The following is a 288358-nucleotide window of genomic DNA, read 5'->3' as shown; positions in this document are numbered from 1 at the left end:
CTTGCACAGGTCTGAATTTAACTACTTATGTGACCCAGATAACCTTATAATATAAAGAAGTTCCATGTTGGTAGAAATCAATTGCACTTAAAAAAAAAAAAAAAAGACATGTTTTCCTTTCTAAGACACATCTTAGAACAAGCCTCAGACGATTCTCATGGATTCTCATTCTCACATCTCAACAAATGTGAACTTGCCTTTAAAATTACATAACTGGAGTGGAGCGGGGTGGGAGAGTTGGGGTGGCTGGGTGATGGACATGGGGAAGGGTATGAGCTATGGTGAGCCCTGTGAATTGTGTAAGACTGATGATTCACAGACCTAGGGCAAATAATACATTATATGTTAATAATAAAAAAACATTAAAAAGTAAAATTACATAGCTTATGAAGAAATAAGCTCTTTTGAGGAGGAGCCCACAGAACTGAAAAAACAGCTGGAATAGGCCTTTAAGAATAACAAATCATAGAATTCTCAGACTTAAAATACACTATAGGTTTGTTTAAAATACATAAAGCATTTAAAATGTTATGAAAAGATTATAAAAGAGCATGATACCATTAAAAATAATACATAGCAGATTTGAAGGAAACAAAACAGAAATTTCACAAATGAAAAATATTGCATTAAGCATAAAAACTCAAGGAGCAGGTTAAACAGAAGAACAGACAGAGGTGAATAGAGAATAGCAAGTTGGCAGATACCTCTAAAAAGGCTAAACAGAATGTAGTAGAAATAATAAGGAGATGGAAAATATGAACAAAAGTAACAGATCTGGAAAATAGAATAATAAGATTCAATATCATCTAGATGATATTAAAGAAAAATAATAGGAAGAATGGATAAAAAGCAAACATGGAAAAAATAATGAGATAGAATTTTTCAGAATGATAAAGTTATGAATAATCTATTCATAAAATACATTACTAATGTCTATGAAAATAAATATAAACCCAGAGGTATAATTATAAACTTTGAGATATCAAGGAGAAAGAGAAGATCCTAGCAGTTGTAGTTAAAAAACAGATAACATATAAAGGAATGACAGGTAGATCAAAAGCCAAGAAAAATAGAAGACTGCTGAATGGTATCTTGAAAGTGTTGAGTTAACATAATTATCAACCTAGAATATTATATCTGATGAAATTGTCTTTGCAAACAATTATAAAATAAGACTTTTCAAGGTAGAAAAAAATTTTTGGAAAAATTTAGATGCAATAGACCTTCGATAATTTAACACCTAACCAAGATACTGTGGAAAGAAGGAAACTGAATTGGGATGCCTGGGTGGCTCAGTCGTTATGTGTCTGCCCTCAGCTCAGGTCATGATCCCAGGGCCCTGGGATCCAACCCCATACTGGGCTCCCTGCTCAGCAGGAAGCCTGCTTCTCCTTTTTCCACTCCCCCACTTGTGTTCCCTGTCTCTGTCAAATAAATAAATATATCTTAAAAAGAAAAAAAAAAAAGGAAACTGAATCAAGGGCTAATTACAAAGACAAATTGAAAGTGTAAATAAACATACAAAAAATGGACTGAATGAAACAAAAATAATAACAGTAATTATTTTAAGTGTTATGAACCAAGATAGAACTAAAAAAAAATGGCACTAGTCACATGTAAGACTGGAGGAGAAATCAGAAATGAAGTGCTGTAAGATCTCTGCATCCTTTTACAAGTAGAGATTAACTGGTTAACTGAGTAACTCTGAATTTGTTAAGTATCACTTACAATTTTAAGGATAGTCACTAAAGGACTATAAAGAATGTATATAAATGTGAAATTCTGTACAAGGGAGGAAATGGAATAAAAACAAGACAAACATGATATACAAAAAGATAAACAAGAAAGTAAAACAACTCACAGAAAAAGAAGGATAAACAGAAAACCTACAATATGTCAGGATTGACAGTACATGGCAGAAACAGCAAGGACATATTTTTTTTAATTGCCTACAAAATGTACATGTGAAACTTAATGGCAAGTAGGCTGCAATTAAAATGTTGGAAATTATATATAAGAAAATTCCTAGTTAAAAGTAAGTTAATGTGAAAAAAAAGTAAGCTTTTGTGGCTTTATAGATGTTAAACAGAATCTGACATCAAAAGAGTTTTTATGACTATAGAGATTTACTTCATAATTTAAAAAAATGTGTCTTACTGGGAATCTCTTAGAATTCTAGATATTTGTGCAATTTATTCCTCAAAACTATTAAACCAAAATGACGATTTTACAGAGGACAAATACACAATCTTGTATGAAAGTTTGATACACTTCTTTTGGAAACTGAGAGCTCAAGCAACAAAAAAAAAAGAGAGAGAGAGAAAGAGAGAGAGACTTGAACAATTTATAAGCCTGATGTATATGTATTAGTCTGGTCAGGTTACCATAACAAAACACCATAGTCTGAATGCTTAAAAGCGGGCATTTATTTCTCACATTTCTGGAGACCCGCAAATCCAAGACCCAGGCGCCAATGGGAATGCTACCTTCTGAGACCTTTTCTTTTGCCTTGTAGTTGGCCACCATCTCACTATGTGCTCACATGACCTCTTTTTTGGGCACAGATGGAGAAAGAGAAGTGTCTCTTCCTTTTCTCATAGGCCAGTAGTTCTATGGGATCAGGCCCCACTCTTATGACCTCACATAATCATAATTACCTCCGAAGGACCCTATCTCCAAATATAGTCACATTGCTTCAACATAGGAATTTTGGAAGGACAAAACTTAGTCTACAGCACTTCATATATAGAACCTTCAATTCAGCAATTATAACACATGAGAACATAGAAAACGGTTATTTAAAAATATCCAATGCATTGAGCCATTAAACAGTGCTCAATAAATTTAACAAATCTGTATTATTCATACCACATTCTCTATCAAAGTGCAATTAAATTAGAAATCAATAATAAAAGAAAAATTTCTATACCTTTTGACATTAAAAAACATTTTTTTTTTAGGATTTTATGTATTTATTTGACCGATAGAGATCACAAGTAGGCAAGGGAAGCAGGCTCCCCGTGGAGCAGAGAGCCCAATGTGGGGCTCGATCCCAGGACACTGAGATCATGACCTGAGCCAAAGGCAAGACTTAACCCACTGAGCCACCCAGGGGCCCCTAAAGAACAAATTTTTTAATTACTCTTGGATCAAAATATTAGTTACAAAGGAAATTAGGAAAACTTAGAACTTGAAAGAGAATGAAAACATAGATGTTCTGTGTGTGATGATATGGACATCTCCTCTGAAACTTTGATTTCTGCAAAATCACCCACTAAAAATAACAGTGTATCGGAAGAAAGATCTAGAAGTAAAACACCTAAAATTCATGCATTTTGTAAAATTACAATCATAATAAAACAATAAATCACAGTTAAAAACATAGATTTAGCTTTAAATAAATGCTATAGTAACTATGAAACCTTATTTTTTTTAAATCGGCAAACATAAGAAGACATAAGGAAGCATTGAGCTAAATTATAGCGAAGGGGAAATGCACAAAAATGAGGAATAATCACACAATAAGTAACTCCAGGGGGAAGAATTTGACTAAAATAAACCCAGGGGAGGAACATGAAGTGAACAGGTAGCACATACTATACTGTGTTCACCCACAACTGGCAACATTCAGCAGTATTAGTGTGCTTTCTATTTTAGTGTACTTTCTGTTTTACTGCTATTACTTTTGGTGAAATAAAATATTGGCACGTTGACATTTTAAAAATGTATAATCAATGTAATGTGTGCATTATGCTGTCATCATTCTCTTATTTCCAAATCACACATAAATTAATTCTTTTTTTTAAAGATTTATTTATTTGAGAGAGAGAAATAAAAAAAGAGAGAGAGAGGTTGTGGGAGCAAGAGGAGGGGCAGAGGGAGAGAGAGAATCCTCAAGCAGACTCTCTGCTGAGCCCAGAGCCCGGCTCAGGGCTTGTTCCCAGGACCCTGAGATCATGACCTGAGCCGAAATCAAGAGTCCACGCCTTAATAACCAGAGCTACCCAGGCACCCCATGAGCTAATTCTTATTCTAGAAACCTTTGTTATAGCAGAAGAGTCTTATCTTATGCAAAACTTCACTCTTGGAGGGGAATTAATAACTTTGATATTTTTATTAGAAAACATGAGGAAATTCAGTCAGTATCTATAAAAGCAGGGTCCAATCAGGAGAAAGAAATTAGAGGAAGTTTTCTATGATTTTAATTTAAAGAGTTCTTAATTAGATAGGAGAGTTACTGTAAAGATAGAGAACCCTAAAGGGGAACAATCTTATTCCTAAGGGAGAATTTCTAAGGAAACACAAATTTGAAAGGGTGGTTCAAATCCTGTTAAAGGAGGTGTGGTTGTAGCCAATTAGATAACAAAGAAATATGCCAGATTGCCAAGCCAGAACTGGTCTCCACTTGCCAGAAAATCAGGAACAACCCTTTGGAGCACAGACAAATTGAGCAGGTGGCAGATTGAACAGCTGTCACTGTGGATTTGAGAGATAGCATGTTGGGCTCACAGCAGGAGGGATATAGGAAATAAACCTCTAAGACATAAGCAAGCTGTGCTGACAGGTAGGCAATGGGAGATTGGTGGAGAGTGCGAAGGGTACAGGTAGGAAGTAGGGACTGCTTATGTTGCTACTGGAACCCGAAGCTGGGTAAACCTCCCTCTGCAGAAATTTAGTGCTCTTCCTGAATGCAGCTTGACCTGAGTGATTCTGGGTCAGCTACTGGGGATGAAGGTTGGGCAGCAGTTCCACTAAATGGCAAGCCCACTGAGGGCCCCAGCACAGTGCCAGTAGGACTGAGGGGAGGGTACAAGGAGCAGGGATCTTGATTTAGGCACCATGCTGTCATGGTGTCCAGTCCAAGCTGTGTTGTTGCTGCCCAAGTTAAGAACTACAGAAAGCACATAGCAACCAATCCTGGAGAAAGCTGATCCCCATAACACCTAGCACTAGGGATTCTGTGCCGACCAAGCAGTTGGGGAAAACGAACAACCAAAAAACAAAAAACAAAAACAAAAGCAAAAGCAAAAACAAAACACATCTTCCAGGAATCTGGTGAGCAAGCCATTTTGGAATGCCCCTTAAGGTTCTTCTGGTAGGCAAAGGAGAAATATTTATAAGGCCAAGCTCCTTTTTAAAAAAAGCATGAATTTGGAATTGAGAGGCAATAAATGAATGATTACCATGTCATCCATCTTTCAAAACTAAAAAAAAAAAAAAAAAAAAAAAAAAAAGAGAGAGAGAGAGAGAAATAAATCCACAGAACATAAAAGAAAGAAAATAGTGAAGAAAGAAGGCAAATTTAAAGAAATAAAAAATTCAATGAAAGGATCAGTAAACCAAAAGAATAGACTCTTGATAAGACAAGTAAAAGAGATAAAACTGTCAAGATTGATCAAGAAAAAAATTTGTGAAGGCTCTTAAAAAAGTTAGAAGTAATAAGGAATTATAGCAGAGACATACAAATAAAGTAACACTATAACTAAATTTAAAAAAATAAGTTTGAAGACTTAAGAGAGGAAAAAAACCCCTATCATCTAGGAAGATATAACTTACCAAAACTAACTTAGGAAAAAAGAAAAAAATTCTAAAATCACCAATGATCATTAAAGAAATTGAATCAGTAGATACAAATCTACCTTCCAACCCACACAAACATATACACACAAACAATATGAAAAGAGCAAAGACAAGTAATTCTATTGGCATGTCCACCAAACTCAACAAAAAAAGAAAGAAAAGAAAACCACTCAAGTAATTTCACAAAATTAATATAAGTTTGAGTCAAAATCAGAAAAGAACAGTATAAGAAACAATTATAAACCAATTTGGCTAGAACAAAATCGTTTGATTTCAGCTTGAAGACTGCCAAGAATGATGACCAAAATCTAATACATGGTGACCTTCATTTCAGTGTCCCGTTGAACCAGTAAACAAGAGAAACACAGAATATTTGAGACAAAGACATGAGTGAGAAAATAGATATAGCTCCCCAGTTCTTGGCTAGTTTCTTAGCAAGTTTCTTCCTAAGTTCTGTTTTTAATGAAGAGAGGGCAGGAGCAGAAACTCACCACATCAAAGGAGCTCAAATCTTCAGCTCCCTTCCATTTATGCATTTAAAAAATGAGAGGGGTCATATCATCATTCAGGCATCTATCTACTTATTATATTAAGCAGTTTTTAAACAACAGTGATTCAATTTTGTGTCATTAATGCATTATGTTTTTATTGAATTATTGGGTCTAAAAAAGACTGTAACCCATTACAAATATGCATAAACTCCTAAAAATATATATCTGCATATTGAAACCAGCAATGTATTTAAAAAATAAATCATGACCAGGATGGGTATATCTTAAAAGTGTTAGGAATGATGCAACATTAAAAGTTCTCATAACGCAATACAATACATTAATAAAGGACAAGAGTATATTTTTTGTCTATGCAAAAAGAACCACATCCTTTTAAATGAACTCCAATTTAAGATTTTTAAAAAACCTTATCAAACCAGGAATAGAAGGGAATTTCCTTAACCCAAGTAAAATGAATGTGCAAACACTATGGCTTGGTTAATCTGATACAAAATTCCAACCCCTTTCCCAATGCTGTCTTTCATTATGTAAGCTGGAAAGCTTAACTCTCACTTTCCCAGTGTGCCTTGAAAGAGTTTTGGCCTAGGTAGCTGAACTTATAGCAAGCATTTTGAGAGCAGGAGGAAAAAGTCCACATCTAGGTTTATTTTTACATAAGGAAAGATAATTTCTACGTGTTTGAGATACTAGATTCTTGTCACATTTTCTGTCACCTTACAAATGAACACATTCATGAGAGATCCAGATTATCTGACAAAAACCTATAATGATTTCCATAATTAATGTTGAAATTCAAGAAACATTGTCTTTAAAAATTAAAATTAAGACAAAGATGCCTGCCATTACTACTTCTATTTAGTAGCACACTGACTGTTCTTGTCAGTCCAGGATGACAAGAGCAAGAGCTAAAATCTATGAGATTTGGGAGAAAAAAAAATTGAAACTGTAATTATCACAGAAAAACACTGATGGGATATGCAGGCAAATTATTACAATCAATGAGGGGTGTTAAGCCAGAATACTGGATAGAAGATTAATACACAAAACTCAGTTGAATTTCTATAATCAGCAACAGTAAAATGTGATTTTTTTAAGTAACAGTAATCTAGGAATCTAGATTCCTAGATCTAGAATCTAGAATCTTAGTAATCTAGGAATAGAGGGGAACTTCCTAAACTTGATAAAGTTTACCTGCAAAAAAACCCATACAGCTAAGATCATACTAAATAGCGACACATTTGAAACTTCCCCATTAAGATCAGGAATAGAGCATGAATGTCTCCTTTCACAATCTTTTTGAACATTGTAATGAATGACATATCTAATGCAATAAGATAAGAGAGAAAAACAAAAGATATACAGATTGAGAAGAGAGAAATAAACCTGTCTTGATAGATGACATGACTGTCTATGTAGAGAACGCAGAAGAATCAACAGATAAACTACTGGAACTAATGAGTGAATACCACAAGGCTGTAAGATACAAGGTTGATTTACAAAAGTCAATCACTTGCATACATACCAGCAATGAATAAGTGGTATTTGAAACACAAAATATGATACCATGCACATTATCACTCCCCAAGATGAAATACTTAGGTATAATTGTAACAAAATTTGTATGTATGAGGAAAACTATAAAACTGTGAACATATTAAAGAAGAACTAAATTAGTAGAGAGATGTTCCATGCTCATGGATAAGAAGACTCAATATTATAAAGATACTGGTTCTCCTCAACTTGATCTGCAGAGTCAATGCAATCTGAATCAAATCCTACTGGTTATTTTTTGGATATTGACAAACTGAGTTTGAAGTTTATGTGGAAAGGCAAAGACCCATAAAAACCAATACAATATTAAAGGAGAAGAATGATGTTGCTTACCTGACTTCAATGCTTACTATAAAGCTATAGTAATCACGGCAGTGTGTATTGGTTAAAAAAAAAAAAAAAAAAGACAAATCATTGAAATAGAATAGAGAGCTGAGGAAAAAATCCACATAAATATAGTCAACTGATCTTTGACACAGGATTGAAAGTAATACAATGGAGTAAGGAGTCTTTTCAACAAATGTTGCTGTAACAATTGGACATTCACATGCCAAAAAAAAAAAAGAGAGAGAGAAAAATAGAATATAGACACAGACCTTACATCCTTCATAAAAAATAAACTCAACATGGATCAGACCTAAATGTAACACAAAGAGCTATAAAACTCCTACATGATAGCATGAGAGAAAAACTAGGTGACAGTGGACATGTTGATGACTTTGTAGATATAACACTAAAGTCATGATTCATGAAGGAAATAATGGATAAGCTGGACTTTTATAAAATAAAAAACTTCTGCTGTGTAAAAGACATCAAGAGAATGAGAAGACAAGCCAGAGACTGGGGGAAAAAATTTGTAGAAGACACAACTTCTAAAGGTCTGTTATCCAAAATATACAAAGAACACTTAAAATTCAACAATAAGAAAACAAACAACCTGATTTAAAAATGGGTCAAAGTTCTGAAAAGACATCTCATCAGATAATATATGTAATGTGGGAAATAATCACAGGGGAAAAAATCCTTCAGATCATATGTCATCAGGGAGATACTAATGAAAACAGCAAGATACCACCAAACATCTATTAGAATGGCCAATAACCACAACAGTGACACAAAATACTCCCAAGTTTGTGAAGCAACAAGAACTAACATTCGTTGCTGGCTGCTAGGAGGAATGCAGAACAGTATAACTTCTTTGGAAGACAATTTGACAGTTTTTTTTACAAAGCTAAACATACTCATACCATATAATCCAGCAATTATACCCCTTGGTAATTATCAAAAGGAGTTAAAAATGTTTGTCCACCCAAAAACCTACACATGGATGTTGCTAGCAACTTTAGTTATAATTACCAGAACTTTGAAGGTGACCAAGATGCACTTCATTCAGTAGGTGAATGGATAAATAGTGATGCATCCAGACAATGGAGTCTTATTTAGCCATAAAAGGAAATGAACTATCAAGCCATGAAGACACACATAAATAAATGTGTATTACTAAATGAAAGAGACAAATCTAAAAAGGCTATACTCCGTATGATTCCAAATATTTGGCATTCTGGAAAAGGCAAAACTACAAAGACAGTAAAAGGATCTGTGCTTTCCAGGGATTTATGGAGAAGGGAGAGATAGATAGGTAGGATTTTTAGGGCCATGAAACAGATCTGTCTGACACATGGTAGATACATGGCGGATACATACCCACAGAATGTTCAACACCAAGAGTGAATTCTAATGTAAACAATGGACTCTGAGTGATAAGGATATACCACTGTAGGTTCATCAATTGTAGCTAACATACCACTATTGTAGGTTGATGATAGGGGAGGCAGTACAAATGTGGGGGTGGAAGATAGATGGGAAATCTCGGTACCTTCTACTAAATTTTGCTGTGAACTTAAACTGCTCAAAAAATAGGCTATTTTTAAAAAATAAAACAGTAACTCTTCTGCTTCTAGCCATGATGGAATAAAAGGACTTAATCTGGACTTATCCTAGGAAACAACTAGAAAACTGGCAAAATATAGTGAAAACTTGTTCTTAGATATTGGAAATACATAGGTAAAACTATGATCTCTGAAAAAGGAGAAAAGAAAGAAAGGATCCCCACAAGCACAATATCTCTCCTCCTGGAGAAAAAAAATATGGATTATGTGGATTATATGGAATGAAGAAAATCACAGTTATGGCAGGTATCACTATGAAGACAAAAATATTTTCAGTTCAGTAAGTCTAAGGCAAGTAGAAGTTGCAAGGCAGAATTCCAGAGAGAGAGAAACTAGTCAACAACAAACAAAAACAGCTCCAGGAATCTGTATAAAAATCCCTTTGAGCCAATGGCTAACCACTAAATTGTACACACATACAATAAAACCCCATGAGGTCAGGTAATAATGGCCAGGGTGCTATCAGCTACAGAATTCCCAGAACTCACACAGGAAAGAAAGTCATTCCTTGATGATCACTAGGACAGTCATTGGAGACTAATTTATTCCTGGAGTAAAAGACTACTCAATATCTACTCTATTAAACAAACAAACAAACAAAAAAACCAACCTAAAAAGGGTCAAGTTGATCCATGATAATACACTGTCTTCTAAAAAAAAAAAAAAATCCCCCTGATCTTTAAAGGAGAATTATAAAATCTGAGCTCTCAGCAACATAAAATCATAATGTCTAGCAACCAAACGAAGAACAAAACGAGAAAGTCTATGAGGCGGGAAATTGTGACCCATGAGCAAAGCAATCAGTTGCATGAATACTCAGAAACAAAGATCAAGTCATCATTAGCTTTATAATGGGCATCCATAAAATTCCACAACTAACATCTACTTCAGGTTGAAAACAGAATGCTTTCCTCAAGCTCAGAAACAAGACCACTTTATTTAACTATGAATAAAAAGGCATGCATTCGACATGAATAAAAAGGAAAGAGATGAAGTTGTCTTTTTTTCAGATTTTTTGCAAACTGCTGGTGGAAGAGCAAGTTGGTACAAGAGAGTTTGGAGGTCAATTTGCCAATGTTTCATAGTATTAAAGGCACATAGTTTCTAATCAACAATTTTTCCACTGTGGTATAACATGACCTAGAAAACGTCGCACATGCACAAGGAGATAAACACAAAAATATTCACAGTAGCTTTGTTGACAATAGCAAACACTTGGAAACTATCAACATGAGAATGGAAAATACTTGTGGTGAAATCATCAAATGATATATTATACAGCAGTGAAAATGAATGAATGAGAGTCACATATGGGAAAAATAATAAAAAACATAATGTTGAGTTTAAAAAGTAAGTTGCCAGAATATATGCAGAATATGATGTCAAATATGCAAAATGATATTACATATTAAACAATATACCCTTAATTAGTAAAAGAATGAAAACATGTACGTTAAATGACACTCTACGATAATAGTTACTTCTAGGCTTGATCTATGCAATGAAATCATGGAGCCATATAATGCTTTCCTTGGTAAGCTGAATAGTAGATTCAAGGGAGAATAGTGTATTATTTTTATATTTTTTGGAAGTCTTAAGTATATCATTATAAAGATGAGTAAGCAAAATAAGTAAAATACCATGAAACTATCCATTTGGATTAGGAAAAAATGTATTGAATGTTATGGCCTGAAGTGATTGTGCTGGCTTAGTTAGAATTTAGAATGACAGATCTTAGGAGAATCAATAAAAAGTCTTTCAAGAATAAATCTTGAAAAATGTTGTTCACTATTCATGAATCTCTGGCTGTCCTTATTAACCTGCCAGAGGCTCTTCTCTGAAGAAGATAATCGAATACCTTATCACAGGGAATATCTCTCTGTAGGTTTCTATATCATATTGATTAAAATAATCTCCTAAAATATTTTTATTTATCCATGATAAAACTAAATTTACAGCCAAAGCAACACCTGTTCCATGTGTAAGACCAACCTGGTTTATAGCAACATGTATATTTACAAAATGAGTATCTCATCATCAGACAAAAAGATATGTGTGTTAGGATACCAATTATCCTCTCTCCAAAGTTATGAAATAGAAAAGTGTAGAAACTGGAATATAAAAGGTACCCCATGGGGCAAGCATGTATTCATTCCCTTATTTTCACTTTTGGGACTTGTGTAATAAAAAAGAACCTGCTGCAGTAATGAGATAGGACGTCCGTGCAGACTATAGCCAGTAGAATTGCCAGCTTCTGTATCATGTTCTTGTTGTTATTGTTCAACATATATTTCACTCTTATTCTATTATTATTATTATTATTATTTTCATCATGATAAGTGAACTCTTTTATCTTTATCACCTACTTCACCCATCCACGCCCCCACCTTGCCTCTGGTAACCATCAGTTTCTTCTCTAGAGTTAAGAGTCTGTTTCATGGTTCGCTTCTCTCTCTCCCTCTCTTTTTTTCCTTTGCTCATTTGTTTTGTTTCTTAAATTCCACACATAAATGACATTATATGGTATTTATCTTTTTCTAACTGACTTATTTCACTAAGCATTGTAGCCTCTAGCTCTGTCCATGTTGTTGCGAATGGCAAGATTTCATTCTTTTCTGTGGCTGAGTAATATTTCATTCCATACCACCTCTGCATTTTTTTTTAAATTATTTATTTATTTGAGAGAGAGAGCGCGCACAGGCAGGGGGAGTGGCAGAGAGAGAGGGAGAAGCAGGCTGCCCACTTAGCAGGGAGCCTGATGAGGGGCTCAATCCCAGGAACCTGGGATCATGACCTGCACCAAAGTCGGATGTTTAACTGAGCCACCCAGGTGCCCCATTACCACTCTTCCTTATCCATTCATCTATTGACAGACACTTGGGCTGTTTCCATAATTTGGTTCTTGTAAATAATGCTGCAATAAACATAGGGGCCCATGTATCCTTTCAATGTAGTGTTTTTGTATCTTTTGAGTAAATACCCAGTAGTGCAATTACGGGATGGAAGGGTGGTTCTATTTTTAATTTTTTGAGGAAACTCCATATCGTTTTCCACAGCGGCTGAACCAGTTTACATCCCCGCCAACAGTGCAAAAGCATTCCTTTTGCTTCATATCCTCAGCAACACTTGTTTCTTGTGTTGTTGATTTTAGCCATTCTGACAGGTGAGAGTTGATATCTCATTGTAGTTTTTATTTGCATTTCCCTGATGCCCAGTGATGTTGATTATCTTTTCATATGTATTTTGGCCATCTGGATGTCTGTCTTTTTTGGAACAATGCCTGTTCAAGTTTTCTTCCCATTTTTAGTTAGATTATTTGTTTGGGGGAGTGGAGCTGTATCAGTTCTTTATATATAATTTTGGATACTAACTCTTTATCAGTTAAGTCACTTGTAAATATCTTCACCCATTCTGTGAGCTGACTTTTAGTTTTGTTGATCATTACCTTCACTGTGCAGAAACATTTTATTTTGATGTAGTTCCAATAGTTTATTTTTGCTTTTATTTCTCTTGCTCAGGAGACATACCTAGAAAAATGTTGCCATGGCCGATGTCAGAGAGATTATTGCCCATGCTCTCTTCAAGGATTTTTATGTTTTCAGGTCTCACATTTAGGTCTTTGATCCATTTTGAGTTTATTTTTGTGTATGGTGAAAGAAAGTGGTCCAGTTTCCTTCTTTTACATGTAACTGTCCAGTTTTCCAACACTATTTGTTGAAGAGACGTTGTCATGTTTTAAGAATACCTATTCTTTGTGTTTAGAGAGAAAGTTAGTTTGACAAGAAGTATGCAATTATGCTTTAGAGGGTAAGTTTTAGCTACATTAAAGTGATTATCTAATACACAATTCCTATCATTTAGTTTCACACATACACCTCATATAGTTGTAATTATAAAGCAATATACCTGATAGTAAAGTCACACAAAAAAATTGTGTGTATGGATGTATATAAGAAGCAGAAAAGATAAGACAAGACATATGAGCTGTCTACTTTGATCCAACCTGCAGAACTAAGCATGTCAAGATGATTTCAGAATTTCTATTTCCTAAAACTGCTTAGATGATACATGATCTAAAAACAAACTAAACAATTCATTCCTACTCATTCTTCAAAAATGAAGCTTAGGTAAAACCTCCTTGGAAAGCTCTTCTGGGCACCTCCTTCTTTCCAGAAGCTGAATCAGGCACCTCCCTCAGCAGCTCCATTGTCCCCAGGCGTGCCTCTATTATGCCAGTACCACCAATGCTCCCGACAGTCCTGCTGTGTCTGTTTCCCTGGGAGAGGATCTGATTATCTCGGGGTCCTCAACTTAGCCTCATGTCTGGCAATTAGTATTGACTCAAACCAATATTTGTTACTCCAACCTATTTGTGCCATATATTCTAGACCTGTGTTCCTATGACTATACATCAAATTAATATTTTATCTGGAAAGACAAAATGATTCAACCAAAAACCATGCCATTTCCCAACAATGTGTTACTATTTTATGTTACCATTTTCTTTTCTTCTGCTTCTCTAGCAGAGGAACCCCCATGGCATAACCAGAGAACAACAGACATTCCTCTAATAGAAATAGTAGTTACTTTTCTACTTTCAGGAACATTGCATTTAAAATATACTTTAAATGAAATTGGTGAAAGATGCTGATGATATAAGCTTCCCTTGATGCATATCTTAGCAACAGAGAAAGTACTTGATTCAGCATGCATTAAAATTTTATCTTGGATAATATTTGATGTAACTTTCATAATACACCTGGATCCTTGTCGCAGTAGGTATAGATACATGCAAGAACTCTGCATCTCAAAAAATGTAATAAGGGATACATTGAATTATGTATTGTATGAAAAGAAGTGACAGATGGTATTCGAGAACACGCTGAAACACTGGTATTTATACAATAAGCATTAAATACATTTCTCCAGATAAATGAGGTTATTTGCAGGTATGACGCACCTAACCCTCAAATAATGGTTTATTTTAGGTTTGAGTGCATCACACAGCTTATTTTAGAGGCTGCATCTGTCAGAATGAAACTGATGTGATACAGAAATTCAAAAGATATCAGAAAGTACAAGTAAACCTAGAAATGTGGGAATACAAAAAGAACATAAAACTAAAGCATAGATTTCTGTGGTGGTGGAAGAAAAATAAAATTTTTAAGAAGTGAACTTCAGAGAGAACTAAAGAAAAAGTTTTTAAAGTCATGGATGTAAGTTACTTAAAAAGCATTCCATGGATAAAGAACTCCACCCAAGTACAAGATGTCTCAATGGCAGTTGAGAATTTACAGTAATCCACGGAATCCATACAATTTACTTCAGATATTAGAAAGGAACATAAATTTCTTGAGGATGCAAATGATCGACTCTACATACAAAATGCAAAATCATCTTTTGCTTTGTATCTTGAAAACTCATCCTTTAAAAAAGCTAAGGGAAATGAATGAAATTTGTTCACTCTAACTTGTGTTATTCCACTTATTTCTTTCCTCTGCTTTCAGTTTTTCTCTTCATAAAGGAACTGAGTTCTTATTTCTTCAAAATACTGTTTTTTTCAGCACCTGTGAAAAGGATTAACTCCAACTTAGACCAAATACCAAGTTTCTTCTTGAAACTACCAAATTTTTATTTGGGAATTACATGATTTATTCATATAGATAGGAAAAAAATAATACATTATAAATATATTTGGTCATACTCTAAGAGTTCTGCATTTTAGAAACAGTTCTCATCAACATAAGGCTCACTGAGAGCCAGCCTGGTGTTTCCTTGGCACTCTGTGCAGCTATGCATTGGACCCCATTTCCAGACTGAACTATAAGTGCATCCTACTCTCTACTCTACTCTGTATACTCTACTCTATACTCTATCCTACTTTACTCATGAATCACTTACTGGTACAGTAAAATCTACCCACTCCTTTAAAAAAAAAAAAAAGATAATATACTAAATTGAAAGGAAAACACTTAGTTTTCATTTGTGAATATTTTCAATGATGCAGATTTACAAATACCACTGTTTCTTTTTAAATATTAATTTAAGTTCTATAAAATATGTTTCCAAGTGTATCATTATGACAAATATCTTCAGAACAAAATAATTATATAAAAATCAACTAACATGTTGCCAAAGAACAGAAAGTTTTTATGTATGCTCTAGATCTGCAGAGAAGGGATGATTATCCTAAATATCTAAATATATGCTAAATTCTACTTCTGAATACTAAGGACAACAAACATAACATAGAAAAGACATGGGGAAATAAGAAACATACAATAAAATTTATGTATTCTGAACCTTAAAAAAAGATTATTAATGCACTGACCAAGCTCCCTCATTTTAACATGTTTCTATTCTTGCTTATGATTTTCCACATAAATAGCTGAAAACACTAATTAGGTACACGGAGTTATTTTCCATTTCTGATGTGTACTGTTTCCTTCTTTGAAAAATAAAATGAAGCATTAATTCCACTGAGCAGAAATCTATATCACAAGAATCTTTTTCCTGTTCACAACCATTGTTTCATTTTGTGTTAAAGGAAGGAAAAGGTAAAATATGTGAAAACAGTGCACAGTCCAACTGATGTATGGTAAACCTACTAGAAGCATTGATATGAGACCAATTACACATATATCAAATTGATAATCATAAAGCAGCCAATGATTAAGTATGAAGGATAGAGTAATTTTGGAGGACTCCTTCAATAGAAACATAAACTGAGGCAGACATAAATGGCAGGAAAATCACAAACCGCAAAACATCTATCTCTAAATTTTCAAAGGATGTACACACATTACATATTGCCGTAAAACATAATCGATCTGGGTTATCCAGCATTTTCAAAAATTGGATATTTTGGGGTGCCTGGGTGGCTTAATTGGATGAGTGTCTGACCCTTGGTTTCAGCTCAGGTCATGATCTCAGGGTTGTGAAATCAATCCCCAAGTGGATCTTGTGCTCAGCATGAAGTCTATTTGAGATTCTCTCTCCCTCTCTCCTTCTACCCCTCCCTCTGCTCTTTCTCTCACTTTCTAAGATAAATAAATAAATCTTTTAAAAATTTGGATATTTTGAGGACACATGGGTGGATCAGTAGTTTAAGCCTCTGCCTTCGGTTCAGGTCATGATTTCAGGGTCCTGGGATAGAGCCCTGCATCAAGCCCTGCATCGGGCCCTCTGCTCAGCGGGGAGCCTGCTTCCCCCTCTCTCTCTGCCTGCCTCTCTGCCTACTTGTGATCTCTCTGTCAAATAAATAAATAAAATCTTTTTAAAAATTTGGATATTTTGTATGAGTCCATAATTCTGATTGTTATTGAAAAATCAGAATAGTGATTACACTGGGCTTAAATCCCCAATGGCAGTGGTTTTCAAAGTTGTCTGGACCAGCAGTATCAGCATCACCTGTGAATCTATTAGAAAGGTTCTATGTGAACCTTTTAGAAAGGTTCTATGTGAACCTATTAGAAAGGTTCTATGTGATCCTATTAGAAAGATTATATGACCCCCACACCAGAGCTACTGAATCAGAAATGGGAAGGATGGAGCAGAGCAATCTGTATTTTAGCAAGCCCTCTAGATGATTTGGATTTATGCTGAAGTTTGACAATCACTGTTCTATGACAATAAAAGACAGGGTTTTGCTTTGTTATGTTTTGTTTTTTAATGACAAAAAAATGTTGCTTTATGCAATCCTTTTGTTTATTTCTGCTTTTACTGAGATGTCCATAGGGTTTGTCTTCCTTAATCCGTGAACAGTGTGAACTATTTAATTGTTTTCTAATATTAAATTATTCTTTCGTATCTGCTTGGTTATTTGGATAGTTTTCTAGTTTGGTTTGCTAATAATATTTTATTTGAATATTTCCTCTATGTTATTAAATGACCTATCTGATAAAGTTTTTTCCTTATCTAGTTTTGTTATTAAGCCCATAAATAAGGTAAGATTTCTATTTCTTCTTTTTTCTAGAATAGCTTGTAAAAGATAAAGATGATCCATTTGTTGGAAGTTGTATATATCCTTCCCATGAAGAAAAATTGGGCTTTGTAATTTTTTGGATATACGGTCAACCTCCATTGTGAGTGAATGCTGTATCTTTGAAACTGCGAATTATTAAAACTTATTTTTAACCCCAATAAATCCATAAAATTATTTTAACTCCCACATGAATATTCAGTGTTTTTAGAGTTTTAGTGAATATTCAGTCATTTTCAGGCATGCACAGAACTTAAAAAAATTTTGGTCACCCAATGAGAATGTTCCTACCTCAGGTCAAACAAGGTGACGCTCTGCTTTCTTGTTCCCAAGCTCATATTGTACACAAGTGTTTTTTTTTTGTAGTCTATTTGGTGCCATGTTTTTCACATTTTTGTACTTTTAGCTGATGATTGTGTTGTTTAAAATGGCCCTCAAATGTAAGGCTGAAATGCTGCCTTCGTGTTCCAAAGTGAAAGAAGGCTGTGACATACCTGACAAAGAGGATATGCGGGTTAGATAAACTTCGTTCAGCATGTTACAACATTTTTGGCTGTGAGGGTTCAATGTTAATGAGTCAAGAGTATATATTATATTATAAATGGCATCTTTAAGAGAAACACACATAAAGTAAGACAATGTATTCACCGGTTGGTGAAATAGTAGTGACCAGAGGCTTGCAGGAATCTAACTTCATATTTTTCTTTAGGAATATGGTTCATATTTCTTCATTCAGTGTTCATGGTGACTTTATAGAATAAATACATCTACTGTGAATAATGAGAATTGATCATTTTAAACTACCAATTCAATTTCGTTAATAGCTGTAAATCTAGAGGTTTTCTCTTTTCTTTTTTGAGTCAATTTTTCTGAATTAAATTTATTCTAAACATTATTCAGTTCATAAATTTGTTTTGCTACTGTAAATATTTTTTGAATCTGGGATTGTGTCTTTTTTACTAATATTGTTCAATTTTGCTATTCATTTGTTTTTGGTTTTTTTGAACCGATTTTATCAGATTGTTTGATTTTTTTTTTTAAAAAGAGTTTATTTATTTATGTGACAGATAGAGATCACAAGTGTGCAGAGAGGTAGGCAGAGAGAGAGAGGAGGAAGCAGGCTCCCTGCTGAGCAGAGAGACCGATGAGGGACACGATCCCAGGACCCTGAGATCATGACCTGAGCGGAAGGCAGAGGCTTAACCCACTGAGCCACTTAGGTGCCCCTGTTTGACTATTTTATTTTAAACTCTTTGGTTTGATTTTATAGAACCTCCATTTCCCTCTATTTCATTCTTTTCTTTTTCTTTTTTATTTTTTTAAAGATTTTATTTATTTGACAGAGAGAGAGATCACAAGTAGGCAGAGAGGCAGGCAGAGAGGTGGCAGGGGCGGGGTGGGGGGTGAAGCAGGCTCCCTGCTGAGCAGAGAGCCCAATGCAGGGCTCGATCCCAAGACCCCGGGATCATGACCTGAGCCGAAGGCAGAGGCTTTAACCCACTGAGCCACATAGACACCCCTCCCTTTTTTTTTTTCTTAAAGATTTTATCATTCTTTTCTTTTACCTCTTTCCTTCTACCTGTATTGATCCTTGTGATTTTTCATTTTCTAAGCTTGTGAGTTGAACATTACATTTCTTGATTTGTCTTTTTTAACATATGAATTTAAGTGTAAAAGTGTTTGTGTTCTTTATTTTGCGAATTTTTACTTTCCTTGTCATTCAGTTATAATTATTTCATAATTCACATTATAATTTCTCTTTTTTTGAAGTATAAATTTCTTAGAAAAGGTGTTTTTTGCTTGATTTAAATTCTAAAAACATAGTAATAGCAGGGTTTTTCTTCCAATTTCTAAATGCATTGCTTTGAGATTATAAAATAAGGAATGCATAATTATGACTTTGCAAATACTTATTTTGGGTTCTATTGTTTGCTCAGTTTTCATAAATGTTCCATGTGTTCTGGAAATGAGTGACCATTTTCTCTGGATGCAAGTTCATTACATATCATCAAATTAACTTATTAATTATGCTGTTTGAATTTCTAATGTTCTCAATAATTGGTTTTGCTGGCTTGGTCATTCATTGTCAGAAAGAAATGTGTCAAAATCAACCAATAAGATTATGGATCTGTCCATTTAACTTCTTACTTCTGTCCATTAAATATATTTTTTAACTAATTTAATTCTGCATTTACAATCATTGTGTTGCTTTTGTAAATGGAATATTTCTATTATTATATTTTCTAACTAGTTCTAATTTTAGTTCTGTAATTGAATTTTATTTTTATCTGTATATTAAATTTATACATAGCCATCTCTTAAACTTTTACTTGTCATAGTGTTTTAACTGGTTCTTTTAGGTTTTCTAGATAAACACTCACTTTTCTCTTATAGCAATGGGTCCTTTTTACATTCTATTTTTAAACCTTCTGCTTTGTACTGCTGTCTAATTGCATGGGCTACCACCTCCATAACAATGTTAAATAATAAAGATGATTGTAGATATTCTTAACTTGTTCCTGCCTTTAGTGCTAAAGCATGGTGCCAACTTTTGGTTAACACATTATATCACAACTATGAAAATGTCATATATTCTAATTTTAAGATATTACAGAAATGTATGTCACTATTTTATCATAGTGTGAAGATGTTTATTCATATATCATTATATTTTAGAAATATGAACTGATTCTCATTTTTTAATTAAATGTTATCTAATACCTTTCAGAATCTATGGAGATAATCACATTACTTTTCTCTTTTGATACAGTAATTTTAAAGATTTAATGGAGTGCCTTTTTAACACTACCTAAAAAATTAGGGGCTGTGGAGTGTGGGTGGATGTGTACTATTTGCTTTCTGAAAGTTCCTTTGTTTTTACCATAGCAACTGATCCGTTTGGGTTACGGAACTTAACTAAGATTAGTTTTGTATGTGAGAAGGTAGTGCTTTCAAAGGTACAGATTTTTACATATGCCTTGTCATTATGTTATTTAGTATGTATGTGGATGGTAACATGTAAAATAAAGCATCTCATTACTAATGTGTTTCTATTTTGCTTTGTATTTCCAGCAGATTTTTAACTGTTTTATTTTCCTTCCTGAAATGTTTTTTGGAGTTACTTTTCCCAGAGACTATTTCACTCATAGCATGGAATGAATGTGACTATTGCAACTGTAGTATTCATGGAAATAAGACAAATTTTCTTTCAAAACCTCTGAATTCCTGATAAATACAAAACAAGATGCAGACTACACAGAAACCATTGTTTAATAATTGTTCAATAACGGGTTTTTTAAAAGACCTATAATGAATGTATTGGATTATTCTCAAAGGAAAGAAGGATTTCAAAGGCCAAGAAATAAAGAAGATATTATTTTGGTAGCTTTAGGTCCTAGAAATACAGATAATGCCTTTAGTGAGTTGTTCATTCTTCATATCCACCCCACTCTTCACTGACTATCCCAGAAACAGGATTAGATTCAGTCAACAATAGTATTTGACAATGTAAAAGGACCTTAGTTGATCAGTACTTAACTGGGATACATAGCTAACTAATTATATGTTGATCTGAATCCAACAGAATTAGACAGGAAGACAAAGAAATATTCGTTGATACTAATCTCTATTCATATCGAACATAGGGGCGCCTGGGTGGCTCAGTCAGTTAAGCATCTGCCTTCGGCTCCGGTCATGATCTCAGGGTCCTGGGACTGAGCCCTGCGTCTGGCTCTCAGCTTCAGACTCTCTCATTTTCCCAGTATGTTCTCCCTCTCACTCTTCTCCAAACTAAATACATTTTAAAAATCTTTTAAAAAATAATTAACAAAAAAAAATCGAACATAAATAGTTTGGATTAGTATGTATAGCCATTTAGTTCCTAGATGGCTATACATATATTTACACTCAGCTTGGCCCAGAAATTATGTCAGTTGGCATCATCACTAGGCTTCTTATAAGAACATCACTTGTGTTCTGTGCTCTTATTTCTTTACAGTGAGGCTCTGTGTTGCATGTTAAATCCTCCCTGACTTTCAAGAATGAGAAGTTACTACCCTCTGTCAGCTTCCTGCTACCTCCCTACAATTGCTATGTTGTATGGGACTTTCCTCATTCTAGCCAGATAATTGTTATTCTTTTCCTCAATGCCGCTGTCTTCCCATAAATCAGCAAGCAGAAGGAACATGTGTGACAAAAATTATGTCTTCCCTAAAGCCCGACTGTACCAAATTGCTGTTGCATTTAATTGTCACTGTATGAAAAAATGAAACCCAGAATCTCTTGTGTGTCTTCCTCAGCTATGCCATCAACCTGCCTGTCAACCTATTTTCAGTCAGGAATTTACAGTATATCTTGTGAAGATTTCTTTACATAAATATTTTTCTTTTCTAATTTTGTGCCATATTTTTCTCCTTATTTCCTTTTTAAACCCTGTTTCTCAAACTGAAAAACCCATTCTAGCTTGGCACATTAAAAACAATTCAACAGATGTTGCACCCATCACTGCATGTTTTCTGTTTCTACACAAGAATAGAAAGTGAGTCTCTGTTGATCTTCGCTTAATCCCAGTACCACTACTGCCTTCCTCAGAGTGTATTTTCTTGCTCATCAGCCTCACTGTTTAGCCAGCTGTCATGAAGATACTAAATTACTTCATTCCATGTCACTTTTATACCCACCCCCTACCTGGCCAAACTGTACAATGGCTGTTCTGATTCTTTCTCAGTGTAATTGTCTAAAAATATTGTCACTGGTTTTTTAAATTTTTTTTTTTTTGTCTTCTATATTCTGTAGTATTTTCTTCTAGTGTCTTTCCTGGGCATCTGACTTTTCTGAAAGAGAAAACACAATATCTGAAGAGAAGTAATTCCTGGTTAACATTTTTCCACATCAAACTTTCACAAAAACTTGATAATAGTATTTATAATTCACAATACTTAGAATTTATATGATTATAATACAAGCTTGTTTCAATTTAAAAGTAAAAACAAAGAGTAATGAAACATTTACATAAACATAAATTCCAATTTTGCAGATGTTTCGTTGGCTCAAGTCACTATAAACATTCGCATGATTACATGAATCATTTAACTCATTCAACACGTATTTATTCAGTTTGCACTCCCTGCCTTACACTTCTGGTAGGCACTTGAGGAACACAGAAAAACTGTAAGATTTCTGCTCATCAAGTGTTTGGCTTCTAGTCAGTGAAACATAAATGAATATTCTGTAAACAACTGGAAAATAGCATTTATCTTTGAACATCCTCTATGTAGGTAAGATTTTCATTACAAAGAAGCAAAAACTGTAATTTAATTGCCTAAAGGTCCATCATCTACCAGTTTTAAGGCTAATGTGTCCTTCAGTACCAACTGTGAAATGTTAAATGTAGTGTAAAATGCCACACTTCAATGCCAATTTAGTACATTTCCACATAATCAATGCTCTATAAAAATTGGATAAATGAAAAACTGATTGAATGAATATTGTTATGATTCAGATATCATTTTTCTACTAATCTTCCACAAGAATTTATATCAGTGTTATTTACAAAAATTGTTTTAAACATACTAGTTTTACTTTTATCTTTGTTTTGAACCATTCGATTAGGAACAGCAAAATAGATCCCTAGATTAAATATTTTGTATAATTAGATGCATCATAATCAAAAGTTAGCCTTGTCTTATAGCCAATTCAGTGACTTCAATTTAATAAAACTAGTCTTAAACTAGTCCTGAAAGTTTAATAACAATTATTCTCAGATACAATATAAGAAAATAGATCCCTTGGTTTTCTTTCTTTTTTTTTTTTTAGTAAAATCCCTTGATTTTCTTATGTGTGAACATATTGAAACTGCAACTCTATCTATCCTAGCCAAAGCTAAGAATGTTGGGAGAAAAGAAAAAACCATTCTTTAAACTTTCAAACTATGAAATATAATTTATTTGTATCATTAATAGAGGTTCCTTCCTTTGTATGCCTTAAATCATTTAAGAGCTTATGGTATTGGTGATAGTTATAAGAATGTAAAACAGAGCATTTTCCAGCAAAATATAAATAAACCTTGAAGAGTAGACAAGATTCTAGGTATGTTCGGGCTACAGGCAAAGCTGGAAGGGGTTTTGTGAGGAAGAACTGCTGAGTTTCAGAACTTTTTAGAAATAAACCTTAAACACACAAATCTTGCTTCTAATGAAACAAATTATAGTATCTTATTGTCATAATGCCTACCTGGAAGTATTGGGCAGGAAGACTCACACATTTTTTTTTCACTCAAAAAAAAAAAAAGATTTATAATTGAATCCTAATAAGATGTAAAAGAGGATCTGACATATTTCTAGCCCATGACTGGATGACCAGCTTCAGGGATGATGATCCCTACCTGGTCAAACATTGGACTTCTTGGATGATTTCTAAGAGCCTATGGTAGTTTGATAGCTCTCCCTTTCATTAGAATTGTATTTGCATAGCTTGAAAACATGTTAATTTGAACAATATCACTTAGTTTTTCAGCAGATGAATGGTCTGACTCAGTCAGAAGAGTGAGGTGCCTTCATACTTGGAGAATTTGTTCCCTGTTAAAATTCATAATCTAAACCCAAAAAATAGCCTTCAAATGTCTTTAGCTAGGATGCCTCCACAAACACCTACATTATTGAAAAGCCCACCTACTGTGTCCCAGGACCATATGTTGACCAGTGTTTCTGGAACAAAGGTGTCAAAATGGCAAGTTGATACTGCAAAATGACAAATTCAGAGATGCAGCTGGAAATCAGGCTTTTAAGCTATTGAAAGGACCATTGATTTTGTTCTGAGAGTAGAAGGAAGCCACTGTAAGGTTTTGCAAAAGAGAATTACTTGAGATGACTTACTTTTTCAAGGGTCTCTCTGTTAGGGTCCGTTATCAAAGGAATGAGACTGAGACAAGGTGAAAGTTATGTAAAGCTTTATTCTATGCCAAGTATTAGAAATCAGACTAATCGGCCAGGGGAATGAGACTGAAACAAAGTTAAAGTTATGCAAAGCTTCATTCTATGCTAAGCATTAGAAGTCAAACTGACCGGTCAGGGCCGCCTCTGAAGAGAGCGACCCCTCCCAGTCTTACAGGCTACCTTTTATTGGGTAAAACTGCAACCCATATCTTGGTATCTCAACCTACAGGGTTTGTGTATCTCTTGCTGATTGGCTAGCTCCATCCGGTCTGGTGACTTGTTATTCAAGATTACCCCATACCAGGAACCGTTACAAACAGTACTTTCTGGGAAGGCTTAGTCAGTTAACATATTCAGTGTGAATAATAAGATCGTCGTCCTTACCAAGATGGAGTCATTTTGGTTTGGGCAAGACCTTCTCACTGTTACAAACAGTACTTTGTACTGATTAGATGTCTCTATCTGGCCTGACTTGTCCTTGTATTCTAGGCTCTGTTATCAGGAACTAGCTGACTACGTTTTACTGGTTTCCTGGACTTGCTTCTAAGTAAGTTTTTCTGGGGGGGAGGGTCAATTTAAGTTTACTGCACAAACAACAAAATGGCTATTTAACCAAGATGGAGTCTCTCTGGCTAAATAGGTCCTTACACTCTCTGGTGGCTGCATACAGAACCAGCTCATTAAAATATCTGTTAATGGACACCAGTATAAATTAAATCCAAAGTTCTCCACTAAGCCATCATTCTCCCCCATCTCTTCACATCATTAATCACATTTAAACATTGTCCGGGCCTGGAAAGACACATACAGCAAATTCAACCTGCGTAGGTAACTGATGGCCATGCATTAAAGGGACTATCCACAAAGTTGTGTGCAAGCTTAAGTGAAACTAACAGTCAGTGGTGAAATCACCCACAGTTAGAAGTAGCAGGGTGCTGGGGTGCCTGGGTGATGCAGTGGGTTAGGCATCTGACTCTTGGTTTCAGCTCAGGTCCTGATCTCAGGGTCATGAGATTGAGCCTCCACATCATGCCCCACGCACAGCATGGAGTCTTGCTTGAGACTCTCTCTCCCTCTCCTTCAGCCCCCACCTCTTGCTTTCTCTCTCTCTCAAATAAATAAATACATCTTTGAAAGCAAAAGAGAATTGCAGGGATCTGTTACCACCCTTAGCTCAGACGGGGAAAGGTGAATGGTGGTTACCAGAACCCAGAGTAATTCCCGTAGCTGTATGAAAGGATGCTACAAAAGTTACATCTCTAAGCAGAAATACAGACATTCTGCAGCAACCTGCACCAAAACTCTTGTTTTGAAAATGCGCATTTGTTCCAATGTGGTTAATATATTAGGGAACAATTTGAGCACTACTGAATTTGATGTTTGCTTATGCACAATTTCATCCACAAGAAATACCAAATGAACAGAGAACACTGCATAGCTGAACTGTGCTGAGTGGGAAAACACATACGTACACATACATACACCAAATATCTACCAGCTGTGTGTTATGAGGCTCGTCTATCCACATCTGGTGTTACAGCTTTCCTTTCAATTTTGGATAATCCTCCTTCCACCACTTTATAATAACTCACATTCTGCAACTTTTCCAATGCCCCTTCTATAAGCAAACAAGTCCTTTTCAAGGTAAAATGCCACACCTGTTACAATGTGTGTGTGTGTGTGTGTGTGTGTGTGTGTTTTAATCACTTAACATGTGTAAAACTGTGCTATAGTTTTTATTAGGTTCCCATCTATCTCCCTGCGTGTGTGTGTGTGTGTGTGTGTGTGTGTGTGTGTGTGTGACTGACAAGGATTTTGAGTGCTCTTTCCCTGATCCCATTTTCCCCAAAGCCTTATAGTTTTAATTGCATGATTTGGCACAGTGTGGTGATTTTTAGGACCTCAGATTTTCTGATATAGCAAAATGATTGTAAATACCCAGATCTCACTCACTTCCCTCCTTCCAGTTTCAACCAATTCCCCTTACTAACCAAACCCAACAGGAAACGGGGTGGGGTGGGGGTACTCACTGATGTACTCTGAAAATGTCAGCCTCCAGAGGTACAGTGTCAGGTGGAGAAGGGTGGAGGGTAGCTCTGAAAAGGCAAACTGAAAGTGTGCAGCACAGAAACCTTCTTTAGTTTTAAAAAATCGTCTCTTTTGATTTCTAGTGCCTTGCTCAAAATGTGGTCTAAGGGTCAGCAACTTCAGCATCTTCTGGAGGCACGTTAGAAATGCAGCGTACCAAGCTTCTTCACAGACCTACAGACCTACCGAATCAAAGTCTGCATTTTAACAAAATCTCTCGGGTAGGGCGCCTGGGTGGCTCAGTGGGTTAAAGCCTCTGCCTTCGGCTCAGGTCATGATCCCAGGGTCCTGGGATCAAGTCCCGCATCGGGCTCTCTGCTCAGCAGGGAGCCTGCTTCCTCCTCTCTCTCTGCCTGCCTCTCTGCCTACTTGTGATCTCTCTCTCTCTGTCAAATAAATAAATAAAAGTCAAAAGAAAAAAAAAATCTCTCGGGTAATTTGAATGCACTTTAAGGTTTCAGAAACACTATCTCAAATCTTATGTTGGTTCTTCTATCAACCTACCTCATTAGCCACTATCTTGCTGTTTCTTTTTCTAGTGTCTCTTTCTCTTCCAACTCTATAAAACTTTCGAAGGTGTGATGGACCACAACTGGCCCATAACCTGAAGAAATTTCTGTGATGGCGTTTCTATCAGATCCTTTCCATCCTCATAGCTGGCTCCAAGAATACTGCTGAAAGGGATATAACATCTGTCTCCAAGCAGATCAAGACCCACTAGAGGCAAGCTTAACTAATTCATGCTGACTCAAATACCAGATATTGTCTATCAGTTTGCAAGGAAAATAACATGAGACCCTTACGTTAATGAAAATTATGAATCGAGAGTTGTTAATGGACACAGATTTTAAAAAAAATTTTAAAATAGCAAAGCCTAAGAAATTCAGTTGTCTATGAATTCTTCATTGATTAAATTCAGTAAATAACTATCTTTACAGGTTTTTTTTTTAAACACCTGCTGGCTGAAAACAATATAATCTTTACTTTCCCTCTCCTCCATCAGCTCTCCCAGAAGATTCTTCCTGTCACCTATCTTCAAGTCCTTAGGGTTATGTTTGATTTATTTCTTTTTCTTGATCTCATTCTTAGAAGCCAGATAATCATTGAAACCTAGCAATGCTTCTCTCTCCATACCTCTTTTATACTTATCATCCTTTCCATTCCTGTTTCTAATTTTCTGGTTTACATTGTATCACCATTTACCTAGGGATACATGAATAACCTAAGTGGTCTTCTTAAATATATTATTTCCTTACAGTAGTTAGTTCCACCCAAATCTCCATGAGAACATCATTGTTTCCAGAGTAAAATTCATGTCTGCCCTAATATTTATGATTTCTGATAATCTGGTCCCAAACTAGCATTCCTACTTTATGTTGGAACCTGCACAGTGTTCTTCACATCTCCAACACCAACATTAGATGAGGTCACAAGTCTCTATAAGTGCATCCCTACTCTGTGTAGGAGCACTTTGGAGAACTCCCCAGCATTGGTCTATTATGTGCCTACCTGAACTTATTCCTTTCATCCTGCTCTCCAGAACATAGTCATTTTACTACAGACATGGTTTTCGAGGCTTTGATTTTCATTTGTTTTTGTCCTTGGAGTTGTTTTTGGGGGTACCTCTTGATTCCATGCTTCAAGGTCATAGATCATGTTTGTAATTCCTTCAGGGCTCAACCCTGAGAAACTTCAGCTCAAGTCACTGTACTAGAAGCCCTATTTCTGGTCCTTTCAACTTCTCTATTCCCTTAACCAAATTTGTTTCCTGAACAGATCTTGCCCCATTTTACCCTCCATGAACAGAATATACTCTCCTTTCTTCTGTGAATCCACAAATTGTATCCATCTCCCAAAGACCTTCTGCATTTCACTTTCTCCATCAAGGACTGAATCCAGTCTTTTTAATTTTTTATACCAGTCTTTATTTTCACTTAAGTCTCCTATAGTTTTATAATATCAGGTGAACTTTTCCTGAATTGCTTAACTCTAGTTTATGCCTTACCTCCCTAACGAGGCCAGAGACAAAGTACAATTTTCCTTTTATGCCTTACAAGTTTCGCGTGTGCTCAAGTATATTTGTTGATGGAAGCCATAGCATTTTCTCTTGTTTGTCTAATGGAAGAAGAGGTTTTTTTTCTTAATGGAAAAGATAGAGCAGGGACACGTGAAGGTGCCTACAAATACTACAGATACTACCCACATGCTGACAGATTCACAATGCTTTTTAAAAGTTGCCATTAAGGATCCAATTCAAGTCTACTTTTCATTAAATGTTAATCCCATAGTAATTTCCACTTCCGGTGTCCATTCTCAGTTACATTGTCTCTATTATGCCTTTTAACTTTAACCATTAGAGAAGAGGTTAAAAAAAAACCATAATTAAACTGACACTGAAAAGTTATTAACACTGCTTATCAGTGTAAAGCTTTCTATCTTAAATATATTCAATGTGTTTACTGCTTATCTACTTTACCTAATTGTCCATAACTTTATTCCACTAACGCTGTTATTCAAATGTATATGCAGATACATGTGTGCTTTATATATGTATATTTAATTTTGTATGCATGGGTAAAATAGAAAACTAGGTACTTCTAATAAGTTGCAGTGAGCTTTAATATAAGAAATATTTTAAAAGATTTTCCAATATTTAGAATATTTAGATTTAAAACAAAGTTGGAATGGGCTTCTAACCTTAATAAAGTTAATGTTAAAAATAAATATATGATTGGTTTTTATTTAATTAAGAAAATCTCATGTAATGTTTACTATGGGGCAGACGTTTGCCTAATTTACAAGTATTAACTCATTTAATCCTTATAACGATACCATGAAATGGGTATTATTATCACACCCACTTTACAGATGGGAATCAGGCATAGCTAATTCATGGCAAAGACAGGCTTCACACCAAGGGTTTTGGTTCACTTGGGCTCTTAACCATCAGGCATTGCTGCTTCTCTCATGGAAGAGCAAAATAATGTTACGGGCTATTTTGTGTGTGTATACAAGTTTGAACTATTCCTCTGTCTATATCCAGAGCCATTTTTCTAAATACAGAGAACTATGTATTAGACAATGTAAACTTGATGCTCATTAGAGCTACATATACTCACCTTCATTGACCTAGGGAATCCTGTTTGTCCTGATAGACTTCTCATCAGTCCTCTCAGTGAGTTTCTGTTTCGATTTTAAAAGTTGTTCTATCAATAGTCTCTTCTGTATGAATCTGAGCACATTTTAATAATGGTTCATTCTTTAAATTTAACTTTCTATGTGTATTAAAGTGAGACACATGCATAATTATAAAAGTCAAATATTTCTATAAATATTTTAAATTAATGACAATCCTTTTCATCCTTGATTTCTATCTCCCAGAGATAATCATTTTCAATTCTTTTTAACTATTTCTTTCAACATTTACCTCATTTCTAAGACACCTCCTTAAACTATTATTTATTTTTGCTTGTTTGCTTTTGGTATTATCTCTTGACTCTTGTGATAGATGAGGAGACTTTGTGGTTGTGGGCCAACTTGGGGAGTGGCAGGCTTCGCTCTAAGGTAGTGATGTAAACTCAGACATCTAATGGGGGTCATGATAATTAGTATCCACAGTATTGTCACTTTTCTACTTTGCTTATCCAAAGAAAATCTCTTAATATTTTGTAGTTGGGAAAGTAGGGAATGCACGGAACATATAAGCGTGGATAGCCCCGGGGAACGGCAGTCGGACAGTTGCATTTTTTTACTAAGTAGATTTTTCCTGAATTCTTTTATTTTCAGTATAGTACCAAAATACTCATCTGGCCTAATGCCAAAACCCCAGATTCCCTCTTACCTAACCCGTCCGGATCATAAATCTCCAGTCTGCTGCCAATGTTGAAGGAAGCATGGTCACCTAGTTATGTTGAAAACCCAAGAGTCTTTGGAAAAGAAAGTTCCATTACAGTTGGAATAAAATCTAAACTTCTCTTTATCAAAATGATTTTCCAACCACCTAATCTATAATTGTACATCTGAATCTATCATTGATCTTATCCCTTCCTCCCTCTCCGCCTCCCTCCCTGCCTTCCTCCCTTCATTCGTCCCTCCTTCTCTTCTATGGGGATGTAAACTTGCTATGGTCTTATAAAGCAGACAGGTACCTAGAATAATATTTGATACATAGTTGCCACTCAATAAAAACATTTTAAATGCGTGTTGGTAGAGAGAAAACTCACAAATTGAACACAAACTTCCTTTACCAAGGCTTTGCAGATAATCTTCTTTCCTAGCTGGGGGAACTTAGCACATTTAAGGGGTGATAACAGGGTCTTTAGAACCAAAGTTTCTAGCTACAATCTAGACTCATGACTTACTGCCATGTGAATCCCTTATCTATAACATAGGGATGATAGCAATAACACTAGCCTCACAGGGCTGTGGGAGGATTAAATGGCCTCCATTCAGAATACATTCCTCAAATGTCAGCATCCTGCCTTATCCCTCCTGGCTAGGAAAAACTTAATTTCCTCCTCCTCCTGTGTATGTTGAAGTGGGCGTGTTCTCAATCTTTTCTCTCTCTATTTGCTGGAGGGCTGTGGTTTCACCTGCTCAGTTCTGGATCCCCTCTAGCCCTCTAAGGGAAGTTTCTGCTGTTGTCACATTAGTTTTTTGGATTTCAGTATTGCAGAACTGGCAGAAAAGGTCAAAACATAGAAAAGTTATAACTGTGCTGGTCGACTGTAGAGAGAAATACAGCAGGAATAAAAGAGCAGCCATGATCTGCAACGGGCTATGGTGCTAGCAGAGGAAGAGGAGGACAAACCGGCTCCAGAGGAGTTAGGTTGGGAGGGGAAGTGTGTATTTAGGGGCAGAGGAGGAAAGGCACAGAAGGGAGAAAAAGGTCAGGACAAGCAAAAGAGTCCTCTAAGCTAATATTGAAGATAGCTAATGTTTATTAGGTGTGTATGATAAAATAGTTAAGCAAATCTCATTTATTCCTCATAATAGGAATAGTAGGAGGTAAGTACCGTATAGGTATAGCGTTTTAGAGAATAGGAGACAACCTGGAACTTTCATAAGCTTTTCTGTGAAGTATGACTCCTTCTTTGTTTTCTTCTACCCAAGCAAAGAAACAATGAAATTCTTGTTTAGACTATACATCTCTGAAAGAGAGATTACTCTGAGATTGACTCATATAGGTCACAACTTCGAAAGATGACACATGTAGCCAATTTTACATCGATTTCTCATTCCTTGGTATTAGCTATGGATACGACAGACCATCTCTTTGTATTCAATATTGGAAATTCTTTTATTCTGCAGGAGTGAAGGGCCTAATTTTAAAAGGCTTGAAATACAAAAACACCCAGAAGATTGTCTCGAATAAATTCTAAGAATTAATCCACAAGCATCTCTGTGGTAGGTATAAAGATTAAAGTAAACAAAAAGAAAAGTTGATGTTTTTTTCCCAGTAACGTGGGAATGTAATTATTAAACATAAATAAAAGATCCCATATTTTAAAAGAAAAAGAAACCATACAATTCAAATTCAAACTTTATTTCAAATTAAAAAATTTTAAGATCTAGTTAACTGGTGTTTAATTAATTTCCCTCTTATTGTATTTTCCCTGATCCTGAGGAAGTCAAAACTTCATTGATAATAATATTTCTTCTAGGAATCCTGTGGCTGGATAATAGCATTAGTTAAGCGGGTTTGCAATTCCATAAATAGATTTGTACTCACTTCAGAGAGTCAGAGAGCATACTCTAAAATACTCTGTATACTTGTCCAGTGAGGGGTTCCTCTATGCTTTGACTGCCCACTGGTAGTCTTGTTCACAAGCCTCATTATTTTTGCTTTTCTTTAATTGAAGGAGTAAAAAGCTTTAGGAATTTTAAGGGCACCGCTATCCTTTAGGCCCATATGTTATCTTATTAGGTTTGGCTTTTAAGTGTGTTAAATTTTCATTTTCATTACAAAGGCAAACTTCTATCTCCTTGGATCCTTAAAATCATGTGACTGCACTATTTTAATTCATATACGCATAAAATAGCCCTTTTTATCACACCATTTTCAGATTATTGAGTATTTTTCTGTAAATTGCCTTTTCAAAACAATAACAAAAACAAAAGCATAGATTTGCATAACACTCAGTTTCAAATCAATTCCATATCCCTTGTCTCATTTCTTTTCCTTTCAAAGCTTTATGAGGTATGGAGGCTGGTATTATTTTCCACACTTTATAGATCATGCAACTGAGATACAGAGAGTTTAATGCACTTGCCCTAGGGCATATAGCTAACAAATGGTAAAATAGAACTACCACCCAGGTCTTCTCTTTTCTGCTCCACAAAATAATAAATCATGTGTGTTTTTTCAAGCCTTAATTTCTATTCTAAGCAGGTTTTTACTATTAGATTGGACCAAATGTTTATCTGTTATTATTATGACTAACAGTATATTCTAATGGTGAGCCAAACTTTGGAGATACAGTTGCCTCGATTTTCTTGTTTGTAAAAGGGAGATGATGACGGAATCTAACTCCCTGTGTTGTTGTGGGAATAAAAGGAGTTAACCCAGGAAAGGGTTAAGCAACCTTCACATGGACTGACCAGGGTTGAAAGCCTGGCTCTTTTGTACTGCCTGTGCAAAGCTGGGCCAGTTTCCTCCCCTTCAGCAATCTATTAAAGAAGAACAGCCTAGCTCACAGATCCTTGAGAGGATTAACTGACACCATGAATGCAAAGTTCCAATAGAGCTCAGCTGTCTCTGAGTGGTAGCTGCCACTGCTGTTGTTCTCCTAAGTGCTAGTCCTTGTCAATGTCACCACTTGTTGGCTCCACTCTGCTCGTTATTAAGTGCTGTGATTCAGGATTTCCTCCACTCACTTCATTAATCAACATGATTAGTTACTTTGGAGATAGCTGTCCAACTAGATAAAACAAAAGCCCCTCCTTTTTTTCATCCATCTTTTCCCCATCTTGCCCATGGGAGGGAGTAAGATATTTTTTATTTTTCAGAGACCCTAATAAAAATAAACATAGTCTGCTCCAACCACTGGGTTCCACAGCACTTAGTTTGTACCTCTATAATAGCACTTGCTTTTTTACAACAAGTTTCTGTTCTTACTTCTATCACCTTGAAGTCAGGTGCCACCAAGCTGAGTGGAGTTATGGATCCAGCCAGCTGTGTCCCAGGGAACAGGGCTCTGCCCAGAATTTCAGGACCTTGTGCCCATGCTGGCAGTTAGAGAACCAAGAAGCAGTTACTAGAAGCAACCCTTTAGGGGTGCCTGGGTGGCTCAGTCATTGAGCGCCTGCCTTTGGCTCAGGTCATGCCTAATTCAAAGAGAATGCAGTCAAATGGCGGACACCAAGATCTTAGTGTGAGTATGGGAGAAACTGTTGAATCAGGCATTGATGCAAAACAATCTTGATGAATGAGGAAATTTCAAGTTTATGAAAGGAAGGCAAACCTGGAGAAAGTGAGCTAGAATTCAAGTGGAACCTGATTAGACCTTTATGTGCCAGCTGCGGACAGCTATAAGAAAAGATGCAAAGAGGGAGGAACGGTGTCCCACTTCATTCTGGTTTTTCCCGTGTTAAACATGAAATGAAAATCCCCCTTCACAGTCTCGTCAAGCCCACCAACAACTGCTTCTTAACCCATCACAGGAGGGTTGTCATAATAAGTCTTTTCCTCCCAGGTTATTAACAAGATCCTTCCCAGAGGGTGGAGCTAATGATTCTCCTGTGTATCGGTGAGAACAGGACATGGTTTCTTCAAGCGATCCCACACACTGAAATAAGAAAATCCTCTTAACTGGGATAAAATTCCCATGGTGGAAAGGTTTTCTGTCTGTGCATTTTGTTGCTGTTACTGTTTTCTTTTCTATTTTTTACTCTGAGTTACAAACCTCCATTTGCAAACCTGTCATTGATTTCGTCTGTTCTGTGCCTATCTGACTTATTTCTTCCAACCTGTCTGGAAAGAATTCACCCTTTTAATAAGAGAACATTTGCCAAAGATTTCCTTTCACCTGCTCCTCCAGCATGGACATGAACTTGCATTTGCAGCACACACAGCCAATGATCATCCAAAGCAAAAATATATGCACGGCACATAACCTATAGATCACTGGAACAGGTGCCATCATGCTCAAATGTAATGGGTCTCAGGAGCAATTCTTCAGCTCCCCTAATGTATTTCTCCCTATAAATTGTGTGGGAATTGCCTCTTTGCAGCACTTGTTCCCAGACGGAAGGCTGCTTATTACTTACTTAAGACTCGTCTTCTCCTACTTGTTAACTAGCAAACCTGCTGTGGGTTAGCTTTAAACAAGATTTTAACCCTATCTCTAGTACCCTCACCCACAGAGAATCCAACAGAGCCTTGCAACAGATTTCACCATCTCTCACAGGCTTTTGGTCTGCACAGTAACTTATACTGCCTTGCTTTCTTGCTTTGGTATCCTTTCCTGCTTCTCCCATGATATACAGAAATTGATACTGGAAAAGACTATCAGCATGAGATAAATAGGTTACAGTTTTTGTCATTAATTACAAAGGAGGCATGGGTATGATGCAAGTGTCTTCTATGGACTGGAATGTGAGGTTGAGAGAATGGTACTGAAAGTAACTCCAAGGTTTTAACTTAGAAAAGCAAGAGGATATCGCTCACGTAATATTAAAATTGTAGACTATTCTGCATTATTCTAGTCGTCCCAGAACTCTGGAGCCTCCGTTATTAGCTGAGAAGTATAGTGTTATATGAAGAAAGTCCAGGAGTCTCACTCAGTGGACATCCAAAATGAGCAGCTTAACCCCATGTAATTTTTCTAAGAGTATTTGGAGCATTTTTGTTGTTGCTGTTCAGCTAATATTTATGTCATACTACAGAAAAACCATAAAAGCTACTGCCTTACCAATTAGTATGTTGATTAATTGGTTTGTTGAATATGGGTGTATATATGTATTTGTGTGTGTGTGTGTGTAACCTATCATCTCTGGTTCTGGCTCTACAGTCTCTCTCTATATGTACATACATATATGTACCTATCTCTAATACTAAATATGACTTCTGTAGCTTGATGACTTTAATTATTTTAAAAATCTAAACATTTCTCCCATAGTCTGCCACTTTTAAGAGCCAAGCATTAGTATTTCTTCCTTTAATTCTTTAGCCCCTTCTCTTATTCTCCCTTCCCCTTTTTTTCTTTCCCCATCCAACCTCATCCCTCTTCTACTTACCAGCCACTGCAGTTCAAAAAGACAATGATGTCTTCTCAGTCACAAGCTTCCAACTAGAGAATCCCAGCATTTTTGAGCTTCACCATCTCCAAACCAGAGAGGCTCACTTCCCTTTTAGGAACTTGAGTTAGAAAGAAAGAAAAGATGCACTTTTAAAAAAAATTTAATTTTACTTTTTTCAGTGTTCCAAGATTCATTGTTTATGCAACACTCCCAGTGCTCCACGCAATACGTGCCCTCCTTAATAGCTTCCACCAGGCTCACCCAACCCCCCACCCTCTCCCCTCCCAAACCCTCAGTTTGTTTCTCAGAGTCCACAGTCTCTCATGGTTCGTCTCCCCCCTCCAATTTCCCCCAGCTCCCTTCTCCTCTCCATCTCCCAGTGTCCTCGGTGTTATTCCTTATGCTCCACAAGTAGGTGAAACCATATGATAATTGACTCTCTCTGCTTGATTTATTTCACTCCACATAATCTCCTCCAGTATAGTCCATATTGATACAAAGTTGCGCTTCTAACTAAAGCTACCATTAACTGAGTGTCTGGAAAAAGAAAAAAAACTTTATAAACATTGTCAATAATCTGTTTCCATAAACTCAGAGAAACAACCACTTTCATATCTAAATCGTTTCATAATCCAAAACTAATGTCTGCTGATGCTATTAAGTTGTTAGCGTCTTATTTACTGCTTGTTCTGTATCAAGCGTTGTGTTAAGCAAAATACGTTATTTTGTTTAATCCTGGGTATGATGCTGAGATTAGTGTTAGTAGTATTACTGTCATTTCTAAAATGAGGAAATAGAGATTTAGGATGGATAAACAACTTACCCACAGTCAAAAAGCTAGTAAAAATGTAGAATTGAAATTCAAGTCAAACTCATTTTAAAACGCATGGTTTTAACCCCTGTACTCTAGTGCTTCCAGGCCCTTTTGAAGACTTACAAAATAATTTCTGAGGTACAGATGAAAATAAAATTCTTGACTAAATAAGATAAGAGACTTTATTTTATTTTATTTTGCCAAACTCTAATTTACAAATGGAGCATAAACCTACTCCTTTTCTTTTCAACAGAGTTCAGCAAAGATAATAAAAACAAGGAAAATTATAATGATTTGTTTGGTCATATTTTAAAGCAACTTCTGACATTATGTTATTTTGACTGTTAAATAATTCTGTAAGAACATTGACATTTAATTGCATACTATTCTTATACCTAAAAAATTAATAAATTTTAATGTATAATTAATAACTTTTAACCTAATAATGGCTGGTCCACATTTAGTTTTTTTTTTAGAATTAGGGGCAGTTCTACCTCTAATGTTAGCAGGACCAGAGAACAAATAGACTCGCATACCATATTTAAATATTTAAAACAATACTAAATATTTAACCACTAATAATTTTTAAACTAAATATCAAATTGATAAATTATTAGATATATTATGTTTACCTTTCTTCCTTGACAAATACACCTTTTTATAATAGCAAAACCTGAAAAATATGTGCACAGTTATAGTTTTTATTTGGCTGAATCTTTAAAAAATATAAAAAGATGCCTAAATTTAACCATTGGTACTTATGTCTGGGTGTTCCTTGGTTAGCTAATAATGTTTGGATATGTAATAAAATACAGATATACATAATAAATAATATATTTGTTACATAAATTTTATGTTTATTTATTTCACCAGGAGAAACACGGTTTTTTATCATTCTGATCATGACTTAACATAATTTGTCCTACCAATGGGAACAATGTAAATAAATAAAAGTAATGTCATTTTCAAAAGTATACAAAATTTATATATACTTCATCAAATGCTGCCAATTTTTTAAAAGATTTATTTATTTATTTTGGAGAGAGACAGAGCATGTGCATGAGAGGGGGAAGGACCAGGGCCTCCAGAAAAGGGAGAGAGAGAGAATCTCAAGTAGATTCCCTAGTGAACACAGAGACTGAAGTAGAATCCGATCCCGTGACCCTGAAATCATGACCTGAACTGAAATCAAGAGTCAGTTGCTCACTGACTGAGCCACCCAGGTGTCCCAAATACTGCCAAATTTTTAATTCAAAATTATTTTTACATCTTCTAAAAAAGTTTTTTCTTATAAAATATTGTGTCACCTATTACAATTATAAAATATATATTAAAATTCATGAATATGGAAATGTAAATCCATTGCTTAAATCTGATATTTAATTTTTTGAAAATCGAATTAAGTCATTACTTTTTCATAAAACCACAACTATTCTCAATCCTTGCATTCAATGCCTTCTTACTGACAATGTAAAAATCTGATGTCACAAGACACCTCAATTACCTCTACATCTATGTATTGACAAGTTTCAGAGGAAATACCAGCAGTGTCTTATTGTAAAAATTCTTCAGTCATCATGTGCAACTGTTGTAAATTTTGCAGGTTCATTAACACATCCAAAACCATGAATTAAAACAGGAAAATAAGTAAAATAAGTAACTGTCATCACTACTGAGAAACAATACTTCATTATACTGCAAAATCCATTGCAGGCAAGCTATCTGGAAGAAAACATTTGACAAGTTAATTAATGTGTCTTTCCTGCCAATAAAGCACTTCTGCCTCTCAAATCCTTCCTGTACTATAAAGCAGTGTCATTTTCTGATGTTCAAAGGCATAATCCTTAAATCTTCACCACATCTGGGGGCTGTCTCTTATGATATCTAGGACATGAGACTAAAGACATGGAGAAGCTTTCCCCTGGAGCCTGAATAGAATTGGCCACAAGAATAGGTGTTTAGGACATTAGGCCATGCTGTACAGTGCTTAGTGGCAGATCTCGGGTGACAGAAGTAGTTTTTCTTTTGTTTTTGTCTGTGGGTTTTTTTTTTTTTTAAGATTTTATTTATTTATTTGAGAGAGGGAGAGAGAGAGAGAGAGAGAGAGAGAGCATGAGTGGGGGGAGGGGCAGAGGGAGAAGCAGGTTCCCCCCGCAATGTGAGGCAGGGTTAGATCCCAGGACCCTGGAATCATGACCTGCTCCAACAGCAGACACTTAATGGACTGAACCACCAAGTCACCCCCGTTTTTGTCTGTGTTTTGTATTTTTATCTGTGTTTGTGCTGTGCAGAAATATCTAAACTTGCCAGCCCAGGGAAGGGGACCTTTTGTTCAGGTCAAGAGTTTAGGGTCCTTAGTTATTTTCAATGTCAGAGGAGCATCTGTCGAAGAAGCAGCCAATTCCAAATGCTTGAGAATCCCTCCATATTGTTTCAAATTTAATTAAACCAAGGCTTCTACATACGATTTACTTTTGTCCAGTTTGTTTGGCAATGGTATGTAATATTTCTTTTTTTTTTTTTCGGTATGTAATATTTCAAAACTTACCTGTACTCAGCTAACCCAGAAGAGTAAATCAGCTGTGTAGAGTGTCCACGGGGTCCTGTCTAACACTGGATAATCAGACTAAAATACACTTAAAGAATAAGAAAAGAAAAGAAAGCTGCACATCACTGTTTCTATGCAATTTTGTTTTCCATTATACCAATAAAGCTCAAAAATACAAAGCCAATAAAAGAGATTTTAGGAATAGGAACTACTCTGAAGATTTTGCAAACAAGTACTACAAAAATTAATTTAAAGAAGACACCCATTCTCCATTCTAAGAGTGGAAGATTTATATTCACCAAAGGAAAACAAACATATGTCAAATTGCTACTTAATCCTTGTCCAGGCAGAATTCAATCAGGGCAAGGTGTCTTATCAAATTGCTATGATGATCTATCGAAGTTATGAATATGACAATTCCCATAACAGAAAGAAAAATGGGCTATCAGTATATATAAGAATATATGGATATTGAATGAAAGAAACAAGTTACAGAATTTCAGAATCTAAATCAGATTAATAGAACATGAAAAGCTTTATGTTGATACAGAAGTTCTTTTAACGTGTGCATGTGTATTAGTACATATGTATATATTATGTATACATATATGTGTATATATGTACATATATACATACATACACATAACACACACATACACAATAAATATGTTTGGGTATGCTTGGATAAATTTTATATAAACAATCTGAATTGTATTCAAGAAACAGTGAAAGTAACTAAACAGATAAAGGCACTGGTTTATAAGAAAAGACTAAAATAAATAAATATATGAAGTTTGGAAATAAAAAGAGTAAGAGCATAATTACAATATGCAATATCTCAAAAAAATTGCAGTCATGACTATGAAAGATGTCTTAATTTGCAAAGTAAAATAGGAACAGTATATGAAATTACAGGACTTAATTATCAAAAATATTTCTTGGAAGTTTGAAAAGTAGGAAATAGAATGCAGGGAAAAAGTCTTTTGTGAAATGAGTCACTGACAATTAGGGACCTATATACACTATCACCAGTTCAGAGCAGCAAAATATTTCTGTTAAATGTTTCCAAATCTGAATTTCAAGAAACCAGAAGGAAAGCATGAGTCATTGAGATGCCCTGCTCCAGAATTCCCTCATGTTTTAACTACCACAAAATCCAGTTTGCTAAACTCAGAGAAGAATAAAAACATCTGATTTTCTATAAGCATTTTTTAGTGGAAACAGGCAGTTGTAATTGTTTAACTTCTCTGTATTATGCATCATTTGTACCTATACCAGAGATTGCCATGCACACTGAGGGCATTTCAAATTAAAAAATAATAGTAATATAATAAATGGAGTTTCTTTTCTAATCAGATTAGAAAGCTATGAGACTGTTACTCTCACCCAATCAATAACAACAAAAAGTTAGATAAGTTATAAAAATCTTAGTTCTTAAAACTCATCGAAGAGTTGGGGATACAATGAAAGTTAAACAAACTCATATCCAGAAAGTGCCAAGTCTTTCATAGAAGAAAAGAGACCCATGGCTGCTGAGAAAGAAAATGCCATGAAAGTGGGATAGGGTGGGGGTGGAGGGGATAGGTAGAAATTAGATACAGATTTAAAGACTTGTTAATGGCAACACATAAGCTGGTGTGGCAGATTAGAACTTGAAGGAAGCCCACGCACAGACCAAATCTGCACCCACCTTCCAGTTCTTGTTCAGGAGTATACACCAAGTATAAGCAATAATACCCTAAAAACAGGGGAAGGTGGTGTCAAAGAATGAGAGCTAAGAGCCCCATTGGAATGTTCAGGGTGTTTTTCAAGTGCCCATCTCCCTCAGAGGAAGGTAACTGGGGAAGGAAGCAGAGACAAATTTATCATCTGAAAAAGGCAGGAGAGGTCAGAGAGCACGAGCGCGCGTGCACACACACACACACACACACACACACGTGCGCAGACAACAACAGGTCAGCTTTCAATTACCAAAGCTAAAGAGAAACCTTTTTAAGGCATTCTGCACCTTCACGGAGTATAGCCACAGTGCTCCAAAGCCTGGGAGAGAGGTAACAGGAGTAACAGATCTCTAAAGAGATCACCCATCGATTCAGAAACCATTGGGCAAGATTGGAAAAAAAAGTCTCCAAGGATCTAGCAATCTGACAACCAGGATGTAAACTATGTAGATATCCCACAATTTCAAAAGCTGGTGGCTCTTGCTTTGAAGCATAGATAGATCTCTGAAGTCTGGGCAGTGCTTTGGCCCCAAACTCAGCAAAGAGGAAAGTCCTTATTCCATCCTCAAAGTTTTTGAAAACAATGAAAAACAAAATTAAACTAATGTCGAAAGAAAGCACAAACCCAGCTCAACTAGATCATATTGACTCAGTCCTGCTCTAGTAGCTTATAATTAAAAAGTGCCTTTTCTAAAAGCAAATATATCTTAATATCAGTTTCTTCTACTTATTATATGAAATGTCTGGCAAACGATGAAATATCACAAGGCAAACAAAAGGCAAAATATATGAACAATGGACAAGAGAGGAAATAGTAGAAATAGACCACAGATAGCTCAAACATTGAGATTATCAGAGAGTTTCACATAACCGTGATTTTAAAAAAGTTAAATAACATAGTGACACTGGTGGATAACAGGTATGAAGAATTGGCAAGTGTCGGCAAAGACATGAATTATAAAATTATAATTATAAAAGAGATTGAAATAAAATGTTACATGTGTAAAGTACGATACAGAGGCACCTAGGTGGCTCAGTTGTTAAGCATCTGTCTTCGGCTCAGGTCATGATCCCAGGGTCCTGGGATGGAGCCCAGCATTGGGATCCCGGCTCAGCGGGGAGTCTGCTTCTCCCTCTCCCACTCCCCCTGCTTGTGTTCCCTCTCTCGCTATCTCTCTCTGTGTATGTCAGATAAATAAATAAATAAATAAATAAATAATCTTTTTAAAAAAAGTATGATACAAGATGGACTTACAGTCTTCTGGTTATGTAATGATTAAATCAGGGATTAAGCATAGAGCATAGGGAATAAAGTCAATTGCAGTAGTGTTGTATGACGATAGATGGTAGCTACATTCTGGTGAGCATAGCATAATCTAAGAGTTGTGGAATCATTGTGTTGTACACTTGAAATTAATGTAACATTGTGCGTCAACTGTAGATCAATTAAAAAAAAAAGATGGATTTAACTTCAGCCTTGGCAAAGCAGAGGGAAGTATCAGTGAACTAAAAGCAGATAAAAAAAGTTTCCTAGCAGACACTAAGAGGGAAAAAAGTACAAATAGGAATTAAAAAGAACAGAGTATCTGACATATGAGGAATGATATCAAACAGTATAACATATAAATTGTACAGCCAAAAAAAAGATGAAACAAAGAATGGGACAAACTACTAGAAGAGATAATGACTGTTTTAATATGGGTATGTAAGATGATACCATTACTAGGGGGAATTTTTCTGGACTTTTTATAATTTATATACCCTATGAATCCAGATATTTTACTCCTAAACACTAGGTAGAAGAAATGAAAATATCTGACCACCAAGATATTTCTGTAAGAATTATTATAGCCATCTTGCTTATAAGAGCCAAAACCTGGAAACAAATCAACAGAATGAATGAACAAACACTGGTATATTCATATAATGGAATACTGCTCAGCAAAAAATGATTGATGATGATGATGATGATGATGATGATAAATTGCTGATACATGTAAAAACATGGATGAATCTTAAAATCATTATCTTGGGCAAAAGAATCCAGACACAAAATAGTACACATTGAATATCTGCATTCATAAGGAAATCCAGAAGACAAAACTAAGGATGGATTAAAAAAAAAAAAAAAGTCAGAAAATGACTTGTCAAACAAAGAAGGATGGGAGATGAATTGACTGAAAAAAAGCCCATGGAAACTTTCCACGAGTGATGTAAATGTTCCATACCTTGTTTTCAAAGTTGGTTACAATGGTGAACCCAATTGTCAACGTAATCAGTAATCGAGCTGAACAATTGAGATATGTGCATTCAATTGTATAATAATTATATTACAATAGAAAAAAGATAAAAAGAAATTTCTTCAGGAACATTATTATTATCGGTGTGAAACTGTAATTCTTGCAGAAGAAAGAAAAAGTAATTTGACCAATGAATAAAAGGCTTTCAATTAGGGTATTTTAAAATTGTCTTTGATTGCTGTTTGCTTAGTCCCCAGCAGACTTCATATTCGTATCTCCAGCACTACAATAAAATTTAAAATAAGCTCAGCAGACACACCAAATTTGTGAATATTCTATCATTCCAAGTGCCTGGCACACATTATTTATTCAATAAAAGCTTATTAGGGGCATTTACACTAAAATAAGGAAGTACAGGCCCTACACTAAAACACCTGGGTTAAAAATAATTCTAGCCCTCAGAAGGTTCTAAAACCACATTTTCCAGCAATAAATTTAACTTCCACATTTTTCATTATGTCCTATTTTCTTTCTTCACCACGTATTTTTAATGACTCTTTGCAAAACATGCAAACAAAATGCTTATTTGAGTATCAATTTCTGTTGACTTCTCTGTCTCCTAACTCAGGAAACAAAATGAGAGAACACACAAAGTAGCAATCCAATACATTTTTTATTGGTCCTATCAACAGGCTTTCAGACACTTGCATACTGGTGATTGAATAGCACTCCCTCATAGCTGGAAAATTATCCTTTCTCAACTATAGTTAATGTTTAGAAGAGTCATTTGTGGAGCAGTGAGGAAAAGAAAAAAAAGCCATTATACGCAGCTAGAAAAGTGGAAAGAACTCTGTTGTCTTCACGTTCAATAAATACTTCTTGGCTAACTTGAAAACTATCTATATGGTACTACCCACTGAAAATCTGCACCAACTTTTTCCATTTAGAACAGAAATTCAGATATCTCAAGGATTGAAACAAGAATGGCAAATCTCCTCCCTTCCCATGCGTGTAGAAGACATCAATATTAATCACCATACTCTATCTTACTGAACCAGATACAGCTTCAGAATCTCTCATGACAGCACTGAACAGCCACTACCATCATGGATGGTGAGATGAAACTATCTGCCATCCTTATTCTAAATTTCCACTGAGTGTGACCTTGCTTGATCTGGATTCTATAGCTATAACATGAGAGAGTAATATTTATGATTTAAATCAAGGAGTCAGGAGTGCAGCACTAAAACCATCATAACATCTTCTAGCTTCAAAGGACACAGAGACCATGTGAGTTAAAATGAATTACTATTTGCTAGGCTTTTTGAGTACATTTGGTGAAATAGGCTGAACATGAACAGTGAGGCATTATTACTTTCAAAATGTATTTATTTGCCCACCTCTAGCAAACTCGAAAAAAAAAAAGAACCACAAGTTTTCTAAAACGATACATAATACTAAGTTTCTCTCAAATATCTGGAATGAAATTAAAATCAAATCTACTTGTTTATGGTATCAAAGAATTCTGTTTTCTAAAAATTACTGCTTAAGCACTATTTCTTCCTTGGAGACCTTAATCATGACCACTCCAAATTTACAATGTTAATATGTACTGTTGATACAGAAAAGTCAACTTTCTGAATAGTTTTTGTTGTATGTGTGGCTGATTAATCATCTCTAGTCTAATTCCTTGCCACTTTAAAGCCGAAATTCTTTTACCTCTAAGGTGACCTGTTTAATAGATCATAATCGCCCTCGGGTCTTCTCAACTAGAAACAATCCCTTGTTGCAGATCAGTTTACTAATGTCAGTAATTGTTAATTAAAAATGCAGTGGTCATCTGAGTAAAGTAGAAAAATGAAAGGAGAGTAATATAGAGTCAGAGAAAGCAATAGAGGAAATAAAAACATAATCTGCCATTTTTATACTTTAAAAAATTGTTGCAGTGGACATCCAGGGAAGAGACTGAAAAAATTTTCCTTCTTAGCTTCTCTAACAAATATTAATAGAAGCCTTGTTGTTAGCTGAAAGTAAGAAACCACTGAGATTTCAGCTATAGAATCTAAAATTTAAGACACTGAGATGTGCTAAGATTAGAGAAATTAATATTTCTAGACTTTTTATTGCCCCACTCACTACAAACTGAATCTTTATACAATTAATTCAACTCAAATGGAAACCTTTTGCCTTTTTGATAGCCCAGTGTTTTCTGCAAAATTACTAACCTTATTTAAAAGAAACAAAAAATCTGCCAAGTTTATTTAAAATGCAGGAGATGTTAAACTGCTGATTTGGGCAGAATGAATCATATATTCAGAATCTATCAACAATGGACTTGGTACTTTTTAAAAAAGGATTTGCTAACTGACTTTAGAAGTCTTCAACCTCTCCCTTTAATTTGGGCATTCCTGGCTCACAGGCACACCGTCTATATTCTCTAGCATCCTTGTAGTTAGGTTGGCCAACATGTCCATCTGTGACCTGTTTACGTAGAGATGGTCCCCTTTCCCTGATCAGTTCTGCACTTTAGGACGCGGACCCTTGCACCCCGCCTGTGTTCCTCAGGCTTGCACTAGTGGCTTCCAACTGGATTTCACAAGTGAGAAATACCGGAGGAACATTAAGGGTGGGAGGTAGGGAAAGAGCAGGATGGCATTTAAACTAGAGGCTGCATCCCCAGCAGAGCGCTAGACTCTGCAGACAATCCCACCAGACAGCCCCACCATTGTTTCCACTTCCAGTAAGTAACCTGACCTAGATTCTGGTAACACAACCTGTTTGAACTAGAGGAGGTAACAGCTTCCTGCTCCCGAGGTGCGTAGTGTCCCTTGTTAGAATTCTCAGCTCTTTTATTACCTGTGTAACTTCCTGTATTAAATTTCTTGAAACCAGCTCCTTATTTTGGATCCTTTAAGTGGTTTCTATCTAGAAGGACTCTAACTGATAACATGATATTTCCAAGTTCTGATCAAGGTAATATGAGCAGAAGAGATAAATGTCATTTTTAAAGTTTAAAAAAAAAATTTTTTTTTTTTGAGAGAGAGAAAGCGTGAGAGAGAGGGGCAGTGGGAGAGGGAGAAGCCGACTCTCCATTGAGCAGGGAACCCATTGTGGACTCCATCCCAGAACCCTTAGATCATGACCTGAGCCAAAGGCAGATGCTTAGCTGACTGAGTCACCGTGGTGCCCTGAGATGAATGTCACTTTGATTATAACTTCCTATGTATGATCCTCACCTCACTCCTTTCCTCTTCTGCTGAACAGAAAAAGCTGCAAGAACTTGCAAGGGAAGAGTCCTTACACCCCAGCACACCATACATTTTGACATTAGCAAGAAATTAAACATTTATCAAGTTTCTGAGCTTTCAGGGTATATCTAATACAGTAGCTAGCATTGACCTTAATGAATGCAGGAGTCTTCTTGCTTTCCTCATACCATATAGTTTCAGGTTTCCATACTCACATGTGGAATAATTATTTTTGTACAATTTTCCCCTAGTATCCAAAATTAGAGTTCAGTAACACCAGATAATGAGATTTTTATATTAATCCTGAAAAACTATCTCCAGGAAAAATTATTAAAAAGATGGAGTTAAACTTTGACATGTTTTATCTGTTTTTAAGGTTAATCCTTCAAACTATTGTGATACTACCTCATGCTAACAGAGCAATCTATTGTCTCTTAAAATACATTGACTTAAACAAAATAAAAATTTATTTTTTTCTCATAGGTCAGTAAACACAGATGATCCAATGCTAGGACGATGACTCAGTGATGTTAGAACTTATTTTTTACTTTTATTTTGTAATTCCTGGTTTTTTTGCTCTTGGGTTCATTGTCAAAGATGGCTCCCACCATATTTACCTTTCAGCCTCAACGAAGAGGGAAAGTAAGAAGGTGGTAAGGGGAGAGATGGAGGAAAAGTTCCTTTTATTCTCTATACACAAGCCAGAAATTGTTTATATCCTTTCCATTTGCATCATATGAGCAGAACATAGTCACACTGTCATAGCTGCAAGGGAAATTGAAAATGTGTCCAGCCAAAACTTCTGTTACTCTAGAAAGGGGTAATATATACAGGGAGCAAAGAGGTAGAACATCCGTTGCTTCTGTCAGAGGTCTGCAAAGCACATTCAACCAGGCTTTTAGAAGGTTTTGCACAAAAATCAAGAAGAGAGTGATTCACTATAACAAATAGTAAAATAAGGAAGCTGAAAGGTTTTACTGAGAAGTAAGTCATATTATAATACACACATTTTTAAATCATATTTCATTGACTTTAAAGAGCTATCAGTTCAATAATTATTAGATGTACTACTATCATAACCAGTAAAAAAAAAAAGTTCCTATTAAACCATAGCACAATGCTTTCTTATTATTTAGAATTTTTACTTTATACTCATTGCATTAACTTGTCTAGATTTATTTATACATACATTTTAGCAAATATGCACTGCTCTGTTTCCCGTCCTTTTATGCATATAAGGCTTTATATTATTATTGAATTATAGTGTACTCCTCCTGATGATATTTTAAATGGCAATTAAATTCAAAGAATGTAGTACTAATAATGTGAATCATTCAATTAAAATAATGATTATAAGTACTTGTGGTCAAGTTTTCACATGAGCAAGCAGTAACAACTAGATGACCACTGCTGCCTGGCCAACAATCACTGTAAGAGGCATCCTAAACTTACAGGTGTTCAAATGTTAAGAGCAAAAAGGTCATCTTCTAATATGTAAAATACAAGAATTATATTCTACTGCATGTACCCTCCCACCACCCTCCCCAATCTCACTCATTCCTGTTAGCTCTGTTGCTTTTTGATTGAGCAGCATAGATTTTTGTGAAGTCGGAGCACAGCATCTTCTTTTAAAAGGTTCAAATTCACTTTGGTTTTGTGATGAACATTTATGTAGTTCTGAGTTTACATATGTTGGCCATTGTTTCTCTTTTTATATGCCACCTATAAGCATAAAGAAAAAGAATTAGATGCAGTGAAAGAACAGAAGGTAAAAAATTATGGTAAAAATGTAAAGATGTGGTATTCGGTAATTGAGAATTGGAGGAGACCAGAAAAGATGAAAGAATACTTAAATTTCTCAACTTACATTGTGAAAATGCAAACAATGCTGTCTAACATTAACAGATGACAAAAGATTAATGTATTAAATAACTCTTTCAATTAAACTAAGAGACCTAAGGGGAAAAGCATGACTAATAGAAACATGGGGATGGGGCAAAAGGAAAAGAGAAAACGCAGACCAAGTGAACTGAATCCTTCTTCTTTAAGAGTGGGGAATCGACAGTTCTTTCTAGTGATTAGGGAAGGAAGGCAGAAAAAGCAATTTACTTTACATTATATAACCTCTGAGGTTTTGAAAAAAATTTTTTGTACTTTTTAATTTCAGTGATTATATTTTTAAAGTTTTTTTACATTTCCTAAAGAATAACTGTTTTTAATGATCCTTAATTGTTTCCTTATTTATATTCCATTTTTATTTCCTTATGAATTCTGTAAACATTTGACTTGCATACCTTATTAATAAATTCAATTGCTAAAGTCCTTGAAGATCTATATCTCAGCATTAATTCCATCTGTGGTTGTTTGTTTCCCTTTTGCTTGTTATTGGTTTTATTTCAATTGTGAGTTTGTAGTTTTTAAATTTAATTTGGGGAGATTACCCTAAAGTCCTGAGTGGGGTATTTTCTGGGGCACTACTGACCTAAAACCATGTTAGTCTCATCTAAAGATCTCTTCCAATCTCCTGTCTCACAGTGAAACAGTCTTTGTCCCTATTCCCAGAAATAAGTCAATATTTATTTTAGGGTATAATTTCCACTCTCAGATTCCAGTTTATTTCATCCTCCGAAGTATATCCTACTGTCTGTGATTCTAGTGATTCAACTAACACATTAAACAGTGTTTAGCTTGAATTATTGCTGTATTACAGTGGGAGCGTCCTTCATAGTATTTGATCAGCTTTACTGAAAGAGATAGAAAAATATGCAATTCTGTAATGATTTACTAGTCACTACTGTGTAAGTTACCCTAAAACTGGGTGTCTTAAAACAATAAACACTTATTAGCTTGTAGTTTCTATGAGTCAAGAATCCCATTACGGCTTAGCTGGGTGCCTTTAGCTCCCGGTCTCTCGCAAGCCTGCATCCAAGGGGTTGGCTGGAGTTTCAGTCATTTCAAGGGCTGAACTGAAGGAGGATAAGCTTCCAAACTCACTCACTCACTGAGGTCTCCATTGGCTATTGGTCAAGATCATCAGATCCTTGCCCCATGGACTTTTCTACAATGTGACAGCTGGTTTGTTCCCTCAGAGCAAACCAGAAAAAGAGCAAGCAAGGATGAGAGGAAGCCACAATCTCTCTGTAACTTAATCTTGGAAGTGGCATACCATTACTTTGGCCATACCCCACTCATTAGAAGAACCATTATTTTAGTCAACACTCAAGGATAGGGAATTACTCAAATATTAAGAGACAGAAATCAATCACTGGGGGGCATTTTATAAGTTGCCTGTCACAATGACAACAATACATCATTTTCAAGAAAGTGAATGTAACATTTATATAAATCACTTACCACTCTTAAAGGCATATCTTTCCTTGAGTCTTTATTGCTATGTTACTCAACTGAATGGCTCTCCATGAATCTCTTCTATTTTATTCTATGTGGCTTAAAATGACCTTTCCTCCATTAGCAATAATTTCATCATGTATTTCTCCTCAAAAAAACCTTTCTTTGGCTCTTTATTGACAGCCCCTTGGCTGTTTTCTTGATCTATCCTACTAATCAACCTTATCTGTTCTCCCTAAGAAGCGTTTTTTCTTTGAATTGGTCTTTTCCTTGCCACTTCCCTGCCTTTACTCAGGTTATTTTGCATGTCTGCTTGGCTTTCCCTTTCTCCAGCTTCCTAAGAAATATTTTCAAGACCCTTCAAGATCCAGTTTGTCCCACCTCTTCCACCTAGGCCTTCTCTGCTTCCCAGCTCATAAAATGATGTTTTATTAGCTATATCACTCATTTGACAGTTAATCACATACTATTTTGTGACAACTCTTATGTGAATATTGCTTTCAACTCCCACTGATGTTTAATGTAATTGTAATATTTCTTCAGCTAGATTATTAGTACATCAAAAGCAGGAATTGATTTTCCAGAATACTTATATCATTCAAAGTGTGCCTGGCATCTAGATGTCACTCAAAAAAAAAAAAACATCTGAAAGCACTTATACAAAAATAAAACAAAACTTACACCTTCAAATCTACTTTTAACTTACAACCATCTGAGATCTAATTTACTGAATATACTGACTCTTTTGTGTATTCCAATACAATGAAATTTTTTATTGGATCCTCAAATGTCTAAAAAATTTGTGTCAAAACCAAAATACCAATTAAAATCAATAATGCATAAAAATCAATGATAACTATGTTGCAAAATTCACATAGAATTTAAAAGAAGTTTTAGGAAAATCAAATTTAATGATCAACCTTTTTGATCTTAGTTTTCACAAGAGTGAATGTTTAATTTTCTAGGTGCAGATATTCCTAAAAATATGGGGGGAAAATCCAAGGGGTCAGTGATAAAGGACATGGAACATAAGTAGGAAAATTGCCATCGAGGGTCTTAAATAATTAAAAAAAGCTTAGAAAATGAAAATCAAAATTTAATCTTATTCCCACTCATGAAGCAAAGATTAGGTTAAAATGTTGGTGGTTAAGTTCTCATTGTTCATAGCAAGCTGGTGGTATAGCCTCACAGGGGCATGGGCAGTGGATGGGTCTACATGTTATCTTGCTGTAGGATAATCCAATGCAAAGCAATAGAAAAGAAATAATAGGTTAGCCATACTTCAACTTTAAAGATGCCTCTTGAAGAGATCCTCACACGAAGTCTAGAAACATTTCAATCTTATTTCTGTTACAAATTATGCTTGAACAAGTCGCAGCAGGACACCCAGAATCTCAAGTACTTTAGGAAAACAGAAGAACAGCACGACAAGGAAAACTAAAGTTTTCTCTCTCCAAACAGAATCTAGTTTTGAAAAAAAGGAAAATTTTACTAGGTTGCAATGTGTTAAGTGAGGTGTCCAAGGGCAAAGAATGAGTCATGGCGAGGCTAAGAATAAAGCATGAGTTTTACACCCTAGAAAACTTTTATTTAAAATAAAAATTTAAAACCTATGTGTAATAGAAAAAGTGTTCTTACAAATTTTTAAGTGTTTCACTGAAAGTTCCTTTTCTCTGTCTCTCTTTTTCTCTCTCTTTACAATTAAGGTAAGCACTTGCAAAAATATTATGCTAATAGGATGGTATTCATCTCAGGATATAGAAGCTTTAAATACAGAGGGCTGAAAGAAGAAATGAGAGTGGGGAAGGAGAATTAAGTAAAGTTAAATTCATATTTTGTGCAAAAGCTGGAGTACTCTAATAGGCATTTATTTTAGAGGACATTCTCAGGCAGGGCAAAGAGCGTAAATTCTAAGATCAGAAAATCTGAATTCAGATGCCTGTTCTGCCCTGTAAGACCTGGGTAAGTCGTCCAATCTGTAATTTCGGTTATGATGTTGCCCAATAGAAATATTTTGTGGAAAAATCCTTTGTAAACTCTAAAGCTTATATAAATATTAAGTCATATTTGACCCCCAAAATTTTACATTTTTTTCTTCTAATGCACCAAAGGATAGTAGCTACCTCTAGGCAAAACTGTAAAATAGACTAGTTAGATTTCATCCCTCCTCCACTTTCCATGGTTCACCCTCTTCATTTTCTCTCACCCATGTGTGCTGCTACCGTGGAAGGACAGATGTCCTCTCTTCTATCACTGCCTCCCTTTTCTGCACTCAACCACGGTGAGAAAAAGGCACCCATATCTGTATGTACATATTATAGACCCAAAAGGATGAGGGCTTTTAGAGGAAGAATTTAGACTTCCTCTCTTCTGGTAGCAGTTTATCAGTGGACGCCAAAAGACAGCGTCTCCTTACCAGATCCCAGAAAATTTGGTGTAGATTGTAGACCATGTAAACAGAAGCCGCATTACAGCAGAACAGGAGATTTTAGGGGAAATAAGAGTTTTTGCAACACTACCCACAAAATAAGAGACCAACCACTGGCATATGCCCTACAATCTACTTTCTATTTCATTTTTCTAGACTGCTTAAAGGTGATTTCTGGGCACATGGCCTTGTTTGTGGGCAATAATTGACCTTAATGGTGTTCAACACTAGAACCAGTAAGGTATTTCTGAAACAAAGTTGCCCAATATGAACAGGGATACCATTTCTAAACATAGAACTCCTAGGGATGTTGAATAACAATTTGAATTAAAATATAGTCCAGTCAGATTTATATTCATAGGTTGAATGATTGCCAAGGTATATTTTCCCCTTTTTGTTCTTGGACATTCAAAAAATATGAGAAATGATTTTTTCTACAATGTGCAAAAAAATTAAGTGAAACAGTGAAAAGCAGCCCACTATAATCTGAGTGACTTGTCCTGGTGATGTTACAAGATTTAAGCAATTATAGTCTCAGTAGTATTTCTTTGATTACCATTTAAAGTGCACTTATATAAGAATAATTATACATTCTAACTAAGATTTCTATACCGTTCTTGTACCAAGAAATTTAGGAGTAATATGTATAAAGATTTTAGAGGATCCAATGATTTTTCTCTGTTTGATATGTGTTATCTCCAAAATCACTTGCTTCTAATATGGAATATGCAAAATCTTGACAATAGTGAAACTGTTTCAAAAGTGGATTGCTATTAATATTATTTATTTTAATGATTGTAAAAATATTTATTTTTTATGTGCCATATGTAACCCTATTTTTTGGTCCAATTCCATACATCCTAGGAAATATTTATGCTCATAACTGAAGTTTATAAATGATAAAGGACTTTACAAATTACGTATGAACAATTACAAGTTCTTGGCTAGCTTTCAATAGTTATCTTGTAGCAATTTTTAAAATCCATTTCCTATTATCGGTAACACATGCTCCTTCCTTGGGAAAGTGCTACATCTACATTCTCCTCAAATATGTTTATGCATTATAAATTCCCACTGATATTATGGCAATTTTCGTTTTCAGGTAATAGACACCATTTTTCTATAGACCTTTAGTATTTCAAACATGGCTAATTGTTATAACTTATAACAAATTTATTTCTAGTTTTACAAATTTCATAAGAAAGTCTTGGCAAGCACCTGTCTTTGCAAACCAAAGTTCTTACATGGGCATTTCATTTGAAGATGTGAAGGTCTTCTCCACGTCTCTCAATCCTCAATCCTCAATTCTTCATTTGAAGGTGTCAGGTTCCTTATCTCCATGGCCCTCAGTTCTTCCTCTCTGGCCAGGAGCTTTTTGCCATTCATCACACTGCCTGGCACACCTTAGCCTTAAATAAATTTTCCTGCCTGCTTTCTCAGCCATTACATCAACCATTTCTGAGCTCTGATGGAGGAAATCGCACAACTGTTCAGACTGATTCCAAGTCCAGTTTATGGCTCCCACATCCACAGGGCACTCACACCTGCCTGCTAAACCTTCTGGGTTTCCCTGAGCATCCTGTCTCCTAATCTCAGATTGACAATCTCGAACATTCTCCCTCTCCACATACCTCTGCCCCCATCTCCATATCTGTCACTCCCAACATAAGACCTGTCCTCCTATTCAGAGAGAGAGAGCCTTGAGAGCCTCCTTGTTGCTGAGCTCTCCCTCTCCCCATGCTAGGTGGCCCCCACTGTGTCCTGGACCCCAGGTGTTTGATCTCCTCAGAGAACTTGCCTATCCACTCAGGTCCTTCCCCAACTCTTCAATACCGCACCGCTCTTCCCTTTACCGCTTCTCTCCTGCCAGCACTGACCCTCCCAATCCTCGCCCATGTTAAAATAAACTTCCTTGAACTTTCTTATACCAGTCACTTCATTTACTCTCCTCCCACCCATTTCTCAATTCCTTGCATCTCATCCCACCCTCGAACTAAAACTTCCCTTGCTAATGATCTCTTTTCATTGATCCAATAAATACTCCCTCTTTTTTTCTTTAAAGATTTTATTTATTTATTGGAAAGAAAGAGTGTGAGGGAGGGGTGGAGGGAGAGGGTCTGAAGCAGAGTTCACGCTGAGTGCAGAGCAGGACTCCGGGCTCCCTCCCACGACCAACCACGAGATCATGACCTCAGCGGAAAGCCGTTGCTTAACTGACTGAGCCACCCAGACGCCCTCCAATAAATACTTCTTAATCTTACATTCCATCTTTTGGCTCCACATAACACCTTTCATTGGTTCTCATTCTCCAAAATTCTCCCTTTTTGGATCTTCTATGACCCGACACTCTCCTGATTTTCCTTTCCCAAAGTTCAGTGCTCTTTCTCTGTTTCCAGTCAAGATGCTCTGCTCATCCCTTTAAGGGAGATATTGAGGTTCCACCTTAAGCCTGCTTCTCTCTCTCTCTCTCTTTTTTTTTTTTTTAAGATTTTATTTATTTATTTGACAGACAGAGATCACAAGTAGGCAGAGAAGCAGGAAGAGAGAGAGGAGGGAAACAGACTCCCTGCTGAGCAGAGAGCCCAATGCGGGCTCCATCTGAGGACCCTGAGATCATGACCCAAGCCAAAGGCAAAGGCTTTAACCCACTGAGCCACCCAGGAGCCCCCCAACTTCTCTTCTTAAGTTAAATATTTTTCCTGGATGATTTAAACCACTGACATAGATTCATTTATCATCTATTTGCTAAAATCTTCCAGAATTACAGCCCAATTTTCTCTGCTGAACCTCAGACCCATATAAACAACTGTTTGTGAGACACTTCCATTGCGACAGGCAGTGGAGTTCTAAAATTCACATGATCAGTGCATAACTCATTTGGTATTCACATCTGGCCTGGTTGCAAACACACATATCCTCTCCTGATTCTCTGGAAATATCCCTGGTTTCATAAATGGCATCCCAAACTTTCCCATTTTCTTGAGCCAGAAAAGTATGTATGTACATATGTACAAATTAAGAGTGATACATATGAAATTTTTCTGACGTCATTTCTCATTAAACACAAAATCCATACAATTCTTCTTTCTCCGTATACCCTGAATCTGTTTCTCTCCATGCTCACTGCTGCTTGCCTAATTCACACCACTGTCATGCCAGTATCAATGCTGGTGGGAGGGAAGCTGTAAGCAGAAGAGGGGTGTTGAAGAAGCAGGAGGGGGAGGGCCAGAGTGTGAGAGAAAGTTCTCTGAGCAAAGCCCACGCAGATGTCTGGCATTGAAGAGAGAGTGGGGGTCAGCCAGGTATGGGGGGAGAGAGAACTCCCACAGTAAGGAGGCTCCCAACGCTCTCCTTTTGCATAGGAAGAGAGGTCTTGTATTGAGAGTGACAGATCAGGAGATGGGGTTGGAGGTATAAGAAGAGGGAGAACATTTGAAATTGTCAATCAGAGACTGGGAGAGATGGTGCCTAGGGAAACCCTCTTTAGATTTCGGTTACAGCTTCTAGCTTTTCTCCCTACCTTCTTGCAAACTGTAGCCTGTAGCCAGAGGGATTATATTAAAACATATATCTCCTTTTTAAATACTCCAAACCCTTCCCACAGTCCTTAGGAATTTCTAAGCTACTGAGCATGACATCAATATGATCTCAGTCTGGACCCAGCTCAGCCCTGGATCTCATCTCTTGTCACTGCGAGCTCCTTCACCCACTTTCCCAGTCAAACTGAATCCCTTGAAATACCCCAAAAGTGTCATGTTCTCTTTCTTCTTGAGTCTTAGAACATGCTAAACTTCTGTTTAGAGTGTGTGTGTCTACCTACTCAGCTGCCCTCTTCCTTGTATAATCCCTCCTCCTATTCCTTCAGCCTTAGCCTGGAGATGATCACCTGCAGAAAACCTTTCTGATGCACTTTGTGCAATAGGTTAGTAGTCCCCACAGTGATGCATCAGTAGCCTGTGTTTTAGCCCTTTATTAACACATATAGAGCATCATTATCTTCTATTGACTTATTTCTTCTCCCACTAGCAATATGGCAAGGCCAGAGCAAAGGCTCCATTAACAATTTTGAATGAATGAAAAATGAAGTCATCCCATAAAGTATGTGTCCTCCTTAGATGAATGCATATATCCATTTTAAAACAGAGAATTGAAATATGTGAGAATCTCTCAGCATGAGAAGCAGAGCATATATGGAATCTGGATATGGTTAAACTGTTGTACTCGGGCAGGTCAGGAGCTGGGACATCTCTTGCTTGCTGTCAGTAATAAGGTCTGCCAGCCAGTGGGTAGACAACAGAAATGTCAGCATTCACAATCCTCTACTGTGTGGCTTCTGTTATCTAGTTCATATGTTCTACCTACTAAATATCCATTAGATTAATAAAAGAGAGCAATGCAATAATCTTCTACACAAATGCATAACAGACTTTTTTTTGCAAGCAGCTGAAGATTAAGAAAATACTGTGGCAGCACCGATTAAATGAGACACTTATTTAACTCTTGCTAAAACTTATAAATTCTTCTATGATGAATTTTCTTCCTTTATTTTCATATGCAAACTACAAAGTTATTCAATTCCTGAGCCAAAGGTAACGTTATTATTTTCTGCTTTAAGTAAAAATCTAATAGCATTTCTTTCATCTTTCTCTTCTTGTGGTAACTGATCTTTCCAACCACACTTGCATGTAGAGTTCTTGGGTCTATTCAGGGATTAGCCTGGTGACTTCTTATATCAGTACTAAAATGTCACACAGTTTTTTTCTGTTTTTTTTTTTTGTTTTGTTTTGTTTTGTTTTTTGTTTTTTTTTTTAATCATAGAAGTGGTATTACAACCTGGGCAAAAAAAGAAAAAGCAACACCTCTTCACTCCACCACCCCACCCTCGCCATGCTCATATGCACCAAATGACTACCCACCTCTGTCTTTACAAACTAATGTTCTGTTTTTTGCTAAAATGCCCTACTTGTCCAGCCCAACCTGTTGAGACAGAATATGTTGCTATCTGCTATTATGTAGAGGTGCCAGACAACATCCAACATCCAACAGACAACGAATTCAACAGAACAGGTTAAATTTGAATTTCAGATAATTAATGACTAATTTTAGTGTATGTCTCCTGCAATATTTGTAATATACAGGTACCAAAAACTCTTCATTGATTATCTGAAATTCAAATGTAACTGAGCATCCTCTTATTTTATTTGCTGAATCTAGCAACCTTAGTTGTGGGGGGTTGTCATCAGAAAGAGGCCATCTCAAAAACCACCTTCTATTTCCTCACCAGCTACATCCCATCAGCTCCCAACCCCATTTTATCCTTCTACCCCAAAAGTCCCATCATGAAAGTTACCAACTCAGATATGCAGCAAGAAAGGACTTAGTGATCTAGGGCCAAGTCCAAGTTCAGCCTCCTCACTCTCCATTGAGTAAACAGAGGCTCGGAGTTCAATGGCTTGAACAAGGACACAAAGTAATGGAATAGCAGAGCTGCAAGGAGTTCTGGTTTTATTGTTGTTGTTGTTGTTGCTATTAGCTAAAATCCTTGTGTTTTAAAGGTCTTAGGCAATTTTTGTTTGTTTTTAAAGAGGCATCTTCAAGATACTACTAACAAAATACAGCATGGTTGGATGGGAGATGTTTATTGATCCTCTTCAGAAAGTCTAAAGCTCATATAAATATCCATTTAATTGAAATGCATGCAATATAATGCTAAGAAAACCAATGGGTAAATCAGGAATAAGGATATAGGTATGGAGGTGCAGAGATATAGAAAAGACAGTTAACAGGTAGAGGTATCTACCAGTCCATGGAAGCAGAGAAGCCCCTGGACACCCTGATGGTTTCTCCTCAGGACTGTACAGGAGCCTTTATATCCCAGTGATGGGCTATGTGTGGCACAGCTCATACTTATCAGTATGAAGGCACAGTGGAAAACAATCAACATAAAATGATACATGTACATATGAACACATTGAATTTACTTATGTGCCAAGACAACTGCCTTTGTTGGCTCCAAGCCTGGATCTGCTCTTCCCATGAACCCTCACTCTATTCCCCCACAAACAAAATGTCCTCTGTATGACATCTTTTATATTTTCCTAAGGTGCACTATGATTTTAATGTTGTAAAATCTCAGGCATATGATTCTCAGGATCACACTCCCTTCCCCCAGGTTCCTGAAGGATGCAGTCATCAAAAGATATCAATGGAAATAACATGCTGAGCAGAGAAAGGTTTCCTCATGTGTAAAACTCAGAACCTGTCTGCTGTCTGTCCGGCAAGTAAGCTAAAAATAGGCAGCTTTCCTTAAGAAGAAAGAAGGAATTTAGCAAGCAGCCATATGCTTCTGAACAAGAAGGAATAACAGGTTCACATTGTGCTAGTGGCTGGAGTGATGTAGACAGAGGCATAATTAGAGGGATCAAGTGACAATGACGACTATGCAAAAAACCCGGCTTGGGACTAACCAGCCAATTAAAAAAAAAAAAAAATCTTGTCTCCTAGTAAGTGTAATTCATAAAAATTAACGAAGAAAGAAATGGATCATGGGCAAAAAGCCTAGAGACACCTAGGACTGAAATTCAGAAGGTGTTTCTAAAGTCAAACAGACACAGTGTGCTGGAGCCAACGCTTACTGGCTTCTGGGAGGAAATTATACACCTCTCTTCTCAATGACATGTGCAGTGATCTCATGGGAGTAACTTAAAAGGAGCCATGGTAGGAATATTTATACATGGAAATTGACACCCTACCGATAAATGTTTGTGTGTTTGTTTTCTCAAGAGCCAGTACATAGGCACAGCACTGCCCATTACCTAAAACCCAGCAGAGGAAACATGATAAGGGCAGTATAAGGCCAATAGGCCTGGGATGCCTTCCAAGAAGATGGCCTGGGGCCAGAGGATGGATTCACTGGGGCAGAGGTGGCAGAACCAGAAGTAGAATTGGAAAGAAGAGTCTGGCATAATTTCCCCAGACCCAGCTCTACCTATCCAAATCAAATTTGGAGTAGAATCTAAGAAGTTTATTTCAAATTAGGTTGAGGAAGGGAAAAGAGAGTGTTAACTTTCAATAATATGTAGAAACCAATGCTCTATTAACGTGAACATTTTTATTTTTATTTTGTTTGCTTCCTAAATTCTTTTTTGAAAAATTCAAATCCTGTGTTTGCTGTTCTAAGGACTGCTGTTTCTAAACTTTAGCTCTGATAGTCCCAAATGTAATAACTGCAGCTGGGGCAGACAGCAGGAGAGAGATGCCAAAACAGACAAGAAGGATGTAAAGTTAAACTTTGCCCATTTCCAAACAGAAACTAATAGCTATTTGACCAAGCACAGCTATACCTGGAATTTGCAAAACTGCCTCCAGAGGCTCCACAGGGCACCCACACACTGGTGAAGGTCCCAGATGTAATAATGAGGCTTCAGCCTGCATCCTCAGGGGTAGCCCTGAATTTGCTAAACAATATCAAACCTGCTCACTAATTTGCTTTTCCTGTAACTTCAAGACAAGGACAAATCTTAAACAATCTGTGTTTGCAAGGGAAAACAGATAATTGCTTTTGCACTTTAGCAGGAGGTAATTGCTAAGCCTATTCCAAAGAACAGAAACACGGTTCTTGTATTTTCTGTATCAATTTTTTTGCCAATCATAATAAGGAATTTTAAAAACAAGTCTGATTATGAAATTACCCTGTATGTGCAAAAGACAGGATTAATCTCTCTGGCTTTGATAAGAAGTTATTATATTTACTATTACAAATATAATAGATATTTTACAAAGGATATATAAAAGAATGACTAGGGATAACATTATGGAGGTTCCTCAAAAAGTTATCAGAAATAAATACACAACATCTACTCATGACAAAAACCCTCAACAAAGTAGGGATAGGAACATAACTCAACAAAGTAAAGGCCATATATGAAAAAACCCACAACTGGTATCATCCACAGTGGGGGTGGGGGGAGGGGAGAAAGCTTTTCCTCCAGGCTCAGGAACTAGACAGGGATGTCTATTCTCACCACTATTATCCAACATAGTACTAGAAGTCCTAGCCACAGTACTCAGACAACAACAAAAAAATAAAAGGCACTCAGATTGGCAAGAAAGAAGTAAAATGTTCATTTTTGGCAGATGACATGATGCATATATAAAAAACCTGAAAAACTCCACCAAAAATCTGCTAGAACTGATAAATGAATTTGGTAAAGTCACAGAACATAAAATCAACATACAGAAATCTATTTATTTCTATAAACCAATAATGAAGCAGAAGAAAGAGAAATTAAGGAATCAATCACACTTATAATTGTGCTACAAACAATAAGGTAACTAAGAATAAACCTAAGAGGTGATCACTATACAACACTGCTGAGAGAAATTGAAGATGACACAAAGAAAAGGAAAGACATTCCATGCTGATGGATTGGAAGAACAAATATTGTTAAAATGTCTATACTACCCAAAGCAATCTACATATTTAATGCAATCCCTATTAAAATACCAACAGTATTCTTCACAGAATTAGAACAATCCTAAAATGTGTATGAAACCACAGAAGACCTCAAATAGCAAAGCAACGTTGAAAAAGAAAATGAAGGGTAGAGGCATCACAATTCTGGACTTCAACTTATATTACAAAGCTTTAGTAATCAAAACAGTATGGTACTGGCACAAAAATAGAAATATAGATCAGTAGAACAGAATAGAAAACCCAGAAATGAACCTACAACTATATGGTCAATTAATGTTTGACAAAGTGAGAAAAAATATCCAATGGGAAAAAAGACTGTATCTTCAACAAATGGTGCTGGAAAACTAGATAGCAACATGCAAAAGATGAAACTGGACCACTTTCTTATACCATATACAAAAACAAGTTCAAAATGGATTAAAGACCTAAATGTGAAACCAGAAACCATTAAAATCCTAGAAGACAACACAGGCAGTAACTTCTTTGACATTAACCGTAGAAACTTGTTTCTAGATATATCTCCCTAGGCAAGGGAAACAAAAGCAAAAATGAACTATTGGGAAAACTTTCAAATTAAAAAGCTTCTGCACAGGGGTGCCTGGGTGGCTCAGTTCGTTGAGCATCTGCCTTCGGCTCGGGTCATGATCCCCTGGGTCCTGGGATCAAGGCCCGCATCAGGCTCCCTGCTCAGCAGGAAGCCTGCTTCTCTCTCCCTCTGCCTCTCCTCCTGCTTGTGCTCTCTCTCTCTCTTTCTCTCTGTCAAATAAATAAATAAAATCTTAAAAAAAAAAAAAGCTTCTGCACAGTGAAGGAAATAATCAACAAAACTAAAAAACAATCTACGGAATGGGAGAAGAAATATCTGATAAAAGGTTAGTATCCAAAATATATAAAGAACTTCTAAAACTCAACACCCCCAAATTAATAATCTAATTTAAGAATGAGCAAAATATATGAACAGACATTTCTCCAAAGAAGACATCCAGATGGCCAATAGACACATGAAAATATGCTCAACGTCACTCATCATCAGGGAAATACAAATCAAAACTACAGTGAGATATCTTACTTCCCCCCTGTCAGAATGGTTGAAATTGAACAACGTAAGAACAACAGGAATTGGCGATGGTGTGGAGAAAGGGAAATCCTCGTGCACTGTTGGTGGAGATGCAAGCTGGCACAGCCACTGTGGAAAACATTATGGAGGTTCCTCAAAAAGTTAAAAATAGAACTACCCTAAGATCCAGCAATTATACTACTAGGCATTTACCCAAAGAATAAAAAAATACTAATTCAAAGGAATACATGTGCCCAGATGTTTACAGAAGCCTTATCTGCAATAGCCAAATTATGGAAACAGCCCAAATGTCCATCTACTGATGAATGGATAAAGAAGTGGTATAGATATGTATATGTATACATATATACTATGTGTGTGTGTATATATATACATGTGTACATGTGTGTGTATATATATTCATATATATACATGCATACATATATACTATATATGTGTGTGTTTATATATATACACTGTATATATACATATATATATACATACATACATACATATATGGTAATATTAACCATAAAAGAATAAAATCTTGCCATTTGCAATAACATGGGTGGAGCTAGAGAGTATTACGCAAAGTGAAGTCGGTCAAAGAAAGACAAATACCATATTTGTGGAATTTAAGGGAAAAAAACAAATAAGCAAAGGGGAAAAAAAGAGAGAGAGAGAGGGAGGAAAGCCAAGAAACAGGCTCTTAATTATAGAGAATAAATTGATGATTATCAGAAGGGAGGTTGGGGGGAGAATACGTGATGGAGATTAAGGAGGGCACTTGTTGTGATGAGTGCTGAGTGAGGTATGGAAGTGTTGAATCACTGTATTGTACACCTGAAACTAATACTACACTGTATGTTAACTAGCTAGAATTTAATAAAAACTTGAAAAAAAGAGAAAGAGATGTACGGTATAGTTTTTTGTGTGTGTTTTCTACTTTGAGTTAATGGGAAAGAGTTTTTAAAAAAAAGACTTTATTTATTTAGTTGAGAGAGGAGAGAGAGTACAGGAGCATGGGGAGGCGCAGAGGGAGAAACAGACTCCTCACTGAGCAGGGAGCCTGACTCAGCACTCAATCCAGGACCCTGGGATCATGACCTGAGCTGAAGATAGATGTTTAACCAACTGAGCCACCCAGACACCCCTGAAAGTCTTTTTTGATGTTTCTTTTTAAAAATATGTACTTAAATCATATATTATATACACAGGCATATATATATATATATATATATATATATATACATATATATATATATATACACACACACACACACATATATATAGACATATAGGTATGTATATACATATACACATAGAGTTTTAGAGGAGAAAAATTAGTAATCAATTCAAAACCTACATGCTACAAAATCAAAGCCTAAATGGAAGAGCTTAAGTCCCATCTTTTCGTTCTGAATCCAGTATTCTTTCCAGGACCATGATACACTTCTCCCCTGAAAACAAAATAATCTAATACTTATTGACTGAGTTTATGAAATATTAAAGTATGTGATATAGTTAACAATTCAGATGGAATGAGGGAAAAGCAGGTTAACTAAAAACAAAACACTAAAATGCCTAGATTATCCTGACACCTACCTTCAGCAACTCAAGAAAGCCTCAGGCACTAGTTTCAGTTAGGGCAATCTTTAAACACTAGTAATCATTCCTCCTAACTTCATGCTGAGTGACTGAACAAGTAACCTCAATTGGTAACTGCAAGACGAGATGGTCTCTAAATTGCCTTCTGCTATAAAACACTCATCACTAACTGCATGGTCTCTTTCTTATCCATAGGAGTACTTTCCTATTCACTGGCTCACCAGGTAACTGGTGTTAGAGAATCTGTATTGCATTTGCCCAGTATTTGTAAAAAAAAAAAGTCCTACTTTCTTTTGGCACATAAGAGGTCTTTATACACACCAACAGAAAGTTTTTTAACAATATTTCTATAGGGACAGCATTGCTTTAAATTTTTTGTCCTTAATATTATTTGATGTTTTCTGGAACAATGACCTTGGTGCATCAATTTTTTTGTTTTCAATTGTTTTGATAACCAAAAGCAAAGTTCTGGAAGAGGTTTCTAATCCAATACCACTTATTCTATTTTTAGGTTACACTGACCTGTGCTTGAAAATCACTTGTGATTATAAAAGTTAAATAAATATCGAGAAGTTGCTGCCTAGGTTTATGCAGGTGTGGCACTGAACAATCCCAGAGGATGCTGTCCATACCATTCATAATGGATGTGGATGATGCCCTCTCCGGAGTTGTACCATACACAACTTGCATGGCCATGCATGGTGGCCTCATCTCTTTGGGGGCTCATTTTCCTATAATTATTTAAAGAATATGAGTCAATCTCATGTGCTTTGCGTTCTTCAGAAATTACTTATTCATTTGTTTGGTTTTGCAAACTTTTTCCAAATCTGAAATACATAGACTCCATACCTAACAAAATCTGAACTGTTTGATCTGTGATGACGAGGGAAGACTTTTAGTTCAAGATTATTTTTATTTTTTTAGTTCAGGATTATTAAAAGTAGAGATCTAAATGGGAAGATACAGGTTCAAATCCCCATTCAGCAATCTGCACAAGCCGTTTATGGAACAAGTAATTTTCCTCAGCTATGTATGAGGACAGAAAAACCTGACTCACCTCACTTAGTTACTGCAGTGAGGTAACAAAATCAAAGCCAGCCAATACTATCCTGCCATCTATGGGGGTGGGGGAGGGAATTCAACAGATATTTAAAAACCCTGAAGGAATTCCTATTATGGCCTTGAGATTTAGCCCAATTATTGACTTAAGTACCATGATTCATTGATGTTAACCTAAGGGACTCAAGCAGAGCAGCTGCCTACTCATGGAGAAACCAAATCAAAACTTGGAAAGACTGAGGAAAAAAATACGTATAAACAAATCATAATTAGAGAAATATAAATTAATAGTAGACATGTATAATCAACTTCACTGGTAATCACGGAAGTGCAAATATAAACATCAATGGAAAAATATATCTCACTTACCAAATTAACAAAGATGAAAAAAATTGATGTTGGGGAAGTCAAAACGATACACCATCACACAGCATTAGCAGGATATAAACCAGCATCATTCTTTAGTAAATCAACATGACAGCAGGACCCTGGACCATTACAAAGTTAATGCTCTTTGACTTAGAAATTCCACTTATAAGAATAATTCTAAAGAAATAACCCCGAAATATACATCTAAAGATGTGCACGAACATACATACTTGCTTGGGAAAAACTGGCAAAAACCAAAACACAAAACAAAACCCACCTGTACCTCTAAAAAAAAAAAAAAAATTATGGTATACCCATTCAATAGAATATGTGGAAACTAAATAACTTTTTAGCAGAATGCTAAATGGCATGGAAAATGAATACTATTTAGTGTTAGGTAAGGAAGACAGAGTAGACTTCGATTTAAGTCATCATATTGTAAAAGATAGCTTGTAAAAGATAGCTATAGTCAATGTCAGTATAGAGCAGTTAAAACCATGACTGGACTATTTTTATAAAGCTCAAAAAGAGGCAAAACTAAACCACTGTGTTAAAAGCCAGGACAGTCCTTACTTTTGGGGAGTAAAAAAAAAAAAATGTGGGGGAGGTAATGATGAGGAGGGACTTCTGGTGTGCTAGGAATAGGAATGTTTTACACCTTTTATTTGGGTGGTGGTTGCCTTCTGTTGTTCACTTCGTGATAATTAATTGAACACATTTGCAGTGTAATTAATTTTTCTGTACGTGTGCCATATTTCAATAAAAATGATACATATATGATTTGCTAAACTATAAGGAAAAGCAAGGGAATGTTTGTCATACAATTCAGAACAGTGATTAGAAGAATGATGCAATCCTCAGGGGTACATAGATTTCTTCATATGTTTTAATAGTCTTCCTAAAATGTGTGAAAAGATACACGGCTGTTCTCCTTATATATACAAACAGGGTTTTGAAATCCTACATATGTTTATTTTAGAGTAAACATATTGTCCTTTAAAAAAGATGTACAAAACTTTATAAAGTTTATGTATATCATCTCTGCGTGTTTATGTGTTAGAGGCCGAGAAGCACCACGATCTATTTCATTTTTGTCTATCTATTCGTAGTAAAAAGACCACAAAGATACACAATAAATGTTCTTAGTGTTTCTCTTTAGTATAAAAGTAGTTTGTACTTTATGTACATATTTTTTCGATTTTCCAAATTATACTTAAGTATCTTATTACTTTTAGAAACCGAAAACAAAAATACAAAGTTTTTTTTTTTCCAAGATTAAAAAAAAAAAAAAAAAAAAGTCGTGTCCACTGCAGAGAAGTCAACAAGAAGCCTGTGGCTGCCACCGATGCTGGGTGGGGCCACGAGCGGAGGAACAAGGCGGAGTCGCGTGGAATGTGACGTTTCAAACCTGCGCGCCTCTGGGAGCGCACAGACCCGCGAGGCCTCAGATTGGGACGTTTGGACCCGGGCTTGCGCAGATGAAGCAGCTGGGAGGAGTCCAAGGCTTCCCTCCAAAGGCCCGGCTGGGCTGAGCCAGGACTGCGTAGGTAGGAGGAGGTTCACGTGTGCTCAATTCCAACTTTTTATCTTTCGTGGCTTGGTGGGACCGAAGGGGCTGCCTCTCCGGGGAAAGTTCTAGTAACTGGGGAAGAACCGGAATTCCTTTTATTCCGTCCCACCTGAGGAACAAGGAAGGTTGCTTATAGAGGAACAAGGAACTTGCTTATAGATAACCCTAATAAGCCGCCTAGAAATCACTTCCTGCGGGCGGTTAGAAGGTAGAGAATTCCAATGTGGTTCCCTAGCCTAGTCCCTTCAAGGACAAGTCCTATCTCATTCCCACTTTGATGAGAAAGGGAAGGCTAGGATCCTAATTGGTTTCTGAGTAACAGATTTTTTGTTTTGTTTTACCCTAATTTGTATTCCTCAGTAAAGTGTATAATTTGAGGATATCTACCTCTAATCAATTGAAAGACGGTGACTATATCAGTCATAAAGTTTTTTAAAAAAATCATTTGTGGAATGAGCTGTTGTTTCCTTGACTCATGATACTGCTGTAGACTGAAGATAATGAGTGCTACTGAGTAGGATAGAGAGACAATCTGAGCTCCCTTTCTCGAAGACACAAGACTACTGTCTTCAATTCATGTGTTCTATCATGCCTGGCATAAAATAAGGTGTTTGATGTATGAGTGAGTGAATCTGTGAATGAATGTCTTTCACAAGCAGCATACCATCATGCAAAGGTGGTTGGCGTGAGCAATGAAAAATAGTTGTCAACCTTGTTTAAAATTTCACATTCCTCCTCTATAAAATATAGGTTATCATTTAAGGGTCTCCGTTTTTGAAACACCAGCTAAGTGTTTGCCATTTTCAGTAAGCCACTAGTTTGAAATAAATGCGTGAAAATTTATTTGTATTGATAAATTTGTTTAACCCCTTATGTTTGAACTTAATGTGCTAATTATGTTATTGTGCACACCAAAAGACTTTGGATCTTTCACAATTCACCAATTAGACCCTGGATGCCATTCAGGTGCTCTCTTAAATATTATTGTAGGCTGGCGGACTGTTTTCCTCCAAATGGAAAAATTAATTTGATTGGGACCCAATAATAATATTTTACAGGATTATATTTTTGTGTTTGTTTTTTTCATGTGTGGCAGGAGCTCAAATAGTTTTATAAAGTGAAAGGTAAATAAAGGGAGAAGAGAGAAAGAGTGTACTAGAAGTGAGAGACGGGTCAGAATCCTTCAAACTGCCTAACTCTGTACACATTCTGTAGTTTTCTTGATTGTCTTGATTTGAATAAGGAATGGAATATTACTCTGATATGGGATAGGGGGATACAACTGAAGGCAAGATTGTGTTGTGTGATGTTTCACAGAGGTTTAAATAATTTTTAAGCCTCTTTTTAAGCTGAAGTCACATTGTAACCTAAGTTGGTGAGTTGTCATGGTGTGCAACACAAGTACATAATCAAGATAGAACTGAGATTTTTTTGTTGTTGTTCCTAAACTGGACTTTTAAGTAACTGTTCAACCCTGCTCAATCTATTACTCATCAGTGTTGTTATAACCAAATGGCTAAAACTTCCAATCTGGTCATTTTCAAAGATATTTCCAAAGAGAAATCATTTTAAGAGCCATTCAGGAAAAATACCTTTTATTTTTTTGCCACTGTTCAGAATGGAAAGTAACTGCTTGTAACAGAAACTGCCCTAAATCCACAAAGTTAATCATCTTCTGAACAGTGAAATCAGCACATCGGATATTAATTATGACTTAAAAGAAAACAATGAATGAACATGAATCCTAGTCGTGAGATAGAGAACCTTAAACTGATCTCAGTCATAAACCCACAGTTTATTCCTTACTTCAGGAGAGTATTTTCAAATTAAGACACAATGACTAAAACCACATCTCTCTACCAAAACCACATTCTCTCTAGAATTTGACTATAATTTGTCTTTTCTTTTTCCTTTTATATGACACATCAGTTGAAAATAGATAAATAGGTGCCCAATAAAGATAGGCTATGGTAACTAAAGCCATACAAACCGAATGCTCAAGGGTTTTTAAATCCTTTTATATCAGGGAGCCCAGAGTATTGTCTCTTACCTAGTGTAAAATATATTGAGTCATTTTTCTGGAAAGTACCATTCAAGTTATAACATTTGCCTTGTTGAATGTTTTTTCAGAGATATTAATATAATACTACAGCAATCTAGCTTAAAGATCACTAAGGAATGACTATGACTTATCACCACTCTGGCTAAATTTAAAAATAAACATGATAAAGCAGCATGATCCATGTGTCCAGTAGGATATTTTCCTAATTGTCTAATTTTTTTAAATTGCTGAGCAATAACAGCAATAATAATAATGACAATAACAATATTATAATACTTAACATTTACTGAGCACCTACTATTATCAGGCAGCCTTCTTTTATTACTCTTCTCAACAACCACATGAGGCAGATATTATCATTAACAGCATTTTGTAAATGAGGAAACTGAGGATCCAATGGCCATTATTATTATCAGCATCATTCTAAATTATGTGATGGGAGAAACTGTTGTAAAATAAGCGTGATAGCAAGACAAAAATAAGCATGATAACAAAAATTCAGTTTTATCTCTATATTTTAGAAGACTTGGGGTTACACTTATTTACATACCATTTAATATGCTATACAACTAGTATGAAATATTCGGGATTCATGTATTTGAATCACTAATATTTCACAAATTTCAGGCAACTCTGAAAGGTAATTGAGCGGATTCGATACATGTCAAATGTGTATTAGACATGTGTATTAGAACATGTCCCTTTAACCTTGATGAATAAAAGCTGAAGTCACATTGCAATCTAGAATTGCATGACAAGTAATAAATTGATTTAAGTAGAATAGTTTTAAGTAAATAGTTTTAAGCAGATTGTTTAAAATGTTTCAGAAAGACTAGTATCATAATCACTGAGTAGAAATAAAAATCACTAATACATATCAGAGCTCTTGATTTCTGTTTCTTTGCACAGGTGAATTAGTTGATCTACCTGACTATTAAGTAAATAAGAGTTATTAAATCTTAATAAATAAAATATTGACTATTAAATAATAAATCTTATTGATAAATATCACTTATTTAAGTAAAATAAGCTTTATTTATTTAAGATTTATTTAAATAAGTTGTACATGTGCCTCTCAAGAGTAAGCATTAATATATGCAACCAAAATTTAGAAAGTAAGATTAAATTTCCTTCAGCAGAGAAAGGGAATTGTATATAATTCCATTCAAGCTGGTGTTTTTTAAGTGTGTCTGAAAATACAGACTTGAAAATGTTGGTCTTGCTTTACTTTAGGCACCTTTAGTTGTTACTCATTAGGATGATAGCTCCACATGTTAGTTTAAAAGTTACTGGCTCTCAACCTGGGCCTGTATTTCTCCGCTAGAATAATTTTCTTTATGAAATTCCACATTGTGGGTGTTCATCTGATTTCACATGCATGAATGCTTCAGTGCTCTCCCACTAGTTATCACTTAAATTCCTATTAGCCAGTATAACTCATGCAGAAGAATTCAATGCTGTCTATAAAGATCACCTAAGTTATAGCTTGGGAAGACATTGTATTGTCACCCCCCTCCTTTCCCAAAAAAGCGTGCATTTAACTTGTTAGAAATCAGCTCAATTTTGTTAATGCGAAAGTGTTAGGAATAAACCTGTGACATGATAACCACTTCACATCCCTGCTGAGCAGACATTTGGAAACTTAAAAAAAAAAAAAAAGCGGGGGGTTGGAGATTGCAATAGACCACTGTCTCCACAATCAGCTCTCAGTATATATTCCCAGGCTGAACATAACTAGTTTCTACTTTAGGAAGATGTGTGTGTGCACGTGTGTGTGTTGAAAGTCCATGGAATCCTGCTCGGAGAAGGAAGAGAATAGAGGAAGAACACATTGAAGACATGTAATCTCCTTAGTACTAGAGGCAAGACATTCTCAAAAGTTCAGATCTCAATTAATGTCCCCATCTTTTATATTCACTAGTGTAGTTAACAGTAGAGGGAACATCATGTTAAACATGAGGGTCATTACCAGCCTAAGGGACAAAATTTGAGATACATTTAAAATGATACACTTTATGAATTTATACGTTTCAAACCTATATACAGAATCCCTTCAGATGTTGCCCATACATTGACTTGACAAATTCCATAAATGTACAGATAATCTGCAGTTAATAGAAGGCTTTTCTTCTTATGCAGTTGCCATTTTCCCCCTTTTCCTTGCAGAGATTCTATCTTCCGTGGGCCTTCATGTGACTGTGTTGTTACAGAATTTGTTCAGTAATACCCATACTAAACTAGGCATCTGGCTTTAGTCTTATCTTCCAATGGCAGGTGACTACCTCTGTTTTCCACTTATCTTCCCATCTCCCCAATTTCCAATATTTTTCTTGTTCTTTCAGATCTTTCTTATCTACAATTTGCTCTCAAGAATAATGGGATGGAATTGGGGGGGAGGGTGGAGGGAGAGAACTGTAGTTTGAAAAACCCTCCGGTCCTCATTATTGACACATCCTTCTTCCCACCTTTTCCTTAGGATTGAGTGTTAACTGAAATAAGGTTGGTCCTGAGGTCATTGATCTGGTCATCAAATCCTCATACTTACCAATTAATATAGCAAACTGTTGTAGGGAGATTGGGTCATGAGTGAGCAAGCACAGAGGGGTTTTCTTTTTTCTTTAACCATAACTATTTTATTTTTTATTATTTTTTTAACCATAACTATTTTAAAAAGTTATAATAATGATAGCAAAAAGATTGTTCCATGTCCAATGCAGTTTATTTAGGCTCTTTAGGGGCTTCAGAAACACATAATCTCTTCCACTTAACCCACCACAAACGCAGTCTAATAATTTTCAATCCACTTGTGTGAACTGCATTTCTTTTGTTTTGTGTGGCTGCGCATTTTGCAGAAAAACATCTTGTATCAAATTCTTCCTCTGCATTATCACTCTAACACACAGACAATGCAGAGATCACAGGTGGGATAGTAGAGAACATGTGTTTAGGAAAGTCTTGCTTTAGGAAAACTCAGTTTTTAATATGTGAAATTTCAAGCTATCCTGGCCTGCCATTTTCTTAATGTAAACTTTTTATTGATGTATAACATGTATTGAATAAACTACACAGGGGCGCCTGGGTGGCTCAGTCATTAAGCGACTGCTTTCAGCTCAGGTCATGATCCCAAGGTTCTGGGATCAAGTCCTGCATCGAGCTCCCTGCTTGGGCCGGAAGTCTGCTTCTCCCTTTCCCACTCCCTCTGCTTGCGTTCCCTCTCTTGCTGTCTTTCTCTCTCTCTCTCTGCCAATTAAATAAATAAATAATATCTTCAAAAATAAATAAACTACACAAATTGTAAATATATGGCTCAATATAGATAGATGGATAGAGATAGGTGAATAGATAGATGATAGGTAGATAAAAAATGGTGATATCAGTAATCCCAGGACCTCCCTCCTGGTCAGTTTCAGTTACTACCGACCCTCTCAAGTGTGACCGCTTTTGGGACTAATAACACCACAAATTAGTTTTGCCATTTGACCCTTTTAAAAATACATTATACAATGTATATTCTTTTGTATTGCTCAGCATTTTACTCAGCATTTTATTTCATGTGGTAGCTTGTAGTTACAGTTCATTTATTCTACTGCCATATAATATTTTTTCATTGTATAAATATACCACCATTTATGTATGTTTTCTACTGTTGATTGGGAATATTTTTAATGTTTTATTTTTATGGGTAGTGCTACTGAGAACTTTCTTGTTCATGTGTATTTTTCAGCATCAGTATGCATTTCTGCTGGGCTTATAGGAGGAAAAAAGATTATCCAGATATAGAGTATAGGAAGAAGGGGGTGCTGCCAGTTTTCCAAAGTGGCTGTACAAATTTGAATTCCTACAAGCCATCTGTAATAGTTCCAGTTACATAATGTACTTTCCAACACTTGGTATTGTCTGTCTTTTTTATTTTAGTCATTCTGGTGGATTTGTGGTTGCATCTGACCTGGGATTTCAGTTTGCATTCCCTTGATGACTAATGAAGTTGGCAACTTTTTAATAAGTTTATTGACCATTTGGAATCCTCTTTTGTGACAAGTGTACACATTTGCTAAAAATTTGGGTCCATTTCTCGACTAGATTGTCTGCATTTTTCATATTGATTTATAGACGTCCTTCATATATAGAAGTCCTTCTGGATACGAATCCATGTCAAATATATGTATTATAAATATTTTCTCTTATTCCATGAACTGCCTTTTTTCATTTTCTTCGTGATGTATTTTGATGAACAGGAGTTACTACCTATAACATACTCCAATTTATTATTTTTTGTGTCCTGCCTAAGACATTTTTGTTTACCCAAAAGTCATGAAAATATTTTGTTTTTTTTTTCTAAGAACTTGATTTTTTTTTTTTTACATTTAGTTTTTCAATATATGTGGGATTGATTTTTGTGTATTACATGAGATGGGAGTCAAATTTATTTTTTCCACTTGACTTAGCCAACTACCATTGATTAAAAGACCATAATTCCCCTCATTTCATTATAGGGTCCCTCTTTTCATAAATTACCTGATCATTTATGTGTGAGTCTATTTCTGAGCTTTTTATTCTGTTCAAGTGGTCTAATTGTTTATCCTTGCATCAAAACCATAATGCTTTAATTACTATAGCTTTATAATAATTCTCAAAAATTCTTAATAATGTTTAAGTTCTCCATCTTTGTTGTTCAAGTTTATCTTGGCTATTCTTGGCCCTTTTTATTTCCATATAAAATGAGAAGTTTGCTGTGGCTTGACTTATGATTAAGTTATGTTCAATTTTGGTTAAGATTTCAGGTACATTTGGAAAAGAATGCACATTCTGATATTCTTTGATGTAGGAGGATTCTACATATATCAGTTAGGCCCAGTTCATTACTTGTGTTACCCAGAACTTCTATGTCCTAAGAAGGTTTTTTTTTCCTTTTTCTTTTCTTTCATTTTTTTAGGGGGTGTCTGCAATTCAATCAGCTATTGAGAAAGGTGTGTTAAAATTTTTTTACTATGATTGGAGATTTGTCAATATCCTCTTTTATTTTTGTGAATTTTTTGCTTTGTGTATTTTGAATCATGTTATTGACTGAATACAGATTTAGAATTATATTACCTTTTCCTAGTCTAATCCCCTTTTTGTATATAATACCTTATATCAGTCAAACTACAGTCAGAAAACAGAAACTACATTAAACAGATTTACTACAAAGAATTGTTAACTGAATTAAATAGTGGCTAACTACGAGAAAGTAGAAAAAGAACTCCAAGGATTACAGAGGTAGGACCCACAGCAAGCAGGTTACACCTCTTAGAGCTAAGAGAAAGTAAACAGAAAAGGAATGTGAAACCTTAGAAGAGGTGCTGCAAGGCTAAGGGCATAGGGCAGTGACTAATAGTAACTAAGTATTAGTTACCACAAATAGTAACTAAAATGAGATTCTTTTGCCTAGAAAATGGGTGAACAGTGAGGATGTGATAAAGAAATTTGCCAAAAGGACACCTTTGCTTAACTGTGAGGGCCACAACAGCAGAGGTAAATGCCGACTGGACTCTAGCAAAATGCTGCCTGGATCCACAGGATACTGGCTGAAACAAACCCTTGAAGGGAAAGTCCTTTCTTTCTTTTGCAGCTTTGCAGTGTTTCTCTAGTACCCTCTATTGGTGGCCAGCTGGAAAAAGGGAAATGTAGTATGCAGAATTCAGTTCTAGTAAGTACAGGGTGAGGGGTACTTCTGGAGTTAGGAGACAATAAATTATTAACTAGCACACCTTTTTTATGTCTACTAATGTCCCTTGCCGTAAAGCCTACTTTGACTGGAGTTAGAGCCATCCCAATCTCCTGGTGGATGTTTCCATGCTCTATCCTTTTGCACAGTTATATTTTCAGTTTTCCTGTGTTCTTGTATTTAGGATGTATCTATCATAAGCAGAATATAGCTGGGGTTTGGATTTTTTCTGGTGTGATAATTTTAGACTCTTAATTAGAATATTTAGTACTTCTAAATCTAAAGTAATTGGTGCTACATCTTGGTTGATACCTACTGTATTGTTAACCTGGTTTTTATTTGATCCTTTTTCTTTCATTTCTTGCCCTTTTTTTTTTTTGATTAATCAGAAATATTTAATTTTTTCCTAATTAGTTATGCATTCTTTTACTAGTCTTCAACATTTACCCCCAAGATTAGAATATGAATCCTTGACTTATTACAATCTAAGATAAGTGATTCTTCTTACCAAATTATTACTAATTTTAGAATATTAGAATTCTTTAATTCCTTTTATTTTTTCCCATTTTTGTATCATCGTTGCCATTCTTTTAATTCTACATACATTTTAAACTTGGTAGAAACATTTCTGTTATTGTTTTATACAGTCAGTTGACAATATTCATTTTTATGTATATATTATCATATATATGTATATTTACTTTTACAATTACTCTTCATTCCTTACTGCAATTCTTCCTTCTTCTTCATTCTCACTCTGTACTCCATATGGGGTTCCAACTACACTGCTGTTAGGCTTTTTCACTGTGTTCCACATTTCTCCAAAGTTCTTTCCTATGTTTTTCATTAGTTTACTTTTCTGCTTAAATTCAGATATTTTCTACTGCTCCTTGAGTTTACTAATTCTGTCTTCTATTACATCTAAAAATCAGTTCATTTAATCTACCTAATGAGTTAATTTCCGTGTATTTCTCAGTTCTAGAATTTTTATTTGATCTTTTTTACAGATTCTAATACTCTGGTAAAATTCTTTATGTTGTCACTCTCTGTTGTTTTGACTATGTTAGTTATTTTAAATTCCTTAGCTAACTCCAATATCATGTTTATCTATGGATGCATTTCTATTGTCTACTTTTTCTTTTGGTTTCTTGATTATGTTATCGTGGGGAGTCTGGGGGGCATATCTAATTTTTTATTAAAGACTGACAATTATGTATAGAATATTATAGAGGATGCAATGTTGCATTTTCCTCTGTAATGAATTCATCCCTCTCTTCACTAGGCAGATAACATGATAGTTTATCATAATTTAATCATGAACTGTTCCATGTTGAGGCTGGGTTGAAGCTCTGGAAAGAGTGTACCTCTACGTATGGTTCACTCTGGTTCTCAAGAATTTTCAGCTGAAAGTCCGATGTTTCTCTAAGGCCTTTCCTTCTGCAGGTCCTTTCTGTCAAGACTGCCAAATTTTGCATTGCTTTTCAGAGTCTTTCCACTTAGGTCTTTGGTATTCTGTCCCATGAAGGCCCAGAAATTGGCATTTTTTGAGGTGATAAACATCCCTGTATTTGAGGCCCCTCAGATACCTACCCAAAGCTGTGCAGGTTTTTTGTCACCCAAGGTTCTCCTTCCCCAGTTCCAATGCTGAGATTCTCAGTTACCTCCCTATGCCCAATTGGCAAATGCCCCCAGGATAAAAATGTCTCTAAGTCACTTCAGTATAGAATTTATACCCTCTCTGTTTCTCATTGCCTTCCCAGCATCCTAATACTCTCAGACAATTTGGTATTTTATACTGTTTTTCTGTTTGTTCCCTAGAAAAGTTAGGATCTGCTGCAAACTACTACATCTCTCCACCATAGCAGAACCTGACATGTAACCAAATAGTTTGATACATTTTGGCAGATTCGGATTGTGAAAATTACTAATTTGAAAAAGTATGGCTTCAAGTTTGATACACATCAAAAATTTTTTCCAAGCAGTTCCTTTGACTTCATGGTTCTCTTTTTCAGAGATTAATTAGGAAAATATTAGTGGATAATTAATATACAATCAGTTTTCAAATATTTCTCAATTCCAGAAACCTGTAAATCTTCATTAAGTACAATTCAAACCTCATTGAAAAAGTAGAAAATGTATTCTAAACTATTTTTATATCTCCTCTATCTTAATTCTAAAATTAATTTCTCCTGCAGACGAATGTGTTTCTGCAAAATAAGTATCACTACTTATACCAGAAAAAGATTCAAAAAAATCTTCAAATAATAATACTAAAAAACTGTAGTGGAAAGCAATTAAATGATTTTCTTTCTTTCTTTCTTTCTTTCTTTCTTTCTTTCTTTCTTTCTTGATGAGGGGGAGAAGGGGCAGTGTAGTGTATTTAGTAAGGGAGGCCCAGAGAGCCCTCTTTGCCCCCTTTACCCCCCTTTTTATCTTCCAGAGGAAAGTAGAGGGATTCTGGCTATACTTGGAAATGAGGCTATGTGTTTCAAACCTGGGAATGGGTAAGAGGGGATCTGTGCTTTGAGCAACCTGAGCCAGAGGGAGAGGGCTATTGGAGGGTTGAAAGGAAGAAGGATGGTACTTGTCAACTTGTACCTTTCACTGGGAAAGAAGGCAGCAGCCAACAGTAGCTCAGAGGTTTGTAAACTGAGTCTGCTGGCTTCAACAAGGGAGGCAATGAAGTCAAATTAAATATAAAAAAGTTGTTTGTGCAAAAATAAACAATATATACAAGATCTAAAGAGTTCTGTTTGAAAATACTTCATAGTTATATCTTCAGTAAAATATCAAACTGGAAATCTAGAAAAGAATCAGGTAAACCCTACTTTGATTCGAATGTTTATGTGAAATGGCTTGGCATACACAGATAGGTAGATAAATCAATCTCTCTCTTTCTCTCTCTCTCTCTTTCTCTTCCCTCTCAGGTTCTGTGGTAAGTGTGATACAACATTATGCCATTAATCTTTAGGCAAATCATGTAAATAATCTTATCCAAGAGTTTCTGAAGTGTTAAAAATTACCCTTTATTCTTCAACTTCTAAGGGAAAGGACAGCTTAGGGATTATTAAATTGAAATGCAATGTAAACATATTTAAAAATATTATAATGACAACAGTGATAGTTTTATTATATAACATGTTGGGAGATTAGGGGATTTCTATCTTTACTTTCTATCTATCTCCAACCCCACTCTGAAGATACTTTACAGGGATTTATAATGATCTTATGTGAAAATAAACATCCAGTTCAGCCTCAGGGAGAAATAATTTAGAAGCAGTCTCATCTTCATGCCTCAGGTTCTACTTGTGAGGTAAGAGTGGTGAATATTAATTATTCATTCATTATCTGTGGTGTACCCATTTTATGAATCATGCTATATTTGGGCAGGTATGTATGATAACAGTGGAAAGTAGATGAGCTATTTCTACTTGTGATTGGTATTCTCTTATTTTACTGATTGCTCTCCAGGACACAAAATCCTCAGGGAGCAAATATCTTGAGATTCATTTTTTTTGTGTGTGGAAATATTAATTACCAACTTGTGAAATATAGGGAGAAAAAATTGTGTGTGTGTGTGTGTGTGTGTGCATATAAACAGTTTTACAATGTAAAACGAAGCACTTATAATTAAACATTACTCGTATGTTTATGTATAAACATTATTATGTTTGGAATTAGTTCATGATATAGTATATACACTATATTTAACAACTATCCTTTGTAGAACACTTATTATGTGCCAGATGATGCATTAGTCCCTAACACATGTTGTTTTGTTAATCCTTCAATCTTCCCTATGGGGAATGAATTCATTTTCATGTTTTAAGTATAAAAAACAAAAGATCTATCAAAGTTAAGTAGTCTTTTCAGCAAGAAATAGAATTAGGATTTGAATTCATATCTCTTCAAGTCCAAAAGGCATGTCCTGTCCTCTATGCCACTTTGATTCTTAAGCTTGGAACACCCTCCCAGGAAAGCCAGATAGCAGCTCTGATCTCTTGCTCCCAAGCTCTCATGAAGCACAATCCATTTTATTCATCTTTGTAATCCCCCAGGAATTAGCCCAGTATTTTCACCTTGTAGGAATTCAACAAGTGCTTGTTTACTAAATGGATGATTGAATGTCTACCAGTAATTCATCTTTATAAACTTAGTTTTGGGGAAGGTAAGTGTGTAGACCTTAAAGTGTTTCTTGAGCATTAGCTGCTACTGCAGCTTCTGTCTTCTGGCAGTCTGCTTCATCAGTGCCAACTCAGGTTCCAGTTTTACCTCCCTAGGAGGAAGCATGCAAATGCATTGGCCCAGACCGGAACACTGTGTCAGACTCCCCTGGAATAGACTGACCATGAGCATGCTTAGGGCACCAGCAAATAGCATTACCCAAAAAACAACTTTCTGGAAAAAAATCTGGTTTAGAATTTGATATTTCAAAAAAGCAATTAGCATAATAATATCTGAATGTTGTTGAACATTTTAAGAATTTATTTTGTTTAGTATTGTTTTTACTAATACTTTCATTTATATATTTGTCTTACTAATACTTTCTTAAAAAAGATTTTATTTATTTATTTGTCAGAGAGAGAGAGCACAAGCAGGGGGAGTGGCAGGCAGAGACAAAAGCAGACTTCCTGCCGAGTGGGGAGCCCTATGCGAGACTCTGTCTCAGGATCTTGGGATCATGAACTGAGCAGAAGGCAGACACTTAACCGACTGAGCCTTCCAGGTGTCCCATTTTACTAATACTTTTAATTTCAAGTGGTGGGAGGATGAAGTGGGAGAGTTAGGAGGTGGTGCATATACAGTAACCATATTAATGTTTTGGACCTCTTGTATTTCTACTATAGCCCTTCTCTGCTTATTAAACATGCAGATACCTGTGCATCTACCCCAGACCTAGTGACTGAAATCTGTGGGGCCTGGAACCTAAGGGGCCTCAGCCAATTCTGGTGCATACTAACAGGATCTCCACTGAATCATAAACTCTTTGAGGGTAGAAGTGATCTCTGGTTCAACATTGCGTTCCATGCTGACACAGATCATGATAGAGAGTAGCTTATTAGTCAATCATGAATGAATAATTAAATGAATTAATGGATTCTTAAAAGATAGATTTTTTTAAGTCATCACTGTAATCTTCCCTTATCTTGCCTACTTAATGCAATGAGCTTTTGTTTCCAACTAATGAAGACACTATGTTTTTAACAAATAAATGTCGATTGCATTTAAAGAAATGTGGATGTGATAGAAATCTAGAACCAGAGCCTATACACCAACTTCAAGTATTACTGTTGCCACCAAATAGGGATATGCTCTCTCTGGCCCTTATCATCAAAATGAAGGAATTGGAGTAGGTATGCCCTGTGAGTCCCTTCCATTGTTCAAAATTCAGTTTTCAGATTTTAAAATGTTTTAAAATAAAACAGTCCCTATTATGTAAATGTTTGTGTGTACTCTTACTTAATTCGTATTTCTTGAAAGCACAGGTTTTACTTTTTTTAAAAAATGAGGATACATAAAGTCAAACAGTATTTCAGGAAAAGGCTAAACATGTTTTTATCAATAATTTAGTGGTGGTCAACCTTCTGTGTAAGCATTATAGTAATACTGTAAATTGGGAAGAGAAAAATCACCACTTTGCAATTATCATTATTAAGATTGGTCAGTCAAAAGAGCATCAGTAAATGCTAAATTGGGAGGGAGAAGGTTAATGAGGAGCAGAATAATTACGTGGTCTCAAAAAGTCTCCCCAGAGGCTGCTTTTAAGTTGCCAGAGGGAAATCTAACATGTTAACCAGGTGATTAAAACAGACATCACCAAAGAAAAGCAAGTGAACATTGTGTGCCTTTAAATGTAATACCTAAGGAAAGACACAACATCATTCTGTAGTATTCTGACTGGGTAGCCTTAACAAGTCTAATCATGTAGAAATATCAGACAGACCCCAATTGAGGTAGACTTTATAATCTGTTCAAAAATGCCAGTGACTTGGAAGACAAAAAAAAGCCTGGGAAACTGTTTCAGAGCAAAAGAAACTGAGGAGACATGACAACTATATGCACTATATCTCTTAGAATGAATCTTATACTGGAGGAAAAAATAGTAAAAGGTCATCATCAAGACAACTGACAAAATTAGAATTGGGACTGTAGATTAGACAGCAGTATTGTATCAGTGTTAAAGTCAATGAATTTGATAAATATATTACACAAGATAAATATTACCAATCTTAAGAAATGTGCACTGAAGTAATAAGGGGTAATGAGGCATGATGTATACAACCTACTCACAAATGACTCCAAAAGAATAACTAATAAACATATATATGTGTATCTGTCTATACGTGTCTACACTACACTAAACACACACATACAAACACACACGTTAAGGAGAGGATTATGAATGTAGCCAAAATGTTTAAATTGTTGGCAAATATGGATAAAGGGCAGTTGAGTTCTCAATATTATTCTTACAATTTTTCCGTAAATTTAAAATTATTTCTAATAGAAAGTTGGATTTGTTTTATTTAGTTTTGTTTTGCTTTTTTAAGATACACTTCCAACTTCTAGGTAGATTTAACTTTAAAATATGTTTGGGAACAATTAAGTAATTTAAAGTGTAGATAAAAAGATATGAAATCTTCATGGTTACTGTTTAATTTCATGACACGGACAAAGCTCTAAGCTATCCAATATAAGTTTTTTTTCATTTGGAAATGACAACTGTGACAATTCACTTTGTGTGCTGTGGTAGGAGGCAGTGGGGTGAGGTAGAAAGAGTTCTGAGGGCTGCATGATATGGTTTATAAGCACTGATTTGCTGCGTGACCATGAGCAGGTCACTTCACCTGCCCGAGACTCCCATTTCTTCATCAACAAAGTAAGATTAGATGTGAGTATGTTGAAAGGCTTTCCTCCTATAATTCTGAGTTATAGTCTAAAAAATAAAACATGAAAATCTAAAAATTAAAAACTCTACCAGCACAATTAAAGAGGAGAACAAAGTTAAAGGGAAAAGAATTTCTTTACACACCTATATAGTCTCAGCCTCATAAGTAGATAAAAACTTGGATCACTTTTATAAAAGAACAGAGGAATGTTTGCAAAGAAAACAACAAAATTCAAACTTTCAGGATGATTGCATTTATGTTTCAAAAAGAAATGTAGCCAGGGGTGCCTTCCTGGCTCAGTCAAAGACCATGCAACTCTTGATCTGGGGTTGAGAGTTTGAGCCCCACACTGGGTGCAGAGATTACTAAAAATAAATAAATAAATAAACTTTTAAATCAATGTTACCAAAGGTCCGTGAGGTACACAAAAATTTTACTTTCCCTATTTTCATATTCCTGCCACAGCATATGAATTATTATTTTTATGAACAAACTAGATTAAAGAATTTAGAGAAGTATAGACATATCCTCATGGACTGCACTTGTAAAGATAGCAAGTTATATCATTATCACTTTACCGGAAAGGTCTTAGTTTTCTAATGCTTTTGGTTCTGTATGAGCCATAATTTATGTCAACAAAGAATCAGAAAATAATTATTTATTCTCTAACAATGATTAAACTAGACAAGACCAGAGTTAGTGTGTCATAAATATTGTTGACTTAAAGTAGCAAACAATAAAAATCTTAAGAAAGGAAAGAAAAAAAAATGGGAAGGGTAGGAAGGAAAAGAAAAGAGGAAAGAGAAGAATCAGGATGCCACAGAAAAGCTTTCAATGGTCAAATCCATTTGTAAAAAGCTGCCTTCTATTTAGGTGACTTTCAGCTAAACTGTCTAAGCATTTGTAATGTGATGCAGCAAGTGGGAAAAAAAGATAATTTTTTAATTCTTCACTAAATGTGCATATAGATACAATCTTCCATTTGTCCAGTCAACAAATATTTATTGTGTACATACTGTATGTCAGCACATTCTGAATATAAAGCAGTGAACTAGGTATATGCTGGTGGAAGAAGACCGATACTAACGAAACACACATAAGTAAATATCACTGTGATAAGTGATGTGGAGAGATTAGAAATAGATATATGACTGGGGTGGGTAGTTACTTTAATTCATCACAGAAGGTTTCTTTGGGAACAGACATTTTAAGCTTTGATCTGAGTAACATGAAACATAGTAAAGAAAATATTCCAGAGCAACTAGTACAAAGGCTTCAAGATAGGAATGTACTTGCTAAATTAGCAGAACAGAATGAAAGCAAGGTGGCTGAAACATAGTAGAAAATGGAGGAAAGTTGTGATGAATTTTCAGAGGGAACAGAACATAAGGGATGTGTATTTTATTCTAGGTGTTATGGGTAGTCCTTGAAAGGTTTTAAGCAGGAAAGTGGATCTGATTTTCATTTAAAAGGATGATTTGGACTGCTGTATGTGAGGAAGAAATTATAATAATCTAGGCAGGAGGTCTTGGGGCCTGGAGGAAGGTCTCTCATGGATATGCAAAGAGGAGGAACTTTGAAAGAAAGAGTCCACAGGACATGATGATGAATTGTAGGATGGGGTAAGTGAAAGAAAGGAGTCAAAGAAAACTTGTAAAGTTCTGTCCAACCAAATAGATGTGGGGGGCATATACTGGAATGGGAAAGACTGGAAGAGGGGGCAATTTGAGGGAATGAAAATGAAGAGATTTGTTGGGGCTTAATTTTAAGATGCATATTAGATAATTCAAGTTAGAGATGTCACATAGACAGTTGAGTCTACAATTTTAAAATTTTGGGAGTCTAAAAGGGCTAGAGTTGGAACACTGGGTGTTAAGAGCATTTGATGGAATTTGAAGCTATGGGACCAGACAAATCACCTAAGGAGAGAATGTACTTGGAGAAAAAAAGTGGCTCCAGCTCTCAGGTGGAACAAAAGAGAAAAAGCCAACCCAGAAGACTTAAGAATAAGTGGTCAGTGAAATAATAAGAAAATAGCAAGAGCAGGGTATCATAGAAGATGAGAAAAATGTGTGCTGATAGAGTGTCACCTGTTGAAGAGTGCTTTTGGACCATCTGGCAGATGAGGGCCTAGAGTCAGCACCAAGAGAGTCATGGTAGACCAGTACAAGAGCTGCCTTTTTAATTTTTTTTTCCTTTTTTTAAAAATTTTTTTTTTATTCGAAAATAGTTTTCAGAAAATGCTACAGTAGTTTTAGGTGTACAACATAGTGATTCACCTTTTCTGTGTGTTATGCTCAGCTCACCATGTTGTAGCTACCATCTGTCACCATACTAACTATTACAGTATCACTGACCATATTCCCTATTATTTCTTTGTACAAGAGCAATCTTAATGGAATGGTAGAGACTGAAGCCTGAAAAGAGTGACTTGGGAAGAGACTATGTGATGAAAAAGCAGATGTAGAGAATATAAAAAATTATCTTCATTCATTTTGCAATGAATGGTGGAAGCAACAGGGGACAGTGGCAGGAAGATGTGGAGGCAAGGGAGTTTGCTTATTTATTTTTCTTTAAAAGTATTGCTAGATTAGTGTGCACATCAACAGGATTAAGCAAGAGAGGAAGAGGGGATTTTTTTAAAGACCATAGTCATTGAGAGGATGGAAACATGGGATCCAGACAAAAGATTTTACCCTTTGAAAAAGCAAAGGAATGTCCAGGGAGGCTGCTTGTGTAATTACCTCACCTTTTCTCTTAATTTATGTTCCATTACATAAATTATCTCATTTGATTCTCATGTAATTCTCACATATCCAGTCATTCCCATTTCCAGAGGAGGAAAATAAAGTTTAGAGAAGTTGAATAATGTCTCCTAGAACATTCAGTTAATAGGCAATAAATGTAGAATTCAAAGTTTTCTTGCAACTTCAACCTGAATGCTCTTTCCACTACATAATACCTTGATGAAGCCACCATTCTAAAGCCTTCTTCAGTGCAACATGGCAGGTAGTCACAGTGTATCACATACAGAGAAGTGCAATTGCTTTGATGCCATTATTCCCATTTGGTTGGTGACTTAGTGATCAGCAAATTGGTTGGTAATTTCAAGTTTGAAATTCCTGGAATCTGCTCGTGTGATGTTTAATGTCCAATGTCCACATCCTTGCTTTCTGAATCGAATGACTACTAGAATATAACAAGGCCACACCTATGCTAGCAACTAACTAACTAGCTAATGAACTAAATCCAAAATCTAATGCTTTTCTCAACAAATTTGGTTCAGATACTTGCTGCCCAGAAATTGCCAGTTCATTTTACCATTTTAAATGGAGTTGCATGCAATAAGAAGGCAGTAAAGTTAAATACCTGGTTATTGAATTAAAAAACAAAGGTAGGGAAAATACAAATCCAAACAAATGATGGTGCAGTACAGAGGAATTTATAATCCTGTATTCAAAAGTTAATGGAATTTGATATTGGATGTCCTCGGTTCAAGTCTTAGATATGATAAACTTTCTTGGCAGTCACTTTCAAGTTGCTTAATCTTTTGGTTTCCTCATTAGTAAAATGAGGGTAGTAGTACTATTCAAAAGAGTTGTGAGAAATAGGATAATCCAGTGAAATAACTTTGTAAACTTGGAGTACCTGTTGGTTGCTATTATTATTTATATAGTGCTACATAATGTGTTTTATTTTGTATTTCTTAACAAGCTTTGTGAGACAAATTTACTCTCCCTTCTGATAATGGTGAAATATTCCTTATGGGGCACTTGGATAAGAGAAGAAAATTGCCTGCAGAGGGACACTTCTCATTCTACCTATTCTAAAAAGCAAATCTTTTGAAATTGCCTCAGTCACATTTTCCCACAGAAGCATGTCCATTACTGCTACCATAGTACTCACTTGAGCCACGCACTCATTTGAATAACAAATGTGCATTGAGGGCCTGTTATATTCCTGGCTCTGAAGGAACTAGACATCAGGATAGTAAAAGGATGGTGACACGTTTCCACTTCTCCAGTAGTTCACAGTGTAGTACGAGGATGTCACCTCTATATAAATTTGTTTATCTATACATCCCTCCTCCCCATTCTCCGTCTCTACCTCCAGGTATGAGCTCTAGAATGCCAAGACCCTGTTTTGGTCATCTTTAGTTTCCTTTATATTACTTGTTACAATTTGTTGCTCATAATAGGTGTTCAATAAAGAATTGAAGAAATATTTTTAATGTATTTTTAAAAATACCAAGGTGTACTAGTGGACTAACAAGCAAGATGGTTTTTCTCATAATGTTTCTCTGGTTACATTTAACAGCAAGTTAAAATTAGATCCTTTTCTTTTTTTTAAGAAAGAAAACCATAGCAACTGTGATGTCGAATGTTTCAGAGAGCACATTTTTAAGGATTTTCTTTTTCTGAATTGCCTATGTCTGAGGCGACTATTTCAATGGAAATTCTAATAAATAATTTGTGGTACTAATAGCCATATAAACTACTGTTTGTATTGATGAAGCAACAGAAACTCCCACATAGAATAGAATGCTTGATAAAATGCTTGAAGAAAAAAATAAATGTGTTGAAAATCCACTGGATATATTTAAATGGTTACTCCCTGGAAATGGTTGAACATTAACCTCTCTTTGTTTCTTGTATCTGTATTTATTACAAAACCTTAGAGATTGTTCTAATGTTTCATATAAATATTTTCCAGAGATTTTTTTTAAGGCATGTCTCTATGAGGAAATCAATTTTATGGTGCTGTCTTCTAAATTAAAGAATGAGCATTTTTACAGAGTGTTATCAGTGAATACTTCTTTGACATACATAATGATTGCCTAATAGTTTTCTCTAAAAGTATTTTTATTGAAGTAATGATTAAAGTATAACTCAATGCCTCAGGAACACTGACTAATGTCATGTTAATCAACTTGACTATTTAAAAAAATGAAGAAGTTGATAGTTTAAATCTAGTTGGTACATGATTCACTTGAACTATCAAAGAAGAAAATGTACTTTATCCAGGACCAAATTTAAAATAAAATTTTTAAAAACTAGCAAAACATCTCAGATACAACTTTTGTACAGTTACAGGCCATATCATTATAAAAATCCAATTTGTTTCTCTTAAAATTTGTAAATTAACCTTTGACTCACAGCATCCATATTGATTAACATCTTTTGAATGCCTACTCTATGCAAAGCACTGAACTAATGTCAAGATAAGTAAAGCATATTTCTGCTTTTAGAGAGCTTATGGGAAGAAATAAGTCATTTGTGCATAACTGCAATGTAGAAAATAAGTGGTATAAATGCCATAGATATTCTGAGGTGGGAGAGATGGATAACATCTGGCTAGGTTTGGACAAGTACAATGAGCTGGGAACAGTAAGATGGAGGATTCTTAACAAATAGACTAGAAACCAGTATCTTTTGGAAGTAACAAGAAATTCAACTTGACTTTAGAGCAGTTTATAGAAGGAGTGCCAGATAAGTCTGGAAATATACACTGGGCTAGGTGGTGAAAGGCCTTGAATTCCAGATTATTTAAGTGTAATTTCATAGTGTTTTTAAAAAAGTTGTAAGGGAACAGTTGCATAACCCTTCTATAGATATGCAACAATTTTTATAAAGAACAGGCTCTAAATCTGAAGATGAAGTCACCTGATTTGTAACCAACATTGAAAAATATTGATTGGGTTCAGCCATACTTTTCAGCCTGCACATTTAGGCCACTTTCAGACACTAAAATATTTATTCTGAGTTTTTGAGGGGGCCTGAATTATTGTTTCTTGTCTGAATTTGGAATAATTGATCTTCCAGATGTTTGAAAACAAAATATCTGCCCTCAGACTTACTCCTGAGTGCTCTATGTACCATGTACACTTTTTCCTCCTTTATTACTGTTTCTTGTACAAAACTGAAGATCAAATTATGATTTATACAAATGGTTTAAGGACTGATGCAGAAAATACTCAAATGCCTGTTTCTTAAAAACAATAAAACCTTCTTGAAATGAAAAAGGGCTTGGGAAGGAAGATTGGAGTGGGGAATTTGAATGAAAAATGGACAGAGGAAGGGAGAGGGAGAACGGGGTAGGGCAGGGAGAGAGAAAGGGAGGGAGAGCAATTATCTTCTAGAAGAAATTGTCATAAAGATAAATTTATTCATGTGTATATTTCAAGAAATGTGAAATAAATACAGAAAATATAAGTAATGCTGCTGTAGATCCAGAATGTTACTAACTACAACCAACTACAGATATTCTGATACATTTTAATGATAGGTTTTGAAAGCGGAGAGTTTAGAAAAGATACCTGGGACATACCATGCAAATTTTGGAGTAGGTCACCCACTAGCAATTCCTGTTTATATTTTTCAGTCTATTGTAAGAATAAATATGAATCCTTAACATCAAATATTTTGAGCTTTAAACAAGTTTTCAACAGTATCACAAGTCTTTTGCTTCACAGATAACATTAGACCAAGAGAGAAAAAAAAAAAAAAAAACACATTAGACCAAGAGGGGAACATAAATACAATTTCTATAGTATTCATAAGAATCCCTCTTTATTTGGAGTTTAGTCACATTGTGGTTTATAAATTTTACTCAGAATTCCATGCAACATTTAAAAAAACCACTTAATGCATATGCAGGATGTCAGAGTTGTGCTTCTTCCATTTCTGCATCTCCACTATTGAAAGAAATACTAGTATAGATGTGTATCCCTAGTGTTCATCCACCATAGATCCTAATTCAAGGACCAAATCCTATATGGAATAAGAGAAAACATAAGATAGAATGATGGCCAAGACGGTTTCCCTTCACAACTCTGACTAGCCACATCAGTGGTCCAAGAAATGTATTGGATGCCAGCCATAATTCAAAGAGAAGAAAAAAAAAAAAACCAGAGCCTTGTAAATAGTAATGCTGTGTTGATGGGGCCTGTGATTCCCAGTCATGGTTATCTTCTTCAATGTTGAGCATAATACGGACTGGCAAAAATTTTAATTTTTTTAGGTATTTTCCCCTATAGACACAGAACTCTGTCAGTATAAATCACTGGAGAAATATTCCGATATTAAACCTTTGCAAATTAACATCCAAGACCACTATTATTGGAATTATTAGCACTTGATCTTTCCTATGAGATCTGGACCATCATAGTAGGGTTTTTGGTATGTCCATGTTTGACCTAAGCCCTTTCTGATGACACAAATATACAATGATAGAGGGAGAAAAGTGTCTCAAGGTACAGCCATATATACAGTTTTGCTACTTTCTTCGTTTTCCTTAAGAATTTCCAGGTCATGAGTTGCCTGGGTGGATCAGCTGGCTAAGTGTCTGCCTTTGGCTCAGGTTATGATTCTGGAATCCCAGGATGAAGCCCCGCATTGGGCTCTCTGCTCAGTGGGGTGTGTGTTTCTCCCTCTGCCTTTCACCCTGCTCGTGCTCTCTCACCCAGCTAGTGCTCCCTGGCTCTTGCTCTTACTCTCTCAAATAAATAAATAAAATCTTTTAAATAAAAATTACCGGGTTAAATTTCAGGGTGTTTTAGAGGTTTTCAATAGGGAAACTGTGGTCTTTCAAACAAATGGACAACTTTAATAAAATCATAAATTTTGAGAAGCTACTCAGGACTTTATCTTGAGTCAGGTACTGTCCTTGTGGTAGATAAGAAGAAGTAAGAAAGTTAGCTTTTATGTCATTGTTATCCTGTTGTCATCCTCACTCCTCCTTGCATTTTCTCTCCTCTCTGTGTTCTGATATAAGTTTGCCATTAGCTGTAAAGAACAACATGCTAATAGAGAAAGAGTGGAGAATGTTAGCAGTAGTGACTGAAAGTCTTAGGGAGGAAATAGCAATTCAATTTGTATTATACAGAGATCAGAAAAACTAATGAGCAACAGCGTAATATGGATAAGTAACGTAACCTATCTCTTAGTTTCTTTGGAAAATGTGGTTCTTATTCCTATATACCCTAAAGAGTTGTTTCTAGGACAAAAGCATCAGCTTTTGGGTCGAAGAATCTTCAAAAAATAGGAACCAACCATACTACATAATTATTAAATCTTAGCACATTTTATATTTTGAAATTAATCTAGCATCAGAGATAATATATAGTATGCCTTTGAATCAAAAGGCCATTAGTTATTACATTTTTGTTGGATAATAATGATTTAGGCAAATGTCTCATCTCTATATAAGTACAGCTTGATACCATTGCTACAAAAAATATTAATGCAGTAGACTTAAGATGAATATGTGGCTCCACATTAATGTGAGGTTGAAGGTCATGTTCTTCTGCTATCAAATCAGTTCTGAATAATAGTTATCTTTAAAGCTGTTTAAACTTGAGATTTTCATTACTAATAGAAGAAATAAATCAAGGAAACATTGTGCTTACAACATTTCTGGAAGCTTTTCAGAGGAAGCAGCTGTGGTTTCTTTAGACTCCCAAGTCTATTATGCAGGTTAGCAGTATATTTTATAATGAGTTCTAGACCACCTGCCTTTCCAAGGAAATTAATATTGAGATGGATTTTTTTTGTCTTTTTTTGTTCTCAGTACCTATGTGTAAGGTTTTCCTATTCAGTGAATTTGGGCACCCCATAAAAATGTTCATTCAGTGTTGTTCAGCTATAGATTATTATTTTTAAAGACACTGTCTAAATGTGTTTTCAACAAATTCTTGGTGAGTTTGAGATTGAAACATACACTTCTCTAGTAAAACTGTCAGCAGATAATGTACATACAGTTTTACTTTAAGGTAATAAAGGAGGCCTATAATGAATAAAACAGTGTTTCAAATTAATTTGACTATAGTTTTAAGCCATTAGAACTTCAAATTATTGATCTAATTATTTCCCTTCTTCTCACATTTATAGGAGTTTCGGGGGGGAAATCAATGGATTCAGGAAGCAGTAGGAATTTGGAGAATACAGTGAATAGGGTCTATCCTGATCAGCTTATTCCAAAGATAAACACAAGCAAGAAAATGTCTACCTTAGCAAACCAACCAAGCATCCTGGAAATGTCACAAGAGGTTAAGAAAAGCTGTGGAGAAAAACAGATAGAAATCACAGCAGAAAGAATAAAAATGGCAAAAAGCATCAAAGAAAAACAAAGTAATGATTTAGAGAAAGTGGCCTTTAAAAGGAAGGCAGAAAATGAAGAAAAGCCAGCTGGAAAGAAAGAGGCAAAAATAACAGAACTTGACAGCACGTTGATCACCATGCCTCTGCCTCACATTCCCTTAAAAAATATCATGGATGTGGAGGTGAAGTTGGTCTACATTGATGAAGAGGATGTGAGCTATGAGTTTGTTGAGTCCTTCATGTCCTCTGGGATACGACCAACGTGCCGAGCTGCTGAAATACTAGACCCTTTGCATGTACCTAATGTGAGCTTTCTGCCCCAGATTGACAAATGGCTTCAGGTAGCCTTAAAGGATGCCAGCTCTTGCTACAGACAAAAGAAATATGCTGTGGCAGCAGGACAGTTCAGAACAGCATTGGAGGTATGGAATTAAAGAATATATAGATTGGGGACAGGAAACTGTGAAATGGAAAGTTTGATTACATTGAGCAGCTCTGATCATACTGTAATAAACAGTGATCATAGAGTGAAAATATTGAATGATGTCAGAATTATACAATTGCCAGTTTATATAAAGCAAATAAGGTATGCCTGCAAATTATATGCCTGTGTGCACTTAACATGTAGAAATCACCCCAAAAGCACACCTCATGCTTTTTTCTGTTAACAAACCCTATAGTGAATGGTAACATATAAAAATGCTGTTGGTTTTGTAATTTAGGTGTATACCTATAAAAGCCATAAAATTTTAGTACGGTGTGGTGGATAGAATATAGATTCTCTCTCTAGAAATAAGCAGTTAATGAGTATATGAATTTTCCCCTTTTGGTATGTAGTGTTCATAATTAAATGCAACTATCTTTGCTGCTTAGCATGGGCTGATAATTTATGCCTGATACTTATTAAAAACAAAATAACACCATTTTACTTTATCATCAAACTTCAATTTCCTTCCCATTCTAGTGGGCTTTATAAATAATTATTTTTCTCTCTGCAAGCAAGTAAATTGGTCAGTATTGTTTATGGCATAAAGAAATAGCCCACGGATAAAATAAACTTGGGAATCACCACTGAAACACAAAATAGGTAGTGGGAAAAATTGTTCCATCTTATGACTCACTGAATCTATAAAAGGTCCAAAGTGGGTCATTAGAAGTCATACTGACCTGACAATATTGGTGACTGCATATTTCATTAATTACAAAAAAAAAAAATTTTCCAATGCATTCTATGTGTGCTTGGTGGCTCCTGGAGATAGAAAAACGTGAGTTAGAATGTGGTCCTTTCCCCTAACAATCTGGTGAGGGAGCCAAACTGGTAAACAGTTAAATAGAGATAGCATAAAGGGGCAATGACAGAAGCATGAGCAGGAGTTAAGTGTGAGCTGTTTGTGGTAGAGATGTAAAGAGTAAAGTATTATTTCCACTATTACTTGCAGGTTAAAATGACTATATCTGCAATGAATTATTAATGGATAATGCCAGACAATGGTGTCCCTAAATATTTAAAAAGAGACTCTAAACACAGAAAAGAGGCCCAAAGAGATGAAGTGATGAAGTAGTGCACAAATGGATGCATCTATAAATACTTCTGTCCTCACAGAGGGTCGTCTACCCAAAGTAAGGAAGAGTGATGCATTATGTAAACTTGTGAACTGTGTAGAAAGTGCCAAAAAATTTAAGTTATCCACAAACCGCTGAGAGTCCTATCCTGTCCTTTGAGCTAAAGACCAGAGGCCTCTGACTAGGGAAAGGATGCTAAAGAAAGGTTCCAAGAAGAACCCTGAGATCTTCTACTAAGGCCATTTTCTGCTGAATTTTTTTTTAGGGCTGGGACCAGGGTTAAATGTATAATTTTAAAGATAAGAAAGATTATAAACTTCAAATTAAGTCTGGGTAGAAGGGAAAACTATCTGTATTAACTGGAAGAAAATATCTGGTTTTTCCATAAAACCCAATATTCAAAATTATAAAATTTGAATCAGGTTTTAATGACCCCAAGATATAACTATACTAGAAAATACTTTTGTTTTCTCTCTCTCTCTCTCTCTCTCTTGCAGCCAACGCTCACACTCTCTTTCCCTCTTTCCTCTACCTCTCTCCATTCCTCCCCCACCCCCCCAACAAGGGTTTTTAGGAAAGTGTTGGATGTTGACACTAATTACTGGTAATTAACAAAGGTAATTATTTTGAGACCAAAACTTAACTTAGACATCTGGCCTAGCTTTTGTCTAATTATCGTGGGAGTTAACTTTGAAATTTTACCTAGAATGTCTCTTAATAAACCAGAATTGCTGGGAATAGAAAAGATTTTTAAACTCTTTAATCCTTTCTTCTCCTAAATTTAACTTCCTCAATACTGACTGTTCATAGGTATTATTTAATGCATCTCTCACTTTTCATTAGGTCTTAACATGACTTCAAGTAGTGTAGAATGGATGATAGAGACTAAGGCATTATGATAAGGATCACACCTGAAAGACAGATGCATGAATACATATTTGAATATATGTAAGCTAAGATTAGGTTTGGCTGCAAGTGACAGAAAACCTAAAATAACAGAATCTAAAGCAAGAAAGGTTTTTGTGTTGTTTTATTTTGGTTTTCCACATAAATGTAGGTAGTCAAATGCTGGTATGGTATGATCATCAGAGCTCCAGATTCTACTTTGTTCCTCAAGATGTGGCATTGACCTCATGATCCAAATGGTAGCTCCTATTGGTGTCATCATATCCACATTCTAGCCAGCCAGAAGGCAAGAAAAGGAAGAAGAGAGGCACAGTTTATCCCCATGAGCACAATTCACAGGGGTTACACACACTATTCCCATTTTTCTTTTTTCCATTGACCCAAATTTAGTCATGTGGCCACACAAACCTGTAAGGGAGGCTGAAAACTGTCGTCTTTATTTTAGATGGCCCTGATATTCAGGGGTTGTATTAATAATAAGAAGATACTTGATGGCTTTTAAAGATTTCGCATCTTCTCATACTACATCAATAGACAACATATCTTTTTGACATTTAGTTACATTTCTTATGAAATTTCTGCCATTGTTATCTTGAATTTTTGCCTATATGTTTTGGATTTTGTCAGCTGCCTTTCCTATATCTGTTGATAATTGTATTTTTGCCCATGTTCTTGTATTATGATGATAAAATACATTAATTAATTTTTAAATGTTAATCCAGTGTTGCATTTTTGGGGAAAGCCCCTCTTGTTCATGAGGAGTTATTATTTTTTTATGTGTATTGCCAGATTCAATTTGCTAAAATGTTTCAAGTTTTTTTTTTAAGATTTTATTTTTAAAAATTTAAAAAAATTTTTTTAAAAAGTAAATAAATACATAAAGTAATAAATAAATAGAAAGATAAATAAATTAAAAGATTTTTATTTATGTATTTGTGAGCAAGAGAGAGAGCAAGCACGAGCGGAGGAGGAGTAGAGTGAGAGGGAGATGCAGACTCTGCTGAGCAGGGAGGACAATGCCCTGGGACTCTGGGAGCGTGACCTGAGCGAAGGCAGATGGATAACTGGCTGAGCCACCCAAGTGCCCCTGTTTAAAGGATTTTTGCATCTATATTTACGGGGAATATTGGTCTGCAGTTTTGTTTTCTTATAATTTGTTTGTGTGGTTTTGTTATCAGGGTGATATTGGCCATAACTAGTGATTTGGGAAGTGTTTTTTCTTCTATTTTCTAAAAGGATGTGTGTAGAATTGGAATTATTTCTTGAATGTTTGGTAGAATTTACCAGTGAAGCCATCTGGACCTGAAATTTTCTTTGTGGATTTTGAACTAAGAATTCAGTTCTTTAATAGTTGTGGATTGTTGATGTTATCTGCTTCTTGAGTGAGCTTTAGTAATTTATGTCTTTCAAGAATTTGTCCATTTCGTTTAAAAGGTTTGTTTTTTAATTTTAGCTCTTCTCTTATTGGATGTGTAGTGTTCTCTAATTTTAGTTTATAATTGCATTTCTATGATAAACATTTTTCATATATTTATTGGTCACTTGTGTATTCTTTAAGAAGTGTAAGTTTATTTCTGCCTATTAACAAAAATAAACTATTTAGGTTTACAGAAAAAAAATAATAAGAAGAGAATGGATATTGAAGGATAACTAGCAATTTTCCCATAAAATGCTTATTACTTGAGAGGCTTGGGAAAATACAGAATGCTTGCCAAATGGGTGGTACAAAGTTGGCTATAGGAGTACACAGAATACTGGTTGTGGTTAAAGATAGAACCACAGAAAAGAAACAAAAATAAAACTGGGGAAAGGCTCTGAAGATTCTTATGATAATTTTCAATGTTTCTAATAACTCCATTAGAAATATTCTACTTAGGTGTTGGTTTCCTTGTACTATTGACAAATTATTAGCTCCTTTTGTTTTCATAACATGCTCACTAACTAGATAGGTAAATTTATAATACTTTTTTGAATGATTAAGATAAAATGGTAAGCAATGATTCAGAAGATAACAACTTAGCTTCCATAAAGCAGTCAATTTCGATCTTTTAGGATTTCAGAACACAGGAAGCATTTATTTAAATGGGTTTGATGAAATAATTTATTTTTTATGATTTACTTTTACTATATAAAGTTGAACCAATTATGTGGGTGAGATTAGTGCTTAACTCTGTGACCAACTCATCCATCTTCGTTAAGTTTTATTAAAATCAGCCATTATTTACTCTTGGGTTTGTATTCACATCAGAAGACATACCAGGGGCGCCTGGGTGGCTCAGTGGGTTAAGCCGCTGCCTTCGGCTCAGGTCATGATCTCAGGGTCCTGGGATGGAGTCCCGCATTGGGCTCTTTGCTCAGCAGGGAGCCTGCTTCCTCCTCTCTCTCTCTCTGCCTGCCTCTCCGTCTACTTGTGATCTCTCTCTGTCAAATAAATAAATAAAATCTTAAAAAAAAAAAAAGAAGAAGACATACCAATAGGGCAGAAGTTATAAGCTGAAGATAAAAACACATTCATATTAAACCACATTTGTATGCTTAGATCCTTAATTTTTAAAGGACAGTTTTGTGTTTTTTTTTTTCCTGAAGTGATCAAAGACCTGATGATAAAGAGCACAGGAAATCATTTTGATAAAACATAAATCTTTGCTTTTTAGCCAGATTACTTAAAAGGTAAAGGAGGAAAACCTTTCACAATCTCTTATCGGGGGCAGACCAATAGTCCAAGAAAACTTTTGTCCTTCTGGCAGATGAAAAATATTAAGTTCTAGTTTTTCTTAAGTATAACATTAATCATATCACAGCTTATTAAAAAAAACTTATAATAAATTTATTTAATTTTATCCAGCTCAGACACACATAAAATTACTTTCCCAAGGTTCTTTCTCCATAACCTTTCTACAACTTTTTTAGATTCAGATTTTTTCCTATTTTTTCCATCTTGTCTACTTCTCTTTAAGATAAAATTACTTTTTCCTCAACAAAAATGCATCTCCATTCCTCACACTTTCTTTTACTGAAAACACGCATCCTACTTTCCCTGCACATACAGTATTTCCCTTATTATATCTAGAAATTTTAATTGTATATTAGTATTTTTCACCCTTTAAATCCTAAATTTTAGTAAAAATTAAACAATTGTGAACTGTTACATCAGCATTCTTTAAATTGGCAAATTTACATTTTATGTTTTCTAGAGTCAAATCCTTCCTTAGAGTACAATTTTTTCAGTGTGGCATAAAATATGTTTAGTGATAGATCCAAATATCTTTAGTTCCTTTGTAAAAAGGAATCCTAAAGAGGATAAACCTACGTTCAATAATTAATGTTTCAGTTTTACCTTATTTGGAAGTGATCTGGATATTTAATGAATTTAACATAGCTCATCATTGAACTTTTTAGCAAATTTTCAGGTTTTAGGTTACTATAAAGATTTGAAGAAACTATCTGAAAAGTTCACCTAACAACTTTTTACCCTACCTGACATAGGAAAGTTGTTCAAGTTTGAGGCTGAGGGCCAAAAAAGAATTCTTAAGACGTCTTTGGTGCACAAAGGTTTTATTAAAGCATGGGGACAGGACCTGTGGGCAGAAAGAGCTGCACTGGGGTCAAGAGGAGTGGCCTATTATATACTTTCAAGTTGGGAGGGAGTTAGGAGTAGTATAAGCCTCCCAGGTATTTTTAGAAATAGGGTTTCCAGGATCCTGAGGGGACTAGCTATTGTTAGGAAAGGTCATTTATTATTGTTTAGTAAAAACTCAGTCATGACACCCTTCAGCTTTATATTGGTGGTCATAGACTTGGGGGATGATTGCCAAGATATATCTTGGAGGGGGGTAGAGATATATGAAGTTTCCAAAGAAATTTTTCATTGTTAAGGGGGATTTACAGGGTCCTGGGGGTTGGGCTACGATTTCTTTTTGCCCTTAGCAAAATATCAACATCCAAGCAGTTGAGTCCCTAGAGAAATGTCACTCTGCCTGATGAAGTTCTAGAACCTAGGTGAGGTTCGGTGGGCTGAGGTCCGGAGCCGATGACCAAGAAAGAATTCTTGAGACATCTTTGGTGCAAAATGGCGGTTTATTAAAGCACGGGGACAGGACCCGTGGGCAGGAAGATCTGCTGCCCCTGGTTGTGAGGGATGGCAGGTTATGTACCCTGCGGTTGGGGGAAGGTGAGGGGAAAGAAGGTTTCAATGGAGTTTTCATATGCTAAAGAGGGCCTACAAGGTGCCAGGATATCGGAGGCCTACTGAAGGACTTGCCCTTGCGGCTTCATCGATGTTGTCTTTAGGCCAGCCATTAACATCAAGATAGTTGGGAGATTTTTTGGTGGGATGTCATAATCCTTCTATCAATTGTCTTTGTTAGTGAGATTTAGGACATTTGTAAGCCAAGGGAGACTCCTGTCTTGCAGGATTGTGATCTCTGCAAGTTAACTATTGGTTTATCATTCATGGCAGTCAGGACTGCCTGAGGAATGCTACACATATGACTGAGGGGGAGCGGATGGAGAGGGGGGTGTAAGGTGCCAGCTTTTGCTTTGTTTTCAGCCAGCCTCCTGCTCCCTCATCATGCCTATTTCAAAGATTTGTCAATGGGCTACAGGTAGTAAGGAAATGTAGTAATTTTTCTTCTGCCATTGTTTCTCACATTACGACCTACATGTGTTTTAATTTACTTGTTCTTAACAATTATGTTTAGATTACCCACAAAAACTTGATAAAACATTAGAAAAAGTCAGTCATCTTAAGTTATTTTTTTGGACAACATATTTTAATAGAGATATAAGAACTTACTTGATTAGTAAACCTAGGTAGAATAAAAGTTTTATGTTTATTGCTGAAAACACTAAAGACATACCTTAAACTGCTTTTATGTACTAGAGATTATTACTCTAATAACTTTAATTTTGTTAAATTAGCTTTTATTTACTAAAGATTAATCCTAGATCATGTGAACTTAAAAATCATTTGGGTTAATTTTTTTATATTTCTGAGCATTTTAGAATACCCAGTACTTACAAGCACTTGCCTTTAAACCAACTAAATAGAGCTTTTTTATAAATTAATTTTGGCAACATCCATCCAGCGGTAGAAAAATATCATATATCTACGATACACATATATAGACACACATAAACACACATACACAGAGACCTTATAGTTTCATTTAGAAATTTTAACCATAAAACAGGCACGATAATGTAAAATTCATTAATTATAAAAGAACAGTTGGAATAAATTAAGTTTGTTTGCTCAGCTGGCTAAAGCTTTTTCTACTAATATTGTGGAGAAGACACTTAAGATTTGTATTTGTCCTAACTAATAAACTCATGGAAGCTGTGGAGCATTTTTTATAAAACAAGGAAGAAAAGGAAAGGAAAGGGAGGAACTCCCCCCTCCCGCCCCATTTTTTTTCTTCCAGTAAGAATTACCTCCCCAAAATTTTTACTTTCAAGAGATGGCCTAGATAAGAGTTTCCATCTCAAAGGCACAGGGAAGAATGTAAGTTCCTCCAAGAAGGACTTTAGTTTTCTAAGGCCAATATTTACAAGTCTTTTGAGATAAATGGGGGAGATTTTAGGATTGGTTAAAAAGGAATAGATGAACCTTGAGCTGCCTCTGGAGCAGCATTTTTAGTGCTGAGAAGACACATAAGATGGGGACAGTTGTTCTCAATTCCTCAAAGAATTGGCTCACAGCCTAAAGGACACCAAGGGTTGATCCACCAATTTAACTACACTATTTTTTTAGTAAGTTCTTTTTCAAATCCCTCAGACGGTTTTTTCTTTTTCTCTGGGTATAGAGTTTCATTTTGGCTTAAAAGAGAGGAAGCCTAAAAATAAATTCTTATCAGGCTCTGTAATTGGGCCAGTTTTTGACCACAGAGCTACTTTGTAGCTGTTAGCCAAGACAAACAGTAAATACTTCTGACAGTACTGAGCAACCCCTTAGACATATGAGGTGTCCCCAAAGAGGTTGCAGAAGATATTTTAATTTCCTCTCTCTACAAAGTACTACAGACAGAGAGCTGGGAAAGCTGAATCTACTAAGAATTCTCACCCTTAGTTGGCTTCTGCCAGTTTTTCCAGGATCCCATCTGCAGATTCTGACTGGGGTTTAAAATGGAGAGAGTAGCTCTGATATTTACTAGAATTTGGCAAGGTTTTTCATTAAATTTAATTTTAGTTTCCTTTAGCTGTTTAAGGGAATAATGTAACAGTTTACCAGGAAATGAGTGAGTCCCATCAGTTTGGGGAGGGGCCCATATGAGGGCCTTCCTTTGAAGGTAGATATGGGAGCATATGAGTTGGTGTTAAAGAATTTGCATAGGGCCTTTGAGGACAGTCTGTTTTCTAGTGTCCCAGATGATTACAACTGAGACATCAGTTTCTGGACCAGTGTTTTGACGATGGATTTTTAGGAGGCTATAATGGGAGAGGCCTAGGTGTTATTTTAGATATCTTTTGTGTCTTTAGTTGTTCATTAGCCTTTTGCAACAAAACTTTCAATAAAGTATTTTAGAGTCTTGAAGCTTTTTGGAAGCTTCTATATACCAATTAAGATAGGTATCTTATTCTGTTCGTTTGATTTGGGAGGCCTAGCTTTTAAGTTACTTCTTAAATAAACAATCTTATCTAAATAAGACCTTAATGGTCATTGTAACTCTAGTTGTTTTTTAGTACGATTGTGCCATTTTTGTAGATATTTATAGCTTCTGTGTCCAAAGTTCTCAGACATAAAGTAAACTGTATGGCAGAAGGTGCCACACGTAACTCTCTGGATTTTAAGGATCCAAATTTTATCATTCATTCTTTCATTAATTCATTTTAGCTTAGCCTTTGGGTCTCTCAGAGTCAAATTAAGACCTGAAAAGGATGTGCAGCCAGATTAAGAGCTGTGTCATGTTTTACAGTATACTTCATTGCATGGAAATGTTCTTAAAGTTGTTAGATGACCCTGTCAATCTAACCCATTCTGATTAACCAACTTATCCTTCCATGGGAGTCTTTGAGTTACATAATGAGTGATCTAACAGCCTTCACGTGTTTGACTCTTGCCCACCAATTTTTGTGGCTTTTTTAGTTTCTAAGATTCCCATTAGCAGTTAGCCTTTACCTCATTTTTACATTACATACCAGCAATAACCAACAAATTGGAGGCTGGGGAAAGAACTGAACTGGCAAACTTCAACAAATAGGGACTATGGGTGAGGATCTCGAGATAGGATCAAGGGCTGAGGTTTATATGTTACTGCAGACTGACCAATAGAAGGCTGTGCATGTACTACCAGCAATTCCCTTCGTGGAACCTGGGACCAGGATAAGGATTGAGCCAACAGAACCCTAAGAATGGGGGCTACAGACTGATTCCAGACAAATGGAGGACTGCAGCTGCCTCCAGCAATTCCAAGCATGGAATCTGGAGAAGGATTGCAAACAAACGGGGAACTACAGACTAAACCATCAGCAATTTCCAACATGGAATTTGGAAGTAGTACCAAAGGCTAGGGTTTTTTACTCAAAACCCTGGGAATTGCAGACTGAAAAACCAAGTAGATCTGGAGCTCCACACAAAGTAAGCAGAGCTCAGAACCAAGAACTCACCCACAGCCCTCAGAAATGGCAAGAAAGACACACTCAGACTGTTCACAGGTTATCATGCCTGTGTTTCTCATTGTCCCTGAAGTTATCGAAATCTCCTTTAATCTTGCTGCTGCCATCAAATCTATTAAAAAAAAAATTCAACGGAGTAAATTTAAAGATCTAATTGGCTTTATTCAATAGTTCAAGAATGTGGCAGCATGCTATCTAGCGGTAGAAAGGAGCTCTGAAGGGCAAAAGGCAGAAAAGGGGCAGGAAAAGGAAATTATTAATAAAGAATGCATTGTTTTAGGCAAAATCGCCCTTAAGAATAGAAAGGGTTCATCAGGTGGATTATCTAAATAGTGATGACCAGCTAGTTTCATGTTGACTGGTTGAAGGTTATATTTCTGGAAGGCTGAAACGGTTAGGTATTAAGTCCATCTGCTGACATGGGGCTTAGCACAACTGATTCCACTTGGGGCCTGTTATCTCTTTGTTTAACAGAGGGGACTATTCTTTTGTTACTAATGAAAAAACTAAGTGACAGATAGGTTGAGTCTCTTGCTGGAGGGACAACAGTTAGAAGTGGTAGAACCAGAAGTGAACCAGGGTGGTCTCGTTCCCCAATTAACCACTATGCCTTTAGCTACTCTAACTGTGAGTTTGTTGGAAATACAGAATTTTAGATTGTGCCAAGATAGTGATCCTTGTGCACACTGTAATTTGAGAAGCATAAGTCAACATTGACGATTTGCCCTTCAGTTGAAACTTCACAGTTTGCTTCTTAACTTAAAATGTTCTATGCTCTCACTAATTTCATAAGAAAGAATTTCCTTTTAAATCACTTTTTTTCGATAACAGTGCTCTAGAATTTTTGAATTTCAAGGACCTGTAAATAAAAAAAAAAAAAGTTAGTGGTAGAAGAGAGGATTTACACTATATTTGTATTGTCCAAGAACATTATAAAAATTACAGTCTGTTTCACCATTATTTTATAAAAGTATGGAACAGTTTAATGCCAAAGGGATAGAAAATAGAAAGGGCACACTGTGGTTCACTTGGTTAAGCATCTGACTTCAGCTCAGGTCATGATCTCAGGGTTCTGAGATTGAGCCCCACATGGAGCCCCATTATCAGCTGGAAGTCTGCTTGTCTCTCTCTCTCTTCTCTCTCCACCCCATCTTCTGACTCATGCTCTCTCTCTCTCTCTCTCAAATAAAATCTTTAAAAAAAAGAAAAAAGAAAGGATACACTCTCAGAATGAAGGATATTTTAAAAATAGGTTATATATTAATTTTATGAAAATATAACTAAATTGTCTTTATTTTTTTGTTTCCCCATGAATCAGTAAAGCATTGGTCTGAGAACCCACTTTTGGGAATCACTGTTCTAGAACACATTGCCTTTATGGTAAATTGTAGGTATCCAGATGATTGAACCTGCACCAAGGCCTTCTTATGTGATTACTTCCAGTGTAATGGAATTTGGTATGAAGCAGGTCCATTTTGGAGCCCATCCAGGGGGGTTTATTTAATGAAGTAACAAAGATATCTCATTATAGGGCAGCCTCACCTATAATTGCTCTGCTGAGAATAATTCTGTAGCAAATCTCTAGGGCATGAAAATGTGGACATCCCAGAAAGCTTAATTTAAATGGATTCTAACACAAGATAGTTCTTAGCGCAATATAATCAAGAAATCAAGAGTTCACCAAATTCTCTGAGTGCCTGGGTTGTCTTTTTAAACATCTGTGGATTTGCACATGGATGCAGTATGCATTTCTTAAACTCCTGCTGGGATCCAGGCCCTCTTTTTCAGATAAGCACTGGAACAGGCCTCAAAGATATTATCAACTCCATTGTACAGATAAAGAAACTGATATTCTAAAAAGTTAAAAAACAAACAACAATTTACAGTGCCACAACTAGTTTGTGGCAGGGCTGAGATTGAAGTCAGGTGCCCCAATTTCATATCTGGAATTCTTTACTCTATTGCTTTTCACCTTAAAGTGTATAAAAATTGTATAGGAATATTATTAAAAAGCAGATTCTGATGCCTTACATCTTTGATGGGGCACCAGATGCCTTATTTCAAATAAGCTCCCAAACTGCTAGTCCAGGGACCCCTTTAAGTAGCAAGGATTTATTCTATACCATCTTCACAAGCGCCTGCCACTGTCCCTCTAGCAAATTGGTGGTACGCACTTTCATATATGTAGTTCATATAGCTATAGGTGTCCATGTGGGTCCAGAGCTGTGATAGACAGAACCCTGAATTTGAATTATCTGTGTTTGATTCTGTTTCTGGTTCCTAATTGCTGTGTGACTTTGAGCAACAAACATCCTTTAACTCCTTAGAACACTGTTAAGTAGGAATGATAGTAACTAATGCCCAACTACAACGTACATTCATATAGAATTGCTTATTGAAAAATGTGATGAACTCCACATTCATGTACAAGTTTTCATTGTACTTCTCAAGTACCTCATTTCCCTGAACAGTATGAATGTAACCTCAAACTTTAATACCCCAGAATATTTTTTCTAGTTTAGTGTTTACCGTTATTGTTTTAATCTATATCCTTTTTCCCCTTTAGCATTAAAAATTTATCGTCTTCTTTTAACAATACTTGAAATTCAGTTAAAGCAAGGGGCCAAAATAATGCATGTTTGCCACTCTGTTACCCCTTTCAGAACCAGTGATCTAAATCAAACACTATTTTGAACTATTAACTGCTTCCTGCAAAAAAATAGAAGCTTTCACTTAAATGCACAAATTGTTAGCTGGAAATACTTCATTTTTTTTCTTAGTTGTCAGGTATAAACTGACTATTGAACTTCATGTTCAGGATTAAACATTTCAGTTTTTAACTTGATTGTTGCCATCTTTGTTCTATTTAGGGACATCATAACTAATAAGTATTTAATGATAAAAGGTATTTTTCTATGCTAGCAAATTTACATAGCAGGAAAACACAAATGCCTCTCTTAAACTCAAAAATAAAATAACAAAATTAGATATATCCCTGTAATTAAATACTAGTTAAGCGAGATGAATCTCTAGAAAAGCAGGATTCGTCAATATAAGAATAAAAGTAAAATAATATCACTAACATTTACTAGCTGTTTCAGCCTGTCACAGTTCTAAATGCCGGGGTTACAAATACAAGTAAAGTTAGTTCCTGCCCTCAAGGAACCAGAGATTAGAAACAAAGAACAGGGCCCACTGCCTACATTCTAAGACTTCATTTGCATTTTCAGGTTATGCATTTTTAAATTTTAATTTAGTGTGTTATTGTTTAGATCCTTAAAGATTTTTTTATTCTGAAATGTGTCTTTCAAGTGGACATTTAGAAGGATTTCCTACATATTTCAGTGTAACTTAATTAACTTCAGTGGTCATCAGTCGCATCCTAGAGGAATCAAAAAGATTAAAAAAGATTTAAGCTACACAAAGGAGAGTTGATTGTTTAAAGGAACAAAATATTTTTCAGGCTGGGTATTATTAAAAAGATAGGGGAAATGGGAAAAATGTGTAAGTCCATCCCTTTGTTGGGATGGGCTCCTGTTTTTATGGAGGCTTTTGATCCAAATGGCCCTGGCTCCCAGGCACAGCTGAGTCAATGGGCTCCTGCTAAGCCCCGCTTCCCTTTTCTTCATAAGAGTAGCCACTGACACAGTAAGAAAAGGAGCAGCAGTTCGGATTTGCACACAGCACCAGAAACATGGAGAGCTTGTGGGGAGGCATGTGGGGAGAATCAAAAAGGGGAAGGAGAGTGGGAAAGGGAGCAAGTGAGGGTTAGAGGCTGGCTTTTACCATCTCAGGAAGAACTAAGTTTCCCATAGTGGTGGAGGAAGGGGTGGTTGGTGACTAGGAGCATTTTCAATAAAGAAGACTATGCTATAATTTGTATCATTTTACAAATGAAAGAATAATTACATTTCATATAAAAATATTTTGAGCCTCATAGATTCTTGACATAATTCCAACCAACTAGGGAAGCTATTAAATTATATATTATATATGTGTATATATAAAATATAAATTAAATATATGTTATAAACATATATATATGTATAATAGAGAGAGATATACATAGAGAGAGAGATACCTAAAACCACCCTCAGAGAGTCTGATACAACTCTGGGGTTCAGACAATGACCATGCCTGGGGCATTGGTATTTTAAAGTACCCAGGTCATTTTATTGAATAGGTGATAGCTGAGGACTGCTGGCATAGAAAATGATCATTAGTTTCTTCTCCTATAAAATCACCTACAAAATGTATTAACCCATATGTGTTTTTTTAAGGGGAATTAAGAGAAGTAATAATTAAACATTCTAAAGCTATTAAAAAGCATCAAGCAACATTTAAATATCATTGTCATGAAAATGTATTCCTTGGAAATTTACACTTAAATAATATTCTCGTATTTACTTAAAAAGCAAATTCACTTATTGAATATTTCTCTATTAATACCAAGAAATACGTGATACTAAACTCCAGTCAGTGGTTAGTTAGTATGTGTCTCTGAAAAATTAAATTTATCCCATTAGTGATGACCTTATACAGAACAAATTATTAATCCATGAGAAACTGAGGGAGGTCTTCCAATGAACGGGATCATTTTCATAGTTTACAGGTGTTTGTTATGGATTTGACCTAAATGGCAATAAATGTTAGTGTAGTTTTTAAATGTAGTTAACTCAGTTTACATTGTTCTGAATCAAAACCTGACCAACTCAAATCATTGAAGCTTTACACAACACTAAATTGTATTTCAATTGGATGATTCCATGTTGAGATTTACACACACATACAAAGATAATTCTTTTTTTTTTTTTTAAAGATTTTATTTATTTATTTGACAGACAGAGATCACAAGTAGGCAGAGAGGCAGGCAGAGAGAGAGGAGGAAGCAGGCTCCCTGCTGAGTTGCAGGGCTCCATCCTAGGACCCTGGGATCATGACCTGAGCTGAAGGCAGAGGCTTTAACCCACTGAACCATCCAGGAGCCCCAAAGATAATTCTTATCCAAGTATTAGGTAATGTTTCCCAACATTTCTCCCACTGTCCAACTTTCTAAGTTTATTGCAAGGCTTCCAAAGCCAAATAAAGTTAAAAACAGCAATCCTCTGTCTTTTCTCTGTGCCTTTCCAGCCTTCATACACAATACAGTGTGGTGTTCAAACAGATTCTGCAGGTGCTGAGTAGATGAGATCCACTTGAATTTGTTCACAGAAATGTAACATAGAGTGAGTTTGTGAGTTACTCTTTTGATTCAGATTATCTAAAAGAACAGGAGGGAAAATTTTTTATTTCAACATCTAGATATTTGTTTAACTCTTCTGTTGCCTCATTTGGCATTCAAGAAAATAGAGAAGGCTTTGTTTCCACCTGGGAGATGATGCTATTCCTATCAGAAATAAGATATAGTTAGGTAAGGGGTAATGAAAAGGGGAAAATATTTTCACTATCCTGTCTCATTGTGGTTTCCTATTTTGTAGGAATCGTTATGAGTACCTAGAACATTGGGTTCAAACATACTTGAATGCCACTGTCAAAATATATTTTATATACAGAAATAAACAAATGTCTGGAGTACCTGTTTTTAGTCGATAATGATGATGATGAGACCAATCTATGAATAAGTAGTTATTGATTTTGTGGGGTAATTTGTGCCAAGAAATCAACCACAGATTATTAGATGATCACTTTCTCACTACTTCTTTCAATAGACATTTTACTTACCATGACCCAAGTATTACTTTTAGAGGAAAGCAGCCATGGAGATAAGGATAGGGAGAACCCGAAAGAGAAAACTCCAGACTAAACAGGAAGGAATTGAGTGCTGCAAGGGTAGAAAGTTCAGGGCAGAATGGGGAGAAATGAAGCTGGAAGAGCTGACAGCTTGCCAGGGGGCCATGCATGCCTTTTCAAGATATTGGACATTATCCAGTAGGAGACAGGAGGCCTCCCAAAAGGATTAATATGGAGAATGATGGAGTGAGATTTTTGTTCTTGCTATATCAATCTAATGTATATAGAGAGCAAAGATATTGTTCAGTCTCTGGGTTATAATCTATTACTGGGTTGTGAAATCAATTTCAAGGGTTGTGATCAGCATTATGCTTAATAGAAATAGAAACAGAAGAGAATAGAATAGAATAGGAATACAATACAATAGAAAATACTGAGTTCGTAGAATATTGAAAGGTAAGTATTATGTTGTGAAATTTTGGTTTCTGTTATATAGCTAAGTATACCTATACCTATAAATAAAAATATAAATAGGAAAAAGAAGAAAATGTGTGCTTTCTAGCTGTCTGTGTTGGGGGACAGAAAAGGCATCCTGCTTGTGATGTAACATATACTTATTACCATGGAACTTGGTCAAAAATAATTGAAAGCCACTCGTTTAGAAGTAGATTTGAGACAGAAAAGACCAGAAGCCATTTGGAGGTTATTCCTGTGATAATCTAGGTTAGAAAAGTAAAGGGCAGATCCGGATGAGCAATAGTTAGTACAAGGAGGAGAAACCAAAGTAAAGGGAGGAAGGAAGGAAGCCAGGAAGCAAGGAAGGAGGGAAATGTTTTACACACTGGCAGCAGGTGAGACAAAGAAGCATTTTCTAAGGATCAAAGTGCCACCAGCTCAGAAACAGGAGTACATTTAGAGGTATATGGATAAATGCAATCTGGGACATATTTTGTGTGAAGGCGGGTGGCAAAGCAGCACATTTGTTGGATAGAGGCATGTAGGAAGCACAGAGGAGAGTTTATAACCAAAGATAGATATATTGAAGAATCATCCATACTTGATACTACTTGAAGTGCAGCAAGAAGGCTGAGGAGCACTTGTAGAACTTGTGACTCTCGATCATGGGGTTATAAGTGGAGTTAAGAAAAAAGAGGGATGAGAAAAGAGTATGGAGAATGTGAGCAATTAAGAAAAAACTCTCAAATTAAGAAATGATGAGACTAAGTTAATTAAGAGGGAACTCTAATGGACCAGGGGCTTTGAAAAAATAGATTGTTACAGAGTTTCTAGAGGTAGCATTAAGAGTGAAAAATAATCTGTTCAGCTGTCAGGGTCTATGGAGAGAAGACTATTAATGGTTATCACCACAACTTAGCTTGGAAACCTTGTTTCCTTGAGAATGAAACTAGACATGAGTTTAGCAAGCCTGGGGAAATAAATAGTTTGGACCCCAAAAGTTAGGTTAACCATGTTCACATATCTCCTATTTAGAATGTCGGCTAAACTTTAGCATGCTTAATTTTACCTTGAAATTTCACACACTGGAAAAAAACAGTCTTTGGGCTAATTGTATGGTTGAGTATATGTTATAATCTCAATTACCTCTGTTAAAAGAATAAACTATTATCTCAAACTGACACCTGATTTCATTATATAATCAAGTGAAAGCTGTTCTCCCTGCCCCTCCCAAAAAAGCTTGGCTTATTTCTAAACAAAGCAGAAGTGAGATTGAAAGGGAAAGTGGGCACAGTGTCCAAAATACCAAAACGTTCACCTTGCAAGGAAGAGGAGAAATGGAACGATAGTTCAAAGGGAATGTAGAGTGATGGGTTGATTTTCACTTTTGGAAAATGAACACTGGCAGTGGTGCCTGGGTGGCACAGTCAGTTAAGCATCAGCTCTCGATTTTGACTCAGGTCCTGATCTCAGGGTCATGAGATGGAACCCTATGTTGGTCTCTCATTCAGCACAGAGTCTGCTTTAGTCTCTCTCTCCCTCTGCCCCTCCACCTGTGAAAGAAAGAGAGGGCGGGAAGGAGTGGGAAAGGGAGGGAGGGGGAGGAGAGAGGCAGAGGGAAGGAGGGAAGGGAGGGGGGAAGGAAATGAACACTGGACATGATTATATTGGAAAAGCCCATAGAGAAAGAAAGAGAGAATGATGGTAATAAAAAGATGATTGAGAGTGTGAGATCCCCAAGGAAGTATGAAAGGATAGGGGAGTGGAGACAGATGGAACACGAGGAAACCTGTTTCACCAAGAAGGAAGAGTTGTTATAGCTGGAGGATAGGTTGAAATAATTCTAAACTCAGATTTTTTAATTGAATTGGAAGCAGTTGAAGGATCTGAGACTTGAAGCCAAAGATTGGATAGACAACAGAGACAAATTGGAAAAGGGTTGTATAGGATTAAGGCAGAGGATTCAGGGCCTCTCCAAGGAAGAGGGACCATGAATCTATAATGACAACAAACAACAAAGTTATATGATTTTCAGCAATATGTCTCTGAGAATCCAAAATTTCTCCTCAGACGTGAGGTTTTGATGAGGTGGACACAAGGGCAGAACTATTTTGATTAATGATGAGAAATGGTTACAGTGGTGGGCTGTGGGTCTGGGCTGGGTAGGAAAAAACAGAAGAGAACTCTCAGATTGAGAGTGTGTGCACTGCTGCAGTGACTGATGGCTAAGGGAAGGGCATTTGGGACAAGAGAGTGAAACAACTGAACGGCTAGGAGGTTTAGTCAAGGAGAAGTACTGGAGTATAAGATTTGAGAAGCTAACTTCCATTGGATTGTGTTGTTAAATTAAAAGAATTGAGGAGTTGGGGACTCATAAATAAGCGAAAGACCAGCATATTAGATGTCATCTACAGCTGAATGTCACTTAGGTGACATCAGGACAAAGAACGAAGAGGAACCATAATCCAGGTATAAACTCTTAGTAAATGTGGGGAAATAAGCAGGAGTTGGTAGATGACAGAATTGGAGAGGATAGAATAGCTAGATGACACCGTACTCTGGGATGCTGAGCTAAGGGAACAGGAAGGACAAACCCTCTATGTGACAGAGGCTGGAGGGTAGGGTGAGGTTGGGCTCCTTAGAGGGCCTGGCTTAAGTTGAAGAATGTGGAAGAACATTCAACCTCTTGATTAAGGGTATGGTGTAATTTGTTTACAATGGGAGGAATCATGTACATGAATGAGAGTGGGCAGCAGTGGGAGGACAGGTTTCAGAGGGGAAGCCACAGAACACCACTGGAATGAGACATGGGGAGTGTCTCATTCAAAAAGGGTTGAAACATGCTTAGGGCAACAAGTACTAATTATCCTACCCTTCCTTTCTCCTGGTCAGTGATCTAACCCTGGTGAAGGTCCATACATAATCCATTTGTGCTCAGTTTTCTTGGAAAGTTCAGCAAGGCTTAGTCTGAAGAAGAAGAAAAGTGTAAGAAAAATGTTCTTCTTCTTGTTACTTGTACCTCTCCAGTGTCCTTTTTCCATATGGATGTACAGCACTAATCAAAAAACAGTAAGAGTTATTAGAATTATATGAACTGCTACTATGATAAATTGCTTTTATAATATACCTTTAAAGTTAGTCAGTAGGGTTAATTGTATATTTTGCCATGCTCATCTATATTTATTGAATTTTCCTCTTGTTTTTCATATTTGAAATATTGCTGAATAATTGTTTATGACTACTTAGAGGAAACATATTAATACATATAGTGGTAAGCACATCTTTTTAATGAAAGGGTCATGCTAATTTACCTTGAGTGTTTAAAAAATTAATTTAAAATATTGATAAATAAGAATTCTCAGTGACTTTATTAACACACTGTGTGTGTGTATGCACGTATGTGTGTGTGCTCTGTGCTTTTAGTATCCTCTATTTGGGATGATTCTGAGAGCACTGGCTTTGAGATAGGATGAGCACTATGTGTTGGCATGTAAACTTTTAAGCACAACAAATAAATGTTTTTAAATGCCAAACAGAATGTTGAAAAAATAAATAAATAAAAAATTTTTAAAAATGGTGGAGAAAAAAAAAACTATTCACACTTTCCACTGCTATCATAAGGTGTGAATGTCAAAAGCTGGCAACTTCACACCAGTTGGTTCTTTTGTTTTTATTTTAACCATTTTATAACTTTAAAATTTCTCACAGCAAGGGACTGGAAAAAGATACCCAAGTAGTTAAAGTAGCTCAGCCCTGATACTAATCTCAAGTTAGGAACGAACAGAATGTCCTATCATTTATATGGGTTATGGGAGCAGCAATCAAGTATCCACTTAAGCAAAAGAAGTAAGTAAAATATTATGCTCTCTAACACCAGGGACCTATGTCATCTCCGAGTACAGGAAGCCATCACTGGCACCAAAGGCCCTGCTCAGCATTTCTGGCTCCAGCAGAGAGTTGTCCTCACAGACACTTTAGAATTGAGTTATTATATACTTCTCTCCCCTTTAGTGGCACGAACACTAAAGGTGCATTCTAAAGCAGGTCCCAACTGCTAAGTGATGGGTTTAGGCAGAGTTCTTGGAGGGGGCATCCAGAGAACATGATCTTACATGTAGGAATGTCCATTTAAGGCATCCCTCAGTTGCTGCCACTGCCACTTGTTAATTTAGTCTGTCAAAGGAAGAATATGAAAAAATGAAAATGAATGCCAAAAGCTTAGGTGATGCTGGAGAGAGGTGTAGGTGGTTATGACAGGTTTTTGACCTCCACTTAAGTACATCCTGATGACAGTAACATGCACAATGGGATCCTCAGACCAGTTAGCTGCTCACCCACACACAGCATGACTATCACAACTGAGAGGTGTCCTGGACCACTCAGTGCATTTGTTTCATATATTTTAAATTTTCTCACTGTTTTTTGAGGTAGGTAATATGTCTGTACAGATCAAAATTAAAGAGGTAGAAAAATAGTACGTAGCAAAAAGTCTCCTTTCCACTCTTATCCTCCAGCCACCCAATTTCCATCTACATGGGCAACCACTGTTTATCATTTAAGTTAATAAATATAACAAATTTGGTAGTACATAGTGTTTGTTCTTTCTGAACCTGACTTTTACTAAATTCTTAGAGCCTTGTCCAAATCAGTGTATACGTATTTCCTCCTCTTTATCATGGCATAATATTCCATTATATTGAAGACCTATATTCCCCATTGATGAACATATGGGTTGTTTCCAGTGTTTTCTTCTTAGAAATAGTGCTACAATTAAATAGTGTTTTGCTTTTAGAAATGGTGTTGTAGTTAACAACCTTACGCACGTGTCATTTTACATTAATGCAGGCATGTCTGCGGGATATTTTCCTTGAGTTAGAATCCAAAAGTTGGCATATTTGAAACTTCAATAATATTGCCAGATTAGACACCTACAGCTGTGTATGAGACCTCTTTTCATTTATTCTAACCAAACTAGTGTGTTACCAAATTTTATTTTTTCCAAAATAATAGATTAAAAAAATCTGTGTAAGATGAATTTGCATTTCTCATAGGATGTATGAGTTGAGAATCTTTTCATATGTTTAAGAATCATTTACATTTGCTTTTCTGTGTGTTTCCACTTCTGTGTTTGTATACGTGGGTTGTCGGTGTTTGTCTTAAGAGTGCAGTATTTTAAATTCAAAACAAATTTGAAAAGTTCCTTTTGGGCAAGTAAGTTCTCTCTTATATAATTCTGGTAATTCTTTGCAGAGTAGGGGAAAGTGATTTCCTTTTAACTTGTATTGGGTATAAACTTGCATTAGGACCCAGTTACCATCCTTTAGTAGTGCCAATGCTGACCTGAGTGGCCATTGCTTACAGTGTGAGGTAAATGTTTCTAAAACAAAGTGCATGCTCATGTTTTCAAGAAACAGGAGAGTAGTTAAGCAGTATACAACTAGAAAAAAAAATATTCCTAGTCTATAAAAATCAGAAAGCTCTTTATTAGTAGTAAGGTTCTTATATAAAGCATTATGTTTTTCTTATATTTGGAGATTGTAAAATCTTTGGCAATTTAGGAATTGTTTATTACTTGAGATTGTTGCATTTTAGATTTTGATGTTGTTTCTAATGAACCAAGTCTAAAGTTGTCACTGCTCCTAGATAATCCTTAGAGGAAAAATAAATGTGGAAGAGGTTAATAGCTAGCTCAATGTAGAATGCACCTGGAATATTTATCTAATAATGTGTTTTATAGGTAACAAATGGTAGGACAGTTTATTAATTCTGGGTGACTTTTTCTTGTTAGATTTTGTTGGTTCCACTTTAATTAGTGTCTGGTACAAATCATTGATTTCAAATAGGAAAATAATGTGATTCCTCCTACAATATATTTACTCTAGAACAAGAATATAAAGACTGTCAATAATGGCTAAGTTAATCATGATACTCAACTTGGAATTCTCTCTGACTGGTGGCAGTGATTTGATAAAAAGACTATTTTTCTTCCATGACATCAGAAGACCAATGCCGTGAGCACTGTGTATTGTGTAAGACTGATGAATCACAAACTTGTATCCTGAAGCAAATAATACATTATATGTTAATTTAAAAAAAAAAAGACCTATGTTGAACTTTGAGTATGAATTGCCTCCTTTAATAATTTTTTTTAAAAATCTGAAATTTATGGATTATAGGTATATAATAGGTTTTAAAATTCTTTTATTCATTCTTCATCTCTAACATGTAAAGAAACGAAATATTTCTCCACTTTCATACCCAGAAACAAAATAAAACAAAACAAAAAAAAGAATAGTTTCTTTATTGTCCCTAAATTGCTTCCATTTAAATACTTAGAGGTATGGTCTTAACTGACTTGCTTTTATTGTGTGTTTAAGTCAGCATTTATTAAGTGGTTAATGTGTGCCAGCAGTTCACTGACTACATACACCACCTTCAATTCTCACAACCACCCAAAGAAGTAGGACAATCATTAGCCCCATTTGGCAAGTAAGGAAACCAGGACTGTGGAAAGTCAATTAAGTTGCTTAAGATCAACCATCTAGTAAGCAGCAGAGTTGTAGCTTGAACTTAGGTCTAGTGATTCCAAACACACAGTAACTATAACCACTGCGCAATACTGCCTGCTTAGCAACGGAGTCCTTTTTCGAAATAAAATCTTACATAGAACCATGAATGATATTCAAAATATTTAATAATCAACATAGCCAAATCACTGAACAATCATAAAAAATACACGTTAATTTGAACAGTTACCTGCAATCAGGGTCTTAACAGGATGTCGAATAATTTAGAAAGATAAAACGGAGCTGTTCTGAGGCTACTACAGAGGGCCTATTACTCCCCCGTGTAGACCATCCATCACATACTTTTGGAAGAAGCTTATTCCTTCCCTATTTTTCCTTTCAACTCCCACCTCACAAAAAATGGGGTTTGATATTAAAAGAAAAAAACACTCATTAAGCCTCATACTGTTTGTATTAATCTATGATCTAATGGAAGAGCTCACATTCTTCTTATTTGTACTCTTTGTAACTGGAGATGAAAATATAGATTCATTCAAATTCCCTTAAAATATCTTGTGACTAGACATAATTCTAATATTTCTAATAGCATTTCATAGGGGAAACTGTCCTTGTACATTTTAGCATGCACCTGCTGGGAAATATATGTTTGTCCTTTATGGTCATTTACTGAACATTCACAACCATATACTTACAATTCCCCTTTAGCTCAAAATTACTTTCCTTTTTGAAACATTACATAGGGAGTATATGTCCAAGAGGGGATTTGGCTTTAAACATTCATGATTCATTTATTTAAATAGTTGCCAGGTAAACTACACAGTGGGAAGATGACCTTGGATGTTATTCTTACTGTGAGAAAATCAGACAAAGCCTAAAGGAAAGAGTGTAGAAGTCTAGCAATTGTGAAAACTCCTACACTCGGGCCTGAATAAATCAGTGATTGATTGAGCCAGTTAGTACTTCAATTTTCTTTTTTTCTTTTTTCTTTTTTTTTTTTCCCCAGAAAGTATTTGTGTTGTATACTATACAAAGAAACATAGTTAAAACAAGAACAAAGGAACACAAGTCAAAAAGTGAATCCGACAGGGAACTGGCCAGGGAGTAGGATAGAAAAGAAGAAATAGAGTAAATCATGAAAGTCTGTTTTGTGTTCTCTGGCCTCCAAATACACAAAGTGGTAGTCCGTGCTTTGTAGGAGCCCGGGTGCAAGGAGAAATGGAATTCATTTAGCTAGCTCACATTTACTAATTTCAAATAATACTGCCCATGAGAAGAGGGAGTCTTTTTATTAATACTCTGCTTTAAAAGGGAATTGTCATGCAAGAATCTATAGGAGGACTATCAGTACCTTTGGGGTCATTGATATGGGAATATAAACGTAGTTATAGGAGCATGCTGTATGCAAAGGCAATGGCTCTGTTTTTGTCCCAATTGTATAAATTTTGCACGTTTTTATCTTGAGGTGTTTGCATGGGGAATATGGTTTTAATACTTACAATATCATCAAATACATGTTAATATTTTAGAAATTTTTATTTCATAATGCTGTGTCATTCACCAAATTTTTATTTTGTGCCTGTTCTGTGCCAAGCAATATGTTAAGCTCTGGGGATGTAACCCAAAGTAGTCATGTTCTTTTCCTTCATAAGGATTCTAGTTCATAAATGAAAAAGCAAGGGGAAAAAAATGCAGTATGCATTCCAGTGAAGGAGGGATGAGATACTATGACAATACATGGCATCTGACAACATCTAGAGTTTTGCTGCGCAGATTGTTTATTTCATGTATCAGTACAGCCAAGAAAAGACCTTTTGAAAAGAAAAGAAAAAGGGGAAAAACTAGTGCTTCCTAACTACAGCATTTTATTTAAAGTACATTTTAAATAAAAAATGTAGGAATAGGGGCACCTGGGTGGCTCAGTTGGTTAAGTGGCCTATTCTTGATCTCAGCTGGGGTCTGGCTTCAGGGTCATGAGTTCAGGCCCCTCACCAGTCTCCACACTGCTTGTGGAACCTATATATATAGGCTCCACAATGGTCTTCATTCTAAGACCATATATGGTCTTAGAATGAAGAACAGACTGTGACCAAAAAAGACAATAGACAAAAGCTATTAATTGTCTATCTTAATTTAAGATATACATAGCTGCAGAAAAATTATAACAAAACCTGATTTTTAATTGTAATTTATAGAAAATGCTACAAAAACATAGTGCCAGGATAGAAAATAACAGGAAGGGGCTACTTCAGAAAGAACAGGGAGCTCTTCTTAGAAAAGACAGAACATTTAAACTGAGGCTTAGAGAATGAGCATAAGCTAGACAGGCAGGGAGGGGAAAAACGCTAAAACTTTCCATGTCAGAAATGTTTAACACTTTCTCCTCTGTATTAACATTCTATAATTGCTGTAAAAAATTACTACAACTTTAGTGACTTAACACAATTTTTTTTATCTTAGTCTCACTGACTGAATGAGCCTCACTGGACTAAAATCAGATCATCCACAGGGCTACATTCTTTTCAGAAGCTCTAGGGGAGAATCAATTCCTTGCCTTTTCCAACTTTTATAGGTTGCCTGCATTCCTTACTTCATGGCCCCTTCCTCCCTCTTCACATCCACCCCGTAGCATCTTCAAATCTCTCCCAACTCTGACATTAACTCGTCTGCCTCCCTCTTCTACAATTCAAGAACTCTTATGATTACATTGAGTCCACCCAAATAATCCAGGATAATCTCCTTATTTTAAAAAGCAGTTTAATTTTTAACAACCTTAATTGCATCTGCAACCTTAACTCCTCCTTGCCATATTACAGGATATACTCAAAGTTTCTGGGGTATAGATATAGATACCTTGGGAGGCCTTTATTCTGCCTACTATACCCTCTGAGTAATGGAGAACATTGTATATGCTCAATTGCTTCCTTCCTATTGACTTGTCAAGGACTGTGAAGGTATGTGATATGACTGAACTTGCAAGCTACAGAATAACCTGCCAGAGCTCATGAATGGCAGGAAAAGACGTGAGACTCCTGGGTCACAGATGTAGGACTTTCTTAACCCATGGCACAGCAACAGCAAGCTCCTTGAGCATCATCATATTTGTGTCAGCTCCCCTCATCTCCCAAGTCCCAAGGGGGTGATACAAATGAGACCTGATGGATCCCTGCACACACCATGGACTGCAGTGCTAGAAAGGAACTTCAAGCTTAGGAAATCTGGTTAATTTACAATGAGCAATAAGCGTGCCTTTTCCTTTTTTCCCAGAAGGAAACATGACTCTCTTTTTGAAAGCTGTTTGATATGCCAGTATCCTGAAAGGAAAATCTAGAACAAAGACTGATTACTACCTCATTTGTAAAATGTACAAGAAAACGAGAGACTGTTGGAAAATTGTTCCTCAGTGTCCTTATGATGCTTCTACATTTGATATCCTGGTCTATAGCTTCTTGAATATAGGAACTAGGTTCTTTGAAAATCATCTTAAAATCAGTCAGTTTTAAATTAAAAGATTTGGTTTTCACTTTTCAAATACCATTTTTTTCAACTTCTTTACTTGTTCAACTCAACCTTCATTTATTTGTACATTGTACTTGAACATCTTTCTAGTACATACTTTGTTCTTTCTAAATATCATCAGATAATTCTATATGAAAACATGTTGACTGTTTGGCTAATTTAACAAACAAATGACTAATGCAAAAAAAACAGCTTGACCTCAATTCATAATGAAGAAATAAAAATTAGCATATTTACTAATTAGGGCCCTGATACAAACAGGTAATCATGAAGAAAACCAGGTACTAATATGACCATGATGTGAAATGTCATTCTAGGAAAACAGTGACAGGGAGAGAGTCTTCACTAAGAAGCAGAAGATGAAAAAATTCATTTCTACATATTAAATCCACACCTATGCTGAAAGTGAGAAATGGCTGCAACAAATTAAAGAGACCCAGTTAAACAAACAAATGATTATATTTGACATTAGAAGTATCAACATTTATGAAATTGCTAATGGATCTATTTCTTCTTTTACTGATATTCTCAAGTTAAAGCTACTAATTATCTCTGTTTCTAGTTTTAAGGGCAAAGAAAGCTACAAGGAAAATATTGAATTACGTAATGATAAAAATGAGGTAGGTCAAAAGAAAAAAAGAATAAAAAGAAATATATTCTGTCCTCTATGTGCAGAAGTGATAGCAGTAGATATATATCAATAAAACATATTCTTTGAGCAACTTTTTCCCCAGAAGTGGTAATACATAGGTGAGCTGTCAGTGTTCTCCCATCTAATAATCCTGAGACCAGCATTTATGGTGTCAGACCGAGGGAAAGGTGGCAATGTTTATTCATAAAAGAATCTTGTTGGTCAGAAGCCAACTAGCTTGTATTTGTACTCTGCGTATGTAGTGATTATAATCTTGCCACTCATAATTTTTAATCTCATTAAATGTTCTGAAAAACTGAGGTAAAGTGCCATCCTTACTTTTACCATGTCTTTGTGATGTAATAATAGATCATTGCTCCTATGTTAAATTTATCAATTTGAATATCCTGACAGAAGAACTTAACAAATTGCCAAGGAGCATGACAAACCAGCAGCTTTTCTTGACAGGTAGAATGCTGCAGCCATTCAGGGAAGGCATTTAGAAACTGCAATATGAAAACCTGCATTTTAAATCTGGCTTTTCTCTATCAGATCTCTGTGAGCTCTAGGCCTCAGTTTCTTCATGTGCAAAAAAAGGATGAAAACATATCCTGTCTCTGATCCCAAGGTGATATGATGCAATGTTTGTGGAAGCCTCTTAACTTATGTGTAAGCTTTTTTTTTTTTTTTTAAATCTGGATTTCATCATGTCTTATTTTTGTTTTAGAATGTCTTTGAAGGAGTTCTTTAGCACCTGTTATCAGCAGACTTTTTAGGAAACGGTACAGTTGAGGGGAAAAAAAGGATTGTGATTATGGTCCACAATTTGTGACCTGCTCAGGTCAGAAATCTCCAAGCAGATCTCACAAAGCCAGCCACATCTTAGGCCCTGCTATGCAGGAAGAGCCACGCTGCCGAATCCAGGAGGAGCCACACTTCGGCATTTTATTGTCACCTTCCATTTCCCCCTGCGTGGTGTCCGAATCCCTTCCCTCCTGCTCATCATTTCCCCACTAGTACCCTTCTCACTTCTCATTTCAACAACGCTCATCATAATCCACCCCTCCCTCTGACGGATCCTCCCCCTTGCCTTTTATATCCTGACACAAACGGCCACCATCATTTCTTCAGTCCCCCTCAAATGACAGAGACTCCTCTCTTCAGAGTCTCTGCTGGCTTACTTCCTACGGAAACTTAAAGGCTCTTACCCTTGTCTTCACTGACAGTTCTCACTGATACAGGCGATCATGCTCTCCGGCTCAGCTGTCAACTGCATGGCCTTTCTTGCCTCTCATTTCTTTCCTGAAGCTTCCTATTAGGTACCAGTTTTCTCAGCCATCCATAGATAAGAACATTTCAATAGCTAAGCTGAGAAAAACACAGGAACCATCTGACGTGGCCTCCTGCCTCTGGAAGAGAGAAAGTGCCACACCAGATGTCTATTTTCACTTCGTCTTTCAGGATTTCTGCTAACTTCTAGTCACAACCTGAACTATTATTCTGAAAGTAGTTCTTCCCTATGTCCAAAACAATTCTCTGCTGAGGTAGTCTTAATTTTCTTTGATCTCCTCAGGAGAACTTGTCTGTGATTTGGGTGTGAGATAGAGGGAATCTCAAAGTTGAAAAGTCATCTAGTCCAATTACATATCTACTTTTTAAAATACCATCTCTGCCAGTGAGTTATTGCAACCTGAAAAGGAATTTGCTTCAACATAGGTGGTCTGTCCATTCGTGATCAGCTCTGATTAGGAGAAATGTTTAACTTGTAATTCATTATGATCTGCCTTCCTGAATGCTCCATTCTCTGGTGATATTCTCTCCCATGAGGATGTCACAATAGCTTCTGTGGTCAGTCCCCTGTCTAGTACATTCATCACTCACTGCTTCCCCGGCACCTAGCATTGGTTCCTAAAACACAGTAGCTCCTAATAAACATTTGTTGAATGAATGAATGAATGTTTGTAGTGTCTTATACAGGATAGCACTTCCTATCTAATACATTTATGGAATACAGTCTGGGTCTTGTCCAGGCTAGAAGTCCTTAGTTCTCATAAGGAAAAGTTTCAAGTTCAATACACTTCCCTTCCTCTGATCTTTCTCCAATGTGTCTAAATTCATCTAGGTAAACCTCAAAAAATATATTACATATTCATTTTATGTATATAATTGTATATAATCATGTGTGTGTGTATAAAATTTAGTTAATGTACTCTTCTAAATAAAGCTACATCAAAGCATAGAGCATGAGTAAACAGAAACTAATTAAAAGCAGTCTCATTAACTTATAAAAAATATACTTTTGCCCTCAAAATCTACTCACAGCTAAGTGGTTTCATTTAGTGTTAAATTATTTTTTTATATTTGGACAGAGGCTTTGTTATAATGTTATTAAACTATTTTTTAAAAGAAAAATATGAATCACAATTCTGCCACTCTGCTGCAACTGTTATCATTTTTCTGTTTTTTCCCCATCTTGTTTAATTTATTGTAAGTATGTGATATACACTTTACATTGCACTTTTTTCACTTAAATTATATTATACTTATTTTTCATGTTATCATTAACCTTTATTATTATAATTTCATTTGCTTAATAGTACTTCATCCATTTGATATACCATAACCATTTTCCAATTAATAGTGATTTAAAATGTTTCCAGTTTTCTTTCTTTTAGAAAATGCTATCAAGAATATTATATACATACAGATTTTCATCCTAAATATCTTGCCATATTTAAAGATATTCCCTTCTCTCCATTATCATTTGAAATGGGTTTTCAGTTTCTATATGTATGAGTTTTATTTATATGTATGCTATTTATTTCTAGCTTTATATCTATGTAGTAAAAGGTTCAAGACTATAAAATTTTGACTTTTAATTAAAATTATTAATTAAACCCTAAAACATTATAATTTTTATAGATATTATAAGTATACTTTCAAAGATATAGTCCCTTTTAAAAAATGACTACCATTTTTTCATTCCAAAAATATTTATAAATACCTCATTGATGCCAGGCACCATGGTGATCCAAGGTGGACAAGGTAGATAAGATCCCTGCCCTTATGGGGTTTAAAGTCTAGCAAAGAGTAAAGAACTGAAAATAAACCATGATGAGTGTTATGATTACATGGCCCAAGTCACTACTATCCTTAGACCCAGGCAAAAAGGACCATTGCTCTTGGCCCCTGGTTTCAGAGAACCCCATTCTAGCACTCTTCCAGCTGTGCCCCACCCCACCAGGCAAAGAGACCATAAGCATTTGTGGGGTATTCCAAACATGCCCATTTGGAGCCCACAACCCCCATTAAACCACCTCTGAATAGCAAGAATGTCAGAACTCCCTGCTCAAACAATTCAAAACCATTTCTAGGGCCAGAACAGACATCTCTAGATCCACCCTGCTGTAGATAGAGTTTGTGGTTATGTGTCCACCAATGCTCAGGGGAGGTTGTGAACTGTTTCAATGTGTATTATGCAGAAGCCCTTTGCAGTTCTGGATAGAGACAGGAGTGGAAAGGGAAGGAGGAGTAGCCACAGACACTGAGGACAAGGGGCTGAGGCAAATTTTTCCCAAAGGCATATTCTAGAACAAAACTTTGAAATTCTGAAAATTCTAATTTGAACCTAGTTTTCCAGTTGGTTTTGATGATATATATGTGTCAGTGTAGGAGAATGGAATGCTTTTTATTTAATGGTTTGTTTGTTTAGCTTGATTTATTGCTTTAAAATATTTAGACATGTGGTTTGTGTGGGCCTTCATTGTATTCTTGTCTCAGGCCTTGCTGATGTTGGAGCAGGCCTGGTACAAGGTGCAATGGGGACACCTAATAAGGAGACCTAAACTTATATAAGGGTGTTGTAGAAGGCTTGTTAGAGTAAATCACAGTTCAGCAGAGTAGGCTCAGCCATAGAATATCTGACTTACGCAATCTACTACATTTACAGGCTAAAGGTGAAAGTCATGTGCTTATCTTAATAAATGCCAAAAATGCATTTGATAGGATTCAAGAAACAGCTGTGTTCAACACTTAATATTCTATAATTACAACATAGCTAACATAATAAGTGATATCTATATGAACTAAATACTGACATCACACTTAAATGATATGTACTAGCAGTATTCCATTTATATTTAACCAAAGACAAGAATACACCTATTACAGGGTGCCTGGGTGGCTTGGTCAGTTAAGCATCTGCCTTCAGTTCAGGTCATGATCCTGGGGTCCTAGGATCGAATCCCACATTGGGCTCCTCGCTCAGCGGGGAGTCTGCTTCTCCCTCTGCCTATAGCTCCCCCAACCTGTGCTCACACTCTCTCTTTCTCTCACTCTATCTCAAATAAATAAGATCTTAAAAAAAAAAAAAAAAAAGAGTACAGCCGTCATTCAGTTATTTAATGTGGATCTTAAATTTCTAGCCATTCACTTTGGCAGAAGTTAATTTCTTCTCCTTTTTCTGGTGGTTTAATGAAGTTTTAAGTAAGAAAAACTGTTTCCATTCATTCCACCAATTTTTAAAATTCATTTATTTGTTCTAGTTTGTTGTCATTGTTGATGCTGGTCTGTACCAATCTTGAAGGCATGAGCTCTGTAAAACTATTTAAAATATACTTTTATTTATCTCAAATATTCCTCTTTGAAGATTCAGTGGGAGCCTCCATTTTCCTCTTTATGATTTTGTATTTGTTTGGTCAACTATTGCCTGGAGCTGATGTGTAGATCAGGAAGTGACTCATTATTCTCCTGAATGGTTCCTATGTCTCAGTTTTTAAACTGCATCAGCTGGAGGCAAGTAGCATTCCCTATACCCTCCAGTCTTAACACATAATCAGGAACTTGGCGTAGGAAGATAGTGGTGGTGGAAGTTCTGGCCTGGCTGGCTATGAGAAACAGGCAGCTAATCAAATATAAACAAGTCAGATGGCATTTTTAATGTGAGTAAGAATACAAGTCTATTTTAAAGTTGTTTGCCTGGCCACTGCCAGGCATCTGTTAGCTACTGTGTTTGCGTATTCATTCTCTTGTTCCCTGTTTCTGTCTTCCTCTCTCGTATTTCTAAACTGGAAATTCCCAGATCAGATTTTAATATTTGCTATTTGATAGAGGATTGTTATTACACAATAACTAATGGAAAGACAAGATGACATCACAGCAGCTTTGGTGTTGCTTTCTGGCACCTTCTCAAATTTTGCAACAGAACACTTGAGTATCTAGATGCTGTCTGTTCTCACAGTACCATTTTTTGGAGAGTATCTCATTTCAAGCTAGTATAAGATATAATTCATTTCTCCCCAACAGTTTAGAGCCCTGATAATTTTTTTGACATCAGACATATTTATGCAGAATTCTCCTACATTAACTAGAAGGAGGGCTATCAGACATGTGCTTTTGATCCTCCCTGCAGTATCCTGTTCATAAATCAGGAAATCCATTCAGAATTTTTCTAGTGGTGCCCTAGCCACTTAAATTCAAAGCCTTGGCAAGATCAGAAATTGCCTAAAACTGATTCTTCCAGTATTCATCAAGTTTAGTTTTGACAACAGAAGCCATTTCTAAGATAGTATTTTCATAAAATAACGAAATTCTCCACAGTGGCTTCCCTGTGTGTCTCCACTGGGCCTTACTGCCCATCACTCTTGATCTTCCTTTCTCTCCATCCCATTACATCTACAACTGTTGGTTTCAGAAAGAACAATCAAATGAGTGAAGGGCACTGAGATGGCATCACCTAGCATCTTGGAGTTTCAGCATGAAAAACTCATCCTTGGTTTCTCCTCCTTAAAGGAAAGCATTCAGTTCTACAATTTGCTTACCTGCTTTCTGGCTCACTCCACTTTTTGCCCAGTCTCTAAATATTTGACTACTGAATTTCTCCGTTCCTTTTTGGCCCTTCTTTTCTGAAGGGTGTGCTCAGTAGGTTCTGGTGAAAGGAGTCGTGGCCTAGGCCCAGGGAATCTCTTACCTTAGAGTAGTGCCAGAAGGCAAAGCTTGTGTTCTGTCCTCCCCCAACTTCTGTTCTGGAAAATCATATTGAATACAACCCCACACACTGAGTGGGTAATCAAAAGGAAGAAAATTAAAATTTCAAATAATCCCATGACTCAACAATGATAAACGTTGTTGATACTTTAGGGTATAGCATGAGTTGGTAAGTTACAGTGTGGTATAGTATAGTAAGATATAATATAGTTTAGTATAGTATAAGTAATACATGGGACATAATTATACTAAGCAACTATTCATTATATAAAATTAAGTTTTAACTAGGTGTCATGTATTTTTATTTGCTAATTCTGGCAACCCTGTAATAGCTCTAATCCCAATAGGCTGGTTTTCCATTACATATACCACCAATAATAATCTCCCATTTTCAGAAATTAAGAACCAGAAAAATAACATTTCAGTAATAATTTTGTTTAGGAAACTGGCCAAAATTTGCTACGTATGCAGTGGGCGGAAAAATTATCACCTTTATTGACTATCAGTATGAAGAACACAAGAGTGATTTTAGTTTGCATTTTTATGTTACTGATTGAAAGTTACAGCTTCAATATGTATTAACCAGTCAATTGGTATATATCAATTATGTCAGGTGATTCTGAGCACTAAGTGATGAGAGAAAATTTTTATTTCCAAGTAAATAAAAGATAAACTTGCCAGACTAAAATCTTAAGAAAAAGAGATAGAGTAAATTCATGTGGAAAAGATATAATAATATCATTACTTTTTCTTCCCTAATGCTTAAAAAAATGAGAAATGAAATTTCTGTAAACCTGACAAGGAAAAAAAATTGTTGTTTTATCAATGATCATGGGGTTTTATTTTGGAGAAGGGGATTGTGGGTTGTTTTATTTTATTTTAATTTTTTATTTATTTTAAATGAGCTCATCATGGACATGGCTTTTCTTAAAGTTCACCATAATATCGTCAGTAATGCACTCCTGGAACCTAGAAATGATTTCAAGTGATAATGAGGACTGCACATAAGGTATTTGTGACTTGTCAAGCTCACAAGAAATACAGAGAATCACACCTGAACTTCTGCCCTATCTAAATCAACTTGCTGTCACTCTTTGACAGTATCATATTTCAAACAGTAACTTTATAAATTTGGGCACCTAGAGAAATTTCTTAATAAACGAAAACATTTCAAAATGACATTAACAGTAGACATTTTTAGGTATCAAGTGCAGGCAAGAGTTGCTAAATGGGTTTGTACCACAAACTCTTCCAAGTTCTTGTAATTAGCTTAACTATAGTAGGTGGGAAATCATGCCATGAAGATTTCCTCCTTACCTACAGACCTGTTTCCATCTATTCATCGTCACCCGAGATTAGTGTGGACAGCAGTCCTAAAGGTAGGGCTTTGGAGAGAGTATGCAAATGCTCAGTGAGTGTGTTTGGACAGTGACATGGCCTCAGGGCTCACAAGGAGCCTGAAGGAAGATCAGCAATACTAATTAAGGGAAAAGCAATTCTCATTCATCTGGCTTGTTCTGATATCACTCCTTGGCAGTAAAAAGCTACTAAGATAATGTGCAAATATGACAACTGGGAAGTCTCTGAGTTAAAATGGATGCTTGATATCCTCTCTCCTTTCTGGTCATTGGGCACTGGTGCTATTTTGAATATTCTTTTCAGTGTTGAAATGACTTTACATGATTAGAATCACTCAGGTACGGTCCATGATTAATATGATGTGGCAGCAATGAAAATCAGAATTAGTGCATGTTTTAGTTGGTAGAGTCTTTAACCATGTTTAACCAACTGGCATGTTTTTATTCAAGGAATTCCCCATCCTAAAAATATAATACATCTATCCTATATATAAATATAAATAAAATAAAATATAAATAAAATATATATTATAAATATATATATTTATAAAAATATAATACATCTATTCTCAATACATCTATCCTTTTAACTTGGTCGTATTGAAGGATATCAACAAGAGATATGACCTCTAGCTGACCCACAAGCTGGACCCAGGGAATCGGAGGCACCTGACTCCCACCCCATCCTTGGAATGTACATTCTACAAACTGTTCTCATAACCAGAGCTGTTTCAAGGATGCAGCCTTGAAAGAGTAATGTGTTGTTGAGACCATCTGGACTGAACATGTGACTGAACCCCATTAAGGTCCCTATGTAAACTTTTAAGATTCTGGCAGACAGGTGCAGAGATCCTGAGGCTGCCAGAGACAAGCTTTGTATGTAAGTTCCCTTGCTTGTTAAACCTACCCTACCAGTCTGGAGTGGTCTCCCGTTTTCTTCAGTCTTCCCTTGCCTTCCATGTATGGGGCCAATTTGTGAACCAACGGCTATAACTGATAAGGAGAGAATTCCTATAGAAAAATGTATACATTTCCCGTCTGGGAACCAGTACTGTAATACCACTACTGTAGTAGTCAGTACTTAATACCAATAAGAATGCAGTGGTTAAGTAAAATACCCTCTGGGCTCTGATCTATATGAGTCTGAATCCAAGTTTAATTTTTACCATAACTTTGTGACATTGAGGTAGTTATTTAAACTGCCTGAGCCTAAGTTCTGTATCTATGAAGTGAATAATATTAGTACCCATCTCATATGATAATATAAGTAAAGGCACAATTCGTGTCATATGTAAAAATTCAATAAATAATTGCTATTTTTGTATAATATTAACAAATTTAAGTTACATTATCATATAATCCACTATAAAAGTGTTATAATTATCACATTTCTTCCTTAGTTTTTTCCCCTCACATATGATTAGCAAATATATTGAGGCAGAAATAATTTTTTTCCTTCATACATGTTCTCCTAGGGACTGCCACTGTTAGCATCAGCATATAGCCAAATAAGAGATGGAAAGTGATGTCTTTATGTAAAACCTGTATTTTCTAAATAAGGTCAATACAGAAACTCACTTCCTATTTGTCTGGGTGAATCTTTCCTTTTTGGAAGTGGAGAACATTTTCACAGAGGCTCTAGGAGGCTCTGATATGAGAGTATTAGTTTGTGAGACAGAAAGTAATCTTACCCTTCTTGTACACTTGGACTGAGAGCCATCTAAGTAAGTTATCACCTGTTCTCGCATCCCTTGAAATCCTGATTAGTCTCTAGCAAAAGTACTCTTTTCTGTTATGTTTCACCACCAACTCTGGGAAACAGCATGCCTGCTTTTACATTGAAACTTCAGCAGTTGTGCTTTAAATAAAGTTTTATCCTTGTATGGAGGAATGACTTGCATGTACTATAAAAACTTAGTTTTCTCTGCATAAATCCATAAATATTTCTTTAAATTCCCTTTCAGGAATTCAGATTTTCTTATCATTGTTTTTATGCCTCTTTTCTCCTAAAATATTTAAATTTGAAAACAATATATTTTTTTTCTAAACTCCCACCCCTTCTACCATTTCTCATGACTGAAGTCATAAGAGAGAGAGAGAGAGAAAGTCTAATTTATAATATGAACTATATATACTTGGAATCAGAAAAATAAACCTTGTAAACCAAACGTTTCGGAAAAAAATGTACAAAGATGGGGAAAGCACTGAATTTGAAATCAGAAGAATTATTTTTAGTTTCTTCTTCAACTGTTGATGAACTGTGTAACCTTGGATAGGTCACTAGGTCTCTCTGAATCTCAGTTTGATTGCCCACAAAATGAGAATCAGTACCTGCCTGCTCTGCTTCTTAGAGCTTCAATGAAGAGAAAATAAGATAAGATATAGAAGTATTGTATAAATTCCAAATCCCCACTCAAATATTTAATAGTATAGGATTAACTGCTCATCTGCTCTTCAAAAACTCTTTTTAAATGTGTGAAGATTTTGCTGTCTTTTAAAATCGGGGGTCATGCATTGCCCTGCCATGTTGGAGGGATGGGTGTTCACTACTGCCAGAACATCTTATACTACATAATTTTTCTTTGAATATTAGGATATATTGATAAGAGAGGGATTATGAAAAAAACATACTGACATTTTACCTAAAGGATTAATGAATAATTTTCCTTTATCCTGTTTTTAAGAGAAAACTCTTAAAAAGTTGCAATATTGACTAATATATTCACCCTCATCTACATAATATAATATATTCTTCAAGCTTTTTATTAGCCTTGAGTGGCTATAAAATCTCGGCTGTTAAAATGATTTTTTTTAGATTTATAACATTCCATAAAAATTTTCAGTGTAAAAAATGTTTTCTCCTGAGCTATAACTGTCTCAGCCTCATGGGTATTTGTGGTTGGTTGGTTCTTTTTTTTTAAGTGTTATTCTCCATAGCACAACATCCAGGTGTTAATTTAAACTTGCATTCGAAGAAGGAAAATATCCGTTGGTATTGCTGATTTTTTTTTTTTTTTAGTTTTAATTTTTTTATGCTAACCAGAATTTAACAACTAACAAAACAGTATGGATTAAATGACCCCAGAACTCCATTCTTTTTGGGCCTAGAATTAGAAATTTCTTGGTATCCACAAACATTCATTGCTAGCATACTTTAAATACGCACATAAACATCTCTGAAATGTTTAAAAAGGAAATTTTTAAAAAGAGTGAGACATACCTGTATTTGACTAACTTGAAAGTAACATAAGTAACTTTTACTTAACCAATTTAAAAGTAATATAAATAACTTTTATACATAAGTGTGAAACCTGCTTCTTAAATTATTTTTTTTTAATTTTATTAAAATTTTATTTTAATTCTGGTATAGTTAACATACAGTGTTATATTAGTCTTGGGTATAAAATGCCATGATTCAACAATTCTATGCATTACTCAGTGCTCATCATGGTAAGTAGACTCCTCAAATTCTTTTTAGAAAAATTTATCCCCAAATTGGGTTTTAACCAGGTGTCAGCCCCATTTGAAATTAAAAAAAAGATGGAAGTTGCCTTAAGACAGCATTTCCCAAAATGAATTCCACAAAAGTAGGTCCTCAAGATGTTCTTTTTATTTTTTTTTTAAGATTTTATATATTTATTTGAGAGAAAGAGAGAGTTCACGTGTGTGCGAGCAGAGGGCGGGAGGGACAGACAAGCAGACTCCCTGCTAAGCAAGGCGCTGGACATGGGGCTTGATCCCAGGACCCCAGGATCATGACCTGAGCTGAAGGCAGATGCTTAACTGACTGAGCCACCCAAGCACCCCTCAAGATGTTCTTCTTTAAAAAATCGTTCTTGCAGGAAGGGGTTCTGTGGTCAAATAAGTTTGTAAAATATTGTATACCATATCTTCCTCTTAGATATTTGCAACATGCGTTAGTATGTCAAACAGTTTTAGTAGTCCAATAGTCAATCGTGTCACAACCTTATTTGATCAGAGAAAACTTTTTAATATATTAACTCTTCAGTATTCTACAGAACATACAATTTAGAGCTGTCCATTTCCATCTTGAAGGAAACTGTGGTACTAAAAGGAAAGGAAGAACAATAGTGTCAGAGACCTAGATTTTTATCATGTGTCATAACATACATTGCACAGTTTCACATGACAGTGTATAGATGAGGAATTTGAAAAAGAAATTTTTAGAGAGATCTATTTCTCTTCTTGTAGTAAATTAAGTTATTGATACCAATTCTTCACCCCCAACCCCCACCACTTCCTAACATTATCCATCCTCACCCCAGCCATGGTATCAGCCTTTGATGTTGGGCTTGGCCATATGACTTGCTTTGGCCAATAGAATGTTAGTGGACCTAAAATCAGCAAGGCTTTCAGTGTGTTTGCTTAGTTCTCTTACCCACTTCTACTACTGCTTTTTCTGTGATAGAACATGTCTCAAATAGTTGCTGTTAAAAATTCTAGTTAACCTGGAATTAATTATCATCCTAGAGCCAAATCTATCTGAACACACCCTGGTTTGGCTAACCTTAGTCAATGTGCAGATGTGTGGACAAATAATTATATACTCTTGTGTGCCAGTGAATTTTGGGGTGGTTTGTTTTGCAGTGTTTTCATGGCAATTGCTGACTCATATACTGCTCCATTGGAGTTTGCTTCAAAATAATACTGTTATGTCAGTGATAACTGAAAGAGAACATGGGAGTGAACTCAAGCGATATATTTTAGGGCACTGAATTTGTGGATTTGGTGGGGGGTTAGTCCCTTAATTCTTAAGTTCCTGAAAAGTATGTCCTGTCAAAAGCATATAATTTTTTAATATCTTACTTGTTTTATGTGGTTATTCCAACATTTCCAAGGAAAACATACCCTCTCAGACTGCTTAAGTTTCCCCACTTAAACCAAATGAGGTTATGAAAAATATTTAATTAACATGAATATAAACTGGAAAAGAAATCTGCATTTTATATATAAAAACCAAAGGTCCCACAAAATCCGAATTATTATCAAATGTTTTCACAATATTCATTTTAATTTTACTGTTATTCAGCAAAGGAGATGAAAGAGTAGACCAGAAACTCCCTTGCCTAGAGAATTGGTAATCCTGGCTTGACATTGTCCCACCAGACTCTCACTGCTGCCTAACTAGGCCTTCATCACTGGGCCCCCAGACAAAGACCCCTGTGATCTTGATAAGAACTGTGCTCCTTTTCTCACCATAGCACCTTTAGCATCTATTCCTTCTTTTGTATGTACGCACCCGATCTAGTCCTTCTTGTCTCCATTTCTACATGTTCTAGCCTCTTCTGCTTCTTGAATTAGTCGACTTCTGTCTATAAAATAGGTGATGGTAGTAGTGAAATGATTCATGTATATGGAAGTCTCTTACCTGATTACTCAATAAATGTTGACCTGTCCCTCTTTTTTCCTGCTTGTCCTCCTTGTCCTACTATTGAATTAATGGTAGTCCAGTGAGATATGGACATAAATATAGATATATGTTTGTTACTGAATATATTAAGATGAATGAAGTAGTCATGAATAAAACAGCAATGTTAATTAAGTTAAGCTGTTGGGATTCACAGTGATCCTTCTAGGATTTGATTGTGACTAACAATGGTTAGCTGAGGAGCATACTATCTAAGAACACAGGACCTAGGTGAGACAGCAGATCTGGGTTTGAACCATAACTCTAGAACTTACTGTCTTGTAAGTTAGTACCCTCCCTTAAACCCAATTTTCTCATCTGAAAATTGGAAGTGATAATATTTAATAAGATACCATGTATAAAGGATAGTATTTGATAGGACACTATGTATAAAGAGCTTAGGACAATGCTAAATGTATAACCAGTACTCAATAAATGCTAGCTATTACAACTATTGCAAAGAGCTGAATTTATATGTAATAATATATTAATTTTACAATACAAATAATTACCTTAAAACAAGCACGTTATTAACCTTATCTTCATTTTAAAATCATATCTTTATGAGCAGAAATGCAGGGGCAAGAAGGAAGGAAGTTTTATTGTATTAATTCATTTCACTCCTACTATATTTCTGCTCTGCCTTAAACATCAAATAGCTGGAGTTTAGGGGTATTCCTGAAAAAAAATCTGAAGGTTAATGTGTATCATCTACATGCTCCAGAGCGTAAGCATATTGCCGGCTGGTCAGATCAAGGTGAAATACAGTGGAATAAACCAATAATGGCCACACCTCTATTTTAAGGCTACCTGGGGTGGGGGCTACTGAAGCATAGCTATTTTAACAAATAGGAGTAGGAGTGATTAATTACTTTTTACTGTCATTCAACAACTTGTCACCCAGGGAGTAACCTCATTTCTCCAATTCCCATAAATTTAATAGAGGTCACATAGTGGCCTACTTGGCTGAAAAGCATTGCTCCTGAAACCCTGATGGTACTTTTAAGTCTGCTGATGTGTGAGCATAATTCTCTGCATCTCTTAGCCCCACACACTCTGTCTCTCCCAGGGAGACACTTTAGTAGATCTATGTGGCACCATGTGGAAAGTTACAAGTGATGAGTTCTCTGATTCATTCCTCTTTCATGTAACAAGAAGATAGAAAATTTAAAACCAATGGGTGTTCTACAGTGTAGAGCTTCTTTCCACTCTGTTAAAGAACTATAAAAAGGTATTTATTGAAATTTAAAACTATTAGTTATGAGACCCTTGCAATGGACATCTAGTTTGGCATCTCGAAAGAAATTTTAAAGATTTCATTTAAAAATTTGCAGGTTAAGTTAGTGGTTAGTTCTTGTGCCTAATTCTCAGCCCTTAGATGCACTAACCCAGATGAAGAGATTTCTAAAAAGCAAAATAACTGCAAAGATGTGCCAGACACCAGGTGGAATTAAAAAAAAAACAAAAAACAAAAGGAAGAACATCATAAAAAGTAGATTATTATCTACATCTATTGCATGCCCAACTCAAAGACACAAAGCCTTTTGTAACTAGAATGCTAGCAGTCCTCAACTTCATTCAAGGACTTATTCGGGGCATTCTCGGTGCTATTTCATCTCCTAAATCCATTATTAGACCTCTCCTTATATATGCATAAATGTTAATCCCTTTAACATTTGGGAAATGGAAATTGACAAGCAGTGATTTATTTGATCTTGAGATAGGAAGTTGATGAGAAGTGGTAAAAGAGCAGTAAACTCTGGGGGTTAAATTTTGTTTTGTTTTGTTTTCCCTTCCAATTCTCCTGGCAAAGACAGTTTTATGTGTGAATTCTAACAGCACCAAAGTGAACTACAAGGACAACAAAGAAGAAACCACCAACCAATCTCAAGCAAACATTTGACTTGGATCACTGTCTTATAAAAAGATAGGCTTTTGGAAAGATTCTACATGGTAAGAAAGAAAGGGAAATATTAAACTAAGGTGAAATCCAGAAAACAAATTTTCCAAAAGAAAATCCTTAAGAGTTGTAGTGGGAGAGTCTCCCCAATGTCTAACAGAGGTATTAGGTACTTTTTTTTTTTTTTTTTAAGTGACTTGAGGGGCACCTGAGTGGTTTGGTCCGTTAAGTGTCTGCCTTGGACTCAGGACATGATCTTAGGGTCCTGGGATCGAGGCCCACATCAGACTCCCTGCTCAGTGCGGAGTCTGCTTCCCTCTCTTCCTCTGTCTCTCTCTCCACTCATGCTCTCTCTTTCCCTCTGTCTCTCTCAAATAAATAAATAAAATCTTTTTAAAAAAGTGAATAGAATAATTTAGGACCATGAGCCTGACATAAAGGAAAGAGAACTTTCTATTAAAAAAATCAGTTCTAGCCTCTGCTACTAACTAGGGCAAATCATTACACCTCTTTTAGCATAGGTTTTAATACCTGTCAAATGGAGCAAATTGTTTTATCTACTTCATGGAGATACTAAGAAGTTAAATGTAATTATATATTTAAAAATGTTTTAGAAATTATCAAAGTTCATTAGTAATGGAATCTTTAATAGATTTCATTATTTTAGAGATTGTCCACATTTCTGATTTGATTTTGGAAATTATTCTTTACTTAATTGCTTCTGGTTTAAAATTCACTTTGCAATTTAATCTCTAGTTCTTTATAATTTTATATCATCTAATTCCCTAATCTTACTTTTTCAAAATAACCAAAAAATACTACCTCTTCAAATTATCTTTCATATTTTGTTAGAGAGAATATCAAGATTCAGTGTTGGGCTTTCCACCTTCTCTATCTTTGGCTCCATTCCTTCTAAATAAGCTTTATTCTCAGACATTTGTCCCAGGTAGCACAAAAGGATTCCTCAACATTGGGCTCGTGCAATTAAAAGATCTGTATCTTGAAAAGCACTATGACATGGGGTAGATGCAGTTCTCTGGAGTGGTTAAAATGTGTAGAATGGGGAAAGAAATGCAGAATATGCCAAAACACCAGGCTTCCTTGACAGGGCACATAGAAATCAACAAGAAAAATAGTTAGAACATGGAAGACAAATAATAAAGGATCTGGGCAGAGAATCCATCAATAATGCAATAATAAATGACCAACAAATAGGCAAAAAAGGTTTATTCTTACAAGTAACTAAGGAAAGTAGGGGGTAAAGTTGCAAAGAGTACTAATAAGCAATCTTAGCTAGCTGCTGGCAAAAAGATGGAAATAAAAGCTATGATTTTTTTTTCCCTGAGGGAAACACAGAAGCATACAACAAACATACATATAGATAAAACTAAAATAAATGAGTTATGCATTTAAATATGTTAGTGAAAGAACTTCAGAAGAGGAAAAAAAAAAAAAACCCTAAGGAAAGGAAGAGAGAAAAAATAACCAAGATAAAAACCAAAATTGATGAATTAGAAATTAGAATAGGGGAATTAACAAATTATTCTAGGAGTTTGTTGTTTTCAGAAAAAAACAATAGTCAAACCTCTGGCAATACTAGTTAAGAAATAAAATCAAACTACAAAGTACTGAGAGTAAGAAAAGGAATGACATAACTAATAACACAGGCATTTAAAATGTTCCAAGAATATGATGTTCTTCACTGTAATGACAGACTTTAAAACCTGAGTGAAACTAAAAATTTTGTAAGACTATTAAAATTAACAGGACTGATGCAAAACATTGAAAACCTGAACAGAACAATAATCAAATAAGAAAAAAAAAAAGTGAAAGGAACTCAGTTCAAAATTTTTTTCAACTATTTATTTCAAAATGTTCTACAGTATTGAAAAAGATTGGAATCTTTCCAGTTTGTTTTACAAAGCTGGCATAAACCTGATACCAAAATGTGATAAACAAAACTCAAAATAAATTACATATTTGGAAAAAAGTCAAATTATATATTTACTAAATGAAAATAAGTCAGTAACAATTAGAACAACACAATTTAAAAATGAATAAAATTTATGAACAAACAGTATAGACACACACGACCAATAAACGTTAAGAGGTTGAGCAAATAATCAAGGTAAAGTTAAGGTGCTATTTTTGCCCATCTCATTCACACAGAATAAATAGATTAAAACATTGCTAATACCTAGTGTGGGTGAGGGTAAAGAGAAACAAGAATTTAAATATTTTGTTAGTTAAAGTGTAAAACTTTTCTGTAGGAGCACTTTCATAATGTCTGTTCTAAAATGAGTTTTTTGGATTGCGATATATACTCCTGACTCAGCAATTCCAGTATGTAAGGAAACCTTATGACATATAGAATGTAACAGTTAGGAAATAACCAAATGTGTGGGCAAAGATGTATATACAAGGCTGTTCAATGTACATTATTTATGACACTGAGAACTTTCAATGTCACTAGAGAAATTTCTCACTGGAGAAAACATTAAATGGGGATCTAGTAAAATTATCCCACCATCTAAAAAAAATGGTATACATCTGTATTTATTTTGTCCATTATATATTTAAAGAAATAATCTAAACAGTTTACCTTGTAGTATAGATAATAAATAATATAATTTGTGTAAATTGAAGGGTAAAGACATGATACATGATAGATAGATAAATGATAGATAAATAGATATATGAGTAGTTATATCCACACCAATATCCAATAGTAATCATCGTTTAAATAATAGAACTTTTTTTATGACTTCTGAATTTCTAACAGTTTAATAGAATTCTTTTCCTTATCTGTGGTGCACAACCAGTTCTGTTTCATTTCGTTTATCTCCCAATCATTTATGGATTGATACTTCATTAAATACAGTAAAAATGAATTACTAGGAAAAAATGAAGTAAAAATAAGACAAAAATACAAAACCTAATTTTCTTATTATGGGATTCAACAGATATAATAGTTCTCTGCTAAGCTGTTATAAAGTTTTCTGAATATTGATTCTGTTTCTTTCCTATTTCATCATAAATCAGTAGTTCATAGAATGACATTGTGTAGCACTAGTGTAGTGATTAAAGACAGACTTTATGACCAGACATCAAGGTAAAAATCCCAGTTGTTAACTCTACAGAGTGATATGTAAGCTACAGAGTAATCTGCCCGAGGAGATTACTTCACCTCTCTGAACTTCAGTTTCCTCATCTGTGAAATGAGTTCTGTGAACTGAATGTTTGTGTCCACCCCCCTCTCGCAAATTCATAATGTTGACGCCTAATCCTCAATGTCATGGTATTAGGAGGTGAGCATTTGAAGGGCGATTAGGTTATAAAGAACAGCCCTCATGAATGGGATTAGTGTCCTTATAAAAGAAACACCAATGAGCTCTCTGGCTGTCTGTCTTTCTGTCATGTGAGGTGACCCTGAGAAGTCAGCAGTCTACAATTTGTAAGAGGACCTCACCAGAACGCAACCATATTGGCACCCTGATCTTGAACTTCCCAGTCTTAAGAACTATGAGAGAGGGGCGCCTGGGTGGCTCAGCGGGTTAAGGCCTCTGCCTTCGGCTCAGGTCATGATCCCAGAGTCCTGGGATCAAGCCCCACATTGGGCTCTCTGTTCAGCAGGGAGCCTGCTTCCTCCTCTCTCTGCTTGCCTCTCTGCCTACTTGTGATCTCTGTCTGTTAAATAAATAAAATCTTTAAAAAAACAATAGACAGAAAAGCAAAAAAAAAAGAACTATGAGAGATAACGGTTTCATTTTTTAAGCCATCCAGTCTATGGTATTTTGTTATAGCATCCTGAATGAACACAATGGGCATGAAAATAGTGCTTCATATTGTGATTATTAAATGGGGTAATAGATGGAGAACACTTAGAACATTGTAACTAAGCACTATTTAAATGCTTGTATTTGTTATCACTAGTATTGCTTTTATAAAAAGAAGTAGAGTTTAATGGCAAAAAAAAGCCAATGATATTGCAATCAATCTTGAGATTCTCCTAGAATGTGGAAGTGAAAAAAAATCAGAAAACCTAAAGAATAAAGATATAAGATGCAAATTAAGAATTACTTTCTTAAGAAAGAAAACACAGCAGTTAGAATAAGATCAATAATCAAATATGTAACTGAAGAAAAGTTTTATAAGTTAGAAAAAAACCCTGAGTATGGAAACACAATGAACGTCCCTCTTACCAGGTAAAATAGATGAGAATACAACATATCTGAATTCAGGATAGCAATATTTTTTTAAATAATTTTGAATTACAAGAAGCTAGAGAAAAACTACAGGCTTGAGAAAAAGGAAGAAATTTCAATACAGCAAGTTTTTAAAAATTATATTCCGTTTCATTTTTTAAAAAGTGCTGTTTTTTCTTCTTTACCTGGTAAATATAAGAATATAAATGGAGAACTATGTATTTGCAGAGAAATGATTATGTGTCAAGAAATGTATGCTCACCCATGTTAATTTGCATGTGTAATGTTAACGAAAATACATTCGCAGCTCTGCACGAAGTCAGAAAAGTTACCATTCACATGATCCCTCTTGAATTACTTGGAAGTTGGGCACTAACAAACTGAAAGATGATTAAGAAAAAAATAAATAATGAAATCATCCAAAAGAACTTGCCAACTTCCCTCTATTATTCCCTCTATCACTAAACACAACCCTTATTTCATGACAAATGTCCTCAAACAAGAGACAACGATGATGAGAAAGTAGAGGGGTCGATGCATCCTTTCACAATGGCTTCTGAATAAAACTTCAGAGCAAACCTCAGTATGAGTTACTATTCCTCATTATAGGAATCAGTCCATAATTTGACACAGAAAAAACCTTATGGAAAAAGTCCCTCAGATATAATTTATCTTCTCATCCAAAACCCCAGTTAAACATGATCACAGCTGTTCTAAAAAAAAAGGCAGGGAAGGAAAAATTGAGAGACACTTACATACTAACATGGTAATTTTTAAATTAAACTTTACTTGAGATAAATATAGAGATAAATATAGATTTGAGATAAATATAGATTTATATGAAGTTGCAAGATATAATGCAGAGTTCCCATGTATTCTTTATGCCATTTCTTCGAATAGTGAGGTCTTGCAAAATATAATACAGTATTGTTACCAGAATATTAGAATTGATACAATCTACCAATCTTAAGCTTTCTCCAGTTTTACTTGTACTCATATGTGTGTTGTGTGTGTATTTAGTTCTGTGCAGTTTTAAGATCTGTAGATGAATGTAGTCACCCAAGATATAGGGCAGTTCTATCATTACAAGGATTCCTTCCTATTGGCCTTTTATAACCACAACACCCATCCCATCACTAACCACTAATCTCTCACAATTACTAATCTGTTCTCTTTTCCTATAATTTTGTCATATAATAATGCAGTATGTAAATTTGGAGGGTTGGGTTTTTTTGCTCAACATAATTCTCTAGAGATTTATTTAAGTTGTGTGTATCACTCTGTTTTTCCTTCAAATTACCAAGTAGTATCCATTCATCCATCACTGCAGTATCTCATAGTATGGGTGTACCACAGTTTAATCATCCACCCATAAAAGGACATCTAGATTGCTTCCAGTTTGGGGCTGTTATGAATTAAGTTCTATAAACATTCATGAATGAATTTCTGTGTGAACATTCATTTTTCTAGGATAAGTGGCCAGAAGTGCAATTGTTGAGCTGTACAGTAGTTGCATGTTTAATTTGTTAAGAAACTACCATATTGTTTTCTCCAGCGGCTGTACCATTTTACATTCCTGTCATCAATGTGTGAATGATATCATTTCTCGGCTTTCTCAGCTTTTGGTATCATTTTTATTTTAGCCATTCTGTAGTCATAATTTAGTTTTAATTTGCATTTCTCTGACTAATGATGGTAAACAATAAGCTGTTAAAGATCTTTTTTATGTGTTTGCTTCTGTATGTCCTTTGTGGTGTAATGTCTGTTCTTGTCTTTTGCCCACTTTCAAATTGGATTGTTTATTTATTTTTTTCTTTTCTACTGATGAGTTTCAATTCCATTATGGTCAGAAGATATATATTCTGAATGATTTCAGTGTTTTCAATTTGTTGAGATTTGTTTTATGCTCCACAATATAGTCTTTATAGGTGATTTGTACATGGGTGCTTGGGAAAAATATGCATTCTGCTGTAGTTAGGAAGAGTATTTTATATATATATATATATATATATGTCATTTAACATTCTTTTGGTTGATTATGTTGTTCAGATCTTCTGTGTCTTTGGTGATTTTCTTTCTAGTATTTTTACTTTTATTTAGAGGGGGATATTGAAACACCCAACTGGAATGGTTATATGAATAGATTTTAATACATTTTAGTTTTTTAATTGGTAACATATAAAAAGAAACAAAGCATATAAAAAGATGCAAAAATTACATACAATATATAATTTATTATGGTATAAAAACATGAAAATTATAGAAATTTTCAAAAACAAATTTTTCACTGTATATCTTTTTTATTATTAAGGTACAGTTGACATACAATATTATATTAGTTTAGGTGATATAATGATTTCAGGTGATGATCTGGTATTTTTATTGTAAAATGATCACCACAGTAAGTCTCTAGTTAATATCCATCACCAGACATAGTAAAAAAATTTTTTTCTTGTGATGACTTTTCAAATTTAATTTCTTCACAAATTTCATATATGCAATACAGTATTACTAACTATTTTCACTGTGGTGTCCATTATACCACCATGACTTATTTATTTTATAACTGGAAGTTTGTACCTTTTGATTCCCTTTACCCATTCCCCACTCCCTGCTCCTGCCTCTAAAAATGTAGTGATCCAAAGGGACACATGCACCTGAATGTTTATAAAAGCAATGTCCACAATAGCCAAACTATGGAAAGAACCTAGATGTCCATCAACAGATGAATGGATAAAGAAGATGTGGTATATATATTCAATGGAATACGATGCAACCATCAAAAGAAATGAAATCTTGCCATTTGCAATGATGTTGATGGAATTAGAGGGTATTATGCTGAGCGAAATAAGTCAATCAGAAAGACAATTATCATATGATCTCCCTGATATGAGGAATTTGAGAGGCAGAGTGGGTGGTTTGGGGGGTAGGGAAGGATAAAATGAAACAAGATGGGATCGGGAGGGAGATAAACCATAAGAGACTCTTAATCTCACAAAACAAGTTGAGGGTTGCTGGGAGTTGGTGGTGGTAGGGATAAGGTGGTTAGGTTATGGACATTGGGGAGGGTATATGCTTGGTGAGTGCTGTGAAATGTGTAAGCCTGACGATTCACAGACTTGTACCCCTGGGGCAAATAATGCATTATTTGTTAATAAAAATAATTAATAAAAAAAAGATTGATCATTTTCATTCTTTTCCTGGCCTTCAATCTTGTAGAAGTAGAGAATACTTCAGTTGTTAGAAGATCAGGCATTTATTCTTCACTTTCTCTCAGTGTTTGTGGAAAAAGCCTTTAATATTATTAAGTCTAAAGGTCTGCTTCCTCCTGCCATGTAAGATCTGAATGTCTCATGGAGGTTATTCCTTGACTACTTTCTGAATGGCCCACCCATTCATCCCACCAAAAGTTTGCCTGAGAAAGGAGGCTTATCTGCTCCATCACATCAGAGAGGAATATAAGAAGAAATGACAAAATATGCACACAAGGTGTGCCTTGTTTACATCCTGATTTGTGTAAGATTTTATGTGAGTTCAGGAGGTTTGGCTATTTGAGACTTGAAAAAAGTATTGGTTTCATTTTGAAGATCAAGTTTATCAAGAAGGTCTAGAATTTTAATAACAATATGCCAACAAATAAAACTACACAATTTTTATTTGTTTTATTTTGTACTGATTTGGGTTTTATAAAGAGCTAATGCCATTCACAAATCTTTTTTTCTGAATAATTGTCTATTTAGGTGGGACCTATAGGATGAGATTGATAGAAAAGGGGAGATTCTGATGCTGCCCCAAGCTGCTGCCATGTTCAAACTACAGTGCCTTTTTTTTTTTTACAGATTTTATTTTATTTATTTGAGAGCAAGAGAGCAGGAGCTTAGGGGAGGAGCAGGGGAGAAAGAGGGAGAAGCAGGATCCCCACTAAGCAGGAAGCCAGATGCAGGCTTGATCCCAGGACCCTAGGATCATGACCTAAGCTGAGGTAGATGCTTAACTGACTGAGCCACGCAGGTGCTCCTCCAACAGTGCTTTCTTAAATTATATTTCAAGATCCTTTTACAACGTCCTTGACATTTGTGAGGGTCAGACTCAGGAATAGTTACTAAATCAGTGTTAAATGTTTTGTCTCTTTTATTATGAATTAATCAGGTAATTTTATAAAATATCCAAACTCAACATTGAATAAGGTCATCCACAAATAGTCTTTCCTTTTTTTCCTCAAAATAATTGAGAAAAGAGTTTTATAATATATACTCTGGGAATCCTTTTAAGAACATGAATAAAATTTAACTATTTTCTAAAACATAATTTGAGAGGAAAGGCCTTTATGTTTGATTATGCATATATAGTTGTTAGAAGAAAAGGGTAATAGCTTATATACCTAAAGAGCTCTTAAATTAATAAGAGATTAGCATGCCAATGGAAATAGACAAGGAATAAAAAACAGGTATTTACACAGAGCTAAACCTAACCAAAATTCAATTTTAAAAGATCTATCTAATGCAAATTAAAGTGTAAAGGCAGTATGTTTTGTCTGGCAATTAGTTTTAGATTCAATAAACATTTATTGAGCAAATAAATGAGGCAACATTTTTCACCTATGAAATTGAAAAAGACTTTTAAGTGATATGAATTCTCACAATTGACAGGATATCCAAGCAAAAGATAATATTATCAGGCAACTACCAATTCAAACTATGATATTAAACATCTAGATTCTAGATTTTATTTTATCTTACAGCTTTTGGATAAAATACATTTTAGAACAGAATATAGCCATTCTCAAATGCATTTTGCTTTAAAAAATAATTGGCAATAATGTTAATGTGAATGGCAAGCCAATCTCAATTTAATCTATAAAAGAAAAATTAGTTTAAACTATATAATTTAAATAATGTTTAGAAAAAAATTAAACAGTGTTTAGAAGACAAAAAAATGTATATTAAGGTATATATATAAATAGGTATGAATTCCAAATATTATTGTCCCCAGTGAGAAAATTTTCTCCAATATATGTCAGATGGAGATAGAAAAGATCAAAAAAGTAAGTATTCTAAATAAGGTCATTTAACAGAAAGCAGGGTTTCATCTTCCCATCAGCCTTAATTCCAAAGAACAGTAGAAAACACTGAGGGAAAAAAAAGTGCTGATGTACCCTTGTCATATTATTGAGACTTCTTAATGTTTGGGGTTCTCCTAAAAAATTAATTATTTTCTTCATCTACAGTTTATCTATGGTGCCCAGAAACCACTGACTTCCTGGAATTTTTATTAAGAATTCTACATTCTTGCCATGTTTTTCAGATACCGTGGCCTCTGCCAATAAAATCTAATAAATTTTCACTTCTATTCTTTCAATAACATCTTAGAGAATATGATTCAGACTCAAATTAATCACCGATCATGTTAATGGTTCCTAGGAGTTTACTTCCGATACCCCTTATTATATTAAATCAAACTTGATAGTGTGCTAGATCATTGATCAGCTGGGTTTTCATAAAAGCACTGGTATTTAATATGATTTATACCTGGTTTTCTGTTAATATCTTTGCTTATTGTATGCTTTATTTTTAAAACAGACATTCTTAGCAAATGGTACCCCCTTAAAATATATCATGCTTTTAAAATATTTTATAGGAACCATTTTACTGTAAAATGTGTTACTTATTTTATATGATAGTCCAATAACAGTGAACAGCAACAATTTATTTAATTTACAATCAAAATATTAATATTTAACTTGTAGTTTGGAAAAAGTATGCATACATGTACATGTTTTGCTAATATAAAAGCTAAATTACTTGGCAAAATTATTAGGAAATTTAAGGTATTTTTTTTTTTTAAAGCTTTGCAGCAAAGGGGCAGCTCTGGGAAAACCATTTGAAGCATCTGCTGAAGATATAGCAAGTGTGGCAAGTTTCATCGAGACAAAGCTTGTTACCTGCTATCTACGCATGAGGAAACCTGACCTTGCCCTGAATCATGCACACAGGTAAAATGAAGTATTAGTAATTGCAAGTAAATACTGTTCATGCAAGCAGAGGGCACTATGTGAGCTTGTACAATCAACTTCCATTTCATTTAAATTTAAAGGCAAAACAAAAAAAAATTTCTTTACTACTTGATTTATGTTAAGCTAGACAATCATAGAGAGCACAAAGGCCATCTCAAAACCTAATGGAAGGAACAGACACATAAACAGCTACTGATAATGCAGGGTAAAATAAAAAGGCAGAGAACTGAAGTAGCAAATTATTACAGCAAGAGAGGAGAGAGTGAATAAGGTAAGTAAGGGATGAGAAGGATTTCCAAAAATGCACAAAATATGGAGAATAGCAGAAGGAAATTTGGACTGTCAACCATAAGCAGAGACTTAATGTTCATGGCTTATTTGGTAATAGGATAGCTGATTCAAAGGATGCTATGCAAGGGTAGGTGTGAAAGTTGTCCAAAGGTGCAAGACACTTATTGTCCTTAAGGATTTCTTTTTCATATTTCTATCCGTCTTCAGAAGTCTGTATCATTATGTTATCTTGTGGCTTCCTAGAATCCCCAAGCTTACCCAGGCCTCTTTTTCTTCCATAAACATATACCTCTCATATGTCCTGTTTCCTAAAGACCTTGCTCTTACCATGGATAATATTCATCTTAATCTACAGCAAAAATAAACTGATTATGTTATGCCTTTCAAATAAGTTTTCCTTAGAATTATAATGCCTCCTCTCCTTTCTGCCTATCTTTGAACAGTTTACCTAGAACTTTTGGTTTTGTCTATTCTCTGATCTCAGACATCCTGTACTTCTTTTGGATACAAATAAGAAACAAATATCAGCATGCAAACATAATGTTTCCCTTGTTAATAACAGCTATCAGTTATACTAAGACCCATCCTGTGAATGGGAGATCTGCAAACATGACAAACATCATTTACAGCTCCACATCCACGAGGATGTAAAAGATCTACCCAAGATTCTTCACATTCATAAGGAGACCTTGAGTTTGTAGGTTTAAGCTTTCCATTAAGGATACACAAACAAAATCACTTTGAAATTCATAAGATAACCTTCTTGAAAGAAGTTTTCCTCCTCTTTGTTTTTATTATGTTATATGATCACTATATAGTACATCATTAGTTTTTGATGTAGTGTTCCATGATTCATTGTTTGCATATAACACCCAGTGCTCCATGCAATACATGCCCTCCTTAATACCCATCACCATGGTCACCCATCCCCCCACACCCCTCCCCTCTAAAATCCTCAGTTTCTTTTCTGGAGTCCATAGTCTGTCATGGTTCATATCCTCCTCTGATTCTCCCCTCACTTCATTTTCCCCTTCTTTTCCCTAATGTCCTCCAAGTTATTCCTTATGTTCCACAAATAAGTGAGACCATATGATAACTGTCGTTCTCTGCCTGGCCTATTTCACTTAGCATCATCTCCTCCAGTTCCATCCATGTTGATGCAAATGTTAGGTATTCATCCTTTCTGATGGCTGAGGGTCTCTCTCTTCACAGATCACATGATACTTGATGTGGAAAACCCAAAAGACTCCACCCCCAAATTACTAGAACTCATACCGCAATTCAGTAATGTAGTAGGATACAAAATGAATGCATAGAAATCAGTTGCTTTCCTATACACTAACAATGTAACTGTAGAAAGAGAAATTAAGGAATCAGTTATATTTACAATAGCACCAAAAACCATTAGCTACCTTGGAATAAACCTAACAAAAGAGGTAAATGATCTATACTCAAGGAACTACAGAACACTCATGAAAGAAATTGAAGAAGAGACAAAAAGATGGAAAAGCATTCCATGCTCGTGGATTGGAAGAATAAACCTTGTTAAAAAGTCTATGCTGCCCAGAGCAATCTATACCTTTAATGCCATCCCGATCAAAATTCCACTGGCATTTTTCAAAGTGTTGGAACAAACAATCCCAAAATTTGTATGGAACCAGAAAAGACCCCAAATCACCAAGGAAATGTTGAAAGAGAAAAAGCTGGGGGAATCACGTTGCCTGATTTCAAGCTATATTACAAAGCTGTAATTACCAAGACAGCATGGTACTGGCACAAAAACAGACATACAGATCAATGGATCAGAATAGAGAGCTCAGATATGGACCCCCAACTCTATAGTCAACTAATCTTCAACAAATTAGGAAAAAATATCCAGTGGAAAAAAGACAGTCTCTTCAATAAATGGTGCCAGGAAACTTGGACAGTTAATATACAGAAGAATGAAATTCAATAGTTCTCTTACACCATACACAAAGATAAAATTTAAACGGATGAAAGACCTTAATGTGAGACAGGAATCCATCAAGCAGTAACCTCTTCAACATGGGCCACAGCAATTTCTTTCAAGACATGCCTCCAAAGGCAAGGGAAACAAAAGTGAAAATGAACTTTAGGGACTTCATCAAGATAAAATATTCTGCAAAACAAAGGAAACAGTCAACAAAACAAAAGTCAAACCACAGAGAAGATATTTGCAAATGACATTACAGATAATGGGCTGTCATCCAAGATCTATAAAGAACTTCTCAAACTCAACACCCAAAAAACAAATAAGTCAAAAAATGGGCAGAAGACATGAACAGACACTTCTCCAAAGAAGACATACAAATGGCTAACAGACCACGTGAAAAAATGTTCAACATCATTAGCCATTGGGGAAATTCAAATTAAAAATTTTCCTAAGTAAACTACAGAACCTAAAGGCAGAGTCTCTTTCACACACACACACACACACACACACACACATACACACACACACATACACACACACACACACACACACACAGGAAAAAAAAATCATCCCTATATTTTTTGGAAACATTTTATGTGGATATAGTTTTGTAACCTGATATTAGGACATACAGTCTGTCAAACAATTTGTTCTATTTCCACTTGAAAGAACCAATATTGGAAATGTAACATATATTTCCATATGTCAGAATATTGGAATATCTGGGCTACTTGCATGACTTGTGATCACAAAGGGAAAAATACTTGAAATTGGAACTGACCCAGAAAATTTATAGGCATATGTAAAAAATAATAAGTTGAGATGCACTGAAAGTAATTATTTATCACCTTCTCCATGATTTTCGCTGTACATAAAAAGGGTCACTAACATGGCCTACATATTAAGGAAAATATCTCCTGGATATCAGAATTGTTTGATGAATTTTTAAATCATATTTAATAATAAAAAAATTCCAAATGAAATGGTCATGTCAAAACTTAATTCAGTGTTATAAAAATAAGTAATGAACATTAGTAAAAAATTCCACTGCAATCCAAATATAAGAAACAATAAAATGCTACAAGTCAATAGGTTCATGATTTAGATTTAGCAACTTTTGTTTCAAAACTAAGAGCACTTTTTCAATATTTGAAAACTGCTGAGAAGAGGACATATAATGGTGAATAGTAAAATGATCTTAAATACTGCACTTGGATTAAGTTTCATCTTTTTCTATTGTAAAATAACTTTTGCTTCTGTTTCTAAGTTGAACATTAAGTAAGAAATGCAAATCAATAGAGGTTAAACAGTCAATTCATACAATTAATAATGCACCAAGTGAAATAAATCATTTTCTTGGGCTTGTCATCCTGCAGAACTGTGGAAGTCAGTGCATAGGATTCTAATATTAAAGTTTTTTCAAAGATCTTGGATTTTAAAACAGAGTCTGATATATAATCAATAAATATATTTCTCAAAATAAATTAATCAGAATTCTCAATCTATAAATAGCTTACAACCATTAGTTATACAGCGAATGCAGAATTTTGCTTTTGTATTATTACCACTTTGTGATGGTTGCTACTAATCATGAATCAAAATTAAAATATTCCCTTTTTGCATTTATTTGCATTTGCCAAGCATTCTTTCTTTAATTTTATGTAAATGTGAGGTCTGCTGCATATCTTTAGGAGATTTGTTAGCACAAAAATTAGCTTAAAAATCATCTGTAGTTTTGCTTCTGATAAAAATAAGTGCATATTGTTATGTCATGTACAAGACTACAAGAACCATAACTTTATGGTTCTAAGTTCAACAAAGATACATTTTGAAATTAATCAGATGCATATTGTTATTTAAAATATGATAAATGTTGGGGCACCTGGGTGGCTCAGTGGGTTAAAGCCTCTGCCTTCAGCTCAGGTCATGATCTCAGAGTCCTGGGATCGAGCCCCACATCGGGCTCTCTGCTCAGCAGGGAGCCTGCTTCCTCCTCTCTCTCTGCCTGCCTCTCTGCCTACTTGTAATCTCTGTCTGTCAAATAAATAAATAAAATCTTAAAAAATAAATAAATAAAATAAAATAAAATATGATAAATGAGATAAAGGCTCTAGAAACACTTATTAATAATTGTTTTTCCCAATAACATGTCCAAAGTGGCTGATATGCATATCATGCTTTGTTTTGCCCTTTTTTTTTTTTTTTAACTTCAACCAAAAGCTATGCCTAGATTCACCAAACACATCAACTCTTGCTTACCTCATCAGACTAGTGCCATTGTTTATCAGGAAATGTGTGTGTGGTTTTTTTTTAAGATTTTATTTATATATTTGACAAGTAGAGATTACAAGTAGGCAGAGAGGCAGGCAGAGAGAGAGAGGTGGAAGCAGTCTCCCTGCTGAGCAGAGAGCCCGATGTGGGGCTTGATCCCAGGACCCTAGGATCATGACCTGAGCCGAAGGCAGAGGCTTAACCCACTGAGCCACCCAGGCGCCCCAATCAGGAAGTGTTTTGAATATTCCTAAGATTGATTTCTAATTACTGCTATCTTTTTTTTTTTGACATTAAGTATTTGCTAACTTTATTTTATTTTATTTTTAATTTTATTTTTTATAAACATATAATATATTTTTTTCCCCAGGGGTACAGGTCTGTGAATCGCCAGGTTTACATATTTCACAGCACTCACCATAGCACATACCCTCCCCAATGTCCATAACCCCACCCCCCCTCCCAACCCCCCTTCCCCCAGCAACCCTCACAAGAGTAAATGAAGCAAGATGGGATTGGGAGGGAGATAAACCATAAGTGACTCTTAATTACTGCTATCTTATCAAGAATAGAAATCATGGGACGCCTGGGTGGCTCAGTTGGTTGAGCGGCTGCCTTCAGCTCAGGTCATGATCCCAGCACCCTGGGATCGAGTCCCACATCCGGCTCCTTGCTCGGCGGGGAACCTGCTTCTCCCTCTGCCTCTGCCTGCCTCTCAGCCTACTTGTGGTCTCTCTCTCTCTCTGACAAATAAAAATTAAAAAAAAAAAAAAATTAAAAAAAAAAAAAAGAATAGAAATCATACTATAACTCTTTTTCTATCTTGTATTTATATTTTGATATATATAATTGTAAAGATTTTAATAGTGTATATAACTTTTTTTTGCATGTTTCTCATCTGTAGATTCTTGTTTTTCTTGCAGCATTTTGATGCCCAAAGTAGAAGGCAAAATAACAAATATATAGAAAAGATCCTATTTTCAAAATTGTTTTGTAATGGTGGCATCTTCATTCTTTCATTCATTCAACAAATATTTATTGAATGCCTACCTAAACCCTATGCTGTGCAGTGGAGAAGCATTTGTAAACAGGAAATATATTTATACACATTAGGAGAAATGTCAAGTGTAAAAAAACAAATATAAATACATGAGAAAAAAGAATGTGATAAATGCTATGAAGGAAATAAATATAATTTCATGTTGCAGAGGCAATATAGTATATTGAATCAGAGCAGAGTCTGGAATCTATCTAGGCTTAAAATCTGACTCCTGGGGCACCTGGGTGGCTCAGTGGGTTAAAGCCTCTGCCTTCGGCTCAGGTCATGATCCCAGGGTCCTGGGATCGAGCCCCGCATCGGGCTCTCTGCTCGATGGGGAGCCTGCTTCCTCCAATCTCTCTCTCTGCCGACTTGTGATTTCTGTCTATCAAATAAATAAATAAAAATCTTTAAAAAAAAATCGGACTCCCCCACTCATTAGTTAGCCTGAGTTTAATTCTCTTTAATATTGGGTTATAATTATAGTACCTATTTCACAAGGTTTTGTGAAAATTAAATCTAAACCCATGAATTTTTAATTCCACCTATGACAGAGTTACTGGCATTGGACCTATATTTCTACTGTAAACAAATAAAAAAACTGGACAAAATATATGAGGTAACTCTTTTCATGAATTGGACAGTAGTCATGGCAGGACCGTGATCCTCGAGAGAAGGGAAATACACATGGTGTGCCCCACAATTTTATCAGTTTTTGCTAGGAAAATAATTTCCTACCATAATTCAGGGAGATAGATATCAAGTTAAACTGCAAACTCACTGACCTGAGGAGGCAGAGATTAAAATACTACGCTGAAAATAAGCTGTAATTTATAGGGTAAGTGGCCACAAAAAAGGTAGCTGTGTGAGGGGATGGGGCCAGAAATCTGCATGAGGATTTATTATAGATTCTTAACCAAGGTGAGGAGTGAGACTCCATGTAGCAGAGATTGCGTGCTGCAGGCATAGTAGCTAAATGAAAATATGAGAGACCCTGCAGTGATGGGATGTGTTGGAGTGACAGTGTGAAAAGACCTCACTGAGTACCTCAGGCATTTGGTTGAGACCTCAGAAAGACTATGCTTTAAGAGTAAGGACCATGACCTCTAGAAAGGGCCACACATTAGGATTAAGCCAAAACAGATCTGCCCTAACGAAGACTAGAGCCAAGCATGACAGGAACAAGAGTATAAAGAGTATACACTATTTAACTGCTTGGTGGGGAAAACAAACAACAACAACAAAATCAACAAGTTTACAGGGATGATGTCATAATCCCGATTCCTTACAAAGTTTCAACTGAAATGTCTGGCATAAAATTAAAAATTAATACACATACAGAGAAATAGGCATGTAAGACTCATAATTAAGAAAATATACAAGTCATAGAAACAGACTCCAAGGTGCCCCATATGTTGGAATTGGTAGAGAAAGATTTTCAAGAAGCCATGACCTATTTTTGGTCCAAGGCCCTTGAGATAAAGATTATAATAATGACTGAAGAGATGAGACTCTCAACAGAAAACTAGAAACTAAGAACCAAATGGAGATTTTAGCATACATTAATAAAATACCTGACATTTTGAAATGTACTGATTGACCTTAGCATTAGTTTGGATACTGCTAAAGACTGAAGATGAATTTACAGAAATTACCTGGTATGAAGAGTGGAAAGAAGAGAGATTTTAAAAAATTAACCATTTCTTCCGTGACCTGTTCTCAGGGACAGTAGCAGGAAATCTAGCATACATGTAATTGAAGTCTCAAAAGGAAAAGAAAGAATAGGACATCAAAATATTTACTGAAAATTTTCCAAATTTGATTAAAAAATGGGGATATCCAGTCAGCCCAAACTAGGGTAAAAATAAAAAGAACTACATCTAGGAACATCATAATCAAACTCTTGAAAACACAACATGGAGAGAAATATTAAGGGCAGTCAAAGGAAAACAATACATTACATAAAAGGGAGCAATGATATAAGTAGCAGGTGACTTTTAATCAGAAATAAAGGACGTTGATGTGCCCAAGTAGAACAGTTGATTTTTACATGTCTGCCTTCAGCTCAGGTCACAGTCCCAGGGTCCTGGAATCAAACCCTGGTTGGTCTCTCTGTTCACTGGGGAGCCTGCTTCTCATTCCCCCTCTGGCCCTCCCATTGCTTATGTTCTCTTTATCTCCATCTCTCTCTCTCAAATAAATAAATGAAATCTTTAAAAAAAGAAAAATAATGGAGGCCAAAATACAGTGGGATAACTTTAAACTGATGAAAGATAAATTATAAAAAGATTACATATTTTGATGTGAATTATTGGACAACAATACCATAAGTCCTGTGGGAGAGAGCACAAATGGAATTTTACTACTAATATTTTTGCATGAGATAGTACAATATTAACTCTAAATAGTCTGTGTTAAATTAAGGATGCACATTATAATTCCTAGAGTAAACCTTAAAAGATAGAAAAGTACAGCTAGAAAGCCAATAGTGAACTTAAAATTATATACTAAAGATATACTTAACTAAAAATAAGTCAGCAAGGTGAAAGAGAATAACAAAAAATGAATGAAACAGTGGAAGATAATTGCAAGATGTTAGAGTTGAACCAGACTATAGTTACATTAAATGTACAATTGACTAAACATTCCAATTAAAAGGCAGATATTGCCAATCTGGATTAAATACCAACATTCAAATATATATTATTTACAAAAAGATATAGATAGAGAATAAAAGGGAGAAAAATGATGTACTACATAGTAAACATAAAAACTTGTTTTTGTGTCAGGCTTGGGTATGTTAATATCAGACAAGGCAGAACATAAGGAGTATTACCAGAGATAAAAATAAAACTCAATAAAATTCTGAAAATGTGAAATCTGATAGGGTCTGTTCCCTAACCACAGTGGAATATGGTTAACGGAATTAAATTAGAAATGATTAATAGTCAGATGTCTAGAAAATCTCTCCAAATACTTGGAAATTAAACATTTAAATGACCCATGGGTCAAAATTTAAGAAAATAAAATAACCAAAAAAAAAAAAAAAAGAAAAGAAAAGAAACAAAAAACACCAGAGGCATGATTTGAATCTCTGCCTTATCACTTACTAGCTTTGACTTCCACGAGAAATTTAACTTCTCTTTCCATCAGTTTTCTCATCTTTATAGCACGTAAACTGCTTAAAGTCCTCCCTGAATGTAAAATATATCAGATTTGTATTTTATTTCAATTCTACCATGAATAACAAATGCAGATTATTTTCCATGGTATTTATTAATACCAATAAACTCTGCATATACATAGATGAGACTGTTACTTTTAAGATATCTTTTTGAACCCATCAGAAACTCAGTAGACAATTTTGAAACGCCTATGAAAATACAACTTTTAAGGTGTCATATCCACAACTTTGAGAATAATTAAAATGTTCAGTGGTGATATAAGCTTAAAGCATTACAGATACTTGGAGACAGAGGAAGATCATGGAGTGGGAGGACCCTAGGCTTGTCTCCTCACATGAACAGAACTAGATAATTACCAATCATCCTAAATACCCAAGAAATTGACCTGAAGACTGACAGAACGAACTCTACAACTAAAGGAAGAAAAGCAGTCACATCAAAGAAGGTAAGATGTGCAGAGACATTGTTTAAGGGAGAAACAAATCATGGGTGCTGTGGTGGTGGAGGGGGACATGATCACAGAGAAGGGCAAAAGTGAGAGGAGTACACAGGAACATAGTAGTAGAATGTTTCCCCAAATTCATGGTTTAGAAAATGAAAGGGACCAAATTTCATAAGCTGTTACAACCAGTGGGGATTAAAGCCTGGAGTTTGAAGGTCAGCAGGCTTGACTGGGATACAGCCTGGAGAGAAAGCAGGCAAATAACCCAAGGACAGACAACATGGAAGTTAGCAATCTGTAGAGTGCCTGGAGCATAGAGAAAGGGGTGAGAGGAGGCAGTAGATTTTCTACTCTTCTTGGAGCAAGTCCCTGAGAGGCAGAATTCCAGAAACACCTTTCTGGGAACAAAGGAGCTGGCTGTCACTATTTTCTCACCCCCCTCCCCCACCTCCCAGCATAAACACAGAGCTGACATTCATTGCCCAACTTGCTTACACCAATCCTCCCAAAACTCCTCCTCACTCTGGCCATTCTGCCATTCTCATTCAAGCTTCACTCAATCCCAATGCAGCAGGACCCTCCCCAGGAAGACCAACACAACCCACCCACGTCACGTGACCAGAGAGTTCTACAAGACCTCAGTTCTGATGGAGGTGGTATCAAGTCCATTTCAGAAGCAAACTAGAGCACACCTAGTTAAAATTCATCACATTCAAGCCAAGGACCAAACCCTGCCCACAAAAGGCAGGGAGAACCTCTGCAGATGACTAACTTAAAGGATAAAGCAGCCAAAGCACAACAAAAGAGCACATGCAGCACACACTAAAGCACCAGGCCCTGGGCACAGCATAATGCCCTTCTTCATATGGCTATTGTTTTCAAAAGCAGGACTCATAGCTGGCTTTACTAACACAGAGAAGAAAGCAGAAACAGACAAAATTCCAAGATGGAGGAATTCATCCCAAATGAAAGAATAAGGCCATAGCCAGAGATCTAAGCAAAAGACATAAGAGTAACATGCCTGACTGAGAATTTAAAGCAATAATTATAAAGATACTCACTGGGTTTAAGAGAAAAAATAGAAAACATCAATGAGACCCTTACCACAGAGATTTAAAAAAAAAGTTAAAAAAGAATCAGAGATGAAGAATGCAATAAATGAGATTGGAAACAGGCTTGATGCGATGTACAGCAGGCTAGAAGAAGCAGGGGAATGAGTTAGTGACCTAGAAGACAAAATAATGGAAAATAATGAAGCTGAACAAAAAAGAAAAGAATTATGCAACACTAGAATAGATTTAGGGAACTCAATGATTCCATCAAACATAATAATGTTTGTATTATAGAAATCCCAGAAGAAGAGAGAAAAGAGAGAAGAAAATTTATTTCAAGAAATAATAGCAGAAAACTTCCTTAATCTGGGGAAGGAAACAAACATCCCGGTCCAGGAAGCACAAAGAACTCCCACCAAAATCAACAAAAGCAAGCCAACACCAAGACATATTGTAATTAAATTTGCAAAGTATAGTGATAAAGGAAATATCTTAAAAGTGGCAAGACAAAAGAAGTCCTTAACTTACAAGGCAAAACTGATAAGGCTAGCTGGATATTTCTCAACAGAAATTTCACAAGCCAGAAGAGAGTGCCATGATATATTCAAAATAATGAATGGGAAAAACCTGCAGCCAAGAATACTCTATCCAGCAAAGCTATCATTCAGAATAGAGGAGAGAAAGAGTTTCTTAGACAAGCAAAAATTAAAGGAGTTCATGACCACTAAACCAGCCCTGCCTATTTGAGTACAACGGAGAGACCAAAAGTGATGGGGACAAGAAGGGATTAGAGAAATCTCCAGAAACAATGACAAAAAAGTAATGAGATGGCTCTAAATACATATTTATCAATAATTACTTTGAATGTAAATAGACTAAATGATCTGATCAAAAGACATTGGTGTCAGAATGGATTAAAAAAACAAGACCCATCTATATGCTGCCTACAAGAGACTCATGTAAGATATAAAGACACCTGTAGATTGAAAGTGAGGGGATGGAGAATTATTTATCACACAAATGGATGTCAAAAGAAAACCAGAGTAGTAATACTTATATCAAACAAACTAGACTTTAAAACAAAGAATGTAACAACAGACAAACAAGAGCACTATATCATAATAAAGGAGATAATCTAACAGGAAGCTATAACAATTATAAATATTTATGCACCCAACATAGAAGCACCCAAATAAATGAGCAATTTAAAAAAATAAACTGATTGATTATAATAATACAATAGCAGAAGAATTTAACATTACATTAACAGACAGATCATCTAAACAGGAAATAAACAAGGAAATTGGCTTTGAATGACACACTGAACCAGATGGACATAACAGATATGTTTAGAACATTCCATCCTAAAACAGCAGTATATACATTCTTTTTTTTATTTTATTTTTCTCAGTGTTCCAGTATACATTCTTTTTGAATGTACATGGGATATTCTCAAGGACAGGTCATATATTAGGTGACAAATAAGGCCTCAACAATTACAAAAAGATTGAAATCATACTATGCACCTTTTCTGACCACAATACTATGAAACTAAAAGCCAACCACAAGAAAAAATTTTGAAAGACCACAAAAACATGGAAGTTAAATAACATGCCACCACACAATGAATGGGTCAACCAGGAAATCAAAGAAGAAATTAAAAAATAAATACATGGAAACAAACAAAAATGAAACACAACAGTCCAAACAAAACCTTTGGGAGGCAGCAAAAGTGGTCCTAAGGGGGATGTATATGGCAATACAAGCCTACCTTAAGAAGCAAGAAGACTCTCAAATAAACAACCTAACCTTATACCTAAAGGACAACAAAAGAAGCCTAGGGCCAACAGAAGAAAGGAAATGATAAAGATTAGAGCAGAAATAAATGATACAAAAACTAAAAAATAAAGCAAAAACAATAGAACACATCAGCAATACCAGGAGCTTGTTCTTTGAAAAATTCAATAATATTGATAAATGTCTAGCTAGACTTATCAAAAAGAAAAGAAAAAAGACCCAGATAAATAAAATCACAAAAGAGAGGGGAGAAATAACAATCAACACCACAGAAATACAAATAATTATAAAAGAATATTATGAAAATATATGTCAACAAATTGGACAACCTAGGATAAATATAATATATTTATCTGTATATAATATAGATAATATAAACTACCAAAACCAAAACAGGAAGAAATAGAAAAACTGAACAGACCAATAATCAGAAAAGAAATTGAATGAGTAACCAAAAATCTCCCAACAAACAAAAACAGGGCCAGATGGTTTCACAGGCAAATTCTATCAAAGGTCTAAAGAAGAGTTAACATCTATTCTTCTCAAACTATTCCAAAAAATAGGAAAGGAAAGAGAACCTCCAAATTTATTCTATGAGGTCAGCATTACCTTGATATCAACATCAGATAAAGACTCCAGTAAAAAGAGAACTTATATCCCTGATGAACATAGATGCAAAAATTCTCAGTAAAATATTAGCAAATCAAATCCAACATCTCAATAAAATATTAGCAAATCAATTAAAAGAATCATTCACCATAATCAAGTGGGATTTATTCCTGTGTTGTAAGGGTGGCCCATATATTTGCAAATCAATCAACATGCTACACCACATTAATAAAAGAAAGGTTAAAAACAATATGATCATTTTAATAGATGCAGAAAAAGCATTTGACAAATCACAACATCCATTCATGATAAAAACTCTCAGAAAGCAGGGATTGAGGGAACATACCTCAACATTGAATAAAGGCCAGATATGAAAAACCCACAGCTAATATCATCCTCAGTGGGGAAAACGTGGGAGATTTTCCTCTATAGTCAGGACAAGACAGGATGTCTACTCTCACCACTGTTATTTAACATAGTACTGAAAGTCCTAGCCACAGCAATCAGACAACAAAAAGAAATAAAAGGCATCCAAATCTTCAAGGAAGAAGTAAAAGTTTCATTAGTTGCAGAAGACATAGTACTGTATACAGAAAACCTGAAAGACTCCACCAAAAATCTGCTAGAACTAATAAATAAATTCAGTTGTCACAGAATACAAAATCAGCATGCAGAAATCTGTTGCATTTCTATTCACCAATAACGAAGCAGCAGACAGAGAAATGAAAAAAAAATCTATTTATAATTGCACCAAAAATAGTAAGATACCTAGGAATAAACCGAACCAAAGAGGTAAAAGACTTCTACTCTGAAAACTATAAAACACTGATGAAAGAAATTGAAGACGACCCAAAGAAATAGAAAGACATTCTTTGCTCGTGGATTAGAAGAACAAATAGTGTTAAAATGTCTATACTACCCAAAGCAATCTACACATTTAATGCAATATTTATCAAAATATCAACAGATTGAACTAGAACTAGAACTTCACAGAACTAGATCAAACAATCCTAAGGTTTGTATGAAACCACAAAAGACCCCAAATACCCAACACAAACTTGGAAGGAAGGAAAAAAAAAAAAGCAAAGCTACAGGCATCACAATTCTGGACTTCAAACTGTTACAATATAATATAATATGTATTATATTGATATAGTAATATATCAAATTATATTACTATTCAAATTATATTCAAAGCTATAGTGATCAAAACACTGGTACTTGCTCAAAAAGAGATACATAGAACAATGGAACAGAATGGAAAATGCAGACATGAACTCATAACTATCTGGTCAATTCATTTTCAACAAAGCAGGAAAGAATATGCAGTGGAAAACTGTCTCTTCAACAAATGGTGTTGGGAAAACTAGACAGCAACATGTAAAAGAATGAAACTGGACCACTTTCTTACACCATATGCAAAAATAAATCCAGAATGGATTAAAGACCTAAATATGAGACCTGAAACCATAGAAATCTTAGAGGAGAACATGGGCAGTAACCTCTTTGCAGTTGGCCATAACAACTTCTTTCTAGGTATATCTCCTGATGCAAAGGAAACAAAAGCAAAAATAAACTATTGGGACTTTGTCAAGATTAAAAAAAAAAAAAAGCAACAAAAAACAACAACAAAAAACCTTCTTCACAGCAAAGGAAACAGTAAAACTAAAAGGCGATCTGTGGAGTGGGAGAAGATATTTGCAAATGACATATCCAATAAAAGGTTAGTATCTAAAATATATAAATGACTTATAAAACTCAACACCAAAAAAATGAATAATTCATTTAAAAATGGGCAGAAGACATAAATAAATAGACATTTTTCCAAAGAAGACATCCAGATGGCCAACAGACACATGGAAAGCTGCTCAACATCACTCACCATCAGGGAAATGACAATGAGATATCACCTCACACCTGTCAGAATGGCTAAAATCAACAACCTACGAAATAACAGGTGTTGAGGATGTGGAGGAAAAGGAGCCTTCTTGTACTGATGGTGGGAATGCAAACTGGTGCAACCACCATGAAAAATAGAATGGAGCTTCCTCAAACAATTAAAAATAGAACTATCCTATGATTCAGTAATCATACTACTAGGTATTTACACAAAGAGTACAAAAATAATTCAAGGAGATACATGCACCCCAATATTTATAGCAGCATTATCTACAATAGCCAAATTGTGAAAACAGCCGAAGTGTCCATCAACTGATGAAAGGATAAAGAAGAGCTTGTATATATATATACACACACACACATATATATACATATTGTGCACAATATGTATAGGTGTATATATATGTACACAACATGTACATATATATGCACACACACACCAAGGTTGTATATACAATAGAATATTACCCATAAAAATGAATGAAATCTTGCCATTTGCAACAATGTGGATGGAGCTAAAAAGTATAATGCTGAAAGAAGTAAGTCAGTCAGAGAAAGACAAATACCACATGATTTCACTCATACGTGGAATTTAAGAAACAAGACAAACAAAGGGGAAAAAGAGAGAGGCAAACCATCAATTTGTTCTCAGAGGTGTTCCCAGGGTTATCAGACGAGAGTTGAATGGAGGGATGGGTTAAATAGGGATGGGGATTAAGGGGTGCGCTTTTGTGATAAGCACCAGGTGTTATAAGGATGTGTTCAATCACTGTACTGTACACTTGAAATTGATACCATGTTGTATAACTGGAATTTAAATAAAAACTTTTTTAAAAAAGCTTTACAGATATTCAATTTTAAATGAATATATTCATAGTAGAAGAAAAAAATTTTGCAAATTTCTTGCAGATTTCATGAAATGAGATATTTTAAATATAGCACTTTCTTCTTTACCACAACTGAACTTTCAAAATTTGGCCAAGAGTGACATCAGCAAGATAGCAGAATTGAAGTTTCCCAGTTTATATCCCCTTTCAACAACAATAATTTATCAGCCATCCACAGAGAGAAGTGCCTTTGCGGGAGCTTTGGCATCTAGGTAGGATATTGTGTACCCTGGTGGAGCACAAGACCAAGAAGGCTGTCTTGATAATCCTTTCAACAAGGTCCACAGCAAAGAGGGTGACTCATCTATAGTGGTTCCAGCTACAAACTTGGAAAATGCTCTGACCCCTGATCCTGCCCCTGGCACAACCAAGGGTCTTAGGAGAAGTCATGCCTGCCTGTGCCTCAGGTAATAGCCCCAGTGAAGTGACTTGAACCCAGCTTCAGTCCCTCTTAATCACAGTCCACAAGCAGTCCCAATCACAGTTCACAAGCAGTCCCAATCACAGTCCACAAGCAGTGAAAGACAAGACCACCCATGCCTCCAGAGCCAAAATAATAGACCTCAGTCCAGTCTATGAATTCTGTAGCAGCCCTGGGACTTATTTCTGGCCCCTGCCACCAAAACTCTACAGCCAGCCACCTGCACAAAAAGCCACTTAGTGACCCAGTAGGAGCCCTTCCAGAGACCTGGAGGAGCAAGATCTATCCACATACCTGGTAACAGGCCCTGTCTGCAGATCCACCTGCAGATCCTGAAGTGGACCCTTGTCCCTGCTTTAACTGTACCAAGCAAGGTCTTAGAGGCAGGGACCAGACATAATCCAACCCCATCTAGGTCCCTGGAAAAGGCCCACCAACTGCAGATCCCAGTATGGATACAGCAACAGCCAGGTGACCTGGCTCCAACTCATATCAACTGCAATTCCAGAGGTAGTCCCATCAGCCTGGAAAACCTATAGGAGCCAACACTGGAGCACATAAATATTGAAAGCAATGTTAACAGAACTGAAGGAAGGAATAGACAGAAATACAATAATAACAAGGGACTTTGATAGCCCTCTCTCAATAAATGGATAAATTATCCAGACAGAAAATCAATAAGGAAAAGCAGACTTGAATAATACTACAGACCAATGGACCTAACAAATATATGCAAGGGTTGTCTGGCTGTACCCCAGGTAAGGCAGAGGGGAGGGTAACTAAATTAAAAAAATCTATGTATATATATAGAATATTCCATCCAATAGTACCAGAATGCACATCCTTTTTAAGCCCATGTGGAACATTCTCCAGGATCATAAATAGAGCCACAAAGTAAGTCTTAACAGATTTTGAAAAGATTGAAATCTTGTCAGATATCTTTTCTGACCACAGTGGTATGAAACTAGAAATAATAAAAGGAGGAATATTGGAAAATTTACAAATACATGCAAATTAAACAACATACTCCTGAAAATCCAGTGGGTCAAAGAAAAAATCAAATATCTTGAGACAAACAAAAATGAAAACAACATACCAAAACTTATGGGAACCAGCAAAAGCAATTCTAAGAAGGAAGATTATAGAGATAAATGGAAATGTTAGAGAGAAAGGAAAATGTTAAATAAACAACCTAACTTTGTACCTCAAGGAACTTGAAAAAGAACAAACTAAACCTATAGTAGAAAAAAGTAAAGAATAAAGATTAGAGCAAAAATAAATGAAATGTAGACTAGAAAAACAAGAGGAAAAATCGACAAAACTAGGAATTGGTGTTTTGTAGAGATAAACAATATTAGCAAACTTTATGTAGACTAACCAAGAAAAGAAGAGAGGACTCAAATAAAATTATAAATGAAAGATAAGACACGACAGCTTATATCACAAAAATACAAAGGATTATAAAAGAATACCATGAACAATTGTATATCAAAAATTCAATAACCCAGAAGACTTGGACAAATTTATAGAAATGTATAAACTGCCAAGACAGAATTATGAAGAAACAGAAAATCTGGACAGACCCATAAGGATAGAAATTGAAGGAATAATCAAAAGCCTCCTATCCAAAAAAAAGTCCAGGACCAGATGGGTTCCTTGGTGAATTATACCAAACATTAGAAAAATTAACTCCAGTCCTCAAACTCTTCCAAAAAATAGAAGAGAATAAAATACTTCCCAACTAATTTTACAAGACCAGCGTTACACTGATATCAAAGCCAAATAAGAACACTACAAGAAACAAAAATTACATTCCAATATCCTTGATAAATATAGACCAAAAAAAAAAAATCCTCAGCAAAATACTAGTAAACCGAATTCTACAGCATATTAAAAGGATCGTGCACGATGATCAAGTGGGATATATTCCTGAGATGCAAGGATGGTTAAACATATGCAAATGAAAAAACATAATATATCACCTTAACAAAATAAGATAAAAATCATATGATTATCCAATAGATGCATAAAAAGCACTGACAAATTCAAAAGCCTGATGATTAAAAAAAAAGGAAATACCTCTCAACAAATTAGGTAAAAAAGAAATGTGATGTCAATATAATCGAGGCCATAAATGAAAAGCCCACAGCTAACATCATATTCAATGGTGAAAAGCTGAAAGCTTTTCTTCTAAGTCCAGGAACAAGACAAGAATGCTCACTCTAACCACTCATATTCAACATAGTACTGGAAGTCCTAGCCAGAACAGTTAGGTAAGAAAGATAAATGCATTCAAATGGCAAAGGAAGAAGTTAAATCGTCTCTATTTGCAGAGGGTGTGATCTTACATAAAGAAACCCTAAAGATTCTATCAAGAAACTGTTAGAACTAATAAATAAATTGGGTAAAATGTAGAAAACAAAATCATACAAGAATCATTTGCATCTTTATATGGTAACAATGAATTATCTGAAAAAGACATTAAGAAAATAATCCTATTCATAATATCATCAAATATAATAAAATTCTACTTAGGAATAAATTTAATCAAGAAGTTGAATAACCTGTACACTAAAAACTGTAAGATATTAATGAAAGATAAAAGACACAAATAAATGAAAAGATACCTTGTATTCATGAATTGGAAGAATTAATATTGTTAAAATATTCATAGAGCCCAAAACAATCTATAGGTTTAGTGCAATCACTATGAAAATTCCAATGACATTTTTCACAGAAGTAGGAAAAGCAATCCTAAAAGTCATATGGAACCACAGAAAAGCCAACTAGCCAGATAAATCTTGAGAAAGAACAAAACTGGAGGCATTTCATTTTCTGATTTCAAACTATATTACAAAGCTAACAAAGAAATCAAACTAGATGATATTGGCATATAAACAGACACATAGATCAATAGAACAAAACAGACAGCCTAGAAATGAACTCACACATATATGAAAAATGGATCTATGACATGGATGCCAAGAATACACAATGGGGAAAGGATAGTTCTTCAATAATTGATGCTGAGAAAACTGGATATCCACATGCAAAAGAATGAAATTAGATCCTTATACCATACAAAAATCAACTCAAAATGGATTAAAGACTTAAAATCTGAAAGCATAAAAGTCCTAAAAGAAAATGTAGTGAAAAAGTTTCTTGACATTGGTCTTGGCATTGATTTTTTGGATATGACACTAAAAGCACAAGCAACAGAAGCAAAAGTAAACAAGTGGACCTATGTTAAATTAAAAAGCTTCATGCAACAAAGGAAACAATGAACAAAAAGAAAAGGCAACCTATGGAACGGTAGAAAATATTTTCAAACTATATATTTGATAAAGGGTTAATATCCAAAATATATAAGGGACTCTTACAACTCAAAAGCAAATAAATAAATAAATAAAATAAATAAAAAACAACAACAACAGATTAAAATATTGGCAAAAGACCAGATACTTGTTTTTCCAAAGAAGACATACAATGGCCAAGAGATTCATGAGTAGGCCTCAAAATTACTAATCATCAGGGAAATGTATATCAAAACAATGAAGTATCACCTCATACCTATTTAGGATGGCTATTATCAAAAAGACAAGAGATAACAAGGGTCGCCAAGGATATGGACAAAAAAGAATGCTTGTGCACTGTTGATGCAAATGTAAACTGGTATAGCCATTTTAGAAAAAAATGTAGAGAGTCCTCAAAATTAAAGATAGAACTACCATATGATCCAGCAATCCCACTATTGATTATATAGCTAAAGGAATAAAGTCAGTATCTTGAAAGGATATCTGCATTTCTATGTTCATTAAAACATTTTTCTTGATAGTCAAGATATGGGAACAATCAAGGTTTGTTGATGGATGAATGGATAAAGAAAATGTGATGTGTATACATACATGCACTCACAGTGGAATATAATTCAGCCATAAAATGTAGGAGATTTGTTATTTGTGACAACATGAATGAACCTGGAGAACATTTTGCCAAGTGAAATAGGCCACATACAGAAAGATAAATACTGTATGATCTCACTTATATGTGAAATCCAAAAAAGTCTAACTCCATATAACCAGAGAGTAGAATGGTGATTGCCAGGGCCTGGGACGTAGGAGAAATGAAATGCTGGTCAAAGAGTACAAACTTTCAGTTATAAGATGAATAAGTTCTGGGAATCTAACATACAGCACGATGACTATAGTTAATAACAGTGTATTGTATACTTGGATTTTGCTATGAGAGTAAATCATAAGTGTTTTCACCCCTCCCAAAGTAACCATGTGAGGTAATAAAGCATTAGTTAACTTGATTGCAGTAATTTCACAATGTGTGCATTATCAAATCATCACATTTTACACCTTAAATATATACAATTTTTGTCAAGTAATCCTTAATAAAACTAGGAAAAATTAAAATAAAAATTGATAAGCAAAAGTAAATAAAATTTGGCCATTAAATTCAATAGTTCAGTAGCTTTAGGTAAGACAAAGCAATTTTCACAATCTTAGACGTACTTAAACAAATGGGAGCATTGCTGGTGCCAGATTCTTGATATGAAAAAATCTGTAGGCTACCAAGTATCAATGTTGATACGCTTATAGGGGAGATAATGACAGGAACACAAAAGAAAAAAGTTTGATCTAACTGAATATATATGACCCTGGGCCTCAGTTTCTTGTTTTGAGAAAATATATGGGTAACTCTTTTGAAGACGTTGCCATTCATTTCAGAAAGACATTACGGCATCAATACTCATTTTTCTCAACTCTCAGGCTTGACCTAAAAAATCTGTTTCTTCCTAGTTCTCTCCTCCAATAATCCCTTGATTAATGGTTAGTCTTTCCAATTGAATGACATTAGCGCAATCTGTATGTGTCATATAACTCATATAACTCATATAAATCTAACTCATATAAACCATGTACATTTATATGAGTTTATGAGCATGAGGAAAACAAAGGGAAATCATGACTTAAGGATACCGTGTTGGACTTTTGCAAGTTAGGCACTTTGACTTTTCAAGAAGTTAGGCATGGAGATGAACCATGAGAATTGTGGACTCTGAGAAACAAACTGAGGGTTTTGGAGGGGAGGGGAGTGGGGGGTCTGGGTGAGCCTGGTGGTGAGTATTAAGGAGGGCACATACTGTATGGAGCACTGAGTGTGGTGCATAAACAATGAATCTTGGAACACTAAAAAAAAAAATTAAAATAAAATAAAAATAAATAAATAAATAAATAAATAAAAATCTTATATGAATCATTAGTACCTTTATGTCTCTTGCTATTTTATCCCCGCAAAAAATATATTTACCTGTAAAAAAAGCTCTTCTACTGAAGATAGTATGAAACATAACTCTAAAAGAATATAAAACATTCCAATTTGTGTGGAAGGGCAAAGTGTTTACTATCCCACACTGCAGAGAACAACCAGAATAACTTTCTGCAGTGCAAAATTTGACCGCATAAGAAATAGTTCTCAAGAAGGAATGAAAACAAGTATTTATTGAACATCTACCATGTAGCAGGTATGATTAGGTACTTCATATGCTCTCTCGGTTAATTCTTCCAAAAACTTCCTAAGTTTTCCTTACTACCATTTTATAGACAAAGAAACTACCTCCCAACAAACTTACGACAATATGGTAATTTTTCTTTCTCCTAAAAATTTTGGTTGTCATTTCATTTCATCTTGAAAATAATGAAAATCATAGTCTTTTTTAAATCTGGAGGGATCCCCATACAGATTGAGATAGCAGTTGGATGTAGTGGTCATTGTCCCTGAAGTCATAAAATATAGGTTCACCTATCACTTGTCTGATTGGATTGAAAAAGCCTTCTTTCCGCATATGTGATTTAGCAAGTCTACTGTATAATATTGATGCAACACAGCTTTTAAATCCCAAGACTCTAACATACATTATCACCACTTTTTTCTCTTCTTTTTACCTGAAGCCCTGCCTCTTCATTGTGATTATCACATGAATTAATAAAACTGTCTTGAAAGATAAACACATAAGCCTATTTGTGTTAAAAAAATTAAATGAGGAAAAAAAGATAATGAAGTTTAAAGCTAATAAATTCAAGAAAATAATTAAATATGGTCATATATTTTATCCAAGGAATATAAATGTGTAAGTTCCTAAGAGTCATTATTTGCTTATCTTAATAAAAACACAAGAAACAAACTCTGATAGCTCAGACATCTTATTTGAAGTTTCTTTTCTGAAGGAGAAGCAGGAAAGAAACAGGAGAAGCAGAAAGAGAAGAGCAAGAAAGGGGGAGAGAAAGGGTAAAAGAGAGAAGAAGGAAAAGGAAAAAAATAGAGAAGGAAGAAAGAGAAGGAGAAGAAAGAGAGGGAGCAGGACACCAAGAGGAGGAAAGCAAAAGGGGAGGGAGAGGAAGAGGAAGGGGAGGCAGAGGAAGGAAAAGAAGAAAGGGAAAGGGTAGAGGAGATAGCAATGACTATGTCTGATCAGAGAGGAAAATTTAAGACAAAGTAAAGGCAGAACAAAACAGATTGATCCTCTCTTGAGTTTTCAATGTAGGTTCTTTTTTAAATTTAATTTAATTTTTGTTATTTTATTTTGTTTTCTTATTGTGTTGTGTTAGTCACCATATAGTAATAGGTTCTGAAGCTGGATCAGAACCTTGAGTTGCTTGTCCAAGTTTCAAAAGATATAATAAAAGGATTTTATTCTATTCATAGTAAATATATTCTCAACCCTTTATGCTTATTTTTTTTATTATAACAGAGCTGCAATAGATTAATTGCAATAATCCTGCCTCCAGCGTTCCTGTATTACCTCCATTACACTTTACCATTCCTCCCATGGATCTTAACCCAGACAGGTCATCATCTACCCTTATATTCAAGTTGACTGCATTTTAATTTATAATCATCTTTCTTGATGTTTTATGTCTCATCTTAGCTTCCACTTCTTTTCTTCTAATAATTTAGCCTACTCTTAACTCTGGAGTCAGTATCCATTTGGCTTTTATCTTTCTTTTCTATTTACTCATTGATATAGAAACGGTTCATAAATGAGGAAGCAGTATATTAATATAATGGAGCAGTATTCTTATGCAACAATACATCTGCCTGTCAGGACCTCTCTTTAGATTTTGAATCTACTGGTTATTGCTGGTTGTTACCCTACTTTTGACTTCCACAAGGTTCTTGGAGAACAGACCAAGGTACTAATGCAAAACTCCCATGCGAGTACTGCCTCAGGAAATGTCATTCAGTTAGGTCCTTGAAAATGGCAAAAAGCCTGCATTCCTTCTGGTTGGATTTATTCCTATGTTATTTTAAGATGATTTTTTTGTATTTGTTTCCCATTTCTAATAAACCAGCTCTAAAATCTAATCTGAAGGAATGAATAAGTCATTTAGCATTTCTGCAACTTCTTTCTCTGTAAGTTCTCCCTGAGATATTAAAAGCAGCCATGTACTTAAAATTTTGAAATGTTCTAAAGCATGTAATTGGTGTGGACTGGGGTAAGTTTGATTAATGAGAGCAGAAGAAATATGTTTGTTTCTACTTCCTGCAAGGTCAATTGATTTTTTTTTAATAATTCTAGATTTTCAAGGATTAATTCTGAAATTTTACAAGTAGAGAATTCACAAACTTATTTTCATGTGTACCTTTGCTCTCTTTAATACAATGGGTGATCAGTCCATCTAATGGTTATCAACAAAGTGAAAACCATTTTGATGATCCCCATTTGATGACATTGGGACATAATTGTTTTTAGCCTCCTAGTTTATTGCCTCTACATGCAAAAATTCCAGATAAGTAGTTAGAAAATGAAGTAAGTCAAGGGGTGCCTAGGTGGCTTAGTCAGTTAAGCATCTGACTCTTGATATCAGCTCACATCATGATTGCAGTGTTCCGAGATAAAGACCCCACAACGGGCTCTGCACAGGGAGTCTGCTTGAGGATCTCTCTCCCTCTCCCTTTGCCTCTCCCCTGTCTCTAAAATAAAAAAAAAAAATCTTAAAAAATATATATATATAAAGAAAGAAAAGAGAAGAGAAAAAGAAAAGAAAAAAAAAGAAAAGAAAAATAAGTCAAGACCAGAGCTAAAATTGAGGAAGTCTAAGAAAACAGAAAGAACCGATGAATACTCTTATGTCCAAAAATGTTAAAAATAACTAACTTCAAGGAAAACTGGAGGACTACCCACATTTCCAAATTTAATGAACACCATTTTAAGAAATTCAAGCTTACTCTTATGAATCTGCCTTACCCAGGCAAAACTGTAAAATTGATATTTGTGTCTTATTCTTGAAGCAACTGTCCTTGATGTTTTCCCACCATTTCAGTCCTAAAGATCTTCTCTGGTATATTTGGCCTGGAGAAGTCACTACATAAAAGGCCACAAGTAACAGGAGACAAACTTGGTGCAGACCAGTTTTTACTGGAGCAGGTAAAAAACATGTCCTAGATGCCAACCCCTTATCATTTTATAGCTCTTGCCAGCCTGTATTTGATATTTTAAATTTTCTCTTTGCTTCTTTTCCAGGTAGAAATCCCTTCTTGAGTGTGCCTGACTAGCTCTGACTCTATTACCTTAGGAGAGCTGACTACCTTATAAATATATGTACCAGTCTGGTATCCATTTTACTTTTCATAGTTCAGGAACATGTATTTCATGGATGTGGACATTTTATATCACTGACAACATTGTGTTAGCCTCAAATAGCATTTTGCAAATCCTGGAGTTATACTATTACTGCTATATTTACCTAAACCCTCCCTCATTTCCTCATCTGTTGCTATGGCAAATATTCCTTCTGTTTATCCTCTCTTGGCCCTGTGACCTTTCCTTATTTTTCATAGAAGTCTGAAGAGCAACCATATGTTAAGTGATAACACCTTTAGTTTGAGAGAAATGTCTCTTTGATGGCACTGCCTATACCTTTGCTCAAAGGTTATAGCTGTCACATGTAATTCTTAAGAATCTTCCTCACTGGGGGCTCCTGGATGGCTCAGTCAGTTAGGCATCTGCTTTCGGCTCGGGTCATGATCCCAGGGTCCTCAGATCAAGCCTTGCATCGGGCTCCCTACTCACTGGGGAGTCTGCTTCTCCCTCTGCCAGCCACTCTGCCTACTCATGCTCTCTCTCTCTCTCTCTCTGTGTCAAATAAATAAATAAAATCTTCACAAAAAAAACAAAAAACAAAAAACAAAGAAAGAAAGGAAGAAAAAGAATCTTCCTCACTGGAGGAAATGCAGACCACATGACTTTCGTAGGTTACCTGACACAAATAATTTTCTAATTGGATAAAAATGTTCATATGATATTATCAATTATTTTTTAAGATTTTATTTATTTGACAGAGAGAGACACAGCAAGAGAGGGAACACAAGCAGGGGGAGTGGGAAAGCAAGAGACAGGCTTCCCACTGAGCAGGGAGCGTGATGAAGGGCTCGATCCCAGGACCCTGGGATCATGACCTAAGCCAAAGGCAGATGCTTAACAACTGAGCCCCCCAGATGCCATGATATTATCAATTATTAAGCTTTTGTTAGCAAATACAACTTTTACACAAGACAGTTAACTTACACAAGACAGTTAATTTCACAAAAATAGTATTTGCTATTTTTGTGGTGTTTTACAAAAGATCAATAGATGAAAGAAATCTAATATATAACTTCACTATGTAATTAATTATAATCTTTTCATTTTTTAGACTTTTGTTTCCTGTAAGACTTTCTTATAGAACCTTGGTTTTTGTGGAAAGAAAAAAATGTGAGAATAACATTGAGACATCAAATGTATGTACCCCAAAAAAGGAGACAGAGATATTTTGGTCTTAAAAAACAGGGTAAAATGGTGGCATGATATAGTGCAAATTATTAAACAAGTATCTCCCATGTGCCTCTTCTTCATTCTTATAGGTAGAACCTTCATTCAAATTTTGACTATTTGTTTATACAGTAGTCCTCAAACTGGCCTTATGAACCATTCTATTTTTAAATGTTATTGAGGATCCAAAAAGAGCTTTTGATTTATTTGGGTTATATATATCTATATTAAAAACTAAAATACAGAAATTTAAAAATTTTTGGTTATTCATTTACAAATATTAAACCCATAACATGTTAACATAAAATATATATATTATTAAAAATAGCTATATTTTTAAAAATACATAGAGAATATCCTTGTTTTATATGTTGCAAATCTATTTAATGTATGGTATCATAAAATGAAACTGAGTTCTCATACCTGATTCTGTATTCAATCTGTTGCCATGTGTTTGCACTGTATGAAGAAAATCCAATCTGACACAGATGCATAATTAGAAAAGGAAAGGGAATGTTAACAGACTTTTCAGATAATACTGAATATTCTTCTTTGATACTACCCCAAGACTTGACAAGTGAAAGTTTCTGAAAGATTAATTATAATGTGGATTCTGGAACCATTATCAATCAACTTAAACTCTTGTTACATTGAAAGCCATTGGTTTTTCTTATACTTTGAATGGATTGTTATGATTTAGTAATATCATACTTTGGTTATTTGGAAAATATTACATTATTTACAAATTTCTATTATGCAATAGTAAATTTTTTAAATTGTACGTGTTAGTATCACCAATCTCGTCAGAAGGTCGTTAAGCATTGGGTGGCTGTCAAGCTCATAGTGACAGATATGTTTTCCAAAATTCTAATTTTTGCTTGAAAGCTCAAACTTCTAACACTGGCAATAAATGTTGTCAGTTGTGTTTCTTTAAGTGACAGGCACACTTATTTCATTTTCAAAAAAAGTCTGCCAAACTCGAAGTCTGATAATCCATTTGTTAGTTGTTCTTCCATGTAAAACATGGTGTTCCACAAACAACAGCTAAGTCAGCTCACAGATGCACAAATTCTTTTCATCAGGACAGTCAGCATACTTTGAGAGAGAAGTGCTTTATGCATGTATCCTGCCTCATCATGCCAAATATTAAAAAGACATGCACTCAAGTGTTGAGATTTATCATTTGGGGGTGGGGGGGACAAGTATATACAATGGTAGAGAATACACTCAATGAATACTAGAACAGTTTGATAACAATGACTTGATTTCTGAAGTTTTGCCCGCTATGGCTTTTGCAACATTAATACAAATGTCAACATAGTGCTAAAGGAAAATAATATCTAAATATTATTATGAAAATAATGATGATGATGATGATGATGATGATGATGTCAGGGCCCCAAAAGGGCCAAAGAATCCTTGGGAATTTACAGGCCTCATTTTGAGAATCACTGCGTTAGTTCATAGCACACTTTTTCCCAGCTTTTGTATCTTTCTTCAGAATAGTTGCAGTGATTGTCTTCTTAAAACATGTTTTCATCATGTGCTTGTTTAGTAATCTGTGAAGCATTGTTAATTTCTTCCATAAAATTAAAAATCCTTTAACTAATGAACAAATCCTTAATGGGCTTCTGCCTTTCTCCATAGTCAATTTATTACTTTAGTCAAGCAAATTTACATGGCAGTTTTTGATATCCTCTATCACCCAGTCATTTGGGGGGACACTCCTCCAATTTGAATTTTCTGCCTTTTTTCCCTAAATGTAACCATTTTAACATGCAGCTCAAAACTCATTTCTTCCTGACTTCTTTCTAAGTTTTACATTTTCCTGTCATTGAAGACCCTTTGCCCCAAGGCTTTTGTTTTTCTACCTTTTTTGGTATACATCCCCCAATTAACTGTTTCAAGTTCAACTCATTTATTGTTGGTTATATGAGTATCTATATAATTTTTCACAATTGGGCTTAAACTTTCATTTTGGGCTTAGTTCCTTGGTATCTAACATAACTTTTTTAAACAAAAGGAGCATGATACATGCTGTTGCCATTATATTCACAGAAAAGGCAGTACTTTTAAAAATATCTGGAAAATTTATCCTTTCCAAAGTAATATGCTATGACACTTTATTTGGTACAAGTCACAACAGAATGCAACTCTACACTTTGAGTCAAAGAGAATAGGTTATAAAAAGTGGAGATTTGTCAATAAAGAAAGAAGTAATAAACACATTAGAAAATCCCTTTGTATTTCAAAGAGAAACCATTAGTAATTAGTAGATGTCCTTAATTGGAGTCACTTTCAATAATGGTAATTTGGCCTTTAACTAAACATTGAATCCAACATTGGGAGCTTTTCCCATAATCAAAGTCCATATCCAATTCAAATTTTGGCTTTAATCTAAGGATTTAGGCAGAATGGACACTTTATACATAAATACAGTGCCCATTGTGGTATGATCTCACTGATTTTCTTAATTCATCAAAGGGAAATCATCAGCAATTGTCAAAAGTCCAATTATTTCATAAAGTGTTGCAGTAATATTTCTCCTTTGATGTGGGAGCTACAGGGGGCTTTATAATAGGTAAAATATTGTTATCTGGATGTCATTTATTAGTCTTCAGACCAAGAAATCATGATGTTAGTATGAGCAACATTAATATTTGATAAAATGCAAATGGCTTTGATTCTGCTATCAAAAAATCCCTCTTAATTATCAAATTCTAAAAGAAATACACACCCCATTTCATTATCCAGTGAAACTACAGAAGCCACTATAATTTATTTAAGTTCATTTTAAGGATCCTTACGTAATTGCCAGTTGAAGACAGCATTAAAAAAATAATAATAAAATGCAGGCAGACATCTATTTCCATACAATAGGGCTACTCAAAATCTTAGTTTAAGTATGTAGTTACCCTTCAGGCTCTTTTCTTTAGAACATGTTCAATGTGTGAAACATGGTTTATACTCAATAATTGTTGCTGAATGAATCATAAGTAATTTCTGATAGGTTAGAACAGAGGAGAATTTATTAATTGTACTTTTCAAAGTAATCATTCTAAAATGCATCCCACCCCAGCTACACAGAGAATAGAAAAATACATGTGATATTTGTCATGCTGTTCTTAACCCACCAACACCACTGCTCCACCCTCCTCCCCCTCAATACTACATAGACAGATGAATAGAGCCTTACATCTACATCTTTGTCTCTGAATCTTGATAGCTTTTCTACAAAAAAGTTGATAGCCAGTATTTGGTTTACAGACCTTAAAGAAAAGATAATAGGGCCAACACTGTATTATTTTTTTAAGAGAAAATGTCAAGAACAAAAAATGAAAATGTCAAAAGATAGGTTGATGTACTGTATTACTCAAAGACAGTTTTGTTGGGAGAGCTGACCAAGTGATTTACTAACAGCCTTTACTAGATAGTCTTTTTGGATTACAATGTAGATGAAAAATAAATGGGAAACCATTTCATGCTTACTCTATCCAAGCATTTGACAGGTGGAGAAAAAAAAAAAAAAGCAAGACACAATTAGAGTCTACAAAAATGTGGAGTTTTTTCTTCGGGTGTAAAATTGTGAAAAATAATGCTGTATTGAAATTTTTCTCCAAAGGGCCTACTTATCTGTCTTGATCTTTATATCCTTTAAGTACATAAACTGCCTTTCATTACTGATCACATCTGCATACAGGTAGGAGTGTAAATCTGATGTCCAACTGGGATATAAGTGCAAAAGGCAATAGAGAGGGCCCTTGGTATGTTCAGTTCATAATAGATGTAGATCTCATTGGTGGATCTTAGATAAGATTAGGTTCTCTTGTGTCTCCTGAGGAAAATTTGTTCAGTCACTCAGTAACATTTTAATCCATAAATGTTCATTGAGTGTCCATTATGTGTCAGAAATTTTCTAAGTGTGTATATATAAAGATAAATAATATTGGTGAGCATTACTTTCCATTATAGAGAGGTCTTCAATGAATACAGAGTTAAAACATAAAAGGAATGTAAAGAAAAATAAATGTTCCCCTTGCTCAAAAAGACATATTGTTGCACATTTGTAAAGATCTACTAGGATGTCATACTTATTTTTGATGATTATTTGTTGCATGTTAACCAGTGATATTTATGTTGAAGAATATGGAAGGCTAAAAGCCTTAGGAGGCCTCCTTTTAAATGTTCCTATTTCTTGATATTAAAGACCTATCAAATTTATTATTTGCATCCTTCCTCTTCATTCTATTTTTCTAAATGAGGAAATCTCATACTTAAACATAGATCCTCATCATTCTTTAATGTATGTTTATTATTAATCCTATAATTAATAATAGACAATATAATATTTCCCTTCTGACTATTTATTTTTCAATACTGTGACAATATTGCAAAATTTTCAAACATTTATCCCACTGACTTTTGATTACGTCAAGAAATAAAGTGTTGCTCATTTGAGTAATTTAATATTTTCCACATATAATTAGTGGTAATTGGAGCTGCAAAACATCAGGGATAATGTTTGAGTTAGTCCTGTTTGTCTTCTCTAAGCTTGTTTTCTGTTGTGCATGTACATGCTGGGATTTCAAGAAATAATTTAAGAATGATTTCTTGTTGTTTTCCTAAAGAGTTAGATTTTACTTTCATGCTTTTGCAGAAAATACGTTGCTACTCTTTTTTTTTTTTTTTTTTCGGCAGAGCTAAGTGCTTTTCTACTATAATTTTCTTATTTCAAAAACCAATGCCTTTAATTCTGATTTTATGCTCTAATCTTCATAAAGTAGTTCATTTCTCCCACATACTGTTAAACTGGGTCATTCTATTGTCCTAACTTGCTTGTCAATGTGAAATATTTAAAATGAAGTCATGGACTTCTCAATTCTTCTAAATAAATTATGGACTGTTATACTTTATTTTTGTTTTTCATTATTTTTTTTTAAATTTAAAAATTTTTTTGTAAAATGCTGTTTCTTCATTTTTTTTAAATTCAAATTCAATTAATCAGCATGTGGTACATCATTACTTTTTGATGTATCTTCTGTAGTGAACCAAGTGACCAAATAAGACCTAATCACTAAGATTTCACTGAATCCTTACATAGTGACAATACAATTGCATACATGCTCTTTATAGTCCCATTCCATCTACTCTGGAACTTAGGTTACTAGGTTGAGATTTGGTTTTAAGATAACAGCCATGTTGAAAGAAGCTCTAAGAAGCAACCATATAGATCTCTTACAGTAAATCTGTTACTGAGGCCACAGATTGTTACATTATAGGGTAATCTTGAATAAAGTGATCTTTCTGATTAAACTATAAAATATTTGAATTGAGCAAATGGCTTATTTAAAACAAACTATACATCCCTCTTTCCATTAGCCACCAGCAAACCAAGAAAAAAAAAAAAAGAACAAGATATAGTCCCAATCAAACTTGTAAGATCTTATGTCCCAATCAAACTTGTAAGATCTTATGAAATACTTTGTATAGTGACTTCATCCAGGCTTCATCTTAGCATCTTTATTTTTAATATTGCTTTCCATTTTAAGCTTTGTTTTTGTTTTATTTTTAGTTGTGCTAAAACACATGTAACATAAAATTTGCCATCTTACACATTCTTGAAGTGTACACTACGTACATTCACCTTGCTATACAGTCTATCTCCAGCCCTGTTTTCATCTTACAAAACTAATCTTCTATTAAACAGCAACTTTGTATTTCCCTCTCACCTCAGCCCCTGGCAACCATCATTCTACTTTCTCTCTCTCTGAATTTATCTACCCTAGGTACCTCATATAAATACTTGCCTTTTTGTGATTGGCTCATTTAACTTAGCGTAATATCCTGATGGTTCACCCATGTTGGAGCATGTGTGAGAATTCCCTTTCTTCTTCAGGCTGAATAGTATTCCACTGTATGTACATACTACATCATGAATATCCACTCATCTGTCGATGGACACGGGTTGCTTCCACATTTTGGCTATTTTAAATAATATTCCTGTGAATGTGGGAGTACATCTTTGAAATCCTGCTTTCAATTATTTGGGGTATATACACAGAAGTGGAGTTGCTGGATCGTATTATAATTCTATTTTGAATTTCTTGGAGAACTACCATACTGTTTTCCATAGTAGCTGTACCATTTCATATTCTGACAAACGATGCACAAGTGTTCTAATTCTCTACATCCTCATCAACACTTAACTATTTTCTGGTTTGTTTGTTTTTAATGTTTTTTCTTTAGATTTTACTTAGTTATTTGACAGAGAGAGAGCACAAGCAGGGGGAAGGGCAGAGGCAGAGGGAGAAACAGGCTCCCCATTGAGCAGGGAGCCTGAATCAGGACTCTATCCCAGGACCCTAAGCTGAAGGCAGATGCCTGACTGACTGAGCCACCCAGGCACCCCTATTTTCTGGTTTCTTGATAGTAGCTATTCTAATGAGTGTAAGGTGGTTTGTCATTGTGGGTTTGATTTGCATTTCCTTAATGATTAGTAATGTTGAGCATCTTTTCATATGCTTATTAGCCATGTGTATATCTTTGGAGAAATGTCTATTCAAGTCTTTTGCTCATCCTTAACTTGGGTTCTTTGTTTTTTTTCATTGTTGAGTTGTAGGAACTCCTTTTATTTTCTGGAAATTAACCCCTTATAAGGTATATGATTTGCAAATATTTTCTGCCGTTCCATTTGTTGCCTTTTCACTCTTTTGATAGTGTCCTTTGATGCACAGAAGTTTTTGATTTTCTTATAGCTTAATTTATCTATTTTTTCCTTTTGTTCCCTGAGTTATTTTTACTTTAATTTAACCTCATATGTATTCTATAAGCTATTTTAAACTCTTCCTAGAACAGAATATAAATAAGTAACAATGTAGTCACTCACTCTTCAATATTAGCTATCCTGTCATTTTCCTCTGACATTTTAACTATTTGTACCTTGTTATGAGCCCTTTATTTGTTAATAGAAGGAATATAAACAAATAGTGCCTGAATATCTGAATAAAAGTTATCTATGTAGGAAGACAGTTTTCCATGGGCCTCCCACATTTTTGCATGTCTTGTGAACAAGGTACTGACTAGGCTTTGCTCTGGATTATCTTTTCAAAGGTGCTTGGGTGGTAAACAGCCATGGAAGAAAAGGCAGATCTGCTCACAGCCTTAAAGGATGGCAATAGTGTCTTCCTTTAGAGTTAAGGACAGGCATGCTTATAGCCTATTATAAAAGATTTATGTCCTCTAAGCTCAGGATTCCTCTCTTAAAATGCAATCTACTGCATGTGAAAATGTCTCCTGGTTCTCTTTGCATTGCCATCTGGGAATCGTGGCTCAAAGAATCAGTACTACAAGAGATTAGAGACTGGCTACTGCTATTGCTGTAAGAAACTGTCCTTTGTTTCTGGCTTTGGAGGTTCGTGTATTCTGTGATCATCCATGAAACCATGTTAGGCTAACTTGTAAGCTTACAACTGGGGGAAAACTCAGACCCTTCATGGTGCTTGGCAAATATTATAAGGATTTTTGTGCATATACTTGGAAGTCATTTAGCCTAATCTCCTACTCATTCAAGACTTTCTTCTGTACATCTTGACAGATGGCATTCTAAATATCACTTAAATGATTCCAGTAAAAGGAAAACTCTTCTCAAAACCTATTGCATCATTGCTCCCTCCTTGTGTGAACTGAACTATTAATAACTTCATGATACTGAGTTTTGCCTGGCTTCACCTGGTATTGCATAGAATAATTATTCTATTTTCCACATGGCAGGTCTTTGTATTTGGAAAGTACTTACTTAGTCTCCACTAATCTTATTTAACTCTCTAGACATAGCATTTTTGTTCCATATCTTCATGCACTATGTTTTCCCAACCCACTAGATACTCAAGACACACTACAGTATGGTGAGTATTCTCACAGATGCTTGGAACTATAGATGAATTCAATAGATTATATGGCTAAGGCACAATTTAGTGAAAATATCATTTATTATTTGGACAGAATGCATTTGATTGATTTAACGTAAGATTTATGGACAGTTTTTATATTTCTGTCATAGTGTTACATTGTGCTTGTGATTAGTTAAAATATTCAGACTTTTTCCATGTGGTCACTCTCAAACTATGATTGTCTTTGTAAACTGACTTCTTAAGTCTATAACATAAGATTTTTATTTTTAACCAGTCCAGATCATCTTGAATTTTCCTTCTGTCATCAGTGATATTTGTTCCTTGTTAGATAAAATTTATGCCATCTGAAAATTTTATAGACATCCTTACAATCACTTAATCTTGGTCACTAATGGAAATATTGTCCACAAAAAAGGCTAAGGACAAGGCATTAAATTCCTTCTTTCATAATAACACAGACCATACTTCATTATTATTGACCAGTTGTCTAGCTCGTTAAAATCTACTGAATGATGCCATTATCCAGCATAAATGGCATCATCTTATCCACAAGAATATCTTATTTGGTGAAATTAAAATAATCCATATTTTTGGAAATCTCTAGATCTACCATTTCTTTTTTTTTTTTTTTTTAAGATTTTATTTATTTGACAGACAGGGATCACAAGTAGGCAGAGAGGCAGGCAGAGAGAGAGAGGAGGAAGCAGGCTTCCTGCTGAGCAGAGAGCCTGATGTGAGGCTTGATCCCAGGACCCTGGGATCATGACCTGAGCTGAAGGCAGAGGCTTTAACCCACTGAGCCACCCAGGCGCCCATAGATCTACCATTTCTAAAAGAATATTTCAACACTTTACTAGAAAAAGAAAAGGAGTGGCATTCAGGAGGATGAATCAATGCTAATTTACCTTGCTACTGACCAAGCAAGGTAAAGGGACCTGGATTTAGGCATCTTTGTGTAAACAAGAAATTGCTTTTCCAATCCCTTATCTCATAAAAGCCAAAAGTTTAAGCCCCTGAAGGAGTGATAGCTAACATTATCATTCCCAAAGTCCAGGCAAAAATCCATGGCTTCTGGTGGAGAAATAGAAGCAAAACATATCCGTTTCTGGGGAAATAGATAGGAAACTCCTATCACCATTGTGACTTTTTGTTGCAGTTGGAAGTATACTATATCTTTATTGTTGTGTGGTTATAAACTTGTCAAAATGTATCAAACTATATACTTTAAAAAGGTGAATACTACTGTATGTAATTTATGCTTCACAAAACTGTCAAAAGTATATTAAAGTAAGTTAATTTTCTAAAAATTAGAGAATAAATATAAAGAGGAAAACAAAGAACATGAAATCAATATTGCCTTTAAAAACAAACTGAATTTTGAAATAACAATCATTACTATTAAAATTTAGGTCTAAAAAGATCTCCCAAGGAAACTGAATGAAACAGGTACCTATTTCGCAGTTTTAAATTTAGATCATTAAAAATCTTATTAAGTTCCCTTATAACAATTTCTAACTAACAATACATTACAAATGAGGTATGTATTATTTTTTCTACATGGCATTAAAAAGTTTGCTAACTCTAGTATCTACTCGTAATGTATATAAAAATATACTCATAATGTATATGAAAAGCAGAAATGCACAACATACTGTTTATTTTGTAAAAAAATGAGAAATTAAAAATAAGAGTTATAATAAAAAAAAAACTACCCCTTGGAAATTGAACAATCCTATCCTAAATAATTTTTCAATCAAAGAGGAATACAAATATATAATTAAAGACTAAGGGAAAAATTATGAGAATAAAATATACTCTATCATTCTTAAGGATATAGTCAAAATCAACGAAAAATCAGTAAAAGATAATCATAGCTGTAAATGCTTTCTTTATACAGAAAGAAAACATAAATAGATTAAGTGAAGAATAAAAAGAGAAATAATAAAATCCAAGGAGGACAAAAATATAAAATCAAAAATAGAAATGAAGTAGAACTGAATGAACTAAAAGACAGAAAGAATAGGGAAAGGAATGGCTAAAACTAAGCCATTTGGTTTGGTTAAAAGACCAAAAAAATTCAAAACTTCTGGCAACTCAATAACAACATAATATTTTATAAAAACCACAGTATTATAATAATAATAACAATAATAATAATAGAACAACCTTATTTTTATGTTTGTTCACTTTTTGTCCTGGATATACTTCTTCTATTATTCACTGTCTTAATCCTTGACTTTAATATTGTTTATTTATTAATTTCAGTGTTATTTTGAATCAGTAATTAATTCAAATCATCCCTACAAAAAGTCAAAAGACAAAGTCCACAAGATCATGTTGATAGATCCAAAGGATATTTGAAAAAATTAAACATTTATTTCTAATAATAACTCTTGGAAAAAAATAATGTTTCTCATATCAATCCATAATCACAATTATCAGTGAAATAGTAAATCATTCCTAGATTACCTCACTTACTTAAATTCCTTTTAAAAATATTGTAACATATGCAGTAAGAGAAGAAAAACATGTAAATATTGAAAAGCAGTACCAACCATCATTATTTGCAAATGATGTGAACAACTAAATTATTGTAATACTAGGTCAAAAGGATATAAAAATAAGTATATTTTATTTACACATCATGTATTATTTGCCCCAGGGATACAGGTCTGTGACCCATCAGGCTTACACATTTCATAGCATAGTACATACCCTCCCCAATGTCCATAACCCAGCCACCCTATCCCTACCCCACCCACCCCCCAGCAACCCTCAGTTTGTTTCGTGTTATTAAGAGTCTCCTATGGTTTGTATCCCTCCTGATCCCATCTTGTTTTATTTTTATCCCTCCCTACCACCTGTGACCCCTGGCCCTGCCTCTCAAATTCCTCATATCAGAGAGATCATATAATTGTCTTTCTCTGATTAACTTATTTCACTTAGCATGATACTCTCTAGTTCCATCCACATCATTACAAATGGCAAGATTTTCTTTCTTTTGATGGCTGCATAGTATTCCATTGTATATATATACCACATTTCCTTAACCATTCATCTGTTGATGGACATGGTTTTTTCCATAGTTTGGTTATTGTGGACATTGCTGGTATAAACATTCAGGTGCACATGTCCCTTCAAATCACTACATTTGTATCTTTAGGGTAAATAACCAGTAGTGTGATTGCTGGGTCATAGGGGAGTTCTATAAAAAATAAGTATTTTGGGAGCACCTGGGTGGCTCAGTGACCTCTGCCTTCAGCTGAGGTCATGGTCTCAGGGTCCTGGGATCAAGCCCTGCATCGGGGGGAGGGGGGGGCGGGGGAGGGGAGGTCTCTGCTCAGCGGGGAGCCTGCTTCCCCTCTCTCTCTGCCTACTTGTGATCTCTCTGTCAAATAAATAAATAAAATCTTAAAAAGAAAATAAAAATTAAAATAAATAAATAAATAAATAAATAAGTGTTTTTAAAAGACATATGTAAATGCTAGCAATAAGAAGTTAGGTAATAATGGGAAAAATCCCATTCTTACTATGAATATATACAATGCTTTCAAACTTTAAGATGCATACAATTCACCTGGGGGTTTTGTTAAAATGCAGATTGAGCAGGCTTGATATGGGAATCAAGATTTTACATTTCTAATGAACTCTCAGGTGCTGCTGATCATGTTTTAAGTAGTAAGATCACACACACACACACACACATATAAGGTATAGATAGGTTTACGTATATATACATAGTATATATATATGCATACATACATACACATTCACACATATATATTTTCATGTATAATTCTCACATAAAATTTTAAAACTTAAGATTTAATAAGAAATTAGTGAAACCTCTGTTTTTAAAAAAGGAAAAAGAAGGTTAAAAATTACTGGAGAAAAAATATTTAAATGAAGAAGAGAAAAGTCACATCCCAGGATGGGAAGACAATGGTATAAAAATGTCTAGTCTAACTAAAATTAATCTAATGCATTTTTTTAACATAATGAAAACCCACCAAATGCTGTAACTTTAAAGGATGAGGGTTATAAAGTTCATCAAGAAGAATAAACATCCCAGACAACAAATTTTTTTCGGAAAGACAGCATTAGGCAGTTCTTCTCTTCCAGAAATTCAGATGTATTTTAAAGTGACAATAATTAAAACAATTTGTTCTGCATAGAAATAGATGGATTAAAAGTATGGGATACAAAGTCCAGCCATGGATCCAACTGTGCATATAAACTGACATATAATGGAAATGGCATATCAATCACTAAGAGAAAAATAAATTATTTGACAAGTGAATTTATCTATTATAATATTTATTATTTTACATGATCTCATTCTAGTCAGTTCAGTGCTAGTCAGTTCAATGAGCAATCATGGCCTGTTACTAACACTATCTCTATCCTTCTGACAAAAATTCAATGAGTTTTGCAATTTAGCTATTCTCTTTAACATGATCTTGTTTTTTACCAAAAGCCCTATCAACATAGCTAAATCAGAGTTATTTCCTCTGTGATAAAATCAGGCCCATCAGCACAGAGTTCTTCTCTCTCTGATTATAATTGTAGGGTTGCTGGGGTTTTTGTTTGTTTGTTTCTTTTTTCACTATAGCCCCCATCAGATTGTCCATTTTGGTCCTAGACTACCTCCTACAGCTCCTCAAATGGCATCAAATGATAAATGATTAAGAACTTTTAAAGCTAAATCAACATTTCCTTTACAAGTTGTAGGCACATAAAATACATCTTTAAAAGGGTATGTTATTTTAGAAAGCATCAAATAAATTACTAAAAGTGTAAAAACTAGGCTTCATAATCCCCGTTAGCATTTCTTTGCCAAATATCTAACAAGACATATAAGCACACAGTAAATTCTGCAATAGTTACGAGAGCCAAAAATAATAAATTGCCAAATATAATATCTCATCTCAAACTTCTAAACTTTTTTCTTTATAATTATACCTCCACCTCTCAAGGCAGACTGGGTCCAGGTCTTCTCGGGGTCCCTCAGATAAAACTTTGTGACTCACATGGTACCATGTAGCATTATATTATGATTAAAAGAAACTCTTCTGGTTTAGCAATAGTGATTTCTAAGCTCGTGTTCTCTACTTGCATTTCTTCAACACCAGAAATGTAATTACAAGCAATTTTTTAAAATACTTATCCTTTTTAGAAGTCACACGGAAACAGTTCCCATGTTTATCTCATCAACCCTCACTACTCATGAAAATTTTCTCCTTCACCTACATCCCAAACTATTTTGATGACTGTTCCTTTCTATCCTCCCTCTTCTACTAAACCTTCCCCCCTCTACTCCTCTTTTCCACCACACCCCATCCTTCTCCCCAGTCTGCATTTTTATCAATAGAAATTGTCCGGGGGGTGGGGGGTGGGGGGGAAAGAACTTGTCTGACAAAGCAAGATTCTTAGAGAACAGCTCAGCAATGCCAGAATACTACATCATGGCCAGAGATGTCCAAGGCTAGAAACATCCATTCAGTAAGGATTTTGTCCCATCACATTTGTAGGCACTTAGTAAGATTGCACAAGTGAATGAATGATTACAAAGTTAAAGGGAAGAATTAACTATAATGTGAAAGAAAATTCTTGTCAGTCAGAAGACCTAGGCCCTTGACAGAGCTCTGCTCTTATTCCCTCTGATCTACTTTTACAAAATTATTTTTACAAGGATAAGACATATAAACATACTCTTTTTCTAAATTAATATAAAATATTAGCAGTGAAATCAGTATTGATACAGGACTCATGTAATAGTTTTTTTAAATTTCCAACATTTTAATCAGAAATCACCAAAGGAAATAATGTATATTCCGGGGATTTAATGTATTCATTTGTACAAATTATTAGTCATAGGGTAACATAAAACATCACTAACTTAGGCCCCTTTAATTCAGAAATCATCATGTAAAAAGCCATAAGTGTAATATAAAGTACTGAGGCTAGAGAGAGGAAACAGAATAAACTTGAAACCTTTCTTCAGCTAATTTGTTGGGTATCATTTTAGAAAGTTCCCATAACCTCTTTGGTTTCTGTGAAGTTGTGTTTAAAGTGAGCCAAGTTGTTCAAGCAATCCGTCTCATCATCACATAATTCTATGATTCTGCATGGGCCAGATAGATGTTGCTTTTCTACTTTATTCTTTCTATAAACAATGGTTCTGGGAATGGAATTATTTTTGTTGGGATGTTTTATAATCTGGATATGACTAGGCTTCAGGGATCACATGAATTCCCTAAATTTAGGCAATTATGTTTGGGTGCATTTTTCTGGGCAGAAGTTTATAGCTTACATCTGATTCTCACAAAGCTCTGTGAACTTCTCAAAAAAGACAAAAAAACACTTACTTAAATAATGGACTAATTCCAAGTGATTCATATTAACTTGTTAAAACAGACTCACAAAAAGTTTGCTTCATAATACTGTGTTGGTTCTGTAACATTCTCTATCCCACATCAGTAACACAATACACTCTGTTAGTAGAAGCTACATTTCAAACTTCCATTAATAATCTCCCCATTCAGTGATGAGCCATAGACTACATCTGTCTAGTTCACCTCATTACATCAAATGCCTTGAATAGTGCCTAGCTCTCAATGAATGAAAGAAGGGAAATGTCTACCAGTATATCTCCAGGCAAGAAGACCAGTAGGGAATGATCATCTTTTCATCTGGGCATTAATTGAGACCCTAAAACTTAGATGATGATAGAATCAACAAATAAGGGTAGATACCTCATTTTATACTCAAGCCAAGCCATTGTACTTTAAATAAAGAAGAAATGAAAGTGATTAAGGCCTAACCCAAAGTGGCAAGGTCAAGACCAGAGTCCTCAACCAATGGTACAGATTCCTTTCATTTCACTAAGAACCTAATTATTGAGTGCAAATTACGATGTCACCCAAATTCCAGTTCCTTTCTTTTAATTGAAATTCAATAGCTAATAAACTTGTCCTTCATTATGAGTACACATACCATAAGTAACCTCTGATTTTTGCCTGATTTATTAACATAAGCAAATAAAATAATATCATGTCTTATATGTAATATAAGTTGGATTCCGTTTTTTGTCACTGTCATATCTATAAAAGATATTCAGTGCTATAATCAAATTCTTTTATCATGCAAACATAATTAGTTTTTCAATAATGCTTGTTTGTCTTAACTGACAATTACAGGAAGAAAATGGTCTCATTAATTAGTATCTTTTAAAATATATAGTACATAAAATTGAATACATGTTATTTCATTCCTATACAATTCTGGTAATTGACTTTTAAAAACCTAGTAACATTGGCATCTCTTTTATCTTCTCACAGGAGCATTGTTTTAAACCCAGCTTATTTCCGAAATCATCTTCGCCAGGCAACAGTGTTTAGATGTCTGGAGAGATATTCAGAAGCTGCCCGGTATGTTTGTTATAACTCTTGTGAAGATTTATTTCAAGTTAAATTAATTTTATTCTCAGCTTCTGGTAATAGCATAACAGAACTTTCCATTTCTCTCATGTAGTATGATTTTACCAGAATTATTGTCTTATAAACGTCAAACCAACAATTATTGACTATCTTTTTCTTTAATTAAAGCCATTGTCTGTTCATAGCTCTTAGTAAAATTCAAACTTTCCAGCCATGAGGTCACTCATAATGATGGGAAAACTTCCAGGGAAGATTAGAAATGAACTTGACCTCTTGCCCTCCAGTAGATTCCTGGTTTTGGTTGTAATGACACAATTCTGTGACTCTCTCTTTCTTGAGTTCTGGAAATGAAATCCAACAGCATGAAAAAGACCTCAGGAGCTCTTTCTAGAAGAGATGGCATCAGTTATAACATCAAGGTTGTTAGAGCTGTTCTAATATATTGCCTCCTAGACCCCAGTATGTTTTATAAAAACCTAACAAAGCAGCTTTTAATATTTTCATCCCCAGAACCTACACTTACAGAAAAAAAAAAAAATTTACAAGAATTGTGCAACAGCCTCAATGTTACACTCAAAATTCCTTTTCACCTATGACTACAAAGGCTTTTTTTCTTCCTGAGTCAAGCTCATCTTATTGGACTTCCCTTCCCTTTGATGAAGCTCTCAATGAATTTTCCTCATCTCCAATGAATAGCTGCTATTTATAACTTGTCCACTTTATTTATTTATTTATTTAAGATTTTTTTTTTAATTTATTTGACAGAGAGAGAGGGATCATAAGTAAGCAGAGAGGCAGGCAGAGAAAGGGGAGGATGCAGACTCCCCACCGAGCAGAGAGCCCGATGCGGGCTCGATCCCAGGACCCTGAGATCATGACCTGAGCTGAAGGCAGAGACTTAACCCACTGAGCCACCCAGGTGCCCCATCCATTTTAATATTCTAGGAATTCAGCAAGGAAATGTGAGTGGTTTCTTCACCAGCTCCAAGCACTATTCCTAGGGAAGTATCTGCTGTAATAGGGATGAGAAGCCTAGGTTGCAATCTTTGCAATATAATACTTTTTTGGAGAGTGGAGTTTAAGGAATTTAAATGGATAATAAAATGGTTCCATGAAATTAATACCATGAAATCAACATGAATTCCATTTATGTAGGTGGTCCTGAGAGTTACCAAAACTGAATTAAGTGATGGATATGGAGGGCAGAATTAATCCCAACTACACTCACTTTGCAGTCAAACAACCATTATGCCACAACATCTATTTACCTGTATGTTAATGTTCATTTTTTAAACTTTTAATGGTCTTTATGTATCAATCTCATTTTTTTACGTTCTATTTTTCCTTATACTTTCTCTAATGTATTCCATCTTATGTACTCACTTATGACTTTTTTCTACATTTTATTTTCTCCACTAAGTTGTCTGTAACTTTCTTTCTGCCCACATACTTATCCTATGTGAATGAGAGAGAATTTAAGAAGTGATGGTAAGCTTCCTTCAGTCCCATACTTTTTAAAAAGTCCCTAGCTACAAATGAATCTAATAGGTCCAATGTAAACCGATACCATTACCTGTAAAATAGTGTTTTCTAAACGATGGTTTATTAATGTGCCTTCTGAATCTAATAAAAAAAATCATTAGGAGAAGACTAGATGCAACTTCAAAATTAGATTGCAACTAGTAAAAAATAAGCCATGAGAGACTATGGAATCTGGGGAAACAAACTGAGGGTTATAGAAGGGAGTGGGGTATGGGGATGGGTGAGTCTGGTGATGGGTATTAAGGAGGGCACAGATTGCATGGAGCACTGGGTGTTTTATATGAACAATGAATCTTGGAACATTACATCAAAAATTAATGATGTACTATATGGTGACTAACATAACACAATAAAAAAAAAAAGATGTTAAGAAAAATTGATGGTGGTGTGCTGCGATCGGCTTGTATAGACTCTGAAAAGCCAATTGTTAATATTCTGGAATTTAAGGAGAGCCAGTTTTTAAAATAGAGGAGAACTTAGCAAAGCTGGGAAAATTTACACTATGGAAACTGGCAAATGCTACAAAGCCGCCTTTTCTGGTTCCGGGAGCCAGGTTGCCAGCCTATCATTGACTATAACTTAATTGTATCAAGCTTTGACTGTTTGAGTTAAAGTTGTGACAAAAATTCTTTATGGGCCCTAAAACAAACAATAAGAACTTGAAAATTAGTAATTTGTCAGTATTTGCTATACAAAGTTAGAACTGAATATCCATTGTCCTTGATGTGTATATCCCTGCAATGAAATAAATGTAGGTGTTCAATATCCTATAATGACTGACCTGAAGACCTGATAATAGTCCTTGAGGAAGTTCCTGATAATTGTTGGTTATGCTGGTATGGACTTTCTGAAATTGTGTCTGTTATGCAGATACAATTAATTACAGATATAAGAGTTTTTCATCTTGGCTTTCTTGGCAATTATAGTGCTCAATATACAATATTAGTCATTATGATTTTCCCAAGGGGAAGAATGAACATGACTATGATAGTGACCCTTAGCTATTAGACTTGTAATGTAAATAATAAATGCAAATAAATATATAGAACATTCATGTTTATCAATTACTTTCTTAGAAATTTGGGTAGTTTGGTTCAGGCCTCTTACAAGGATATTATATTTAAACTCACTGGAAAAGCCAACACCTTAAAGTTACTTCCTCTAGAATGTCAAGTAGTCATGTTTCTGAAATTGAAAGGCACTTACCAAATGCAAAAGAATCCCATTACTAAGTGACTTAGGAATCTTAAAACCATTATTTGCAGTGAAGTGAATCATCTCTTTCTGATTCACGTTAGAGTATTTATAACCAGGAACTAGAAATTGGGCCACCTAAGGTTTTCTGAGCCTAACCAGCTCTACTCAGGAAGGAATACTTAATAAATAGGTCAGAAAACATTCCCAGGACAGTCTCATAAAAGCCAGGATTCTCAACCTGAGAGACTAGAGAAAATGCTGTGACTTGTATTTGAATGGAAGGTATCAGTCAGGTTTACAACATGAGCAGGTCCTTTTATTTTATGGGTCAATATTCTTTTAGTAACATCCTACCTACCAGAAGAGAGAACAAGAATATATAGATGGTAGGAAACTGAATAAAAATAAGGATATTTTATTTTGCTTTAGGCTCTGCAGGGATGCTGGTCATCCTTGAGCAGACAACTGGCACTGGTTAAATTGATGAAAGTACGTTTTCAGACCATAAATCTAAATTGAAATTGCTGTAACTCCCCCAAGAAACAACCAACCTGTGAGGTCTTACCTGAAATAGCAAGTAGCCTAGCTCTTTAACATCTCTTCATTTCTATGCACATAAAAGTATATGTGTTGAAGTAGAATGTCTTTGCTTCAATCTGCCTTCTCTTGTAGCGCGCGCACACACACACACACACACACACACACACACCCCATTTGGCACTACCTTCATAAGAAAGATGGTAAGATAAGCAAAAATATGCAGAGATGTGAAACGAACAAATGTAAAGACTATATTATGAAAAGAACTAATAACTCTTGATAATACGAATGGCATGTCTTTTATTTCTGTATGCTCAGTGACTTCCACAGAGTTTGGCACATACCAAGCACCAGTTCAGGGTTGGAAAATTAAATTAGCCAGTTTTGAGTTTGTAGTTAAGAACCATTTAGCAGCAGCAATAAGGAGATATTACATGAAATTGTTAGTACAACCCTGGTTAAAAGATAAATATGAGAGTGTTAAAAGATAAATATGAGATAAATATGATAAATATGAGAGTTTAAAGATAAATATGAGAGTGTTCACATAGTTAAGTTATGGTGATTGTATCGTGACTCCTATGATAAAGATTTATAAGGCAAAAAGTAGCTGACATTACAAAAGAATTACTTTAGTTAAGATCACACTGTGTAAGTGGAAGCAAACAGAAGGTAATACTAAAAAAGTACAACAAAAGCTTCTATTCATCATTAAGGAGGAGTTAGTTGTGTATTTCTACATATATGAACTAGATGAGGGCTACTGGAGCAGTAATCATGCATTTAAATATTCACAAATCTCAGGCTGATGGTGTATGAAGGAGGTCAATTATAAGATAAAAGAGTTGTATGAATTACAGAGAACTAGAGACCACTAACTATAATGACCATATAATTTATCTTTCAAACTTATTAGTGAAAATAGGCATTGTTAAGAAATAACCAGGAAAATATGCATAAAGCAGGACTGTTGTGACCACACTGGCCATCTGGCACACTACCATAGTCCTTCTGAAGGGAATGGCCATATTCAAGTCCAGTTAATGTTGCTGTATACAACTGTAGTACAGTGTTGTCGATTTTTGAGTCTTCAAGAAATAATGCTTTTCAGAACTTGGCAAGAAGAAATTTCTTAATTTTTCTTTTTTTAAATTTCTTAACTTTTAAATGTCAATTATTTCATGTTTTTCAAACACAGTTTCATCTTAAGAAAGCTGAAGTAGTCCCATTCGTGAAAATGTAATTCACCGATTTGTTGCAATAAATCTGTTCTACCTTTTATTTATAGTAGTATTATTTAATACCACATTATATATAATATTATGATAAATAGATTAGGTAATCAACTATACAGTCTAATATTTTCTTATCTTTTTCTTTCTTTTTTTTTTTAAGATTTTATTTATTTATTTGACAGACAGAGATCACAAGTAGGCAGAGAGGGAGGCAGAGAGAGAGGAGGAAGCAGGCTTCCCGCAGAGCAGAGAGCCCAATGTAGGACTCGATCCCAGGACCCTGGGATCATGACCTGAGCCGAAGGCAGAGGCTTTAACCCACTGAACCACCCAGGCGCCCCTATCTTTTTCCTTCTTAAGGTAATATACAAATAGCATGTTTCTGTTAAACCAAATCAAAACACAATACAATTAATTCACAAGATGAATTAATTCATGGCTACACTCACTAGAGTGAGTAGCCAGATAGAGAGAAACCAGATAGGTAGATAGTAGAGGTTAAATCTGATGCCACTGGAAATGGAAATAATGCATATATAAATCACAACATTCCAAAAGAAAAAGTGATCTAAAAATAAATTTAAGTATTTGTTCAGAAACCTAGTCACATAAAACAGTGATATTGTTATTGATAGGCAATCACTCAGGAATAGTACTACAACAGTAAGCAGCAAGAAACTGTGTCAGCTGTTTTAGTGTCATAGAACTTTATGATTTTAAATGAGATTATTGTGTATCTTGAAAGGGAGGAGAATATACTGACAGACTCAAGACAAATGATTCTGAAAAGATGATAGTAGTGTTGGGAATTTAACTTAGTTCTGATTCAATTAAAGTATAAAATCCATTCAAACACCATGCAAAAATACATCACAGTTTTTTGGTTAAAGTAAGTTCTCATTTATGTCTTCAGATAGTATAAATGAAGACTGTAGGCTAATTTTTATTCTTAAACTGTCCATCTGCCTGAAGGGCTTTTTCTTTCTTTATTGGAGACAGTTTGCCTTTGCCAGAACAGCTTTAGTGTAGGCTAGCATTAATCAGTCCTATGTGACATACAGTTGTATGCTGGAAGGTGGACATGATCATTCCACCATTAAGTGATTTTCCTTTTCCTCGGTATGATAAAGGTGTATGGTCCTGAAGCACTACAAAAAGTTGCTTCTTCATGTATGATTTCTAAAACAGACACTAATATAGACAAAATTAGTCATTTCACATCACTTAGGTTAAATATCTGACCATAAGACTACAACTCACCAGTTTCTGCGTATGTAAGGTGCAGCATTTGTGACTTCACGGAAAAAAGTAAAGGTTAAAAATATTCTAAATCTTCAAGTTTCTAACCGTCTTGTATTTCTTAAGGATTTAAAATTACAGACTCATAAATGTCTAATCTTACAACAAAAGTACTAATCATAAGGTTGCAATGATAACTGATGGCTTAAAAGTAACTGTTGCCCTAAGAAAAGTTGAATTTTTTGGACATGATCCAAATTATAAGTAAATTATTGCAAGAATAAATAATTTTACATGCAAATAGAAAAGGAATTTAACACAGGCCTATTGCAAAGGACATCCAGAAATTCATTAGAGAAAAACAAACAATGATTGATTTTGTGAATTTCTCCATCTTGCTGATGTACATCATGATAATTATTTTTGTCCCTATTCATTCAAGTTTTAAGTGTGAAGAAATAAAGAAATAAAAATGTTCTGTTCTTATCCTTCTTCCCTTCAATCAGATGCCCATCCAATTCCACATTTTCTACAATGGTGGAATTATAGAAAATCAATTAAACATTAAAAAATTTAATTCAAGGGAGCTGAAGTTTAACTCCACATGTTCTGTGCTATTTTCTTATGCATAAGTGTTGCCAAAAGAATTAGAGTTTAGTCTGCTGATGATAAAATTATGATAAATGGATCAAAACTTCCATATCTTAATCTGCAAATTAGAGATAATAATAGCATCTATGTCCCAGAGGTTATTATGAGGATGAATGAGACAAGTACACTTGGCACAGTACTTGGCATATCATAAACTCTCAATAAAAAATAAGGATTATCATTGTTTTTGTTGTTGTTAATGGGAACTCTTTGAAGATAGGTGAAGCTTCCTAAAGAGACAATGAGTTTCTCAACACTGACACCAGCACACAACAGGACACAGGTTGTACCACAATACTAATAGACCCTGTCTAACTCTGGGAGTCATGTCTGTGTTTTGGGGAACCTCCATGTTAACATTGGGGTTGAAAGGCATGATTTTGGTTGGGTTAAGGAGTTAAAAAGGGAAAAATTGATTTTTAAAAAATTTTTGCATATGAATATATCATGAATTTTAGCATCTTATATCATTCTGAGAGATATTCCAATTATTCTTAAAGTGAGTTAGATTGTAGAGACACCCAGCATGGGTAGGTGGAAGTTCAAATGACATAAATAGTTCAGGTCATCTGGTTTTGACTCCAAATTCTCCCTTTTTCTTTTCCTCATTTCTGTCAAAAATATCAATACCCTCACAAAAGATTGGGCTGGAAATCCTAACAGCGCACTGCCAGAAACTCTGAAATTCTTCACACACACACACACCCCACTTTAAAAAAAAAAAAAAATACTGGCATTGGTTCATTACACTATTATGCACATAAATTAATCTTGATGCCACTGATTGTGAAAATTGCTTATAAGTCAAAAGTTCTATTTCTGTATCTGTCTGCTAAAGAGGAACTATCTGCATTGGAGAATTATAGCCAAGTCAGAGAGACCTGTGTTCCACTCCAGGACCACAAATGACTAGTTATGTGTGACCTTGGGCAAGTTAGTTAAGTAACCTCTTTTGGTTTGAATTTCCTCAGCCATAAAATGAAGATAATAACACTACTTTACAAAGTAAGCATAAGGTTTGCATGGAATAATGAATATGAAACATGAAACTCGGTGCCTGGCACATAGTAAGCCCTCAGTTGATTATTGGTCCTGCTGCTATTATTATTGTTGTTGTTGCTGCTGCTGCTGTTGCTGTTACGAGCTTTGAAGAATGATGTTTAAAACCTAAAACATTCACTCTAAAATAATTATGTCAAGTGCAACTTTGGTAAAAACATTATATTCCAGAGCTACCACTCCAATTTATCTTAATTTTGACAGCCATCATCTATGATCCCTTGCTTTTTGCCAAACTCTATGTCAGATGCTTGTAGTGCATTAGCTTTGCTCCTCACGACTCTGCAAAGAAATTATATTCCACATTTTTTAGGCGAGGGAACTTAAGCTAGAGTTCGAATGACTTGTCAAAGACCATTGATAAGTAGCAAATCTGGAATTCGACCTTAACTTTATCACCAAGACCCTGATTTCTGCACAAAGGATGCCGTTGCTGTTGTCACACTTCGTATTGGCCACTTGGGTGAGTTTGAAATGGTATTGATTGCCCCATTGTGGTTTACATTTTCTTTTTTTATTACTGGTGCACTTGTGCATTTTTAATATATTTATTGGGCAATCATGTTTCCTCTTCTGTGAAATGCTCATTTGTATATTTATCTTGTGTTCATTTCTTATTGGATTGTCTTTTTATTATTGAATCATTGGATTCTTTATATACTCTGGGTAGTAATTAGTTTTAGCTATATATGTTGCAAGTAATTAATTCCTTCCAATTTATGGTTTATAGAATCATACTCTTTTTGTTATCTTTTGATGAAAAATTAAAGACTTATTTTGAGTGTAGTCAACTGTAGTCTAATTCTTTTATGATTTGCACTGCTTGAGTTTTTAAAAAAATTCTCTTCTATCCTAAGCTCATCAAGATACCCTTCTAAATTATCTCAAAAGTTATTGAGTTTTTCCTTTGCCTTTTAAGTTTTGACCCAATGATAGTTGTTTTTTATATATGGTGGGAGGTAGGATTCTCTTATTATGTTTTTCCCTCAGTGGATAACCAATTATCTTGATATCATCTTATTAAATCCTTTTGCTATTGATCTTCCATGTTAGCTCTGTTTATATCAGTTTTCCATATGTGAATATGTCAGTTTCTGGTCTCTATTCTATTCATACATCTATTTGTTTGTTACCTTGCCAAAAACACACTATCGTACATAGGATTATATTTATACAATGGTTTATAATTAGACTTGATATTCCTGATATCTAGCAAAGGAAACTTTACCAACTGATTCTTTTTCAGGAATGTCTTGTCTATTCTAAGTCTTTTGCTCTTCCACATAAATTGTAGAAACTGTGAATTTGAATTCCAAACCAGAATAGTGTAAGTTCTAGTTAGGAATTCCCAAGGAAGACTTTCTTACTTCCTTTTCCGTAGTCTACCAGGATCCAAGGCCAAGACTGACATGCTGTTCCACTATTTTGCTCTGTAAGAGTTTCTCCTAGTTCTTTTATTGAACGTGTTATTTGTAAAAAAAACTTTAAGTAGGTTGTCTATTTAGTCTTCCCTCTGCTTAAAACCCTTATGATTTGTCTACTTTTCCCCATGCATATGTCCCATTAAAAGTTAGTAGAACAGTAAATTTTAACATATATCCTCAGAAAAAACTTTTTTGTTTGCTTATTAAACCCTCTTTACTTATGTAACACTATCTACATATTTTTTAAATGACTGTTTGACACAAAAAGCCAAGCAGATGGTACCCCCAATGGCCAAAGTTAAAACAATCTGAATAACTGGGGCACCTGGTGGCTCAGTCGGCTGTGTCCAACTCTTGATTTCAGCTCAGACCATGATCTGGGATCGAGCCCTGCATAGGGCTCCCTGCTCTGCGGGGAGTCTACTTGTCTCCCTCTCCCTCTGTCCCTTCCCCCACATGCTCAAGCATATTGCATGCACGCTTTCCCTCTTTCTCTCATAAATAAGTAAATCTTTTAAAAAACACAATTTGAATAACAAAACAAATATTGATAGTATCAAATTATAATCCATTGAATTAAATGAATATTCATATATGAGTGTATTCTAATTTAAAAATAATTGAATAAGTATATGGGGGATAAATGAAAATTCTTCCTTACAGAGGAATGCCAATTAATAAATGTAGAATAAATGAGAGAAAATCAATGTTAGCAAGCACCACAGTAATAATTGTTGCAAGATAGATCTACTAATGGACTTTAATTTCAGCAATTCCACTTCTGTTATTTATCTGAAGACAACAAAAACACTAATTTGAAAAGATATATGTACCCCTATGTTCATTGCAACATTATTTACAATAGTCAAGATATGAAGCAACCTAAGTGTCCATCTATAGATGAATGGATAAAGACAATATGGTGTGTGCATTTGTCTATCTTTATACACAGACACACACACACTCACATACACACACCCACACACACACATTATGAAATACTACTCAGCCATAAAAAAAATGAAATCAAGCCATTTAAGACAATATGGATGGATGTAAAGGGTATCGTGCTAAGTGAAGTAAATCAGACAGAGAAAGACAAGGACCATATGATTTAACTTACGTGTGAAATCTAAAAACCAAAACATAGACATAGAGAACAAATTGGTGTTGATAGAAGCATAGGGAATAGAGGAATGGGTGAAATAGGTAAAGGGAATTTAGAGGTACAAACTTCCAGTTATAAAATAAATAAGTCACAAGAACGTGATATACAGCATTGAAAATATAGTCAATAATATCATAATAACTTTGTATGGTGACAGATGGTAACTAGACTTACGATTCTTTCATAATGTATAAAAATATTAAATCACTATGTTGTACCTGAAACTAATATAAAATTGTATGTCCATTATAATTCAATAAGAAATAAGAAATAATTATCTCCTTCAAATATTTATCAGTTGGAGAGAGAAACCTACTCACTTTATGGTGAAATAAATGAGCAAAGACCACCATAATCAAGTGGCCAAGGTTAATACCACCAGTAATAAATATCTACATTACACACACACACACCCAATAGTATGCGATGAGACCATCACATTACTTGTCTAGTATTCTTGCCTAAAACACAATTTCAGTTTAACCATGAAAAAATATCATACAAATTCAACTTGGGAAATAGTCGACAGAATAACCAATTAATTCTCTTTAAAAGTATGATGGCCATAAAACATAAGAAAAGAATAAGGAAATGTCAAAGACTAGAAGATGCTAATGATACACAACAACTAAATGTATTGTGGGATCCTTGACTGGATCCTGGAACAGAAATGTGGCAATAAGGAAAAAACTGTTGAACTTTAGAGAAATCTGTAGTTTAGTTAGTAGAAATGTACCAATATTAATTTCATGGTTTATTCACTATTCTATGGTTTTATAAGTTGTCAAGGTTAGAGGAAGCTAGGTAGAATGATATACATTAACTCCTGTACAATTTTTGTGACTTTTCTATAGATTTCAAATTATTTCAAAACAGACTTTTTAGAAACTTGTTTTTTATGTTTGTTTTCAGTCCATCTTGTTTAAAAGTATCAGCTGTCCTAAGTAGTGTTTCTCTGATCATCTCATCCACCATATTCTTAAATTTGAGACTTAACATTTTAAAGACATTTTTATCATCTTTCTCTCCCAGCCTATTTTGGGATATCCTTTGCCTGCTATAATTTAAGAACATGTTCTTTTTCTACATATTATATCTCCTACAGATTCCATCTTAATTTTAGCTTCTGGAACTTATTTTGATATACTTTTATACTCTTCTTTAATTACCTGAGTCATAAAATCTGGTGCTGAGTCCATTAAAATTTGGGCTAGACAATCAAGATCAGCAGTTCAGTTCTATCATTACAATTATGTTAGCCTTGTTTGGGTGCCTGGGTGGCTCAGTGGGTTAAGCCTCTGCCTTCAGCTCAGGTCATGGTCTCAGGGTCCTGGGATCGAGGCCCGCATCGGGCTCTCTGCTCAGCGGAGAGCCTGCTTCCTCCTCTCTCTCTGCCTACCTCTCTGCTGACTTGTGATCTCTCTCTGTCAAATAAATAAATGAAATCTTTAAAAAAAAAATTATGTTAGCCTGGGCAAGACCTTTGGCCTCTATGGAATGGGAATAATGGTAGGACCCAGTCTCATCTCTCCAAAAGTTGTTATGAGAATCAAGTCTCTTCTTTCTCCTAGTTCTGTGACATCATACTCTCTGGATTTTTTCCTAATCAAGTCTCTTCTTTCTCCTAGTTCTGTGACATCATACTCTCTGGATTTTTTCCTACCGCTCTAACTTTTCCTTCTTATTCTCCAACCTATTGCTTAAAAATTAGTGTTTCCAAAGGGCCTGTACCCTTTACTCTTTTATAAATTGTGCACTTACTTTTCCTTGGCCATAAAATCCCCTCTGCTGGCTTTAGCTAATCAATCTACTAATGACTCCCAAATTTATGCCCACGTTCTCAGATCTTGCTCCTAACCTCCACATTTATATATTCAAGCACCTTCTGAATATTCCCACTTGGCTATATTAGAAGCATCTCAATCAAAACATATGTTCTAAACTGAACCCTATTGCTTTCAAAAACTTAGCTCACCAATATCTTAATTGTCTAACATAATGGATTGATTAATTAAATAGTGGAATTACCGATGGAATACAATGTTACCATTTTAATTACTGTTACAGCTGCAAATTTACTAATGTGGAAGCTATTCTCACTATATTGTTTATTTTAAAAAGCAGGTTAAAAAGCAATGTGTAGTATGCTGTATTTACAGAGCAAATTTGAACACATCTCTCTCCAGACTAATTACTTTAAATTACTTTCCATAATCTACCAAATAAATCCTGACAAAAAATTAAAAGGTCCCTTGTAATTAAGTCCCTGTTTGTCTCTGTCTCTCTGGCCTCCTTTAAACACACACACACACACACACAATTTAATACTCAAATATTACCCAAACTCAGCATGATATTTCATGCTTATACATATTTGCATATCCTCTTCTAAGAATAGCTTTTCCCTCTTTGGTTATTTCTGAAACCCTTCTTGGGGTCTACCTCCTCTGAGAAGTTTTCCCTGATTCTGTTTTCTCCCAATAAGATTAATTTTTTTCTGTATTATTTCTGAGCCTTGTCTTTATAGCTATTAGTGCATATTCCCTGTCAATAATTATTCCCTTAAATGTTAATTTATCTTAAAAGACCAGGGATTTCTTGAATATGGAGAACTGATTAATTCACCTTTTTCACCTTTACTCTACCAATCTTCAGGACTCAGTCACATTAGTCACAGTATAAATATTTGTGGAACTGAAATTAGAATGCATATGAAAGCACATAATATACCACAGATAGAGTATTCTGAAATGAATGATAGTATTTATTGCTATTTAAATTCATACTATATTATAGTGATTTTTTACAGTGATATTTTAAATCAGCATTATAAAAGATAAATTCTTCAAAAGGGGACTCCTTACTTACATTAATTAATGTAATCTGGGTGTCAAAATCTTGAATCTAATGGTAATGTAGGTAAAATCCCCTTAAACCAGGCATCTGTTAAAAGAAATACAGAATAAAAGGGTAGCTCCTTATTCCAGAACTTTATAAAAGTCAACAAAAGGATTTATTGGAAATAATTTGATCCAGACTCTTTAATGAAAACTTCATGATTATTACTCTACATTTTACATGATTTGAATTTTTCTAAGCCTTATCAACCTGTGAACACAAATCAAGTTATAATAATGAAAAAAACTGCATAGATTGGCTTATATCCCCACCTGCATAACACAAAATTTTACCTCTCCCCAAACTAACTTGGGATTTCTGGGGTCTGACTCAGATGCACTCCAGAAAAGGAAAGAATGGAATAGCATTATATGAAAAGGTTAGTTTTTAATGTTACCCTGCAGGGCATGTACATGGTTTTGTATATACAACCTATGTACAAATATGTTCACAAAAAACATTTAATGCTTATTGTAATATTCAGTATATAATTCCATAGAAATATTACATTCAGAAACTGTGACTCAAGAATTTCTCTGCTTAGAGTATTTTGGCAAATTAATGAAGATTCTTTTCTGTTGGCCCTTCATTGTCATCATTCCATCTTCCATAGATGACTTTGCCAGTTCACCTAACTCTTCCTTAGCCCTCAGTTAAATATCAAAGTTCTTCCTATAAGGCTTGGACCACCCACTTGCTGGACAGATGTTTTCTTTGCCATTGATCAGGGAAATCCTTAACATCTTTCCCACATTTTAAAAATAGGTTTAAAACTAGCAATGAATATTGCTGATTTGACTGGTTCTATTCATTGCCTGTGGGCTTAAGTTTATTGAATACAATGGCAAGCTGGCACTGAGTACAACTTAAATTTTCATTTTTCCTTTTGTTTTTTCACCAATATTCTGGAATCCAACTAGATTAAATAAATACATGCCTGATATGCCCTTGATATTACAGGTTTTGTATCAGTCTTCAGTCTTGGGGTTCCTCACCAAGAAACTGGAACAGGCCCCAACCCCAAGGGCAAAGGAAATTATCTCCTTGTTAGTGTAGTCCACATAACCCTCTTAAGGATCCCATAAGATTCTTTTCCTAGGTTTGTTGTGTACTAAATGTTAATCTCTCAAAAGAGCATTTTTGAAATATGGAGTCTCTACCAATTTATTTTCTTGAAAGATTTTGCTTTCTTAAATAAATTCTGTAAAATCATGGCCATGGCATTAGATTTTAAAAATCCTGCCTCCAAGTCAGAAATGACTGCATTGTCTTTATAGGGATGGAAGCCCCAGCACTTAGATCTGAAATAGATCTCATTAGTACTGGCCCTAGGGACTTCCTGTGCCTCACCTTTGTGCAGTCCCAGGGCAGTTGTAGCAGCTCAGGAGTACAATAACAGGGTTACTATTAACTCTTTTATACCTGGAATCAAGTGGAGTATATAAGTTTAATAAGAAATGGGGTCTCCCTTATATTCACCATGAATGTTTCTCCTCATAATGTATCTAGCCCTCCTAGATCTCACTCCCACCACCAACCCTAGACATAACCCTAGAGCTCCACACCTTCCTTCAAGGGACGGATACTCTTATTCTCTTAAGTTTTTCAAAAGACTTAGAATTTTGTTAAGAGGCTCCTTCTGCACAATCTATTCTTCTGTAAGCTGGTATGGTTTGTTTCATCATGCTTAGAGAACTGTTTCTTTCCTTGCAAACAACTCACTTGAAAAAGTGCTTGCCAGCTGTTATTGCTTCCCAAAATTATTTATTTATATTTTAATTTATAATAATGCTACCATTACTTAATGCCTCTGGGCACATTTGCAAAATTAAAAACACACAAAAAATAAGACAAACACCATGCAAACTGTGGTTTATGGAGGGGAAAAAAAAGAGCATCATCTCTGTCTACATTAAACCCCCTTCAAGCAAACATCTAAATAAACAGATGGATATTGCACTGTGTCCCAAAAGAAATGTAAAAGTTTCCTGAAATCAATACCATGAACCAATTCAAGAATACAAAAGTTCTCCTAAGAGCAAAAGCATTATTACCTTGTAAACTCAATAATTGTAGTACAGAACCTAGAATGTGGCTTCTAACATCATCCATGTATTCTGTCCCAAAAATTTGACAATGTAAATATTACTTCTTACTGGCACACAGTAAATGCTCAATAAATTAATAGTTAATTGCTTTTAATATGCATACCATTTTAATTTCTAACTTATAGTTTTACTTACACTGGTCATATCTGGAATCCCTAATTTTTTTCTTCAACCTGACCTGTATTCTCTTTTCATCTAAGAAACAATGTACAGAGCTTTTACTTTATGCTTCTTTAGTTGTTTGTGTATAATGGATAACCTGTGAAGTAATGAAGATTTGTCTTTATTATCTATTAGTCAGGCTTTCTGATTCCAATCTATAAGTTTAAACTACAAAATAAGCATTTGGAAAGGAGTTTTAGCATAAAAACCAGGGTTCCTATGGATTACATCTCCTGATAAATTCTATAAGAAAGTTATCTAGCAAACTAAGGATAAATACCTGTATCTCTAAGAAAATACATAACTTACAGGGGGGAAAATGCACATACATAACCATTTTTTCCATAGAATCTTAAGTTTGAGGAAAAGTTAAATAGAATTTAATAGGAATGTATTGCAGCCTACTACATAATCAGCTCTTGCCAGAAAGAAGAAATCGGAGAAGCAAAAAGTGAGATTTCTGCTCTTTCACAGCTTATAATCCTACTAGAGATAAGATAATTCTTTTTACAGAATATTAACCATGTATATTGAACCAAGGAAGATGACCGTGCAACATCCACGCATACTCTAAAAGATAGAGTATTTTGTAAGAAAACAATAGGAAACCACACCATTTACCTTCTAAACCATGACAACTTTGGTACTGAAAGGGGCCTCAGTAATGATGATAGAACTACAGAAATAGACTAGGGATGTCTTCAGAAAACCTACTTGTGTGGAGTCAAGAATGTGGGCATCGGGGGTGCCTGGGTGGCTCAGTGGGTTAAAGCCTCTGCCTTCGGCTCAGGTCATGATCCCAGGGTCCTGGGATCGAGCCCCGCATCAGGCTCTCTCCTCAGCGGGGAGTCTGCTTCCCCCTCTCTCTGCCTGCCTCTCTGCCTACTTGTGATCTCTCTCTCTCTCTCTGTCAAAATGAATAAATAAAATATTAAAAAAAAAAAAAAAAAAAAAGAATGTGGGCATCACAGTGCTTACCACTCTTCCCTGAGGTCTTTTCCTAAGCAGAACAACCCTAGCGGACAAGTGCATAAAGTGTTACCACAGTGTTCTCTTGAGGCAGCCTGAAGTACCTCTTGCTACTCAGTGTTTCTTTTTTGAATGTTCTACTTCTGATATATCTGTGATTTCCAGTCATGCATGTTTCCTCCAAGATGTTTGGTGAGAGTTATAGCATCAGTCTGTAAAATTTGATTGCACATCCTAATCGAAACAGAAAAGAGGATCAGGCTCCCCTGAACCTGCTCCTTCATCAGGAGTCATAAGCAAGGCAGTCTCTTTTAGAAGTGGATTGTGTGAGACTATCACACTTTATGCATGATGGTCAAGAGGACTACACTTTATTTCAAGTACTCAAACGTAAATGCCATGACCAACAACTTTGAGGACCCTTCCTGCTTCATGCTACCATCATCAGCCACAGAGTCCTTCATTTACCAAATGGTCAATAGCTTTTGCTTGAATGAGTGAGGGAGGGAATGAGGAAGTAGCTATGACTAGTGACAGAAGAATAGAGCTAATGGATAACAACTATTACTGCCCTCCCCTACCTGCAGAGAAACAGCTCTAAAGGAAGAAACAAATGTCCTACTCTGTGTACCATAGCTTGCTTCCCCAATATACTTTTTTTTTTTTTTTTCTGGAGGAATAGATCTTAATTCAGTGGAAAATTTGGGTTCATATACAGAATCTTATTTTAACTTCAACAGCACATCTGTGCCACCTTTCACTTAAAGCAGATTATCTATCAGCAAATTTTTATTGATGACCTACTATTGGCCAGTTGCTGTTTTAAATGCTTGTGGATACAGCAATGAATGAACCTTCAAAAAACTCTGCCCTTATGGATCTTTCAACTATTCATTCATTATTTGTTACATAATCATGTAACAAGTGCCTACAATGTGCAAATTTCTGGTGAATTCATAATGATGAATGAGACATGATCCCTGCCCTCCACAAAACTGTACTATATCAGAGATGCTTTTAAAGAAAACCAATAACTAATCAACAAGGGACAGTTAAAGGTCTCTAAGGGAAGGCTTACAAGCAAAATGTATGACAGGGTGAACTACAAGAAGATTTAAGTATTAAAGGTTCGAGAAGGCTGCACCAAGAGAGAGGCATTCTCACTGTAGGCTCACACAACTACACCACATGTATTAGTGACAAGCTTTTATAAGTCTTTTAAGTTCAAGAAAGAAGCTTTAATAACAACCTAGAAAATCGATATACTTTTGAAGCAACTTAAACAAGTCTGTTTGGATACAAGCTTCTCGATGAAGCAATGTGTATTTCATTTTCCTAAATATCAGTATTAATGCCTGGGCAGAATAATAATTTTCAAGCTAACACTTACTGAGTGCTTCCCAAGTACTCATGTACTCCATTGTTCTGTGTGCATTACATGTAATAGAACATTTAATCCTTCTGACAATCCTGTCAGATTGACAACTATTATTATCAACATGGTAATATAAGGAAACTGAGGCACAGAAAGGTTAAGAAACTTGTCCAAAGTCATAAAGATAGCAAATGACAGCACTGGGATTCAAATAAAGGCAATCAAACTCCCATGTCTGCATTCTTAATCCCTGTGCTGTATTGCCTTTCTATTAATATGATGAAAATAACTTCTCACAAGTTATTAATGAATGATAGTGCCTTCACCTTCAGAGAAAATATAAACTCACAATGCCATTTAATCCTTCGACCTAAAGAAGAGACAAAGTGTCATTTTATGATACAACAAGTCATTGAGAGAAACATTTTTGGGGCAGAGGATTTTTCTGATGCCTTACAAGTTACCTGTTTATCTCTAGATGAGAAGAAGAATGGATATGCTTGAATTTAGGAATATTGAGAAAGGGAAAAGTTGAATCCTGTAATGGTGAGTTGAGAACAAGTGAAGGTGGTTTTTACTGTTGAGGATCTTTACTGGCCAGATCATGGACAGACTACATTGGAAAATAAGAAAAGAGATGCCACAACAGAGGCATGGACTATTTAAAGGGGTCTAGAAAAGAGTGAAAAGCAAATCTGAACACATAAATTTTGCCAAATGTCCACCCTGAATATATATCACTCACAAAATCAGCAAATGCTTACATGTTATTTTTATAGCCCTCCGCTATCTTGGAAGAGTGAGCCAGTCCTCCACCAGTGAGCTGTTAACATTTGGAGAACACACTCTTGTATCTTCATGGAATTTTCACGAAAAGGTTTTGTTAGTGGTGGTGGTGGTGATGGTGTTTTGTTGTGGCAGTTTTCCTATTTGGATTAAATTGAGAATGCTTCATATAAATTGTTTCAAAGATCCATTTAAGTGCCAAGTATCCCTTGTAACAAATATAACCATATTCTTATGAGGACATTCCTCAGGTATCCTGAGCCTCTCTTCCTGCTTACATCCAGTTTATTCTGACCTTCTCTCACACCACCCCCATCCTTGCAGCAGGGAACCGAGCTTGCCTGAGGTGGGAGCGTCTGACTCAACTTCTGACCCTCACCACCCCCCACATTCGCCCTCAGGTTGGCAAAAATCATGTTAATAATAAGGGTATCAACCTGAAATTTGTAGGTTATTTCATAGATTTTCAGTTGTTTTACATATATTATTATGTGCACACACACGCACACACACATACACAACTCCAGAATGCAGGTATTGTTAAAATAATCTCTGTTCGGAGCACCTGGGTGTCTCAGTGGGTTAAAGCCTCTGCCTTCGGCTCAGGTCGTGATCCCGGGATCCTGGGATTGAGCCCCACATTGGGCTCTCTGCTTGGCAAGGAGCCTGCTTCCTCCTCTCTGTCTGCCTACTTGTGATCTCTGTCAAAAAAATAAATAAAATCTTTAAAAAAAAATAATCTCTGTTCTAGAGATGGACCATAGATTGTTAGGATTAAGCAACACATATAAGGTCAAGCAAGTTACAAAAGAGTAAGAGACCTGGCTCTATAGCCTGGGTTCAGCCTTTACATAGGATCATGCAAACAATATTCCCCCCACCTTTCCTTTTCTTTCGGGATCCCTACTTGGTGCTTCGATTATTACACCTCAGGGAACTTTTCTAAGATATACATACTCTTCCAACATTGGAATCCATTTTCATTAGAACTAAAGTATACAGACACTGTGGTAAGCTTTTCAAGGCAGCCTACAGACACCCATTTAAACTACAGCTTACTAAAATAATGTACATTTAACAGTTCTGTAAAGTTTTACTAATAAAATAAAAGCAAACAAAAGAGTAAAATGATTTAATACACCTGAATTTTTAACCGAATAGAAACTTCCAGCAGTCTTCTGGCTTGTCTTTTTTGTTATCTTGCTCAAGACAGATAAGGAAAATGCTCTTGATAATATGATCTCAGCTAAGAAATATTATGAAGCAAGTAAAACTCAATCTAAAAAAAAAACAAACAAAAAAAAAAACCACTTCAAAATCTGTCCCATCAACCTACGTACCTATGATTCCCTTCCAGAATTTCAATAACCCTCTCTGAGTGGTTTTCAGACCCTCTTTGTCACGGGAAGTGGGTGAGTATGTTTTGGTTTGTTGAAGTAACTGGCAAACGGTATTGACATGTACAATAGAGTGCCTGGAGATGCTGACCTTCCAACAGAGCCCAGGACAGACCCACACAACACAAAATGGAACCACCTAAAATTGCCAAGAGTGACCACTATTGAGAAACACTGAAAATGAAACCTACTCCTATTCAGTTAAAAATTCAGATGTTTTGGGGCACCTGGGTGGCTCAGTCAGTTAAGCAACTGCCTTGGGCTCAGGTCATGATCCTGCTCAGCAGGGAATCTGCGTCTCCTTCTCCCTCTGCTGCCTTCCCTGCTTGTGCTCTTTCCCTCAAATGAATCAATAAAATCTTTAATAAAAAAAAAAATTTAAAAATTCAGGTGTATTGTTACTTTACTCTTTTATTTGGTCTTATTAGTAAAACACTGCTGTTTTATTTTATTAGTAAAACATTGCATAACTGTTAAATATATATCATTTCAGTAAACTGGTTTAAAATGCGTGTCTGTAGGCTGCTTTGAAAACCTCACCAGAGAGTATTTATACTTTGTTTCAATTGGAAAATTAATTACAAGTCCCCAAAAACCACTCTACCATACTGAAATCTGCCCATGCCTGCTACTCACTCTTTAGCTCACTTTCTCCATCTTTACCTGTAGATCTCTGGCTCTGAAGAAATAGGCAGCAGCGGTTTTTTTTATTGCAGTCCAGTTACACAATCTGCTAAATAATCAGGATGTTCTATCAGAATGTATAATCTCTATATATTCTGAGACTCATACCCAAGCAGAGAAGGAGAGAGAGAACGGCAAGCACTAAGACTGTACTTTTTTCCTTCTTCTTGGGACTAACAAGAATTAGTTCTGGCCACTTTTACTGAAAGCTGTTCCTCTGCTGTGAATGGGTTTATTTTCTGCTCTGTATACTCCTTTTTCCAACTGTTTTACATTTTATATTGGCTTTAGAAACTGCTGGTGTGAACTACTGAAAGCAAAATTAGATTGAGGATTGCTTGGTTTTGTATAGCCAGGCTCTCCTCTAGCTTTTGCCCCTTTTCAGGATGACATGCCTTGTTTTTTCCTAATTTTGCCCCTTCCTTTGATCCCGCAAAAAGTTGGATAAAACTTTGTAATCCTATTCAAGATTAGAGAAACCCGTTCTGAATTTTCACAAATACCAAGAGGTGAGGGCGCTCTCTGCTGGTGAAGAAATGTTCCAAGGATGGGGGTTCAATTCTTGGTCATCGGAGAGTGACCTGGGATATGGTGAGATAGGAGACATTTCACTGGCAGGAGTATTCCCTAGAGAAATGCTCCAGAAGGAAACCTTCAAGAATGAGCACCAAGAAAACTCCTCAGGTTTGTAGGGCTCCATCAGCACTTTACGGGGAGTCAGGGCAGAACATCACCCAAGTTGATACCGGTTTGTGATACCAGTCTCTATCCAACAGTTATACTTCTGGCTTCAAGCCAAGCCCTTTATTGTTTTATTATTATTTATGATTTTCTTGAGAATGAGATACTTTCCATTCATCTAGAAAAGAAAAGAATTCATCTTTAGGTTTTTCTTTCTCACATGATTAATAGGATATGCCTCTCTGGGAACAGCCCCTAGTGTCTGACACCAGGTCGCCACAGGGCCTGGAATGTCACCATATTTAAGTATACAAATTCCTTCTCATTTGCCTTTGCCATTTGACTTTTCCTTAAGTAATGGTGCCAATATTTCAATTTCCCCTTTGCCTGCTGTCGCTGCCTACTTAAAGCTCATTCATTGTCTCTCAGAACTCTTTCAGTGACCTCCCACCTCCAGTCTTCTCACCCTCAAATGCGTCCTTTATAGAGTTGCCAAGATTCTCTCTCTAAACCATAGAACTTTCTGTGTCGTTCTGTGATTAAAATCCACAGGCTAAAATCCATGCTCCTTTGTGCCTTCTCAGTGTCTTCTTTGCCTGCTCTAAACTCAGAAAGCTGATCCTGTTGGGGCATTCCTCCTATTTCTAACTTCCAAACCTGTGTTCAAGTTGTACACTATGCCTAGGATGCCCTTCTCAGTCTCACTCTCCCTTTGTTTGGCTAACTCCTGTTCAGCATTTTAAACTGATTCAGGCTTTTATTTCCTCAAGGTCTGCCTCCCTAACACAACCCTCTCAACTGCATTAGTGTATATATCAATTATTCTACTTTACTCATTGTGATATAATTATCTGTGTACGTTTGCATCTCCATTAGACCCTAATGATAGGAAATAGCATACTCATCTTAGAATCTCCATCTTTGTGGAATGAAAGAATTCATGAAGTATGCAAATATGAATCTAATAATAACATGTACTCAGATCCCCTTTCTATATCATATGGCCCTATCAGGACCCTGGTTTCTCAGACTATCTTCTTCATCCCGGAAACTCAGTAGGTCCAGATATCAAGGGACACTGCTTTTAAACCCATATAAAAGAAAAAACCCAAGGAATGCTCCCAGTATGGCCACAGACTGTCATTGTCCCTGCTAAACATAAGTCTGAGAGATTTTGGCTGAATAAGATGCTCCCCACCCCCATCACAGATAGAAAACCAGCAATGACCAAGGTTTTTGAACTAGAAGTTTTCATGTTATTCTTCCTGCCAAAAATCCTTCAGTTGTTCCCCAACATCTATAAGACAAAAATTAAAATTCATCTGCCTGGAATCCAAGGCCTACCATAACCTGTCTGAAACATAATTTTCTGGTCTTTCTTCTTTTACACAGATCCTCTGTTTCTCCTCACATCCTGTATTATACTTTCTATGTTCAAAGCCCTTCCATGTGATATATCTCTGAAAAACAAAAATAAAAACAAACAAAAAACAAAAACAAAACCTCCCTTTTCTTCATCATCACTTTAAATTAGTGCTAACCATAATCAGGCCTCAGGGCTGTCAGTCTATTACAGCCAAGAGTAATCATTTCCCCCCTCTCTGTTGTGTACTTGTTAGTTAACATTACATACTTAACATTTGCATTGTTCTTTATGGCTATAAAACTGCCTTATATTTTATTAATGCTTCTCAAATATTGTTATAGCAATATTTAATTTGACATCTCATAAAGGTCAGTATCATGTCTTCATACATTTCCATGTGACCATGACTCCCAACCTTGCCTATTGTAATAAACATAATAAACATTTGCTGACAATGTTGAGTAACCATATTTCGGTAAAAAAAAAAAAAAAATCAAAATCAATATCAAACCTTCATATATAATCCGAGATGAGTTCCATCCATCCAGACCTTTTCAACCGGACATATATTTTCTATAGAAGTAACGATACATCTTTTGACATGGCCAGGAAAGGAAAGTTGACTGTATCAGATTAATAAGCCAGAAATAACACAACAGCATGACTGTTAGTGAGACAATCATGAGATGGCAATAGGGGAGGAGGACCAGGCATTAGGCAATAATAACCATGCCCCCCACACACACTTAATCACAGGAATATGGTTTTTTAGAGAGTGTAGCAGTAGTCAACAGATTGGCAAGAAATTAGCATCAGGGAAGTCCAACAAAAGATAATAGAGTCTTGTAAAAGATGCACAGTAAAGAATGGAAGTAGTACAGGACGATGGTTAAGAGACCAACATTTGATGACAAATATATCTGGTTGAATCCTAATTCTGCTGTCAACTTTTTGGAAATTAACCTCCTCAATTTAAGGAAACTCACTTTCATAGCTTGGTTTCAAGAATTAAATGAGATGTAAAAGCACTTGCTATATGTATGGTAAGCACTCTATAAATACTGGTTGTTGTTACAAATAGTAATAATAATGCTATTATTATTGTTTTTTGTTGTTATAAATTGAGAATCTAGAGGCAGGCAATGTTTGAAATTCCAGACTAGAGGCAGGCAGGGAACTTAAAAAAAAAACTATTATCCACTTCTAGGCCATCTTGCAGGATCAAGCATGATCAAGCTAGAACCAGTATAATAAAAATCTGGAGTTGCAGTCAAGGCAGAAACACATTAACTAAATTTGGTCTGCAAAAGCTAGAGATTTGGTGTCACGGGCAACTCTCAGCTATTAGAACTAGGCAATTAGGCACAGAGACAGACTTGTTCCAAAGGTAGAGAGACCAAAGTATAACTCCTTCAATGCTCATCAACCCCTGAAATACGTGAACTGAGAACACTATAAGGGCTGATGAAAACTATAAGGTTTCCTGATGAAAACCAAATGACTAGGGGTAGTGGAGTGGGGGAAAGGATAACCAGAGCAAAGTGCAAACAAAAGCTGCTTTTGTTACTGTTTATTATTATTATTTTGCTCTTATATGTTATTATATAAGTTATTGAGCACTGTATTAATAAAGGTTCTCCAGAGAAACAGAACCAATAGGAGGTATAAATATATGGAATTGATTCATGCAATTATGGAGCCTAAGAAGTACTAAAATCTGTCGTTTGGCAAGCTGAAGATTCAGGAGAGCCAGAAGTTTGGTTCCAGTCTGAGGCCAAAGGCCTGAGAACCTGGGGAGCTGATGGTGTAAGTTCCAATCCAAGCTCAAGTCCAAGGACAGGAGAATACTGACATCCCAAATCAACAACAGTCAGAAAGGAAATTCTCCCTGACTCAGCCTTTTTGTTCTATTCTGGCCTTCAGTGGATCAGATACACCACATCCACATCAGTGAGAACGATCTGCTTTACTCAGTGTACATTTTCAAATGTTAATCTCATTGAACATTTGACCCAGAAACGCTCCCACAGACATCATGTTCAACAAAACATCTGGGCACCCTGTGGCTCAGTTACGTTGACACATAAAATCAACCGTCACAGGCACCTGCTATTTACCAGGTATTGTATGAGGCACTGTACTGGCAGGCACTGTGGCTTACTGTCTAGAGCTGTGTTGCCACTAAACTCCCATTGTTGATGGAGATGTTCTGTGCCAGTTAACATAGTAGCCACTAGCCATGTGTGGCTAGTGAGTGCCTAAAATGTGCATATGTACCTGAGAATTGGATTTTAAATTTTAATATTAATTCTTTTAAAATACAAATAGCCACATATGGCTGGTGGTCACCATACTGGGCATACTAGGAAAAGAATGTAATAGGTAAACGAACTAGTAATTAAAAAATATGAGACTTAATGCAAGAAAAAGAAGGTTCTGATTGAGGGATGGTAAGGCAGACTTATTTACACAGAGTGGTCAGAGAAGGGCTCACTAAAATGGTCACCAGTGTTTAAGCTAAAGCCAAAAGGTCCAAATCTTGAGAAGCAGCAGCCAGACAAAAAATGGAAGGAATAGATTCCAGGTGGGAGGCATCTAATATGCAAATGCCCCAAGGCAGGAGAATTCATATTTGCTTTGAGCAACTGAATAAACCACACTTGACTAGAGGGTGACGGAATATGTGTTGGAGAGGAAAACAAGGGCAGCCTATTACAAGATTGGTAGACCACAGAAGGAGCTTGGATTCTATTTGAGGTATTTTATATTTACATAGTTTTTAAAGATCACTGTGGCTGATTGCTGTGTGGAAAATACATGGGCCTGCAAAAAGAAGCTTCGTGTGTGTGCGTGTGTGTGTGTGTGTTTGCTCGAGTGGATTTGATGGTTTGGTTCTCCTCCTGATCTGAATATAATCTATTCAATATTAGTGTATATTTGTATTCAAAAGGAATATACACTTTAATCAATATTAATGAATCTAAATTAACAACATGCCCATACAGATGTTCTTTAGCTTTTTTCAGTATAGGAGAAAGGAAACAACTCCTAAGTATGTTGATAATAGGGAAGGATTCTTTAGTTAGAACTATCTAATAGACGCACTTGTAAGAATTATCTATACCATGACATTAGTGAAATGGCTGAATACAAACACCGTAAGATTATCCTTAGACTCTTGAGAGAGCTCAGTTTCTGAGTGTAGGAGAGAGAAAAGGAGGAACTCAACCAAGTTAAAAAGATAGTTATGAAACTGACCAATGTCAAGCAAGGAGGACCCATGGAGAAAGATTAAAGCGACTGGGGTTAATTAATTAACCTGGGGAAGAGAGATTAATAAATTTTTGTGAGGATATGTAGAACGGCTACTCAGAGAATAAGGTCTAGTTTGGTTGCATTAACCCTGGAGACTAGAACTGAACCAGCAGACTTAAACTGCAGAAGACTATTTATGGCTGTGAAGCTAAGCAATCAGTGAGGAAAACAGAGCAATGTCCTTCTGTAGAGGTCTTTAAAACAGAATAGATTCTCATCAGTCTCATTTGAAAGGTTTAAGTGTGGTCCTGCCTAAAGGCAAGGTGATGAACGAATGACTTTTCAAGGTCCCAGCCGGTCAGCCCTAGGAGAACACACAGCTGATTGTATGCTGTGATTTTCTTTTGTTTACCCATATCTTATTGTTTGACACCACCAAGTGGCCACATTGAGTAGAAATGTTACAGATTGTGGATATGGGGATAGGTCTTGAGAACTGCCAGTAGTATACTCTCATAACCTTAGAACTACGCAGTCTGTTTAGAAATATTCAATCTGTAAAATCACCTGGTGTGAAAATGCTTAAACATTGTGATCCTTGTATGGTATTAATTTGAAAAGCAAAACTGGTACCTACCTTATTAATAATAACACGTCAAATTCTTGCATTGTGTATTTACTGTTTGGTAGGAATGGGATTTGATTCACAATAAGCTGAGCTATGACACAAAAATCTTTTGTTTTAGATACATATATATTTAAAAGCCAGGTTTTGACCCTTTCACATTTAACAGATGTATTAAGTAAATTAAATGTGTCTTCAGAAATACTTTTCTAAAATGAACTCAAGTATCATATCGGAAGAAGAATGTTGTAGGCTTGCAGGGAAACCACAGTTGTTGACACATGACTGAAGGCATCACATTAGAAAATAATTTTAGATACAACACAATAGGCTAATATACTTCCTGGTACCTTCTCTCTTTGAGTTATGTAAAAATTACATTAGCATCCATTAACATTTATTAAACTCTTCTGTGAGCTAAATGTTGGATTCTACATTGGGCAAGCCCACCCTGTCACTCCATTCTTGCACCACCTCCAAAATAAAAGCATTGTTAAATATGAGCAGTGAGGTAATCCAGGGCCAGACTCCTTCTAGTAGAATCCTAGCAAGCTATGTAACTCTATAGCCCTCCAGTTTTTATAACAAGAATTCAATTTTTTTGACTTAAAAAAATTAGAGAACATGTGGTCATTAGTTCAACAAATATTTATTGTGTGAGTACCACACCAACACTGTTCTAGGCAGTGGGGATAGAGCGGTGAATAAAAGAGACAAAACTCCAACCCTCAGGAAGTTTGTATTCCAGGAAAGATCCAGAGAGTAAATATTTTAGGCTTTGGTATGGATAGTATTAGAATGTGGTCAGGGTAGTCCTCACTGAGAAAATATCTGATAAAGACCTAAAGGTAGATGAACAAGGAGGTCAGGGGTTGTCTAGAGAAAAACACCCTGGAACAGCAACTGTCAAATGCAAAAATCCCGGAGGCAATAGTGTACCTGTTCTTTTTGAGCAACAGCAGAGGAGACAGCTTGTCTGGAGCCGGGTAAATCGGAAATGAGGTCACAGACCAGATGACAGAGGGCTCAAATGCCATTTTAAAAACTAGTTTTTATCTAGTAAGTAGTAGAAATCCTAGGAGAATTGGCTGGGCATCCTATTCAAATAAAGTAGGAGATTTCCGAAAAATACATACATACATATATACATACATACAAAACTAGTTTTTACTCTGAGTGAGATAAGAAACCTTTGCAGTTTTAAGCACAGTAGTGACCTGCTCAGGAGCACTAATTTTAATTTCTTTGGCCTTAGAAACTGGATGGGTGAAGAAGGCTATTAGAGATTGGGGGAGAGAAAATAAAAAGCATTAGAATCTCAGGTATAGAAATATTAAGCTTAGAATACCTATTGGGTATCCACATAGAGATGTGAAGAAGACAATTCCTACAAGTCTCGAGATCCAAAAAGAGATTTAAGTTCAGGATATAAATGTAAGGTTTGTCAACCCATAGACCGTATTTAAAACCACGAAACTGATGAGATCACAAAGGGATTGCATATAGAAAGAGAAAGAAGGGGTCCAAGCATTGTGCCCTTGTAGTAGAAATCCAGGGAGATGAGAAGATACCAGAAAAGGAGACTGAAAAGACCAACCAGTAAGGTAGAGGGAAACTGGAAAGAACAGAGTTGTTATCCCAAGTGGAAAGTATACACCGGAAGAGGGATAAGCAATTGCATCCCTTGCACCTGAGAGTGCATGCAAAATGCAGACTGAGAATTGAACCACTGTTTTAGCAGCAAGGAAACCATTAGTAGCATTGACCATAGCAGTTTCAGTGAAGTAGCAGAATGAGAAACTTGCGGAGTGAGTTAGGAGAGAGCAGGAAGAGAGAAATTAGAGATAAGGAGTACACACAGCTTTTTCAAGGAGTTTCTGTGGGCTTGTTTATTTTTTGTGTAGAAGGAGAGAATTAAGATGATTACTGAAAGGGAAGCAGATCGAGAGGCTTTGGGGATATTTTGTTTTAAGATGGCAGAAACAGCAGCATTTTTGTGTGCCTGTACAAAAGCTCCAGGAGAAAAGAAAAAAAATGAAAAAGGGAAAAGAAAAGAAATGAGAGAGAGAGAATGAATTACTGGAGCAGTTTCATGGGTAGGATGAGATCTGATGCGGAAGTGTGGATGGGTGGGTGGATCGAGTTCACACTATGCTATGTAAAACGCTTAACCTGGTGCTTAGCATGAGTAAAGGCTCAAAAGGGACAGAGACCAAGCCACCCACTGTCACATAAAAGGGGTTGGCCAACATGATCCTCCAGGTCCAGTGGAGCTACAATATTCAGTAGACTAATGAAAGTAAGTTGAATAGAATAATGACAATGAAACAAACACAATTAGAGCAACATTGAATCACACTGACTAGCCTCCAGGAGACTGTTCTAAAGTAAACAGAGATATGTAAAGGAAAGTAGGAAGAGTGATGGTTAATGTTTACATTCGGTTCATCAGGGGAGTCTGCCAGAACCAGGATCCCACAAGGTACTTGACTCCTTGTAGATGCTCTGAGTTGATTAATTAATTATCCTTGCCCTTTATAAATTCAGCATGATGAGAAACCCCTGCGTCCTGCCTCACAGATACTGCATGGTATAATGTTATTTCCATGCTCTTTTCATGTTCTTCCACTGAATTTTATACTGATTTATAGAGGCTAAGCTGTAGGGCAGAGCTATGATAGGGAACCAGACAAAGGAAGGTGGATGGTGAAAACATAACTGCCACTTCCAATGGAAAGAAAATGGGGCTGAAGCAACTACAATATAAATTGTGTTCTAACATTAAGAGAATAAGTTATACTTATGAAAAATATATTAGCAAACATGTAGCTTTCTGAAACCATACTTTGTTATTTAATACTAGTATCTTTTTACTATTATAGTAATTGTGCTTCCCTGAGGGCAAGTAATAAATTTCAATGAACCTTAATTCTTCACTTGTTTCAATATAAATTGGGAGATATGTTCCTTTGGAAAAAGACGTGAGCCCCCAGGTATAATAAAATCATATTTAAGAATGTAGCAATTTGACAACACATCATTACAGTAAGAGCAACTTTTAGAAAACATTAATAAAAATACTATAACTTCTAATTTTGCAATGGTGAACTCAAAACTAAATCACCGAAAGCATTAAAAATTTAGGAAAGCTCTAGAAACCCACTGTCATGATCTCTCTTCCCTAGCAATTATTCCAATCTAAGAATGACAATCACTAACATGATAGAAACTATCAATTTAGTTTTTACTTAAGCCTCTGTGCTTACCATCCAGGATCATCTTTTACAGTTTTTGCATGTTTCAGAATTGTAAAGTTTCCTTCTTGAACTCTGCACAGTAATCTTAGTACACTGTATACAATGTCCCTAAAAAGAAAACAGTAGACTGAAATATTTAAGGGAGTCTGTGGCCAGAATATATAGAAGCTGGTGCCTAACTCTTGACTGACAATTTTATCAATGCTTGCCAACTGTTGCTCAACCTCCTAATTTATATAGAGTTAGGCAAACTATACAAAATCCAGTGTACCATGTATTTTTGGAAATCAAGTTATGGAACATAACCCCACTCATATGTTCACTTAAGTGTCCATAGGTCCCTCCACAAGGCAAAGTTACCACATGGCCCACAAAGACTAAAATATTTACTATCTGACTCTTTTTAGGAAAATCATACCCACTCCTGGTTTAACTAATGGCTGGTCTCCTCATTAAACACTGCTTGTTGAGCCATGTCTACATATCCAAATGATAACAGAAGGAGGATTCAGAGTGCAAAATCAAGTCATCACCTAAGAGTACCCAACTTCTATAAATACGTGTGTGCTGTCTTGAGAGTGAGACTTTTTACATTTTTCATTGATTTCCTAAATTCAGAATTTATTAAATGGATTTCTATTAGGTGACAGGTACCTAAGTAGACTTCCTTTTTAGGTAGTCATGAGAGGAAAATTTTTCCAAGTGTTTCTATCAAATGCAAATTTTGAAACTCACTTTTGCCCCCTCTTGTCTGTAATTTTTATAACTTTTTTTTCCTAAATCTTACATATTCATACAACATCAGACTTCCTAGCTCACTTTATCTTATCAGTAAACTAGGGCTTTGAAAAATATAAAAGCATTCTTAAAAGATTAGTTATTCCTAAATTATTGTCATTTATTTTGAAATGTCAGTGGACAGCTCCTTTCCAATGCCGCATGTGTAAAAAAATATATTGAGCAGAATAACCCTCCAAATGGTGGCATTTTTTTCCATTGTTATTTTTTAAAGTCCTAATTTTTGTCTATCCTGAGCAAGAAACTAAACATTTTCATTCTTCCAACAGAGTACCGTAGTAAGTTTATAGCTGCTGTGCCTTAGACAACCTATATTTAGGGAAGGAAAATTCCTAATTCAATTTACAGTGATGTCAAGAAACAACACATATCTGCAGGCAAAGATGAGAAAAACATTCAGGGGTACACCGTGATAGCTCCACTTAAATAAATAAACTTTTGGTACTAGTGATTAGGTACACAGGATTATTATATGTTTAATTGGCTAACGTGACAATTTGGAATTACTTCTAGTCACATTTAATTGGATTTGGAATCTCTGGAGAAAAGAAATAGAGAGGCCTAGCAAAACAGTCATAAAAGTAAACTGTTTTTCCAAAGGGTGCTAAGCAATGAATTAATATCAATTGCACAATAGTTTTTAATATCCTCTCAGCTTAATAAGACTAATTCAGTGGTTGTACATACTAGATACGAAAACCAATTCAATTAAACACAGAAAGTGGGGGAGGGGAGTGTTTGTTGAATTGTAAATTTTTTATTTTTACTTTTAAGAAGGCCAATTTAATCAGAGGTGAATAATCTTTAATTCAGGCAAAGTCTGAGATATGCTTAAATAGCAATGCAATAGTTAGCTATATATGCTATGCTAGGTTTGAAGGCATTTTAGAGTCCATAAAATATGTGTTGCTCTATAAATGCTCTGAAGCTTAATAAGGGGCAACCGAAACAATGCATTCCTTCATAGTCTTCAAGTATTCTTATACTGTACAAGCAGAAAAAACATCTGGAAGACAAATAGCTGGTTGCTTCTCTTAGAGTCTTAGTTTAGATTAAAAGAAAAACAATGGAAAACAAAAACAACCCTACTTTTCTACAGTCTAAAATGTGCTTGGGCTTTGCTTAATATTAATCTAGTCAAATTTATATATTACACAACCTTCTTCCTCAGTATTTATATATACTACCTGTTACGGTTTTACTTCCACCCTATAAATTTGTGTTTTGTCTTGTTTTGTTTTGTTTTTAATTTTCCTTGTTCTTAGGAGTGCCATGATTGCTGACTACATGTTCTGGCTCTGCGGAGGAAGTGAACAGTGTATAAGCAAGCTCATCAAACTGTATTGTCAGGTAAAAAATGATGTCCCAACTAGGGAGGAGGAGCCCATCTCATTTTTAGAACCAAAATGAAGGATTGGTGCTTAAAAGATTGCTGAAAAAGGTAGCTCTGGCCATATCAGTTAGAAGGACACTACTCAGTAGTAATGTGTTTGTAATGAAGCAGATTTTCTGTGACTGATTTTGAGGGCAAAATTCAAGGTTGTTAACCCTTGCCCCATACTTCAGTTTTACAGCCCAATATAAATTTTAGACATCCCAGGAACTATTTTCCCAAGCATGCTGCTATAATGACATGATCCTTTAAAATATGAACATTGTATTTTCACAGATTCTTCTTGATCTATGACCTGTAAAAGCATACACTGGAAGTAATACCAATTACATAATAAAGGAAAAATGCAAAGATCAGTTGTATTTGTTGGGGCATATTTAGTGTTTAGAACACCTAACTAATAACAAACTGCAGATCTTTTTTCTCATTTATTATTCAAAATGGCAGCAAGAAGTCATATCAAAGGTCAATTAGATATCAAGAATAGAGTCATACTTTCTTAGAATTATAAAGAGAATTTAGAATTTGCTGGTTCAATCTCCTTCACAATACACAAATCTATTAATTTCCTGTCTGCTCTCAGCAAATTGTCAGTAACTTTCTGCTGAAATAGATCCAAAATAAAGGGCACATTTAACTCCAAGAAATGACATCCAATTTGCTAATTATTAAACTGCTTTCTTCATGTAAAGTAGATTTCTACTTTATCCAGTGGTTCCCAGTAGGGCAACATGGACCAAAAGGAAACCCATTTCCAAATGAAATTTTTTTCAAATATTTGAAAATCAACTACAAAAGCCAAAACCCTCCTCCGTATCTTCTTTCCAGACTGTGTAGGGCCTTTTATTCCTCATACTTCAAGATGATTTGATTTGATTTAATTTAATTTAATATGAACCTTCCAAACCAACTAGAATAAGATCTTATAAAACACAAATATGAAAGTGAGAAATAATCACCAATAGTCTTTTGACGCTTGCTGATTTTTCCCATATTTTCACTACTATGTCTTGGCCCCCAGTTTTCTGTCTCTATATCATGTGTTATCTTTATTAGACAGTAAAGGATTAGGTTTATCATATAAAATGCTCAATAATTTATATGGTTCTAGCTAAATATTTGGAGCTCAGTTTACCAACTATAAAAAATAAAATTTTTATTAGTTTTATTATTTTATTTATTTAATTTATTTATTATTTATTTATTATTTTATTTATTATTTTATTAGTTTTATTATTAGCCCTACTATATTTGAGACCTGTGATTACTTGAGAAAAAAAATGGCCTTCTAGAGAACAAAGTTTTAATCTCAAAAAAATTTAGTAATCTGCTGATAAGTTTAAAACTTTCCTAAGGGAATCTGGAACATGCAAAACAGTAGCAGTTACCTATAGTCATGTAATTAAATAGTTATAAAGAATTGCTAGATGTAAAAATATAAGCAAATAATATGAGCTATAGATATAATAAAGGAAGAAGACTTTTTATTAAAGGATTTCGGAAGCTCCTGGAAAGAAGTGGGAAAGGAGTTGAATCTCAAGGATTAGATACAACATTCAGCAAGCTTGGCATATAATAGGTCTCAAATGAATGTTTGATTTAATTTATTCATTCACTAAACAAATAACATTGAGTACTTACTGTGTTTTCTACATTGAACTAAGAAAAGATAGATCCATTGTTGGTGCAACTGGTTAAGATATACTGTAAATAATTTTTTCCTGTTTCCTTTAGCTTTCAAAGAACACTAATATCCCCATTTTTTTTTTACCTCAAAATAGGAAAATAATCTCCACTTACCAATACATGCATGTTTGTTATGCAAAAAGGAGGAAAACAAATACTATTATTTAATTATTCTGTATTAATAAAAAATAAGAAAAACATATTTCTCTTTGTATTTTCTTTTTCTCTTTATTGTTTAATTATTTCTTTAATCCCCATCACCTATTTAACCAACTCCCCCACCCACCTCCCTTCTGATAGCCATCAGTTTATTCTCTATAGCTGAGTATGGTTTGCCTCTCTCTTTCTCTCTTTTTTTCTCCTTTGCATGTTTGTTTTGTTTCTTGAATTCCACATATAAGTAAAATCATATGGTGTTTATCTTTCTTTGAATAACTTATTTCACTTTTTATTATATTCTGTAGTTCCACCCATGTCATTGCAAATGACAAAATTTTATTCTCTTTACGGCTGAATAATGTTCTGTTGTGTACATGTATCACCTCTTCTTTATCCATTCATCACTCAGTGGACACTTGGGCTGCTTGCATAATTTTGCTATTGTAGATAATGTTGCTATAAACATCAGGGTCCATGTATCCTTTAAATCAGTATTTTTGTATTCTTTGGGTAGTAAATATCTAGTAGTGTGATTATTGGATCATAGCCTTATTTTATTTTTAACTTTTTGAGGAACCTCCATACTGTTTTCTACAGTGGCTACACCAGTTTGCATTCCCACCAACAGTGCAAAAGGTTTCCCCTTCTTCCACATTCTTGCCCACACCTTTTGCTTCTTTTCTTGGGTTGTTGATTTTAGCCATTCTGACAGGTGTGAGGTGATAGCTCACTGCGGTTTTGATTTGCATTTTCCTGACAATAAGTGATGTTGAGCATCTTTTCATATATCTGTTGGCCATCTGTATGTCTTCTTTGGAAAAATGTCTATTCGTGTCTTCTGCCCATTTTTAATTGGATTATTCATTTTTGGGGTGTTGAGTTTTTCTTTTCCTCTTTTAATTTGAAGCAACTTGGCATATTGGAGAAGAGCCCTTGTTTGGAAGTCGGATCTGATTCAGTCCAAGTTCTAAGACCAAATAGTTATCTAACCTAAGGCAAATTAGTTTCTAGAGGAACTTCAATTAGAAAATAAGAGATGACTAGCAGAAAGTGTTTGAGAAGGTCTATTCTTGAAAATCATTTTAGCACTGAAATCTAATATTTTAAGCATATCTGAAAATGTCACACATATTAAGATAAAAAGAAGTAACCTAATTAGAAATTTCATCCTTCAGATAAATTCCATAAACTAAACCCCTCAACATTAGCACACCACACCCTTCTCACCAGTTACATACTTCCTTATGCGAGCCTGCCTCTCCCTGATCTTAATTTAAATGTATATATCTTCTTCCTTACACTTTATTCTGTCCTAAATCAAAAGGGGCTTTTGGAGATTGCCAAACACTGATGCTCCACCACCCAATCTACCATGACAACTGAATTTAAGAATGTTGAATTTATGAATGCCCCCAAACATCACAGACTAGAAACTGTATCTGCATATACATTTATAGACCTCCGTTAAGGCTTAGACAGGAGGCTATTTTCACTACCTTTGTAAGTGATGAAGTTTCTGTATATCTTCCTTTCAATCACATAAAATACCTATCCCTCTGGTTAGTCAGTCTTCTTAGAGGTCTTAAATAAGAAATGGAAAATTGGGGTATGTAAAAATTTGAGAGCCAGTCTACACCTACTCTCACAAATTGTTGGTTTACAAATTCTTGGATACAAAAGAACAGACCTTTACTTTAGTGAGCTCAAGAACGCTTTTCAATTGTATTAGGAACAGTTTTCATATCATCAGTCCAGCAAGAAAAAAAGGCCTAAAGCTCTGCACTACATGACAGCTCACACTGGAATATATCACTCTGAATAAAAGTGTTTGCACAAGTTATGCTATAATAACATCACCTCTTCAGAGCTAGAAAGGGTTGGAAATAACTTGTCACAACTGTACTTGCATGCATGCTTCTGAAACCTGATACCCAGTCTTCTATTATCAGCCACTTTCCTTTTCTCAAATACCTTGAAACCCCATCACAATTCTGAGCTAATCAACAAAATGGAAAATTCCTGGTCATGCTGAAAATTAACTATTTTGTAGCAGTGGCCACTATGTATTTATACATTGCTCCTAAAGTAATAATATTATTTCAAAAAGATTTTAACAGTAAACTGTAGTCCACCTCTTAAGCCCCCTGCCCCTTTAGATCCAGGGCTAGACTTAATAGCATCAGGAAACAAACATGACTTCCATTTCACTTTCCCTTTCCTGGTTTCCCACCTTCGCTTTCAGCCATGCTGTCAGTGACATGGATTGTCTGGTATGTGGCTTTCTCTCCTACAGTGTGAGGAACAGAGCCAACTCCAGTCTGCACTGCAAAATGGAGTGAGAAAAGGGGTTAACAGCTAATTTTGCTGCAGAAGTCCCACAAAACAAGTACAGAGGAGCCCCACTAAACAGGGGCAAGCTGCCTGATCAGCTCATTCTTCACCTTAATTATTCTTTTTTAAATCTCTTTCTTTCTTTTTTGAGTCACAAACCCCTCTGAGACTCTGATTCCATTTATGAGCATCCACCTAGAAACAATTCTCATAAACATATACACAAAAAAATGTGTCTGCTATGTATCTCATTGCATTGGAACTCCCACACATAGAATATGGAGAATTACAGTTTTATCACTCTTTGGAAAAGGTTATGCAATTTTTCTGGAATAAGAAGTTGAAATATATTAGACATCACATCAATGTCGATGTTTCATTTTAATAACAATAAGAGATACAACCTTGATTAACAAAGTATCTAATAATAAATGGAATCAGAGCACCTATAGCTCACAAGATCTCATATGGATAGGCAGGCATCAACAATAACCAAAATTCATATTACATCATTTCCTTTGTCCTCAGGTCAATGAGATTATCTTTGTTAAGTCTATAAAGTCAAAGTTATCTATGTTAGCAGTTTGTTTCAATTTTAAAGCCATCTGAACAAAAAGTGACCCCCATAAGACATAAAGCCATTTGCCAAGTGTCTGTTGATTTTTGTCCCTAAAAACTCTCAAGACTTTGTCAGTCTCACCTCCAGTATTAGAAAATTTATAGTTATTTATGACAATAACAATTGTTATTTATGACAATAACAATTGTTATTGTCATAAATAACAATATAACAGCCACCTCATTTAGAGTAGCAGCTTGACCAAAAAGAAAAAAAAAAAAAAAAAAACAAAGAAAGAAAGAAAGGAAGGAAAAAAGCTCATAGTTTTTCAGCAGCATCTCTAATAGTAAATTCCGCATTTTAATCAAAAGACTTGCTTCACTTATGTGACTAAGATATCAGCCATTATAAAGCTAGTCCTGGAATGAACTTCTCACTATCAATCTGTTCTAAGAAGGAGTTTTCTTTTCTCTTAAAAAATTTTCAAGAATTAATCAAACTAAATCACTTCTAAATTTCTTCTCTGAACTGCCAACAAACTTCTCTATTAAGAAAGAGCCTCATGGTGTGTTCTTATATCTTGACAAAGATCTACTGAAAAGGCACTGATTTGAGCTCTTGGCTCTGAAGAAGTTGAAGACTTTCACAGCAATTGAAAGACCTCTTTTGGGGGTTGTTGGAGGGGCTGTTGACACCAATATGAGCCCCTGTAGAAAGCCTGACATGTGGAGCATCTTTCCTTAGTGAAGCAGCAAAGGCTGAGGCAGTGCCAACTTCACAGATCCTCCATCTGTGCAGAGAATACCAAGACTTCCCATCCAATTCAACTTGTACTTGGCATTGAATGTTCACCATCTTAAAGATATCAATGGCCTAAATGGTTTCCAAAGAGGGTTCACCAGCAAGAAATTTTTCTTTGGTGAAATTAGTCACTCTCAAAGGACAAAATCAGGAACTGGCTGCACTGAGATGCAAAAGATTTTCCCCAGCCATATGCTTGAGGAAGATAATGCACAGTCTGTAGGCTCTAAAGCCCTTCCATGGTGTTCAGGGGTTCAACAGAACAACAGGTTAAGTCTCTTGTGTACTCCTTTTCTTTGCAACAGCCCTTTTTCTTCTTGTATTTGGCCTAACAGAAGACATTTATTGCTTCCAAAACTCAAAGCAAAAAATAATACCCAGACTGTTCGTGTCATATAGTTCCTCCTTAAACTACACTATAGTCATTCAAGCTTGAAACATTTCCAACCCAGTATGTGCAGACTACTCTTAAATTAGTGGGTACTTTTCTTTTTTTATTTTCAAATTATATTTGTCATTCATACTCATTCAGGAAATATTTATTGATCACTCACTAAATATTTATTTAGTGACTCTATGGCAATACGTTACGTGTTAGAAATACAGCAGTGAACAAAATAGACCTTGTCCTGTCTTCAAGAAACTTATTCTAGCACAAAATATTTATTAAGAAGAAAAACAGCGGTTACGTAACTTAGACATCATTTCTTCTTAATCTGTTTTTCTTCTACAGTAATATCAAAGTGCATTGCATATAGCGATTCAATATACATTTATTAAATTCAGTTAACCAAACATACTATTTTACATGAAACTCAAACCAATAATGTCAAGAATATTTTGGAATAGTTTTTTATTTGTTATTTAAAAATTCTGTGCTTATATAAATTCATTAAGTATTTCTGTGTGGGTGTGTATGTGTGTGTTTAAGTTCACAAATGTGTAAAACTTTGTGCTTTAGTTTGGGATTTATCAGAGTATGTGGAGAAGGTTGCCAATTTCCAATAGTCCCTTTTGTCGCATTGGTTTCTGTGCTCATGGATGTCTCCATGCAAATCAGAGCATCTTATTTATTAGCTTCTTCTTTCAAACATAGCAATCAAGACAGCAGTAAGCTAATGGGTTTATCTGCCCTAACCAGAGAATGATACAGGATAACTTAACACTGACTGTTATTTGGTCCCTTATACCAATAATGGAGACTAACTTTTTCACTCCAGTTCTTTGTTTTTCTTCCCAATATTGCAAAATTATACCAATTTTAATCATTTACATGGTACAGATTTATGATATCTCAACCTCAAGAGTAAAAATAAAATCTTCAACATGAAATTTCAGGCAAAATAAGGTCAAAGAACCAGAACATTTTTTATTATCCTTAACAAAACACCTACATATTCTGGAGAAGGAAAATGTGTTCTCTCTAAAGATTTGCTTCCATGTGAAAAATGTTTCCACAGAGAGGAACCAAATAAAAATGTCATATGAGCATTTCTCCTAATGGCCTTTGTTTATAGTCTATTTATTTATTTATTTATTTATTTGGCCCCATCAGGCATGCAGTTTATAAAATATTTGGACAAAAGTGTCTGAAAGTAACCCAAACTTTATTGTAACTAGTTTAGGTATAATTTAAGAAGCACCAAACTCACTCACCTAAAAATATTTTTCCTATCAACTGTCATGTGTCGCACTTAAATTCCCACCATTTGGCACTGAATATCTTGTCAACCCCATATCATATGCCAAAGAAATTTTATCTGTAAGTGTTTAACTCATTAATGGGTGACTCAGCACAATTAGGGAAATTATTTTGAGACTTCTTAGTACATTTGGAAACATGAAAGCAGAATCCTGAAGGAACAGGATCAAAGGAAGGGTAAGCCCTGATAAGGAAAGGTGACAGAATGTTCTGAGTATAGGAAATGTAGGCTGAGCAGAAGAACTCTAGGAAGGCAATGGATATATGTGTTTAACTCAGAAAGGAAAGAAAGCAAAAGAAAACAGACACCATAGAGCAGTAGAAAGAAGTCAGGTCTAAGATTCACAAGCTACACCTTCTAGTTCTAATGCTGGAATTCGGTTTTGGAAAAGTCACTTCATTTCTATACTAGTTAGCCACTGCTACAATACTGCTATGTAATAAATCACTCCTAAACTCAGTGGCTTATCATAATAGTAAGCAGGTTGGCTTATCGGTCATTTTTTGGCCAATCTTGGCTGGTCTTGGATGAACTTGGCGAGGCTTAGCTCCAAGCTGCAGAGAAGCCCAAGAATGATCCATAGGTCTCTCATTCTCCTTTGACCAATGGCTACCTGACGTCTGTTCTTCTTATGGCAAAGTGCAGAACTCTAAGAGAGAAAGCAAAATTATATAAGCACATTTCAAGCCTCTGTTAGACCATGCTTGTTAACTTAACATCCCATTAGCCAAAGGAAGCCATATATGGTCAAGGCCCAGGGCAAGGGGTAAAATTCTTCTGTTCACTGCAATGCCATGACAAAGGCATGGTTATGATACTGTTATAGAGAAGGGGAAAACTGAGACCAGCAACACAACGTGCTAGTTTACCACACCTGTTCTGGACTTTAGTTTCTACTGCTGTATGATGAAAAAGTCGGCTCAGGTCAGTGGTTCTCAAACACCTGTCTAGTTACCAACTGCATCAAAATCATTAGGGAAAATTTTTTAAATATTACATTGCCAGAGTTGGGTGAGGTTCTAAAAGCTGTCTTTATCCCTACCCCCCAACTAGGTGATTCTGATGCACAACCCTGAGCCTGGTCTTTAAGGCCATCTATAATTTTTTAAGTTCATGACCAGCTTAGTCTACCATAGAGTTTATCTAGCACTTTGCTAAATACAAAGTTACCGTGTGAGAGTACCTGCACAGGAAGAAACCCTAAGCCCCAGATTTTCCCTCAGTCCTTCTATATAGAAGTCTCTAGTAAATGAGGTAGCCTATACTTCCTCTTTTTAAAGGTTAACTGCTCTCCTCTTCTTACCATGATGTAACTCGGATTTTCCTGCCCACCTCCTATGCCCAAAGCAAATTCTTTGGCTGTCTCAGGATTCCTTCCTACATTCAGTTTTACATCTAGACAATAATGGGCATTGTAGTTGTTTTTAGTCACTTGCCTACAAAGAGATTTGTCCACTAAGCTAGGCAATATTAAGATTCTCATTTTATGAATCCTCATATTTTTCAGTTAGAAGACAGGCTCAAGAGGAAGTGTCCAAATTGAGATGAGAGGTAAAAGAGAGCTTCCTTTCCTGGGTCTTGGAAAAGATAAATGTAGAAATGAATTTCTCATCTAATTATTCATTCCTGTTTATATATTCTTTAATGATATGTTTCCATGGTTACCAGCGTTGTTAAATGCTGCCTGTGTTTCACTTTGCTTTGATGCTATTTGAGGTAGTATGCCGGTAGGAGAGTTTCACTTTTAAATGAAAGATGTAATTGAGGCATGTATTTGATCTAAGGTTGAGTGTTCCTGTGAAGAAGATAGTGACCGTGACATTATTTTCTGTTTGTATAGTTTAGTGTAGTTGTTCCACTGATGTTCTGTGAGTGTCCCAGGCATTCAGAAGGAAGGAAGGAAGAAAGGAAAGGAGCGGGGTAGGGAGAAAGAGAGGGAGGGGTTGAGGAAAGAATCTGAGCCATACACATACTGAATTCATGTGTACATTTCAGTACTGTTACATATATTTAGTGACATTGATTTGATCAGACTGTCAAGTAGGTGAGGTTGCTTTTTACGTGCCCCATCCCTCTCTTCTCCCAATGCTGTCCCTGTTCCTCACCCTACCTATACAAGCCAAGAGCCACAGCCTTCTTTCAAAAATGTGTCATATATTCAGTTACCTCACCTCAGTATCAATCTGCATCAGAGTCCCACCTTGTCAGAGGCTATCTGCTTTTGAAGCCCTAATTGCCACTGAGAAATACATGGCTTTATCCCCTGCTAAAACAATGCCAGGCATCCAGAGCATGTAAGAATTTGGGGGCAGGGCCATGCAGGGGGACAGCATATGTCACTTGTATATCAGCCCCCTATCTGCTAGTTGATAATTCAAGCTCATTAGAAAAGAACAGCATCACATCGAACAAGAAAAGTAATCCTCAGCCACTCCTAAGAAATATTTACTTAGTACTCATCTTCAGAAATATGTATATATATACACAATTTTTAATGGTGTCTATTGTAGAAATATCAATAGATTATGGAGGAAACTCACACTATTTTAATAGTCAGCTTTTCCTTTTCTCTTTTTCCCTCTTAAAAAGGTTTTTGGGTTTCTGACAGTTCTTAGTGGAGAAAGAAGTAACCTCTAAATTTCTTTTCATTTTCTCTCATTTGAGAATGATATGGGTTTCATAGAGTTAAGGCAGTTCAGGCCTTCTTTTACTTGAACAAATTTAGGGATAGCAATTTGGTTCCCAAGAGTCCTGCGTTATTTTGCTGGGTTGTCATGAGGTTATTTTGTTTACTTAGAGACTTTGCCTTCTAGTTTAAATTTGAGAACATGTTGATTCTTTCTTTGTTCGATTTATATCTAAGAATCAAAAATTGTTATGATCCAAACCAAATTTAGAGATTTTTATAGTTATCTTTTATATTTCCTGTAGATTTTTATGGGTTATTGATTTACTAGCTTGCAGAGAAATTGAGGTCACTTTTTTTAGCAGTTGGAGATGCAGAATAACTATTCCATGAAATCATGAAATTTTTTAAGCTGTGTGCACCCAAGTATAAGATAACCTGTAAAGCTCAAAGCTTTTAATGTTTTTATTTCTATTCGGCCATCTTTTTGATGGCATTGCACACCAATTAAAAATGATTTCTCCTCTTTTCTTGAATTCACATGATTCTCATTTTCTCACTAATTTTTGAAGACATATTGTACCTATACTATAGTTTCCAACTGAATCGTTTGTTTTTTCTTTATTTTTCATATTTTCTAATCTCCCTTCTAGATAATGAGGCCCCAGCATTTTAAATGTCTGTCTTCAACAAGTGGCATGATTTACTTTTTTTTTTTTTTTTAGGATCCTAAAGTAATGTTAAACTGACCTATTTCTATCCAAGACAGCAAAAGTGCTATTTTATATAATGCAGTCTAAACCAGGAGTCAACAGCTTATGAGGGACAACAACAACCCCCAGAAAACCTTGGGAGGGCTATTTCAAGCCCAAACCTAAAGAGATGGAAAACACCATAATTAGCAGGGCAAGTCTTCATTTTCTTTCTCCTTCATCTTTGGGGTTGGCCTGCTTTAGCATTTATGTATAAGACACAAATTAGAGCTAAAACTAGAGACTGGATACATATATAACTTGGAAGTATAGTGGCAGGTCTCTTAAAGATAGCACTTCATTTCATTTCATCTAATATCTCTTGAAGTTATAGTTTGCTGTTGTCATACTATGTGTATGTGTGTGTGTATAAGAAATATTTGTATATATATTTGACAGGTCCATCACACTTTTCACAGATGCAATTATGCCACTTCTGATACCTCTTGATGATGAAAAGTTGCATATAGAAAGATACCTGCCCCATAGTAGCATCTTCCTGCAGTCTCTTACCTCCTAAAAAATAAAAGTCCTCGAGGAGGGAATGACAGCCTGAAAGAGATTAATTGCAGACAAATGAGAGAAATAAGGAAAAAGAAGAAGAGCTGTCTGGTTGATGAGGCAAAGCTGAAACTTGATAGAAAAAAGAAATTATGGGGCTGTAGGAGTATACCAAAGACAAACTTTGAGTAATAGACTATAGGACTATAAAGACATTTTTTTGACATAGCACACAGTCCCTTTTATTGGATCCCCAGGTAAACCATCATCCTCCTTGGTTCTGCATACCATCGGGGCCATGGAGCTTCCAAAATGAATAGTTCCCTCATTGGAAGGCTCTATTAGAACATTTTTCCTACTGCTAAGGATTTCACTTCCGCCCTCCAAAGCTTTTTGGAAACTATAAACCTCATTTGTGAGACTGCACACCATAAATGGATCAGAGATGGAGGCTCTGACTGAGACAGAAGTGATTTGAATCCCAGCTCTGTCACAAAGTAACAATACGAACTACTGCATATTGTATCATCTAAAGACTGAGTTTTCTTTATAATGACATAATGCCTGTTTTCCAGTGTTGCCCTGACAAGTAATGAGAATAATATATCTACAACACTTAGCCAATACCCAGAAACCCTCACTTAATTGATAAATGAGTGTTACAGATTTATCAGTGAATTAAATAACATCTACAATAGTAGGTTGCTCTCTGATGACAGAAAGTTAGTCCCTGCAACTTACTTCTTGTCTCTAAATCAAACATACTTGGATTCTTTCAACTTCCCCAAAATATAGTTTTTCGAGGGCATCCTAGACTTTTCCACTCAAAGGCATCTTGTGTAGTAGCCTAAGAGATAAAATAAATGCTTGGTGGAAAAAAAAGTACACATCTAGGAACCAGGTTGCTAGATTCTTGTCCCAACTCTGCCATTAATCAGCTTTGAGCACCAGCAAGCCCAATCTAAAACTACCAGTCAAGAAATACAATCAGAAAACAATATACAGTTAGGGAAAGGAATATCTACCTTCATATAATTAAACTAAGTATAGAGAAGAAATGCACAATGACAAAAAAGGGTCCCAAACTGTGTTGACATTTACCACTGAACACAGAGGCTAAAGCCCATTTGTAATACCCATTTTTACTTATGAAATAATTACAGGTAATGTAGCTATTTATTCCTGTGATACCTTTTGGTGATTCATTGTAAGTCATCAAGAATAAAAGCTCTGTGGCATTCTGAAGAGTCTGGAGGCTGCTGAAACCCACACTTGTAACTCTGAGTTTCTATCAGCTGGTATTTCTCTAATGTGCAATCAGAAAATTATTCAAGGTCTTTAGAACAAGAATGTACTTTAAATTCTATTTATAAATTATATGTGCTTTGCCATTAAATAAGCTAGACCAACCCAAGCACATTATTATTTAAGTTGCCGTATCAAGAAGGCTTTCATTTAATTTTTGTAAATGTTTCTCTTTGAGACAGGCATGCTTATTGATAGCATTCCTTAAGTCAAATGAGGGGCTGGTGGGCAAAACAGTCTTATTGTGGCCAGTGGGAGTGAAGGAGGAATATTCTGTTTTGTGTTAGAGTTATGATTATGAAGAAGATCTTGGCCCACTTTTGGTTTGCTCTGGTTTATTTGTATCTCTGTTAGAGTTAGAGTCAAGTTCTTACTGTCTTTGAAGACAGGAATAAGATAGTCGTGGAAAAAGAGAAAAGAAAGTAAAATTTGATCTTATACTTCTAGGAATTTACAATCTAACTAGGGGGATGAAAAGTCACTGAGTGGAAGAGAAAGCATTGGTTTAGGAGAGACTTGCACTCTTGTCCTGCTTCCTTCTCTCATTTTGTGTGATCTGAGTTAAGTCATCAGAACTTAGCAAGTCTAAGTTTCCTTGGTTATGAAGTTGAGTGATTTAAAAATAATCTTAGATTCCTTTAATCTCTTTAGTTCTATGCTAAAGGGATGCAGAAATAAAATTTTGTTACCAAATATGATTAAAAATTAATACAGATTAAATTTTAGGCATCAAATACTGAAGTAATTCAACTACTGAAAGCATCATATATAATCAAAACCTTAACTCTAATCCTAACCAGACTGGATAGTAGACAGGAGTATACACACACACCCACGCCCCAACACACAACAGATATATGGTTATATATGCATATATATGTGTGTATGTTAAAATTCTATAGCATTCACATACAATGCAAAACTAAAGTAAAATTAAATGCCTTAGAACTTGAAATGATATTTATTGTGGCAATTTTTAAACAGGATGGATTGCAAAGTAGAGAATTCATAACAGCTATATAAAAATTTGCTTACCTTGGTACAAGTAACCTGTTCATACAATCTTTGGTCATTACCACATACTGCAAATAAAAATTTAAATATTTTGATTTAAACTGCACAAAGACATAACTTTCACATCACTGGACTGATAAATGTAATGGCAAAGCTGCCAAATATTCTCTTACATTAGAAAATACAGAACTCACATTGAAGGTTGTTTAATAAAAGAACTCCCATAAATCCAAGGTAATATTTCAACATTAAAATGTTGATCATCAAGGCAGTGGCAAACAATCAATTATTACATATTTTATTCTGACATACCATTATATTAATAAAGTTATTATGAAAATGTCAATCTTGTCTATTGCATAAGTGATACAGTGAATAGGTTTATGGGGAAATCTCAAGGTAAGACATTTTGCTCTTTAGGTAAATTTGCTCTTTAAGTTAATTCCGAATTTCAGGAAAATTGGAATGTTTCAAATTGAACCCATATATATTCAAAGGATTGAATTTGAAAATTATTGGTCACAAAAATGTTCTTTTTCCATTTTCTAAAAAATTCTAGTCATCATTCAAAATTACTTCATTATTAACGTAATAGTAAAGAACCATATTAGCCACTAAAGACTAAAGATTCCCATCTCAATTATTTATAGCTTGCAAGTAGAGCCCTGCTTCCTGTGCGTTTAATGCTAACTCTGAAAATAATATAATCATAATATTCATTCACTAGTAATACCTACTTAGATGAACTTTATGAGGATTAAAGGAAATAGGATATAAAAAAGCATCTCTCACACTATAAATGAAGTAATGTTATCTCTTAAAATACCATGTTTTTTGTCTACATTTTAAATAATACATAAAGCTTAGTAGAAAAAAACAGATTATGAAAGACATTCAAATTTTCTTTTATTATTGTTTGTGAATTAGGATAGACTAACTGCTACAACATTTCAGTAATTTAAAACGATAAAGTCATTTTTTTCACGCGTGCTGTAGTTCAGTATGAGTGTTCCTGATTGGTTCTCCTAAAAATCAGCAATAGTGAGAACCCATAGTTCCTCTACCATGTAGTTTCATCTTCCTCCATGTCCTGAGAGTCCTCTCTCTTTAGGAAGCTGATAAGGAAAATGGAGGATCATATGAGGCAGAGTTTTATGGGCCAGGCCTAGAAAGAGTATCATTCCCACTTAGGTTCCACTGATGCACACAGAGCCACATGGCTACACTTAACTGCAAAGAGGTCTGGAAAATGCCAACTCTGTGCCCAGGACACATATACATAATATATGTGCCAAAATTCTATAGCACTCACATATACTACAAAACTAAATTAAATTAAACAATTTAGAATTTAAACTGATGTTTATTATGACTGTTTTTAAACAGGAGAGTAAAACCCCGGAGGTAAAACAGTAATTTTTTTTTAAGGTTTTATTTATTTATTTGACAGAGAGAGATCACAGTAGACAGAGGCAGGCAGAGAGAGAGAGAGGGAAGCAGGCTCCCTGCTGAGCAGAGAGCCCAATTCGGGTTTCGATCCCAGGACCCTGAGATCATGACCTGAGCTGAAGGCAGAGGCTTAACCCACTGAGCCACCCAGGCGTCCCTAAAACAGTAATTTTTGAAGAGAAAGTGAAATATCATATTTGAAACCCTAATTCTAAATTCTATAAAATTAAAAAGCTGTTCATCCTGAGAAAAGTCACTTAAGCCCCTTCAAGTCACTTAATTCATCTTCAATTCAGTGAACTAGGTTGGAAAATTCCCAAGGTTCCTTCCAGATATAATCTTATAAGTAAAGCAATTTATTGTAATTATGGTCAACCCTGATGTTGGAAGCGTTAAAGGAATAATTTGATAATAATATAAAATAATTTGATCACATTTTCTAATTAGAACTAACAAGATTTCTGTTACTAAACAACTATCACTGGACACATAGTTAAAAGGTTGCAGTTTGTCTGAATCCTCCAGCAAAAAATATTGGGGAAAATTTTTCATAATCCCTTCATCCTGAAATGTTTGTTGTTTATAGTTTCTGCCAGATTTGTCCTAGGTACCCTGAGTGATTTTTAAAAATTTACCAGGAAGTAGCAACCTTCTTGGATTTATAAGAGGGAGCAAATTTTGTTTCTTTTTTGCTAGTCATCTTTTCCCTCTAGTTTGATGATTTTTCCTTTACTCTTGATGGAGTACCTCTCTTTCCCTGTCTCCCCCATCATGTCCCTTGTTACAAAATTATCTTGGGCAAATTGATTTCTGAGGTAGTAAATGGCTCTTTTTGTTTAGCTAAAGCACAAGGAGAAATTATTATAAGTTACTGTTTGTAGAGGAAATGAGCTGCTCACATTCATTCTTGGTTTATGTAACTATAAGCTTTAAAACTTGATAAATGTGAGGCCTAACAATAGAGAGTTATTAGAAGCCCCAAATGTAGACACCTAATTTCGAAGCTTTTTTTATATGTAGCAACAGAGAAAGCATAATTAACAGCAATGTAAACTTACCAATAGGACATGTGGACTGACTGTTTTCCCTATTCTATGTACACGTGTAACGTGTATTGGCACCAGAGAAACTCACACATTGGGAAAAAATAACTCAGTTGCAGAAAATTTTTGTCAAATTAAAAAGTATCATTTGAAATTTACCTTTACTTTTAGTACAGCTTACTTTTTTAAAGTTTTTATTTATATCCCAGTAAGTTCACATAGAATGCAGTATTAGTTCAAGTGTACTATATAGTGATCTAACAATTCAATCATTACCCAGTGCTCATCACAAGTGCAGTCTTTAATCCCCATCACCTATTTAACCCATCCGTCCCATCTACCTCCCTTCTGGGAACCATCAGTTTGTTCTCTATAGTTAGGAGTCTGTTTCTTGGTTTTCCTCTCTCTTTCTTTTTCTTTTTTTTTTCCTTTGCTAGTTTGTTTTGTTTCTTAAATTCCACGTATGAGTGAATTGTTTTTCTCTGACTTATTTCCGCTTAGCATAATACTCTCTAGCTCCATCCATGTTATTGCAAATGGCAAGATGTCATTCTTTTTTATGGTGGAATAAGATTCCATTGTATACCACCTCTTCTTGATCCATTCATCAGTCAGTGGACACTTGGGCTGCTTCCATAATTTGGCTATTATTGATAATGCTGCTATAAATATCAGGGTGCATGTGTCCCTTTGAATCAGTATTTTTTATTCTTTGCATAATTACCTAGTAGGGTGATTGCTGGATTGTAGGATAGTTCTATTTTTAATTTTTTGAGGAATCTCCATACTATTTTCCATAATGGTTGCACCAGTTTGCATTCCCACCACCAGCACAAGAAGGTTCCACTTGCTCCACATCCTCACCAATGCTTATTGTTTCTTGTGTTGTTGATTTCAGATGCTGATTTCATTCTGACAGTTGTGAGGTGTATCTCATTGTAGTTTTGATTTGCACTTCCCTGATGATGAGTGATGTTGAGCGTCTTTTCATGTGTCTGTTGGTCATCTATATGTCTTCTTTGTAGAAATGCCTATTCATGTCTTTTGCCCATTTTTAATTGGATTATTTGGTTTTTGTGTAGTGAGTTGTATTGATTCTTTATATATTTTGGGTACTAACCCTTTACCAGATATGTCATTTGCAAATATCTTCTCCCATTCCATAGGTTGCCTTTAAGTTTTGTTGATTGTTTCCTTCACTGTACAGAAGCTTTTTATCTTGATGAAGTCCCAATCATTGATTTTTGTTTTTGTTTCCCTTGCCTCAGGAGACCTATCTAGAAGTTGTTCTATAGCCCATGTCAGAAAGATTACTACCTGTGCCCTCTAGAAGGAGCTTTATGTCTTCAGTTCCCACATTTAGGTCTTTAATCCATGTTGAGTTTATTTTTGTGTATGGGGTAAGAAAGTGGTCCAGTTTTGTTTTGTTGCCATCCAGTTTTCTCAACACTGTTTGTTGAAGAAATTATCTTTTTCCCATTTGGATATTCTTTCCTCCTTTGTCAAAGATTAATCGACCATATAACTATATCTGGGTTTTCGGTCTTATTCCATTGATCTATGAGTCTATTTTTATGCAAGTACCATACAGTTTTAATTACTACCACTTTGCAATATAACTTGAAATCTGGACTGTGATACCTCCAGTTCTGTTTTTCTTTTCCAAGATTGCTTTGGCTATTTGAGTTCTTTTATGGTTCCACAGAAATTTTCTTTGTTCTATGTCTGTGAAGAATGCCATTGATATTTTGATAGGAATTGTATTAAATATGTAGATTGCTTTGGGAAGTACAGACATTTTAACAATATTTGTTCCTCTAATCCACAAGCATGGAATATCTTTCCATTTTTTTGTGCCATCTTCAATTTCTTTTACCAGTGTCTTATTGTTTTTAGAGTACAGGTCTTTGACCTCTTTGGTTAGGTTTATTCCCTGGTATCTTATTATTTTTGGTGTAATTGTAAACAGTCTTGATTTCTTAGTTTCTCTTTCTGCTGCTTCATTATTAGTGTGTAGAAATGCAACAGATTTCTTAGTACAGCTTTTTACAAACTGCAATTCCTCACCTGGTCTCTTCCTCTGTTTATGTTCAAATCAAGGAAAATCTTTCAGTGATGATAAAAAATAGATTACAATCTGTATTTTAATAGCTATGATTATTACAAAATATTCTAGTGTTTAAAATTCCTTAAGTGTAATTTTTCAATTTGCAGATATTAAACTCTTCATGAAAAACAAGCCAACCCTATATTACTAAATTATTACCATCACGAAACAAAAACCTGATATTTTGGTGTCTAACCCAAACAGTCAGAAATTCTCTTTATTTTAGTAAAGCTAATTTTTTTCTAGTTATTTCACTGAGTCATTCAATAATGCAGCAGAAATGTTACTTATATACTTATAAATTCTCTATATATAGACATACATATACATATAATATATACTCTATTTCTTTACAAGAACAAAGAGAGAAGGCAATGCCGTAAGATTGTCTATCTGTAGAAGAACAAAAAACATTAGTACATTAAAACTCAACAAGGATCTGTCAGGATCTGGTGAAAGAGTAATCTGTATTCTCATTCTACTCTATGTTACAGCATTTCTCCTTGGGGTTATAATGATGGCCTTTGGGAAAATATCTCTATGGAGAATTCAGTTCTTATTCTTACATACACATTTATGCCCACTCACCCACTTCCTTACCCATCTTCAACATGGAGGGCAGAAGCCACAAAAAAGATCCCATTTCTACTGGCTCTGATTAGGGAGAAAGGGAAACAAACCATGCTCCAGCACATACTCTCCTACTGAGTGGAGAGCCCTGTGAAACCCTAAATACAATGCATTGAGCATCAAGCCAAGAGTACAGTGCCTTAAACATCAAGCTGCCACACAAAAACTACGCTTCTGCCACTTGCAAAAAAGCTGGTACAGGCTCTTGGGCAGGAATCTTAGTGTCACTGCTGTGCGATGGCTTAGCAAAGTTACCCTGCCAGCAGTCACTTAAGCTGCCAGCAGTTGGAAAAGAAATGGTATGGAGAGAGTGTTTTCTTCTATTCTGGCCTAACTGGGAAACTATTAATGTCTCTCTGGAAACAAACCAAAGGATTAAATAATTTCATTAATGTTTTTTGATCCAGAATTTAAGGCAAAACAGCCTTCATTAAGATATTTAGAGAGACTGTCAGAAAAGCTATTTGAGAGTTCAGAAGTATTATAAACTGAATTGTGTCTGCCCAAAATTCATATGCTGAAGTCCTAGGGTGCTATAGATTGTCATTGTATTGCAAATAGGGTATTTAAAGTGGTAATTAAGTTCAAATAAGGTCTTTAGGTGGGTCTTAATCCAATACTACTGATGAGGAGGAGATTACAATACAAAAATACACAGAGGAAAAAAAAAAAACAAAACACAATGTAAAGACACAAGGAGAAGCTACAGAGCCATCTACAAGCCCAGGAGAGAGGCCTAAGAAGAAATCAACCTTGCAGATAAACACCCTGAACTCAGACTTCTAGCCTCTGGAACTATGAGAAAATAAATTTTCATCCTTTAAGGCACCCAGTCCGTGATACTTCAGTATAGCAACTCTGCAAACTAATACAGGAACAGTTTGCAAAAGGTAGAAAAGTCAGATTGTGACCTTCAGAGTGTGAGGTCTAAAAGAGCTTCCCTCTTCAGCATATCCTCCACACTCATCTAGGTATGACTACTTACATTTTTGGTCTGGACAGGCCATCCCCTGTTTGGTTCCAGGAGTGAACATACTAAAACCCCAAACTGGAAAAATTATTCTCCTACTTAGTATAAAGGATCTTTATTTTTGCTGGAGGACCAGAACCTGGTGCCTAAACACCATGTTTGAGTTCTCAATCCACATCTGAATTCCAGACCTTGTTAGCCTTCCAAAGCTGGCAACCAGGCCTCCGCACCCAGGTCCTGTTGGACGTTCGTAATCCATTGCTATCTCCACTGAGTGCTGGCTCTGGGTTTGGAATCAAGAGTTCTATTCTTTGTTCCCCCCCTGCCAGTTCCTCAAACCTGGAAAGGGCAATGTTGTGGGCAATTTTAATTCTTTCATTCAGCCATTCAGAAATTTGCCTCACAACAACTTTAAAATGTAAATTAGAAAGTTTACATAATTTTCTAATGAAAGTCTCAGAGAAAGAAGGATGCTTTGTATCCAGAAGATGCTTACAAAGCTGCTCTTTTACAATATATAGATGATCAGAAGAGGCCATTTGATGTCACTGAGAAATGGATTAGGCAGTGAACAAGTTAAATTAGGTTTCTCGGTTTAAAATCGTCTCCTTGGTATGTGCTATGGTGAGTGCTGTGAAGTGTGTAAACCTGGAGATTCACAGACCTGTACCCCTGGGGAAAAAATAAATATATGTTTATAAAAAAATAAATAAATAAATAAAAAATAAATAAAATTAAAAAAAAAAAGTCAGAAACAGTAAAAAAAAAAAAATAAATAAAATCGTCTCCTTATTGCTCTTAATATCAATCAGAAACTTGTTTACAAAATGCTAATGCTGCTAATAATATAAATTGCTATTTATTAAATGGTTTTTCTTTTGTTGGAAAGTTCAAATCTATTATTTTTCCTTAAGGTTATTGGCACTCTTAGTAGTCACTGAAAAAAAATTCCTATAAATAAATATGAATTTTTATAATATGCCTTTATGCCATTTTCAGAAAAATGAGATAACTATGGAAATTTCTGCTTTTTATTCAATGTTTAAGCCTCATTAGAAGGAAAAGTAGGAAAGGAGTAAATTCCTTTTAAAACTCCACAGAACTTTCTTTTTGGTCTGTTTCAAACAGTAATGGACCTAGTTAAAACAGGAAGCTCAGGATGATGGCAGGCTTTATCAAGAAATGTACATGAGCAAAGAAAATTTAAAGAAATTCTTAAATAGCCAAATCCATCTCAAGTGGCTCTTATGATCTGGAGGGAAGGGAAGCTTTAGTGGGAGGAAGTTGAGAAGGTTTTTCTTATTCCAAAGGCTTTCCCCTGTGTTGGATGAAGGAGAAAAAAAAAAAAAATACTTTGTCTAGTTTGTTGTGTTATTTATAGAAAATACTTAGTTCTAGATATTTCAATTGGTTTTTTAAAGTACAAATTGCTCATCAATGTCTGTTCAGGAGTAAGATAATTATTTTTAAAAAGTAGGATAATTATGTTAGACTTAAGAATTTGATTTTTAAAATCAAGTGAAAGATGACACCTTGGAAAATAGAATTTTTATTTTTATCTTAAAGCATGCTCTGTGTAGAGGTGCTTGTTTACAAACTTTCCTCATTTAATTGGTTTTCTTAATATGAAATAGTATTTCCAGAACTAATTAAAATTTTATTCTAATGAATATTCAGAACCAAAATATGTTATCTTTGCAGTACAGTATATAGATTTTTAAATCATCCATAAAGGTAATTATATTTTTTTACATTCGTGAAGAGTCATATATTGTTACTGATGCCAAATGGGTTGTTTGCTTCCTCTCAGGCCATGATTGAAGAAGCCATCACCAGAGCAGAATCTTTCTCAGTTATGTATACACCATTTGCAACAAAAATCAGAGCTGATAAAATAGAGAAAGTAAGAGAGGTTTTCACAAAAACTCATCCTGCATATGTGGAATATATCTATACAGGTAATATTCAAGATATCAGCTGATATTTCATTTCTTTTAAAACAAATACAGGGCCATTTCTGGTTTATTTGTTTATTATTCTAGTTTTAGGAGTACATTGTTGGTTTTTTTTTTTTTCATTTTAATGTATTTTTTTCATCATTGTAAGCGTACTTTTTAATCCCCATCACCTACTTCCCCCATATTCCACTTCCCACCTTCCCTCTGGTAACCATCACTTTGTTTTCCATAATTAAGAGTATGTTTCATTGCTTGCTTCTCTTTTTTTTCCTTTGTTCATTTGTTTCTTAAATTACACATAGGAATGAAATCATATGGAATTTATCTTTCTCTGACTGACTTATTTTGCTTAGCATTAAACTCTCTAGCTTTACCCAGGTTGTTGCAAATGGCAATATTTCATTCTTTTTTATAGTTGAAATATATATTATATATATATATATATATGATCATTGCTTTATCCATTCATCAGTCAGTGGACACTTGGGCTGCTTCCATAGTTTGGCTATTGTAAATAATGCTGCAATAAACATTGGGATGCATGTATCCCTTGACTTCGTGCTTTTGTATTCTTTGTGTAAATACCCAGTAGTGTTATTCCTGGATTATAAGGTGATTCTATTTTTAATTTTTGAGGCGCCTATGTACTATTTTCCACAATGGTTGCACCAGTTTGCCTTCTCACCAACAGTGCAAGAGGTTCTGCTTTCCAACACTTATTGTTTCTTGTATTCTTGATTTCAGCCATTCTGACAGGAGTGAGATGATATCTCATTGTAGTTTTGATTTGCATTTCCCTGATGATGAGTGATGTTGAGTATCTTTTCATGTGTCTGTTGGTCATCTATATGTCTTCTTTGTAGAAATGCCTATTCATGTCTTTTGCCCATTTTTAATTGGATTATTTGTTTTTTGTGTAGTGAGTTGTATTGATTCTTTATATATTTTGGATACTAACCCTTTGCCAGATATGTCATTTGCAAATATCTTCTCCCATTCCATAGGTTACCTTTAAGTTTTGTTGATGGTTTCCTTCACTGTACAGAAGACTTATCTTGATGAAGTCCCAATCATTGATTTTTGCTTTTGTTTCCCTCACCTCAGGAGACCTATCTAGAAGAAGTTGCTATAGCCCATGCCAAAAGATTACTGCCTGTGCCCTCTAGAAGGAGCTTTATGTCTTCAGTTCTCACATTTAGGTCTTTAATCCATGTTGAGTTTATTTTTGTGTATGGGGTAAGAAAGTGGTCCAGTTTTATTTTGTTGCCGTCCAGTTTTCTCAACACTGTTTGTTGAAGAAATTATCTTTTTCTCATTTGGATATTCTTCCCTCCTTTGTCAAAGATTAATCGACCATATAACTATAGTTTCATATCTGGGTTTTCGGTCTTATTCCATTGATCTATGAGTCTATTTTTATGCAAGTACCATACAGTTTTAATTACTACCACTTTGCAATATAACTTGAAATCTGGACTGTGATACCTCCAGTTCTGTTTTTCTTTTCCAAGATTGCTTTGGCTATTTGAGTTCTTTTATGGTTCCATACAAATTTTAGGATTGTTTAGGGATACATTCTTTTAATCTGATGAATTGAAATGGGAAGTTATTTTAAGGTTTAAAGTAGAACTAGTACTCTAGGTCTAGCACAATATTCCTTATGCTATGATGTTTCTATACTTTAAAAGAAGAGGTAGAGACACCTGCATGGCTCAGTCCGTTGAGCATCCAACTCTTGATTTCAGCTCAGGTCATGCTCTCAGGGTCCATGGATGGACCCCTACAATGGGTTCCAGACTCAGCGTAGAGTATGCTTGAGAGTCTCTCTCCATCTCCCTATGCCCCTCCCCCACTCACGCACTCTTTTTCTCTCTAAAATAAATAAATTAATCTTTTCAAAAATAAGTAAAAGGAGAGGTAAATTCTAGAAACTCTAAGATTTTTATTTTTTTAACATTTGTTTATTTATTTTATAGAGGAAGAGTGCAGGGGGAAGGGTGGAAGGAGAGGGAGAGAAGCAGATTCCCTGCTGAGCGGGAAGCCTGATGCAGGGCTAAATCTCACAACCCTGAGATTATGACCTGAGGTGAAATCAAGAGTTAGATTCTTAACCGATTGAGCTAACCAGGAACTCCATAAACTCTAAAATTTTTTAAAATGAAGGAATAACCTGTAGTAAAATGCTACCTTTCCCCATATTCCTCATCAGTAAACTAGAGGATTATAGTATTTTCCAGAAGATGAAATTTTTCCAATGCTTCCTTTTTCTACTTTCCCTCTTCCATCTATCTCACACTTCAAACTTCCCTCTTTCCTTATGTTCTTGGATCACTGATATCCAAATAAGATCTGGTTGCTCAAGTATACATAGAGGACACAACACTGGTATTCTCCCTTTTTCCTCTTTTTGTCTTTGGAAGACACTGGCTTTTATTCATTCATTCAAAAATCATTTTTAATATCTACTATGTGCCAACCATTATTCTGAATTAAGACAAAGACAAAGCCACTCAATGGCTACCATGGTAAGGAAAATCTCTACATGCACATACCTAATATCACATCTTCCTGTGAAGAGCCCTTCATTCCTTATTTTCATGGTTTTGAGACCAAGTCACTGATTTATATGATTAATAATGTACTCTGTTAGTGATAGCTTTAAAGTGCCAGGTATTGTGGAGTAAGGGGATTCTCATTTTGAAACAAGAAAACAGCAACCAGAGAAAACAAATAGCTTTTCCAAAGATGCATAGCAAATCAGTGGTGGCAGGCGTTGGATTTGAACCCATGTCCTTGCTATTGAGCTGTACCATTTCCATCTGATAAGAGCAGAGGTGTGAGAAAAGCATTAAATTTAGGTCCTACATAGCCCTTATTTTTCACCATAATGTCTCAAGCTCTTTAGAGGAATTGTATTACATAAACATAAATAGTGATGATTGAATACTGAATCTCTAAAGAACAATGAGAATTTAAAAGCAAGGTGAGGGAAGAGAAGAAACCATAATGTATGCTATAAAGACCATTGATGCTGATTTACTCTGAGCATTTTGTAAGGAAGTGGATAAGAATGTTTCAGAACTCACATTTTTTGCTAATTGTTATAAAACATTATTTGTTATGGATATATTAAGAGTTTTTGGGGGGAGTAGCCTTAATAGCAAACAAGAGTCATGTCTATCTAGTGTCATGAAAATGAGTTAGATTCAACTATTTCCATATCTATTCTTGGTTCCATTGGTAATGAAGAGAAATTCATTGAAGATATCACCTGTTTGACAATTCTTCTACTGGTAGAATGAGTTTAGTTATATTTAACTTACTTTACAAAGAAGTCATGAAGATAATTAATATTTTGGAAGCACTGTTGCCACTCAGAGTTTAAAAACAATAATAACTTTAATGAGCCAGATTCATGTCTCATGTAACTCTATCAAACCTGTTATCAAGATGAATTGTGATCTATTGGCAAGACGATTTATGCTAAAGGATCTTATATGTTGGAAAAGAAGATAATAATAAGTTACTAATGATTGTTCCTGTTATTTTATAATTACTAATTGCTGGAGTATGACAGTGCTATATAAGGAAACTAGAGAGGAAAGACACAGCTTCTGGAGGGAAAAGCGGAGGTAGAGAAGATAGTCTAGAATTTTAAATTTCATTGGGATTGGTTAGGTGCTTCCCCTGTAGAACCTGTACTTTAGGTGACCAACGCTATTGCACTGATGACACTACTTGACTGGTACAAATCAGGGAAGGATCTTCCCCAAAGTCATTGTTGTAATGGTAGTGAAACCACTGTTACTAACTGTATGTGTACAGTCTGTGGTCTGGCTTCTTTTCCCCCATGCAATTTTAATGTGAGTGAGGACCTAAAGCTTAGGAAAAGGGAACATCAAATGTTATCTTTAGCATCTGTATCTCCCTTATAGGTGGTACCAAGAGATTAGGGCAGGCAGTAGCTAGAAAGTGAGTCACACAAAGAGAATAGTTATTTTGTTTTGTTGACACTTCCCCAAAACCAGGATTTTCCTTTTTTCTGTCTTACAGATAGAATTTAAGAAACTTCTATCTTGCCAAAAATTTATTCAGTTATTTATTTCAACAAATAGGCACATAGCAAAGCAGAAGTGTGCAAACAGACTTTTTTTTTTTTTTTAACCTATACATTATTCATCTTTGGTCTGTTCAGAGCCAATAATATATTCTATCCCATTCCCATGCACTCAATCTCCTTCAATCTTTTTTTTTTTTTCAGTGTTCCAAAATTCATTGTTTATGCACCGCACCCTGTACTCCATACAATACATGCCCTCCTCAATACCCACCACCAGGCTCACCCCTCCCCTCCAAACCCTCAGTTTGTTTCTCAGAGTCCACAGTCTCTCATGGTTCATCTCTCCCTCCAATTTCCCCCAACTCACTTCTCTCCAATCACTAATTTCTAGGAACTCTTTCTTGAGCTCTCTGTATCCTTTCTTATATACACCATGTCTTTTAAATGCATGTAGAATTTTTTTTTTAACTCCCAATGTCCTCCGTGTCACCAAACTGTGGAAAGAGCCAAGATGCCCTTCAACAGATGAATGGATAAAGAAGATATGGTCCATATATACAATGGAATATTATGCCTCCTTCAATCATTTCTAAAATTTAATCTTCCTTCAGTAACTATCTAATCAAATTCACCAGCTTCCCTTCCCCCTTCCATGGGATTTTCTTCTTTCCTGGTCTGGTTCAACTTTCACAGAGCTCAAGCATACCCATTGCCCAAAAAGGTCAGTGGATATATAAGGAAAGATTCTTTTTTTTTTTTTTTTTGAAGTCTGATGCAGGCTGGTGCAGCTGCTGATTACATGGCTAATGCAACATGAGATCACCTCTGTTGGCGAGCACAACCAAATGGGCTCATTTATGTGACACATTAGGTGACCCAAGGATACCTGTATGAGTTCTCCATGGTGCCTTTTGATGTAGATGCTTCTTTATATGTATATCAATCACCCTCACTACATAAGTTGGCCCAAACTAAAGCATTCTCTGAGATTCCCTTTCCCTGCCAGAGTGCTGGCTAGTGAACCCAGTCACTTTCTGGGTCTTAATCGAAAAATCCCCTGTACTGCACTAAAGACTGGGAGTAGTTTTAGCCCTATATCCAATTCACTGTGTTAGTCTGCCATGTCTCTTCTCCCTTTCTTGATGCTCCAGAATCCCAAGATCCTCAAGACAAAAAGAGAATCAACAATGGAGATGAGTGGTTTCTTCATCTATTCATTTATTCATCAAACATTTATTGGGCACATATATTCCAGACTCTATTCTAGGGAGTGCTAGAATATACCTGCTAAGAAAGGACCTGACCTTAGTAATTTGTAATTTAGGGTAAATATTGGACTATATTTTTCCACTCTTCTGGAGAATATTTTCAATTAAAACCTAAGCTCTAATGGTGGAATGGAAGGCTGACTCTAATTAAAAGAATGATGGAGGAGAAAACAAGGGAGCAGTTTGGAACTAGAAATCCTGCCCCCAGAAAGCGGCAGACTAACTAGTTGTTTACCAAGTTATTTTTTCCTCTCATGTATGTAACTAAAATACATTTCCAGCCTCCCTTGTGACTGAGTAATGGCCAATAGAATGTGGGCAGAAAAAATACATGCCACTTTCAGGCCTGGTCCATAAAACCCTACAATGCAGAACTCTCTTTCCCTGGCCACTGTAGATAGTACTGTGAAACTGAAGAAGCCACAGACAGAAGAAGCTCGGAGTCCCTGAATGACCATGTGGAAGGTCACCCCTCTAAAGACCCGCATGAGCAAAAAACAAAATTCTCCTGCTTTAAATCACTGAGATCTGGATTTGGAGGTCTTTTGTTTTGGGTGTTTTTGTTGTTGTTAAACTGCATAGCTTTACTCTACTGCACTGCCCTATATCATAACAGGTAGGCAGCTTGTTACTCTATCCACAATGCACACAATAAATTCTTGTGAACTCGGTGACTGAATAAACACTCCCTCAGAAACACTGTTTGTACACATTCTTTTCTACTTCAAACTCACTCATCCTTCTCCATACGGCTACCAGTGTCTGCTCTCAAGCACACATGTTTGTACCCACAAAGGAAAAATAATATTTCAGCAGACCCACTGATGGCCCAAGGAAAGCAGAACACAAGTATGTAGTTTTGACTGCAGCAAGAGAAATTTAGGCCATAAGTAAGAATTTCTAAACTATAAAATTCATCAAAATAAACAACAGATGAAGGTCATAAAATCTATACCTTGAAGATCTTGGATAAAGAGTTACCTATCTATGTTGTGCTGGATAAGTAGTTATTGTCATTAAAACTTGGAGACTAACACTTAATTCTCCCAGATGGGCTGGCAGAAAAACCTCTAACTCAGAAACTCTGCCCAATCCAGGACACCTTCATCAAGCCTAGATAGTGTTGAGTTCTTTACTCCTCGATCTTGTGACAGTGCAGTGAGCCCAGCAATAGCTGGCAGAGGTGGCGGTAATGAGCAGGTAAAATTTTCACAGTAAAGATTTCCGGGGCAGTATATTTTTCTCTAGCTAAACTTCAATTCACAGTCACGCGTGTCAGGGGTTTCCACAAAAACAGATGGAAAGGGGAAAGCTATAAAAATAAATCAATTTTGAGATGTTTATAGGTATAAATATTTTTAATCTTCTTACTGAATAGACCAACTAAATGAGTGATTCATTATGAGAAAAATCCACTTCACCCTCAGTGGCAGACACTAGAACCATACTGCCCTTCTAAGGTCTACAAGACCAACGAGGAAAGGTTAAAATTCAAATCTGCCTTCTGGGACTACCAGGCTTATACATCCTCAGAAACTTACTGTGCATCCTCTGCTATTTGGAGAATCTGGTAAGACCAGCCAAAATCTTAAGCTGTATTATATTATGTTTCTCAGAGAAAAAAAATTACTGAATTTTTAGCAGAGTAGCTATCCATTTTTCTTATTTAAAGAAAAATCCAGTTTGATTTATGCCGAGTAGTCAGGGTATATAAAGCAAATAATAATTCATCAGCTCCAGAATTATGTTTTCATTTATAAAGATTTTGCTCGAGATTTTTATTCATATATTCCAGCAAAATAATGTAATTTTGTATAGTTCTCATTCTTGCATGGTTGTATTTTAATAATAATAAAGTAATACAATAAGCATATCCTGTCTCCTCTTGATGAAAATATCAAGATTTATTTGCTAAATAAATAAATATTCAGTAATGGATCTATGCTTAGTAATGTTTAATAGAAAAGTTTTCTGGATCAGATATCAATTACTCTAACACTTAGGTGGATAGAGTCATATTTTGTCTTTCCAATGCAATTTAACTCCCAGGAGTAAATATGTATGTTCAGAGGAATAATATATTGTTTTAAAATAGCCCTTTAAGAATTGCTTTTTACTGAAATTTATAACCCTGTTCTTGTTCAGCCATCATTCACCAGTAAGGATAATACATTCTTGTGCTTTCTAGAACAAGAAGTTAAAAATTCCTCATTTTATTCTTTTTTTCTTTAAAATGTTATAATTTTATCATGATCATGAGTTTTCAAGATCAGACTATTTCTTCTTTGTAACTCACTTTCTCAGATGGAAAAGGTTATAGAATTAAAAGCCTATTCCCCGATGTTATTATGAAAGTATTATGGCCAGGTTGGTTATAAAGATGATAAATCTTATTATATTTGTACCACAGTATTCTTGTTAGAAACAGGGAATCATTCCCAAAGTACAGAAATACCTCATATAGAGAGCTAAATTCTCAGTTCTTAAAAATATGAAAATGTTGGGGCCCCTGAGTGGCTCAGTCTTTAAGTGTCTGCCTTCAGCTCAGGTCATGATCCCAGGGTCTTGGGATCAAGCCCTGCACTGGGCTCTCTGCTCAGTGGAAAACCTGCCTCTCCCTCTTCCACCCCAGCTTGTATTCCCTCTTCGGTTGTCTCTCTCTCAAATAAATAAATAAAATCTTAAAAAAATATATTAAAATGTTGGTCTTTCCAACTGGAAGTGCAGTTTTCTGGCACTGTTCGATCTTCTCAATGAGCAGTTCACTTGTCCTTTGCAGTAGCAGGTTACAGCACTGTTTGCCTCTGGTCTCCATCATCTACTCTTACCTTCCATGATTGCACTTCTCCTGGACCTCCCTGGAACTTTAATTCATCCTACTTGGTATGTTTTCTTATGGAGTCTGACTGAAGACAAATAGAGTGGCATTTTAAAAAATACCATTTAATAATCCAAAAATAAGTGGAAGTATTGTAAATTTTTACTGCAGCCTCAAAAAAAAAAAAAAACCAATGGGTTGGGTCAAGATGGAGCTCTTACAGTGGGATACATGGCAGGAAGCAGGTTTTACAGGTATGGTATCCATAATGCTCAGCAAAACCTTGTGATACACATACACACTCACAAATACATATATATGCATGCACAAATGCAGATACACACACATACACACACACATATGGCACCTTCTTTCCAAGTTCCCTCTCCCACTCAAAGCTCTCCAAATATTCTTCCCAAATTTATTCCTTCATAAATAGATTAGGTCCTTTCCAGTGTTAATCTGTAGGAATATTGTGAATGAGATAGTTGATCCTATTTAATTCTAATAAGTATATAGAAGTTTATAGAACACATTTTGTGTATTAATCTCACTTATGGCTTTATCACCCATTTCTTACTTTTCCTTTTGCTCTGTTTTCCTCATTCTTGTACACTTTTTCTTATGTTATAAGTATCTATGTAAGGCAAGTCATTACACTTCTACAGTGGGATATAAACAAACAGGTAGATTACCAATCCAGATAGGCAGGGAAATTAAATTTTCAGTTTATGTAAGTCTTTTGTTTTGCACTCTTAGTTAACTATCCAAGAGTCACTTTCTATAAGATGTAGAATCTAACCAAAACTGAAAAAGTAATAACTATGAAAAAGATCAAGAAAAATAATGCTAGTATATATTTAAGTTTAATTACTGGTAATAATGTCATAATACTGTTATCATAATAATGGCACCACCAAGATGTATTCAATTTTTCTATCTTTGTCTAGTTGTAAAAATTAATTCCTAATCCTCAAACAGTTGTGTCTTAAATAAGGAATATATTCTTCCCAGATTCTTGAAGAGTTTATGATTGCCTTGCATCTCAGCTATAATATTTTAAGGATTCCAAAGTATTTGTAGATACACTGAACTACTAGCTAAATTCCTATATCAGAAATCTTTGGTTTCAAGTGGAAGGAATCACAGCTCAAACTGACTTCAGTATATTTAAGTTTTAAAGGGGTAGGGAAAGGCATGGAACACATTGATTTATATTATTGAAAGATCCACAGGCGGCACTGCCTTTAAATGCAGCTTAATCCCACAGCTCCCTCACTGCTCTATTTTCTGCTGTCAGCTTTATTCTCAAGTTCTACCTGGTATTCCACTACCTATACCATCCCCTCAAGTGCTAGGATCTTGAGTAATAGCAAAATGCTCAAATGTCATTACAGATCTCAAATCACACTGTCCTGAAGAACAGTGAGTGCCTCTTCCACACAGTCCCTGGACTCACTCTTACTCATTGACCCAAATTGCACTTATGTTTATGATTGAACCAAAACTGAGGTCAAGGTAATGCCAGGATTGATTGGTCTACACCAGTTAGGCCTCACTTTTAGAGCAGGTAGAGATTAAGAAATTTGCCAAGAGGAAAAAGAAGTAAGGAGAGAAGCCATAGTAAGTAACCAACCAAGAAATGTCCATTCTAATTCTTATATCTGCAAAAATATAGCTGGGGGGACTTGGGTAACTGAGTCGGTTGAGTATGTCTGACTCTGGATTTTAGCTCAGGTCATGTCCTTGGGGTTGTGAAACTGAGCCCCATGTCAGCCTCTGTGCTCAGTAGGGTATCTGCTTAGGATTCTCTTGATTCTCTTTCTCACTCTCTCTCTCTCTGCCCCTTCCCTGCTCTCTAGCTCTCTCTCTCTCTCTCAAATAAATCTTTAAAAAAGCTGTTTATGGGATTATAACAACATTGTATTATTTCTTTGACTGTGACTCTAATAATATTAAAGGGAATAACAGTATCTTTAATGTTTGTATTGTCTCAGGTCTACACTGGTGGGGATAAAATTAAGAAACTCTCCCAGAATCAATACAATACAGCAAATTAAACATAAAACTTTGGAATCAACATGAATTCCAGGTGAAATGGAAATGAACTAAGCATAAAAATCCTGTGGGATTATTTGTTTTTTCAAAGTTTATATATGGTCTATGAGACCAACCTTAAAAATTCAAAGATCGGTTTTGAATCAGAGAAGAAGACCAACAACCTGAAGTGAAAATTAAGATCTTATCTTAGGAATGGAAACCAAATTTTTCCATTTGCATCCAGAACTCTATAATGAAGGTCAAAGGGAAAATGCAGCTTTTTATATGAAGATTCCTTATAATAGAGCTTTCTCACACATCAAATGCAAAAATCAAAATATGCTATGTTTTTAAAAGTAGAAACTGTTTTATTATTTATGGGAGGCAATAATGATAACTTAGCTGCAAAGCTGCTGCCTTTTGCTATTTTCTTGCTGATGTGAATTTGTGGATAACTTCCAAGATAGAAGTATTGGCATTAAAAGGAGTACAAGATAAAACTCAGAAAATGGTTGGAAAAGAACTAATGACAAAGTGTTGGCATTATGAAGATACTGTAGAAGCTAAACTCTGAAACTGATCAGTAAAAAGAAGTCATATAACACTGACATGGTCCCATCTCATACTGAGCAATTGGGACCTTTAGAAATGAGATTTTGCTCCAACCCAAAATGTCAGAACATTCTGTTATGGACAAAGGGCAGAGAAATGACATAGATGCCAGAAAATAGAGAAGGAAATGAAACTTAGAGAAAGGTGATGATAGAACACTAACAGATCTGCATACTTCTAAAAGAGTTTTTAAATTTCTTGTGCTTTTTCTTTTTTAAAAAAATTTGCTTTGTAAAGTTCATTCATAGTTTGTTGTCTGTGCTTATGATGAGGTGTCCAACAGAAAACACTGATGCTGATGGCCTCTACATTTTGTACTTTACTTCCAGAGAGTTTATATTTTACAGATCTTTAACTTCATAACAGTTAAAGCTATTTCTCATATATATAGATGAGTCTGCTGATCTACAATCAATATTTCATGTTTGTGCAGACGCTTTTCTGGTGATGCCGACAGTTTCACTAAGTAAGACTCTCTCTATTAACCCAATCTTCTTTTTGTGACTATGAGTTTGTATTTCTCAGAGAACAAGCTGCAACAAAGATACAACCCAAATATGAAACTAATTTTTCCATCCAGGCAAGGCTACTCTGTTCATTTGAGCATTTTACTCCATTGAGTTATGCAATACTTATTAATTTACTTCCTTCACCCTTCATAAGTTAAACAGAAGCCACTTGAGATTTAGGTAAAATAAGGACCAAAGTCTGTGTGATATTTATTTCTAAGCTTAGTGACAAAGAAATAAATCATATCTCAGAAGCTCTGAACATTTTATTCGTTCTTTCTGAAGTTCTTTTTTTGAAAAAGATTATTTGAAGTTCTTTTTTTTGATCATTAAAAACTCAGGGTTTGGAAAAGTTTGTTTTTTAGATTCAAATATTAATGAGCACCTACTAGATGCTTGGGCATGGGCATAACTTAAAAATGTCATCCTGAAGAGGATTAAAACTTGTTAGGGAGATAAGACATACTCCCATGAAACCTTAGGAAATTCACTCTGGAGTGAATAATATAGATTTCTTTAAGAGTTTGAAGAGTGATGTTGAAATATTCCGGTAAACCTGCATGGACAAGATGGGACTTAAATTAGGTACACCTGGAAAGATAGTCATCAACTGAATTAAGGGAAAAAGAGAATATGTAAGTGTTTCTTAGTAAAAGAAGTTTTCTGAACAAAGAAAAGTTCAGAAGCAGGATAAGCACAGGCGGGTACAAGTTAGTGAAATTAGCAGAGCGGATGATAAAGGTAGAGATTGTGAAACAGATACACACAGTTGAGAGCCTTGAGTACCAAGAAAGAAGTCACTGAAGTTCCTGAGAAAGTATGTGGCAAACACAAAGGCAATGTTCCAGAAATATTCCTTGCATGGTGGGGTGGCATAAAATGATAGTGGTGGCAGTGAGGTTGGCTGGGAAACTTTTTCTGTAATCCAGATGTTATGTGACCAGAAATTTGACCAGGATGGTAGCAATGGTTATGCTAAGAAAGAAGTTAATATGAGATGTATTATAATGGGCAGACTTTAGTTTTTGAGACTCACTAAATGTCAGAGATAAGAAGAAAGAAAAGTCAACAATGGCTTCCAGATTCTAAGCCCGAATAATTGGGTGAATAATGGTTATCCTAACAACAGGATGAAAAACAGGGAAGAGGGAAGTTGTGGAAATTATGAAAATCACTTTTGAAGAAGATATTTGCTCCCTTCTGGTGATTTCTGTAATGATGAGCCAATAGCAATGTACCAGGAGACATTTGGAAATGCTGGGTTTGAATTTGGCGAAGATTTTTCAGACCAGACTGGAGCTTTGATCTCTAACTTTTTGCTTAGAAGTAAGAGCTAAAGCCACAAAAATTGAGAAAGCCCCCAGGAGTGTGTGTATGAAGAACTCATCAGTGAGCCAGGGACAGCTTGGAAGAGTACTTACTGAGAAGGCAGGAGGAACAAGGGAGAAAGAGAAACTGGGAGGTGTGTGTGTGTAGGAGAGAGGGTGAAATCCAGAGAGACAGAGAGAAAGAAAGTAAAGAGACTGTCACTGTACTCCAGGGAGGTGACTTCAAGGAGGAGGAGGGCAATACTACAGAAGGTCAAGCTGCATGAATGACTTGAAGACCTGAAAACTGGTCAGTTCCAATGTGGTACAATGAAAAGTCCTTGATAAAGGGCAAACTTCGTCCTCTTTTGCTGAGGTGAGACATCTTTCAAAAAGAATTGCAAGATTATGTTTCTATGCAAGAAACTTAATCTGCATAATCTATCTTTGATATTCTTTTTTAAAGCATCTGCTGGTGGTAAAAATTTGGAACTATGTCATACCTGCAAACTGATTTTTTAGTGATAAATTTGGCCACAGTCTAAGTTTCATCTCTAATTGCGATAAATTGTAAAAGGATGCGTTAAGGTACTTATTTCTTTTCAGTTCTTCTGGCATGACAGAAGCAAAGAAGACATTTTTAATCAATTCAACTTTCCTACCAAAGAACAAAAAAATACAATCTGGTTAACTTTCATGTCCATCATGGGCACGGGGCTTTTCGGAGGTAGGTAGAGGTTTATGAGCATAAAATTGAGAACAATTAGCACTCAAATTAATGTTACATGGGATTCAACATCTGGTAAGTATGTCATCATTTTGGGTCATAGACCACCTGCTAGGCTAAATGTTCATACAATTGCAATTTACTCTGCATACAAATCGAATAAGAATGATACTTTAAAAAATATTTTTTTCTAAACTTAACAGTATGAATGTAGGGGCCTCTCACATTTTAAAACTTCCCCTGGAATTTAATAATAGATCAAACACACAAGATGAAACATACAGGGTCAAAAGGAGCAGAAAATACTTCTATTTTTGCAAACATATTTTATAATAAATTAGCTATAGTGCTCACATTAGTTTCACTAGTCAGTCTAATCACTGCAACTATTAGTATCAGTCTCCTCTTTGTCCCCCAAATATTTATGAGGAAGAAGACGTCAACCTCTCAAAGTTCTCCTATTATTTATGTAATCGAGCTCTCAAACATCTGGCTGCTTCTGGCAATAGAGCTGCACTGGAAAATGACAAATCTCGAGATGCACCCCACAAACCAACTACAAACACCAGCCTATGGACCTCACACCCCAGTCAGTTCTGGACTTTGCCACTCTGGGGCCTCCTGTCACTTCAGTGTAGACCTTAAAGTTTTAAAGGTGTCCTGCCAGGAGCCCTCTCTGTGCTAACAGTTTTCAGCCCTCGATCCAGAAGCTTCTATGTCTGGATGCTCCTCTCTGGGTCTGTGTGGAGGTCAGAGCAGCCACACCTATTCTTGGGGACTCTAGTCTTCCAGAGGTACCCAAGAAGCCAAGAACATCTCCATAGGATAGCCCCCAACATCATCCCCAGAATGGCCCATGGAGGCCTGCAAGCCTTCTATGTCAGGGAGCAAAAGCAGATTAAAGAGCAAACCATAGCCAGGGATCACATATCTTCCGGCCTCAATCTCCAGAGTATGTCAATTCCTGAAGATGCTGACGATTTATAAATGTTGGCATCTTATAGAGAATTAAAGGATGAACACAATCAAAAGAAATGCGATGACCATGTATCGGGGTGAGTTAGTGGCTTTTTGATTTATCAGCAAAACTGGCAAGCTCTTCCTATATTGTTCAGAGCAAGACAGTATTCAGTTGGAAGCAGAGGGTGTGTCTGTGATGATCTAATGCAGATTTCAAAAGCAAAGAAATTTCCTGCACTTTTGAGATTGAAATGCAGAAATCACATTTCTACCTTGTTTATAGAAATGAGACATCCTTTAAAAAAGAAGCCGTTTGTAATTCAAACACCAACTCAAGACGTATGTTCAAGCTGCACGTTAAAACCCACAAAAGTTACTCTTTTCATTCTGAGAACTCTGTGTGCTTGCTATACTTTTCTAGATAGGGTAGGAAATGTTCTACCCAGAATCACTGGCATTGCCATGTTTCTGGAACCATTTCCCATTGGTTTTCGGAATGATCATTGTTGTCATGGCTAAATTGTCCTGGGGATAGTTTTGGGAGTTAAGTTTTGACATCCAGCTGCCTTTCAGTTCTGGTCCTTTCCATTTGCTCACTGTGTGATCTTAGGAAAATTTGCAACCTCTTCTTAAAGCTCAGTTTTGCCATCTGTAAGCTGTACATAATAATATGCCCTGTCCTGCCTGGTTCTTGAGTGAAAAGGGTAATCCTGAAAAAGCATATGGAACAGAAGTTCTAGATAATAATCTCAGGCCAGATAAGCCCTCAATAATCTCAAGGGATTGCCTGATTTTGAGTCACCAAGGAAAGACTAAAGCATGTCTAATATATTTTGTTCTGTATCTTTGAAACCAAGATATTTTGTGCTATTTTTAATTTTTTCAATAATGAGCATACATGTTAACTCTCTGTTTGACAAGCATACCCTATTTTCTTAACCAAAATGTGCCAAAGAGCTTTGAGAAATTGTTGTTCTGGGGAAGGGTTGAAGGTCGCTATTGCATGTGAGGTGTAGAATAGGGTACAGACATGAGGATGGGTGGTCAGTATCCCAGGCTCCAAATAGACAGCTCTACTTTTAGCAACTTTAAATATTGGGCTTAGTAAATTTTAGTTTGAACGAAGGATTCTGCAGCTAAAAACAGGAATGGAGGATGCCAGTGAGGGTGGATAAAAACACTCATGGTTTACTACATCTATTTTTTTTTAAGATTTATTTATTTTAGAAAGAGACAGTGCACAAACAGGAGAGGGGCAGAGGGAGAAAGAGAGAGAATCTCAAGCAGATTCTGTGCTGAGCTTAGAGCCCTATCTCAACCCCAGGACCCTGAGATCATGACCTGAGCAGAAATCAAGAGTTAGCCACTTAACTGACTGCACCACCCAAGCATCCCACATTTATTATTTTTTAAGGACATATTACAGATAAATAATGAAGGCTATATCTGAATCATTACCATTTAAGTTCTGATTCTACATTAAAAATTGACCTTTAACTAAATCATAATTCAAGGATATTTGGAATTCCATCTTTTTCCCTTTCTGGCAGCATTAAGTAGGGAGAGCTCATTAAATCCTCTGCTAATCATCCTTCATTTGTTAAGTCTATCACAATCAAACAAAGTGTTATTATTCAGAATGGAAGTGAATTAAGTGAATCTGGCCATCAAGACTCCATGGATGACATTTGTCCCTATATCGAAAGTAATCAAGAGCCTAGCAAGCCTGAAGCAAAATACAATGGTTAGGTCTGTGGTCTCTGGAGTCAGACCACCAGGTATGAATCCTGCTTTGTCCACTTATAGGTTGTGTTCTTGTGAAAGTCACCTCCCATCTGGGTACTCAACTTCCTATTCATTAAATGGGGAAAATAGCACCAATTTTGTAAAGTTACCGTGAGGATTTAAAAAGACATTGCACAGGAGCGCCTTGGTGGCCCAGTCAGTTAAGCCCCCCAACCCATGATTTTGCCTAGGGTCACGACCTCAAGGTCTTGGGACCCAGCACCACATTGGGCTCTGCACTCAGAGTGGAATCCGCTTGTCCTTCTCCCTTGCCCCTCCCCGCTGCTTACTCATTTTCTCTCTCTCTCTCCCTCCCTCTGCCTCTAAAATAAATAAATGAATAAAATCTTTAAAAAAAGAAAGAGAGAGACAATCTGCCCAAACTACTTAGAACAAGGGAAAGTAGAAAGTAAGTACTCAGTAAATAATAGCTCTCAAGGTCATTAAGTATGTGAGTTTATTTTACGACCTTCCTGACCCTAAAATTATTTCCAAGTCTGATTGTGAAAGTCAGTACATTTGTCATTTCAAATTTTCTTCAACTATGGGAGGGATGGTAACTAAGTTAGCATGATAGATTTTAATTCTCACTTGGTAATTGTTCTCTTTCCTTTCATATAACGTTATTTCTTTAAATCTTAAACTATGAACAGAAAAATCAAATTCTTTTGAAAAGAGCACACAGAAAACTATTAAGCCTGCAAGCTGGTCCTGAATTTTCTATTATTTTGAATATGGAGAAAGAAATCCATGTAATCCAACCATATTTTACTAATTGTTCTGTGTCTTTATATTTTAAGAAAAGTATAAATAATGAAATGTGATTTTGATATATCATCTATTTGACATTTCAATGCATATACTTTTACTTTGCACATTTAATATTTATCATGTCTTCCAAGTACAATTCCTGAATAGGAGGAAAAAATACCCTTTGTTATCAAACTCTTTAGTTCATTTCCTATTGTATTTCAGATCTTCAAGGACTCCATGTATTGCCCCAGACAGTTGACTGGTCATCTTTTCCTCCCCAACAATATCTCTTGACTCTTGGGTTCAAAAACAAAGAAGATGGGAAATTTTTGGAAAAATTATCGAGTAGGAAGCTGCCTACATTTACAGGTAAATCACCTGGACTTATTATTATCCTTTAATGCTGTTATAAGGCAGGAATTGTGCTTTCTTCATCAAGTCTTATTCATCATAAGGTCTAGCATATAGTAGGGGTAGCCCCCCAAAATATGTTTGTCAAGTTATAATGAACTCCTTTCAATCTTCTTTGTGGGTTAGTTACCAATATCTGGGATTCAGTTTCCCCTAAGACCAATGCAATTCTAGAGTGCCTGCCTCCCTCACTCCAACCCTCTCATCCCAACTGTGCTATTACCAGTGCCTAAGCACAGAGCACTTAAAGAATGTAAGTTTTTGTCATCATCCATTACCAAAAATTATCCAAAATACTTGTGTAAAATCAAAAATACAGCCAATGAAAACCTTAAATCACTTGGATTATCTATTATATTGCTATTTGTTCTACTCTTTTCTTGCGTAATTTACCAAGAGCTTAAATCTCCTGAGGAGTTATTATACTTTAATGGTATTCAGTAATTCTGTTGAAACTTCCAAAACTCAAGAAAATATTTACATGGAGTCAAAGTCTCAGATTTGTGGGCAAAATTCACAACAGGGTTGAATTTATTCCTTCAGCTCTACCCACATAATTAAGGATTTGTGTTTTGTCTGGCACTCTGTCCTCTGAGGCTTATCTCAACTTCAAGCTACATTCAAAGTCAATGGGATCTGCACACTTGAGTAATACCTCGAAGGAACAAGACAACAATCAGACACATTTATGACAACATTTTTTCACAAGTCAGGGAAAACATACCCTGCTGAGAGGAATGAATTGTTATAGGCTGTCTCTTAGATCTCTCAATCAGGAAACACAACAAAATGAATAAAGGATAGTCTCTAAAGGGCAATGTCTCCTCTGCCTTTCTCCTCATAGATCTTTCATTGCTATGCATGTGGTCTAGGGATGGTGCTAGTTTCTACACTAAAAATTTCATATCTATTAACATTGAGATATCGGTTTATAGTTTGCTAAAGAAAGCATTTTGAAATGGAAGCCTGGAAAGAGTAGTATAAAAGTTTATTGTTACAATTTTTAGAACATAAAACTCCCTTCGGTCTGCTGACCAAAGAAGACACAGTGAGACACATGGAGACTATGGGGAAGCGAATCTTGCCAATACTGGATTTTATTAGAAGCACCCAACTGAATGTAGGTATATGAGTCTTTTATATTTGTCCAATGCACAAATATTAGGCAACTTTAGATGTATGGAAAGTTTATGGCACTAATATTGCAAGTATTAGAGGAGTTTAGAAACATTCACGGTTAAATCTCATCTGCAAAACCAAGCAAAGTTTAGCTAATGATTTTATTTTATCTTTTTTATATTTTAAAACATACGACAATGCTACACTTTGCAATCTCCAGCATTTATTAGTCTAGTGGCTCTTTGAAGAGACTTTTGGTGTGTGTGTCAGTGTGTGCACCTTCCTACTATCTAATTCAAGTTTGCAATACATTTCTTACTTCAAATCAAAAACAAAATTTTAGTAAATATAGTGGTTCCCTATTTCATATCCTGGGTTATCATACATAACTATTTTGTTACCTACACAAGAATTTGGAGTTTTCAAGCTAGTGCCTCCATACCACACTGATAAATTAGAGGCTTCCCAATGCATTGGCAATTGATCTTTGTACACCCTTAGGGTAAATTATCTAATCCCTTTTTCTGATCTGGGGAAAATATGCCCTTTCTACTTTTCAGTGTTAAAAAGCCCAAAATAATACCTGAATTTTGCTGTGCTGTTTTACAAAATTTAAGCCATTATACTGAAAGTACATAAAGGGAACTTCTCATTAATGGGCTTTAAAGGCTGCAGATTTCCCCTTTTTAAAATATTTTTCAAAAGGCCTGTAAGCTGGAAATTTTGAGGAATTTTCTTTTTGTGGCTTTTGTATTACATCATTGATTTGATGTTCTTACCTTACAAGAGGAACCAAGGGGGTCATCACAAACAGCTACTTAACATCTGTTGAGTAGTTTATCTGCTCAGTAACATTATTCAGCATTTTAGAAAAGCTATAAAACCCCTAATCTATTTGCATGATTTGTAATTCTATGTATTACAAATACAAAAGCACATTTTTATCAATTTTCCTACCACCAGAGCTCCCCCCCCATAACTCTGTTCCACTCGATTATCTCCCCTATATTTCTATTATGAAGAAATTCATCTCCATTTTCTCACAGTTCTAGAGGACAGAAGTCCAGGATCATGGTATCAGCATGGTCAAGTTCTGATGAAAGCTCTCTTCCTGTCTTGTAGACTTGATCTTTTCTCACATGGCAGAGAGCAAGCTCTCTGGGATCTCCTCCTATAAGGGCATCAATCCCATTATGGGGCCTCGACCCTCATGACCTTGTCTAATCCCAAAGGCCCCATCACCATACCATCACATTGAGGGTTAGGACTTCAATATATGAATTTTGGGTGGACACAAACATTCAGTTTACAGCAATCTCATTGGCTTTACCACAAACTTTAGGTCCTGTTCTCTAAATTACCCTTTATCATAACCTCCTCTGGCCACACAACATCACCAAACTCCCCATCTTAATTAGAGATCCACATATATCATCCCTGTCATCATCAGACCTTTGTACATAGTTGATAACAAGAACCATCACCATAGAGCATTATTTTTTCTCATCGGTTCATGGTAAGCCTAGCAGAGCCAATGTACTAGAAGTTGTGGAAGTGATCTCCCTGTGTCCTGGCTCTTTGGGGGCAATACCTGCCATACCTTGTTACTTATCAGGACACTAGCCACATCACCTCTTGCCAGCTCATATCTCAGTGTGTTCTGTGTGCAGGTTGGGCTTATCTAGGCATCACGCGCTTTTTAAATGTTCTTAACTCATTTTTTTCACCCTCCAAAGGGCATTCTAGCCAGTTAGAGATTGGTATATGCATGTACCTTTATGTGTCTATAAAGGATATTTGAAAACCATAACTAAGATTCTTGGCATCTAATTAATAACTGAATCTCTTTAAAATTAGTCAGTACCACTTAGCTAAGTGCGAAAAATTTTATCAACATTTCTATGTTAGCTTCTGTGAGAATTAACAGATTTTAGAAGATTATCTCAAAGAGTTTAATGGAATTGAAGCAAGTGAGCTCGAAGGTATCCAGGAACCACAAATATATCCAAATATTGGCCTCTAGGTTGTTTATTATATGCCCAACCACAGCTTAATAAAGCAGGACTGAATAAAATGGCTGCAAAGGTAACCTAGATTAATGAAGCAAGTAATGAGTTGGTGAGTAGAAATTATTCCTACATGGTACCATTAACTGTGACCCAAGAAGCACTCAACAATGTTTTTAAGATTCCCTGAAGTGTGTTTTTCCTTATCACATAGCAAATGCTGTCCACTTGAATGTTTGGGTATTGCATTGTTCTTATTAGTTGTCACCTTCACTTGTGACACCTGTAGATGAAGACTTTTGTCCATAGATGTGCTCTGTCAGTATAACCCGAAGGCAAATCATTTAACCTCTGAGCTATTTTTTCTCATTTATTAAATAAGCTTATATCTGCCAGGCCAACCTCACAGAGTTGTTGTGAGATCCAAAGTACATAATCCATGATGAAGCACTTTGTTAAGCATTACAAATTGCAGAAGTTTTTAATTGTTTATATTGGTTTTTAGTGTGCTTTGACAAAAGGACTGTTTTATAGACCTTTCTCTTTCTTGACACAAGCGTGTACTCTGAAATTATATATTCTTCTAAAATGAAGATTATGCGGATGTCCTACAGATTTCTAATTTTTTTCCTTAGATCACTAATGTGCTCAGAACTACTCACAAAGCCAGGATTAGAGGTGTTATCTCCAGCCATGGAGTAGATCTACTAACCACAGCAGGCCTTCCCAGGGAACATGAATTTTCACCGCTTGCCATAAAATGACAGAAGGAAACAAGGGCTTTCCTTGTATGAGGGGGGTTTCTATGTATCAGGCAACGATTCTCCTTACACTCTGATCCCAGTTTCCTTACTTTATAGATTCCTTTACTAGACATAAATAACCATGGCCATACAAGAATGATTCTGACATTGTAAGAGTTATAATCTAAAATATTCTACCCCTTCCTACATGGTGGCTTTTAATCCTACTGAACATCAATCCCATTCAACCAGTAGCTCTGTTCTAATGGTATTTTTCCTTCTCTGGATCCTTGTCCTAATGATTTCACGTGCTACCCGATGACACTGTGCTTTTCCATTCATTAACTTTATTGGCTACTGTCAGTTTCAAACCTTATGTACTGTGCTTCCTGGGCTAAATGTTAAAGAGTTAAAATAATAAAATCTCTTGCCGTGCATGAAGCCTTCTTCACAGGCTGACTTGCCAAAAAATGATCTAACCAAGTTTTTAATACCTCATTAATTTTACTTTTAATTTCCTCTAAGTGAAGCATAAAAAAATGTTTACATATACACATTTGAAAAGAACAGTAATATGCGTTTTCTATCTCTTTTTGGCAACTAATGTTTCTATATGTATGTCAAATGGAAATACAGCCCAAAAACTTGGGCTCTGCTTTCTGGTGGTACTATGTAGTATCACTTATCTGCCAAACATTTAACCATACCTTGTAGGCAATTCTCTGACTGAAGCCTTCATTTAAGCTTGCTATTTACCTAACATTCATTATACCTGTGTGAGGTTTTAGTTTCAATCTTGGCCACTTTATTACACTCTTTCCAGCAGTTAAAGACCCCTTTGATCATTCCTGAAGTCTCGTGGGTGGGTTGGGGGAGGGGCTACTTCTCCTTTAGATTTAGCTCTTGGTAGCATTACACGTTTAAGCTACTTCATCCCTTGTTATTTCCTTTATTTTCTTAAAGCAACAGCATTAAAACATTCCGCCTGGCCTTAAATGGCAATTTGTATCTCTTTTTCACTTTGTCTCTCGAAGACCCCCATCATGTATAGGTAAAATATTAATTTATTAGTTTTCTGATGACAAAAACTGCATTGGCTTTAGGAGAGGAGGAGGATAAGTGACTGTTAGCAGTCAACTATGTTCTGTCCTTGGTATCTGATTCACATGGAGCACTTCCTGTTTTGTTATGCATCCAACAATCAAGCTAACAAAGCACCATTGCCTTCCACTATTTTTATTTTCCTGATGTTTTGGAAAATTACACTGATAGATTATGTTCCTGAGCAGACTGCTGTTGTTTCTGCTCTTTGGAGTTGAGTCACTACACTACTTTCCTACAAGGAACCCCATTGTTTATTTTAAAGAAGAACAAAGAAAGCAATTTTTCTTCAGAAAGAAAACGGTTTCTCCTGCAACTTGCTTTTCTCTATTTGACAATATCCCATTGTTTAGCTGCATGTTTAAACTAAATGGGTAGGCTAGCTATTTTGTCAAGTCAGAGAAGGGATCCCAATTCCACAATTTGCAGTCATCTCTCCTATAGGTTTATAGGTTTCCAGATAAATGATTAATCATAAAGAACTAATTAGCAGGGATAGAAGGACATTATTCAAGTGATATAGATAGGTGTTAGAGAGACACACAGCAAATACAACGTAATGGTGCTCAATCTTTCTGTATTACCAAGATTCTAGAAAAGTGCCAAAATATGAGTATGACATTTCAGAAGGAACTGCTTTGCAAATTCAAGTTGAAATTCAGATGCTCTTTAGTAATATTAGTTTCTAATAACTTTTCTCTTTAGAAGAGATTCTCTTTGAAGAAGAAAAAATCATGTCTGCCTTCTCTAATGTCTGGGGAGAAAAATCTGTTTTATAAGCATACACAGACTAAAATAGTCCTTGTTCAGATACTAGCCTTTCAGATGGCAGTTTGTTCAACTTCCATTTGAAATATTAGAAGATTGGGGGTAGGAGGGCACCTAGCTAAAATTAATATTTCTAGGGCCACATATCAAGAGATACATGACTCACCCAGTAAGGCCCAGGACTCTGCCTAGTTAACAAAACCTCATGATTCTGGTCCAGGTGGTCCAGGAGGAACCCTATGATAAAGGAACACTGGTCAACCAGACTTTCTCTTCTGGTACCAGGATGCAGAATGCAGTTGACAAATTAAATCCTCCTGTGACTTCCCACTTCTTACCACCCAACAAACACGGCAGAAACCCAAAGCTTTTCTATTAACCCTTAGATAAACTTTATGCCCCTCTTTCCCCAATATAAATGAGAATTTTATGATAAACTTTACATTAAGCATTACAGTTTGTATTAAAATTTTTAGAGAAGGTCATGTCTTCTCTCTTATGGCTGGCAGTAGAAAAACACACAGCTGGGCCATCTTATCAAAGGTATCCCCCATTGTTAGAAAGCCCAAAATAAAGTGCCTGGGTGGCTAAATAAATTAAGCATCTGCCTTCAGCTCAGGTCATGATCCCAGGGTCCCAGGATCAAGTCCCACACAGGGCTCCCTGCTCAGCAGCGAGTCTGTTTTCATCTTCTGCCTGCCTCTCCCCCTGCTTGTGCTCTCTATCTCTCTCTGACAAATAAAATCTTTTTTTTTTAAAGCCCAAAATACTATGGGGGGTGGTGGTCTCTACAAATGCACACAGTAGCCTATTTCAAGATGGATTCAAGGAACCAGAATCTAATACCTAAAGGAGGGGAACCAGAGTCTAAGGCCATCCAGTGAAAACTAAAGATGAAAGAAGAGCTGGAGATTCAATGTAAGCCATTGGGTAGACAGAATTCAACTTCCACAATGTTTTTCAGAATTTAACTTGCATAGAAAATATTCTTTTATAGAAATAAGTTAGAGGGACGCCTGGAAGGCTCAGTCAGTTAAGCATCTGCCTTCGGCTCAGGTCATGATCCCAGGGTCATGGGATGGAGTCCCCACAGCAGGCTCCCTGCTCAGTGGGGAGTCTGCTTCTCCTTCTGCCTGTCTCTCCCCCTGCTTGTTGCTTGCATTCTCTCCCTCTCTCTGACAAATAAATAAAGCAAGCAAGCAAGAAAGAAAGAAAGAGGAAGGAAGGAAAGAGAGAGGGAAGGAAAAAGGAAAAAAAAAGAAAAGAGAAAAGAAAGGAAACAAGATAGTAGGCAACCCTTAGCTCCTGTGATGCTTGGTGACATAGATAAAGTACCCCTCTTTAAACAAACACACCTTTGTGGGATCCCCACTAGGAGAGTGGAATACATGTTCAATTTCAGTCCCCTCTTTTCCCCTCAGCCCAGGTTCCTTATGCAGGGTCACCTGCAAATCTTTCTGAACAGTCTTGCAAAGCATTCCCTTTTATATACATTCATCTACATGAAGGCAGGGTACAGATGATTCTCAAAAATAATGGAAACAAACATTTATTTGTGCTAGGTAGCCATTGCTTCAAAGGATGTAAATATATCGCAATAATACCTGACTTCAATCCCTGGGGAGAGGTCTATATCTGTGATTTTGTTCTAAAACACTTCCTTTTACTGGGAGACTAGGGGAGTTTCCACAGGTGCTCAGGTGTAATGGAGAAGTTGCAATATGCCAGCCTCCTCAGCGGACTGCAGAGAGTAAAGGAGCAGTCCCAAGTGATCAATCAAGCAATGGCGGAGCTAGCAACCATTCCCTATCTACAGGACATCAGTCAACAGGAGGCAGAATTGGTGAGTGTTTTTCTTTGTTTAAGGCTTTCATGGGCCCTGGGCTAACAGAAGAGTGATGTGTTCTGAAAAGAAAAAAAATTGTGAGAATCAATGTAGTCTGAGGGAAAACTGCCCAACCCTCCTGAGGCATTTTAATAAAGAAACTAGAAAATGTAGAAAGGTGTTTCTGTCTTTTATTTGCTCTCATCAACTAGCTTCCATTTTTATAGCAAGAATTTTGTGATGTGTAAAAACATGGAAAAGGGCTGATTATTCATATCGTGGATCAGGCTTTTTGTTTTAAATAAAGTATAATTATAATAAATTATTTCTTAAACTCCAAGTTATGTTAATATATAATTTTCTTGTAAAGGAAAGTGAGAGGACAAGAGTAATTGCTATATAAAGACCAACCCTGCAAAATAGTCTTTAGAGTTTCCTTATTCATTTCTAGTATCATACATATGTTGGCAGTGCAACACACACACATTCACACCAGTACATTTTTTTTAAGATTTATTTAGAGAGAGGGAGCACAAGCAGGGTGAGGGGCAAAGAGGCAGGGAGAGAGAATCCTCAAGCAGACTCCCCACTGAACAGGAAGCCTGATACAGGGTTTGATCCCAGGACCTGAGCTGGGATCAAAGTCAGACACAATCGACTGAGCCATCCAGGCGCCCCCACACTGGTCCATTTAGATAAAACAGTTGTTTCATTGGAAAGGAAAATGTAGTTAGTCAAATGATTTTTTTAACTAAATTGACGAATGAACTCAGAAAACACAGAGCCAGTCAAAAATTAGTTGAAAGAATATCTCGGAGAAACAATCTTCAAATAGATGTGTATATTCTAACAATAATCAATATTAGGAATGATGGCTCCTCATTTGTAAAACTATTACTAACCCCTGTGAGGGCCATTCGAGGATAGGTAAAATTTACTATATATGGAGATCCTAATGGTTTATAGGGAAGGGCTCTTTACTTTGAGGCTTTAATTGAAGGTAGCCAAAACTATTTATAGACCTGAATTGCATTCACATAGCAGGGATGAGAACAACCCAAACTGATCACCTGTAATTTTCAGATAACTAAAGCATCCCTCCCTCTTGTAGCTTTTAAAGTTGTAACAAATTAATCCATCAAGAAATGAACTGCCAACATTTATAATGTACATCTGACCCTGTAAAAGGGTATTAAATAAATAGTGGTATTCAGAGTCAGTATATAAAGTGGTCTGACTCGCCAAATAATAAAACTATGCGTACTAAAGTTTAAAACTATGGGGTGAGGAAAAGTCTATTAATCAGGGAATTACAAAGTCAAAACTGGCAATAATACTTTCTAAACCTTTATGGTTCTGTGCAGTGGAACACCTTCTAAAAGGCTAAGTGTTTATCCTACCACTCATAAGACATTCAGGAATGCAGTAAGTATGGAGTTTTCAAAGTGCATATTATAGCCAATTTTAGATGATTAATGCTCCTCTGAGATAAAAGGAAGCAAAGAAAATGCTAATTTAAGAAGCTGGCACAGTGTTGATCCTGTCTTCCTGAAAAGCACATTCAAGATTTAAATGAAAAAATACAGGGGAGTTTCCTGCACTTAGGTTTTTTAACCTCTTATCTGCAGCTTTTTTTTCCCTCTCTGGAAATAACATATTTCTAAATATAGACAAAGAGCATAAAACTAGCATTATTGACATGTTTTACTCACATGTTGTAATAGCTCACTATTTGAAACCTTGGAAAATAGATTCATGGAATATTTTCACAATTTACATGCGTACTAGAAAAAAAATTTAATGTCTATGGATTTATATGTATAGGCCAAATATTTAAAAATCACATATCTTGCAAGATTTCATTACCTTAAGTAATAGATTTTACTTTCTAACTTGCAAACGTAGGTTAACCTAGGAAAATAAATCCTAGTAATATCATCTCTGGTGCTACATAAACAGGGACTGCTCAGTAGAAGAGTCTTGAGTGACTCAACCCTCCGCCTTCCTGCTTAAGCTCTGCGATATCTAACGTAGAGAGAGATCATCTGAAAGTTCACACTCTGATGCCACAGTGAACTGAGCTGGCATTTGTTCTTTTTTTAGAGAACTTTCTTTTTCAGTTTTGATCATCACATGGCTTGATGCAGTTTCATTACTTTGCAGCCACATACGCAGCATGTGCACGGGATTGTTTTAACTTGGAATGTGGCAATTTTGGGCAAAGGGCGGAATTTTCTAAACTTGCCTTTGAAAAAGGCAACTTGGTTATTTTGAAATTTTAGAAAATAAAAGAATTGTAAAAGACTTTAAATGAGCTAACATCCTTTAGAAGGCAATGAAACAGCGCAATTTTAGTGTTGTCCTCGGGTGAGCTTTTGCATGATGCCTCGAATTATGATACATTAGCCTCAGGAGAAAATACTAAAATGCGTTCATGTACTACATGCCATTTCCTGAGTGAATTAACTATTGCCTTCATTCTTTACAATCCGAATCTGTTTTTTACAAAACATCAACACTTACTACATTAAAGCCTATATGTTTGCTACAAATTTTCAAGAAGAATCTTTTCATTGTTACAATATTTTATATCTGCAATAATACTTGGTAATGACTGAAGCAAAAACAAGGTGGCAGTGTTCATTGTCGGAAAGATGAGTAATAAAATCATCAGCGTACAAATGATTTTTTAATTAGGTTTTAATCTGTGTATTTAGAGAAGTTATTTCTGTGTGAATTCCACACTGATAATTTTTATCTTGGTGCCACAGCTGCAGTCACTAATGGCAGATGCTATGGACACCCTTGAAGGAAGAAGAAATGATAAAGAACGTGTGTGGAATACAATCCAAAAGGTAAAACTTTCAGCTGAAGGGAAAAGATATATTATTCTCAAAGAAAATATCCATCTTGGGTCAAATCTGTTTAGAAGATAAAAAGAAAAGAGAGTTCTTCAGGTTGTTTTATTGTTTGTTTTCTTTTTTTAAATAAATGCAGCTATCTCCCTGGAAGTATAACCAGAGTCAAAATGGATTTATATAATGTTTCCTCGAGTCTGTTTCTCCAACAGATTGTGGTCGTATGCTTTCATGGGTCTTCTTATGTTCATGTTTATATTCTATTTTCATTATCTGCTTCTTTGTTATTGGTTAATATAGACTTTTTTAAAGCCCTCTCATCTATGTTTTAGTCCAACACCCTCCCCCACAACACTTTCCCCACTTGAGGAGTAACGGCTACATTTCAGGGAACTACAAAGAAACTAGCACATTGATGTTTTGGGTGGAGGAGTAACATACTGGTTGTTAGAGGTAGAGAACCATCCCTTCATTGGCTACCTCAGTTAAATAAAACAAGCACAGAGCTGCACCTAGCACCAGGTACTCGGAAGACTCGTGGGACACTACAGAGCTCTTCGACAATGTAGAAGGAAATAATGTTGAGTCTCCAGTCCAGTTAAAGGCAATAAATTGTAGTCAATCTACTCCCTATTCAGTCTTGTCCAGTCATTTTCAGAACCCATAAAGGGAGAACTGGTGTCAGATATGAGAAGAGCAAACCAAAGGAAACTCCAGTTTAAGCGGTAACAGTCAGCCATGATGGATTCTAGTGCATCTGAGGGAATGGGTGTCTTCTGTAATCAGTTCAGAGGCCCTATGGTAAATGCATAGAACAGAAATGAACTGAACTCAGCCAATATTTGTTGACTATCTACTGTGCTGGAAGGAACACTGGGTGTTATGAATATTGTGCTGGACAATACAAACACAACCCCTGCCTACATGGCCTTTACCATCTAGGAAAGAAGACAAGTACACAGTTACAAGTTTACTGAATATTATAGTTAAAAAGTAGATGTGCAATAATCTGTAGAAGCAAATAGGGGAATAAAATCTGGTCTGAGAGGTCAGAAAAGTCATTTTGGAAGGGCGCCTGCGTGGCTCAGTGGGTTTAACATCTGCCTTCAACTCATGATCCAGGATCCTGGGATTGAGCCCCGCAACAGGCTCTCTGCTCAGTGGGGAGTCTGTTTCTCCCTCTCACTCTCCCTCTGTGGTCTCCCCACAACTTTTGCTTGTGCATGCTTTCTCTCTCAAATAAGTCTTAAAAGAGAGAGAGAGAGAGAGAGAAGCCGTCTCTGAGAAAGTGATACTAATACAACATTTTAAGGATATGTAGTAGCTGTCCAGGTAAAAACAGATTTCTACAGAGAGGGCAGAGTTTGTACCAAGAGTGTAAAGAAAGCATGGCAAATTTGAAAACCAATAAAGGGAGAGAAACTAATATAAGAGCAAGCACCATGTTTCAAAACGAAGTGCAGAAGCAGAAGTCAAATCACAGAAAGACTGATAAATTATGCTAAGGACCCAGAGTGTTTCAGAGAGTATTTATCTGGAAAGTGTTTTTGGATGCATCTCTAGGGCTACGGTGGGAGAACAGAGTGAGGAGCTACAGAAACATGGAGAGGTCAGTTATAAGGCGGTGGCTTGATCTGTGGTGGTGGGTGTACAGATGGAAAGAAGCCACAGGAGGAATGTGCAGGAAGCCGAATCCATAGGCCTTGTTCACTGATTGCATAAGGGAGTTTAGAGAACAGAATAAGTTAGAACAATGCCCAGACATTGAGCCACTGGGCAGGGCATGGGGAGAGGTTTACTGGTGCCATTTACAAGGAAGAATGCACTTCAGAAATGTAGCTTTGGTGGGTGCCTGGGTGGCTCCTTTGGTTAGGCGGCTGCCTTCAGCTCAGGTCATGATCCCGGGATCCTGGGATCCAGCCCCACATCAGGATTCTCACTCCACAGGGAGCCTGCTTCTCTCTCTCTCTCTCTCTCTGCTGCTCCTCCTGCTTATGATCTCTCTCTCTCTCTCTCTGGGTCAAATAAATAGATAAGATTTTTTTTTAAGGGGGGGGTAGCTTTGGGCTGAGAATATAAATTCAGAGTCCAGTCAGGAGACAGAAACCACTGCAGATACTTGAAAGGGAATGTAATATAAAGAATGGTCCACTAGGTATAACATTGTTAATTCAATAACTGAAAAAGCAAAGGAGAACAATAATTTAGCACAGAAGAAGCAATTAAAGGGAGCGGCAACCACCCATTAGGGCTGGGAAGTCAAATAGGAGAGACTGAAATTATTAAAACTGGGAAACTTGAAGCAGGAACCACCCTGTGGACCAATATTCAGACCTCCCTCTAAGAGGCACTGCTAGGGGTGCCTGAGTGGCCCAGTCGTTGGGCGTCCGCCTTCAGCTGAGGTCATGATCCCAGGGTCGTGGGATCGAACCCCACATTGGGGGGGGGTCCCTGCTCAGCGGGAAGCCTGCTTCTCCCTCTTGTGTTCCTCCTCTCACTGTGTCTCTCTCTGTCAAATAAATAAAAATTTTAAAAAAAAAGAGAGAGAGAGAGAGAGGCCCTGCTCAACTGGTGCTATTATCTCCAAGCTTGTAGGAGGAATCCTGAAGGGTTGAGATCCAGGCTTCTGAGGAGGGGCCACTAACTCACTGGGGCTGATGGGAGGAAGGGTGGCAGGATTGAGGAGGTAGTTATAATGGAGGTAATTCTGCAACTTTTGGAAAAACTAGATTCAATGGCTACTACAGAAAAAAGCATAACTTTCTGGGGCAAAGAAACCTGCTAAAATGATGCTCGCAGGAACCCCCAGCAGACAGGAGATCAGCAAGTGAACAAGAAGCACCAAGTCCCTGCTTTCCCCTTTGGTATTGCAATATCCCTCTAACACCTCCTATTGACAGAGGCTAACAGCTGGCAAAACAGAGATGAGGTTTGCAGAGTTCCAGCTCCCAGCATAACAGAGCTAATCATAGAAGGGTGGGTTTGGAGTTAAGAGGCTATAAGCTAGTAACTGGCACAAAAGTGTGTTGAACTCAGGGTGCTGGCAAAACATCCAGGGGGAAGTACAGGAGTCTGGAGTTCTAGAAAAAAACTGAATAGAGAGAGATTTCTTGGTTGTTGGCAAATTGATATTAACTGAAATCATTCGAGAAGTTGAGATGACTGAGAAAGAACATTGAATAAGAGAAGAGAACCTCAAGGAGTACATTTCAAACTTAGGAAGAGAACCCTGCAAAGGGGTCTCAGAGGAAATGGCAAGAGGAATTGGAGCTAGAGGTGAATCAAATGCAATTCTGATGGGATTCAAGCAATATAACCAAATATCTCTGTTGGTTATAGAAATAATTTTTCAGCATAGGGTCAGTAAACTACAGCCCACAGGTCAAAACCAGCCAATCACCTATTTTTATAAATAAAGTTTATGGCACACAGCCATGTCATTCATTTATATATCATCTATGTCACCTCGGCCAAGTTGACTAATTGCTACAGAGACCGTAAAAACCTAAAATATTTACTGTCTGACCCTACAAAGAAAAAATTTGCTGTACCCTGGTTTATAGCATTATCCATCCCAGAAATATTTACATTTGTACAAACTACATATTTGTATTCACAAATCCCAGTGATAACAGAGCAACAGTCCAATTGTGAAATTCCAAGGAGCAGCCAGGAAGATGGAAGAGAAATTAACATTCGTCCCTACCTGTCTCCATCTTATAGACAATCACCTATTCCACCTGACATTAAGCTAGGTTTTGATGTCCACACTCATAGGAATGCTTAGCCTGTGGCTTCCCACTTTGCCCCTATTGCAGTTATTTCTTGTTGTTATATATCACCCCAAATATAGTGGTTTAGAACAATAACCCAGTATTATCTCTCAATTCTATGCATTGACCAGACTTATCTAGGTGGTTCTTGCTCAGTGTCTCTCATTAAGTTCAATCAGGTGGCTTCTCTGCCGGGGGCTGCCGTATTCTGAAGGCTAAGATGTACTAGACTACAACATGGTTCACTCATATGGTTGACAAATGACATCAGTCAACTGAGACAGCTGATTGGAGTGCCTGCATGTGGCCTCTTCATGTGAATTAGGCTTTAAACAGCTGGGCTCCGAAAGGAACTATTTCAAGAAGAAAGGAAATAGAAAACATCAGTCCTCTTAAAGGTTAGGCCCAGGACTTCTGCCATATTCTACTGGTCAAAATATTTACAAACCAGTCCAGCTTCACAGGGTTGAAGGAATAGATTCCGTTTCTCCAAGGAGGAGTGATATGTGCATTCGTAAAGAGAATGAAGTGAGAACATTGATCTTGGAGACAAGCTCCAGCAGCAGAGCTGTGGATCTCTGTCTTGTGCCAGAGAACACCTGCAAGTGAGCAGGAGTCAGAATAGTAAAGTCAAAGGCATCTGAAGCTGGAACGTTGCAAAGCCATTCTACCCAACCATTAGGTGTCTAGAAAGTCTCACTGGTGAGCAGCCAGTCTTTCCAAATTAAAAGCCCTGGTAATGATCCTAGCTTTCTAAATGGAAGCTCCTGAGAGGTCTTTAGGAAGATGTGAATGGGAAGGAACAGGGTGCCAAATTTTTCCCAAGGGCTTTTAATTTGGTTAATGTGGCTCTACAAAGGATGATCATATCACTCTCAGACAATTCCGGTAGCAAGTAAGTAATTTCCTTTTACTGCTACAGAGTTAATTTGCATGTGCAGAAAAAAAAATAATTTAAAAAAAACCTAATTGTACAAGCTACACTGTGTTCTGAGCCCACTAGAAGTTGATATCAGCATCCCCACCTCTGAGATCTGTTATCTGTAATAGAAACAGCTGTTGTACCTAATGAAAACACTTGGAATTTTCATCTGAAGCAGCAGAATTATAGCAGCACCTCCTAGTTGCATGTACTTAAAGGGTCTGTCAGAATCCCCATTACCTAACACAATTTCCAGGGCTTCACTTTGTTACAGGTCTATAAAAAGCCTATCAAGATGAAATCTGATTCATGAGTGCTGACCTCCTGTCTACGTTTTTTTTTTTTTTCTTTGAGATTTCTCTAGGAACCCAGAAAAAGAAAGGAGACAATTGTGTTTTTTCCCAATTCACCAAAACTAAAATATATTCTTTATAGAGTTTTAGGAGAGTGGTTTTTGGTTTGGTTTGGTTTTATAGAATATTTTCTTTCTAGTAATTAACTCAAGAAAAATACAGGTACGTTGGATAAGCTGTGGCAATACAAAAATAAGCATTTTGTGTGTTAAAAAAAAAAAGTATATTTTCTTATGTTGGAAAGTCCCATGTCACAGCAGGACTCTTTAACAAGGTTTAGTCCATAACGACAACAACAAAACCCTAAGAAAACATACACTTTTGAATATCCCAGAGGTCTTGTTATCATACTGCTCATTCATGCACGCATCCAACCTTTACTGGGATCTCCTGTGGGTCAGACAGTGTTCTAGACTTTGGAGATATAGCCATGAAAAAGTAGTGCCCACATAATGTTTGCATTCTAAAGTAGACACTGAATTACTGAAAGTAATATACAATATGTTATAAGTAATGAGTGCCGTGGCTGGAGGAAGCAGGAAAGGAAAATGGAAAGTGTCAATGATTGCAACTGCACTAGAATAGTCGGGCCAGGATTCACTGAGGTGATGCTTGAACAAAAATCCGAAGGGAATGCAAACCTTGCAAATACCTTGTGAAAAGCATTCTAAGTAAAGGAAACAGCAAATGTAGAACCCCGAGTTGAGAGAGTACCTGGCATGTACAAGGGACTATAAGGAGGGCCAGGGGACCAGAATAGAATGAACAAGAGTAACAAAAGATGAAGTGAGCAAGCAGAGGACACAATGCTTTGTCAAAGAGAAAAACAAAAACACTCTAAGCTGCTGAGTTGAGACTAGATTGAAGGGGGTGATGGGAGAGTCAGAGAGACCAGCTAGTAGTTTACTGCAATGATACAGGAGAGCAATTAGGATGGCTTGAACCCAAGTTTGGATGGTTTCAATCTTGAACCCAAGTGGTAGTAATGGATGTGAGAAATGGTCAGATTCAGTCTTCTATCCAAAAGAAGACCAAAGGTTTATTTAGAGCGTGGCTAGAAAAGTAAAAAACCACCCCAAACAGCAATTTGGAGACCTGGGCCTGTTGCATATTAACTCAGAAGCCACTTCCCTTCTCTGGACCTCAGTTTTTTCATCTGTAAAGTAAAGATATTGAACAAAAAGATTTTACATCCCCTCTCAAGTCTGAATGGATGAGTCTTTTGAAAGCCAGACCATCAAACTGAAGAAATAAGAGTCAATGCTTACTAAGCTCTCAATATGTGCCAACACTCTCCTGTATTCTCTTTACATATACCAACCTGCTAATCCTCGCATGAGGTCAAATGTTTACTTTATTAAACAGAGAAGTTCAACAGTTCGCATTGATCTGCACTTGATCTGACCCTAGAGCCTAAACTCTTTCTTACTAGAAAGAGGCAGCCTGACAAGGCCCAACAGACCAGCATCGTTTTACACATAGCTGAGCATTTAGGTGTGAGGCCAAATGGGGAATTATGGTGACTTCCAACTAAAGTGAAATTTGACCATAAACTAGAACAGTTTGATTGTCTTCAATTCTCAAAATAAATTTCTTTCAATCTGGGCCTAAGGAGTCACTAAGCAATTTTTGGTGTAGTCTACCTCTATCATCCTCCAAATAGGATCCTCATCCTCTGGTCCTTAGTTTTTCATCTAGAACCAGAAAGAGTACAGAATCTGAATCTGCAAATCCCTGACCATTTATTCAGCACCCACTCATGTGACCTTGGGCAAGTCACAACCTTCTGAGAAACGTGTGTTTATATCCTTACCACCTCCAGAGTCTATGATTTTATGTTACCTTGCATTGAATCCTAAAGCCCATTAAAGCTTTATGAACTAGGCCTGAAGATAAATAAAAGAAGTCTTTAGAAAAAGGAGTCTTTAAAAAAAAAAAAAAAATCATGTGCCAACTGTTAAGTTGGAACATTCCTATTTCTTCTCACCACAAAATCAGTTAAGAGAAACAGTTAAGTAGCACTCTGTCTGCAACTCAGAAGAAAAGTTCTTTGTTCTTCCTTTACAAAGTCTAAATTTCACATAGAGGAGATCAGAATTTAATCTGGTACAACATAAATTATTATCTTATTCTGATATGCCTCTGGATCACTGATTTGAGACTAAATGAGGAGAAATGAAATTCTGTTATTTTAAAAGTAATGAGGGAAATACTTTACCATGTAAACATGGTCCTGTGAATTTTCATGAAAAGAAATATTATTTTAAACTTTCATCAAATATTATAATGTGGTACATCACAATCTTCAATGAATTCAACTAATGGAGTATAGGTGGATATCTTTGAACCATCCATATGAACTTGTTCAAAATTATTTAGCTTTTTATGTCCCCTTTTGTCTCAAAATCTTAACTTATAAGTCATATTCATCATCATACAGACATGATATTCATTGATATACTAATCTGGTCTTTTAAGATGAAAATGGGATAGAATTGTATGTCACTTAGCAACTCTGTTCTGTTCAAGGCTGTTGATGTAGGCAGAGCAAGCAGGGGAGAATACAAATCTGGGAGATGGGCCAGGGGCAGTTGGTTGAGGAGGAAGAGAGAAGAGCAAATTGGAACATTTTATTTACTTTCCACATCAGCATTCAAACCTGAATCCCTCCAGAAACTCTTCTGAGAGAGATTGCACATGCGGCACTATCATTCATTGGCCAGTCATTTGGGCTGACTAATATGCGGTTAGGGCATGCAGTTGTGTCTCTCTGAAAGTACCACTGGCTTTTCAAAGATTCAGCAGCCGTACTACTCATTTGCAAAGCAGTTTTTCCAGCAATCAGGCTTTTCCTGTGTGTCTTGTTCTTTAAGGAGTCTCTGCAGATTTATTGCAATTTGATTGTGAATCTTCTCCGCTTCTGGTTATAGGCTTCCTCATTAGCATATCCCCAAATTCCTTTACAGTGTGTACTCTAAGCACTGCTAAGCAGTTCTGTCCATGGTATAATCCAGACTGTGTGGAGAAACCCAAGCACTCTTGTTGCTGACCACACTGGGGAGAAGGGCAGGGACAGACTCTGAGGTCAGGGAGAGAGGCAAGGTTCAAGGGGCAGAAAAGGCCAGATGCCTGGGATAAAATGTTGAGGTCCCTAGGATAAATGAGTCTGTGCCAGTAGGTGTCCAGACAGCAGCAATAGCAGAGTAGCTGCCACCAAAGCCCTGGCAGACCTCCTGGGTGTGGTCAGAGGCTGAGCACTGGGGCATTTGGACCTGGAGGGAGCATTTCATCCTCATACGTTGCACTCAGCAAAGCCAAGTCTAGCCCTGAAAGTGGAGAAAGCCAAAAGCCTTCGTTCTAGCCATTTTTCCCAGCTGTAGTGTGATCCTCCAAATCTAGATGGCAAATTTCAGTTACCATTTAAAGTAAACAACACCTTTCTCCTCTGATTTAAAGGAAAAATATGTGGTTAATTTGTTAAATATTTTCAACAACTGTATTTGCTAAGCACTTATTATCCACCTGTGCTTGGTCTTCCCTCCAAAACGGAGACTACCTCTTTTATGTACTTCATTCGTTGAAAGTATTCTAAAACTTTCATGATTTCTGCAGCAGAAGCATTTCTGTGCAGGAGTCAAATCCTAGGATGGCCCTCATCTAGGGAGCATGTATCCAGGAGCTTTGCCAGATATAACCAGGAGTTTATCAAGGGGCAGACAAAACTAACTGCCATTTTGCTCACATACCTTATAAAATACTGTGTTACTCAACAAATGATCAAGTTATGATAGTCTCTTTGAAGTTTGCTTTTGAATAACTATCCCAATTAAAACAAGCTATGGAAAATTTTATTTCAGATAAGTAATTACATTAATTAATACTGTGGTGATGGCAAATATTACCAGTGATTACTATTGATCTTTTGATATGTGCCAAGCACTTCATCATCAGATTATCACATTTGATCATTGCAACACCCTGTGAGGGAGATGTCATTATTTTTCCTTTGAAAGATGAGAAAAAGAGCTTGTAGAATTAACAAGGAAACAAACCTAAGTTTGTAGTGATGGTGTTTAGTTTTAAATCAGATTTGTCTGGGTGGATCAAAGGCTCTGTTCCTAACCATTAGCTAGAACAATTATGTTAAACCAAATGCAGCTACTAAAAGTCAATGGCACAAAGAATATCTCACCCAAATTCAGATTCTGTAAGACAGCCAGTAAGACAACCCTTGAGACTATTTCTCAGCAATGAGTAGACTAGAAGCATCAGAGGCTGTTGTAGCCATCCTCCATCTTTCTCTAGATCATGGCTGACTGGCCCAGCTGAGGATTTATCCAGACAGCTTTGAGGCAGTTGCCTGACCAAATCCAAAACTTGGCACCCAGTGTCCCCTGGATCATCAGCTCTCAATGTCTTCCCTCGTTATCCCTCCTTCTATAAAATTGTGTTTAGATTGGCTTTGATATCTTACCATTTTCCTCTCTTCCTGCAACATTAGAACTTCAAGGAAAGAGCTCAGAAGTCTGGTCATTCCTATAGTGTACTTGTTATCGATCCGAGGGTCACCTTCTGGTGAGTTATCTGAACTGTTTTGAAATGCAGGCTGTCAATGATAATGCAATTTCAGAAGCACATATTGTCATAACCCCTCCAAGATTATCCTCAGAGACTGGAAGCCTTGAGCCTGAGACTAGACAACATATTTTTCATTCCTTCTCTTCCTGGGATGCCTCCCCGCCTGTCCCACTATACTAGTGGCCCCACCTGTCTCACTATACTAGTGAGCTAGTATAGGAAGATAACTAAAACAGAAATTGGAAATGCTTATAGTTTTTTTAATGTCTATAAAAACTTTTCAAAACGTATCTTTCAGAAGTTCAGTGAAATATCTGGGGCAAGGGAGGGGAGCATATATCTCAATTCTATTTTGAACCAAAGAGTGAGTTTGCAGTTCATTCTAAAGTTACTCTCCTTAAATTACCAAAGGTGTCTTCTTTGCTTGGCAGCCCGGCATTTTATTGCATGTATTTTATACATTAAGTTTTGCAATCCTTTATAATTCTGGAGAATAACACAATAACAGCTTATACCACTTGGTAGTTAAATGAACCATAGGACATCTTCCATTCTGCATTGAAAGTGGGATTAATACAGAGTTCAGAGCAATTGACTTGTAGCTCATTCAATCATTTACAGTGTACTCATTATACCTTTCATCTTTTGGAGAAGGGCATAAATGAAAGTTTCTTTCCATGCAGCCCTAAAGGAAGGTATGGCCCATTTCTCATTCTGATTATGACTTTCTTAAAGTGGTGCATGTGGAGGAGGGGATAAGACTATAATCTAAAACACATATAAATGCCATAAGCATAAACACACCCATATCTCTTAGCATCAAAACTGTGTGTGTGTGTGTGTTTGTGTGTGTGTGTGTGAAACTGATGTGTACTCTGCTAAAAATAGTTTTCTGCTTAAGAGAAGATCCTGAAGAAGAGCACAAGATGGCTGGTGAAAGGATGAATATAGACCTGTGTTAGAGATCCAACCTAAAAACAAGATAAGTTAGGCCCCCTCTCTTACTGAATTAAAAGTTATCAGAGAGACTTCTAACTTCCAAGACCTCTTATGCAGAAAAGACCTCTTCAGTTTCATAATGATTGACTAAATCAAATTAGCATAGATAATCAGAAGCAACTGGAAAAACTGATTCAAGAAATGACAGTATATCTCCCTGAAGTACAGGGATTGACAATCCCAAATTCACATTATAAAGTTAATATTATCCTGATAACAAACAAGATAAAAACAGTACCAAAAAATGCAATTCAATATCCTTTATGAATATAGATGCAAAAATCCTTACAATCTTAACAAACAGAATTTAACAATATGTAAAAAGAATTATAAGCTATAACTAAGTGGAGTTCATTCCAGAAATGCAAGTCTGAATATTTGAAATTCAATGTAATCTTTCAAATTAACAGGAAACAAAAAAAAAATCACATGATCATATCAATTGATGCAGAAAAAGCAGTCAACAAAATTTAACACCTATTCATGATAAAAAAAAAAAAAACCTCTCAGAAAATTAGGCATAGAAGAGAATCTCCTCAGTGCTAAACAGCATCTATAAAAATCCTATAGCTAAATTATACTTAATACTCAAAGACTGAAGGCATTTTCCCTAAGATCAGAAACAAGGCAAGAGTATCAGCTCTCACCACTCTTATTTAACATCCTACTGGAAATTCAAGCCACCGCTGAAAGGCAAGAAAGGGAAAAAAAAAGGCATAGAGATCAGAAAAGAAGAAATAGAACTTCCCCTATTTGCAGATGGCCTGATTGTCTACATAGAAAATCCCAAGGAATCTATAAAATGATGATGTTGATAGTAATAATAAGTAAAAGTAGTAGTGAGTCCAGCAAGGTTGCAAGACACAAGATAAATATGCAAAACTCAATTATGTTACTATACACTAGCAGTGATCAAGGACACTGAAATTTAAAATAGAGTGCCATTTATAATTACTTTTAAAAAAGGGAAATGCTTTGCTATGAATCTAACAAAACATGATAGAATTTGCAGCCAAAAACTACAAAACAATAAAGAAGGAAATCAAAGATCTAAATAAATGGTGGGACATACTGTGTTCATAAACTGGAAGACTCAGCATAGTATAGTCATTAATCTCTCAAAATTGATATACAAGCTTAATGCAATTCTATTAAAATTCCAGGAAGGTTTTTCATACATGAAGACCAGACCATTCTAAAATGTATACAGAAAGACAAAGAAAACAGAATAGCTAAAACACTTTAGGAAAAGAATTAAAGGGGATGAATCAGTCTATTTAATTTCAAGACTTTATTAGACTTTATTACCTACAATAATCAAGACTTTGTGATATTGATGGAGTGGCAGACACATAGTTCAATGAAACAAAATAGAAAACTCCAGAAATAAACCCACATAAACATGTTCAAATGATGTTTTATAAAGAACCAAAAGCAATTCAGTGCTTTTAAAGAGGAAAGATAGCCTCTTCAACAAATGGTGTTGGAGCATTTGGACACACATAGAAAAAAAAAAATCCTGACTTAAGTATCACTCTTTATTCAAAAGCTGACTAAGGGTCGCCTGGGTGGCTCAGTCATTAGGCATCTGCCTTCAGCTTAGGTCATGATCCCAGGCTCCTGGGATCAAGCCCCACATCGAGCCCCGCATTGGGCTCCTTGCCTGGCAGGAAGCCTGCTTTCCCTCCCTCTCTCTCACTCTCCCACTCCCCCCCTCTCTCTTTTCCCACTCCCCCTGCTCATGTTCCTGCTCTCACTGTCTCTTTCTCTCTGTCAAATAAATAAATAAAATCTTTAAAAAAAAATGCTGACTAAAACTATAAAACTATAAAGCTTCTAGAAGAAAATCTTTGGGATTTTAGTCTTTGCTAAGAGCTTCTAAAACTTGATACCAAAAGCATGATCCATAAAAGTCTAACTGGCAAATTAGACTTGAAAATTAAAAACATTTGCTTTGTGAAAGATTCTGTTGCAAAGGATGAAAAGACAAGTTACAGCGCAAGAGAAAAATATTTGCAAACTACATATCCAACAAAGGATTAATATTTAGATTATATAAAGAACTCTCAAAATTCAACAGTTAAAAAGCAGGTAAGCCAATTTGAAAGTGGGCAAAAGACAGGAAAAGACATTTCACCAAAGAGGATGGCAGGTAAACACATTAAGAGATGTTGAACATCACTGGCCACTAGGGAAATGCAAATTAAAACCACAATGAGATAAATCATTGCACACCTATCAAAATAGCTAGAATAGAAAATAGTGGCAACACTAAATGCTGGCGAGGATCTCTCATATATTGCTAGTGGGGATATAAAATGGTACAGTCACTGTGGAAAACAATATGACAGTTTGGGGGGGATGAGGAGGTTGGGTGTTTTTTTTTTTTTTTTTAAGGGAGAGAAAGAGCATGTGTGTCAGGGGAAAGGGGCAGAGAGACAGGGAGAGAGAGAATCTTAAGCAGGCTCCACACCCAGCATGGAGCCCGATGCAGGGCTTAATCTCACCACTCTGAGATCATGACCTGAGTTAAATTGAGTTGGACGCTTAACTGACTGAGCCTCCCAGGCACCCTGACAGTTTCTTTATAAAACTAGATATTCATCTACCATATAACCTAGCAACTGTACTCCTTGCCATTTTTTCCAGAGAAACGAAGTCTTATGTCCACACAAAAACCTGTACACAATTGTCCATAGCAATTTAATCCATAAAAGCCAAAATGGGAAGTAATCTGGATACCCTTCAAAGGGTGAATCCTTAAACTGTGGTACATGGGTTACTACTCAGCAATGAAAGGGACAACCTGCTGATACAACAACCTGAATAGGTCTCTAGAGAATTGTGGAGTTCTATGTGTTTCCATGTATATGGACCTTCTTAAAATGACAAAATTTTACAAATGGACAATACATTAGTTGTTGCCAGTGCTTCAGGGATGAGAAATCTGGAGAAAAATGGGTATAGTTATAAAAGGACAACATGTGAGATCTGTGTGGTAATGGAGCTGTTCTGTGTCTTAACTGTATCAGTGTCAATATCCTGGCTGTGGTATTCTACAGTTTTACAGGATGTTACCATTGGTGCAAACTGAGAGTACATAGGTTCTCCTTGTATTGCTTCTCACTCAGACGTGTGAATGCACACTTACCTCAAAATTAAAGTTTTAGAAAAATATATTTAAGCCCTCAGATAAATTATGCCATTAAATGTTGAAAAATAGGCTGCCTGGTGGCTCAGTTGGTTGAGTGACTGCCTTCTGCTCAGGTCATGATCCTGGAGTCTCAAGATAAGAGTCCTGCGTTGGACTCCCTGCTCAGCTAGGGGTCTGCTTCTCCCTCTGACCTTCCCCCCTCACACTCACTCTCTCTCATTCTCTCTCTCTCTCAAATAAATAAATAAATAAATATGTTGAAAAATATTTTTTTAAAAAAACATGATACATGGTTTCCTGGACAAAGTCATAAGAAGGTTTTGTAATTATTCTTTAACTCTATACTAAACATAGCAAAAAGTGTTATCATTAGGGGAGTTTTCATTCAAGAGCTGATAATATGGTTTAGTACAAAGTTTTTTTGCACATATTATAATTTCTCAGGGGTAGGGGCCTCATATTTTCACATTGTACTTTTATGACAAAAATATGGAATAAAATCCCAAATTCACTAAATGAAAAAGGAAAAATGTGGGGCTTGTCTGCTTGAATGCAGGCCAAAAGCTAAAGGAAATTGATATATTATGAAATAACAGAAACAACTCTGTTTCAGAAACTAAGTTTATTTTAGAAATTAATTTCAAGCCTATTTGAAAACAATTGTCTTTCTAATAAGAATTAAAATTCAAACCATTTTGGATGATAAATATTTAAAAGCATTTGGTATAGAAACTAAATGGAACAGAGCAAAGAAACTAATGTTATCAAATCCACTGTGGTGGAGTGAAATGTCTGTTTTGCCGAGAGGATTTTGGTCCATACTGCTAATCTCTAGAAACACATTCTCATTCTGTAACCAACATCATAGTCATATAAACATGATATTTATTCCTGAAGAATGTGATTCTTATTTCATCTACATTCCTCTTCTTAATAATCATCTTTAAAAGCTTTACTAAAAAATCCTTTGAGCACCCAATTCCTAAGGCATGAACATATGCAAACAAACCCCTGTCAATATACCTAATCCCCTCTCCGTGATCCAGACTACAAGAAATCCGATAGGCAGTCCCAATTCAACTCTTCTTAGTGTAATTTACCCACGCTTTCACGTTTGAGGTCAACTTCCTCTCGCTGCCATTATTGGAAAGAAACCACCATGGTTCCCATGGTACATACTAAACTAGGCAGGCTTAGTAAGGAGCATGAACCAGCAGGAAAAGTGAATTTTAGGAAAGTATCAATCATGTTTGAGGGTAAAATTAGAACTTAACTGAGCTTCCATTAACTTTAGGTCTTAGTTGTTGTATTAGTTTGCTAGGGTTACTATAGCATATATACAGCATATACTGTATACTATACAGACTGAGTGGCTTAAACAACAGAAACTGATCATCTTGCAGTTCTGGAAGCTGGAAGTTCTAAGATCAAACTGTCACAGAGTTGGTTCCTTCTGAGAGTCATGAGGAAAAATCAGTTCCATGCCTCTCTAGCTTCTGGGGTTTGTTGGCAGTTTTATCATAACTTGGCTTATAGAAATATCACCCCAATCTCTCCCTTTGTTTTCACATGGCACTCTCCCTGTGTGTCTAACCAAATTTCCCCTTTTTATGAGAACACCAATCATTTTGGATTAGGGCCCACGCTAATGACTTCATTTTAACTTGACTATCTGTAAATAAGGTCACATTCAGAAGTACTGAGAGTTAAGACATCAACATATGGATTTTGAGAGAACACAATTCAACTCAATCCAGTACTGTTTGATTTTAATTGATTTGGGACAGAAAGGGATCACCCAAATCTTCACAGTGACTCTCCTTCCCCTCTACCACATCTGAATGACTCCCCTTTCAAAGCTTTATCAGGCCACTGCTGTGTAGTCTCTTATTGTTATCTCTCACTAATTTTGCTCATGTTAAACCTTTGGTTATTTCTTTCCTTATTTTGCCCCCATTTCTAACTATTACCCTAAACTTCTGTTCCTTTCTTAGCAGTGCCTTTGGTCTCATGACAGCCCTCACACAATAAATGGAAGGCAGGCATGTTGCTTTCACCCTGGCTCATATGCCTTCAATTACCATGTGAAAATAGGTTGAATCTCTGTGCAAATGAAGGCACAGTCAACACCACAAAATGATGGAGAGTTAATGGTAATCCTCCTTCACATGAAAGCTCTTAAATGAACAGAATGTCACCTGACCCAAGGGCATCCCTATACTTTCCACCTACGTATAAGATACAAACCAATTTAAAGTAAAAGATTACTGGAGTAAATATTCAAGTACCTTTTAGCATGCCTATATTTAAAGTGATTATGAGTGGTTGTTTGTGGGAAAACATATTATTTTTATCTAATAAAATGTTTCGTTTTATCCTGAAATCCAGTAGAAAATTATAAGTTTTGATACGCTGAAAAAATATAAAATCATTAACTGAAAAGAAATATTTTAGTGCCAGTACATAATCTTGCGCACTTATAAGATGAAAAGGAAATGAATGTTCTGTGAACTACCTTCCGCTATTAAGCTAATCCATAATAGGGGCCCTGTGCATGCAAGATACAATTCTGATACATCTAGAGAAGAAAATATAGGTCTTTCAGATGTGATAATCTTATAAATGGGACACAGGGGAGGCTCAAGAATCTCAGTATCTATGGGTGTTTATAGTAATTAGTTCAGTCCTTTCAGCATATAAAAAACTACAGTAGAAGATGTTAGATCCCTCTCATTTCCATAGTGCTTTTCCATGTAGCACAGGCAAAATGCAATATGCCCTCCTTCCACGGAGCACATTTCTGTGGAATGAATCCTGGTCAAACTAAACATCATGGAATTAGTACTTTAAAGTTGGAATGAATTTTAAAAATTTATTGAGTCCAACCCCTGGCTCACACATGACTCACAAATATTTCATGCTCTCCAGAAGAGTCATCTAATGTTTGATTTCCAGTCTCCGTGATGGGGACAGAAATCAAAAATGAAAGTTCCTTTCATTTTTATACAATAGTGAAAAGAACAGTTATACATCATATCTATTGTTTCACTCATTTGATTACTCATTCAGTTATTCATTGACTCAGCAAATATTTACTGAGAACCTACTATGAAGCCACCAGGCACTACACAACGTAACTGCTATTAAAATCTTCCTGGATGGCTTAACCACTTATGAAGAACTTTTCACGAACATTAAGCCATTTAATCCTCACAAAAACCCTGTCAAGTAGAGAATGATTATCATTATTAATTCACAATTTATATGAGAGATGAGAAAGTTAAAGGTCAGAAGTTAAGTCACATGACTAGCAGAAGACTCAAGAATCAAACTAATTATACACAGCACTCTTTCCACAGTATTAGCTCACACAAAACAAATCCACCACCCCTTCCACATAACTACCTTGATATACTTGGACACCACAGACTCCTGTTATGATTCCAGGAGCTATCCAGATCCTTCAACTTTTCTTCTTACAGTTTGGAATTAGATCCTTCATGCATCCAGAACCAAGCATGTGATGTGACCTGAGCAGAGAAGGGATAAAACTATTAGTCTCCTTTGAAACAGATACATTTTACCTGAAAGGGGTTTTTTTTTTTATATTTTTATACAGATATAATTGACATATAACATTATATTAGTTTCAGGTGTACAACATAATGATATTCATATATATTGTGAAATGATCACCACAGTAAGTCTAATTAACATCCATTACTACACATAGTTACAAGTTTTTTTTCTTTTTTTGTTTTGTTTTGCTTTAAAGATTTTATTTATTTGTTAGTCAGAGAGAGAGGGGGGAAGCACAAGTAGGGGGAGTAGGAAGCAGAGAGAGAAGCAGGTTCCCACCTGCAAGGAGCCCACCTCGGGACTCAATCCCCGGACCCTGGGATCATGACCTGAGCTAAAGGCACATGCTTAACCGACTGAGACATCCAGGCACCCCACCTTCACCCAATCCTGAGAAGCATCAGCATCTGCCTAACTGCAGCCTCTAACTTCCTCTCCCTAAACTACTCCTTATTTGATTTAATTGACTTAGCCACCCAGGCATCCCTACAAGATTTTTTTTGGTGATGAGAACTTCTAAGATTGAATCTCTCATCAACTTTCGAATATACAGTACCATATTATTAACAGTAGTCACCACGCTGTACATTACATCCCCACAACTTATTTACTTCATAACTGGAAGTTTGCATCTTTGACTACCTTCATCTATTTTGCCCACCTCCCCCCATCCCCTGCACTTCTGGCAACCACCAGTCTGTTCTCTGTGTCTATGAACACGGTTGTCTTTCTCTGACTTATTTCACTTAGCATAACGCCTTCAAGTTCCATTCATGCTGTTGCAAATGACAAGATTTCTTTCTTTTTTCTGGCTGAATAATATTCGTGTGTGTGTGTGTGTGTGTGTGTGTGTGTGTGTGACATTTTCTTTATTCATGCATCCACCGATGAACATGTAAGTTGCTTCTATAAGACAGACACATTGCTGTCTACAAGCAGACTGGTTTCCAGGGAGGCAACCAGAGAATACTGTTGATTTATATTGAACTTGCTACTAATACGTGCTAACAGAAACTCTTCTCTCCTCTCCTTTCTCTGCCCCCTCCTAATTCTGACTTTTATATAGTGGAATTTTGAGACCTGATCACAAGACTTTAATGTGTGGCAACTACAATTAGTGTAGGTACTGAGCCAGGATCCCTGAGGCCAAAAACGGAGTGTCTATTAATGCTGTTTATCTTTTTATTTTACTTCACTTCTGTATTTTTTTCATTTAGTTATCTTTTTTCTATTTACTGAGCACATACTTCCAGATTCAAGTATTAATGTTACTATTAAATAATAGTGATTCAGACCTATGCAAATACTTCACACAAATTAATTTAATCTTACTAGGATCCTGTGAAGCAATTGATAGAAAAAGAAACTTGGGTTTTAAAAAGTTAAATAAAATTGCACAAAGTCACACAACAAGAAAATGCTGGAGCTGGAATTCCAAACAGGTATACCTGACTTTGATCCAGTACTGTATCTCTATACTAATCACCTTTTTACTCTGAATAACTGAAAACATGGTTTTTGTTTTTCTTAGCACTTTTTAAATGCTAGAATGCTTTTCACATGGTAGACTGCAAAATGGTAGGTTGTTAGTATTTTTTTAATTTGGAGTTTTGATCATCCTGGCTTTTAGCCTAGTACTAGGCTATTATTATAGGTCCATTTTTAATTAATTTCTGATTATGTGAGCTTTTTTACCATTTCACAAATCAAACTCACTTCTTTTCCCTAAAACTGTTCATCTAGTTGTATCTCTTATCTCACTAAAAATCATCATTATCTCAAGTTAGAACTTTCACAGTCATTCCAAATTTTACATGTCTTCTTGTCCCAACACAGAATTTTTCATCAAGTCTATAGAGCTTTCTTCCTAAATATCCCTTAAGTTCTTGATTCAGGTCCTCATAATATTCTCCATATCCTATTACACTGGTCCCCTAATTGATTCACCTGCCTCTAGTTTCCCTGGCTACATTCCACTCCACATAATGGTACCAGATTTACTTTCTAACCACATGGCTAAATATTTTTCCATTCTTACAAGCTGACCCCAATCAATATTTCCAGCTGTATGTATCTCTATTCCCAGCCCCCCAATGCCCACATCTATGCTAGAAGAAACTTATCACTATCAAATAGCCCGTGTTCTTTCACAACCTTGCTCTGATGGAATCCCCTTCCCTCTGTCTGCAATGTACTTCTTGTCCTGGCAAAGAGCCAGCTCCTATCTCCCCAATGCATGCCTGTGTTCCTTCAAGTAGAATTCACTGTTCTGAATTCACTGTTCCTATTTTTGCCAATAGGAATTTTCATATATAATTCTTACAGAGGCAGTTATGCTTTATTGCAATCATTTTTTTGTTAAGCCTCTCCTGCATGAATATGAGTCCCTCATAAACAAATATCTTGATATTTTTGCTTATCACCCTATTACAGTGCCAAGCACATAGTAAATGTTTGATAAATATTTGCATGAAAGAACAAATGTGCTCCCTTTGAAATCTGAACTGATTAGAAATTTTCCTCTAATATAAGTTGGTCTTTTTAGTTACCTCCTCATTTCTCACTCAATTGGTATTTATTTGTTTTTGTACTGTCAAAATTTCAATTTTGAGATCTCCTGTTGCTTCTCAGGCTGTCTTCTCTTTTAGGGTTGCATAGCTCTGAACTTCATTCTGAACTTCTTGAATCTACACGAAATCCTGACTGAGAGATTTTTGTGTATAAGATTTAAGGGTCCTGAGAAACTCATTGATAATAATTTCCTTACTCTTTGATGTGAATTATGACTGATGGCCATATGATAGGTGAGCATCTGCCCTCTCACTGAGACCTTCAGTCCCCTTGATCATCTGACTTCCTAGCATTCTCCACAAGCTCATTTGGTCTGATGTCCATAGTTCTGTAAAGCCAAGTCAGCACTGGCACATAGATACATTTAAAAAAATGCCATCTTTCCATTTTACAAATGGGAAAATTAGACCCAGAATGACCAAGTAGACTATCTGATACAGTTAAGCAAGCAGATTCTGTACCGAAAAGAAAGTCTAATAAGGCCTCTACTCCAAAAACTGGCTCATTTCCCTTCCTTACATGCTTACATATTTCTTTGTGTTTTATTTCCCTAAGGGCTTTATAGAAATTTCTATCGTTTGCAATCTGTTCTTCTTAGTTATATGAATCTATTTTCTCTTCAACTAGCATTTTTCTTTCCTTGACTTAAAAAAAGAAAATAAAGAACCAGTTTTACTAAAAACATGTTGCAGCTCTCCTACACTTCAGAAAGTATAGAAGCTAAAATTGACTTACTTTACTGCATAGTGTGTCATTCATCTAATGGTGTAATCTAAGAGAATAACCTCTGATTTGAAAAATGTGAGGACATGTAAGATTGGACTAACTTAGATGCGATGTGAGTACAAGTCATGGAATTTTTTGGCTTGATGTGTCCTTGGAAATTATCCAGGCGAACCCTTTCTTCACCAAAAATCAGTTAAGCTAAAGCTCAGAGAGGCCAAGTGACTGCTCTGGGGTCACAGATCAGGGTTATAAGCCTGGCCACAAGCAGAACCCAATACTCCTGACTCTTTCTTTACTCGGTGCCTTTTGTACCTTAGTCCATTTTGAGTATAGGGATCACACCTTGTTAGTACCTTGCCTGGAGACTCTCAAAGCTAAACAATGATGATAGAATGATGGCACGTGAAAGTGATGGTTATTTAATTTGTAAGAGAAAAGAAAGCCTTCTGATGTGCTGCATACTAGATATCACTGAAATATGGAAAAACAATTTTGTTGCTGAATGTCTTCAGCTCTATTATCAGAGAGAAGAATTATGGAGGGTCTACCATAGCCTAGATTCTGGGAATAGTGGAAAACATGGACCTCACTCCTGCCTTAGAGACCTTAAAACCCAGATGGGAAGACAGATATTAAAGAAATCACTATGAACAATTAGGTAAAAAAAAAAAATTACAATTTGCAATGAGATGAATGGGCTGCTGTGGGAATATATATGTTACTGAGAGACCTAACCTGGTCTAGATTATAAAGGAAGATGTCCCTGAGGCACTGATGTGGAACCTGAAATCCAGAGGAAATTTAAGGGTTCCAATGGGAGTATTCCATCACATGGCCTATCATTAAGAAGATCAAGGGTGCTGAGAACACTGCGCTGCTGTGTTCAGATAACTGAAAGATGTACTACACACTGAGACGAATGCAGTGATAGGAGACAGAATTAGAGATGCAAGTGCCACCAGATCAAAGGTGTGTGGGACATGTGAAGGGATTAGGAATCCATTTAGGTATTTTCAGCAAGGAATAATGTGACCAAACTTACATTTAAAAAGATCATTCCAGTACCAGTAGGAGAATGGGTTGAAAGGACAGCATGTAAACATGCTAGGTAGGAGGTAAACACCCAGGCCAGGCAAGACAGGTAGGTAGCATATACTCTAGATCTCCAGCTTAATTTAGCAGTACTCTCTGTCCCACCCAGACCTCCTGTGTTACTTCTTTGTCTTTTTTAATGAAGGCAACTGAGTTAGTCGACACTGCTATTAACAAATATAATTTAAACAGGAGAAAAGACAGCAGCCACCTAATGGATATTTTAAAGCAATCATCATCGAAAGAAGCTTTTTTTTGTTGCATTAGGATTGTAATTTTAAATCGTATTTGGACTAATTGCAAACATAATTGTAAAGAGCGTTGATTTAAATGATACATTTTCAGTGCATAAATATGAGTGAGTCATCAACTCAACTATTGAAGTAATGGTAAAGTGCCATCCATTATGTTTGTTTTGAGTGTGCTCTGTGTTAATTTTTTACTTACGATTTTGGTATAAGTTGGATAGTATCAATGTATGGAATATATAGAATAATTCACTGGCTTCATGACAGTCCAAAAATATTCTGTCAAATTATTTTGACAACTGCCACAATGATCAGACATCATAACAATGTACTTGTGGAGAAATTTACCTGAAGTGATTTTAGGTTTTCAAAAAGAATTGTTTTCACATAAATAAATTATCTTATTTTCTTGAGGAAACCCACAGACAATTTACATCACCTGGTGTGATAAAAGATCCAAGCATAACATACAGATGAGTGCTACCATTTATTATTCTCTTTTTGACAATCTGAATTATCTTTTGGATATTACCCTGAATGATAAATCAAGTGATTTAAAAGTAGAACTCAAAATTGGAAAATTAGAGTTTAAGTGCTTTTATCTTAAGTAGGTGATATGTTCGTGTACCTTGAATAATAAGTGCTCTAGTTCTGAGCTAACTTTATGACAATGGGCTCTTCAGTGAGTGACTTTAGGCTAATGCAATATGCAGGTGCTGGGAGTCAGAGCTAAGTATAAATTATTATATCTACAGACTTTCATGAGAGCCCAACTCAGCATATATGTAAACTGTTTTATTCTACAGTTCTTTAGTAGGATAAAATAGTGACAAATAGTACAACATATTCAACCGTCACTGAATAATTATAAGTTTTCTTTGGTAGAAAGACTAATAGTTTATTTTTGTGTTTTTTTTAAACAAAATAGTTTATTTTGTTTTATATATCATTATTTTATCTTATTCCCTGGGCTGTGGCATTTTTTAAGAAAATGTATTTCCCCAAAATTGTGTTTTGATTTAAAGGAGAAATATTTCTTTACTAAGACAATATGTAATACCATTTTTCTCCCAAGTTGGCCAGGGGCGTACAAATGCTGGAAACTCTGGCTTTGAGGGGGGTGTATTTGTTTGTTTCCATTGATAACGGAATCGTTTTTCACTGTTTCTTTCTTTTTGAAATCCCTGGTTTTACTGACCATCAAAGACAGTGGGTGATGATAGTTCCCACTTCAATACCCAGGATATAGGACTGAGTGGTAAAACAAACTCCTGCATGTCTGCTTCACGTTCCTAAAATAAGGGAACCCAACACGGAGACTGAAGGAGGCTTTTACGTTCAATCATTTCCAGCTCTGCTAATTCTGTCCCAACATGGACCTGTGTGTGCCTTTTCATTTTAAATACCTCACCGTTTTCCTAATTACACAAAACCTGAAAAAAAGAAAAAAAAAAAACCACAAATCTTATTTCTTCTAGGTTGGTCGAATTGAAGACTTTCTATACCAATTAGAGGACAGTTTCTTAAAAACTAAAAAACTGAGAACTGCCCGAAGGCAAAAAACAAAACTGAAGCGGCTTCAAACTGTGCAGCAAAGCTAGGCACTGGGGAGCAGGTGCTGCCATGAAGAGGTCCCAGAGGAAGGGGCAGTGGCCTCCCACCCCCCTGAGGGTGACCAGTCCAGTAACAAAGGCGGAGCCAAAGAAGTGAGGGCACGCCCCCCTTTGGCTCGTCTTTACAAAGGGATTCTATACATCTTTCATTTCCACTGGCAGCAATAAATGTTCTCAACAAGTTTGATTTGACTCCTGTTCCAATTTGACTTACTTCGTTCAGCAGCTTATAAAATAACCATTACCACCTCTTTCACGTGCTTTGTTCCTTCAAAATCCACTAACATTTACCAGGTCGAATCAAGTATGCTTATCATATTCATGTGTGTCATTAAGAATTACTCACATGTCATGTGCAGATATGGACAAACAATATATGTGCAGATTTCTCAAGTAAATACATAAAAATCCTTAAAAATAATAAAAATTATAAAACTCATAATATACTTTCTCAATCATATGGCAAGAAGTCTTATGTGGTAAGGCAGATATTATCAGTTGAGTCGTCTCATTAAAATCTCTATTCTTTCCTCTGGGTCCTTTGTATTCCCTCCCCTTAAATGTGTGACTCAGCACAAATGCACATACCTGACAAGGTAGTGAGTCAAAAGCCATCACTCGAGACCACCACTGACACCACCAAGGGTGTGCGAAGATAGGTAAGAAGGAAGAACTCAGACACAGAGCAAAATAAATAGGAAATCAGACTTTTTTTAAATAATGGGAAAGAATGAGTAGGATCTCTGAGAACATTGA

General features: G+C 35.7%; 1 protein-coding gene across 3 annotated transcripts; it reads left to right on the top strand.

Annotated features, from left to right (window-relative positions):
- Nucleotides 1-66192: 66192 nt before the first annotated feature.
- Nucleotides 66193-287704, top strand: SPATA16 (spermatogenesis associated 16). 3 transcript variants are annotated; one of them, XM_032842387.1, is made up of 12 exons: nucleotides 66193-66237; nucleotides 66275-66296; nucleotides 89864-90495; nucleotides 141739-141884; nucleotides 182823-182912; nucleotides 214603-214687; nucleotides 236177-236324; nucleotides 253386-253532; nucleotides 254582-254694; nucleotides 260990-261154; nucleotides 263908-263991; nucleotides 287468-287704. In XM_032842387.1, the coding sequence occupies exons 3-12, from the start codon at nucleotides 89884-89886 to the stop codon at nucleotides 287588-287590; spliced, it is 1713 nt and encodes a 570-aa protein (XP_032698278.1). In that variant the 5' UTR covers nucleotides 66193-66237; nucleotides 66275-66296; nucleotides 89864-89883; the 3' UTR covers nucleotides 287591-287704. The 3 variants fall into 3 exon arrangements, with proteins under 3 accessions (XP_032698278.1, XP_032698280.1, XP_032698279.1); XM_032842389.1 differs by having other exon boundaries at nucleotides 254582-254698; nucleotides 287468-287552; XM_032842388.1 differs by lacking the exons at nucleotides 66193-66237; nucleotides 66275-66296 and adding an exon at nucleotides 66358-66387.
- Nucleotides 287705-288358: the final 654 nt, after the last annotated feature.

Source organism: Lontra canadensis, unplaced genomic scaffold (assembly GCF_010015895.1).
Source record: "Lontra canadensis isolate GAN:19392208 unplaced genomic scaffold, GSC_riverotter_1.0 scaffold129, whole genome shotgun sequence".
In the NCBI taxonomy this organism is placed as follows: domain Eukaryota; kingdom Metazoa; phylum Chordata; class Mammalia; order Carnivora; family Mustelidae; genus Lontra; species Lontra canadensis.
The sequence above is the reverse complement of the archived record's forward strand: the minus strand, read 5'-3'. Positions and strand labels throughout refer to the sequence as shown.

Excerpts from the sequence above, each read along its gene's own strand:
- SPATA16 (XM_032842387.1), top strand. The coding sequence starts at position 89,884 with ATGGATTCAGGAAGCAGTAGGAATTTGGAGAATACAGTGAATAGGGTC. Across the intron at positions 90,496-141,738 it reads AGTTCAGAACAGCATTGGAG|CTTTGCAGCAAAGGGGCAGC; the intron begins GTATGGAATTAA and ends TTTTTTTTAAAG. Across the intron at positions 253,533-254,581 it reads GAAGCTGCCTACATTTACAG|AACATAAAACTCCCTTCGGT; the intron begins GTAAATCACCTG and ends TACAATTTTTAG.